Source organism: Lactuca virosa, chromosome 3 (genome assembly GCF_052849685.1).
Source record: "Lactuca virosa cultivar CGN04683 chromosome 3, Lactuca_virosa_CGN04683_v6, whole genome shotgun sequence".
NCBI lineage: Eukaryota > Viridiplantae > Streptophyta > Magnoliopsida > Asterales > Asteraceae > Lactuca > Lactuca virosa.
Genome location: NC_136428.1, coordinates 333,352,821 through 333,641,178, shown reverse-complemented (window position 1 = coordinate 333,641,178; position 288,358 = coordinate 333,352,821). Strand labels below are relative to the sequence as shown.

Below are 288,358 nucleotides of genomic sequence, written 5' to 3'. Positions count from 1 at the left end.
AGCGCTTGTCATTCCTGCCAGCTGAGAAAAACACAAATATCTAGCAAAAGTACACAATATATAAATTAGAATGAGAATGACGAAGAAAAGAAAACAACTCTTCTTCCCTTTGGAAACTCAAATTATATAAACCAGTATTAAAGTGACCAAATGTAATAATAAAGCGATGACGGTGGAAATTATGGGGCAGCTGTCCGTTCCTATAAAACGTCCGACAAAGAAAGCCGACCCGAACATCGGAAAAAGCGTAAGGAATAAAGTAGTGGCATCTTGATTCAGTGATGTGACTTCTCCTGCTCCAGTAAATCAGTCTGGAGACTTGCTAATTCAATTCAATTGCCTTGGTTTTTCCAAGAAATACATGGGAAAAATAGGGAGAAAGAAATGGGATTGTGTCAACAGGCCCCTATTCCGACGAAAAACATCACAAAAATCAAAACTCTTAAATCATGTCTATACAAAACAAATCATACAATAATGCAAGGACCACAACGCTTTTATAAATCAGAAAATATCGGATTTTCTAGGGAAATACTATTATTCATTACCTCTTTCTTACAACAGATATAATACAAGGAAATTTTTGGATCTTTCATTTATACGTGATTTTACAATGAAAATCACACATACATTTATACATAATCAATACATCTTTTTCAGAGAATTTTACAGAAAATATCGGATTTTATGGGTTATGCGCCCAATACAAAATTTTTCAATCAAATATGCTTATGAACTCACGAGCATTATATATGTTGACCATTTTCAAAATAACTTGTATTCTCAGGTAATCGATAAGCTGAAGAACCGTCAAGAGTATTTTGGGATTTCTTTTATGCAAATGTCAATCTTCGTACAATTTACGTTTTTGAAATATGTAATGTAAAACAATGTACTTGATGTGAACAATACCAGTTTTATTATGTAATGTTGGTGATGATTGTGTTATGTTTCATGTATATTCATTGTAATGATATTTCAATTTATAGTCACACGAGCCCTCGAACGTTTCCGCCGTCTGGTTCCGGGGTGTGACAAAGGATTTTTGGGTATGTTCTATTCATTGGCATGTTGTATTTCAGTTTGTTGATGAGCACTCAAGGAGGAGGTTCAGGTTCTGGGTCCGGATCAGGTGTAGGTATTGAGCCCATTAGCGAGCAGATGCGGGAATTCCTCTCGTCGGAGATTACCCGTGATATTCTGGAGCAGACTCTTGTGATCTTTGGTTCAGTTAAGGAAGATATTCTTGAGATCTTGGATGAGCTCTTGAGTGCGATCAACACCGATGTTATGGCTATCGTTGGAGCTCGCACTCTATCTTTTTGTGAGCAGGAGATCGATTTGGAACACCTGGGGAAGAGGGGGCCAGATCAGGTGCAGGCAGTGGAGGGTCCCGGGAAGAGACCCAAGACTTCGGATCAGCGATTGAGGGGTCGTCAGGTCCAGGGTCAGTGAAACACGTGCGGGAAACTACATGATGGAGTTTCTCGTTCCAGGGGTATCGGTTTCTAGAAGTGTGCAGGAGTGATCATGTCAGCAGGGATTGTCCTCAGGGGGGCAAGCCTGTTATGTTTTTTTTGTGACCAAGTAGGCCACAAGAGGGTCGTCTGTCTGAGGAGGAGGGGAAGAGCAGTGAGTGCAACTACTCCAGCTATTTTGCGGATCTCTGATAGTCATGAGGGTAGGGCAGGACCCCCATCAGAGAGGAGCCAATCATTGCAGTGTCAGACAAGGGAGGTCTGTGCTCCAGCAGCTGATTTTTCGGGTATGTTATCTTTTGCGTTCTTTTTGGTTGTTATCAGTATTCATGCTGCTTGGAATTTTATATTTATTCGGGTAAGCGTTATTTTTGGTTTAATTCTCTATTACTGTTGGGATATATCTTCTAGATTTTTTATGTCTTTTACATGCCATGAATCATTAATGGGTTATAGAGGGGTTGTATCTCATGTAGCAGGTTCCAATGTGTTCGGTTGTTATTATGGGTTTGGTCGAGATCGGTTCATGGGTATTTTCTGGAAGATCCATGATCAGGATTCAGCGGGTTAGTTCTCCGGTAATCGTCAGGGTTCAGTGGTTTTAGTATTTATTCCGGTAGGAACGGCAGTTGCCTATGGAAGAACTTTTGGGTTCTAGCACTGTTGTTGCTAGGAGGGGAGCGGTAGCAAGAAGATGGTAGTGTCAGTTGCATGACTTGTTTGGTCATCGAAAGTGTCAAAAGAGTTTTATATTGACATGGGTTTTAGTCAGTTAGAATTCAATGATTCCTTTAGATTGGAACTCGGGATAAAGACTCGTCGATTCAGGGAAAGGGTTATAGTTTTAGTCGCGAGCATAAGAACTCAGGAATTGGTATCATGGGAGGTGATTTGGAGTATCAGACTGGTTAAGGTTTCAAGAGTATTATCCAGGGTTTCAGGAGTTGGGTGATCATGGAGTTAGCTAGCAATGGAATGCTAGTATTGATTAACGAAGGCCATAGGCGGTCCGTGCTATATGAGGTTGATGAGTTGGGAAATCCATCAGGATTTAAGAGATGAAAGGTATTTGTCGAATCCAAGTGGGGAAGAATCAGTCAAGATTTTTGGGAATTAGGAATTGAAGGGTGTGGAACTAGTTCATGTTTCACATCCCGGCCAGGAGGAGAGATGACCCGAGCGGCCGTTTAGATTGAGGTTGTGTAATTAGGAATTCAGGAAACTTCCAACCGTTGGTTGGCGTCTCATTTATTATGCATAGTAGGCTTGTGGTTGAGTCCTGGTTGAGGGCTTCAGAATTCAAAGTATGTCCCGAACATCTGACAGGATGTAGTTAGATGCAAGTTTTGGCTTAGGATGCGTGGGGTTGTGATGGTTAGGGTGTGTAAGGCCGTGGGTGGTAACCATGGTTGGTTGTAAGTGTTGTAAGACTACGATGGGATAGTAGCATTCACCAGTTCGAGGTAGACTATCATTGTAGGTAGTCATGAGTGCATAGGGGAAATGAGTCTGTGCCTTGTGCACACCGGTCAAGATTGTCGAGGGGTATTGCTCTGTTCTAGATTGAGAAACATTGGGGTCCGAGGCAGAGTCGAGTCCATGTAGCTCTTGTTGGGTGGAACCCGTGGGCAAGGCCCGTGTGATTATGGCAACATAGGTGGGATATGGTGGAGACCATTGGATCAAGGTTTTGGATGTTGAGTTACAGGATTAAGTGGATGTTTAATGTGTGGCGCAGGGTGGTTTATAGGCTGGGTAGCCTCGTTATTTAGACTTTTAGGGAACCTGGTGGTTGGACCAGGTGTGAGACTAGTAGCCTCATCGATGGTTTGGGATCCTTTATATCTCGTTCTAGTGAGGGGTTGTCGTGAATCATAAGGTTTTTGGTGAAACGCAAGTGCAGATTCGTGGATCTCGGGTTATGAATTGAGTATCAAGTTGGTTTTTGGGTGAGATCTCGAGTTGGGTAGCACGAGCGTTGATGTGCAGGATTTTCTTTTCAGTGTAATAAGAATTGGGGTACCTTTATGCCGAGGGCATCAATCACAGGGTTCTAGGTTAAGGGAACGGATTTAGTTGTGATGATAGATCAAGCCTATGAGTTTGTGTCTTGGGTTTGTTCCATCTGTGGGTGGGCCACGTCATGTTTAAAATCAGGAAATGGTAGGTTGTTGGAGATCGGGTATGATATGATACTACAGTTCGACATGAAGCATTCTTTTAGCAGTGGATTTAGTGGAAAGATGGTTTGGGCAATTATCGCTAGATAAGGTTTCTCTCGGGAGTCACGTGGGGTCGATGGTGTATGTATGTCTTGCGACTCAGCAACTGGGTAGGAGTCTGGTGTCTCAGATTGTTGGTAGACAAGTTGGGAACAGGGAGGTCTCGGTTGCTTTTGGAAAGCAGCTAGGGGCGGCAAGAAGAGTCGGAGTGGTTTCAATGATTTGAGATTCGTGTGTGGTGTCTCTTGTTATTTGGGGCATATCCTAAGTCGCTCGCGGTTGGATTAAATAATATTAGAGTGGTTGATTGGACTCTGTTGCACAACTCTCGTATCAGTCTAAACGTTGCAGGGAGGAATATTCTACTCAAAGGATTATCTGAGCGTTCCGTCAAGTATAGGTGTTCTGTAGCAATATTTAGGAAGTGATTTTGGTATTCCCCATGGAAAACTCAAGGGATGGAAGTGTTTTTTCTTGTCTGGAATTCAATGTGGAATTGGTATGGTAGTGGTTCAGCGTGAGCGGCCAGTGGGGGAGTCAAACCAATTTGATATTTCAGGTTTCACAAGGGTAGATGACGTACTCTGCAAGGGATTAAGGATTCGTTTTTCTTCGGGTTGGAGGGTTCTGTTAGAGTTGGTTTCGGTTTCCTTGGGAAGGCTATGGTATTCTCGGGATTGTGACCATGTTGCTCAGGTTTTCTGGATATCGGGGATGGTAATGAACGATTTCGAGGACGAAATCTAATTAAAGTGAGGGAGAGTTGTAACGCCCTCTTCCGAATCAATTCCTAATATGAGGATGTGGCCCGAAGATCGGTCATTATAAGTATTAGGGCCTTTGAAAAGGTGATATCTAGGCCTATTTTCGTGCGAGTGATGTATTTGAAGTGATCTGGGTGTTCGGTTCGTGTTTTGGAGCCTAGGGGTGTTTCTGTAAAGTGTCAGTTTGGGCTTTTGTGGAAATTAGATTTTTGTTCAGAAGGTCATAAGGATGGTATGAGTTGATAGAAGTGTAGAGCTTCTCGATACTTTTTTGTGGATATAAGGATCGTTGAAAACGGGATTATAACGAAGACGTTATGGCCTTCAGAAGTTTGGTGGTTTTAGGGTTTAGCCGGGTACGCGGGGTGTACTAGTGAAGAGAGCAGTACGTGGGGCGTACCTTGGCGTACGATGGGCGTACTGACCAGGATGGTCACGGGTGCTCTTCGGAGTACGTTGGGCGTACTCCGATCAGACCCAAACACTATTTTAGGGTCTTGGACCCTATTTAAGCTCCTTATCACATAACCTAGCCCTGATATCTTCAGCCTCCATCCCTTTAAACCCTAGAAATCGACCCTTAGTCCCCATTTGAGTGATTTTAGATATTCAAAGGGATTTATGAGTGTTTTGGTACTTCAGGAGGAAGAATAAACTTCTTAAAGAGTCATTGCTTGGCTTGGAGCTTTTGGGTCCGAACTTTGTGCACCTAGATCTAACTTGTGGAGGTATAAAGTCTCAACCTTGACAACTCTTCCATGTAGATCTATCTAGGTGGCACTTTGTTATGATTTTGGTCCCTTTGTGGTGCTTCTTGTGAGTAGAAGTTACTCTAGAACCTTGGAGCTTCATATTTGGCCTTTGTTGGGGTTATGGAGTCATAAAGTTTGTATCTTGATGAGTATAAACCTTCCATGCATGTTTTGGTACAGCTTGGGACTTAGGGTTTTGATTTGGGTCCCATTAAGTCATGCTAAATCATAAAGTCAGAAACTTTATGACTTGCGAAGTCCCTTTGAATCAGATCTGGAAGTTTGGACTAAGGTCTTAAGGTATTAAGAGGTTTTACCACATTTTGGAGTGATTTATTGACCTTTGGAATCCATCTTTGGTGTTTGGGCTTCATTAAGTCGTGAAAAGGCTTAAAGCACTTGAATTTATGGATCAAGGCACTTATATTTAGCTATTATGAAATTTTGGACATCTTGGCTTAATGGATTATGAGCTAGAATTGAGAGTTGGTCATATAGGTGGAGTATGATGGTCGTACAATCCTGTACGTGCATCTTACAAGCTCTTAAGCCAGTACGCTTAGCATACAAGCTGAGTACACCCCGCGTACTCAGCAAAGTGGGATATTGGTTTTTGGGCTTCTATTTGGGCCATCCTTTGGGCTTTGTTGTTTTGGACCCTGTTGGGCCATCAGTTTTTGGGTTGATATCTATTTGTGGAGGCCCACTATGGTTTTGGGTCCAATTTAGAAAATTAGGCCATGCATTGGGCCTTGGGTAGTTTCTGGTATTTGGGCCTTGTGGACTATTAGGTTTAGGCCTAAGTCTTGGTCTAAAAGGAGGTGAGAGGTAAATTGGTCATTTAACCTATTAATGGATTTATGGTAATGGATTGGAACCCAATTGTTGATTGGGTGTTGTTTTGTTTTGAATTTGATAGTTAGGGGATCTGTCAGCGAACAGCCAGGGATTTTCTATTTGATTCGGCAGTGCGAGATGAGTCTTTTCACTATATCCATGGGTCGAAGGCACCAATGTTGGCCCATTACGTGTTATGTGATATGCTAGTTGTCTCTGTGACACTTGCATGGAAGACACCGGGGGTAGCCCGTGGCACTTGGATATCAGACCATGGGGGGAGCCCATGGCATTCCAGGTAAAGACCATTGGGGGGGGGGGCATGGCAATCAAGGCAAAGACCATGGGAGAGCCTATGACAACTATATGTAAGTTGCATGATATTTTGTGGTTGTATGTTTTGTGGTATTTTGTGGAACTCACTAAGCTTTATGCTTATAGTTTTCAGTTTATATGTAACGCCTAGTTCCTGGTACGTATTTAATTAAAGATTAATTCATTTTTGTGTAGAAACTCGACGAGTTGGAGGCCCCAAACTCGTCGAGTAGAAATGGAAATTGGACGCGGTTGTAAAGTCTACTTGACGAGTTGAGAGCCCCAACTCGACGAGTAGGTTGACAGGGGTGAAACCCTAATTTTGGGGTTTTGCACCCTATTTAAGCATTATAATCCCCTCATGCTAGCCTCATTTCCACCCTCCAACTCCCAAACCTTAAATCCAGAAACCCTAATGTATTTGTGAGCTTGTGAGCCAGTTTTGAGTGAAGCTTTGTGTGTGTTGAAGCTTGTGAATAAAGGAGAAGCTTGGGGATTCAAGAAGAAGCTAGTAGATCCAGAGACTCCATTTCATCCTCATCATTTCCTGGTAAGCAAGTCTCAAACTTTCTTAGTAACTTCTTAGATATTATTATTATCATTTTATTGGGTTTTTTGTCCAAGAAGCATGACCTTTGGGAAATGTACGTCCCAAGTGAGTATACCATCAGATCTGGAACCATGGAGGGCTTTCATGGCATAAAGGTGCAAACTTTACGACATTTGAAGCCCCATGCAAGCTATAGGATGTCATTTTGGCTTTTTAAGTTCCAAAAGGCCATGCATGGAGAGAAAGGTGGAAGCTTTGTGTGTTCTTGTAGTTTCTAGGGTCCAGATCTCGTTTTATATGTCGTGGTTTAGAGTATTGATAGCTTTAGGATCAAGATCTAGGTCTTAAAGAGTTAGGGTTTGAGCTAAACCCATTAAGGAAGGGTATTAACGGGTAAAGTTGGAAACTTTACCCTTGAAAGGACATTTTCAATATGTAGATGAAGTATGGAGCTTAGAAATAAAGGATAGGAGCTTAATCCATTAAGATGGCATAACAGACTGAAGAATTCATCTAGTCCATAGAGGAATTCAACGAGTTGGGTCGAAATGCCCCGACCCCGTAGAAGGAAAAACTCGAAGAGTTCAGGACGGACTCGACAAGTGGAATTGGAAATTCACGATTCTGATGACAGGAAAAACTCAACGAGTTCGTGAGGAACTTGATGAGTTGGATCGTGATTTCAGGGTTTCTGATTTATGGAACTCGGCGAATTGATGGGTGACCTCGGTGAGTTGAGTCAACCCAGAATGTTGACTTTGACCAGAATGTTGACTTTAACCAGGGGTAAAATGGTCATTTTACCCTAAGAATGATTATTCGATTTTTACTAAGTGTTATTGTGATAATGATACTCAGGGAGTCGTTGGAGCAGCCGTTAGAGATTCCTCACCGCGAGATTTCACAGTCAGCTTTACGAGGTGAGTTTTCCTCCTGGATTGAATGGGTCGAACGCACCAAGGCCGGCCCGTATATTTTTTGATTAGTATCTGAGTTTGGGCGAGGCCCGTATCTCATAGATAGCCCAGTGTGGGCGTGGCCCGTTTCTCATAGCATTATTTGAGTACAGATATAGGACTAATTGATTGATTTGATTATACTTGTTGTCTGTGTGATACTTGTATATATGCTTAGTAGCTGAGTGTAGGCAGGGCATGTATCTCCTATTTAGTCGAGTGTGGGTGGGGCCCATATCTCGTGGTTAGCCGAGTGTGGGTGGGACCTGTATCTCGTAGTTAGTCGAGTGTGGGTGGGGCCCGTATCTCTTAGTTAGTTGAGTGTGGGCTAGGCTCGTATCTCCTTGAGTGTGGATGGGGCTCGTATCTCCTAGTAGCATGATTATGTGTATGGTATGTGGTAGTTTGGGGAGACTCACTAAGCTTCGTGCTTACAGTTTTCACTTTTGGTTTCAGGTACTTCCGGTAGCAAGCGGAAGAGCTTGGGGTGATTGTAGTGCACACACCATTTGATTAGCATGGGATGTTTATACTCTGATATGTTTGATAGATGTTTATCACACTTTGAGATACACGACTTATGATTTCCATATGATGTTTAATATTATGGTTTTCTTAACGATTTAAAATGAAAATTTTGGACTGTATTTTTGGAATGTTTCAAGTTGGTATCAGAGCCTTGGTTTGAGGGATTCAGGCACACTCTCGGATGTGTCTAAACTCAAACCGAGGACTTGGTATAAATTTTTTAAAAGAAAAACCGTTTATAGAAAAAAAAGATTTTGAAAAGAGAAAAGTGGTGTGGTGCATGCAATCAGCCGAGCTCAAGTAAGTACTCCCAAATTACCCATATAAGTTTATGTTACGATATGCTTATGAGAACTGCATGCTAGATTAGGGCTAAGGATCAAGGAAGGATGCCATATGTGCCTGTTATATGTGTATGAGCTTTATGAACTGCATGATAGTACTGATTAGTCAGTGATATGATGGCCTGATTAGGATATGCTTGATTATGTTTACTCAATGCTCGAATGTTGCTTGCTTTGTGATTTTAGGAGTTCTAGTTATCTCTAACTAACTAGTAAATGAATATGTTAAGTTACATATTGCAAGGACTAAGTAATTTTGGAAGGTTAGTGTTAGCTCTATTTCGCAGCTCTTGTTTGAGTCCAACTGTCGTAGGGTAGGACCTCTTATTCGAAGAATTTTCTAGTCTTAGTGATATGTAATAGTATTCACGAGCTAGTTAGGGGGAGATAGTAGGGACTTCTTATGCAGCTGATGGCGAAGAGTGGGTTGGTGATTAACCTAGGGCAAGCTTAGGATGAGATTAGCGTGAGAACAACAGTAGCAGTAGAAGGGACTTGGTGGAGTAAAGGTAGTTCTTGAGGAAAGTACTGATAGATGTGGAAGATAGTATGGGCTCGTACTACTGAAAGTAGAGGATCCGTACTCGAATCAAAGAAGGCTGAGATGAACCCAGGAAACTTGTAGTATGTGAGATCCCTCGAGTTATGATGTATATACTTATGTTTGTTATAGTGTATTTTCAGTATGGTGACGCTACGCACTAGGCCAGTCGGTAGTTTAGGTGCCGATGAGGGATCAAGCTCGAGTTCTGGAGTCGGGCAGCTCGATGAGCAGATGAGAGAGTTCATTTCATCTAAGGTCATGAATAGTATCATTGACCAAACTCCTGTGATCTTCGGTACGATCAAGGAGGGTATCTTGGAGCTTTTGGATGAGAGACTAAGCGCATTCCGCACCGAGGTGGCTGCCATGATTTCGTCGCGCATGATGACTTTCAGGGAGTTCCGAGCTAGTGGAGCTCTATACTGTCATGGGGCTCGGGCCCCAATTGCTAGTAGTAGGTGGTTGGCTGATGTCCCCAACACCTTCCGTACGAGTCGATGTCCTGAGGGGGATAAGGTCCAACTTGCATCATGTCTTCTGAAGGACAGGCAACGTGACTGGTGGGAGGAGGTCAGACATGCCATTAGAGACGATGCAGCTCTTGATACGATGACTTGGAGTGACTTTTTGGAAAGGTTCAGGTCTAAGTTTGCACCTGTGATTAAGGTGCAGCAGCTTCCTAGGGGTTCCAGGATCACCGTTATGTTCAGTAAGAGGGCCCTTCTCGCTCTGCAGTACATAGCGGACGAGGAGATGAAAAAAACCAGATATCATGAGATGTTGAGGAGCGATATCTGGCAGTTCATGATCCGATCCAGTTGCAAGACGTTGGAGGATATAATTACCAAGGCTAGAGAGAGAGAGAGAGATTGATTTAGAGATGGAGAGGAAGAGGAAACCAGATGCGACATCTGGTGTGGAGGGTTCAGGAAAGAAGCCCAAGGTAGATTCCCGAGGGAAGGGCCAGCAGGGCCGAGGCCGTTGCGTCAAGTGTGGAAGGTCGCACGAGGGGACGTGCAGGGCTGGTAGTTCGGGCTGCTTCAAGTGCGGCTGAACTGGTCATGTTAGTAGGGACTGTACTGCTAGCACCGTCGCCCCGACAGTTTCTGATCTGATTTGCTTTCAGTGCAATCAGAGGGACCACAACAGGCCCAGTGTCCGAGTTTAGTAGCAGCAGGATAGGTGGCGGCACCCGCTCTTGTTACCTTGAGGATTACCGACGACCGCCAGGGCCGAGCGGAGGTGCTGTGGCGAAGAGTAGAGCCTTCCAGTTGACCGCAGAGGAGGCACGATGTAACATCCTAAAATTTAAGACCGGGTTCTTAAATTAATCAATTAAATAAATGAAAAATGATTTATATAGTTAAATCATCAAGGGATAATCATATCATTAGTTGATATGAAGTTTGGAAAGTTATAAGTGAAAATAGTAACATTTTAAAGTGAAAGGGGTAAAAGTGTCAAATTTGCGAAGTTAATTGACCAAAGGGTTGACTCAGTTAGTGGAAAGGACTATTAAATTCATATAATGGATGGAGGAGGATTTAGTATGTCAACCTTTTATATAAATGTGAAAATAATTGAAGTAATGGTAAATTTGACAAGAGTTGTAAAGTTGAGGGACTAGTTTCGACAAATAGAAAACTTTGTTACTAGTGTTAACATAGTCATTTGAATAATCAAATAAAATGAATTATTTTGGGGGTCAAAGTGTGAAAGATGTAAGTTTTCTTTTATTTATTGATCAAATGGTGTTAAATATGAGAACAAGGAAAGTTAGGGGTCATTTCTGCTAATTGTCGAAAGTAGTCACTAGTTAGATGGGGTTCTCTTCATTTGAAGAGAGGAGAAACGAGATTTAGTGAAAGGAACAAGGAAATGGCGATTTATATGACACAAATGAAGATTTAGAGTAGTTATTGAGGAATCAAGCTAGGAATTGAAGATATGAAGCAACATCAAGCTTGAGAGGTATAATTTCTCATCCTCAACTCTATATTTCGAATTCAAGGTTTGGGGAAAGCCCTAATTTCGAAATTACTTTGATTCATTGATTAGGGTTTTGGTTTCTAACCTCCCTTGATTTGTTTTGATGGTTCCAATCTCAAACCAATTATTCCATTAATGGTCTTGATGATTTGGGTGAAAACCCTCATGAACCCTAGAAAACCCAAATTGAGAATATGACAATTGATAATGAAATGAGATTAGATTCTATGACCTAGATGATATTTTATTGCAACAAATCCAATTAGAATGCTTGAATTCATCAATGATGGTAGAATCAATCATAAAGATGGGTTTTAGATGGTTATGTGAGAAATTGTGATGAATACAATGAAATTCTTGGAATGTGAGCATTTGATGAGTATATGATACTCATAATCATGAGTTGATACTAACAATATGATTTGAACGCAATAACATGAAGGATCGCGTGGTCTATAGTTGAATTTATGGAATAATTGGCCATAACGGCATTTTGGGAAATCTATTGATATTTTCATAATGAATCTCATATAAGAAGTGAATGATATTCATGAACATTAACTGACACTCTAGATAAGTTATTGGAACATTAACAAGAAGGATGGATAGTGAAGTTCTAGCTCTAATGATTGTTATGACCCAAGGGAAATTTTGGAACATGGAATGGAATTGAGAATTCCATAGTTAGATTGGACATTTTCAATGAGATTAATGCGGTTTTTATGTGCTTGACAACATCTATTTGAGTGTTCAATAAGTTTTGAACAAGCCTTGTGAGATTTGGAATGTTCAACTGAAAAATGGACTAGTTTACCCTTCTTTTAAACACTTTAGGATCATCATGATCTTAAGGTTTCAGTAAACACTTAACGGATTAAGTGGAGTGTTTTAAGATGATAAAACGCCTCCTAAACATGTGTGAGAACCTATACAAATGGTACAAAGTGATTTGGAAAAGGGACTTCAAGAACTATGCAAAGTTGGGTGTTATTTTGAGAAAAATCGAGTTTTGGGTGTGTCGAGACATGAAAACACGGCCCGTGTAAATGCATACTTTAATTTACACGGCCAACGTAAATACCTGATTCAGAGATTTTCTTGTTTTCTTCATAACTTTTGCATACGGACTCAGATTTACACGCGGTTTTCGCCTACGTACATAGTTTTTCATGAGGAATAGTATGAATCAATAAAAATTAGTATTTGAACCTTTTAGGGGTATTTTGGTCATTTTAATGACTTATGTCTATATATGGTTCAGGTAGTGTTCGAAGAGGGTTGCTATAGGGAATGGAACTAGAAGAGAACTAGCTAACCTATGTGTGATTGAGGTGAGTACGTGTTGGCATTTTTCCCACTTTGGGGTACATGGAAAAATGATTTTATGATAATGAAATGCAATGCTTTGATATATGTAATGTTTTGAAACGAAAGCATTGAATGTTTTTGGAAATGGTATTTTGAAAGAGTGCCTTAAAGGCAAGAATGTTTTTAAAAGAAAAGAACATTTTGGAAGATCGAATGTTTTGAAAATATGATTGAAATGTTTTGAAATATAAATGTTTTACTTTTGAAATGATTTTATGATACTAATGTACGAAATGTGTAAAGCATGGAAAGTAATGAAAAGAAATGTAAAGTAATGAAAAGGAATGGAAAGTAATGAAAAGGAATGGAAAGTAATGAAAGGAATTGGAAAGTAATGAAATGAAAATTGCCCGTGCCATGATACCTCGTAAGAGACACTAGAGGAATCTATCAGGGTGGCGCCTCCCCTTCGCGAAATAGATGTTCTAATGGAAATGATGCCTTGGTGTATTGATTTGTTCTTTCCACCTTGGTCTAGACTTGGGAGTGGTTCCTTTATTGGACATAGACCCTAAGTATAAAACTGGCAATGGTTTAATATCGAAATTAGCCCTTAACGATAAACGAAAATGAAATATGGAAATATGGATTTTGGAATGAAATGAAATGATATTTATGACATGTATGAAATGAGTTCTCCCTTGAAAATGCTTGAAAATGTTTTGTGGTCTAAAACTATATTTTGCAAAGATGAAAAGTTTTTGATAAAAAAAATGATAAATGTTTTGGGTCTCAAACTCACGTAGCTCACGAGACATTATTGTCTTACGTATCTCTTTTTAATGTCATGTATCTCAGGTTATACTCAAGGAGAGTGAATGATAGATGGAAGTTAGAAGTCAAGTGATAGAGAATGGAGTGGAACTTGTTAAGTTCCTTATTAATTATATTGACTTAATTCTTATTTGCTTGTTATGGTTGTATTGATGCTTAATGGTAACACCCACTATTTTAAATTTGTAAATGTTTTTGTGGGACCGGTTTTTGTTAAATGTGGGTTAACACCCGAATGTTTTTAAAACCATAGCATATTAAAGTTTTGAAAAAAAAAATTGGGGTGTTACAGTTTGGTATCAGAGCCAGGTTTCGATCCTGGGACCTGTGGGTTATTGGCCCACCATGCTTCCGCTGCGCAAAAGAAAATACTTGGAGTTCGTTGATAAGGACTATCAAAAGACAATGGTGAGCAAAAGAAATTTTTTTTAAATTTCCATGAATGAGTTAGAAAGGAGAGCTACTACCCTGTGAGAATCATAATGGTGATTTGGACCTTAAAAGAAATGCCTGAATTTCTTTTAAGGGTTAGATGTTAAGAAGGATATGAAAGTGTGATAAAACGATGTTATAAGAACTATAACACTCTGGAGGATGACTAAGAACAACACATAGTGCTTGGAATTATGAGGGACACAGATGAAACAATGATACAAGATTTAGAACTTCCAAGTTATACAACCTGATGATGCGAACCAACCAAAGTCAAGTACAGCTGAGTACTAGGTTTGAGTATTAATGCTAATCTATATTTGACAACCAGATAAGAAATAGGTAGATTTATGATAATGAGATATTCTGTTATGAATTCGTATATGAGATAAAACCCTGACTTAGAGCGTTATGGGTCACTTTAATGTTACTAAAAGACACATGAATCAATTGATATAAAAGTTGGTTATGTATCCATAAGGAAGGAGAAAGAAATAGAAAGTTGTAAATTATGATACATGAGAAGTCAAACTGATGAAGTGCATAATGGAAAAGCTGAGTACTCGATCAACAATTTTAAATGAGGCATGAATGATGAAAATCATCTTTTGATTTAACCTTAAAAGAAATGCCTTCAATTCTTTTAAGGGGTAGATAGTTGGGAAGAAACAACTTACAAGTGATGATATCATTCAGACCCAACAAGATTTTGAAAGTTGAGTAGAAAATAGCATTATGTTCTTTAGAGCTTCTGTTTGTAGACCTAGGAAACACCTTATTTCATGAGATGAGATTTTGGTTTGACACGTTAGTTAAACTGAACGAAAAGAGATAGACAAGGTTCAAGAAGTATATATAACCTCAAATCGTATGGTACATGTTGGTTCAAAGTTAATAGACAAGGAAAGTTATACATAACTGGATCATCTTACTAATAACGTTGAAGGAAAACATCGTTGGTATAAATTGACTCGCGGATCTTGTTGAGGGTAAACTGTTATTTTTATGGATTTAAAGTAAGACATTTGAGTAGAAAGGTACATGTATTAGTAAGAGTAAAAGTGATAAAATAGGATGCAGTGAAAGTTTAAAAGTAAAATTAGTTTGGAATGTGTGATGTACTATGGTGTAAGCATCTCATATTATGCTTAAGAGAAAAATAGAACACAATGAATTCATAATGATTAGTATGGAAAAAAAATAAATAATATTGGCATGCATGAGCACGAAAGGATGTACTTAAGCAACTTAGAATGCCTAACTATAGAAATGGTCAAATGATCACTTATGGATTGGAAGGACCTGATAAAGTTTAATAAATAACTTAAAACTTATTATTGAATGTTGAGATGTAAGACTGAAGGTCGGATAACCATATTGCATGATATCGTTCGGAAGTTCAAATATGGATAAGTGGTAAACGTGTCCAATATGGTTAATAACCCATAATTGCATATTATTGACTATTAGGCGGACTACAAATATGACAAAATTAACAAGGTGATATGGTTATCGAATAAATTGAAAAGTGACGGTATGATGTTCTATGAGATGGTTTATGACATGATTCCGAGGTCGGAATCCTTTTAAAGGGTAGATAATTGTAACATCCTAAAACTTAAGACCGCATTCTTAAATTAATCAATTAAATAAATGAAAAATGATTTATATAGTTAAATCATCAAGGGATAATCATATCATTAGTTGATATGAAGTTTGCAAAGTTATAAGTGAAAATAGTAACATTTTAAAGTTAAAGGGGTAAAAGTGTCAAATTTTCGAAGTTAATTGACCAAAGGGTTGACTCAGTTAGTGGAAAGGACTACTAAATTCTTATAATGGATGGAGGAGGAGCTAGTATGTCAACCTTTTATACAAATGTGAAAATAATTGAAGTAATGGTAATTTTGACAAGAGTTGTAAAGTTGAGGGACTAGTTTCGACAAATAGAAAACTTTGTTACTAGTTTTAACATAGTCATTTGACTAATCAAATAAAATGAATTATTTGGGGGTCAAAGTGTGAAAAATGTAAGTTTCCTTTTATTTATTGATCAAATGGTGTTAAATATGAGAACAACGAAGGTTAGGGGTCATTTCTGCTAATTGTCGAAAGTAGTCACTAGTTAGATGGGGTTCTCTTCATTTGAAGAGAGGAGAAACGAGATTGAGTGAAAGGAATAAGGAAATGACGATCTATATGACACAAAGGAAGATTTAGAGTAGTTATTGAGGAATCAAACTAGGAATTGAAGATATGAAGCAACATCAAGCTTGAGAGGTATAATTTCTCATCCTCTAACTCTATATTTCGAATTCAAGGTTTGGGGAAAGCCCCAATTTCGAAATTAGTTTGATTCATTGATTAGGGTTTTGGTTTCTAACCTCCCTTGAGTTGTTTTGATGGTTCCAATCTCAAACCAATCATTCCATTAATGGTGTTGATGATTTGGGTGAATACCCTCATGAACCCTAGAAAACCCAAATTGAGAATATGGAAATTGATAATGAAATGAGATTAGATTCTATGAACTAGATGATATTTGATTGCAACAAATCCAATTAGAATGCTCTAATTCATCAATGATGGTAGAATCAAGCTTAAAGATGGGTTTTAGATGGTTATGTGAGAAATTGTGATGAATACAATGAAATTCTTGGAATGTGAGCATTTGATGAGTATATGATACTCATAATCATGAGTTGATACTAACAATATGATTTGAATAAAATAACATGAAGGATCGGGTGGCCTATAGTTGAATATATGGAATAATTGGCCATAAGGGCATTTTGGGAAATCTATTGATATTTTCATAATGAATCTCATATAAGAAGTGAATGATATTCATGAACATTAATTGACACTCTAGACATGTTATTGGAACATTAACAAGAAGGATGGATAGTGAAGTTCTAGCTCTAATGATTGTTATGACCCAAGGCCAATTTTGGAACATGGAATGGAATTGAGAATTCCATAGTTAGATTGGACATTTTCAATGAGATTAATGGGGTTTTTATGTGCTTGGTAACATCTATTTGAGTGTTCAATAAGTTTTGAACAAGCCTTGTGAGCTTTGGAATGTTCAACTGAAAAATGGACTAGTTTACCCTTCTTTTAAACACTTTAGGATCATCATGATCTTAAGGTTTCAATGAACACTTAATGGATTAAGTGGAGTGTTTTAAGATGATAAAACACCTCCTAAACATGTGTGAGAACCTATACAAATGGTACAAAGTGATTTGGAAAAGGGTCTTCAAGAACTATGCAAAGTAGGGTGTTATTTTGAGAAAAACCGAGTTTTGGGTGTCTCCAGACATGAAAACACGGCCCGTGTAAATGCATGCTTTAATTTACACGACCTGCGTAAATCCCAGATTCGGAGATTTTCTTGTTTTCTTCCTAACTTTTGCATACGGACTCGGATTTACACGCGGTTTTCGCCTACGTTCATAGTTTTTCATGAGGAATAGTATGAAGCAATAAAAATTAGTATTTGAACATTTTAGGGGTATTTTGGTCATTTTAATGACTTATGTCTATATATGGTTTAGGTAGTGTTTGAAGAGGGTTGCTATAGGGAATGGAACTAGAAGAGAACTAGCTAACCTATGTGTGATTGAGGTGAGTACGTGTTGGCATTTTTCCCACTTTGGGGTACATGGAAAAATGAAATGCTTTGATATATGTAATGTTTTGAAACGAAAGCGTTAAATGTTTTTGGAAATGGTATTTTGAAAGAGTGCCTTAAATGCAAGAATGTTTTTGAAAGAAAAGAACGTTTTAGAAGATCGAATGTTTTGAAAATATGATTGAAATGTTTTGAAATATAAATGTTTTACTTTTGAAATGATTTTATGATACTAGTGTACGAAATGTGTAAAGCATGGAAAGTAATGAAAAGAAATGTAAAGTAAAGAAAAGGAATGGAAAGTAATGAAAAGAAATGTAAAGTAAAGAAAAGGAATGGAAAGTAATGAAAAGGAATGGAAAGTGATGAAAGGAATTGGAAAGTAATGAAATGGAAGTTGCCCCGGCCATGATACCTCGTAAGAGGCACTAGAGGAATCTATCAGGGTGGCGCCTCCCCTTCGTGAGATAAATGTCCTAATGGAAATGATGCCTTGGTGGATTGATTTGTTCTTTCCACCTTGGTCTAGACTTAGGAGTGGTTCCTTTATTGGACATAGACCCTAAGTATAAAAATGGCAACGGTTTAATACCGGAATTAGCCCTTAATGATAAAAGAAAATGAAATATGGAAATATGGAAACATGTATGAAATGAGTTTTCCCTTGAAAATGCTTGAAATTGTTTTGTGGTCTAAAACTATGTTTTGCAAAGATAAAACATTTTTGATAAAAAAATGAGAAATGTTTTGGGTCTCAAACCCACGTTGCCCAAAAGACATTATTATCTTACGTATCTCTTTTTAATGTCATGTATCTCAGGTTATACTCAAGGAGAGTGAATGATAGATGGAAGTTAGAAGTCAAGTGATAGAGAATGGAGTGGAACTTGTTAAGTTCCTTATTAATTGTATTGACTTAATTCTTATTTGCTTGCTATGGTTGTATTGATGCTTAATGGTAACACCCACTATTTTAAATTTGTAAATGTTTTTGTGGGACCGGTTTTTGTTAAACGTGGGTTAACACCCGAATGTTTTTAAAACCATAGCATATTAAAGTTTTGAAAAAAAAATTTAGGGTGTTACACACGAGCAGCGCCCGCCGTCGTAACGGGTATGTATCTTCTCCTTATCTCTTTGTTGATATTTATCGTTGCTTATGTTTATGTGTTTCATTATAGGATTGTTCCTTGTGAACGGTATATCAGCTTGGGTATTGTTAGATTCGGGGGCTACCCGATCTTTTTTGTCGCTTGCACTAAGCAAGTGATTTGTTGGAGCTTCGCGGGAGCTGGGATGTCCACTAGATGTAAAGATAGCAGAAGATAGGATCGTTCGGGTTGGGAGGGTTCATCGGGGATGTACACTACAGTTGTTCGACAAGCAATTTTTAGTGGATTTGGTCCCCATTCCCCTGCGAGGGAATAAGGTTATTGTGGGTATGGACTAGCTGATCCCCAATGGGGCAGTGATCGACTGCGAGTAGCAGCTAGTGAGAGTTCGGACTCCTAGTGGGGGAGGGTTAGTAATTTAGGGCGAGAGGCCGCAGTGTACACCGACTTTGTGTTCGGCAGCGAGGGCGAGCCGCTACCATCAGTAGGGTTGCACAGGTTATGTCGCATATGCCATGGATACCTAGGATAAGGGTAAGGCGAATGTGCATGATGTACCGGTCATACGAGATTAGTCGGACGTGTTCCTAGAGGATTTGCCTGCAGTGCCTCCAGAGAGACAGGTAGAGTTCTGGATTGACCTAGTTCCTAGTGCGGCTCTGATAGCCAAGGCACCGTATCGGTTGGCTCCTCCCGAGATGCAGGAGTTGTCTGCTCAGCTGCAGGAGCTGTTAGACAAGGGATTTATCAGACCGAGCAGTACATCATGGGGAGCCCCGATCCTATTTGTGAAGAAGAAGGACGGGTCACATCGGATGTGCATTGATTACTGGAAGCTAAATAAGGTAACGATGAAGAACCGTTATCCCCTCCCGAGGATTGATGATTTATTTCACCAGCTTCAGGGTGTATCTTGGTTCTCCAAGATTGATCTGCGATCGGGTTATCACCAGATGCGAGTCAGGGAAGACGATGTGCCGAAGACAGCCTTTCAGACTCGCTATGGTCACTATGAGTTCGTGGTGATGTTGTTTGGTCTCACCAATGCTCATGCCGCGTTAATAGACCTCATGAACCGCGTGTGCAGACCGATGTTGGATCGATCTGTGATAGTCTTCATCGATGACATCTTGGTTTATTCCAAGACTCAGGAGCAGCATTAGGAGTACCTAAGGTAGATGCTAGAGACACTGAGGAGGGAGAGACTTTTTTCAAAGTTCTCCAAGTGTGAGTTCTGGTTGCGCGAGGTGCGGTTTCGAAGGCACCTTGTCAACCATAAGGGTACTCTGGTTGATCCGGCCAATATAGAGGTCGTGATGCAGTGGGAGGTTCCGAGGTCTCCATCTAAGATTTGGAGTTTTCTTGGTCTAGCAGGATACTATCATAGATTTATATGGGATTTCTCCATGATCGTAGTTCCTCTGACCCGACTGACCAAGAAATCGGTAACATTCCGCTTGGGGCTGAGCAGTAGGCAGCCTTCGAGACTCTCAGATAGCGGTTATGCGAGGCACCGATTCCGAGGATGTCGGATGGCGTCGATGATTTCCTGGTTTACTGTGACACTTCGATCACATGCATGGGTGCGGTGCTAATGCAGCGTGGTCACGTGATAGCATACGCTTAGAGGCAGTTGAAGCCTCACGAGGCGAACTACCTGACGCACGATTTGGAGCTGGGGGCGTACCTCTATGGGGTCCGTTGTACCATTTACATGGACCACAAGAGTTTGAGGTACCTTATGGATCAGCCGAATCTAAACAAGAGGCAGCGTTGGTGGTTAGATATGGTGAAGGATTATGACTGTGAGATCCTTTACCACCCAGGCAAGGCCAATGTGGTGGCCGATGCTCTTATCCGCAAGGCAGTGGCGGCTCTGATTTGAGACATATGTCTGAAGATGACAGTGATTACCCCGTTGCTGGAGCAGATCCAAGAGGTGCAGGTCGAGGGTTTGAAGGAGGAGTGTCGGAAGTGTGAGCGGATCATAGGCCACGTAGCCTCATTTGATTATGAGATTCGCGGGTTGTTGACCCTGCATGGGAGGGTCTGGGTCCCGTACTGGGGTGGAGTACGACAGGTTATGATGGATGAGGCCCACAAGTCGAGGTTCTCCATTCATCCCGGGGCGACGAAGATGTATCAGGATCTTCGCCCTGATTATTGGTGTCCCTTCATGAAGCGGGACGTAGCATGGTACGTTGAGCGGTGCTTGACTTGCACGAAAGTCAAGGCCGAACACCAGCGACCACATGGCAAGATGCATCCGTTAGACATTCCCGTGTGGAAATGGGATGATATAACTATGGCCTTCATCATAAAGCTTCCCATGACCGCATGTGGGGTAGATTCGGTATGGGTCATCGTGGATCGGTTGACCAAGAGTTCTCACTTCATCCCGGTCCAGGAGAGTATATCGTCTAAGAAGTTGGTCGAGATCTACGTACATGAGGTAGTGGAACGACATGGAGTGCCTGTTTTGGTTGTTTCAGACCAAGATGTTCGTTTCACTTCAAGATTTTGGAAGCGGTTTCACGACGAGATGGGTACTCATCTTCACTTTAGTACCGCTTTCCACCCTCGGATTGAAGGGCAGAGTGAGAGGACGATTCAGACTCTACAAGACATGTTGTGTGTGTATTGGATTTTGGAGGCAGTTGGGATACGTATCTTCCATTAGCGGAATTTCCGTATAACAACAGCTACCACGCTAGCATAGATCGTCCTCCCTTCGAGATGCTCTACGGGAGGAAGTGTAGGAACCCAATCTATTGGGGCGAGGTCGGTCAGAGAGTTGTGGGGAGTACTGAGGTAGTACTCAAGACTACTTAGAGGATCAAGCAGGTCCGGAGTGGGCTCCAGACTGCTCAGATTCGGCAGAAAAGCGTCGTTTAGACTTGGAGTTTTAGGTGTGCGACATAGTTCTCCTGAAGGTGTCACCTTGGAAAGGTGTCATCCAGTTCAGGAAACGGGGCAAGTTGGGCCCCAGGTACATCGGTTCGTTCAGGGTTTTATCTCGGGTGGGCCAGGTTGCTTACCATTTTATTCTTCCAGCAGAGCTCAGCTAGATCCACAACACTTTTCATGTCTCCCAGTTGCGGAAGTGCTTAGTGGATGACTCCACAGTTTTTCATTTAGAGGATATATAGGTTGACGACAGCCTGAACTACAACGAGAGACTAGTAGCTATTCTCGACAAGAAGACGAAGGAGCTGAGGACCAAGAGGTTGGAGTTGGTGAAGGTGCAGTGGCAGCACCGCAAGGGCTTGGGATGGACTTGGTAGGCAGAGGAGGAGATGAGGGAGCACTACCTGGAGTTGTTTCCCGACGCAGCAGAATTCGAGGATGAAGTCTAAGACAAGTGGGGAGAATTGTAACGCATACTTCCTGGTACGTATTTAATTAAATATTTATTCATTTTTGTATAGAAACTCGACGATTTGGAAGCCCCAAACTCGTCGAGTAGGAATGGAAATTAGACGCGGGTTGTAAAGTCTACTCGGCGAGTAGGCTGGTAGGGATGAAACCCTAATTTCGGGTTTTTGTACCGTATTTAAGCATCATAATCCCCTCATGCTAGCCTCATTTCCAGCCTCCAACTTCCAAACCCTAAATCCAGAAACCCTAATGAATTTTTGAGCTTGTGAGCCATTTTTGAGTGAAGCTTTGTGTGTGTTGAATCTTGTGATGGAAGGAGAAGCTTGGGGATTCAAGAAGAAGCTAGTAGATCCAGAGACTTCATTTCATCCTCATCATTTCCTGGTAAGCAAGTCTCAAACTTGCTTAGTTACTTCTTAGATCTTCTTATTATCATTTTATTGGGTTTTTGGTCGAAGAAGCATGACCTTTGGGAAATAGACGTCCCGTGTGAGTATATCATCAGATCTGGAACCATGGAGGGCTTTCATGGCATAAAGGTGCAAACTTTATGGCCATTGAAGCCCCATGCAAGCTATAGGATGTCATTTTGGCCTTTTATGCTCTAAAAGGCCATGCAAGGAGAGAAAGGTGGAAGCTTTACGTCTTCTTGTAGTGTCTAGGGTCCAGATCTAAGTTTATATGCCTTGGTTTAGAGTATTGATGGCTTTAGGATCAAAATCTAGGTCTTAAAGAGTTAGGGCTTGAGCTAAACCGATTAAGGAAGGGTATTAACGGGTAAAGTTGGAAACTTTATTCTTAAAAGGACATTTTGAATATGTAGATGAAGTGTGGAACTTAGAACTAAAGGATAGGAGCTTTATCCATTAAGATGGCTTAACAGACTGGAGAACTCGTCGAGTCCATAGAGGAACTCGACGAGTTGGGTCGAAATGCCCCGACCCCGAAGAAGGAAAAACTTGACGAGTTCACGACAGACTTGACGAGTTGAATTGGACAGTACCAATTCTGATGACAGGAGAAACTCGACGATTTCGTCAGGAACTCGAAGAGTTGTATCGAGATTTCAGGGTTTCTGATTTATGGAACTCGGCGAGTTGATGGGTCAACTCTGCGAGTTGAGTCAACCCAAAATGTTGACTTTGAACAAGGGTAAAATGGTCATTTTACCCAAAGAAGGATTATTGGATTTTGACTAAGTGTTATTGTGATAATGATAGTCGGGGAGTCGTTGGAGCAGCCGTTAGAGATTCCTCACCGCGAGATTTCACAGTTAGCTTTGCGAGGTGAGTTTTCCTCCTGGTTTGAACGGGTCGAAGTCACCAAGGTCGGCCCATATATGTTTTGTTTAGTAGCTAAGTGTGGGCGAGGCGCGTATCTCATAGATAGCCTAGTATGGGTGAGGCCCGTATCTCATATCATTATTTGAGTATGGAAATAGTACTGATTGATAGATTTGGTTATACTTGTTGTCTGTGTGATACTTGTATGTATGCTTAGTAATTGAGTGTGGGCGGGGCCCGTATCTCATAGTTAGCCGAGTGTGGGTGGGGATCGTATCTTGTAGTTATCCGAGTGTGGGCGGGGCTTATATCTCATAGTCAGCGGAGTATGGGCGGGGCCCGTATCTCCTAGTTAGCGAAGTGTGGGTGGGGCCCGTATCTCCTTGTGTGTGAGCGGGGCCCGTATCTCCTAGTAGCATGATTATGTGTATGGTATGTGGTAGTTTGGGGAGACTCGCTAAGCTTCGTGCTTACAATTTTCAGTTTTGGTTTCAGGTAATTACGGTAGCAAGGGGAAGAGCTCGGGGTGATTGCAGTTTTCAGTTTTGGTTTCAGGTACTTCCTACATCTCCTACTCTGATATGTTTGACAGATGTTTATGATACTTTGAGATAAACGACTTATGATTTCTATATGATGTTTGATATTATGGTTTTGTTAACGATTTAAAATGAAAAATTTGGATTGTATTTTAGAGATGTTTTATTATGTTTCAGGTACTCCGCTTTTCAAATGGGAGATCTCGGGATGATTACAGAGCACACACCACATGTTTCCGCATTCTGTGAATTACTCTGATTTGATGATGTTTTGCTAAATATTGGTTACTCTGGTTTTGTGGAATAATCTATACTAACGATTTATTAATCTAAAAAAATTATGCCATGATTTTCGGGAGGTTACATTATTAGAATCATTCTACTTGTTATCTTGTAAAATATGAATCCTTTCATCGTTTAGAGGTATATCTTTGCCATGTGAGAACTTTGGTAGCAGAGATGGTGAGAGTGACCAATGCTATCTAGGAGAACATGTGTCTCGAATGCTTCAGCTAGATCGAGAACCCTCGGTGCGACCGACCAAGGGAATTCATGATCCATCCATGCTTGCATGCCTTGAGAAACTGGAGAAAGAGAATATGCTTCAAGGGGCTTAGATAATGGAGATGCAGCAGTACCTACGAGATGCAGGGCTAATGTATGATGAGGTTGGAACTACTAAGGATGTCACAAAACTTGGAGCATAAAATTTTAGTGTGAATCTCTCAGCTCCGAACCGTGAAGACATACATGGTGTGGGGAAACGAAAAACAAATCTCCAATATGATCCCTTAAAGAGGAAGAAGAAGCATCATCATGTTGTACAGAGTGAAAAGGCAAGTTTCTTTGTGAACTTTCACTCCTCACACAAGGGGTCGTGTGTAGCAACATTGTCACTTGTAGGCATTGTGGAGGAACAGGCCATAAACAAGTGGATTGTAGGATCTAGATACAAGTCTGCTATAATTAAAGACAGATGGGTCACACCAGTGGCCAAATCCCTAACCCGAAGACTCAAGGTGATACAAGTGGTAAGAAGACCGAGACACCTAAATGGAGCGCTTGTGCAATTCAGATGACTGTTGAGGAAGCTAGACGCGATGATGAGGTATTCTCAAAACTTATTTAGCTATGTTCTTATTTGTTATGCATTATTTGTATTTGATGATAGTGATAGTAAATCACTTGTATTTGCTGCTTTATGTACTTGTTTGGTGTTACTTCAGAGTTTTCTGAATCTTTGTGATAGACATTGTCTTAGGGGTTGGGAATCTTGTTTTTATGTTTGGGAAATGTGCGATGAGTGTTGTGATGTGATGGTCGGATACACTTTTTCCCTTTGACTTGGACTCCGATCAGGATCAAGTCGTGTGATGCCATCATTGATATGTTTTGCCTGTTTTCTAGTCAAACTGAGATTCTCTACGTTGGAAGGTGTGTGCATATTGTACATTTGTATGAGGCTATGTCTGCTTTTGGGAAGAGAAAATTCTAGGGTTCGTTTCCATCATTTAGAGTTTGTGAGGATCAGGTTTCTAGCAATGATGAGTGAGGTTTCCTTGGCTCATACAGTGGAGGGCTCAAGGTAATCAGTGGCTAACTTCTTGTGGTGGTGGTCAAGGAGTTTTGACTGTAGACAATCGAAGGGTAATACTGAAAGGCTCACCTTGGATGAAAAATACATGTTTGGCAATCTACGCAAGTTGAGAGTTGGATATCTTGTTATTAAACAAGTTGAGAGTCGTCTAGTCGATACATGAGAAAGGAGAGTTGGTAGATATCTTGGCTAGAGAAAGATAAAGAAACGATGAATGAAATGATTCAAGCTCGTTAAGTTCTAATGATAAGACAGGTACCAGTCAGAAGTGACCTAGGTTGTTGGAGAAGACATGAAGGTTCATTACCATAACTTTTTCATATTGGTATCTGATGCTAAGGACGTAATCATTTTAAGGAGGGGACAATTGTAACGACCCGAATTTGCTCCCATCAGCAATGTTAGCTTCCGTTAAATGAATATTTATTTCATAAGATTATTTCAGCTTAATGTTATATAATGAAATAAATTAAAAAAAGATGATGATAACTAGTACTTAAAAGAATTAATCAAAATTAAAAAGGTGTGTTATTTAATTAAATTGATTTATGAAATTATTAGGATAAATATAATTCATTTGAGTGGTTTAAATAGAATTGAGGGGATAAAATTTTCATTAAAGAAACTTATATTATCAAGGTGTCTAAGGTTAGGTCGAAAGTTGGCTATGACCTCCAAGGAATCAAATCATTCCTTCTTCGCTTCCATTTTTCTTTAGGTACGCTTCAAGAGGTTGTCAAAAATCGATTCCCTTTCCCTGCTATTGTTTGTGTCAATTAGCAAGAAGAAAAAACACACAATTAGGAGGGTGGATGAGGCTACGAACCAAGAAGAGAAAGGGAGGAGGAAAGGGTTGTCGTTGATGATCATTCAAGTGCTTTTGAAGCTGTGAAATTGATCGAATAAGTATTGGCCTTGGTGGTGTTAAAATGGCCTTGAACTGGCAGTTGTTACGGGTCAAAATTTGGAACTTTTGTCTAAATGTTCGTGTATATGTTTAGGCATTCTACTCTTAACATTTTTTTTGTGTCATCGCTATGATATTTTCATAAAGTAACCAATTAATGTCTCAATTCTATCATTCAAGCCCTTTGTGTGTAAAATTGAGTGACTGTAATCCTTTACCTAATGTCTTCAAGCATATGGTAATTTTTGTTGAATGTTGGAATTTTGCACATCAATGTTGCTCCATCTTGCGAGAGCTGTAGCTGCTAATCTGTGTAGAATTGGCTGATGCTCCAATCTGATGAATTTGTAGGAAATTGAGTTTAGTTTCCAGAAAGTCTGGTTTCCGTTCATTTGGAGTTGTACATTCTACTTTATGCTTAAAACACTCAACAGGGGTCAGGCTGCGAAATTATAAAAAATAATATAAAAGTTAGAATAAATTTGTATTTTTGAAACATATACTTTATTTGTTAATTCCTTGTTATTTGTGGTGTTTAGATAGGGCCTTGGGGACTTTAAGTAAGTTCAATAATTGGAATAGAAGGAGGGTTTCATCATGGGTAAAGGTGAGTTCATAGTTTTAACTTACTAAGTTGCATGATTGAAACGTGCAATTTGTTGATGGTGATTTCATTTACTTTAGGATGAACATTTCATCATGTGTTCATGATGATGATATGATATTTGTGATGCTACTATATGGTTTCTTCTATTTCCATGTTATGACGTGATTACTATGTTGCTTACACTTTGATGAACTTGATGTATATGGAATACTAGCTTAAGTTGCTCAAAAGAAGGATATATGATTGTGACTTGATGTGTTGGTTGAGAATATAATTCATGTTATAATACACAGCTAGATGGTATGAATTGCATGATTTATTTAATGTATAAATGATATTGCGGGGTTATGTGTAGTGGGTTTGGTTAGTTTGATGATACTTGCCAAAAACATTTTTCGGATCATTGAGGATGCCTACTAGGTTGAAAGAGTACCCATAAGAAGAGCTATAGCCACATAGGTTGTTAGTTTCTCTTCTTTCTAGATGTCCGTGTGACACTTGGTTTGCGGGCACTTCGGAGTCTGTGGGCTGGAGTGATGTTGGTCCCTCGTTCGTGGCTAGTGCAAACATCACGTAGGAGTCGGGAGGTGTTGCGATAGAATTGGCACCATTTTGTACCAATTCATGAACGACACCGAGAAGTACTTGTACTTTGGAAAGTCTGTGTAGCGAAAGTGGAGTCACGAGGTTGGTGTTTCGGGTGGAAGTCATGAGCCAGTTAGAGCATTCGGCTGGTCGTGCACACAAGTAGTGAACGAGGTGTTTCTCTTGGGTTAGGTAGCACTGAGGGACACTTTTCTATCAAGCGGTTGGATAGATAAAATAAGTGGTTGAATAAATAACAAAAGTTTGCTTGCATATTAAAAGGTTGAATATATAACAGAAGGTTGGTTGTATATTAAAAAGTTGAATATAACAAGAGGTTGGTTATTAATAAAAGGTTGAATAAGTGAAGTTGCCTATATATGAAATGTGATTGTTTACATGCTATGCAGTTGTTTATATGGTATTTGGTATATCATATATATGTTATGTGGTAGAATTTTGGTTGAATATGTATGTGTGTATACAGTTGAATATGTGGTTGAATAATTACGATAGTTGTTTTCTAAATGGTATTTGTCTATCATATTTATCCTTTATCGTAAATCGAATGATTGACCCATTTGAGGTTTGTATGTTTTATGTGAAACCTTTATGAACTCACTTAGCAGGGGCCGACACTTGTATCTTTTCTCTTTTGTGCCTTATGAATGGTGCAGACAGCTTAGAAGATTCGACTTTGTAAGAGGGGTTACTTATCAGTAGTTGGTTTTTATTTTCCATACCACTCTTGGATACATTTTTGATAATTTACTTTAGAGTACTTTTCTTACATTTTAAGTGGTTTGGAATTTTGTAGGAATTTTGAGGTAACGTTGTGGTTTGAAAATGGTTTAAATTAAAAACTAAGTCTTCCACTAACATATTTTGTTGAAGATTGTTTTAAAAAGAAAAAAAAAGCTTATGGTAAAAATCATGACATTACAGTGTGACACATTGGTATCAGAGCTAGGAGAGAGTGACTTGTTTGAAATGTCGCTTGGGTTGCTGGGTTTCAAAATGGCAATATGATAAAATGGACCTACCCTCTGACACTTCTCACTCGAACAAACAAGAATTTAGATATATATATATATATATATATATATATATATATATATATATATATATATATATATATATATATATATATATATAACTCTTATAAATACACCTGCTTACAACAACATGAAATCTAGGAAATCATAAACTCATGATTATACGTCAAAAACAGAGTATAGATTTAGTACAGTACATTAACTGTAACACAATTAGACCTAGAATACGCAACTAAGTTTTATTATGGCCCGACCGATGCACGACTAAACACGGATACAATAGTTGAAAAGCTAAACACCTGAGGACTTCTGAATTGGATATTAATTCGAGGATACTATATTAAAGGATTTTTGACTTAGAGATCTCTACACTTGAAGATTTCTGGATTAAGGGCATAGCTTCGAGTTACTTGAGGATTCAGGGTTGACAGCCTAGTAGGGAGTCACAGGATATACAGGTATTATCTATTAAATACCTATAATTGGAAATTATTTGTATTTATTCGATCATCACATTCTCTCATAAACATTTATCCTATTTGATGTCTTATACAGGTTTGTTGGAGCGTTATGGCAGACATGGAGGTATGGATGACAGCTTCTCCACCAGAGGTGGATCAGGTGGTACTCGGTGCGACTAAATCTGAGGATACTCTATCCCTAGTTGTCCCCGCGATGCTCATATCCATGGCTCTTGGGAAGGAGCCAATATGACGACGAGGGAGAGGCTGACGATGCTATAGGGTTTGACATGTTCAATACTACTGATGACGACTCCACCCAGGAGGAGACTAAGCCTATCAGTTCCGACTACAAGCCAGAGGAGGAGGAGGATATTGTTACTATTTGGTCTCCACCACGACCACCACCCTCCCATAGGTCATACAGACTATGCATTACTGGTCCTTAGGTAAAAATACACCGAGGAAATCTACTCTGATCTCCATATAGAAGAGACCTTTTTCTATCCCCTCATCACCACCACCATCCAAGAAACTATCCATGGAATATTCATGAATGCCACAGATCAGGGAGTTATAACAGCAGGTTGACATTAGGATCCATTTTGAGGTGGCAGAGTCTTCTACCTCCCCAGCACCAGCCCCTGTACTAGTGACTCCTATCGAGCAAGATATATCACTCTTGGTACATTGGATAGCCCGACACTTTGGTTGGTTAGGCTCTATGTATTATGAGCTTTTCATGATATGGATGGTGCTGAGGCAGCTGACGGAGCGAGTTGAGCACTCGGAGGAGGAGAGAGATCTTGCAGAGATGCAAACCTTACTTGTTCAGCACCAGCTGGAGGAGGCTCGAGTTGAGATACATGTTCAACAGATTATGATAGAGGATGTAGTGAGTCATGCGGAGAGGATGGTTGAGTGGAGAGAGAGGGTTGGGACGATAATGTATGCCTCATACCTATGGATAGATGATGTGTACCGACATTTGGTTTCTCTGTTGATTGTATATTTTGAGTTTTAGATTTCCCTAGCATGGGTGGCTACAAATAACATATTTTTGAGATAGGGTATGGGAAATGTTTGCAAAGAATAGTATATTTGCTCATTTTGTAAAAGCACTATGTTGTTCCCTACACTAACCACATATTTTGGTGGTTCCGTTGTATAAAATTATGAAGCACGAAATATTAATGTTATATGAAATATATGTTTCTGTGATATTGACAAACTTACTTGACTAACACTAACATGCGAAACATTAAAATTTGTAAACGGATTCTTACAAATTGTGCTAACTCTTACAAATATGGTATACAATATGTGTTCAAACTACTAACGGGGAATTCGACTAACTAACACATATCTTGACACTAAATTTAGGATCAAGAAAATGGTGACCACAAGAATCACAAGATCTAACCCGAGAACTCATACAAACCAAGATGCGCAATCAATTCCAAACCCCACCCTTATGGACTCAGCATTCATAGAGGCATTAGTAGCATAGCGCGTTGTTGAAGGCATGTCAACTTTCAAAGCCAACCACTATACATGATACAGACTGGCAATAGGAGTTGATAGCTCGCAAGGCGATAATTGAGGTAATTTTAGGGATTGTATGAATAAGGACTTTATGAACTAAAAGCCCAAGATTTTCTACGAAAATGGGGGAGTCGTAGGACTCACACGGTGGATTGAGAAGACTGAATCTCTTTTTTAGATTAGTCTCTATAGTGAGGAGAGTAACTAATGTCACTTTCATTACATTGGAAATTGCATGACCTGTATCAGATGCAACAGAACAGGTCTTACAGTCAAGTACTGCAGACAACCAACAATTATGACTACAACTATGATGAACCCAGAGACTGTTGCTGCCACTGGAAACCAGGCCTGCTATGAATATGGAGAAATAGGGCATATCAAAAGGGATACAAGTTGGTATTAGAGCCTTGGTTTGAGGGATTCGGGCTCACTCATAGGTGTGTTTGAATTCAAATCGGGGAATTGGTAATCTTTTTGAAAGAAAATAAAATTTTCTTAAAAGACTTATACAGAGAATGGGGTGTGATACATGCAATCAACCCAGCTCTGAAGGTCCCAAACCGTAACACTTTGTGCATGAATCCAATAGAAATGCTAAATAATTATACAAGTATTTGACAAATACTAACCAATATTATTTATCATGTTTTTCACAAATAAAGGTTCTCACTAAGAGAACGGATGCAGAAAGCAGGTCTCAAAGACAATGAGTACAATCTATGAACTCACCCTGAACTCTCAGATCTATCTCTACAAAAACATCAAATCTCAAAATGCAATACAAATCATTGACTCTCAACTAATAAGAGAGGCTAGTATAAATACTAATCTAAACCTAGAAGATAAGAATTTTATAGATTCTCTAGATCTTCTATTATATCAAATCCCTAATTTGATGTGATTGAATCTTCTAAGATAAGTGTAGATCTAGTATTTTAAGGAATACATCAGATGAGATCATCAGAATACTTCTTCACCAAGCAATTCTGATCCGCTCCAGATTCAGACATCAACACCACCATGTTATACGGTGATCAGAGGCATCAGTGTCAGGGAGTCACACTGATCAGGTTCAGCTTCAGCTCAAGCAACTTCAGCTTCAGCAGATAGTGTATAACCATTAGTGTACACCAGTCCTCAGCGTATCAGTGTATCATATGATTAGTGTGTCATCTTTGTAAAGAATATAGTGTATGGACACGCTAATCAGTTCGTAAGTGATTAACTATATAAACAAACTCTGATATATCAACTTGTCTAAGTTGTATTATTTACACATACTTAGACAAGACTTACTATCTATATTGAGCAGATAAACTATAAGTCTAATGTATATATTTTTCATCATCAAATCTATACAAATATGTATCCCAACAATCTCCCCTATTTGATGATGTCAAAACTAAACTAATAAAGAAAGAAATAATAAATGAACTAACTACATCTAAAGTAAAATGCTTATTTATGCTCCCATTTTAATTTATCTTCCCCTGAGATACACAATATCTAAGTTTTGCTCCCCTATTAGATGTATAACCTACTTCTTTCAAGAGTGTTTGCTATTTAATGAATGATCAAGTAACAATGTAGCAAAACTAAATATTTCTCCCCCTTTTTTTGACATCATCAATAATCATTGGCTTCTTTTTCGTTTCAAGAGTGTTTGCTATTTAAAGGATCGGGTTGATCAAATAGGCTAGTTTTTCACTATCACGGTGTGGGCTTTGTATTGGTTTGGCATCAGTGGTTGAGACTCGCATTGGGAGTCGCCTTTGTTTTCGGGTGCAAGGTTATCGGCATCGATAAATAGTCAGGGATTCTATTTTTCCAATTATCAGCGATACAATTCAGGGTTGGAGGAGTTAGATCGGTTTGTATTTCCAAGGTTATTCATTTTGGAGGTGGCTTCAGATGGTTCTGTCTATCTGGAAGTCAGACATGGCTTAGGGTTTTCAGCTTCCAGGGAGAGAGATCAGTTGGGTTTTCTTTTGTAGGCTGAAGACAAAGTGTTAAGGTTCTTTTCTTCATCAAGGTATGTGATTTCTGCTAAGTTCTATCTTTGATAGCAATGTTGGAAGCCAATCATCTTTAGGAGATGACTTCTTAGTCCTATCGGAAGTCAAGGAGTCATGGCCGAGTCAACTGGTATGGAAAAGAAAGTAGTAAGGAATGATTCCGAGGACAAAATCTAATTTTATGCAGGGGTGAGTTGTAACACCCTTTTTCTAGATTGGTGTAGTTTGAAACTTAGCGGAATCAAATATGGACTTTTAGGAAAAACCACGATGTGATGCATGGAAGCCCACAACGTCGCAAGGTTATTCTGGAACATGCGTTTTGGTGGGCTCGATGGCGTGGCAAAGGATGGCCACGGCATGGTAGCCGTTACAGGCTAAACCCAAGATTTTTAGGGTTTCTCTCATATATAAATGCCTTAACTCCTATTTGTTGAATTGGGTGTCTATCCCATAACTATAATTGGTAGAAACTTGAATTGATAGTAGCACAGTCCTTTTGGGTTGCCCTCAAACCTGGCAATTGAATAGATAACTTTTAGAGAGAGAGAGATTGATTTATTAATTTATTATATGGTTAATAAAATAATTAGAAATCAAAATAAATAATTTCTTAATATATTAATTGGAAATAGTATTATTTAATTAATCATTAATCAGAAATATAATTTGAATTAATTTTGGGATTAATGGATTATTTAAAAGTGTGGGGTCTAATTGACTATGTATTGAAAGTTGAGGAAAGGAGCCCATGGACCTCATTGGATGAGTTGGATGAAAATCTCTTAGGCAAGCCCAAGGAATTTCTTTCAAGCCCCTTGAAAGAGGGGAATGGGTTGCTTGGTCACCAAGCAAAGGGATTAGGGTTTCCTCCTTAAACCCTAGCTTTGGAAAAAAGCTACCTCATCTATATAAAGACTATTAGCCTTAGAATTCCGACCACAACTTTCCTTTAGAGGCTTAGGGCCAAAACTCTCACTTCTCTCCTCTCTCTCTCTCTCTCTCTCTCTCTCTCTCTCTTCAAGCTCCTTGGTTGCTAGGGTTTGGGTGTGAACCATTAGAGGCACGACACTTGTGGTGCTTGCTTCGAAGAGTCTTACAAGGAAGAATTCAAGATTGTTTGCTATAACAATCTTCAAGGTAAGTTTCTATTTCTTATGACTTAGTTTTTCATAAGAATTTTTTGCAATATGATGATTCATAGCATGTTGTTATATGTGAAAAACAAAGATCCTATTAGGTTGCATGTGCCCTAATCATTTGAATTGTTTAAATGTTTTCCGCTTAGTGCATAGTAGTTGTAACCCTAATATCCCATCACTATTCTAGGTCATTTTTCTCAACCTCCACCACTCCCAATCCTAGAAACCCAAACCTTAATCCCTCTTGGTGATTTGTGGCTTATTTTGGTACCTTTGATGGCTTGAAGAAGAAGAAAGTGTTCTAGTTTGTTAACTTAGCAAGCAATTGTCATCATCCATCTCTTGTGTATTCTCTGAACCATTGTAAGTGTCCAAGATCCAATCTTTTTGTTATTTGCTTCTAGATCTAGGCCTTTTTCCCTTAATCTTCATGTTTTGGAAGTCTGGAAGGTTGGATTCCATAAAGTTAACAACTTTATTGATCCTTGTGGTCATCTTAGTGATATATGTTCCAGATCCGAGGATCCTTGGAGTTTTTGTCCAAATCACAAGCTTTGAGTACACATTTTCCATGTTTTTGACATAAAATGGAGGGGACAAGCATTGGACATACATGTCCATACATCTATGATTTTTATTGTCCATTACGTGTAGCAAACCCTTCTAGAAACCTTGGAAGAGTAACTCTAGTGATTAAGTGTTTAATGGGTGTTTGTACGCCTTGAGTTGCCTTTAATGACTTAGGGTTTGGGATCTTGACTTATTAAGATATCCTAATGGATAAATTTGGAAACATTATCCATCAAGACCATGGGAAGGACCAGATCTAAGCTTTGGAGCTCTTGGAATTGTTGGAAAACAGCTTAGTATGTTAAGTAGTTCAGACCAGTCCCCATGGCATGGCCATTAGGCTGCCACGGTATGGTGACTGGTAAGGACTCTGTAACATCCCAATGATAAGGTACTTCAAAATTCACCCCTTTAATTAATTTATATTGCATTTGGTCCCAAAGTTCAAGAAATGTATGCAAAAAGGGCTATAATAGCATTTTGGTAAATTAAGGCTTCGGAGTACGCCATGTGTACGTGGTGTACACTGAGAATACTAGGGCATGCACTAGTACGCTGGGCGTACATCATTATACGTTGGGCGTACTTGCTAAATGAGGAAACCCTAATTTTTAGGGTTTGGCTGGTATTTAAGCATCCTTGTGCCCTCATTTCCCTTCACCTTATCAGCCTCCACGATCTCATTCATTTTTGAAGCCCTAGTTCTCCTTGAGAAGCCATTTCTAGCCTAAAAGTATGTGTTTGTGTGCTTAGAAGAAGAAGGAAGGAATCCAATATCATCTTTGGAGAGTGAAGCACTTTGGATCTAGGATTTACTCTTCATTTGCAACCCATCAAAGGTATAAAGCTTGAAACTTGATCTTTCAATCATGTAGACCTCGAAATGGTTTTTTAGTGTTACTTTTTGGTCCCAAATGTCTTATCTTGAGAATGGCATGGTCTTGACGATTGAGTTGTCCTTTCAGACCCTAGGAAGGGGCCTTAAGTCATAAAAATGAAGTCTCGTTGGTTCGTTTTGCTCCATGCAACTTGTAGAAGGTCTTTATGGATTAAGACCTTAAGTTAAGCACATAATGGGCATGTAAAGACATAAATTTGGAAACCTTATGACTCTATAGTGTATTTGAGCCTAGGATCTGAAATATGGACGTAAGTGCCTAAGCTATTAAGCACGTATTGAGTTTTGAAGGATGTGAGGGTACGCCCTGCGTACTCGGTGTATGCCATGCATACGAGGTCAACCACCCTGATGGTGGTCAACTGTGAGGGTTTAGAGTACGCTCAGCGTACCTCCGGAGTACACCTCGCGTACTCGAACTAGGTCGGCCCGGATGAGTTGACTCGGTTGGGTAGACTCAGTTGACTTAGTGGGTTTCACCAGTTGACTTTGACTTTGACCAAGTATGACGTTGAGGTTATTTTGGGTATTATGGATTTTGATGGAATTTGTCATTAATGGGATTAGGTGCCAATTAGCGAGCTGAGATTCGGAGTTGGGACCTCATCAGCTTATGTCCAATTTGTGAGGTGAGTTTTCCTCACTGTACTTGCGGGTCGAAGGCACCATTGTCAGGTCTTTGGATTGATATCATGTTATGCATGCTATTGTGTTGTAGTGATCTGTTAGATTGGTATCCAGATATATAGGATGTTGCTACGCTTAGTGATAAGTTGATATGTATGTTGTCTATTGGCTGAATATATGTCTATCTGTTATGTATACGTACACATATTTGGTTGATGGTTGAGGGTTTACTGCTTTATGTGTAAGCCAATAGACCGGGGGCATTTCCAACCCGATGGTTGAGTGGGCCGGAGGGTATTCCATCCCTAGGATGACATGACCCGTTATGTATTGGCATTCCAACCTGATGGTTGAAGGGCGTGGGGTATTCCAACCCGATGGTTGACTAGACCCGTAGTGTATTGGCATTCCAACCCTATGGTTGAGGGGTCTGGGGTATTCCAACACGATGATTGATTGGACCCAACATACTGTTATTATATATATGTTATTTGGTTATGTGTTGGTATTTTGGGGGAAACTCAATAAGCGTTGGCTTACATTTTTGGGTTATGTTTCAGGTACTTGAAACGACCGCGGGAAGGTGAAGGCGTGACCGTACACATCCTCATGTTTTGGACTTATGATTTTGGGAATTCCGACGTTGAAATGCTTTTAAGACTATGTTTGTAAACAGTTTGTGAATTTGGTTGGTTTTAAATGTTTAAATGTATCATGATTTTTATGGTTGTTACAAGTTGGTATCAAAGCCTTGGTTTAAGTGAATTGGAGGAACACTCGTGTGAATCTAGTCTCAAACTAAGGAAAAGACTTTTAAAAAATGAATTTCAAATTGTTTTCAAAATAATCAAAGAGGATGTGATGTGTATGATTAGCCGAAGCTAGTAAGTAGACCATAAATTACCACACTATTATTGATTTTGTGATATGTTAGAACAACATGCTAGTGCTAGGCTAGGGATCTTCAGCAACTGCATCATAGAATTGGCTGATTATATGATGCCAGATAGCCTACGGTTCTTCCCTATATGAAATTGACATCATTATTGTAGTTGCTTAGTGTATGCATCATGGTTATACATAACTAAGATTCTATATCCTGAGAATATTTAGTTTAGCCTTATTTCCTGTTCTTTTCTAATGAAGGGATTAGGGTAGGATTAGATATTCAACTGTTTATAGGGTCCAATATTATGTATGATTAGCATACAAGACTAACAAGAGTGTTGCAGGTTTGGTGGAAGTTTCATGGATGAATTGTGTGGGGTCATCCGACCAGTGTTATGATATTTATCCTTCCTATAAGGAGTGAGGATTGAGCGTATGCGTCTTCCAGTGTGTATTTCTAGGGTTGTGGTGATGATCCGTGAGACAAATACGGGTAGGTGTGGAAGATAGTATGGGCCCGTACTACTGAAAGCACAGGACTCGTATGCATAACAGGGAAGTCACAACCCCTAGGGCTTTGTTGGGAGTTGGTTCCCCTGGTTTGATGTTGGGTCAAAAATATGGTTTATACTTTACTTTTCTAGGCTTTAATAGTTTTTGGTCGTGTAATATATTTTTGTAGTTGTATTTACGACCCAATGGGTGTTTACGGCCGTAAACCCATTTATGGCCCATATTCCCCAAGTATATATATAGGTGTTAGGTGGTTAAGGAGGGATAGATGAACAAAAAAGAGTGTACGGCCAAGAGAGATAGAAAGGAGCATATGTGTGTAAGTGTGTGAATCTTGTGTAAGGGAACTTCATTCTAATCAATACATTCAAGATTCATCATATTTTCTCCTCCTTCTTCTTCTATTTTCATCTGACATCATCCGTTTGATTGGGATTCCGCACCATCAAACGGATCTGATTGATACACAAACATTTTTGGGACTTACAATTGGTATCAGAGCTTGAGTTGTATCAATCAAATTTGTCAGATTTGGAGCTTATTTGATCTTATTTTTGAAGGATTCCTGCGTTTTTAGATAGATCTCTGAAAATTAGGGGGGGTTTGTTCATCGTGTTTTTGATAAAAATGGGTTTTTGATCGAGTTTTGGAGCTACAAAGTCGAAAAAACGTTGTTTTTTGTCGTAACCTGCGAGGGGTGGCGGCGTGTACGGCCAGCAGCTAGGGTTTCCGAAGTGTTTGCGGCCAGAATCAGTTTACCGCCCGAAGTTTGGGGTCCGAGATTACGGCCCTCGGTTTACGGTCCTCGCACGTGTACGGTCCGAGTTTGCGGTCCTCGGAGTTTGCGGCCAGCAGCGTTTACGGTTCGCACCTCGCCTCATTCAGCAGCCTCGGTCTCGTGCCTCGCACCTCGTCCTCGCAAGCAGAAGCTTCTTCCTCGCATCCTCGCATATTCGCTTCGCACATTAAAAAATTGGAAACGGAATTGGGGGCTGCCGAGGATCGAACCCGCGACCTCTGATTCATCAACAAGGTGCCTTACCAACTCAGCTAGGCTGACTATTGATTCAAATCTTCCGTTTTTAATTCAAAAAAACTCCCCTTTGGTTCCTAATTTCGCAAATTGACACTTTTAGCCCAAAAATTCAATTTCTTTTATTTTAAAATTTCAATTTTCATCCAAAAATTTTAGTTTTTAAATTATGATTTTTATTTTTGACTTTTTACTTAAAATTTTGACTTTGACTTTTAAAATTTGACATTTGACTTTAAACTTTGACTTTCTCATTTAACTTTTAAATTTTCAAATTTAGCTTTTCGGTTTGACTTTTAAGTTTGACTTTTCAAGTTTGACTTTTAAGTTTGACTTTTCAAGTTTGACTTTTGAGTTTGACTTTTTAAATTTGACTTTTAAGGTTGACTTTTGAGGTTTATAGTCAAAGGATATTTTTAAATTTAAGTTTGACTTTTATGTTTGATTTTGGCTTCTAGTTGTGTTTTCAATGGCTTTTGAGGTCAACAAGGGAAATGAAGACACGAAAGTGAGTCAGGATATGTTAAGACAAAAATTCAACATGTTTAATTATATCCCTGGAGAAACCCTGGAAGCTCAGTTGCAGCGATTTACTACACTTACTACTGAGATGAATATAGCTGGGATCTTCTTGACTAAATCTGAGATAAACAAAAAGTTGTTGAATGCACTTCCGAAGTCATGGGATATGAACGTGGCTATCATCAAGAAGACAAAAGATCTCAATCGTCTTAGTCTTGCTGCTGTAAATGAAGAACTTGACGCTTTGAAGTGTGGAAAAACAATGAGTTCCGCAAACATCCTGGTCAATGAAGTTTCATGCTCTCAATCATGTGAAGCTACGAATAACTTCTTCATGAACATAATGATTTGTTAAAAAGGGAAGTCGAGGACCTAAAATACGAAGGATATCAACTCAGGAAAGGACAGAAACCCCTAAAGGCTGAATTAGAAGCAAAAATCAAAGACTTTAGGAGGCTTCAGGAAGACTATAGTAATAAATGTGAAAATTATGACTATGTTAAGAGACAACTTGTTGAATTAACTGCTAAGCTTGACACATTAAAAAGCAAATTTGAAACTGCAGATTTTGATTTTAGAAAATTTGATGTGTCAAGCGAAGTAGTTGCGAACATGATAGACCATTGTTTGCAATTTAAAAATAACCAGCAAAAAGGTCTAGGGTATGATAGTGTTCCTCCACCTTTCAATCATAACTACACATCCATCACTATGACACAAGAAGAAATTGACAGGGAGGCACATCTTCAATATGGCAAGCCAGCTGGATTTGTGTCAGGAGGTATTCAGGTTGAGCTGAACGATTCTAATGCTTCTACTTCATGTGCAGGTAAAGTAGCAGAGGATGAGAACAAGTAGAACACCATTGAACAAACCAACATCTCCTTGAACTCTGAATCTGTTTCTTCGAACTAAGCTGCTTCTGATCAACCTGCTGTTGAGAAATACAGGCCACCAATTCCAGTGAAACAGAGTGCCTGCTGCAATTGTGCTTGTGGGAAAAATAAGAGACAAGGCAAGGATACGCCACCAGGGGCAGGAAGAAACAACTTCACAGTGAAGAAAAAGACACGTTTTCACTGTGGAACACCTGGACACATTGGCAGAAATTGTCCTAATCGCGCATACGTTCCCTACTATGCACAAGGGTGGCAGAACGCGCCAAGAGGGAGATTTTCCAAAATAAACCCCTCAAGGTCACGTTCAGACAATGGTGACTGGAACGCGCAGAAGGCCAATAATCAAACCCACAAGGCCAAGAATCCGAATCCCAATGGCAAGAAGGGAATGTCGGCCAAGAAGCCCAATCCAAGAGATGCTCCAGTGAAACAAAGACCGGTGAGGTCAAAGTCATCTCAACGGCCGACATCAAGATCAAAAGCAAGTACTGAGCCACCCATCAGATCGAAAAAGAAATGGGTTAAACCCAACTACAAATGGGTTCCAAAGGCTCACTCTCCCAAATCTTCTAATGATTCTAATATTTCTACATCTTTTGTTTGCGATAAACAGGATATGTCATGGGAGAGAGTACTGTGCAAGGATGAAAAAGGTCAACCTAGTTTCAAAATGGTCTGGGTTCCAAAGACCAACTAATCCCGCTTTGTGTCGGAGCAGCTATGCACACATATAATCATACTTTGGTTTGTTGGTAGTGGCTGTTCCAGGCACATGATAAAGGACATCTCTCAACTGTACAACATTCATAACTTTGTTTGTGAGTATGTGTCCTTTGCGGGAAAGGAAGAAAAGAAGGGATCACACATGGGGTTAGTGCTTAATGACATGAAGAATTTTCGGATCTGTTCTGAGATTATGCGTGTTGTTCTCAGACCTTGTGGATGCAAATTCAATCGGTGAATTACGGTTTGCGTGTTGCTCTCTATACTCCTGAGTTTATCTTAAACTGATTCTTTTCAAAGACAATTTTTCATTTTCTTATAGTTTTTCGTTAGTAGGCATTATTTGGGAAGTGATATGAAGTCTAGTGTTAAAGGGCAATATGCAATTCGTGTACTGCACTAAAGCCGAATTGTCTAGACTCTGTATTCAATGTGCTGGTAGGCACAAAGGATTCAAATGGACTAGACATTAATTGACCATGAAAGGACTAGGCAATATACACTTAGATAGTTTCATTTGGACTGGCCATACGACGCTCTGGTAGATTGAGCAATGAGATAAACATGGGAACCTGCGAGATACACTAAAAGTTAATTATCTAGAACCGTGGCTTAACTCTTCCTTGATGTATGGACTCATGTCCTTAATTCCGGTATTGATAGGGCAACTGGGGGGTTCTGATAAAGTAGGTCTGTAGGAAATTATTTTCTTGCTTTCTATCTGTCAGTCATATGTTGCTTCCTTTGCGTGATTGAAACATATTCGACCTGGATTGCAACATATGCTACTCTAATTCTACGCACCTCCTTATCCATGAAAATCTTTCTATCTTTTATCCATATCTTGTCCCCTCTGCGTGATCGGAAGATCTAACCTGGGACACAGCATATGCAATATTCTACCTCTCAATCCCTTTATCTATGTTAGTCATATGTTGTTCCCTCTGTGTGATTGGAAGACATCCGACCTGGGATACAACATATGCACTTCTATATCTGACCTCTTTCTTAATGATTGAATATTCACCTAAAGTAAGGAGTTCTTTGGAAGTTCTTGATTACCGGGGTATATCAGGAAGTGGGAAACACGTTCTAGTACATCTAAAATTGAACCATTTAGAGGTTGTCTGTAGATCTTGCTGCTTAATTTAAGTGGACAACAATATCCTTGGTCGTCGTCAGCTAAATGTCCATTTAGGAATATATATCACAATGTCTTGTCACTTATAATCTGTCCAAATTGTCAACATACTTTGTGTTTAAGTGGACCACAATACCGGTGATTGACCATATCTAGACATGCAGACGTGTGCTCATAAACGATATTGGATTGCTTGACAACTTTGATCCCAAATATTTTTTGTTCTTGTTAAATTTGGCCATAGTTTTCCTCTATGCAGTAATTTAGGGGGAGAATTAAAATATAAAAAAAAATTTCAAAAATCAAACAAAAATCAGAAAATTAAAAAAATCAAACAAAAATCCAAAAAATTAAAAATCCAAAAATAGTGTTATTTCTGTTTTTATTTTTCTTGTTCAGAAAAATCAAAAATCCAAAAATATTTTTGTTTCTGTTTTATTTTTTTCAGAAAATATGAAAAAACCCAAAAATATTATGTGCTAAATTTTCTTTTAGTTTTGTTTTGTCTTGAAAAGTGAATTCAGGTGAAGATGAAACTCATGGACTTTGTGTCGAAGATTTCTGAGCCAAGGCTTCATCCGTGATCATCGAAGAATTTTCATTCGAAGGAGCAAGAAATGAAGATTATTCTTTCGACATTCAATCTTTCAACCCCAGAAGCAAGGTGAAGCTGCACTTGAAGATTAGGTGACGGATTGCATTGAAGCCTCCTCAATCAGTCTGTTGCTATCTTGAACCTGCTGAAGTGATCCAGAAGATTTGTTCTCTCTGAAGATTCTCAAGCTGAAAGCGCTATCTTTCAAGAATCAGTACATCAAGCCTCCTCACCCAATGTGCGTTCAATGTCAAATTCTGAAGAAAAGCCCAACTGCTCAAGATGAATTCATTCATTGAAGATTCATCAAGTTCATCTTGAAGTTGTGAAGAATTTGAAGATTAATGCTGAAGCTAAGCTCTCGATGAAGATTGACAAGAAAAGCCAGCTACTTTTTAGGGGGGAGCTTGTTGAGTCAATTAAGAAAAGAAAGCTATAAACCAAAGGGGAGATTGTTGGGTCAAAAATATGGTTTATACTTTACTTTTCTAGGCTTTAATAGTTTTTGGTCGTGTAATATATTTTTGCAGTTGTATTTACGGCCCAATGGGTGTTTACGGCCGTAAACCCATTTGCGGCCGTAAACCCATTTATGGCCCATATTCCCCAAGTATATATATATATATATATATATATATATATATATATATATATATATATATATATATATATATATATATATATATATATATATATATAGGTGTTAGGTGGTTGAGGAGGGATAGATGAACAGAAAAGGAGTGTACGGCCAAGAGAGAGAGAAAGGAGCATATGTGTGTAAGTGTGTGAATCTTGTGTAAGGGAACTTCATTCTAATCAATACATTCAAGATTCATCATATTCTTCTCTTCCTTCTTCTTCTATTTTGATCTGACATGATCCGTTTGATTAGGATTCCGCACCATCAAATGGATCTGATTGATACACAAGCATTTTGGGGACTTACATTTGATATGTGTGTTATCTGATATCTCCTTAGTTTATTTTATGTATGGTGATGACACGTCGTTTCGAGGCAGGGTCCAGATCGGGATCCGGAGCTGGTAGTCAGCATGGGCCAGCTGTGTCCGAGGACAGGATTAGGGAGATTCTTCAGGAGGAGGTTGTTGCTCACTTTCGAGCACATTTGCCTGAGATTTTTAGGTCTATCAAGACCACCATGGTGGAGTACGTTGATAAGTGTTATGCTGCTTTGGTTGAGGCTGATGCTGGTGCAACCATTGTCGTTGCTGGGGTTGGTGCTAGGAGAGTCTTCCCATATTGGGACTTCGATAATACGCAGCCCCTGGCATTGGATGGAGTTCAGGACCCGATCATTTCCATGAGGTGGCTTTCTGGCATTGAGGTGTGTTTCTTTAGTTGCTCTTGCCCAGCTTACCAAAGGGTCAGGTGCGCTCTGAACATTCTGATGTCCGGAGCGAGTGATTGGTGGAGACTTGTTACCATCTCATATTCTCCTGAGCATAGGACTGCAGTGACTTGGGAGCAATTCTTAGAGATATTCTGTTCTAGATATGTGCCGCTGGTGGAGCTTGAGAGTTTGGCCCATGAGTACGTGGATTTGAGACGGGGGACATAGTTGGTGACGAAGATCACCAAGATGTTCACGGAGAGGGCCATGTATTGACTTAAGTTTGCTACTTCTGAGCAGGCTCAGATTACCTGTTACTTGAGCATGCTCAAGATGGATATCAGGCAATTTGTATCTACCCATCGATATACTACATTGTTAGAGTTGTAGGGGGCCGCCAGTCGGCGTGATATTGAGATAGAGCTCCAGACGAGAGAGCATATATCAGCCGCGGTGTAGTCACAGCCTGCACCGAAGCGGTTTAGAGCCACTGATTCTAGCTCGGGGAGTCAGAGGGGCCACACTTGTGGTAAGTGTGGCAAGGTTCATGATGGAGCTAGTCGATCTACGTCGGGACACTACAAATGTGTCAAGCAGGGTCACATTGCGAGGGACTGCCAGCAGCAGGCTCCAGGTTCTAGCATCAGACTTTGTTATCATTGTGATCAGGTGGGCCATATGAAGCCCAGTGTCCCTTGCTTGCTTCCAGGTCGGCGCAGGCTCCAGCGCCAGCTACTTTCAGGATCACAGATGGAAGTCGGGGTACGGTGGAGCCCCCGAGAGCTCGAGGTCGTGCTTTTCAGCTCACTGTCGAGGAGGCCATAGCAGCTCCAGATGTTGTGAGTAGTATGTATCTGTTCAATATTCTGTTGATTATGTCTTATGTTGTGCTTATATATATATATATATATATATATATATATATATATATATATATATATATATATATATATGTGTGTGTGTGTGTGTGTGTACGTTCCTAGTGAACTCTTTGCCTGCTCTTGTGTTGTTTGACTCGGGTGCGAGTCGGTCTTTTTTATCTCGATCATTCAGTAGGGAGTTTGATATGCCTATTGGGCAGTTAAAGTGTCCGTTGCAGGTTCCTATTTCCAATGAACATGGGGTTTCTGCATCTGCGGTATATCAGGGTTGTATGCTAGAGATCTTCGGGGTGTCTTATCCGATTGATCGGATCCCTATTGTCACACCCCCGACCGAGGCAGCGGAATATGTCAGGATGTGCGACTAAGTTCATGGATCACAGATAAACTGAATATATAACACAAGTACAAAAATAAACAAAATAGCATTTATATTACATCCTAATATTTGAATACATGGTTCTTACAGATAATAGTATAATATATGAATTGCCTTAAACAGGTAGGCATACATAATAAAAAGTAGAAAACTAAATTGTCTGAGATCCCTGATTATCCGTCGTCTGATTTTTCTTGATTACTGATTTCCTGAGAATACATGTATTTTAAAAGTGAACACAAGGTTGGTGAGAGTCACAAGTTTTCTGCTTAACCGTAGTATAATACTTTTAAAAAGTTCAAAAAGTATTTTTTTTTTGTAAGTATAACTATACTCAAAAATAGTTTGAAAATAACCAAGCCCATGATTTGTGAAAAGTGAGAGTTTTTAGTTAATGTTTTTATTGATTCCTATAACCAAGCTACTTGACTGAATTTACCCCCTACAACGCTTCATTGGACGTAGTACTAATGATTGATAGACACTTATCACCTGCTTCGATTGATCAATCGAGACTCTAGCTCGCAGCCGCAGGTGGGTATGTCAACCACGTATGGATGTTTCAATGTATCTCACCGCGAAGATTAACATTTATAGTAGTGTGGGTATGCTAAGTAATTAAAATTAGCTAATGAATAATGTCTGACTAAAATCCGTTAACTAAGGTAGTTGAAAAAGCTCTCAACCTAAAACTATTGGGCACTATGAATTTGTATAGAAGTTAAGCATGTATAGCATAAGGCACTTAACTAAGTATATTCCTTGAATAAATTTCAAAATAGAAGGCATATGTTATTTCAATGGATGTATTCTCATAACATACTTGAATTCTACGAGCAATATTGTTTTACTTGTATTATATAAATGTTAAACAATACTTTTCAACTACTATGTACAGACAGGGGCTACACATGAAACACCGGAGAGATGACCATTTTGGCATTTAAGCACTTCTGAAATCCAACAACCCTATGCGGCCCTTCAAACTATATTCCCCGTACCGTAAGCAGTTAAAATGTAACACCGAAAATTTTCAAATAAATTTTTCATTTAAAATCACATAATCTGCATAACACATTTCGCAAAGATCTCCTTTATTTAAATTACAAATCGCAACTCCATAATTGTTTGACTTAAAATCCAGGACCTTCAAAACATAACTCTTTCACTGGTGTGTACAATCAAGCCAGTCCCTTCCCGCGATCCTGAGAAAACCTGAAACACATAACACATAACATAGTAAGCACGAAGCTTAGTGAGTTCCTCAAAATACCACATACAACATATTAGCCACTCGAGGCTATAACTCTGTAAGACCCTCCGGTCAATGTGTCTCAATGGGACCCTCCAGTCCCACAACTCTGATGGACCCTCCGGTCCTAACTCTGAATACACATAGCATAAATCACACAGACATAATGCAGTAATATCACAGTACTCAAATAAACACATAAGACCTTCTGGTCACACATAGATACCACTCGAGGCAAAGTATAGTGAGAATACTCACCTCGCAAGCTAGCAAGTAACAATCTTGTACTCGGAAATCTCGAACTAGCCTCCACCTAACACATAGGATAACATCTCTAAGTAATACTATGTTCATACTCAAATACACCATAGGCTATTCTTTTTCTCTATCTAACTCTTGAAGTAGATAAAAGACCATTTTACCCCTCCATGGTCTCCATTACTCATGATTGACCCAACCCTAAAGTCAACAGAAGTCAAACTCGAGTCAACAGTCCATGTTTGACCCGACTCGCCGAGTGCACCTATGTGACTCGTCGAGTCCACTCATTTCCTCAGAAGTCTCATGAAGGTCCAGCTCAACTCGTCTAGTTGACCCTCAACTCGCCAAGTTATCGCACGATCAAGCTCATCGGGACAAACCCTCACCGACTCGTCGAGTCAGGCCATGGACTCGGCGAGTCCCTTCGATCTGATTTCTCATTCAAATGATTCTAAGCAGATCTACAACCCCACACTCCAGATCTATCCTCCCAAGGCTCGAATAGCACGTAAAGCTGCAAGCTTTACGTTCATACATGGCATATAAGGCTCATATTGCCAACACATGCACCAACAAGGGCTAGATGCACAAGAGCTTGCCTCCGGGTCAATAAAGATCGATTCTTTGGACTCACAAGGCCACTTATAGTCCAGATCTGAGGTTCCAACCTCAAGCCATGCACCAATCACCTTACGACACAAGATAGATGGAAGAAAACCCTAAAGATTCCCTAAACAATATCTCATAAGGAAATGATCAAGCTAGCATCTTTTTGTTGGGTTATGAGCATTCTAACACTCCTAAGTGTACATGCAACCCTAAATACCTTGGATCTATGTTTTCTCTATTATACATACAATTATGAACATCCAAGGTATTATCCTAATCTAGCATACAAAATAATAAATATAACAAGATAGAATACATACCTCTTTGATGTAGAATGTCTTCATGAAGCTTGAGTGCCTAGTGCCCCAAGTGTGACACCTCAAATGGTTCACACAACACCAAATACACTTGGAATAACTTGAGAGAAACTTGAACACTCCTTGAAATCGTCTAGCCTCACACTCACACATTAGTGCACGATTTCTTGAGCCATGGGATTCTTTTATATGGTGGCTATTAGGGTTACACCATGTAACTCATAACTTTACCCATTCCTTATGCTCCATGGATTTTAACCTCCATGGAGTATCCATGGGTCACCCCATGGACTTAGTCCAACATAAGGAATCTTGGATCACAAGCCCACATATATAAGAATGAATGATTTACACAATCAACCCATATATTTAATTAGTCTCCTTTTGATCACTTAATTAATTCCAAATTAATTCTTGATCAATACTAATTAAATAACCTTATTAATATATTAGAACTTATAATATATTAACCAACCTTAAGTGTTATTTCTCTCATTATAGTCTATCCAAATGCATGATGTCATGCAACCCAAATGGACCATGCCGGTTCGGGTCAAGTCTTACCAATTATAGTTATGGACTTAGACATTTATCCAACAGTCTCCCACTTGGATAAGTCTAAAACTATTATTGCGTATGACTTCAGGAACCGATCAGCAATCGTAGCTCTCAAAAGCTTCTGTCAAACTCTGACCTTGTCGATGAACTCTGACCTTTGTCAATGACTTGTCCATTAGATAAGGGATCATCTATTCCTCCATTATGGATATCATATGGACTGAGACATGGATTATCAATCATTCTCTCTGTCCATTTGTTGTTTCCCGATTTCCGATTCATGATGACTGACTGATTGAACAAATCAAATCAGTCCTGGCTTGGCCAAGCACTCACATGTATCATCTTTAAATCATCGAGGGGCCCACAGATATCGCTTTTATCCCGAAGGTAAAAGGAATGGATAAACTTCGACTCATATGGCTTGTTCTACTACTTGTTGAATCATACACAAAGGCACGTTTTATAACATCGAGTTACCAATGCGTTTTCGTGCAATCAATGTATAACCAACTCATACTAACAACTCATATCTCTAGGTTTGAAGAATATAAGATATTATCGTCTCATGATCACTCGTGATAAAATCCATGAAGTGATTCAAATGAGCGCGGGTTGAATCCAATACTCAGAACTTATGAGCACTCATGAGTGTTGTAGCACCACTTTGTCCACCAACTTGGACCTCTACAAACCAACCCATGACAGTCTTGATTCATATCTACTTCCAACATATGACCGACTGTGGATGGTTTGAATAACTTAATCATTCAGGAAGAGCGACTTAGTTATTCTGGAAGTCAAAACATGCAAAGTGAAACACAAGAATAAATGAATCAAATATGGTATTAAACCCTATGAATATAAATAAACACTTTTATTTATCACCATACTGATTACTCATTATTCATTGTTTCAGTTTTATCAACTTTATACTTGAATTTAAAACAATAGTTGTCCCATGCTCCAAGCATGTACACTATGTTTTCTAAACACTAGTCATGCCATACACCAAGTATGCATACTATGTTTGTCTATGATCTTTACTTTGTAAAATAGATCAATTGAACATCACTCCAATGATCCTCTTTTCACAGTCCCAAATCCTTACTGCAAATGCAAGAATTCCAAATTCATGTCATTTACTGAAATCTGTTAGATTCTAAACTTATATGCATTGATCCTCTTAATGATTATGCACGAAGTCAGAAAGACTTGACAACAATCATTACAGAGCATTCCAAAGGAGATCAGCTCCTTGGAAACATCCTTCTTTCATTAAGTTTCCTAATCTTACACAGATTGAATAATTTCTAACTTTGAAACATTTCCATATTCCATTTTGACTATCACTTCTGAACAAGAGTTGCCTCCTTACAGATTATGTCAATATGGTCCTTCCAGAATTAACATTATACTTCCAACTGTCCTTGAGCAACCAATCTTTGGTAAACCTTAGATTGTCCTCGACAATTGCTTAATCATTTTAGTCATATCCAATTCTAGACCTTTTCCCCTCACAATGCCCCAGGCATTTGGAAAATTTTAGAAAGGATGAATATAGCACATGTAATCGATCCTATATCCGAAGCATATGGGATACGATTCATGATGTCTCACATAAAGACTAAACCAGTCTTTTGCTATAATATTTCCATTTCAATTTGCCAAGTTCTCAAAATTCAGATTATGAAAAGGGATGCCGTAATCATAATCGAATTTTAGAACGCAAATAATGGACCCATATATAGAATTTCCTTATGTTGAGCCATTCCAACATGAAATTCATATATATATCCTTGATTAAATACGATTAAAATCTCAATCTAAGCTTTTAGAATTGAAATGAAGTATAATTTCCTCTCCCTTAATTATAGCAAAACAACTTTTTCAACCCCTGCAACCTCACGAATTGAAACTTTTGTTTTCTATAATTAACATTGCTAACTTGCAACCTTTGTCGTAATTATCATGCTCCCACTAACATGATGATTATTAGCATAACACTTATGCTCCCACTAGCTTTGACATGTACTCAAAAATCAGCTGACTTTCTTACCAAAGTTCAGATTTCTGATACTAGATTGTTTTGATAAAACTTTATCAAAATCATACACCTCTCTTAGATAGCTCACATGTGTGTCTAAACAATTTTAGAACTATGAAAAGGGATGTCGTAATCATAGTCTCAATTGTTTATACCTTTGCCACTTCTCACAAGTCCATGTTAGTGTGCCGGTAAACCACACACGCTCCACTAACGACTTTGAGAATGCAAATATCACAATTGCTATCTAGCTAAAATCTACTTAGTGAAAGTGTTTCCTCACCATCATTTTCATGAATCGGAGAGAAACCTTATGACACTTAGATTTAATAGTGTATGTGTTCTTATCCATGTGAATTTGTCAAAACCATAATCACAAGACAAGGTTAGTGACAAATCCAAACTCATATTGATTAAACTTGTGCAATCTTAAATTCTTGCCATTTGGCAGCTCAGGTGCCTGCCATTGCTTCCAAGTAGTTGTGCAACCAATTGAGAACTCTCAGAACTCCTATGCAAAGCCAACTTGAATAGGCACAAAAATTTCAACATGATAGGTTATAAACCTCAAGTCGTGTGCTAGTGAAGGACTTTAGGTTTTATTCTTGATTAAGTCTTGAAACTTTCAAGAGATTTAAGACTCCCACTGTCCTCTTGACATATAAGACTCCCTTGTCAAATATTCAAGAGATAGTGCGGATTCTTTATCAAGACTAACACTTTACACAATTGGCCTAAGTTGGTCTCTGTTTTATCCAAAACATCACAACTTACCAATTTCAAATGTACAAGAGTAGATAACCTTTTACTCTTACATTTGACTAGTGTTAACAAACCCTCTTTAAGATATGTCACTCAAGTTACAATCTTGGAGTATGACTCTAAGAATTGTTTTGGAACGAAGTATGACTCATCTTTTTGATTTAACCATTTCAACAATTCATGACTCCTCTTCTTAGTCATAAGAATGCACTAAGATGACTTTAGAGGACCAATTGTGATATGGTATCTTAATCATTAAGATGATCATAAACATGATACTAAAGTACTCTCCCATCTTTTCAGATTTGAGAAACTTTTATCTTTCTGCCATACTTTGATTCTTCTTATTCGTTCTGTCTCACATTGAAACTTCTCCAATGCTACAGACTTATACTTAAACTTATAAGTATAACCATATTTACTGAACTTAAGTAAATCATGACGAATAGTCTTCTTGATCTTTTGTGGTGGACTTGACCAGTGCACAAGAATGTGTACTCGATCCCTTAGTCCTTTCCTTATTCACATAAGGAATTAGTCTTAATTTTTCAAGCTGAAAGTTCTCATTCATCATACTATACAACTTGCATGATTCCAAGTTTCGGTCCAATTGAACCTTGGGTGATGAGAATCTTTCCTTATTTGGTAATATTAGACACTACCACAACCGAAAGAATCAAATCCATTTTTCCAATATTGCTATCAATGGAATCTTATAAGCAACAACTTTTCACAAATGTCATTGTAAGGATACTTAAAATAAATAAAATCAAAACCTTTTTCTTTTATTTTAAAACTTTGCGGAAAAACTTATCCTTACAATCCATATGAAAACCTTGTTGTTATCTATTCCTAAGCAATATAAATATCATAACTCTTAAGTAATAGCCCAAAATTCTGATCACCGAACCATGCGATTGAAATCCATCTTCGCGATCAGAATCAGCATGTACTTAATAGAGTTAGACAATGGACTTTACCTGAAGTAGAGCCAAACTTATTGACTTTAACATCCTTAGGTAAATTTGGCAACTTCGTAACCAATGCCCCTTCCTTTGGCAATAGTTACCTATGGACCCTTGATAATGGGACTATCTCAGACTTCGCCTCTCTCTTTACCATTGGGTCAACCGAGTTGACTATGGCCGATCCCTTTCCATTGGGAAGAGAGAGCTTTACTGGATATCCAATGTCATCATTGTCAATGTCCATAGCGTTTTAGGAAGTTGATCTTAGCAAATAGATAAGATCATTAAGGGTCTTGTCTTAGTCTGTTTCATAGGATTCCCAAAAGAACTCACTATGTGACTTAGAAAGTAATTGAGCCACCAAATTTCTCAAGACTTTGACACCCAACTCTCCCGGCTTGTCAATATGTGACTACATCTCCAAGATGTGATCACACCTAGACCTTGCCTTGCCAATAGGGCTTGAGTGACCTTAAACTTTTTAGGAACTTGTGGGTTAAGGAGAATAATTGGAGGAGGTGAAAGAATTATGATATCCATGGGACATCATCTTCATTTAGGAAAGCTTGTTTCAAGAGATTTGGGAAGATCATAAATGTCTAGACCAGACATCTTTTTGGGAGATATTCAAGATAGTTGATTTAAAGTCCTTAATATGACACCCAATATGAAATATTAAGGCTAGGACCCAACAAACTATTTTATAACTTAGAAGAGGGATGCCGTAATCCAAGCTATAAAATATTTGAAGGTAGGTGAATGACGATTCACCAATTTCCACCATGAAAAACGAAATAATTTATTAGGTTTTAATTGGATTTGAAAGTCCTAGATCTTTGAGATTCATTGAACTGTTCACAGGCATGTTTCAATCTCGAGTGTGCCCTTCAGGTTTTGTGACTGGGATGCCGAGGATCACAATACAAGGTGTGAATAACCATGCAAATATACTTGGTACCCTTAATATTTACCCCTTAATCAGTGTGCCGGTTAACCACACACGCTCCACCGATACTATGATAAATATTAAGTTACCCTTTGCCTACCTTGTTAAGTCCAGGTTAGTGTGCCGGTTAACCACACACGCTCCACTAACGACTTAAGCAAAGTGCAAAGTGTAATTTCATGGGTTAGCACCAAATTCACATTTTCCTAAGTAACTAAGATTGGGTATTAATAAGAGTTTAGTTACTTAGTATTTATCATTAATACTTTTAATGAAAGGAGAATTATAGTCCTTGTCCTACCCGTTCGGCTAACGAACCTCCACCAGTCAAGGAAGCAGTGGGTGAGAGTGGACACTCATTAAACTGCCATTTTATAGACAGTAACCTTATACCCCCCTTATAGACCGGCTTCGTGAATGAGGCCTACTAACGGTAAGACTGACTTTACTCTTATACATATATATATAAATATTATTAACTTATAATATTATAAAGTATAAGGGTTGAATTTTAACTTTTAAAATTCTAAGGGCTAACTTGGAGTTAAAGTATTCATAAGTGAAAACTTTTAAAATTCCAAAACTTGAGGGCAAGTTTTGAAACTATTCAAAACTAATTAATTCCATAACTTATGAGTTTAAAGTAGTTTTAATTAAAAAAAAAAAAAAAAAAAAAAAAAAACTCTTCAAGTTCCATAACTTGAGGACAAGTTATGGAAGACTTTAAACTAATTAATAAAAAAAATAACTTTTTTTTATTGTAACTTATGGAACTAATTAAGGTTACACTTTTTTTTTAATTTAATGAAGAGACTCTTAAACCTCCATAACTTGAGGACAAATTATGGAGTCATAAAACCATTTAATTAGAACTAGACTCTTCATTTTGTAACCTTTGCCAACTTTTATGAGTTTTATGATTCTTAAATGTGACTTTTCATATAACTTGAGGACAAGTTACAAAAACACACTTTGGAATCAACTCTTAGATTAAAATGGATTGAAAAAAACTATTTCTATTAATCTAAGAACCTCATAAGAACAAGATAATTCAAATCATCAATCTTCAAGAAATTAGCATGAACATACAAACTAATACAAATCTTGAAATTATGACAATTATCTTAGAAATTGGATTAGCATGAACATTACCACATCAAAAACAAGTTTATAAGTCCAAAAACATCTTAGGGTAATGTTCCTAGTCCAATTCCAGCCAAAACAATCGAATATATGCATCCAACTCGATTTTTCAGCTACTTTTGCAAGTGTAACAAGAAAACAAGCCTAGGCTCTGATACCACTGTTGGATTATGAGCATTCTAACACTCCTAAGTGTACATGCAACCCTAAATACCTTGGATCTATGTTTTCTCTATTATACATACAATTATGAACATCCAAGGTATTATCCTAATCTAGCATACAAAATAATAAATATAACAAGATAGAATACATACCTCTTTTATGTAGAATGTCTTCATGAAGCTTGAGTGCCTAGTGCCCCAAGTGTGACACCTCAAATGGTTCACACAACACCAAATACACTTGGAATAACTTGAGAGAAACTTGAACACTCCTTGAAATCGTCTAGCCCTCACACTCACACATTAGTGCACGATTTCTTGAGCCATGGGATTCTTTTATATGGTGGCTATTAGGGTTACACCATGTAACTCATAACTTTACCCATTCCTTATGCTCCATGGATTTTAACCTCCATGGAGTATCCATGGGTCACCCCATGGACTTAGTCCAACATAAGGAATCTTGGATCACAAGCCCACATATATAAGAATGAATGATTTACACAATCAACCCATATATTTAATTAGTCTCCTTTTGATCACTTAATTAATTCCAAATTAATTCTTGATCAATACTAATTAAATAACCTTATTAATATATTAGAACTTATAATATATTAACCAACCTTAAGTGTTATTTCTCTCATTATAGTCTATCCAAATGCATGATGCCATGCAACCCAAATGGACCATGCCGGGTCGGGTCAAGTCTTACCAATTATAGTTATGGACTTAGACATTAATCCAACACTTTTTACCTCCAACTGAAGCAAAACTCTGAAGAATCTCTGGATCCAAAAGCGTCCTCTTGATCCAAGCTTTGATGCTCTCCACTTTTTTCTCCAAAAGGTCACAATATGCCCAAAATTATGTCTCTTCTCTCTTTTAGCCGCCTCTAAGCGATTAGGGTTTCTCTCTAGAGGTAAGGAGGCTGATGAGGCGGCTTAAGGTCCTTTAAATAGGACCCAACCCCGAGAAATTAGGGTTTCTCTGCCCAGCACCTACTCGGCGATTCGACTCTCTGACTCGTCGAGTCTATTCATTAATGTCACGCAGACAACTCGACTCTACTTGACGAGTTGGACTCACAACTCGCCGAGTCACTCCACGAATCTCAAGGTTAAACACCTTAATGCACCTGAAAGTATGGCTGTTACATAAAAGGTATTATAATAACATTTTTTATAATTTATAATACTTAGTACATTTATTCTCCCCCAAAATAAGTAAATGCAAACGAGGGGCCGTAACACTCACTTTATCGAGTGGTTAACGAGTAGTTCTAAAAGCCGGGAAGTATTGTCGAGAGGTCGTGATCTCCGGGATTAATTAGATTTCCTAGAAATTTCGATATATATATATATATATATATATATATATATATATATATATATATATATATATATATATATATATATATATATATATATAGACATATATATATATATATATATATATATATATATATATAGGCTTAGGTTATTTTGTTTTTATTAACTATTGTGTGCCAGAATGCACAGATCTGGACCACCGGATGAATAGAATCAACAATCATTATCTGAGGGTCTATGATATTACAATAGGATAGCATGTATCATATAATCACACCAATTTCAGCAAAAAGGGTATTTTGGTCAATTAACTTATTTTAAAAAAGGAAATTTTCGGATTTTAAGGGATCATTAATTTCTTTATTTTTAAAAAATCTGAATTTTTTAAATTAATTCTAATTAAATTTTAATATTACTTTTAATAATAACCGATTTTATTCTGTCAGAATGACAAAAAGTCAACAATACACTAGTAAATATATTTGCGGTTTTATTCTTGCAGAATATTGTTTCATTCAAGATACTTTTTATATTAAAAATGCTTAAAGAATTATACAACATATTATCAAGAATAACATTTTCTAAAGAATACAGATTTTATTCTTTAAGAATCACTATTTACATTTATCTGTAAAGAAAAAGACTATAAACAATTATTTCAATCATTCTAAAAAAATTATGACTAATAATGGTTTAAGGATTACATTTATTCTTAAAGATTAAAACTAAAAATGGTTAAAAAAGAAAAAAACATCAAAATCTAACAAAAACACAACTCTATTCCGAAAGAATATTATTGTTAAGAAACAATTTATAAATTCTTACAGAATACATTCTGTTAGAATACAATATCGTTCTCCATGTTTTCTTCGTTTTCCACATTAATGGCAACCTCTTCAAAACCTAAATTCACAAGGAAAACATAATCAACTTTCAAATATTAAAATTTTTAGTGCATTAAATAGAATAAAACAATAAATTCTAATAGAATGTGATATACATTCAAATAGAATATAACTATAATTTCTAAAAACCAACATTAACAATCATCCCTAAACTTGCAATGTATATTATTCTGAAAGAATGTAATGTTTCATTATTTAGGATGTCATTCTATAAGAATCGAGACCAATAACAAGAATAGAAACCACTTTTATTCTGACAGAATTGGTTACGGTAATTCACTGCTTAAGTTGACAAGGAATTCAAGATTTTATTTTGACAAAATTAGAATTCGATATTCCATTCTAGCAGAATGATCGACATTAAGATGCATTAAAAAAAGCTAACAATATAAATAGAAAAAAGTACTATGAAATTGAAATAACAGGATACATAGAATGCTTAAACAAAGCCTGCATAAACATATATACTTATATGTTGGTTAAAAAACTGATAATTGTGTTCCAAAATCAAAATCAAAAAGCAATTGGATGTAAAATCTATTTTCAGGATTGAGGTAAATAAATTCTACAGTTAAGCACAAGTTACTACATCACATAAACGATCTTTTGTTTTCCAGTTGCAAAATACCTAGATTTCATCGGAGAAGAAGAAGCAGCGACCACCACCACATCCTCTCCACCTCCTAACTTGCAATGTATATTATTCTGAAAGAATGTAATGTTTCATTATTTAGGATGTCATTCTATAAGAATCGAGACCAATAACAAGAATAGAAACCACTTTTATTCTGACAGAATTGGTTACGGTAATTCACTGCTTAAGTTGACAAGGAATTCAAGATTTTATTTTGACAAAATTAGAATTCGATATTCCATTCTAGCAGAATGATCGACATTAAGATGCATTAAAAAAAGCTAACAATATAAATAGAAAAAAGTACTATGAAATTGAAATAACAGGATACATAGAATGCTTAAACAAAGCCTGCATAAACATATATACTTATATGTTGGTTAAAAAACTGATAATTGTGTTCCAAAATCAAAATCAAAAAGCAATTGGATGTAAAATCTATTTTCAGGATTGAGGTAAATAAATTCTACAGTTAAGCACAAGTTACTACATCACATAAACGATCTTTTGTTTTCCAGTTGCAAAATACCTAGATTTCATCGGAGAAGAAGAAGCAGCGACCACCACCACATCCTCTCCACCTCCTAACCTGCTTCGATCGGAGCAACAGCCCCACCCCGCTGCTTCTCCCTTTGTTCTTCGGTCTAGTCACTCATCGGAGATCAATACCTTCTCCCCTCGCTTTCTTTCTCTTCTGTTCCCATCGATCTAGGCCTATGAAGATTCAACTTCATCATTGATTTCTTTGCCCCATCGGAACCCCTCCTGCCCTCTGATCGAACCTCTAGCACATCTCCCCTTCTACGGTAGCCCAAAACCTCCGAAACCCCGTTGAATAGCAGGCACCAATGCTGGGAAAACGAGAGGGAGGATAAATCGTTGTAGACATGATTAGGCGGAATATGGTTTTTGAGAACGTCGGTGGTGATTTTTGAAGCGTGAATATGATTTCCAGAGAAAGAGAAAAAAATCGGCTAGGGTTTTTTTTCAACAGATTTTGACTTTGACATCCCATATTTAAAGGAATAATAAAGAACATATTAATTATCTACCATAATTAAATATGCAAAGATTACTAAAATACCCTTAAATGATTTATTAATTATCTATTTTTTCCTAAATTCCTATTGGTGCATTCATGCATACAATAGTTGTTAAAAACATTTGAACCTAGCTAGCTCTATATATATATATATATATATATATATATATATATATATATATATATATATATATATATATATATATATATATATATATATATATATATATATTTGGACGTGATTTTGACATTTTGACTAAGTATAATGATCTATTAATTTTCCAAGTTTTTATTATTTCAAAATTTATTTAAATAATCAATTTAAATAAATTTTATTTTTAAAATTAAAATTTTAATTTATTATTTTCCAAAATATTTAATTAAAATCCAAAAATTTATGTAAATTGAAATCAAATTAAAAATTTATTTATTCTAAAATTTAATAAAATTTATCAATATTATTTACAAATAAATTTTATAGATGTTGTTTCAAAGTTTTTGGGTTTGTTTTAGTGTTTTTTACACCACATGGTAGCTTTTGCCAATTTTCATTGAAGTTTTAGTGTTTAGGACTAGATTTGAAAAGTATTCTGTGATGAGGGTAATTTCTAATTAATTTGAATTGGTGCTTGTACAGTGTAACAAGTTTATAATAGGAGGCATACGCCTCCTGTTCTTCTTTTTCGACCCATCACGTAAACGAATGAAAGAAAGAAAAAAAAATGCAGCGATTAATTATTGGTGATGCATGAACGCTTCGTAATTAAACCAAAGGTGGTGGAGGAGCTTACAAAGTGGATTAGCTGCAGAAACCGGTGATGATGGCGGTGGTTCTCGAGCTCTAACAGAGGTTGACGGAGGTGGTAGTTCGGTGCTGCTGCCTTCGTTTCCGCCTTCTTTCAGTGTTGTTCGATGAAGGAGAGGTGGAGAGGGTTGTGGGGATTGAAATCTGTAACAAACCAAGCCTGGAGAGGGTGTTTGATAGTGGTGGCACCAGTGTAACTGTGGTGGTGGGTGCTGTCCGGTAGCCTCCTGCTGCCGGTTTCTTCTTGTGTTTCTGGCGAGAATGAATGCTGTAGAGGCTGTGGATTGTGAGGGGAGGTTGGGAAGAGGAAGGGAGGGCTGTTGGTCACAAAAATATGGTGATGAAGTGGTGGTTAATGGTGGTGTTAGGGTGGTTGAAGGTGGAATTGGAGGTTTGTGGTGTTTTAAGATCCGAGAGTGAGAGAGGTTCTTGAGATGCTGGGTTTTTTTTAAGTAAAGATTGGAGTGGGATGCATCTCTATTTATAGCTAAAGTTCTCACACATAACACAAGTGAGTCATACTTCCAAACTCATCATGTACTCTCTTGGTGAAACATGCACACAAAGAAGAAGGAAAGAATATATAGTCACGTGGGATGATACAAGGGAGGGAAAGATCAGATTTTTGGGTTCCTTAAGTCACATGTGGGCCCTACATGGGTTATTACTCCATTAATGGTCCAAAACACACAAAATCAGGTGCATCGGGATCCGTGCATCGAGAATTTGTTTTGAGAATATCGTTGAATAGAGTTTAATTCAAGGATTCTGGAACATCAAATAGATTAATTTTTGGAGTTACGGATCTCCGGGAAATTGCGTTTGAAGTTTCGAGTCTTAACGGCTCACGGTATCCGTTCTCGTGTCTTTTATAAACATTTTCGTAAAAATCATTTCAAGTTTGAAATTAAATAATAGACTATGACATGAGTCCAAAAACGCTCTCGGATATCCCGTCGGCAAAGCGTAAGTACTTCCACGGATCGATTCGGTTTTACGCAATTAAAGAAAAACAGTATTTTACTGTCTATTTTCTTAAAACTGTCGTATCTTTTGCATACGAACTCCGTTTTGGACGTTCTTTATATTTTCGGAAACAGGGGAACATGTAATATTATTTTTTAATATTGTTTTTTTCTCAAAACTGATTATTGCAAAATTTCAGCTTTTCAGACGTATTAATCAGCGCTGCAGTTGAGCAGTTTGATTTGGTTGCCAGAATTCACATTTGGGAGTAAAAATATCATCTTATATTATATAATAATTGGATTGAACTCATTTATATTTCATTAAATGCACTAAAACTGAACGAGTTAAATTACAAACAAATTTACTGTAATTTAGTCGTTTGAATTTATGCACTAAATTTCGGGATGTCACACATGTTCCCATGCAGGGTGTGTGTGTGATAGTGGGTTTGGACTGGTTGAGCAAGTTTGGTACCATGATTGATTGTGAGGGACAGCGAGTTGTAGTTCGAACCCTAGGTGGGGAGAACTTGTTATTTATGGAGAGGGCACTAGGGTCGCTTCAGGGTTTTGTTTGGCAGCCAGGGCTCGTCAGTATATTCAGCACGGGTGTGCAGATTATTTGGCTTATGTAGTTCACACTCGAGTTGGGGATTAGATTTCATTTTTAAGGGTTCTAGTGGTCAGGGAGTTTGCTGATGTATTCCCGGAGGAGTTACACGGTGTGCCTCCCGAGAGGCACGTCGAGTTCAGGATTGACCTTGTGCTAGGTGCGGCCCCGATTGCCAACGCGTCGTACCGATTCACACTGCTTGAGATGCAGGAGTTGTCATCTTAACTGCAGGAGCTTCTAGGCAAGCAGTTCATCAGACCGAGCAGTTCTTCGTGGGGAGCGTTGATACTGTTCGTCAAGAAGATGGATAGTTCGCACCGGATGTGCATTGATTATCGGGAGTTAAACAAGTTAACAGTGAAGAACCGTTATCCCCTTCCACATATTGATGACCTCTTTGCTCGATTGGAGGGTGCATCATGGTTCTCCACGATAGATCTGAGGTATGGGTATCATCAGGTGAGAGTGAGAGAGGAGGACGTGGAGAAGACTATGTTCCAGACTCGTTATGGGCATTATGAGTTTGTGGTGATGTCATTTGGGTTCAACAATGTGCCTGGTGTGTTTATGGATTTGATGAATTGGGTATGCAGGTCAATGCTCAAGCGATCCGTCATTGTGTTTATTGATGATATCTTGGTATATTCCAAGACCAAAGAGCAGCATAAGAACCATCTTCGAGAGCTTTTGGGGGTTTTGAGGCGAGAATGGCTTTATGCCAAGTTCTCAATGGGATTTTGGTTGATCTATCCATGTTCGTGTTGGGTTTTAGTATACTACAACATCCTATGGTGCACATACAACCCTAAAAGCTTTGGATCTATGTTTTCTCTAATTAAACATGAAATATTGTTTCCAAAGCTTTACGCCTACAACTAGCATACAAATGATATAAACAACATAAAATACTAGTTAGGAGTTTACCTCTTTATGTAGCTTGTAGAACTTGTTGTATTTGGCCGTTAAGAACTTAGCACCAATAGTATGAATACCTCAAATGGTTCACAACACATCTAGGACAAAGGATGACATTTTGAGAGAGAATCTTGAACCCAAAATCATCCATGAACTCCAAGAACTAGTAGTCCTCGTTTTTTGCTATAGAGTCACATATTTATATGTAGGATTCCAAGGGTCATGGGTTAACCCTAATCCATACCCATGGGTTTATGATCCATGGTTCCTGTGGCCCAACTCTTTATGTATCCATACATAAACTTAGTCCAACATGGATCATAAGCCCAACATATAAATATACCTAATTTACACAATTAGTCCCCATTGATTTAATTAGTCTCTTTTGATCACTAAATTAATTCCAAACTAATTCTTGATCAATACTAATTATATCATATGATTTCATATTAATATATTAGAACTTATAATATATTAATAAACCATAAATAACCTCTTCTCAAAAGTCCATCCTAACAAATTTTTCCTGATGATATGCAACCTAAATGGACCATGCTACTCTCAGGTCAAGTACATACCAATTATATTTATGGGCTTAGACACCTAATCCAATAGTCTCCCACTTGGGTAAGTCTAATAACTATTATTGCAAGTACGACTCCACAACCCAACTAGCAATCGTAGCTCTTAAAAGTCGTTGTCGAACTCTAACCTAGTCAATGACGTGTCCATTAGATAAGGGATCATATATTCCTTCATTCTAGATATCATATGGACTGAGACATGGATTATAAATATTCTCTCTGTCTATTTGTTGTTTCCCGATTTCCGATTTATGATGACCGACTAAATGAACAAATCAAATCAGTCCAGGCCCGGCCAAGCACTTAGGGTTGTCATCACCAAATTATCGAGGGGCCCACAGATATCGCTTTTATCCCACCAAGGGTAAAAGGAATGGATAAACTTCGACTCATATGCTTGCTCTATCTACTCATCAAATCACACACAACGATATGTTTTATAACACCAAATTACTGGTGCATTTACATATGTCAATGTGCAACCGACTTGTAAATTGCAACTCATATCTCTTAGTTTCAAGAATATAAGATATTATCGTCTCATGATCAATCGTGATAAAATCCATGAAGTGATTAAAATGAGCGTGGGTTTAATTCAATACTCAAATCTTATTCAAGGAGCACTCATGAACATTGCAGTTATGTCTAAAACACCTAGACAAACCAGAGACCCATTCATGACAGTCTTGCCTCAATACCTACTTCCAATGTATGATCGATTGTGGATGGTTTGAATAACCTAGTTATTCGGGAAGTCAAAACATGCAAAGCGAAACACAAGAATAATACTAATCCTATATGGCCTTAAAACTTTGAGTGACATATTGATTACTCATTATTCATTGTATAATGTTTCGAATAATCAACTTAATACTCGAATTAAAACAATAGTTGTCCCATGCTCCAAGCATGCACACTATGTTTGTCTATGGTCCTTAATTTGTGAAATAGATCAATTGCCAATACTTTAATGATTCTCATTTCACAATCCCAAATCCTTACTGTAAACGTAAGAACATCAAATTCTTGCCATTTACTGTAATCTGTTCTAAACTTATATGCAATGATCCTTTTGTAACGACTATGCACAAAAATCACAGAGACTTGACAACAGACATTACAAAGTATTCCAGTGGAGAGCAATTCCATGGAAACGAAGCCTCACATTCAAATTACATTCCTTTGAACATCCTTCTTGCATTAAGTTTTCTAATCTTACACAAATTTAAAGAATGACATCCACTTATGGAAACATTTCCAAATTCCCATTTTGACTAACGCTTCTAAACAAGAGTTGCCTCTTTTCAGAATATGTCAATATGGTCCTTTCCAAAATTTACACTATACTTCTAAGTGTCCATGAGCAACCAATCTTTGGTAAACCTCAGATTGTCCTCGACAATTGCTTAATTATTTTAGTCATATCCAGTTCTAGTCCTTTTCCCTCTTAATGCCCTAGGCATTTGGAAAATTTAGAATGGATGAATATTACAGCACATATAATCGATCCTATATCCGAAGCATATGGGACATGATTCATGATGTCTCACACAAAGACATGATACTAGACCAGTCTTTTGCTATAATATTTCTATTTCTATTTGCCATGTTCTCATAATTCGAATTATGAAAAGGAATGTCGTAGTCATAATCAAATTTTAGAACACAAATAATATTTCCATATATAGAATTTCCTTATGTTTAAGCATTCCAACATAACATTCATATATATACTTGACTAAATTTGATTAAAATTTCAATCTACGCTTTTAGATTTGAAATGAAGTATGCATTTCTCTCCCTTAATTATAGTAAAACAACTTTTCAAACCCTACAACTTGGCGAATTGAAACCTTTGTATTCTATAATTAACATTGCTAACTTTCAACCCATACTATAATTGATTATGCTCCCACTAGCATAATAATTACTTTACTAGCATAACACTTATGCTCCCACTAGCTTTAACATGTACCCAGAAATTAGCTGGTCTTCTAGAAATCAATACTTATTGACTTTCATGACCAAAGTTCAAATTTCTGATACGAGATGCTTTTATAAGACTTTATCTAGGCTTCTCAAAATCATACACCTTTCCTTAGATAGCTCACATGTGTGTCTAAACAATTTAAGAACTTACAGAAATAAGTCTCAAATGTTTAGACCTTTTGCCATTCCTCACAATTCGAATTATGAAAAGGTATGCCGTAATCATAATCAAATTTGAGAATGCAAATATCATAATTGCTATCTCCTTAAAATCTACTTAGTGAAAGCGTTTCCTCACAATCATTTTCATGAATTGGAGAGAAACCTTATGACACTTAGATTTTATGGTGTATGTGTTCCTATCCATGTGAATTTGTTAAAACCATAATCACAAGAAAAGGTTAGTGACAAATCCAAACTCATATGGACTGAACTTGTTCAATCTTAATTTCTTGCCACCTGGCAGCACAAGGGCCTACCATTGCTTCCAAGTTGTTATGCAAACAACTGAGAACACATGGAACTCACATGCATAGTCAACTTTAACTGGAATGGGCACAAAAATAAGAATATGTCAACACGATAGGTTACAAACCTCAAGTCGTGTGCTAGTGTTTAACAATAGGTTTACTCTTGATTAGTTCTTGAAACTTTCAAGATATTTAAGACTCCCACTGACTTCTTGACATATAAGATTCTCTGTCAAGAACCATTCCTTGACAAAACAAATATTCAAGAGTTAGTGCGGATTCTAATCAAGACTAACACTTCACACAATTGGCCTTAGTTGGTCTTTGTTTTAACTAAAACATCACAACTTACCAATTTCAAATGTAAAAGAGTAGAAAACATTTTACTCTATATTTGATAAGTGTTATAAACCTTCTTAATTCAGTGTCACTCAAGGCACAATCTTGGAGTATGACTCTAATACTTGTTTTGGAACAAAGTATGACTCATCTTCTTGATTTAACCATTTCAACAATTCACGATTCCTCTTCTCAGCCAAACAAATGCACCAAGATTTCCTTAGAGGATCAATTGTGATATGGCTTTCCATAATCTTTAAGATGATCATAAAACATGATACTGAAGTACCCCCCCATCTTTTCAGATTGGAGAAACTTTTATCTTTCTGTCTAATTTGATTCTTCTCATTCGTCCTGCCATACATTGAAACTTTTCCAATGTTTTAAAATTACACTTAAACTTGTAAGCATAACCATATTTACTAAACTTTAGTAAATCATGACGAATAGTCTTATCGATCTTTGTGGTGGACTTGACCAGTGCACAACCAAGTGTACCCGATCCCCTAGTCCTTCAGTTGACTCACATATATATGTGAACAAGGAATGAGTCTTGATTTCCAAAAGATGAAAATTCTCATTCATCACACAAGTTGCATGATTCCAAGTTTATATCCAACTGAAACTTGGGTGATGAGATTATTTCCTTATTTGTCAAATCTCGACACTACCACAAACGAAAGAATCAAATCCGTTTTCCAATATTGCTATCAATGGAATCATATAAACAACAATTTTCACAAATCCCATTGTAAGGATACTTAAAATAAATAAAATCAAAAATTTTCTTTTTATTTTAAAATTTCGGAAAAACTTATCCTTACAATGCAAATACACATGAAAACTATGTTGTTATCCATTCCTAAGCAATCTATCATAACTCTTAGCAGCAGCTCAAAATTCAGATCCTCAGATCATGCGATCGAAATCCATCTATTCACGATCAGAATTAACTTATTCTTCCTTTAAGATTCCGTTCTTTTCTTCGATTCTACAAAACATCAAAATGCGACCTAGTCACATCATGTAATAAGAATCTCCAAATAGGAACTTAATAGAGTTAGATAGCGGACTTTACCCATATTCAAAATTTTGACTTTTACCATCCTAGTGAACTTTAAGGTAAATAGGGCAGCTTCGCAACGAATGCCCCTTCTTTTGGCAATAGAAACATATGGACTCTTTAGTAATGGTACACGGGACTATCTCAGACTTAGCCTTTCTCTTTACCTTTTGGTCAACCGTGTTGACTATGGCCGATCCCTTTCCATTGGGAAGAGAAGACTTTTCTGGACTTCCAATGTTTCCATTGTCAATGTCCAATGTTTCCATTGTCAATGTCCATGTAAGTTTGGGAAGTAGATCTTTCAATCAAATTTGCTTTACCAGTGCTCCAAATCATTGGTGATTCAGCAGCAACAAGCAAATAGGAAAGATCATTAAGGGTCATGTCATGGTCTGTCACATACTAGTCCTTAATGAACTCACTATATGACTCGGAAAGTGATTGAAGAAACCAGTCAACAGTCAACTTCCTTGAGACTTCGACACCCAACTCTCCCAGCCTGTCAATATGTGACTTCATCTCCAAGACGTGAGTGCACACAGACTATCCATCTTTGTGTTTTCTTGACAAAAGGGCTTGAGTGACCTTGAACTTTTTCAAGTCTTTGAACTTGTGGGTTAGGTAGGATAATTGGAGGAGGAAGTGAAGTATGATTTCGAGTCCCATTAATGCACGAAAAAAGGATTAATCTTTCACCTTGATCGCCATGTGGGATATCATCTTCATTAGGAAAGCTTTATCCAAAAGGATAAGGAAGACCATAGACATCTATGAGGGAGAAATTCAAGTTTAGTTGATTTAAGTCCTTAATATAACACCCAATTTGAAATATTAAGGCTGGGACTTAACACAATATTTAACTAATCGGAAGAGGGATGTCGTAATCCTATTGCAAAATATTTGAAGGTAGGTAAATGACGATTTACCAATTTCCACCACGAAAAAAGAAAAAGGAACTTTAGGTTGAAATTACTAGATCCTTTTAGATTCATTGAACAATTCAATGACATGCTTAGATCTCGATTGTGCCCTTCAAGTTTGCGACTAGGATCTCGAGGATCAAAAACAAGGTGTGAATAACCATGAAAATTAGCTTGGTACACTTAATGTTACAAACCACGTAATCAATGTGCCGGTTTACCACACACGCTCCATTGATCTATGATTAACATCAAGCTACCCTTTGTCATGCACTATCAGTCTCATATTAGTGTGTCGGTTAACCACATATGCTCCACTAACGACTTAACAAGTGCAAAGTGCAATTTCATGGGTTAGCACCATATTCACATTTTCCTAAGTAACTAAGATTGGGAATATATATGTGTTTAGTTACTTAGTATTCATTATACTTTTAATGAGAATTAAATGTCCGGTCAAACCTGTTCAGCTAACGACCCTCCACTGTTGAATCATAAAAGTGACCCTCTTGAACTTAGCTACCGCAGCCACTTCAGCTACCGCAACAGTTCAGCACCCGCAGTCAAATCTTGTTCATCAGCAACCGCAACCGGAGTCTACCTACCGCAGTCACTTAGCTAGATTACTTTACTTGTCCTTATTGTAATACACTCTATTATCTAGTATGCCTTGCATGGCTACTCATAGAGATGTAATCTAGTGCTCTTCATGAGTCTCTATAAATAAGAGCTCATTCTCTTGTATTCAATACCGATAACTTATGCATTCTATCTGAATACACATTTCTGAAGTTATCTTTTCTATCTCTCTATTACTCATCTCTTTCTACTTCAATCTTACCAGAATTCATCTGAATATAATCTTTCTTCGGAGCAAGTCTTCTGTGACTTAATCACTAAGTTTGATCTTCCTTGTTAACTTGGTTTGAATGCATTCCTCGTTATGAATCAACTTATGTGTATACTTGATATAACAATTGTTGTCATCTCTATTTCTTTACTTTTCCGCAACTAACTCTCTAACTATCTAACTATAACTTATTATTATTATTGTTGAGCTTTTACATCCTTTGAGATTAACTATTCCGCAATCTACTTGTTCTAACATTTGTTCAAGTGTGTCTCTAAGTTTTTCTCTCAACAATTGGTATCAGAGCCATAGTGGTTGCTTTTTGAAAACGGAACTCTGATTTTTCAAAGGGCCTTCTATACCACTGAAGCTCATTTCTCACAAAAATTTCAATGGCACAATCGTTATCTCTGAACGTTTCCAACAGTGTTGGTGGTTCTAACCGAGCCCCAATACTGGTAGCAAATGAATATCATCACTGGTCACAAAGAATGGAAAGATACTTAAGGAGACTTGGTAGAGATGTATGGCGATCCGTAGAAGAAGAACCACATGTCCCAGTCCTTACACCTGTCCAAACCGACGGCGCTACAACCAGACTAGGAGGAGGTCAACCAGTTATGAGCCGTCCCGCCAAGGATGATCTCGATAAAATGGAAAATGATGCTGTTGCTTTTTATGAAATCTCTTGTGGAGTTGCTCCTGACAACTTCGATATTATCATAAATTGCAAATCAGCAAAAGAGATCTGGGAAGTTCTCAAGAATCTGTACGAAGGCTCAGAACAAGCACAAGATAAGAAGCTTACTACCGCACTCAATGAGTTCAACAACTTCAAAGCTCATACCGGCAAAAGTTTGGAAGACTCCTTCAAAAGGTTCAATCTGATAGTCACCAAGTTATCCAATGCGGGCACCATCCGCAGTAACCATGAAACAAACCTTCAGTTTCTTAATGGTTTGGGAAGACATTGGACTACGGCTAAGATGATAGTCCAAGGCGATAGAAAAATTCACTCTTTGTCACTCTACAAGCTCTATGGAGAGCTGCAAGCACAAGAATCCACCGTACTCAAAGACTGTGCTGACTTCGGAGGACCACTTGCTCTCATAGCACAAGCTCCACCGCAGTCACCCTACTCTTCATCGTATGACACTCCACCGCAGTCATACGAAGCTGACTCAGAGTATGATGATGAAGAAGAATTTCAGAAGGCTATTGCTCTGGTTAGTCAACAGTTCAACCGTCTACCACCTCCTTCCTTCCGCAAGAATCAACAGTTCAACAAACCTCCATTCAACCGTAACTTCGGTTCCCAGAATAACCATTCTCGATATTCCAAAAATTCTCATCCACCACCACAATCTCAAATTAATCAACCAAAGGAGGTACCGCAGTCTCCTCAAATCACTGACTCCGGTACTCCCTCAGAAGACAAAACTGATGTTGTAATTTGTCACAAATACAACAAAGAGAACCACTTTGCAAGAGATTGTAAGGCCAATGTAGTAAAAGACAGAGCATTCTACCTTAGAATGGCTCAAGAGTTGGAAGATAAAGAAAAGGCAAGGGCATATGTAGCCCATGTCAAAAGAGACCATCAAGTGTGGTCATCTGGAGATGAAGATGAAGCCATCAGCAGTATCAAAGGAAAATGGAAAATTTGCATGATGGCAACTGCGGATGATGATGAGTCCACAAAGCTGGAAAAGAACTACTGCTACATGGCAAAGGATGGAACTCTAAGCATCGTCGAATAGGTAAAACTCATGATCCAAACTCTAAACTATAGCATGCATGACTGTCAACCATACATAGATGATCTTAATGACACATGTGCTGCCGTCCTTACAGACTATAACAAAGCCTTAGATGAGAAGAACATTGTGTCCCAAGAGATGTTCCATGTATGAGGACGACTGGATAACAAAAGACTCAAATTGGCTATGTTAGAAAAAGACTTAGAGTTAGAAAAAGACGCGAGAATGTTAAGTGAAACACAATTAGAGATAGCTTTAAACCAAAGAGATTTAGCTCAGAGAGAAATTGTACGCCTAAATCTTTTAATCGAAAAATTGTTCAATGAAAGTGAAGCTATTGAAAATTTAGTGAATAATGGAACCGTGGACAATACATACAATTGGGGTTGGTCAAATGGATATCCTACCGTAATGGATTCCTCACCCCGGTTCAATAAAGACAGACTGTATGTCCCTCCAGACCGAGAATTTCTTTTCCCAGTCAATGACAAAACTTTTCCCGAAGACATCAAAACTCACTTCCGTAGACTACATAGTCTAAGCAATAATTGTGTCATTGAGGAAATTGTGCCTGAAGTCTCGGGTCACACATGTGATCAAATTCCTATCTGTGGCACCATTTACCCAAATTCTCAAACCTCATCCGTAGTTGATGAAGAAATTGTCATTGAGGGCCCCGAAGTCTCAAAAGACTTTCCACCTCTGTCTTTAGACCGCAGTGTATCACACTATAGTCAAAAGTCCCACAAAAGTCTCACCGCAGTCTCAACTCAGACTTACTCTGCAATAGTGAAAACATCACTACCGGAATCATCAGTAAAAGGAACCATGACCCTTCAGGCAATTCATCATGAATTAACTATAGAGAACTTTGAAGTGGGTCAATGCTCACAAACCCCATAATCTTCAAGTTCGGATGAATCAAGCCCACGTTTTCAAAATCATTCTAAAAATTCCAGGAAACCGCAGTTGAACAACAATGACTGCGGTTCACCAAAATCTTTGGCCAAAAAGGCCTTCAAAGAGGAATTTAGATCTCGAGGCACATATAGACAAACTTTTTCGAAAAACAAGAAGCATGTCAGAATTCCAAAATCCAAGAGTCCAGAAAAATTTGTTTTCTCTCACTACTTTTCAAAAAACTCTTCAATCAAGAAAACAAACAAAAAGGAAAGTACCGCTTCAAAAGTCATTCCTACTTCTTCTGACACAACCCAAAAGGGTGTTCAGTCCTTTCGAAACAAAGGTTTTCAGGTCTATTCCTCAAATGATCCTAAATGGAAAGGTATTTTACCCACTCTAGCACCTTTAAAGTCACGTCAAAATTTCAACAAATGGAAAGGTATCCTACCAAATCCACCAAAAAGGACTCAAAGATTTGCATATGCTAAACCTTGTTCAAAAAAAAACTTTTCAGAAATTAAACAACACTCATTTCAGATCTTTTCAACCTCGGACCGGTAACAAGTCCAATTCATCATATGGACCGCTGACCAAGCACAATGTCAGATCCAATGACAAAAAATCCTTTTGCGAATGTCAATGTAGTTGTCAAACAGATTCATCCTATATCAAATATAGTCAGAGTCAGAAACGTAGTGCTTTTTCAAAATCTCACAACACTCCAAATTTGTACAAACACCCAGGACTAGGAATAAAAGTTGACAAGAGACCCGTCCCTGCAACCTCGGTCCATGCATCTTTCAAAAATTCACCAATTGCCCCAGGGTCCAAACTAGTTTGGATGCCTAAACTAACCGTGTAATTCTCAGGCTTTGTGCAAGGAGGAACAAGAAGAAGAATGGTTAATTGACAGTGCCTGCTCCTTGCACATGACCGGAAGGTTAGAATAACTTCGGGATTTCAGGCCAATATGCAATGGTGGAAATGTTACTTTCGGTAACAATGCGAATGGAATCATCCGAGGTTACGGTGTTCTCACTACGGGGAACTTTTCCATTCAGAAGGTTGCTTATGTAGAAAGCCTTAAACACAATCTCATCAGTGTTGGCCAACTATGTAAAGCAGGACATCGAGTTTAATTTGATGATCAGTTTTGCTACGTAATGACAAGTGATAGGAACACATGCCTGATCAAATCCCGATCCGAATGTACCATGTACCCTTTGGATGTCTCTCTGATCATTGGTAGACCGCAGTTGTGCTTCATATCCAAAGCTGTATCCGAAGTCAGCTGGCTATGGCACCGCAAGCTAGCTCATCTCAACTTCAGGTACATCAACAACTTGGTCACTGGAGAACTAGTCAGAGGTCTCCCTATTCTCAAATTCAGCAACGATACTCTCTGTCCGGCTTGTGAATGTGGTAAACAGTCCAAAGCAAGTCACCTCATGGTAATGGATTCTTCAATTTCTGAACCACTGGAGCTATTGCACATTGATCTCTGCGGTCCATCAACTGTAGCCAGTCTCCATCACAAGAGGTACATACTGGTTATCGTAGATGACTTTACACGCTTGACATGGGTCTTCTTCCTCATACTCAAGTCAGAAACACCGCAGATTTTCATCAACTTCATCAAAGAGATCGAACTTCAGATCAAGCTTCCTGTAAGACGTATTCGCAGTGATAATGGCACCGAGTTCACTAATCATCTTCTCAACAGTTTCTTGGTGTCCAAGGGCATCTCTCATAACTTCTCAGCTCCCTACACACCGCAACAAAATGGAGTAGTAGAGAGAAGGAACCGCACTCTAGTAGAAGCAGCCAGATCCATGCTCAACTTCGCACACCTTCCTCTCTACTTCTGGGCTGAAGCTGTAGCAACCGCATGCTTTGTTCAAAATCGAAGCATTGTGTGCAAACGGCTCAATAAAACACCATATGAGGGCCTTAACAACCGCAAGCCAAATGTTCGCTTCTTTCATATCTTTGGGTGTAGATGTTTCGTGATCAACAATCGCGATCAGCTTAACAAGTTTGCACCAAAGTCTGATGAAGGCATCTTCCTTGGTTATTCCACTAACAAGGTTGCTTATCGAGTGCTCATCAGACGTACAAGGCTAATCATTGAAAGCTTCGATGTGAAATTTGATGATTCTCACATCCGCAACGCCCCTCTATCCAATGAAACCACCGCAATCATGGAAAGTGATATTCCTGCTTCTTCAGGACCCTTAAATCTAGTTGAAGTCAATTATGACGATCTTTTCGACCCTGTTGAAACGGAGAAACTATCCGAAGTTCTTGTGTCATCCGCAGCTCAACAACAACATGCTGATGTTTCTGGTCCATCTCTATCTGAAGTAGCATCTCTCAATACTTTCACCTCTCTGGTTGAGGGGGAAAGCTCTACTCCGGATCAAGCAACAACCATCGAGGTTCCAGTACCAGATGTTGTTCAAGTTCCCACCCGCAGAGAAACATTACCATCAAACGTATCTTCGGATTCGGATGATGAACTCATAGAGAACATTGACACGAGAACCAATTCAAGGATTATCACTCTCCCATCTATAGTCCAGGGGGAACCTTCTCAGGTTCCAGAGGAACGCCCATCCGCAATCCAGGGGGAACCTCTCCCCACTGCTCTAGAAAACTCCATTCTCGTTTCAACAAACCAAGATGACTCAGCAGGATCTTCTCAAGTACAGGGGGAACTGCCATCTCCAACCGCAGACTCTCCTGATATTCAAGATATTCCCTCTACCGCAGCTGCTGATCATCTGCAACCCCGTCTACACGTATGGACAAAGGACCACCCACCAGGTCAAATCATTGGCAACCCATCCGCATGTATCCATACTAGATCTTCCAAGGACCTATCTGATCACTGCCACTACGCAGCATTTATGTCCTCGGTAGAACCCAGAACGATCAAAGAAGCATTGCTTGAACCTGACTGGATAGCTGCAATGCAAGAAGAGCTAGAAGAACTTCAAAGAAACAAAGTTTGGCAGCTCGTTCCGAAGCCACGTGGTCACTCCATTGTTGGCACTAGATGGGTGTTCAAAAACAAGCTGGATGAATCTGGTGCGGTAGTCAGAAACAATGCAAGGCTAGTTGCAAAGGGGTATAGTCAACTTGAAGGAATTGAGTACGATGAAACGTATGCTCCGGTAGCACGCATGGAAGCTATCCGGATCTTCCTAGCATATGCAGCCCACAAGAACGTCAAGGTACACCAAATGGACGTTAAGAGTGCCTTTCTCAATGGGGAATTAAAAGAAGAGGTTTATCTTTAGCAACCTCCAGGTTTTAAAAATATTGAATTCCCAGACCACTGCTACAAGCTTGAAAAAGCAGTCTACGGTCTGAAGCAAGCCCCAAGAGCATGGTATGAGACCCTTTCTGAATTCCTTGTCTCATCCGGGTACAAAAGAGGAGTGATTGACCCCACGTTATTTAAAAAAGCAAATGGTAACCACCTTATGCTTGTACAAATATATGTGGATGATATCATCTTCGGATCTACTGATCAAGGCATGGTGGATGAATTTGCTAAGCTCATGACCAACAAGTTCAAAATGAGCATGAATAGAGAGATTAACTTCTTTCTAGGACTTCAAGTGAAACAAATTCCGCAAGGGATATTCATTCATCAAGAGAAATACACCTCTGAACTGCTAAAGAAATACTCCATGGACAACTGTTCTTCTGCTAAGGTCCCCATGGCCTTCGGTTATAAGATCTTTGCTGATCCCTCAGGAGAACCTGTGGATCACAAGACTTATAGAGGTATCATTGGCTCTCTAATGTACCTCACCGCAAGCAGACCAGACATTGTCTTTGCAACTGGTGTATGTGCAAGATATCAGGCTGACCCAAAAGTGTCACATATGACCGCAGCCAAACAAATTCTACGGTACCTGAAAGGAAGCAAATCCCTTGGTCTATGGTACCCCGCGGGCAATGACTTCAGCCTGCAAGCTTTCACAGATGCGGATCACGCCGGATGCAAACTAGACCGCAAAAGTACCTCAGGAGGATGTCAATTTCTGGGTGGAAGACTCGTCAGCTGGTCCTCAAGGAAACAAAGTTGTGTTTCTCTGTCTACCGCAGAAGCTGAGTATGTGGCCGCAGCCAGCTGTTGTTCTCAAGTTCTTTGGATGAAAACTCAACTATTGGACTACGGTTATAGAATGCTGCGGATACCGATCTATTGTGACTCTGAAAGTGCTATTGCTATTTCTCACAATCCAATTCAGCATTCCAAGACTAAACATATTGAACTACAGTATCACTTCATCAAAGACCACATCTTGAAGGGTAACATTGAACTCAACTTTGTCCCTTCTCATGAAGATATTGCTGATGTGTTCACAAAAGCGCTCGACTCCACAAAGCTTAACACCTTCCTACAAATGTTAGGAATTTGAATCCAGACCCGCAATTCTTTTTGAGTTGTTAGATACTGCAGACCATCCTTGGTCTCCGTTGCGGTTCTAATTGAGAGTTACTTATGATAGATGGTTTAGGTACCGCAGTCGTGGTACCGCAACCATAAATCATACTTATCTCTCATGGGTCCTTATTGTTTGTTATTACTAATCTTTATACAAGTGCTATTTTCAGTTCTTATACTGCAGTCATTCATCTTTCCATCCGCAATGCAGTTTCCATCCGCGATCACTTTGCTGATTTCTCAACTGTTTCATCAACTCTTGAATCTTTGTGTGCTATTTAATGATCCTTCATTAAATAAAACATTAAATAAAAAAAACATTCCCTTGAGAAACTGTCTCAATCTTTTTCTGAATAAACCTTGTGTCAGACCTATTTTTAGGCATGACGACAAAAAGCACGTATTCCATAATCACATCCTTAATCTGTCTTTTCCTCTCCCAACACGTCCCATCCGTTACAACTTCCTTTCCCCTCACCCCACGATCACCTGACACATTGATAGATGTCTGACTTTTCATTAAATGCAAACCCCCTTTTAGTAAATCTCCCAAATCCTTTTTAAACCATTTTATTATTTGTGGCTGAGATTTAATCCCCAATTCAAAGATTCCCCCAAATCCCAAACGACGTTTTTTTACCTTATCCTTACCTTTTACCTAGGGTTAATAAAATTTTCACCCCTTTATAAACCTATCTTCTTCCCAAAAATCACTTTACGCTTTCTGAACATCGAATTTTTCCTCTCAAATCCTTCAAGAACTGTGTTTTCCTTTTCTTTTTCTCAAGCTCCTACAATGGTGAAATCAGGTGCATCAAAGAAACAATCCAAGGCTTCAGGCTCAGTGAATCCTACCGGTTCAGACTCTCCAACAATTGCCTCGAGCAACTTTCGAGCAGTGTTTGAAGATCATTCTTCATACAATGCTCCAACCAAACTAATGATCAAGTTTCTCAAGAATCACCCACTGTTTGGTCCTTTCGACGCTTTCACAGATGTTGTTCCAGTCTCAACCCTCTTCAAGTGTGCATTCTCCGCCTATCGCCCAATCGAAAACCCTCAAGAAGTTCACCTCAATCTAATTAACGATTCGTTGGTCATCCTGTCCAAAGAAAAGTTTCTCACTGCCATAAACCTTCTGGTTCATCCCTCCATCAAGATCTTCTCTCCTTCCATGGCGGACGTTACTTCTGCCCTCTACCGAATGGGGTATCAGAAACCGATTAGAGGAATTGGTGAATTTAAGAAAAATCAGTTGCCTGCGGTTTGGCAGTTTGTGTGCCATTTCATCATCCGTTGTCTATCTGGCAGAACCGGAGGCATTGACAACATGGGACTCAAGCTATTGGAGTTGGTGTGGAGCATATTCACAGGACACGATGTGAACTACGGGCAGATCCTATGGGACGACTTCCTTCAATACATTCCGAAAGAGAGCCCAAAGGAGAACCCAACCGAGCTCACTTTTGCAAGGTTCTGGTCACTCTGCATCTCAGACTTTCATGCGGACGCTGGAATCGATATGGGTAGTGACATCAACTTCTTTGTCACTAAGGATCTCAAAAGGTACAATCCCTCTTCCAATCAAACTGTTTTTGGACCTATCCGCAGACTCCCTACCCACATTCTTACAACACTTGGTCTTGAGACAGCTGATGTCTCAGATCACATTGAGGCTACGGAAGGTATTGCCCCATACCCTCCTACCCCGCCTCTTCCACACCCATCCGCAATTGTTAACCCTGAAGGTACCGCAGTCCTTTCTACCACTACACTCTCCAATCTTTCTCAAAGAAGAAAGCAATTGGCAACCAAGAAGAAACAAAGAACCCCTAAGAACGATGCTCCCAAACCAACCGCACCCACCAAGAAACGTAAAACCAGACCAACCGCACCTATACCCAGTAGTGATTCTGATGAGGATAGGCAACCAATTGCTATCCTTAAGAAAAGAAAAACCGATTCCCCTGGCCAAAAGCGTGACCGGACCTATACTGAAGCCTCTCAAAAGGCTCCGGTAGTCCTTGGGGTGGCCGCAGACCCATTCAACACCACTATCATTTTCCAATCAGACTCAGAAAGTGAGTCTGATTCACAACATCGTGGAGACTCCCCCCCCCCCCCCCAGTTCACTCCCAAGAGGATGACACCGGTGCTCGCCCTAAGGTCTCCAGGGCTTCCCGACTGCATTTCTTTTCTCCCGAGGAGTTGCACTCCATCCTTTTAAACGTCACCCAAACACTACAAACACCTTCCCAACCGCAGGGCACTTCTTCCGCCCATGCCAGAACTGAGCCGAGGCCACACTTGACTACGGGTCAAGGAGACCAAGGAAGCTCAGGAAATCCTACTCTGCTTACATCCGCAGCAGGTGGTTTAGGCACGGTGAGCACAAACGTGCAAGGATCCGTGGATCCGAAGGACACTTCGGTGCGTTTCCAAGGATTTGACGGCGACAAATAAAATGACTCATGGTTACGGTACACTCCTGTAACTGAGTCAGAAATCAAAAAGTATGATGCATTCAGAAGGGCATTCCAAGCCCGCATGGAACAACAAATCAAACAGCAACAGCTAAAAGAGCAAGAAATCCAGTCAGTGGCTAAGTATTGGGCAAATGCTATCAGCAATGCCAATACCATAGCCACTATTCAGAAAGTTCAAGACTGGATGACCGAGATGGCTGAAACAATTCTTAAGGCTCAAGCTTCAGGTGCAGCTGCAGGTACCTCCAAAGTCACTCCAACTCCCAATCCAATTCCCACTCCATCAGTCCATGAATCACAAGACGAAGGAACCGCAATCGAAGTCAGTTCTGCTCCCACCTTCAGTCTTGATGATGACGATATTCAGGAGGTCAACAAGCCCAGCCCTTCTGATGATGACCTCATGATGTTTGATGAGGAAGAGGAATCCAGTGGCTCCCACCATTCAACTTCCAAACCAACAGACAAGAAGAAAAAGAAGAAGAATGTTGTCACCAGAAAAGAGTTCATGAGTTTACAAGCTAAAGTTGATCAGATCTTAGCTGCGGTCAAGCCAACTCAACCGCAACCAAAAGACACCCCGGGACCGCAGTCCCTGATCGAACGTATAGAGCGTCTGGAGACAAGGGAACGCTTGGCTGCTGAGAGGATTTCTCTCAAAGTAGAAATGGGGATCCGGTCCCTTGACAACAACCGCAAGGCAGATCACAAGGACTTTATGGCTGCTGCGTAACGCCTCATCACTGAGGTAACCGCAATCAAAACGGATCTCCAAGCAGCCATCGCGGATCAAGCCACACAGTCTCAGAAGCTGATAGATGAGACTCACACTGCTTATGAGTCCACTATCTCCGTTCTTCAAGCGACAATCAACAGACTGCAACGATCCCTGTCCTCCAACTTCCATGGTCCTGAGATCCTCCAGCTTACCAAGGAAATCCACAGGCTACTGTTCAGCTCCTCCATTCCAAACAACCAACAGTTGGCCGAAGCCCTCAAAGCTCAATTCCAAGAGGTTTTTGCCAAGGTTGATGGCCTTAAAAAATGGCTTGAGGAAGCTCCTCCGTTGCATCCCTCAAGAGGGGGAAGTGAAGAAGTAGAAGTCCATCACTCTGATCCATCCATCTCACAACATCAAAGTCCCCCCATCATCACAGAAAAAATTCCCACACTACACCATCTCATCACACTCCACCACATAACCCTTCACCGCAAAAGGAAGTCACTCCTGAAAAGCCAGAGACTCCCCCTCACTTCAAAAATCTCACGGAGAACATGTCATCTCCAAGCTCAACGGACTCCCCTGCCACCGCTCAAAGAAAACAAGACTGGAAGGCAGCCAAACTTGCAGAGCTAATATGGAGAGAATGCGGTTTTGACACAATGATGGACGAATCCTTGATAAATTCATGGATCAATCCGCACCGCCGACTGCTGGACGAAGATTACAGACCCCACCTCACTTATGCTGAACCCCCCTCGGACGGATACTGGGATGTCCCAATTTCTCCAAATGCCAAATTCTTCACAGTTTTTGAGCAATTTGACCGCAGCCTTCCTGATCACAAAAGATTGCCAATGGAATTTGAGAGACTTAGTCTCTTCCATGCTAAAAATGCCTCTTCCATTGAAAACATATGGTCTAACGATAGACCATCCGCAGTCAAGAACTATAAAATCCGGAAGTTCATGAAGGCTGACTACATCCAGTATACCCTCACAAGAAGAGAGCATGATTATTTCCGTACCCAGGCAGACTTTCCTTGCATGAATCCGGAAGAAATCTTCCTCATTGCCAAAGTGTTCCAAAACAAGTCCGAGAAGCACCCTAAAATGAAGATTGCGCTTGAAAGGGCTAACACTTTCCTGAAGGAAACCGTCTGTGACTTTGCCAAGATTGATGCGGATATCTACCCCACCATAGCCAAGAAATTTGATCTGCCACCACTCGAACCTGCACCGATGCCTAGCGAAGGCTTTCAAGAAAGATCCTTAGGCGCAACCAACTTTCCTGAACTTGGAGTCATTTTCAAAAGGAAGACTGATAATGTCAAATACTTCATTCCGATGACTGCCATGCATCGCCTGACCAAGAAGCAACTTGACATCTGCCGAGTCGAGGTTGAAAGATCAAAGCATACTACCGCAGAAGTCAAATTCGAAATCCTAAGGAAAATCACTTGGCTAGAAAACATCAGGAAGTTTTGGTGGATCCTGATCAAGTTCCTCAAACTTGATAGCTGAACCAAAGTTAAAGAGGTCACTTAGGGGGAAATTGTTGAATCATACAAGTGACCCTCTTAAACTTAGCTACCGCAGCCACTTCAGCTACCGCAACAGTTCAGCACCCACAGTCAAATCTTGTTCATCGGCAACCGCAACCGGAGTCTACCTACCGCAGTCACTTAGCTAGATTACTTTACTTGTCCTTATTGTAATACACTCTATTGTTGGCTACTCATAGAGATGTAATCTAGTGCTCTTCATGAGTCTCTATAAATAAGAGCTCATTCTCTTGTATTCAATACCGATAACTTATGCATTCTATCTGAATACACATTTCTGAAGTTATCTTTTCTATCTCTCTATTACTCATCTCTTTCTACTTCAATCTTACCAGAATTCATCTGAATATAATCTCTCTTCGAAGCAAGTCTTCTGTGACTTAATCACTAAGTTTGATCTTCCTTGTTAACTTGGTTTGAATGCATTCCTCGTTATGAATCAACTTATGTGTATACTTGATATAACAATTGTTGTCATCTCTATTTCTTTACTTTTCCGCAACTAACTCTCTAACTATCTAACTATAACTTATTATTATTATTGTTGAGTTTTTAGATCCTTTGAGATTAACTATTCCGCAATCTACTTGTTCTAACATTTGTTCAAGTGTGTCTCTAAGTTTTTCTCTCAACATCCACCAGTCAAGGAAGCGGTGGGTGAGAGTGGACACCCATTAAACTGCCATTTTATAATAGTATAAGGGTGTATTTTACACATTTAAAAATACTTGGTGAATTAATCTATTAATTAAACTATACTCTTAATTTAATTAACCTTAGACCATGTCATTATGGAGTTATTAAATTTCTTTTAATTAAACACTTTAATTAATTTAATAAAGTCCATAAGGTTTGAATTTTAACCTTTTAAAATTCTAGGATTTGGAATTAAAGTAATCATGAGAGAGAAATTACAAATTCCAAAACTTGAGGGCAATTTTTGAAACTTGTCAAAACTTTTCAAATCCATAACTTACGAGTTTAAAGTGGTTTAATGAAAAACTCTTCAAGTTCCATAACTTGAGGACAAGTTATGGAAGACTTTAAAATCATTTAAGAAAATAAGACTCTTCATTTTCATAACCTATGGAACTTTATGAGTTTTTAAATTCTTGAATGAGACTTTTCATGTAACTTGAGGACAAGTTACAAAACTCATATCAAGAATATTTTAGATCAAACTTTGAACAATAACTATCATCATACAACTTTCTATTGATCAAAAACAAACTCATAAATTAAGATAATTCATATCAAAAAAATTTCAAACATTAGCCTAATCATATAAACTAATACAAGTCTTGAAACTTTGACAATTTTCTATTAATTGGAAGAGTATCATCATTACCATTACAACAAAATCAAATTTTATGAACAAAACCATTTTGTGGTAATGATTCTAATCCAAAACAGGCCAAAAAAACTCAAAAATCTGCATTCAGGACTGCCAACTCGTCGAGTCCCTTGATGCACTCGACGAGCCCAAGACAATATTCAAGCAACTAGGCGAGTCACCCAGTGGACTCGACGAGTTCACTAGGTAGAAGGCAAAAATTTCGATTTTTCACTTTGAAAACTTATAAAACATCAAGTATATTAGAAAACAACTCATGGCTCTGATACCACTGTTGGGTTTTAGTATACTACAACATCCTATGGTGCAGATACAACCCTAACAGCTTTGGATCTATGTTTTCTATAATTATACATGCAATATTGTTTCCAAAGCTTTAAGCCTACAACAAGCATACAAATGATATAAACAACATAAAATATTAGTTAGGAGTTTACCTCTTTATGTAGCTTGTAGAATTTGTTGTATTTGGCCTTTAAGCACTTAGCACCAATAGTATGAATGCCTCAAATGGTTCACAACACACCTAGGACAAAGGATGACATTTTGAGAGAGAATCTTGAACCCAAAATCGTCCATGAACTCCAAGAACTAGTAGTCCTTGTTTTTTGCTATGGAGTCACATACTTATATGTAGGATTCCAAGGGTCATGGGTTAACCCTAATCCATACCCATGGGTTTATGATCCATGGTTCATGTGGCCCAACACTTTATCTATCCATACATAAACTTAGTCCAACATGGATCATAAGCCCAACATATAAATATAACTAATTTACACAATTAGTCCCCATTGATTTAATTAGTCTCTTTTGATCACTAAATTAATTCCAAACTAATTCTTGATCAATACTAATTATATCATATGATTTCATATTAATATATTAGAACTTATAATATATTAATAACCCGTAAATAACCTCTTCTCAAAAGTCCATCCTAACAAATTTGTCCTGATGATATGCAACCCAAATGGACCATGCTACTCTCGGGTCAAGTACATACCAATTATAGTTATGAGCTTAGACACCTAATCCAACATATCGAGGCTGTGATGCAATGGGAGGTTTCGATATCTCCCTCGTAGATCAGGAGTTTCTTTGGTTTGTCAGGGTACTATCGGAGATTCATTCAGGACTTCTCCAAAATTGTGGTACCCCCTCACTCGTCTGACTAGGAATGGGGTGGATTTTCGATGGGGCCCTGAGTAGCAGTTGGCATTTGAGACTCTTTGGCAGAGGTTATGTGAGGCCTCGGTATTGACCATCCAAGAGGGGGTTGAGGATTTTGTGGTATTTTATGATGCATCCATCACCGGTTTGGGGGCAGTCCTTATTTAGATAGGACAGGTGATTGCTTATGCTTCGCGGCAGCTGAAGCCGCATGATTCGTGATATCCCACGCATGATTTTGAGTTGGGGTCAGTGGTGTTCGCCCTCAAGATTTTGAGACACTATTTATATGGGGTCTGTTGTACGCTCTATGCGGATCACAAGATTTTGAGATATCTTATGGACCAGTCGAAACTGAACATGAGGCAGCGCTGGTAGCTGGATGTGGTCAAGGATTATGACTGCGAGATCCTTTACCATACGGGTAAAGCGAATGTGGTGGCGTGGCAAGTTGCAGCCTCTGGAGGCCGCATGGCATGGCTAAGCATCAGAGGCCGCATGGCAAGCTACATCATCTGAAGGTTCCCATGTGGCAATGGGAGTAGATCACGATGTATTTTATCACCAAGTTTCCGAAGACGACAAAGGGTTTTCAAGATATATGGGTCACGAGTAGATCGACTGACCAAGAGTGCCCATTTCTTGGCAATCCGGGAAAGTTCTTCGGCCGAAAAGTTGGCCAATGTTTATGTCCTGGAGATTGTTGCTCGCCATGGGGTTCGGGTATCTATTATTTCTAACCGAGATGTTCGGTTCACTTCCCGCTTCTGGCAGAAGTTTCGCGAGGAACTAGGCACGAGGTAGCATTTCAGCACTGCTTATCATCCACAAACCGACGGCCAGATTGTGAGCAGACAATATTGACCCTTGAGGATATGTTGCGGGCATGTGTTATTGATTTTGGTGGGAGTTGGGATTCCTACCTAACCTTTATGAAGTTCTCCTATAACAATAGTTATAACTCCAGCATTGGTGCTCCACCTTTTGAGCTCTTGTATGGTCGGAGATGTCGTACCCTGGTTTGTTGCGGAGAGTTTGGTCACACGGTTATAGGAAGGACCAATATAGTCCTTCAAACCATGGAGCTTATTCAACAGATCTGGCAGAGACTGCAGACCGCTTAGAGTCGGCAGAAGAGCTATTCCGACCGGCGCCGATCCGAGTTAGAGTTTCAGGTCGGTGATATGGTATTACTGAAGGTCTCACCTTGGAAAGGTGTGATACGCTTCAGGAAGAGGGGGAAATTGGGTCCCCGATATATTCGGCCTTTTCGATTGATTTTCAGGGTTGGCAAGCTTGCATACAGGTTGGATCTACCTGAGGAGCTCAGGCACATTCATAACACTTTCCATGTTTCGTAGCTGCAAAAGTGCGTATTGGATGAGGATGCAGTGGTTTCCTTGGATGATATTCAGGTCGATGAGCGTCTGAACTATGTTGAGAGGCCGGTAGCTATTTTGGAAAGAAAGATGAAGGTCTTGAACAACAAGGAGATACCTTTGGTAAATCTACGGCGGCAGGATCGGAGGGGCTCCGAGTGGACCTGGGAGCGGAGGCTGAGATGCGGAAGCATTATCCTGAGTTATTCTCCGCAGCAGACTTCGAGGACGAAGTCTAGATCAAGTGGGGGAGAATTGTAACATCCTGATGATAAGGTAATTCAAATTTCACCTCTTTAATTCATTTATATTGTATTTGGTCCCAAAGTTCAAGAAATGTATGCAAAAGGGGCCTTAATGGCATTTTGGTAAATTAAGGCTTTGGAGTACGCCATGCCTACGTGGTGTACGCCCAAGGTACTAAGGCACGCCCTAGTACGCTGGACATACATCATTGTACGTTAGGCATACTTACTAAATGAGGAAACCCTAATTTATAGCGTTTGGCAGGTATTTAAGCATCCTTATGGCCTCATTTCCCTTCACCTTATCAGCCTCCACCCTCTCATTCGTGTTTGAAGCCCTAATTCTCCTTGAGAAGCCATTTCTAGCCTAAAAGTGTGTGTTTGTGTGCTTAGAAGAAGAAGGAAGGAAGCCAATATTATCTATGGAGAGTGAAGCACTTTGGATCTACGATTTACTCTTCATTTGCAACCCTTCAAATGTATAAAGCTTGCAACTTGACCTTTCAATCATGTAGATCTAGAAATGTGTGTTTTAGTGTTACTATTTGGTCTCAAATGTCTTCTCTTGAGCATGACATGTTCTTGACGATTGAGTTGTCCTTTTAGACCCTAGGAGGGGTCCTAAGTCATAAAAATGAAGTCCCAATGGTTAGTTTTGCTCCATGCATCTTGTAGAAGGTCTTAACGTATTAAGACCTTAAGTTAAGCACTTAATGGGCATGTGAAGGCATAAAGTTCGAAACTTTATTACTATAGAGTGTATTTGAGCCTTGGATCTGAAATATGGACATAAGTGCTTAAGCCATTAAGCACTTATTGAGTTTTGAAGGATGCGAGGGTACGCCCCGCGTACTCGGTGTACGCCTTGCGTACGAGCTCAACCACCCCGACTGTGGTTAACTACGAGGGTTTGGAATACGCTCAGCGTACCTCCGAAGTATGTCCCGCGTACTCGCACTGGGTCATCTCAGATGAGTTGATTCGGTTGACTTAGTAGGTTTGACCAATTGACTTTCTCTTTGACCAAGTTTGACCTTGAGGGTATATTGGGTATTATGGGATTTTGATGGAATTTGTCATTTGTGGGATTATGTGTTGGTTAGCGAGCTGAGATTCGGAGTCGTGACCTCATCAGCTTCTATCCAGTTTGCGAGGTGAGTTTTCCTCACTATACTTGCGGGTCGAAGACACCAATCTCGGCGCTTTGGATTGATATCCTGTTATACGTGCTATTGTGTTTTAGTGATTTGGTAGATCAGTATCCTGATATATAGGATGTTGTTATGCTTAGTTAGTATATTTGTTTGTTGTCTGTTGGCTGGCTATATGTTTATTTGTTATGTATATGTGCACATATTTCATTGATGTTGAGGCTTTACTGCTTTGTGTGTAAGACAACAGATCGCGGGCATTCCAACTCGATGGTTGAGTGGGCCCGAGGGTATTCTATCCCGAGGATGACATGACCCATTATGTGTTGGCATTCCAACCCGATGGTTGAAGGGCCTGGGGTATTCCAACCCGGTGGTTTACTGAACCCATAGTGTATCGGGGGAAACTCACTAAGCGTTGGCTTATAGTTTTGAGTTATGTTTCAGGTATTTCAGACGACCGAGGGAAGACGAAGGTTTGACCGTACACATGCTCATGTTTTGGACTTATGATTTTGGGAACTCTGATGTTAAAATGCTTTTGAAACTATGTTTGTAAACAATTTGTGAATTTGGTTGGTTTTAAAAAGTTTAAATTTATCATGATTTTAAGGTTGTTATAGACTCGATTGTTTTGTCCTTACGTTGCCACAACGTTGCCAATGGAAGGCCACGACATGGCTATTCGTTGATATGATTTTAGGCTACTGACCATAAAGGTTGACCTTTGACCGTTGACTTGTTGGCCTAGGTTGACTTTAGGTTAAGATTGTTAGATCTAATGTGTAGAGTAAGGTTGGATCTTGTATGATTTGATAGGAGTGTTGTAGCATCTATTGCGGGGCATTGAGCTCTAGTTTAACTGATCTCGTGAGTCAGGTGAGTCTTCTCACTATACTGTATAGGATGCTAGTTGTCTTTATAACTCTTGCATGTGTATGTTGGGGCTAAGCAAATTTATTATATGTTGGGTTGGACCCATTGATGTGTTGGGTTGGGCCCATTTGCATGTTGGGTTTGGCCCATTGTTATAGACATTGGGCTGGACCCATTTGTATGTTAGGCTCGGCCCATGGATATGTTGGGCTCGGCCTATTGTAGTTTAAACTTTTTCAAGTACTTCCAGTTCCGGAGGAAAAGACCCGACCTGATTGCACTGCATCCTCCAAAGTTTATCTCGCATTGGCTACTTGTGATTTTTACTTTGATGTTTTGAGAATACTATTACTTTTATTATCTTTTGGAACAAAATGAATGAATGGTTTGATTCATTAAAAATAAAAATTTTAATTTCTATTTTTGAGGCGTTACATAATCTTTATAGAAGTCGTCCACACTAAAGTTATTCTATCTATACGAAATCAAAGAAACAATCATGTATAATTGTGCATATTAAGTACTTTACTCTTTGATTTGATATAGTTTTAATCATAAATTAATAAAACACATTTAATAAAACATATTGTAATATTAACAAAGGGATACGAAGAAAGAAAAAACACTTTGGTATAGGTTTTTATACAAATCATCTAAAAAGTGTTTGGATTGTAGGGAATCCGTATTTAGTGAGAAACCATCCAAAAAATTCTCACTCACCAAAATAGAGGAAGATGTTTTTGATGTTTGTTTAATCGAAACACAATTTTGGTCTTCGAAATATCGGTTTCATGACACCTTTTTTTTTTCTTTTGTTTTTTTTACCGTCCTCTTTTAGAGCATAACAAAGGCTGTCTTTTATTCTTGTCCTTCATTTATTTCGACTTCCATGCCTTTGTCAGATTTGCAGACATGGCACCAATCTCATGTACATATCTGGCCCATCTTTATGCGCTTTTGTGTTTGTGTTTTGGGATGAAACGAAAACAGAGAGGCAATAGACTTTAAAGAGAAAGTACTACAGAGGGAAAGGAAATAAGAAAACCCACACACTTTTCATTCATACGTAGTGTTATACTTAGCAACATGAGGAAATTAATAAAAACTAATTCTACCTAAAGACTAGTTAAATGGTTGACTCTTATACCCAACGTGCTTCTAAAATCCGGTCATAGCTTTTACCCAGTTCTTTATTATTAAAGACAAAACATGCATAATTTAAACAAATGAACCACGAAGACAACAATTTAATAAAGATTATCCAACATCTCGGTAGTCTTCAGTTCTTCGTAGCCGGTTGTAACAATTTTCACAAATCTTGCGCACGAGCAATGTTTACATCCGGATACAATTATTGTAATTGGTTTTGTTAAGTTTTGGCAATAAGACATGCCCTAGCGATCGAGGTACTCGTGGGGTTCATCTTATGTCTTTGATACCACTTCGGGAATAACTTTATGGAAACACTTGAGGCAATATCTTTTATAGAAAATAATTCAGACTTACAGAAACATAAACAGAAGAAGAAAACAGGGGAATCTATCTTCTGTTTGTACAACCGTGTCGTACGTATACAGAATGTAAAAGCCTAAACTAAAATGCATGAGAACTCCTGAAAATATAGTTAACTATTTAACGGCACATGTGCCGAAGAAACCGCTGGAAGAAACTCTAATGGATAAGATTAATCTTTTTTTAAATGTTCCACTGTTCCAGAGAATACTTTTTTTTATAACTTCAACTTTGGCATTCAGCTACTATGATTGTACTTTGGGTTTAGCTCCAACACAATATATATGTAATCTAGCAAAGCCTTTTGAAGCAGCATCAATGTTTAAGTGTGGTAAAGTTGAAGTTCGAACAAGAAGTCTTATGGCTTAATAAAGAAGAACTGAACCCGAAAGTTGAGTTGTCTAGATCGAATAGCAGAAAATTGTTTTCCATCTGAAACGTACCGATCACAATCCCATATTCACTTGTCGCACCACCATTAACAAATGCAAGACAAGCCACATCTTTCCTTACTTGTTGCATGGAATTACTTGAGGATATTCTCCATTTCTTCCCACCTTGGAGTTTCAATACTATATCCGGCATCTTCAAATTCGAAAGGGAATGTCCAATTCGATTCTTTAAACAAAAAGCAAAGGGTGCCACTGGCCTTGCACGGAGGATTCCCAATGTAGCAACTGAAAACATACGAACCACTTGCTTATAAATGTCTGCTCTAAGAATGGTGTAAGAATCAATCGTACTAAGCTTGGTGGTGCTTTTTGAAACATCAATCGATCTTCCCTTAACAGTTATCGATTTAATACCAATAAAATAACCAAAAGAATTGGTATGATTTAGTAATGGAGTATAAGAGAGTAAACTTCTTAGATCTACATCTGACTTGGGAAGAAGATAATATGGTCCGCTCCCAAAGAACATAACCCCATGAGCAGACAAGGAGCTAGGCAAACATAGAGCAAAAGTGTTATTAAAAGGTTGAAATAAAAGAGCAGGCAATGCTTTACGAGATGAGGAAAATGCCATTACACCACTAACATTAGCAGGGAATGACTCAAACATAGAAGATGGAGCACAAGCCGCGTTACCATTACACTCATAGGAATCCAAAAAAGGGTTTTTACCATCACTTGCCCTGAACGTGAAAGTGTCATAGTTGAGTAGGGCATGACCACATGTCTTGTTAACCGGGTTCACCACATTAACAGGGCATATGCAGTCTCCGGAACCAGGTAATGTCGAACTGTTGGTTATTGGAAGACATGAAGGACTTTCATAAGAGTAAGATGTGCGGACATCTGTGCATGCGTACTCTTCACAAGAAGTCGGGTGAGTGCAACCGAAGCAATTGCTGCTTTCATAAATCCAACTGTTCCAGTCTACAGTGCAGTCATGCCATGTGAAAGGAGCGTCTATGTCTATAATGAAGTTTTTATATATGGCTGGTATATATACCCATATAGCAATCTCCATCTGAATGCTATAGAGTGGTGTAGCAGCATCGGCATGTTTTCTTAGTGGTGCAACTTGGGAAGTATAAGGATAAGGTTCTAGAAATTGTGCTATAGCTTCAGGTTCGTGGGAGATGAAGGCTAGAAGGAGAACAATTATTAGTAGATGAGGAACCATATTTGGATGTTTCATGAGGAGAACCATTCGATTTTATAGAGATATGTAAAGAAGTAGTCGTTGATCCGCACATGCACATGATACAACTCATAATCTTGCAAGTATAACTGTACAAGTAATACAACATGGCGAAGAGTTGAATGTATGCATGTTACTTGTAAAAGAAGGCTTAGCTTGAATTTAAAAAGTAATTGAACTTTATGTGAAAACAAATCAAGATCATGGACTTAGTCGTTGTGACCTATAACAAATGATTTTTTATAAATTAATTTGTATGATAATACTATACCGTCTTGAACAACCATTTCAAAAAGGGTATTTTACATAAAAGTTACTACGGTTTTTTTCTTTTTAATGTTTACACAATGTTATTTTTTTTTTTTCCAATTTAGCATTATGTTTTTTTATTTGTTGAAATGTTTGTCATTTATCCGATCACTTGGTTGCAGTGTTGATGTTCTAACATGTCACTATTTGGTTAATTGGTTCTGATCGTGACATGAAGTGTCAAAGTTTAAAAAGAGGGACACAGAAGATACTAAAGTGGTGTTTGTTTTTTTAAAGGTAAAAATTATAAAGTTACAGATCATATTTGGATCATATTTGCACACATTTGTAGAAAACTAAATGGATCAAAGATCTCCAATCAACAAGATGAAGATAGTTTGTTTTTCAAACATTTAAATAAACTGACATTTAAAAAATCTGATTTTTTAATATAAAATAATTTATTTGTCAATTACATTTTGTCGGTAGTTATCTATGATTTTTAAAAAATTTATTACAAATTAAAAACATATTTATGCATAAATAAAATCAATTATTTGATTCAAACTGTTTTCCATTTTGATATTTACAAAAATGATATATATGGGGGTAAAATTCTTAAAATCATCTATAATCATCTATAGGAAATCGTATGATCTAATTGCAAAATATATATATATATATATATATATATATATATATATATATATATATATATATATATATATATATATATATATATATATATAGTTCAGATTAAATTTGAACCACAAATATAGTGTGAATATATAATCATTTTTAATCCATTAGATTCAAAGAATAAAAAACTATTATCTTAGGGTGCATGTTATTAACATACAATATGATATATTAACATGGAATATGTTATTAACAGTGAATGTATGATATTTTTTTAAGTTTATCATTGTTTATGCATTCTTTAAGAATATGATATATTAAATTCTACATATTTGAAATTCTTTAAGAATACCTCCATTCTTTTGGTTTGATTTTGTTATTTATTATGCTTGTATTTTTTTAAAAATATGATATACTACTTATTAGAAATTCTTTAAAAAAAACTCCGTTTTTTTGGATTTAGCAAGTTGATTTGCAGGTTTGTAACACTAAAAAATTTGTTATACAAGTGTTAATTCTTAGAGAATTCAAGAATACCATGTTTAAAACTCTCTGATTGATTTCAAATATCAATATCTTCTAAAGAATTCTTGTGAATTAAGGAATAAGAATTAACCTATAGCTCTGTAATACAATAAATATCTTATACAAAGAATTCTTGAAGAATTCAAGCATTCTTGAAGAATGCTTGAAGAATACAATGTCTTCTAAAGAATTCTCGTAGAATTGGAGAATAAGAATTGACCTATAGGTCTGTAATACAATAAATATCTTATTACATCTCACGTTCTTCAAGAATGAATGTACAAAAATTAAATAATAATGCTTCAAGAATGAATTTGAAATCATAACAATTTCACATTCTCATTTTCAAAAATAGTATCACACAAAGGTTATCAACATCATTCTATTAGTTTCAAAAACCAAATCCATTATTTGTTGTTCTTCTTGTTTATACACTTCTTCCAATGGTAATTATTGTAAAGGTTCTGCTTGTAAATCTGTTGGTGGTTGTTATGTTGCTTGTGTTACATCTGCAACTACAAAAGTAAAACAAAGTAATTAAGAATCCATTTTTATATATCTCATTGTATAATCAATTTAATAAATATGTATTCTATAATTGATATTAAACATAAATAAGCATTCTGTTGAGTCATATGGGTTGCGTCATTGTGTAATTAAATGTATAGTCCATTTTGTATAACGGGTTGGGCCTGTCCACCCGGTTATTTACTATTAGGGTTTTACTATTTAAAGTGCATCCATGCACCGTATCTTGTAATCGTCTAAGTTGTAAACCCTACACAACCTTTACAGTAGAAGTTCTTCATCGAGCTCTTCTAAGGCTGTGATTTTTAATCATTCGACACAACTTCGATCTTCTTTCTGTGTTTGATTCTTTTTCATGTTTGAATCTGATTGATCATTCAACTTTTATTCTTAACAATTGGTATCAAAGCAGGAGACTGTGTAATCCATATGCATCTCTTTTCTTAAAGAGTTATTAGGGTTTCCGCTTTAATAGGATCTGGAGTTTGCCGTCTTCCTCGTTCTCATCGATTACAGACATTGAATCCTGATCTTTATTTTACCCTAAACTCGTTTTTAGGTTTACACATCTGGTTCATAGAGGTTATTATTAACTCGACAACATGCAGTTTGACGATTCTCACGCTAACTCCATCAATTTCTCAAGCGGTATTGGATCTACAACAAGGATCCCTATCCTCTTTCCAAATGATTATGATGTGTGGGCACTGTACTTTGAGGATTACGTGCTAGGGCCTGAAGACAATGGTTCCTTGATATGGGATGTCATAACTGTTGGGTATAGTGTCTAAGTCCATAACTTTATTTGGTATGTACTTGACCCGACCCGGCATGGTCCATTTGGGTTGCATGGCATTGCAATACTTGGATAGACTAAATGAGAGAATAAGGCACTTATGATTATTAATATATTATAAGTTCTAATATATTAATAATAGTATTATTTAATTAGTATTGATCAAGTATTAATCTAGGATTAATCTAGTGATCAAAGTGAGACTAATTAAATATATAGGGTTGATTATGACAATCATCAATTCTTTTATGGTGGATTAATGATCCATGGTTTATGGGTTTGGTTATAACCATATGGAGCTCCATGGATAGTCCATGGGAGTTACAAATCCATGGGTCATGGGAAATCAAGAGTCATGACAATTAAGGGCATTCATGTGTAAACCCTAATTGTGACAACACTATAAAAGGAACCCTATGGCTAGGAAAATCATGACCTAGTTGACCTAGTGTTACTAGAGAGGGCATAACCGATTTTGAGTGCTAGAAGTATTCTCTCAAGTTATTCCAAGTCTTTTGGTGTTGTGTGAGGCACAACATTTGGGGTGCTAGGCTCACAAAGTCTTGAAGGAATCCAAGCAACAACAAGGTATGTATTCCTACTAGTTTTATGTTTTATGTAATCCCCTTGCCATGCTAGTTAGGAAATAACCTTGAAAAGGAAATTTGCATGTATATAGAGAAAACATAGATTCAAGGTTATTAGGGTTGCATGTACACTTAGGAAGTGTTAGAATGCTCAAAAACCCATCAGTGGTATCAGAGCCTAGGATTGTTTTCTGTATACTTGATGCAAAACTGCTTAAAAATCGAAAATTCTGCATTCTGACGACTGGACTCGCCGAGTCCATGGGGAGGACTCGCCGAGTCCATGAACAAATTCATCCTACTCGACGAGTAGAATAATGCACTCGGCGAGTAGGAGCGTGCTGGGCAGTTTTTTCGAGTTTTGTTGCTGGAAATGGATTAAGATCATTATCCCAATATGTTTTGGACTTGTAAAATCTGTTTTTCAAAATGATAATGATTATGTTAACCCATTTTACATGACTTTTATCAATTTTCAAGTATTGTATATGTTTATATGATTTCTTGAAATTGCTTGACATGAATTTGTGTTCTTATGAGTTTTTAGAAGATCATAGGAATTATGTGTAACCACCATGTGTGTTTAATTCATGATCTTAATGGCTATGATGGTGTCCATAACTTGTCCTCAAGTTATGGATAACCAAAAGTCACTTCTTTTAATTATGATTAAAGAACTAAAGAGGTTTCATAAAATGAAGAGTCTTCATTTTTATGAACCATTAAAACTCATAAGTTACAAATTGAAGAGACTTGGAATAGTTTCAAATCTTGCCCTCAAGTTTTGGAATTTGAAAAGTCTTACACTTTAATACTTTAATTCCAAATTAAACCTTAGATTTTTTAAAAGTTTAAAAATCAACACTTATACTATTATTATAATTTTATTATATAGATATGTATAAGAATATGTCATTCTTACCGTTAGTAGGACTCATTCACGAAGCCGGTCTATAAGGGGGGTATAAGGTTGTTGCCTATAAAATGGTGACTTAATGGGTGTCCACTCTCACCCACCGCTTCCTTGATCGGTGGAGGGTCGTTAGCCGAACGGGTAGGACACGACTTTAAATACTCGTTAAAAGTATAATGAATTATAAAGTAACTATACATTATAAATTCCCAATCTTAGTTACTTTAGGAAAATGTGAAATTGGTGCTAGCCCATAAAATTACACTTTGTACCTTACCAAGTCGTTAGTGGAGCGTGTGTGGTTAACCGGCACACTAACATGGACTAGTAAGAGTGGCAAAGGGTAACTTGACCTTATTATAGATCGGTGGAGCGTGTGTGGTTAACCGGCACATCGATTAGGTAATATTGTTGAGGGTACCAAGTCAATTTGTATGGTTATTCACACCTTGTTTGTGATCCTCGGCATCCCAGTCACAAACTTGAGAGGGCACAATCGAGATTCAAACATGCCATTGAAAAGTTCAATGTATCTCAAAAGATCTAGGAGTTTCAAAACCAATAAAACCTAATAATAAAATATTTCGTTCTTATGGTGGAAATTGGTAAATCGTCATTTACCTACCTTCAAATATTTTATAGTATGGATTACGGCATCCCTCTTCCAACTATAAATAGTTTGTTGGATCCTAGCCTTAATATTTCATTTGGGTGAATTATTAAGGATTCCTAATCTAATGAAACTTGTCTTTCTTTCCTTTCAGATGTCTTCCAACAATGCTTCTGGCTCAAACCCAACAGGCTCCTTTTCCCTTATGAACTTGTGTGGTAAGGTCATCTTTGATGGATCCAATTTCAATGAGTGGATCAGAAACATCAGAATGATTACCCGCTATAAGGACAAAGAATATGTCCTCGATAGGGAGCTTAAGGTTGTGAATGAAGCCACTGCTACTCCTGAAGAGTTTGCGGAGTTTGTTGCACATGAAAAGGATGCTACTAAAGTAGCATGCATCATGATGGCCACCATGACTCCTGAACTTCAAAAATCCTATGAAGATTTCTACCCCTATGAGATGCACCTGGATCTGATGGAAAGGTACCATCAGAGCGCGCGTCAGGAGAGGTATGAAATCATCTCCTCCATGATAACCGCAAGGATGAAGGATGGTGAACCCATCACCGGTCACTTGCAGAAGATGCAAAGGTTCGTTGACCGGTTGCTGAAGCTAAATGTTGACTTTCCTGAGGAAATGGCGATTGACATCATTCTCCATTCCTTACCTCCAAGTTATGATCAGTTTCGTATGACTTATCATATGAACAAGGAGGAAGTCACACTTAGCAAACTTCAAGGACTCTTAAGGACAGCTGAAAATGGTCTTAAGGGTAAAGCGGTTGCTACTTCTACTCCTTCAACAGCCCCTGTTCTGGCTATTGGGCAGGGAAAAGGTAAGAAGAGGAAAAGACCTTCGAAGGGTACCAAGGGTAAGACTCTTGATGGTTCCTCTTCAAGTGGGACAAAGAAAGGTCCCATTACTCCTTCTTCAAACCCAAAGGAAGCACAGTGCTTCTATTTCCAGGACAAGGGACACTTCAAGCAAAGCCGCCCTAAATATCTGCAAGATCTAAAGGATGGGAAGGTTAAACCCACCCATGTAGGTATTTACACAATATTGTCTAACAACTCATCTAATTCTAATTCTTGGGTGCTTGATACAGGTTGTGGTATTCACATCTGTACTGATTTGCAGGCACTAAGAAGAAGTGAGCAAGTGGAGCACGGGAAGATAAACTTAGTCATGGGCAACAGGAAAGCATCACCTGTTACCAAGATAGGAGTTTATTCTTTATTGCTTTATAATGGGTTAATGTTAGATTTGAATAAGTGTTGTTACTCGCCCGAAATGGCGAGAAATATTATTTCTTTTCATGGCTTGTACAAACAAGGTTTTTCATTTTCATTTGATAATAAAAATGGTGCTATTAATGTTTATTACAATGATGTATTTTACTTTAAAGCATTACCTTGTGATGGTGTATATGAAGCCGTGAATGTTGTAGACAATCTAGGAAATAATGTGTTGTATATTGATTCTTCAGATAGCTTGGATAAAGCATCCTTGTGGCATTGTCGTCTTGGACATGTTAACAAGAAGCGCATAGGCCAACTCCAAAAGGCTGGAGTCTTGGAATCATTTGACCTCAAGTCAGATGATAGTTGCGAGTCTTGTTTACTTGGAAAAATGACAAAGTCACCCTTCACAGGTACTTGTGATAGGGGTGAAGGTTTGTTGGACCTTGTACACACGGATGTGTGTGGGCCCTTCAGAGTTGCTACAAGGGATGCTAATCGCTATTATGTGACTTTTACTGATGATTACAGTAGATATGGATATATTTACTTAATCAAGCATAAGTCAGAAACCTTTGAAAAGTTCAAAGAGTTTAAGCAGGAAGTGGAGAATCAATTGGGCAGGAACATCAAGATGCTCCGATCCGATCGGGAGGAGAGTATCTTAGCATTGAGTTCCTTGACTATCTTAAGGAATGTGGGATTGTCTCACAATTGACACCTCCCAGAACACCACAGTTGAATGGTGTAGCTGAGAGGCGCAATCGAACCTTGTTGGATATGGTTCGTTCCATGATGAGTCGAGCTTCGTTACCAATCTCTTTCTGGGGGTATGCCTTAGAGACTGCCGCCCATATCCTTAATCTAGTCCCTACTAAAAAGGTTGCCAAAACACCTCACGAGATGTGGACTGGGAAAGTTCCCAATTTGGACCACATCAAGATTTGGGGTTGTGAAGCTTTCGTGAGGCGTGAGACTCATGATAAGCTTGAACCTCGAAGTGAGAGGTGTATTTTCATCGGCTACCCACAAAGATCCTTTGGTTACCTCTTTTACAGACCCATTGATAATGTGGTCTTTGTAGCAAGAAGAGGAGTCTTTCGTGAGAGAGAATTCATAAGCCAAGGGGACAGTGGGAGGCAAATTGACCTTGAAGAGCTTCAAGAGTCAAGTGGTGAAGGAACCTCAAATGCTATCGACCAACCTGAGAAGGAAACTCCTGTTGATCCGATAGATGAGTCTGTACCTCCAAGACGTTCCACTAGGGTGAGGAACACACCTGATTTTTATTATGGTTATCACATCACCACTGAAGGTGATACATTTATTAGTGATAGTACACTAATAGATTTGGATGAACCTAATAATTACAGGGAAGCCATGGCAGGCCCTGAGTCTGCTAAATGGAAGGAGGCTATGGACAGCGAGATTCAGTCCATGTATGACAATCAAGTTTGGAACTTGGTTGACAATGTACCAGGTCGTAAGACAGTTGGGTGCAAATGGATCTTCAAGAAGAAGACCGACATGGATGGGAAGGTACACACTTATAAAGCGCGACTGGTTGCGTAGGGCTTTACTCAAACTCCGGGAGTTGACTATGATGAGACCTTCTCACCAGTAGCTAAGATTAAGTCTATTAGAGTATTGTTAGCCATAGCTGCATTTCATGATTATGAAATATGGCAAATGGATGTCAAAACCGCTTTCCTTAATGGAAAGTTGGCTGAGGATGTTTACATGGCTCAACCAGAGGGTTTTGTCGATACAAGATACCCTAATAGAGTGTGTAAGCTTGATAAATCCATTTATGGATTGAAACAAGCATCTCGCAGATGGAATCTTTGCTTTGATGAGAAAGTCAAAGAGTTTGGCTTTTATAGGAGTGAGGATGAGTCTTGTGTGTATGTCAGGGCTAGTGGGAGCATAGTTAGCTTCTTGGTGTTGTATGTGGATGACATACTTCTCATAGGAAACGACGTCCCAACCTTGCAGGAGGTTAAGTCCTGGCTTGGGAAGTGTTTCGCTATGAAGGACCTTGGGGAAGCTGCTTATATCCTAGGGATAAGGATATTGAGAGATAGGAGTAAGAGACTAATTGGACTTAGTCAAAGTACTTATGTGGATAAGGTACTGAAGAGGTTCAGTATGCAAGATTCCAAGAAAGGAGAATTACCAATCCAGAGTAATGCCAAGCTAAGTAAGACTCAGAGTCCGAGTACAGAGGCTGAGATAGCTGAGATGAGTCATATACCATATGCTTCCGCTGTAGGCTCGATCATGTATGCTATGACTTGTACTCGCCCTGATGTGGCCTTTGCTTTGAGCATGGTCAGTAGATATCAAGGGAACCCTGGCAAGGCACACTGGACAGCGGTAAAGAACATTCTCAAGTATCTGCGGAGGACTAAGGATTGGGTCCTTACCCTCGGAGGCAGTGATGACTTGAGAGTGGAAGGATATAGCGATGCTAGCTTCCAGACTGATAGGGATAATTTCCGCTCTCAGTCAGGCTGGGTCTTTATCCTAAATGGAGGGGCAATTACTTGGAAAAGTTCCAAGCAGGAGACAGTAGCTGATTCTACTTGTGAATCAGAGTACATAGCAGCAAGTGAAGCAGCTAAAGAGGCGATATGGCTAAAGAACTTCATCGGAGACCTTGGAGTTGTACCAGCTATAAAGGAGCCAATGGAAATTTTCTGTGACAATGAAAGTGCGGTTGCTTTGGCTAAGGAACCGAGACATCACGGGAGATCTAGGCACATTGACAGAAAATACCATTTCATCAGACATCGAATAGAAGAAGGACTCCTCGTGGCTAAGAGGGTATCATCAGATGAGAACCCGGCAGATCCCCTCACGAAGGGACTGAGCAGGGTTAAGCATTTACAGCATGCGAGGCGCATTGGGCTGAAGGATGATATTAGTTTCAATAATTAGATTCCTGAAACTTGTAAAATGTAATTGACATTTGATGATAAATAAAAGTTGTTATTTATTTATGAGTAAGGTGTTACTATCTTGTGTTGATTGTTTACTATGTTTCAATTTTGCATGTTTTTACTTCCAGAATAATTATGTTATTATTCAAACCATCCACAGTCAGTCAAACTTTGGAAGTAAGTATTGATTTAAGACTATCATGAATTTGGCTTGTATGATTTGTCTAAAAGTGCTTTGGACAATGCAATGGTTGCTACAACATTCATGAGTACTCATAAGGGCTGAGTATTGGATCCAACCCACGCTCACTTGCATCACTTCATGGAATTTATCTCGAGTGATCGTGAGACGGTAATATCATATAAATCTTCAAACCTAGAGATATGAGTTGTTGACTATGAGTTGGTTATTCATTGATTGCACGAAAACGCATTGGTAACTCGATGTCATAAAACGTGCCTTTGTGAATAATTCAACAAGTAGTTAGTACAAGTATATCAGTCGAAGTTTATCTGTTCCTTCTAGAAATAGAAGCGATATCTGGGCCCCTCGATGATTTGGTTTTGACCTATGTACCGGGCCTGGTCAGAACCTAATTGATGTGTTCAATTTAGTTCTATGTCGAAACAAAAGTAAAACAAAGTAATTAAGAATCCATTTTTATATATCTCATTGTATAATCAATTTAATAAATATGTATTCTATAATTGATATTAAACATAAATAAGCATTCTGTTGAGTCATATGGGTTGCGTCATTGTGTAATTAAATGTATAGTCCATTTTGTATAACGGGTTGGGCCTGTCCACCCGGTTATTTACTATTAGGGTTTTACTATTTAAAGTGCATCCATGCACCGTATCTTGTAATCGTCTAAGTTGTAAACCCTACACAACCTTTACAGTAGAAGTTCTTCATCGAGCTCTTCTAAGGCTGTGATTTTTAATCATTCGACACAACTTCGATCTTCTTTCTGTGTTTGATTCTTTTTCATGTTTGAATCTGATTGATCATTCAACTTTTATTCTTAACAATTGGTATCAAAGCAGGAGACTGTGTAATCCATACGCATCTCTTTTCTTAAAGAGTTATTAGGGTTTCCGCTTTAATAGGATCTGGAGTTTGCCGTCTTCCTCGTTCTCATCGATTACAGACATTGAATCCTGATCTTTATTTTACCCTAAACTCGTTTTTAGGTTTACACATCTGGTTCATAGAGGTTATTATTAACTCGACAACATGCAGTTTGACGATTCTCACGCTAACTCCATCAATTTCTCAAGCGGTATGGATCTACAACAAGGATCCCTATCCTCTTTCCAAATGATTATGATGTGTGGGCACTGCACTTTGAGGATTACGTGCTAGGGCCTGAAGACAATGGTTCCTTGATATGGGATGTCATAACTGTTGGGTATAGTGTCTAAGTCCATAACTTTATTTGGTATGTACTTGACCCGACCCGGCATGGTCCATTTGGGTTGCATGGCATTGCAATACTTGGATAGACTAAATGAGAGAATAAGGCACTTATGATTATTAATATATTATAAGTTCTAATATATTAATAATAGTATTATTTAATTAGTATTGATCAAGTATTAATCTAGGATTAATCTAGTGATCAAAGTGAGACTAATTAAATATATAGGGTTGATTATGACAATCATCAATTCTTTTATGGTGGATTAATGATCCATGGTTTATGGGTTTGGTTATAACCATATGGAGCTCCATGGATAGTCCATGGGAGTTACAAATCCATGGGTCATGGGAAATCAAGAGTCATGACAATTAAGGGCATTCATGTGTAAACCCTAATTGTGACAACACTATAAAAGGAACCCTATGGCTAGCAAAATCATGACCTAGTTGACCTAGTGTTACTAGAGAGGGCATAACCGATTTTGAGTGCTAGAAGTATTCTCTCAAGTTATTCCAAGTCTTGTGGTGTTGTGTGAAGCATTTGAGGCACAACATTTGGGGTGCTAGGCTCACAAAGTCTTGAAGGAATCCAAGCAACAACAAGGTATGTATTCCTACTAGTTTTATGTTTTATGTAATCCCCTTGCCATGCTAGTTAGGAAATAACCTTGAAAAGGAAATTTGCATGTATATAGAGAAAACATAGATTCAAGGTTATTAGGGTTGCATGTACACTTAGGAAGTGTTAGAATGCTCAAAAACCCATCAATAACCAAGGAGACGTTTTCACACACTGATACAAAGAAGGTTATTAAAACTCAAGTTGAGTATAACGCTCTTCTTCTCGATGTTGAAAACATTCCAAAGGATGAAAAAGACAAGCTAATCAACAATCTCAAAGCTTTGAGGATCATCCGGTTTGCTTTGCCTGCCGACACGTTTCGCTTAGTAAGCTCCTGCGAAATAGAAAAAGAAATATGGGATAGGCTTAGGGAACTGTACTCAAGTGACGCTGATCTTGAACATTCCATTCAAACTTTGTTACTTTCTCAGTTTGGAGCTTTCGTTCAAAAGCCTGAGGAAAAACTGGATCAAACGTTCAACCGTTACAACCATCTATTGAGTAGGATGGTGAAGCACAAGATCAAACGTGAACTGATAGAGCAGAAGGTCACGTTCATGAACGGTTTAAGATCTGAGTGGAAAGCTGTGGTGTCGACGGTTAATGCGCACGCACAGTTCAAAAATTACTCCTTGGCAAAGCTTGTTGGTATTCTTAGGTCACATGAGGATGAAGTGACAGGTGAGGGAAAAATTGTTTCAGGTATGGGTTCGTTAGCTCTTGTGGCAAAGGGTAAGAAGGTTGCTGATAATGATTCGGAGTCTGATCTCTCCGATTGTGAACTCTCAAAGGAATACTATGCTATGATGGTGTCCAACCATAAGAGCTTCGCAAAGAAGAATTTCGGTCGCAACAAAAACCAAAAGTGGCAGGGAAGTTACAGTTCTGAGAAAGTGAAGGATGAGAGTGCGAACAACTCTCAAAAGGAAGAAGTGAATAAGGAAAAGAAACTTGTAGGGGACTCTGGCTATGACTGTAATTATTGTCATGGCAAAAATAATCTAGCAAAGGAGTGCATGCTTAGAAGAATGAATGAGAATAAATAGGAAGAGGATGATGAGGCTTATTTCCTCAGAAAGAAAGAGGAGATCAAGAAGAAGAAAAATGCTAATGAAGCTAAACCTGCTTTGATTGTGCAAGAACAGGAAGATGAGTTTGGCAGAGTTGAAGTATGGTTAATTAACTCTGAGGACGAAGAGGTTCGTAGACCAACTCGCGGGAGAAGCTTCGTGGCGAAAGATGGCGTTTCGCAGTTCAGTGGAAGATGCTTGATGGTGACCAATGAAGTTTCGGAGCTTAGAGGATATGCTACAAATGACGTTTTGAAACCTGTCCCTTAGCAAATCAGTGAGTGTGAGAAGGTGATTACCAAGGTACACATTATTCTTAAATCTCTAAATATTCCTGTGTCTCAATATGAAACTGAATTTGATGATCTAAAATATACAGTCTCTAGTTTCGTTGAAAGTTTAAAAAGAACTCGTTAGAATAATTCTAACTTAACCGATCAACTCGGCAGGGTTTCGAAAAAAAGTGAAGAGAGGCGCATATGGATTGAGAAGTTAGAGTCTAATTTGTCTAAGTGTAGGGATGAGTTGATTTATTTGCACAGAGATAATTTAGGGCTTTTGAAATAGCAAAACATTTTTTGTTTAATTGCTAAATGGATTTATTTCAATATCACCCAATTGCATCTTGATTGTGAAATTGGAAAGAAAATTCATAAGATGATTTTGCCCTTTCTTGAATTGAAAGAGGACGAAATCGATGCAAATTGTTACAGGTGCGAATCCATCTTCTCATCTGACGAAGTCTCGGATGCTTACGGAATAGGACTGGACAAAATTGAATGTTACATACAGTCCAAAGATCACAAAAATATGTTGAAACAACTTTTGGATGAAAATGACAATGAGAAAATTAAATTTGATACTGTACAGAAGTTTGACTCTTTAAGCACTAAGTTGAGTTCTGAAAATAAACTTAATGTTGAAAATACATCTGAATTTGACGATGATAGTAACATTAGTGAAATCTCTGTGGAGGATGAGGTTGATTGCTCAAAATTTGTTAAATGCGAACCTGAAACTGCAAAAGTCTTAATTTCCGAAAATTCAGTTGAGTTTGCACGTTTTTCTGAAAATAAATCAAAGGTTTTAAAAGAAAAAGAAAATGTTTCGCAAAGGTTCAAACTGTTCCTAATCAAGTTTTCGCAACCAAGGGACTGAACAATAATCAGATTGTAGAACTAACGTCCCTGGTCGAAGAAGACAATAAAGATGGTTGTGATGAATATTTCTGGTCAGCTCCTATCGATAATGCAAATGAAACCAAAGGTCTCTCTGAAATGACCTCTTGGAGAACGAAGGGCAGATATGTAGCAGAACCGTTGAACAAAGTCAATTCAAGCTACGAGAAAGGGAGTCCAAGTGGAACTAAGAATGTTCCAAGTGATACATCAACTGTACAGATCGAAACTCCCATTAGAAAGCCAAAATCTAGGGCTAATGTTCATAAATCCTCTGAGCAATTCGCTGCTCAAAAACGTCAAAGAAATGCGAGATATAACAAAAATATGAAGGAAAGAAAGCATTTATGGAGATCGAAAAATCCTAACTTCGTTTATAAAGAAAAATCAGTCAATCCAAGTGCGAAAGTCTCTTCACATGCGAACTCTAAGAGTTTTTCCACTTTTTCAAAATCCAAGTCTTCATCTCCACGGGTTCCAAAAGCTAAAGGTTTTCAAAAACCTACTTTTTCTAAACAAGCGAAACCTATGGAGAAAACAAAATCTAACTTCTCTCCTAAACCTATTGTGTCACAAACTGCCAATACATCAAAAGATGTTAAGGGTAACGGAAAGATAGTTTCGGAACCTAAAATTCCATTCAATAGGTCCGAGACTAACTCAAAGAGAGTTGAGAAGAAATTTATCAAGCAACAAATCCAAAATAAACAAAAGAAATTATCTTCAAAAGATAAGAACCCAAAAGATAATAGGATCACTGTATTTAAGATCACAAAGAAAGATAACTCCACCTTGATAAAACGATCTTATTTGGTTGATGTTGCTATTACTTTTCCTGTTTCTGTGAAAGCCTCACGTGGACCCAAACAACTTTGGGATCCTAAATCTCTTTGATTTTTGTAGGTGTTATGTAACGAGTAGTTTGACTCAGAAAGGTACATCGATAGTGGCTGCTCACGTCACATGATAGGAAGGAAGGAAGAACTGCGAGAGTTTAGGGCATTAAAAGATGAAGGAAGAGTGAAATTTGGAAACAATTCACTTGGCGTAATAAAGGGTTATGGAATGATCACGAATGGAGAATTTTCCATTCGCAAGGTCGCCTACGTGGAAGGCCTACAACACAACCTCATAAGTGTTTCTCAGTTGGTTATAGGTACTGGATTGAAAGTTTCGTTTGATGATGAGGGATCGGAGATTATCGAAAAGGAGACCAAAATAGTGCTCTTAAAGTCAAAGCGTAAAGGCGAGATGTATCCACTCAATTTAAACCCCATCAAAGGGAAGCCTGCTATCTGCCTACTTACGAAAGCTTCTTCAGATGATAGCTGGCTGTGGCATCGTAGATTCTCGCACCTCAATTTCAAAGACATCAACAAAATTGTCATCGGTGATCATGTGCGAGGACTTCCACTCTTAAAGTTCGATAAGGAACATCTTTGTGAAGCCTGCGAATTAGGGAAGCAGAGCAGGAAGAGTCATCCAACAGTTGTGAACACGAAAGTCATAGAACCACTTGAATTTTTGCATATACACCTTTATGGTCCTTCTGCAATTGAAAGTAGTGGTGGTCATAAATATATTCTTGTATTTGTAGATGATTTTTCCAGATTCACTTGGGTGCATTTTCTTAAGCAGAAATCAGAAGTCACTCCCAAGCTCAAGGATTTTATAAAGCAAATTGAGATACAACTACGAAAGCTGGTTCGTAATATTTGAATTGACAATGGTTTGGAATTCAAAAACCAAGCGTTTGAAGAATTTCTGACTGCGAAAGGAGTCACTCACAACTTTTTGTCTCCTTATACTCCTCAACAAAACGGGGTCGTTGAAAGATGAAAATGCTCTTTGTGCGAAGCTACGAGAACCATGTTGTCATTTGCGAATCTGCCACTTTACTTCTGGGCGGATGCTATTGGAACAGCCTGCTTCACTCAAAATCAATCAATCCTCAATAAGCGATTTTCTATCATTCCCTATGAGATATTGAATAATCGAAAACCTAATGTCAAGTTCTTTCATGTATTTGGTCCAGGTGCTTTATTTTCAATTCTAAAGAGAAAATGAACAAATTCGATGTGAAGGCTAATGAATGTATTTTCTTGGGGTATTCTCTGACATCTAAGGCATATAGGGTTCTTACTAAAAGGTCCAAAAAGATAGAAGAAAGGTACTATGTCACGTTCGATGACCATTATTTGAAGAGGTATCAGAAGGTTGACAGTCAATCAAAGGAGATCTTTCCCAAGCCGAATCCAGCAACAATTCCACTCTCCAATCTCTACGAGGAGTTCATGATCTTATTTGATGAGCCAGAGAAGGCAATCTCCTCAGAATCAAAAGCAGCTAACAACAAGGAAGACGGATTGAAGAAAATAATTGATGATGTTGCGAAAGATCTAGAACAAGAGCCACCAAGTACGAAAGTTCCTCAAGATACGAGTACACCATTTCAAGGGGAGGGTTTTACTTCAATCTCCACACCTGATACACCTGTTTAGGGGGAGCGTTCAACTCCTCAAGTGACCCACGAAAGTCCTCTCCATGGGGAGAATCCGATTCCAGAAGAAGAGGTGCATACATCATTCGAGGGGGAGAATGAAAATATGAATGATGATTTGGATGTGCAATCAGAATTTGAGGATGTAAATGTTGAATTGGATCCAACCTATGATCCTAATTACCCTCCTTTGACCAAATGGACCAGAGATCATCCAAAAACTAAACTAATTGGAGAATCGTCTTCAGGAGTTCTTACGAGAGCACAACAAAAGGCGAAGCAGACTGCATTACTCTCTAAAGTGGAATATTGCATGTTCAACTTGTTTATCTCCAAAATTGAACCTAAAAATGTTCAAATTGCTCTTGATCATTCTGATTGGGTGCAAGAAATGCAGGAGGAGCTCAATGAGTTCGAATGTAACAAGGTCCGGAGATTGATTCCCACTCCAAAGGATGCATCTGGTGTAGGTCTAAAATGGGTGTTTCGTAACAAGCTAGACAAAGAGGGAAGTGTGATACGAAACAAGGCACGGTTAGTAGTTAAGGGGTATTGCCAGGAAGAAGGCATTGACAACGAAGAAACCTTCCCACCGGTTGCAAGACTGGAATCAGTTCGCATCTTCTTGGCATATGCAGTGCATAAGAACTTTGAAGTATATCAGATGGATGTCAAGTGTGCCTTTCTGAACGGGAAACTTGAAGAAACAGTGTATGTGGAACAACCACCAGGATTCATAAACGAAAAGTATCCCAATCACTGTTACATTCTGGACAAAGATGTTTATGCCTGGTACGAAACTCTTACTCGCTTTTTAAAATAGGCTAAATTTAAACAAGGATCGGTTGACCCAACCTTCTTTCGCAAGAAAGATGGTGACCACTTGATGATCGTCCAAATTTATGTTGATGACATCATCTTCGGATCAACTAACCCCAGCTTAACTGCTGAGTTCCGAAAGTTAATGGAAACTAAGTTTGAGATGAGCTCCATGCGTCCAATTAACTTTTTCCTTGGTGTGAATATAAGACATAGTCAGGAAGGTATCTTTATCAACCAGGAGGCTTATACAAAGACCTTACTTGCTAAGTTTAGAATCGTGGGAGATTCGAAAGTGAAGGTTCCAATGGCATTCGGAACGAAACTAACGCCGTCTTTTGATAAACCAGCTGCTGATATGACACTCTATCGTCAAATGATAGGTTCATTGATGTATTTAACTGCTAGTCGTCCAGACATCATGTTTTATGTTTGCTATTGTGCCAGGTTTCAAGTGAATCCTCGCGAACCCCACATGACTGCTGTTAAGAATATCTTCAGGTATCTCAAACGAACATCCTTGTTAGGTATTTCATACCCATCAAGATCAGGTTTCTTTGTGCAAGCGTTTTCAGATGCTGATCTCGGAGGTTGCGGTCTGGATCGAAAAATTACAACGGGAGGATGTCAATTTCTTGATGGCAAACTCGTAAGTTGGCAATCTAAAAAGCAAACTTGGGTCTCCCTATCAACTGCTGAAGCAGAGTACATAGCCGCTACCTTTTGCACTTCACAAGTCAACTGGATTCAATGTCAGCTTCGTGACTATGGCATCAATATGAAGAAAATTCCTCTATATTGCAATTCTAAGAGCGCCATTCGCATTTGTCACAACCCAGTGCAACACTCTAAGACCAAACACATTGCACTGAGGTATCACTTCATCAAAGATCATGTGGAAGATGGAAATGTCGAGATTTATTTTGTTAGATCCGCTGGCTGGCATCTTTATAAAAGCCTTACCTGAATAAACCTTTAATCACATTCTTCAAGGCTTAGAAATTATCGAGGTTGAATCAGTTCCGAACCCACCTTCACAATCATAGAGTTAGACCTGCGAATAGGTGCGAACGTTCGCAGTGACTCGCAGTCCACTGTTTACACTTCGAATTGGTGCAAATGTTTGTAGTGACTCGCGGTTTATTGTTCATTCATGGTTCGCAACTTCATGTATCCTTTGTACATTTGGTTTAATGCTACTTATTTCATTTTTCTGTTTTTATTTCTTTTTCAGAAAAATCCAAATTCTAAAAACCTTTTGTTTTATTCTTTCTGTTTTTATTTCTTTTTCAGAGAATCAAAAGTTCAAAAATATTTTATTTCTTTATGTTTTTATTTTTTTTTTCAGAAAATCGAAATTCCAAAAATATTTTATTTCTTTCTGTTTTTATTTCTTTAAGAAAAAAATACAAAAATATTTTCTTTGTTTTCATTTCTTATTTCTTTTCATAAAATATTCAAAAATTCCAAAAATATTAGATAATTGAGCAGGTTTAAAGGCACATATCTTGGTGATCTCAATTATGAATGATAGGGCAGGTATAAATTTTCTAATATATGCACTAGTTAAGTGTCCCTAGAAGCATGTAGTCCGAAGCCTCTAAGACTCTATGTTGAAGCCTTAATGAATCAATAACACCAATCATTTCTTCCCAATTAGGCTATTCATTCGCATAAGTCATGAGCTACCTTACTCTTCTCATATTGAGTTAATAGTTGACTACTTGGTCACTTTCGCATAGCAGAGGTAAATTTTTCTTTGGAACCACCACCCACTACTTCTCCATCACTTTCGCATTCATGAACATAACCCTTAAGACTCTCAGATATTACCACTGAGGTTTACGGTTACACAACATCTATGTTTATGATCTTAAATTCGTTATAACCACGAATTGAGTGAAACCCAAAATCCAACACACATTTAAAGAATTGACGGTGAACAATAATCATGTTCTAGATTTTTCACCAAGGAATTAACGAATGTCCACCTTCGTGATCTGTACCATGAAATCTCTTTTTATTTTTGTGAGATCTTAATGAAATGTTCTAGTCCTAAGAAGTTTCTTCCCAATAGATCAAGTTTTATTTTTTCTTGAGATTTTTATACATATCCCAGTCACTTAAAATAATTCCAAAGCTACTTGTTCTTAAGACTACGCTGGTCAGACAAGTACTTCATCCGAACGTTCAGACTTATGTCAAGTTTCGTAGTTTGGATGAAGATGAAACCACCCTTTAAGCTTAATGAAAAGAAGTCTTTCACTGTTTCTCAACAAAGAGATGATCGTAATTCAACGGAACACCACACAGACACTTTAGAGTCTCTCTTAACTCCGAAGGAAGAGATCTTTGCCCGGGATCCAACTGCTTCATGTCTTTATCGACATCACTAGAATGCTAAATATTATATTGATTTATTTATGTATCTTTGGCACACTCTCGTACAAAGATCCTTGTGATTTTTCAAAGTCTGGTTCATTGTTCTAATAATTACTTTCAGATTCGCAGAACACTTGATGGCAATTATATGCGAAAGGATATAAATGAATCCGTTGCGAAAGGGTGTAACTGCAACGGCATCTTAAAAGGATAAGATTTGGGCACGTGAAAATTTGAACTTGACGCTGATGTCACGCTGCCTAACATACATTACCCACTGTCACAGCTGTCAGACACGATTTTTAAGGCGACATTTCAGTGATTGGATGTAACCAACCGCCATATTTCTCTCTCTTATCAAATGGTATAAAGGGTTTTCGACGTTTCAATGTTCATTACCACTTTCAAAACAAATCAAAATCCCCGACGATTATTCTCTCTCTACTGTTCATCATCTTCTCCACTAAGAAACAATGGTAGGTTCTTCTAAAACTCCTTCCGTCGTTGAACAATTGGCATAATCCACTTTGCTCAATATCAAGGCCAACCAGCATCTGATTTTGGACCTTGATTCTTACAAATACGACGCTTTCCTTCAAGCGATCATCGAATGTCGTCGCTATTCCCCACTGGTCATCGCACTGACGAAATCAGAAATCGTTCCCTTGGTTCATCTATCCAAGGCATATTCAACTGCTATCTACCAACAGGGTGAAGAATAGATCACTTTTGAAGTCGACAATAAGAAAACCCACATCAGCAAATCCTGATTTTGTAACATGTTAGGGCTTCCTCAAGGGCGTGACCTAATAAACCCAGAATCCATCTTCAACTCTGGCATTTTGTAGATGTTCTACAACATGGGATACAGAGAGGTTTTGACCGCAGTCTCCAAGTTCAAGAAGCCACATCCGCCACCAATGTGGACTGGTCTTTTTACCCTTCTCTTCAAAAGCTTCTCTGAGAGGGTAACCGGCTCAGACTGTGCAAGCAAGCTACTCATGATGATAATCTACGACATCTACTCAGGTGTGAACCTCGGATATGGTTCAGTGCTTTGGGATCAACTGGTCCAGAGTACCCTTTCGACTATAAGACACAATGAGATTTCATGTGCTCGTTTTTTGACTCTCGTGGTTCAAAGAGCTATGGATCGGCTCAACATCCCAGTTATTGAGGGTTCGAGTATGGATCCTATTCAACTTTTACATACCACCAACATCATCTTGGCTGATACTTCAAGATCCACATTCATCGGCTCCATCCCAAAGACGATGCTTCGGAATGTCCCCGCTGCGAGTGAAGTCATGCGAACCTATCGTAGTCTACCGGCCTCCGGTCTTCGCCCAATGACCGATGCAGTACAAAAGGTACTTAAAGAGGCTGACAAATGAAAGAAGGGCGGAAAGAAAAGAATTGTGAAGGCTGGTCCATTCGAAACTGCCCAGACCCCCAAGCAGAAGGTCAAGCGAGTGGCTCGCAAGCCACGAACTCCAATGCCAAGTGACCATGAAGATTCGCAGTCCAACACGGTATCAGATATTCCGTTCAAGAAGATGTTCACCATGAACAAGATGATATTGTTGCAACTTCGCTTCCCCAAGTTTCGCAGCCAGTCACTTCTAATCCTGAGGTATTGTTTCAAATGCCTAAATCTGTTCCACTCACATATGATTTTTTCCAGAGTTATACTCCTCCTTACTCTCCAATTCCCACTTCAACTCCCATCACTATTACACCATGTCCTACTATGGGTGTTTCGCAACCTCAAGCTACTATTGCCCAAACCACTCCATTGTTTACTGATTGGACAGAAACCACAACCACAACCACTAGTGAACCTCCAGTTTCTGTCAACGCATCTGATGCGGGGGCAGGTGCTTCAGGTTTCACTCTTGGTCATTCTACACCTCCTATCTCACCTCTACGCGAAGACGATCCAGATACAATTTATGGTGATGATGAAGATGATTTTGGAGGTTTCACATACAGTCCATTCAACATCAGAACAAAGAGTGATGATGACACTACGGTTACCAGAGGGCAGTTCAAGGCGCTGACTGAAAAGTTGGATTCCTTAATTGAGTCCACCAAAACATCATCTCGGGGTGACTAGTCTCAAGAAACTGTCGAGGCCTTCTTTGAAATGCTGACGAAGGAACACTCTGCGAAAGTTGACAAAACAAATCAAGTTGTTGAGGCTTCAACCACTGTTTGTAAGGATACGATCGAAAAATTCGATAAACTAATCTCTGATGCTCAATCTTTTATGAGTACTTTCCAGACATCTTTCGAAACAAACACTATGAAGGCGAATGCAGTAATCACCAGTCTTGGCACTACTCTTAAGATAGAAAAGGATGCTCTAGAGAAGGTTCGTATCGGCATGCAATCGGATAACATTGAGCTTCATACCTCCATCACATCCAAAATTGAGAAGCTTCAGGAGGATTTGGCAACTGAAAGCAAGATTATGGATGCATTGGCAAGCAAGACAACGAAAGTAAAGGTGTTAACTGTTCAGCTCACTAATGCCAACTTGCAAATCGATGAACTCAAATCTGATAAGGCAATCATGAAAAGCTACATTGCTTATGTGAATCTTATCTATCCAATCTTGTTGAGACGCGTGATTCTCTTCTCACAGTCTCTATAAGATAGCATCTGGCTGAGAAGCTTAAGCCAGTTTTCGCAGTGCTTAACAGGTTGGAAGGTGTTTCGGAGTAAAGCTTACTTCTGAAACAAGGGGGAGAGCAATCTATAAAGGAACCTCCGAAAACTGGTGAGCCTTTAACTGAAAATGAAGAAAAGCCAAAATCTATAAACGAATCGAAGGATAATGAAGCTTCGAGTTCGAAAGGTAAAGGGAAACTTATCGATGACAGTGAAGAGGAAGAACCTGATGAGCATGTATTAAAATAAAGGCTGGCTCATGAAGCTGAAATTGATGAAAATCATCGTATAGTATAAGAAGCAGAAGAGAAAGAGAAAGTTGAACGGGAAGCTCAAGTCACCTTGGAAAGAAGGAAGCTTTTATTTCCATTGTGGACTTTGGAGTGAATTATGAATGAGTCTATAGACAATCCAAGCCAATATTGGTTAGAGCCTGTTGTATCTTTCGACTTGCAGAACACACAAGATTCGCAACTTGATCTTCCAATAACACCGAAAGCTTTCAAGTTTCGTAGCTTCATTAAAGTTGCAAATGTTCCTCTGGCTGACAACAGTGCTGACCATATGCTATTCTCCTTCTACTTAAAGCACACGAAGCCTCATATGAAGCCTGGAGTGCGAAAAAGATAACTGTTGTGAAGGTTTCAGGTCCAATTGAAACGATAGCTTCCCAAATGCTCGTTTTAAGGTTGCTAGAGGTTCTACGAGTCAGGTATTTGGGTTTACACTTGCTGATCTACCTTGCCTGAACCTGGACGATTGGATTTTGCTGCTCAATATGTTGCTCAAGGATGAACAAAAGTATGAACCTATTGTTGCACATCTCAAGAGGATGTTAGTTTCGTATATTCAAGAGGGTGGCAACATGGATATTGAGATAGCAAGTGTTCTACGAAAGAGGCCGACTATGTTCCCCAAGTCAGCTCCATAAGATTTTGACAAAATGAAGCTGGGGAAAATACGAAAGGAAGGCTTGTGCATGGCTTTTCAAATCAAAGAGCGAACAGATGCTAATTTCTACAAAGTTTGTTTCTATCTTGCTGATAAGCATCTTTACTCCACTTCTTGCATGCAATACATTTTGGAGTTTATGGATAAATGCAAAGCGAATCGTAAAGTAGATAAGAAGTGTTTCTCTGATATGATCCTTTGGTATATCCAGGTTCGCAAGGCCTTGCTGAGCATCATACCAAAACTTTTTGAAGTTCAGAAGCGAACTCCACAGTGAAGGTCTCCTGCCTCAATTGACGCAAAGGGGAAGATTGTTGGGTCATATGGGTTGCGTCATTGTGTAATTAAATGTTTAGTCCATTTTGTATTGCCGGTTGAGCCTATCCACCCAGTTATTTATTATTAGGGTTTTACTATTTAAAGGGCATGCATACACCGTATCTTGTAATTGTCTAAGTTGTAAAACCTACACAACCTTTACAGTAGAAGTTCTTCATCGAGCTCTTCTTAGGCTGTGATTTTTAATCATTCGACACAACTTCGATCTTCTTTCTGTGTTTGATTCTTTTACCTGTTTGAATCTAATCGATCATTCAAGTTTTATTCTTAACACATTCTTTAAGCATGAATTCAATTTTCACAATCCACTGTGATATCATACAAAAGTAAACATTATTTAAGCATGTAATTTTTTATTATTATATGAATATAGATTATTATAGAATCATGATAGTATATATGTACCATTCTTTAATAATAAAAATTAATAATAAGCCAATTTTATATGGTTCATTCTTAAAGAATATGATAGTTAAGCAATTCAACACCAATTTCATAATCAACCACAAACGTATACAACAGTTTAAGAAAACAGTACTTAATCCTCAGTCAACCTTTGCTCTGCTAAATACAGATAAATCAAACACCTAGGAATAATCCTTTTATCTAAGTTAAAACAAATAACTATTGGCCATTGAATAATTTAACTTCTTTCACACCCCATCGTATTAACAAGAAAATCCAAGATTCTTGAAATCAATATAGTTAAAACAAACACCTCCAAGATTTTTTGTGTTAGAAATAAAAAAAAATATTAAAAGTGAAGTAGGAGATGGTAGAAGAATTGTAGTTTTAGGGCTTTTCTATGGAACAATATAGTAAAAAAAACTCAAGCTTTAATCGATTGCATTATTTATTCATCGTGGATGAAGATGAGAGAAAGAAAGAAGATGAACGAAATCGTATGTAAAAACTTACCTGGAGGATGAAGCATGGCGACTAGAATAGAAGGTCCTAATGGCAGATCTTTATTGGTGATGAAGAATATTTTCTGGAAGCTATCTGTTAGGAAATAGGCTGATCTCCAACCACTGGAGTTGGAGATGAAGAGGTTTCAAACATCAACAATAGTGGTGAGGACGAAAAGGGGTTGGAGAGACTGTGATGAATGATATGTATGAATCAATTTACCGCAATAGAACCTCCCAAAATTAGGATTATCTTATATATGGTAGTTTTGAAATCAAATCCCCTTTTAATCTCACCATAATGATAGGATCGATATTTAAAATTAATTAATAAATTTATATGTCAAATTACCATCATACCCTTATCAAATGATTGGGTGAGAATGAGTCATACGTTCACACAATAATTATAGAATACATATGAACCTAACTCTATATATATATATATATATATATATATATATATATATATATATATATATATATATATATATATATATATATATATATATATATATATATATAATAGGATCATGTAGGAACTCAAAATTTGGTTTGAACCGCAAGGAAAAATCTTGCTCTTTAACATGGAATAATTATTGTTTTATGAAAATAATAATTATAAGAGAGTATCACTAGTTATTATTTCATATTGTATGAATTAATAAGTCAAGCATAATATTTTGGACTAGTTGGATTCTTGTGTCTTTAACCTAAAGACAAAGTTTATACTTTATAAACTTTGAGTTTATAAAAAATAAAGAATTCTTCCTCTTATGAGAGGTATGGCCTAAATATATATAATATTATGGAGGTTACTTGTCAACCTCCGTGCCTTGCCCATGTTTCTTGAAAATAGGAGATTTACTTTATATTATTTTAATATAAAGCCCTTACCTTCCATTGTCTATATAAGAGATGCATGAGGCTTGCAATTTAAAAACAAGTGAAACACTCTCTTCTTCTCCCTTTCTTCTCACCAAAACCGTAAGTAGCAAAGTGCTACTCCTCTTGCTTTTCTTTTGAAGATCATTCAAGTCGTGGTGGTTCAAAGTGATTCTCCTTTATTTTATTTGGGTTAAGTACTTAAAGGCTTAAGAAGTACTTTATGCAAAAAGGAACTAGCATTCCAAGTGCCTTAGTCTTGATGGTGGATACTTGTAGAGAAGATCATGTTCTTTGATCTTTACATCTTCATCAACACCCAAAATCAAGTGGGTTCAATGGCTTCAAAGGTTATGTCTAAAACATCATATATTTGTTTTTATTTTATTCCAACCTCTATAAATGGATCCATGAGGGTTTTGTTTTGTTATGAACTAAAAATAAAAATGTTATTTTTAAAGTCTTCTGTTGCCAGTTTTTGTGAAAAACAAACTTATATTACGTATCAAAACCCAACGCCTAAGGGCATTGGTTTCTCTCTCTCCGTCAAATGGTTTATTCTGGTTGCGTGATTATTTTTTTCCACCCACTTGGTTTTTTGACCATAACTTTTTTTGTTCTTTGAAAAAATATATATGAAAAAATCATAGTTCTTAAACCTTAATTCTCTACAAAATGAGCATAATCATGAAAATTTGAAGAAAAAAATATTTTTAAATTTTTTATATTTATAATAAAACCTAGAAAAAAAAATTTCCAAAAATTATAAAAACTTAAGGAATACGTCTACTCACTATTCTAATGATTTTGTAAAAAGAATTTAAGGAATACCAAACTTGATTTTAAAAGATTAAAAGTTTTTTTAAAAAGTATTGAAGATAATATGATACAAATAGAAATGAATCAAAATATTTATGATTCAAAAATATTATGATTCAATATGATTCTTATCCTTAACTTGTTATGATCTAAAAATATTTTGATTCAAATATTTAATGATCCTTAATTATTATATTTTTTATGATTGAAAATTAAATAATTCAAAAAATATAATGATCTAAATGTTGTATTGAACAAAAAATTTATTTAATTCAGTATATTATGATCCAAATTAATATGATCCAAAAAACATATGATGCATAATATCGTTATGATTTAAAATACTATAATTCAAAATTTTATAATCCAAAATAATATTATTCAAAAAAAATTATGAACGGAAAATATTATGATCCTTAATATTTTTCTTATTAAAAATTTTATAATTGTTAAACATTAAAACTCAAATCGATATTTAGTTTAAAAAATTAAAAAAGTCAAAAACAAAAAAAAAACAAAAATAAAAAATAATCAAAAAAAAACCCTACTATCATCAAGTATGTAGTAAAGATATAAAAAAAGTTTAAAAAAATGAAAAAACATAACTTTGTTTAGAAAAAACGAAAAAGAATAAAAAAACGAAAAAAATTAATAAAAACGAAAAAAGAATCTTTAAAGCCGAGCATATATCTATTTAAAAACAATTTGAATTTTTTTAATGAAAAAAAATAAAAAAAACAAAATGAAAAAAAAACTCGTAGAGAAGATCATGTTCTTTGATCTTTACATCTTCATCAACACCCCAAAATCAAGTGGGTTCAAAGACTTCAAAGGTTATGTCTAAAACATCCTATGTTTGTTTTTATTTCATTCCAACCTCTATAAATGGATTCATGAGGGTTTTGTTTTGTTATGAACTAAAAATAAAAATGTTATTTTTAAAGTCTTATGTTGCCGGTTTTTGTGAAAAACAAACTTATATTACGTATCAAAACCCAACACCTAAGGGCATTGGTTTCTCTTTCTCCGCCAAATGGTTTATTCTGGTTGCGTGATTATTTTTTTTCCACCCACTTAGTTTTTTGACCATAACTTTTTTTGTTCTTTGAAAAAAAATATATGGAAAAATCATAATTCTTAAAATTTAATTCTCTACAAAATGAGCATAATCATGAAAATTTGAAAAAAAAAATATTTTTTAATTTTTATATTTATAATAAAACCTAGAAAAGAAATTCTCCAAAAATTATAAAAACTTCAGGAATACGTCTACTCACTATTCTAATGATTTTGTAAAAAGAATTTAAGGAATATCAAACTTGATTTTAAAAGATTAAAAGTTTTTTTGTCTTTTACCTAAAGACAAAGTTTATATTTTATAAACTTGGAGTTTATAAAAAATAAAGAATCCATCCTCTTATGATAGGTATGACCTAAATATATATAATATTATGGAGGTTTCATGTCAACCTCAATGCCTTGCCCATGCTTCTTGAAAATAAGAGATTTACTTTATATTATTTTAATATAAAGCCCTTACCTTCCATGGTCTATATAAGAGATGCATGAGGCTTGCATTTTAAAAACAAGTGAAACACTCTCTTATTCTTCCTTTCTTCTCACCAAAACCGTAAGTAGCAAAGTGCTACTCCTCTTGCTTTTCTTTTAAAGATCATTCAAGTCTTGGTGGTTCAAAGTGCTTCTCCTTTAATGCTTATTTGATTTAAGTACTTAAAGGATTCAGGAGTACTTTATACAAGAAGGAACTAGCATTTCAAGTTCCTTAATCTTGATGGTGGATACTTGTAGAGAAGATCATGTTCTTTGATCTTTACATCTTCATCAACACCCCAAAACCAAGTAGGTTCAAAGGCTTCAAAGGTTATCTCTAAAACATGATATGGTTGTTTTTATTTCATTCTAACCTCTATAAATGGATCCATGATGGTTTTGTTTTGTTATGAACTAAAAATAAACTTGTTATTTTTAAAGTGTTCCGATGTCGTTTTTTGTGAAAAACAAACTTATATTTCGTATCAAAACCCAACAGTGGTATCAGAACCATCTTTTATATGTTAGAATAATTTTTTTTTATGTTTGACAATATTTGGTTTTTGGAAAACAAGCATGAATTTCTTTTGTTTAAGAAAAATTCATATTTGTCTTCTTTGGCAACTTCTTAGTTAAAATTGTTTATTTTTATATATAACCATTTTTCATGCATTTTGGTTATATAAAAGTTGCCTTAGAAAAAACTAAGAGTTGTTTGTTATAATATTTGATATGTTGTTGTGTATAAACAAGCCATTTGGACCTTTGTGTTGTGTTTGGTTGGTATTTATTTATTCATAAGATGTAATAGATAAATATGTATTTTTTTTATTTGTTGATTTGTTGTAATAAATTAGTTACACTAGTTGTATTTCTTTTTAAATGTAACAAGATGAAGAAATGACCTCCTTGAAGATGACTTAAACATTTAAGACCATAATCCCAACCACCATCTTCCACTTTTGGTTTTGGGCTTAATTATAGTCTTAATGGTTTAAGTGTTGCGACTTTCACAACATGAAGATTTGAAGTCCTTTTGCAAACAAGAGTTATCTCGGCAAGTGTGAACTTGAAGAACTTTTGAAGTGTCCCTTAAGTCCTTTAGGAAATACTTAATAATTCTTGTGATGGCTCACAAAAATTATTACTAGACATGACTTGGTTTATACACATTACAATGCATGCTTGTGATGTTTATTTTATGTTAAATGTATGTTATGTTTTATGTATAAAAATGGTTTTTACATGTCAAATAACATTTTTTTCATAAGACATTATCACTTGGAGTTTGAGTAAAAAAATATTTTAAAAGATAACATATGATGTTTATAAATGGATATTTATAAAAACGTTTTACTTGTTACCGGTTAAAACTCTTGTTGAAAATAGTTTTATTGTAAAACTTATAAATACCCAACTTTAAAATATTTGAATTGGTTTAAAATATGTTTAAACATTATATAAACTCCATGTCTTTATAATAAATAAAGATTTTTTTTATTAAAAAGACTAAAATCGGTTTATAGCGTTATAACGGCAAATAATAAAACTAGTGATTATTTTTGCGTCGAAACTTAATATATGATATTGGTGTTTTAAACATAACGCAACATGTTGATATTTTGTTTTATGCATGCTAAATGAGATTTAAAACATAAGTATCACCACCCAAGTTTTGGTTTATCAAAATATGACTTTTATCATGAGATGCATAAAATTGAGTTTATAAAATAAAATGACTTTATTCTACAAATTCATGAAGTCATAAGTTTTTTTGATTTTTAAAAGGAGATTTAAAATAGTGATTTTATAACTCATCCTAAACTCCAAGTCTTAAGTATAAAATAAAGTTTTATTTAGAATATTACCGGTTCTTAAAACCGATCTACGACTAAACTTTAAAATACCGGATTTTAGTTTATAATAGATCGCGGTTATTGGCAAATAAAATGATGTTTTATTTGGCACCTAAAGAACCTAATAACAAGTGATATGAATTTTACAAAAGGGTACATGAATTATTCGATGCATGCAATATTCATGAGACCATGTTTTTATAAACTATAAATGTAAAACATATATAAAACCTTTTCTAAAAATGCAAGTCATTGTCGTCTTTTTGAAGAACACTCGTTATTATTTGAGGGTTCTAGTGTCGCGGGGTCACCTGGTCACTAGGATTAGATTTTGATGTTCGGGGTAGTTTTGTAGTTTTGTAGTTTTGTAGTTTCTGGTTTCAAATAGGATGACTTGACTGGAATCTTATGTGATAAAGGTCACCTAAGCATGAGAGGTCCGAGACATAGATGGGATAAACATGTCAAGCTAAGCAATAGTTGTTTAGGATCCCATAATCTATGAGTTACATATCATATGCAATTGGTAATCGCTACCTACCAAGTTTGATTAAGTTTATGGGATAGAGGTCACCTAACCATTTACTTGTTTCGTTACTTGGATCCTAGACTTTAATAAATTAATGTTTTAAGAAACAATAAAATGTATTAATTTTTAAAGGCCAAATATTGAAAATACTAAATGAAACTTTGTTAAATTCTGTTGATAACTGTTAATAATTGTATGCCTTGCAAAACCTCTCTCTTGTTGAGTTTCAAGAGACAATAACATTTGATGGTTATAATTTCTATAACTCGTATAATATCTTGAGGTTCTACCGTTAAGACAAATAGAAATTATATATACTGAAAGATCCCATATCTGAATAACCTCTGCAACCAATTAGTTTGATCATGATACTTTGATGGAAGTATTATTATGATGATATTCATGTGTCTCACATCATACTAAAGAAATTAACCATGACTTGCAGAAAGTCTTGGATATTTATGAAACATATCAGATGTCTCATCAAGTAAAGCAGATATTCAATCAGAACACTAAAGATAGATTCATGTCTGTTCAAGCATTGAATAAAAGGAAGTCTAAGAGATTGTGCGCTCATATAGACTTATAGTTCAGTTAAGGGAAATACAACATAAACCTAGAAATCAAGAAAGTATCAAATGATTAGTGTTGTTTCTATTGTGGAAAAAACCGGACACTAAAGGAGGAACTGCTCCTCTCATCTCATCGGCTGAAGAAAGTCTAACATGGACAAGACTTCATGTAACGCCCGCAGATCCAGGCTAGTCAATTTAGAGATAATAAGCGTCAAAAAATGATTTTTCGATAGAAGGTTATTTAGATTGAATAATCTTATCTAATTTGTAGCATATGTCACAAGGGTTCCGTACATATAAAGAACGCCGAAATTCGAGTTATAACGAAGAAGTTATGGTATGTCGAAGTTTTGCGACAAAACCGACACGACACTGTGTGACGTAAAAAGTGAGTTTACGATACAGTACTTTATAGCCTTAACGATCTAAAAGAAATTCATAGTGTTCGTTAAACCAAGAGCGTGCATAAAAAGAACGCCCAAATCTGACTTCGTATGAGGAAGTTATGATTTTTCCAAGTTTCAGATTAGCAGTATGCAGCCCGGAGTTCGAATGTTAGATCGACCCATTTTTTAGCCAACAAAACCTAAACGAGAATCGAAGATCTCATTAATAGTATCTCAACGGTAAAAAGACCGACGAAAATGGACGTCAGATGAAGAAGTTATGAATGTTTAACGGACTTTTGCTGCCCCTACCTATTAAAAATATAAATTTCAAAATATATTCAAAATTAGCTGACGGAGTCTAAACGAAAGTTGTAGAGTACGGTCCCACCTATGCGTAGATGTAAAGAACGTCGAAAACGGAGCTCGTATGCGAAAGTTACAAATTTTAGAAGTCGAAGGTGTAAAATGTGAGGCTGATTGCGAGGCCACGCCCCACGTAGTTCTTCGGACGCCCTGCGTACGGGTACGCTCCGCGTAGACCGAAGGAACACCCAGCGGACACCCTTTTTGTGCAGTTATGAAGCAGCCACGATGCGCCACCGAAGATCGGACACGTGCCCTATTATGTGTCGCGTACGTCCGTAGGTACGCCCAACGTACTGCGAGACCTCGCAGTATAAAAGGGGAGCGAGGGCAGCTCATTTTCTCACACCATTTTACCCTTCTTTCTCTCTCTACTCTTTCTCTCTCTCTCTCTCTCTCTCTCTCTCTCTCTCTAGCCTCCCCCAACCCCCCTAAAGTCTAGGAAACTTCCCTAGCACTAGAGGAAAGCCGCAGAGCGCCCAAAAGCTCCGAGAAAAAGAGCTTTTCGGCTCAGAAGCTCTGCCCGCACAGAGTCCGGTTTTTAATAAAACTCGTTGTAAGTGAGATACGCCTACCATATTTTAAAAATAGCTTATATTTAATATTAGTAATGTTATTATAAACTTATAATAAATATTTGGGTTATCATTATGACTTATATAAGTGTCGTAATAATGCCTTTTTACTATTCGCGGTACGGGAAATCCGGTTTGAAGGGCCACTTGGGTTGTTGGATTTCAAAAGTGATTTAATGCCAAAATGGTCCTACCCTCTGGTGTTTCATGTCTGGCCCCTGTCTATACATAGTAGTTGAGAAGTATTGTTTAACGCCTGTATAATAATAATAAGACAAATAATTAGTCGTGGTAAATATTAGACTAAAATCTAGTGGTAATGATACTAGGTTTCGTCAAAGGAAATTATTTTTAAGAAGAGAAGTGTTGTCTGAGTTCAGAATCATCAGTTCATCAAGTGAGTGCGTAGTTACTTTCATCTTACACATAGATATGAAGTATTTTATATAAATTACGTGCTATGTGTGCATATTATCTGTTTAATTGATATCTATGCTAGATGAACGATCTTATACATGTTTTAAATGATTTAAACTGTATATGTATTTTATATCTACAAAATATGTTGGGTAAAACATGGGTAGATGAATGATGAGGGATGAAAGTTGATATAGAGGAACATTGGCAGTTATGGACTTAGTACCCAATAGATGAACATTTGGCAGTTGCGCCACAACCTGTAGATATTTTTGACATACGATGTACTCTAAACATCCTAGCAGTTGTGCTCAAAGGATAGTATCGGCAGCTGTCTAATAGAGAACATCATAACCCTGGCATCTGCGCCTAGGGGTGGCAATTTATGACACGACACGACAAAAATACACGACATGAAACGAAATTGGGACGAAACTGAAATTTGAATTCGTGTTCGTGTCGTGTTCGTGTTAACTGTAAAAAACGCGGTGTCGTGTCGTGTCGTGTTCGTGTTCAAAATTCGACACGAAATTGACACGATTTAGCAGTTCTTTATCATGTTTTTTGTGTTTATCGTGTTATATTTGATAAAGTATTCATTAAATAATCTAGAATTTAGTATATGTTATATTTGTCGTGTCGTGTCGTGTTTTTCGTTTTTTAATTTGTTCATTTTCGTGTTAGTTAGAAAAAACACGACTTCGTGTCGTGTCGTGTTCGTGTTACATAAAACATTGTCATGTCGTGTCGTGTCAGACAGAAACACGAAACGATAGCACGATTTGCCACCCCTATCTGTGCCTAAAGGACAATATCGGCAGTTGCGCCTAATAGAGAACATCATAACCCTGGCAGCTGCGCCTAAAGGACAATATCGGCAACTGCACCTAATAGAGAATGTCATATTTCTGGCAGTTGCGCCTAAATAATAATATTGTTAGTTGTGCTTAATAGATAACATTGACAGGTGTGTCATTGGCAACGATGGACTGCGTTCCTATTCCTCAAGCAATCCTTAGGAATGAATGAGTGAATGATAAATGGTTCTTAGGGTAGATCCTTAACAAATAAAGAAGATAATGGGGATGGGTAATTGGGTTGATTGTTTAATGATTAAACATAATTATATTGTTGTGGGTTGAAAACCCTATTTACTCACCAGGTTACCCAACCTGACTCACTCAGTTTATTTGTATCACAAGTGTCGATATGAAGCTACATTCTACTGAGAGATTAAGGAGATCTAGATCACTAGTGTAAACGAATGTAAGGTCTGTTTATGCTTATGTTTCTGTATTGATGATGACATCCCAATGTTTTAAAATGAATAAAATACATTTCTTCAGAAATTCCTTGATAATATATTTATCATGTTTTCTGGGAACAAATTTCGCAACATTTTCTTAAAAGGATACTTTGATTTTTAAATAAAGCATAAACAAAATCGGTATTTTTTGGTCGTAAAAATGGGGATGTCACACTTTAGATATCTATATGATAGAACTATTTATTTTTCCATCATTCACTTGAGTATGTAATACTTCATGTGACACTAATAATTGATATTATGTGTCGATGATTGGAAGAAATAATCAACTGATTACAAACGAATGGTATTTCCTGTTGAAGATATAGCAAGTGTTGTTATAGTCTTTTATTTAAACAATAAATGTATTGTACCTATCCTTATAGGGACATGTAACAGTTGTAATTTATGAATAAATCTAGATTTACTTATCGTTTAATGGATGTTCAAATTCATGTTCTGAAACAATGTATTCTGTGTTAAAGAATATTTTCTCATAATGTTATTTATGAAGTAAATCTATAATCTTTCATTAAATTAATAGTTCTGATCATAACACCTATATAATCAAATGATATTTTATTGGAACTTATCTATGTCATAATCATCATGACAATATAAATAAGAAATACATATACCAACTTCAAAAGGATAGAGTTTTTTAAGGCAAATGAGCTTGATTCATTTGATATATGTGAATCATATTTGTATGGGAAGATGATTCTCAAGTGTCTTTATCTATTAGTAGTTAAAGAACAAAAAGCTTGACAAAGAGTTATACATAAGTGATGTGTGTAATCTTTTTCAATCCATAAATAGATTTGGTGATAGATACTTAATCAATTTCACTGACGAAATTTATTCGTTGTTGATGAAACCTTTTGATTTGATCAATTTTTTTCATAGTGACGATTGAAATACACATTAATGATATCATCATTAACCTTTTGTTGTGATAAAGAAAATGAGTTTTGTAAACCAAGTCTTCTTGGAACATCGTAGGAGTTGTGGAATCAATTCACAACTCATTCCGACAGAAACACTCACTCATCATTAGTATGTTCCTTATGGCACATGATCACCTGGTCACTTGAATCTATCTTTTAATATTTAAGGTAGCCTTCGTATTCTCTAGTGGGATATGGTCACCTGGCCATTAGCTGAATGTCGATAGTATAAGTTTTAAAGAGGATAAAACATAGACCTTGCAGTCTATTATATGATATTTTAAAAGAACTATTTAGTTTATAAATTTTTGGAATTATGCTCACTGCAACAAATATATATTGAACATATATATTTTCCAACCAAAAAAATGGATTAAATACTTTCTTAGGCTAAGGATGAAATGGTTTATCCTTATCTAAAAGGTATGGAATCATTGCGCTCATGTTAGACAATAAGCTTAACCACTCTAGTATCTACTAATTGCATTTATGTAGACTGTCCTAAATGATTGTTTCAAATGAAGTTTTTACTAATCCCACTAATTATCATTCCATAAGACAAGTACTTATAAAGTTCTTTTTCTAAGTGGGAGATATATGGAACTTTTAGAGCTAAAGAACCATAAACTAAATGCATCATAGTCTGGAACTAGCAAGTTTTCAACTGTTGTTGAATCTGCTAAATAGTTGATCAGAAACTAATAAAACACATAGAGATGCATTCATGGGCTTGATTAATCTTCCTCGATATAGTTTGACTATAAAGAGTAAGTGAGTTTTCAAGGGAGAAAACATACATGAATGAAAATCTTTCCAAGATTTAAGCTAACATCTCAAAGTAAGAATCTTCTTTCTTACAAGGTAATTACATAGTGTGATTTAATTATGAATCTATATGAATCTTGTGTTTTCTACAAAACTAGTGGGAGTGCAGTAACATTCCTCGTCTTATATGTAGTCGACATACTAATTCTTGTAATAAAGATCTATATAGATAGATCATGGCAACTTAAACGATTAAATAAAATTGCATTAATTGTCAAGGATCTTAAAAGAGCTTAAGACAAAGGACTCTGAGAGAGTCATCTTGTCAAAAACCACATGACATGATTTTGAGCAAAATCCTAGTGCAAATGTTTTTGAACTAGATAATACGATTGTATTCTGTATGCTGATGTAATTGGATTAATCATATATGTCATGATTATGCACAAAGGCCAAATGAGTCGTATGCTTAAAGCATGTCGAATGATACCGGTATAATCTGAGAACAAGTCATTGTGTGACTTATAGGAACATTCTAAAGTACTTGCAAGAACTAGAGACATATTCCTAATCTACGAAGTATTTGAAAGAAAGCTATCTTTAAAGTTGTTACACATGTGCTAAAATTTCAAATAGATTGAGATGATTCTTAATCACAATCAGGCGTGTCTTCATTATGAATGAAGAGAAAGATACATGGATAGTGTGTGATGGCATGTGCGGAATAAGAAAAGATCTAGTGAATCATCATACAAACTCAAGAACATAAGGAGTAAATAAATCTTTTTAAGCTCATATTAGATCAAGAAAGAATATACAAATGGGTCTTGTACAAATTCTCTCTAGTCTAAAACTCCAATCAAGATCTTACATAATGGGAGTCACTCACTTCCTATTTATAAGAAAGACTCAACCCATTTACACATATAAGAGAGTAAGCCTAAGAATCCACATCCAAGCATGACTTTGCACCCTAACATTCTCCTCCTCAAAGTTAGGATTGGATGTCCCGGCTTCAATATCGAACGAGCTCGCACGATTAAGACCAAACTCCCCCTCGAAGTAACACCGGTCTTCAAATCCACAAATGAATACCCGAAAAACCCGCTTCGAATACCCACTCTTCATTCTCCCCCTTTTTATAATAAAAAAATGATTATAAAACCCATTAAGGGTGAGAAGCGCCTGAGGATTAATCTTCACAATACTCCCCATTGATATGTACCAAAAATGAAACACTGAAAAACTTGTACGGAAAAACAATCACAAAAAAGCCTCAAAAAAAATTCCAATTTGTGAAAAATTTTGACTTTTGGGTGAAAGTTGCAAAATTTTCCAAAATCCAGGTAAAAACTGTCAATAACAGAATTCTACAGGGACCCGTTGCACCAAAAGCAGCCAAATATGCGAAACTCTCCCCCATTTGTGAAACTGGGTAGAAAGTGAAAATTCGCACAAACAGCAGGGACCAGAAATGTACATTCTTCAATTTCTCAGAAAATTAGCCCATTTTCGAATTTGGGTATGAACTGCCAAACTTTCGAAACATCAGTGACCAACTTCGAAATGCCTGCCTCTTTTCTTTCAAACTTTCGAAAATCAGTCTATAAACTGTCAAACTTTCGAAAGTTGCAGAGACAATTCGAAAATCCTGCCTCATTTCTTCCAAACTGTCGAAAATTACCCCAAATTTCGAAGGTGGGTAAAAACTATCGAGGTTTCGAAACTTTAAGGTTCAATTTTGAAAATTTATGTTTCTTTCCCGATTCATAAACTTCGACAGTCGACACTACAAAAAATTTTCTACAGTCGACTATTGATTTCAAAACCTTAGAAACTCCAATCTCCAAATATTCGACTATCAAGTGTCGTTTTTCCAAATTACTTGCGAAAACTAAGCATATGGAATGCTTAACCATGAACAGTAACATCTTAATCTTTCAGAGTGTTCATTAGCTATTAGTCATTCCAAAATCATTGACATCAACAGCAATTGTAATCTTCACTTTTCAACTGGGAAACCTTCGAAACACATAAACATCAAAATCTTCGCTTTTTGAGTTTCATTCCAAATCAATCCTAATAGCGAACATAACAAGCATAATGAAATCAAAATCTACTTCATTTCACATAATCGATTCCAATTTCTACTTAGACTTCGCATCGACCATCTGTTCGTCAATGGATCAGTTTCCATCGATTCCAATCCTTCCTGTAAATTCGAAATCAATAGAACATATTTTGACTTCCACAAGTCAACTCAGATCGAAATTGCAATTCATAAGCTTGTTCATTCCAAAGCGAACCCAAAATCAGTACTCAACTATCACCCATTCAACCAGTCCTTCGTCCTTCGCTTTTCAATTCTAATTAACAAACCAACATCGACTCGCTTTTCATTCAAGACTCGTCATCAAAACCGAGTTCATCATGTTGACTCACGAAATTGATTTCCAAAAACGATTTCGAATTCATTCATCATTATCAACCTATCGATTCTCAAATCAAGTTCGACATACAACCCAAAAGAAACATCAACCCTTCGTTTCCAAATTAATCTTCACTCGAAATGGACTATCAAAACAACTAAACTCCAAAATCCATGGCTTCGCAGTTCATTCAACCCAAAATATCAATACCCCGTTCGAAATCAACTCAATATCAAATCAGATTGAACATTAAACTCAATCCAAAATCAATTTTGGGCTTGATCTAAAAAAATCCTTCCGTCATTGAACAATTGGCACAATCCACTGTTCATCATCTTCTCCACTAAGAAACAATGGTAGGTTCTTCTGAAACTCCTTCCGTCGTTGAACAATTGGCACAATCCACTTTCTTCAATATCAAGGCCAACCAGCATCTGATTTTGGACCTTGATTCTTACAAATACGACGCTTTCCTTCAACCGATCATCGAATGTCGTCGCTATTCCCCACTGGTCATCGCACTGACGAAATCAGAAATCGTTCCCTTGGTTCATCTATCCAAGGCATATTCAACTGCTATCTACCAACAGGGTGAAGAATAGATCACTTTTGAAGTCAACAATAAGAAAACCCACATCAGCAAATCCTGATTTTGTAGCCTGTTAGGGCTTCCTCAAGGGCGTGACCTAATAAACCCAGAATCCATCTTCAACTCTGGCATTTTGTAGATGTTCTACAACATGGGATACAGAGAGGTTTTGACCGCAGTCTCCAAGTTCAAGAAGCCACATCCGCCACCAATGTGGACTGGTCTTTTTACCATTCTCTTCAAAAGCTTCTCTGAGAGGGTAACCGGCTCAGACTGTGCAAGCAAGCTACTCATGATGATAATCTACGACATCTACTCAGGTGTGAACCTCGGATATGGTTCAGTGCTTTGGGATCAACTGGTCCAGAGTACCCTTTCGACTATAAAACACAATGAGATTTCATGTGCTCGTTTTTTGACTCTCGTGGTTCAAAGAGCTATGGATCGGCTCAACATCCCAGTTATTGAGGGTTCGAGTATGGATCCTATTCAACTTTTACATACCACCAGCATCATCTTGGCTGATACTTCAAGATCCACATTCATCGGCTCCATCCCAGAGACGATGCTTCGGAATGTCCCCGCTGCGAGTGAAGTCATGCGAACCTATCGTAGTCTACCGGCCTCCGGTCTTCGCCTAATGACCGATGCAGTACAAAAGGTACTTAAAGAGGCTGACAAATGAAAGAAGGGCGGAAAGAAAAGAATTGTGAAGGTTGGTCCATTCGAAACTGCCCAGACCCCCAAGAAGAAGGTCAAGCGAGCAGCTCGCAAGCCACGAACTCCAATGCCAAGTGACCATGAAGATTCGCAGTCCAACACGGTATCAGACATTCCGTTTAAGAAGATGTTCACCATGAACAAGATGATACTGCTGCAACTTCGCTTCCCCAAGTTTCGCAGCCAGTCACTTCTAATCCCGAGGTATTGTTTCAAATGCCTAAATCTGTTCCACTCACATATGATTTTTTCCAGAGTTATACTCCTCCTCACTCTCCAATTCCCACTTCAACTCCCATCACTATTACACCATGTCCTACTATGGGTGTTTCGCAACCTCAAGCTACTATTGCCCAAACCACTCCATTGTTTACTGATTCGACAGAAACCACAACCATAACCACTAGTGAACCTCCAGTTTCTATCAACGCATCTGATGCGGGGGCAGGTGCTTCAGGTTTCACTCTTGGTCATTCTACACCTCCTATCTCACCTCTACGCGAAGACGATCCAGATACAATTTATGGTGATGATGAAGATGATTTTGGAGGTTTCACATACAGTCCATTCAACATCAGAACAGAAAGTGATGATGACACTACGGTTACCAGAGGGCAGTTCAAGGCGCTGACTGAAAAGTTGGATTCCTTAATTGAGTCCACCAAAACATCATCTCGGGGTGACTAGTCTCAAGAAACTGTCGAGGCCTTCTTTGAAATGCTGACGAAGGAACACTCTGCGAAAGTTGACAAAACAAATCAAGTTGTTGAGGCTTCAACCACTGTTTGTAAGGATACGATTGAAAAATTCGATAAACTAATCTCTGATGCTCAATCTTTTATGAGTACTTTCCAGACATCTTTCGAAACAAACACTATGAAGGCGAATGCAGTAATCACCAGTCTTGGCACTACTCTTAAGATATAAAAGGATGCTCTAGAGAAGGTTTGTATCGGCATGCAATCGGATAACATTGAGCTTCATACCTCCATCATATCCAAAATTGAGAAGCTTCAGGAGGATTTGGCAACTGAAAGCAAGATTATGGATGCATTGGCAAGCAAGACAACGAAAGTAAAGGTGTTAACTTTTCAGCTCACTAATGCCAACTTGCAAATCGATGAACTCAAATCTGAGAAGGCAATCATGAAAAGCTACATTGCTTATGTGAATCTTATCTATCCAATCTTGTTGAGACGCGTGATTCTCTTCTCACAGTCTCTATAAGATAGCATCTGGCTGAGAAGCTTAAGCCAGTTTTCGCAGTGCTTAACAGGTTGGAAGGTGTTTCGGAGTAAAGCTCACTTCTGAAACAAGGGGGAGAGCAATCTATAAAGGAACCTCCGAAAACTGGTGAGCCTTTAACTGAAAATGAAGAAAAGCCAAAATCTATAAACGAACCGAAGGATAATGAAGCTTCGAGTTCGAAAGGTAAAGGGAAACTTATCGATGACAGTGAAGAGGAAGAACCTGATGAGCATGTATTAAAATGAAGGCTGGCTCATGAAGCTGAAATTGATGAAAATCATCGTATAGTATAAGAAGCAGAAGAGAAAGAGAAAGTTGAACGGGAAGCTCAAGTCACCTTGGAAAGAAGGAAGCTTTTATTTCCATTGTGGACTTTGGAGTGAATTATGAATGAGTCTATAGACAATCCAAGCCAATATTGGTTAGAGCTTGTTGTATCTTTCGACTTGCAGAACACACAAGATTCGCAACTTGATCTTCCAATAACACCGAAAGCTTTCAAGTTTCATAGCTTCATTAAAGTTGCAAATGTTCCTCTGGCTGACAACAGTGCTGACCATATGCTATTCTCCTTCTACTTAAAGCACACGAAGCCTCATATGAAGCCTGGAGTGCGAAAAAGATAACTGTTGTGAAGGTTTCAGGTCCAATTGAAACGATAGCTTCCCAAATGCTCGTTTTAAGGTTGCTAGAGGTTCTACGAGTCAGGTATTTGGGTTTACACTTGCTGATCTACCTTGCCTGAACCTGGACGATTGGATTTTGCTGCTCAATATGTTGCTCAAGGATGAACAAAAGTATGAACCTATTGTTGCACATCTCAAGAGGATGTTAGTTTCGTATATTCAAGAGGGTGGCAACATGGATATTGAGATAGCAAGTGTTCTACGAAAGAGGCCGACTATGTTCCCCAAGTCAGCTCCATAAGATTTTGACAAAATGAAGCTGGGGAAAATACGAAAGGAAGGCTGGTGCATGGCTTTTCAAATCAAAGAGCGAACAGATGCTAATTTCTACAAAGTTTGTTTCTATCTTGCTGATAAGCATCTTTACTCCACTTCTTGCATGCAATACATTTTGGAGTTTATGGATAAATGCAAAGCAAATCGTGAAGTAGATAAGAAGTGTTTCTCTGATATGATCCTTTGGTATATCCAGGTTCGCAAGGCCTTGCTGAGCATCATACCAAAACTTTTTGAAGTTCAGAAGCGAACTCCACAGTGAAGGTCTCCTGCCTCAATTGACGTAAAGGGGAAGATTGTTGGGTCATATGGGTTGCGTCATTGTGTAATTAAATGTTTAGTCCATTTTGTATTGCCGGTTGAGCCTATCCACCCAGTTATTTATTATTAGGGTTTTACTATTTAAAGGGCATGCATGCACCGTATCTTGTAATTGTCTAAGTTGTAAAACCTACACAACCTTTACAGTAGAAGTTCTTCATCGAGCTCTTCTTAGGCTGTGATTTTTAATCATTCGACACAACTTCGATCTTCTTTCTGTGTTTGATTCTTTTACCTGTTTGAATCTAATCGATCATTCAAGTTTTATTCTTAACACATTCTTTAAGCATGAATTCAATTTTCACAATCCACTGTGATATCATACAAAAGTAAACATTATTTAAGCATGTAATTTTTTATTATTATATGAATATATATTATTATAGAATCATGATAGTATATATGTACCATTCTTTAATAATGAAAATTAATAATAAGCCAATTTTATATGGTTCATTCTTAAAGAATATGATAGTTAAGCAATTCAACACCAATTTCATAATCAACCACAAACGTATACAACAGTTTAAGAAAACAGTACTTAATCCTCAGTCAACCTTTGCTCTGCTAAATACAGATAAATCAAACACCTAGGAATAATCCTTTTATCTAAGTTAAAACAAATAACTATTGGCCATTGAATAATTTAACTTCTTTCACACCCCATCGTATTAACAAGAAAATCCAAGATTCTTGAAATCAATATAGTTAAAACAAACACCTCCAAGATTTTTTGTGTTAGAAATAAAAAAAAAATATTAAAAGTGAAGTAGGAGATGGTAGAAGAATTGTAGTTTTAGGGCTTTTCTATGGAACAATATAGTAAAAAAAACTCAAGCTTTAATCGATTGCATTATTTATTCATCGTGGATGAAGATGAGAGAAAGAAAGAAGATGAACGAAATCGTATGTAAAAACTTACCTGGAGGATAAGCATGGCGACTAGAATAGAAGGTCCTAATGGCAGATCTTTATTGGTGATGAAGAATATTTTCTGGAAGCTATCTGTTAGGAAATAGGCTGATCTCCAACCACTGGAGTTGGAGATGAAGAGGTTTCAAACATCAACAATAGTGGTGAGGACGAAAAAGGGGATGGAGAGATTGTGATGAGTGATATGTATGAATCAATTTACCGCAATAGAACCTCCCAAAATTAGGATTATCTTATATATGGTAGTTTTGAAATCAAATCCCCTTTTAATCTCACCATAATGATAGGATCGATATTTAAAATTAATTAATAAATTTATATGTCAAATTACCATCATACCCTTATCAAATGATTGGGTGAGAATGAGTCATACGTTCTCACAATAATTATAGAATACATATGAACCTAACTCTCTCTCTCTCTCTCTCTCTCTCTCTATATATATATATATATATATATATATATATATATATATATATATATATATATATATATATATATATATATATATATATATATATATATATAATAGGATCATGTAGGAACTCAAAATTTGGTTTGAACCGCATGGAAAAATCTTGCTCTTTAACATGGAAAATTGATTAGTTAGGATTAATCTAATTTTTTATTTTTTAATAATTTTTGAAAGGGCATTAATTGTAAAAATCTACTAAAAATTAGACTTTCCGTCAAAGAGAAAAACATGGGGGAGGGGGTAAAAATGTCAAAGCTGGAAGAAATTGGAAGACACACGGACGATTACACCCACCTAATGTTGAATCTATATGCCCAAGAATCATTATAGAGTGATATTGCTAATAATATATGATCTTATAGGGTCACACCTTTATCAAGTTGGCACATTTTGTATATTTATTATTAATGTGATTATTAATAAATAATATCGATTCTTATATTTTAATTAGGGAATAATTATTGTTTTATGAAAATAATAATTATAAGAGAGTATCACTAGTTATTATTTCATATTGTATGAATTAATAAGTCAAACATAATATTTTGGACTAGTTGGATTCTTGTGTCTTTAACCTAAAGACAAAGTTTATACTTTATAAACTTTGAGTTTATAAAAAATAAAGAATTCTTCCTCTTATGAGAGGTATGGCCTAAATATATATAATATTATGGAGGTTACTTGTCAACCTCCGTGCCTTGCCCATGTTTCTTGAAAATAGGAGATTTACTTTATATTATTTTAATATAAAGCCCTTACCTTCCATTGTCTATATAAGAGATGCATGAGGCTTGCAATTTAAAAACAAGTGAAACACTCTCTTCTTCTTCCTTTCTTCTCACCAAAACCGTAAGTAGCAAAGTGCTACTCCTCTTGCTTTTCTTTTGAAGATCATTCAAGTCTTGGTGGTTCAAAGTGATTCTCCTTTATTTTATTTGGGTTAAGTACTTAAAGGCTTAAGAAGTACTTTATGCAAAAAGGAACTAGCATTCCAAGTGCCTTAGTCTTGATGGTGGATACTTGTAGAGAAGATCATGTTCTTTGATCTTTACATCATCAACACCCAAAATCAAGTGGGTTCAATGGCCTCAAAGGTTATGTCTAAAACATCATATATTTGTTTTTATTTTATTCCAACCTCTATAAATGGATCCATGAGGGTTTTGTTTTGTTATGAACTAAAAATAAAAATGTTATTTTTAAAGTCTTCTGTTGCCAGTTTTTGTGAAAAACAAACTTATATTACGTATCAAAACCCAACGCCTAAGGGCATTGGTTTCTCTCTCTCCGCCAAATGGTTTATTCTGGTTGCGTGATTATTTTTTTCCACCCACTTGGTTTTTTGACCATAACTTTTTTTGTTCTTTGAAAAAATATATATGAAAAAATCATAGTTCTTAAACCTTAATTCTCTACAAAATGAGCATAATCATGAAAATTTGAAGAAAAAAATATTTTTAAATTTTTTTTATTTATAATAAAACCTAGAAAAAAAAATTTCCAAAAATTATAAAAACTTAAGGAATGCGTCTACTCACTATTCTAATGATTTTGTAAAAAGAATTTAAGGAATACCAAACTTGATTTTAAAAGATTAAAAGTTTTTTTAAAAAATATTGAAGATAATATGATACAAATAGAAATGAATCAAAATATTTATGATTCAAAAATATTATGATTCAATATGATTCTTATCCTTAACTTGTTATGATCTAAAAATATTTTGATTCAAATATTTAATGATCCTTAATTATTATATTTTTTATGATTGAAAATTAAATAATTCAAAAAATATAATGATCTAAATGTTGTATTGAACAAAAACTTTATTTAATTCAGTATATTATGATCCAAATTAATATGATCCAAAAAATATATGATGCATAATATCGTTATGATTTAAAATACTATAATTCAAAATTTTATAATCCAAAATAATATTATTCAAAAAAAATTATGAACGGAAAATATTATGATCCTTAATATTTTTCTTATTAAAAATTTTATAATTGTTAAACATTAAAACTCAAATCGATATTTAGTTTAAAAAATTAAAAAAGTCAAAAAAAAAAAAAAACAAAAAAACAAAAAATAATAAAAAAAAAAACCCTACTATACTATCATCAAGTACAGTAAAGATATAAAAAAAGTTTAAAAAAATGAAAAAACATAACTTTTTTAGAAAAAACGAAAAAGAATAAAAAAAACGAAAAAAATTAATAAAAACGAAAAAAGAATCTTTAAAGCCGAGCATATATCTATTTAAAAACAATTTGAATTTTTTTAATGAAAAAAAAAAAACGAAAAAAAAACAAAATAAAAAAAACCCGTTTAAATGACGTTTCATGAACATTCGTCACACATTATTATTCTCTCGAGTCCATATGAAATTCCATGCACATGCGCCACGTGGGAATGCGTTACGACTAAGTAAATGAGTTTGACATTTGTGCCCTTGACGGAATGATTGGTGGAGAATATTCATCCAGTTGCTAACAAGTTTTGAGTTTCTACCGGATCCGAACTATATATCTATAATACATTATAAAGAAAATTTAACTATTTCTAAAAATAGCTTCAATATAATAATAATATTTTTTTAAGACGTTCAACCGTTTAAGCTAAGAGTACAACAAAACATCAATATAATAACAAAACTTAATCCTTAGAAAAATCAGGGATTGAGTTTTAAATACCAATATTCACGAGCTATCCACAACTATCTCATCTTAATTGTATTACCCACATCAAAATTCATCATCAAATTGCCGAATCTATTACTTTTGAGGTAATTTCGAGTAGTGGGTTTCTCTTGATTTCTACTTTTTGCTACGCTTATGCTTCTAATTTGTCTTATCTAAACCGAAATTGGTGTCGCAAAATTTGTGTCATCTAAACCGATATTGGTGTCGCAAAAGGTCAATAAGCTTTAAAGTTAATGGAAAGCTTTGCATTCATCGTGCTCTGTAATTTTATTGTTGAAGTTTGCCTGATGATTTCTTCGGAGCAAGACGACGATGTTGACAGTGAATGAAAGGGAGGGAGGATCAAAGAGCAACAACATAACAAAACTTGATTAGACTCCACAGTTGATCCTTTTTTCTTGGTGGTTGCTAATATCATTGTTCTTATTGTAAGTGATATCTCCTTTTTTATTTCTCAGTCACGATCTCACTTATGAAAACCCTAAATCTTGGAACATTTAATTTCCTTTACTTCACTATATACAAATCTCTTTAGTTTGATTGCTTAAGTTTGATGCTGAATAGGATCCGGAAGTCGACGAAAACATCCACCTGTGGTTGAGGATTTTTGTCAGATAATGCTTTAGTTTGATTGCTTCCTTATCGCTTCTCATGAATACAATTACTCCATCACCGGTAATTTTGATTTCTTTCTTTAAATTTAATTGTTCAAAGACTGTTTTTCTAATGGTTATAGTTTTTGCTGATAAATCTACTCTTGAAGTAATGGTAAAGTTTGTGTTGATACATCTCTCATCTTGCTACTACCTAATTCCCTCACCTGTAACTTAAGGTATTGTAACTATGTTGTGTTTGTTTGTTTTTTTTTTCTAGATCATAGATAAATTTCATGTTTTTTCTTGATCAGGGCAAATTTATTGGTAATCTTCCGGATAACATAAGTTTTACTTACCAAACTTTTTATTGGCTTACATAGACGAAAATAACATAAGTTTACCGATCTTTTCTTTTTTTTAAATATTTTTACTTACCAAACTTTCCAAGTAAACTCGCATTAAAATATGAATTATGTACTAATTTATTTGATTGCAACTTGAAAAGTTTAACTCTTGAGGCTTTAGCAACATTTTAGTTACTTCAGGGGTATATTTGTTAACTTTTGCCGACAAGTTATTTTCCTGAGCTTTAAAAACCACAAGATAAACTAGATGGAAAGCTTGTGGAGCAGCTATTCAGTGATTGAATATGAGCCTTAAAATGTGAGGTTATGGTTGCTTTTTAAATTTTGTGCAGATCAAAAGACAAACGTCGAATAGGAAACCAATAGACTTCCTCAGTTAAGCATATGCTTGTAAACTGCCTAAATGAGTGATCAACATAATAATTATAGTTATTGTATTTGGTTGGATCATGTTTCTCCTCTTTTCATTTTGTTTTATAAAGTACTACATTAATTTACATTACCATTCAAATATATTTTATTAATAAATATCTTGGCCATGTTTAATATATTTACTCTTTTACATGGTTATTAAAAAATATGAAAAGTCTTGGCAAGTTAACATAACCTCTTTTGACTTATTTTACAATTTTAATGTTTTTTATTTTCTAATAATAAAAAATTATGAAAAAAATCGGATTAAACTAAACTAAAATATAAACCAGGTTTTAAAACTATAAATATTAGAGAATTTAAAATATATAATAAAAAATAGTACAAGTACTATGCTATTTCCATATTTTTAAAGGAATATGATACAATGGTACCATGCTACTTAATTAAACTTGGGACGACACATCATATAAATGAACTTAGCTAAAAGGTAAGGATTAAAGGTTATATTAGTTCAAATTTTAAATTGACATATTGTACTGGTCATATATTTTCCACCGTTGAAGAAAACCCTAAATATACAAAAACACACTTGAGCCACCGTTCGCCTTGATTTCTCTCAAAAAAATATACCTGTCACAACTATGTTTGTTCGTAATATTACATGTTTCACAGTAAATGATAGATATCGATGTAAATATATGTGGAGACCATTTTTTTTTAAATCTTTAAGAACCTTTATGGAGAGATAGAAGACTTCAACATATTGTTTATATGTGGAGACCAAATCAAGAAAAGTGAAGATTGTCCCTCTCAAGAAAGTAAAGACCAAATCAAGAAAGCAAAGACGGTAAATGATAGTTATCGATGTAAATATATGTAGAGACCAAAAATGTTTATCTAAAAGAACTTTTGTGGAGAGATAGAAGACTCCAACATATAAAGAAAGTAGAGACATAAGGAACTGCAACCCAAGATTATCTATCCAAAAAAAAAAACTTTTGTTGGGAGATGAGCGACTTTAACATATATAAAGACATAAAAGGACTATGTTGTACCAATGTGTGATACACTAACACTCCCTCAGAGACGGAGGCTTGATAATGTCAGACAAAGATGTGTTAAGCTATTAATCTTTATACCTAATACATTAAACCTAAAAGCCCAAACTTCAAGTCCTAAACATTGAACTTTAAAATAAACTATTGGACGAAAGATATTACAAACTTGTATATACGTTATAGATACCTTTTAAAGATAAAATATATTTACTAATACATTGTGTTTGCTTAGGAATATGATATGTTTTCAAATGAAACTAATCGTCCAAAACTACAAAGTATTATTCTTTTTTTAACCAAAAACTACAATCTACTTTTAATGTTTTATATATGATCAAATAAGTTAAGTTTTACATTTTAAAACAAGACATTTAATGTTTTAATTTTTATATATGAAAACATTTTTAATGTGATTCTTTTATTAACAATATTTTTTCTTGACTATATCTATACTATATTATAAAAGAAAATCTTATTTTTCCTAAAAATAAATTGAATATAATAATATTATTTTTTAAGATGTCAAAACCATTAAGCTAATAGTACAACAAATCATCAATATAATAATAATGTAATCTAAGTCATCCAAATAATAATGCATTATGTACAAATATCTTATGCTTAATAAACATATACTGTCAAACCTAAATGTTTCAATTTTCCGTCTCATGTTTTGGTGTTAGGAAGCTCGCCAATTTGGATTGATGTTTACTAATTGATGAATGAGGGTTTTGTTTGGATTTAGATAGTTGTAAAGGGTGGATGATGCTTAATGTAAGAACAAGCTTTTCATCTAAATTAATTAACAGTGAATTAAATCAAATCCAGTAAGAACCAATATATTTCTTATAAGTCACATTTTCATCTTACAATGGTAATTATTGGTTATCATTGACAACATGTTATCTTATTTTTGAGAATTAGCTTTTACCCATTTATTTTAATTGGCAAATTAGCTTTTACCATCGCATTTTAATTGGTTAGGTAGCAAATATTCTTAGTCCACCGTTGTGTCTTATGGTTATTACAAATTAATAATTATTATTGTAAAAAGAGTTAAGATAAATCCCTTCTTGATGACCACTTCCCTTAAATTTAGGGAGATGATTTGTACACAACATTTTTTCTCCATACACAACAATTGATGCTTTAAAATGTTGTACTGTAAAACTCTATAATGCATAAATTGTTGTGTATGGCAAAAAATTGTTGTGTACGAATCACTTTTACTTGTAGATGTCAGCTTCCAACCAAAACAAAAAACAAAACTACCATAGCAAAACTATTCATTGAAAAATAGTTATTCGTTGTCGTTACCCGCCGCTAATTCTTTGTAACATTTTAATTGGAATCCAACAATTCATTTAGTCTTTTAATTCTAACGTATCAAAGTCTTTGAAATCGAAAACTTTAAATCATAAACGAAACTATTTGAGGAAAAGATATAGAACACGTTTTTTTTAACAAAACAACATTCTTTTGATCAAATGTAATGCATGTTTTTTGAAATACAAAATATTTTTGAAAGGTACTAATCGGCGAAAAGAAATAATTTTGTGTTCCTTGAAATAAAACATGTTTTCGAATAGAACTAATCGCCGAAAGAAAATAAATGTCGAATGAAACTATTCGCCGCCGTCGCTTTGCGCGGGTACACGACTAATATATATATATATATATATATATATATATATATATATATATATATATATATATATATATATATATATATATATATATATATATATAGAACTAATCGCCGAAAGAAAATAAGTGTCGAATAAAACATATAAATTCACTGAAACTTTTTTTGAAAAAAAACCAAAAAAAATATCGATTTTGTATTATTTTTTTTAGTGAATTTATAATAAAACTTGCGATTTTTAAGGATATAAACTCAAAAAAAAAATATAAAGATTTGTGATCTCTAAGTATTTTTTTTATGCATTTTTATGATTTTTCGGGTTTTTTTTGTTTTCCATAGACTAAACTGCATAAATGGTCTCTGTGGTCTGCTCAAAATTGTCACTATGGTCCAAAAATGTTTGGACTTACACCACATGTCCAAAGTCTTTATTTTGTTGCGAGTTTGATCCAAAATTTTAAAACTTTTTTAAAGACAGATTTGCCATTGGTATTTTGCCTTTTTTTTAATTATTTTTCCTTTCATGTTCTTTGTCGCACCCCCAAACCGAGATGACAGAAACACTCGGGGGCGGAGGACGTCATGTACAATATCATAATAATGCACAATAGTAAAACAAGCAACAACATCCATTGCATTAATAGAATAGTTAATACATGTGTGTTCTTTGAATAGTTGTAAGGCACCAAAAATGTAACATCCAAATATAAAAGACGAGTCTTGAACATCGCTCCGTCTTCTCAAAACCTGGTCCAGTGTACCTGCCTACTGGTTCCCTGAGAATATAAGTTATTTTGAAAGAGAGTATCAACATATAAGTTGGCGAGTTCATAAGTTTTTAGTGTCAAATGTCTGCGTTTGTTTCATGAAAAAGTTTGTATTTGTTTAGTGAAAATGTTTGTATACTTTCCAGAAAATCCTATATTTTCTTCTAAAAATGAAAAGTAGTCTTCTACCCAAGACCCGACTGTTTTGTATGTTTGTTCTCTTGGAATAGTGTAAAATGTATGTTTGTACTTGAAATAGTATAAAATGTATGTTTGTACTTGAAATAGTATGAAATGTATGTTTTCCATATTTGTAAACCATCTTTACTAGAAAAATAGTATGCAACTCTTATATGAGAATATCACTGTATGAATGTAATGGAAAATGAAGTTTACAGTAGTATTGAGTAAAATAAACTACTGATGCATTAACTGCCTTGTAACCAAACTGGTTAACTAAGGTTAAAATGTGATTAGGTAACCACGCTTGATTGACTAGTATAAAACACGACGTTCTTCAGGCGTCGAAAATGGTATGACATTTGTCACCCATGGACCTGCAGGTCCCACTGTAGCTAGCAGCAAGGTGTGGGATGGTCAATCCAGTATAGATCTATACACAAACTCACGCTCTCCCTCCAGGAGACTCTGGTTACAAAACGTGACATAACAAGAATATTGCTATGCCATGAAATAGTATCTCACATTTTAGTTATCTTGTTCACGTATAGTATGTAAGTTCCTTTTTGGTTCTTGAAATGAATAGTATACTTTGTAATGAATAGTATACTTTGTAATGAATAGTAATAGTATGCATGTATTGATTCATGTATTGTTCCTCTGTTCTAGAAAATAGTGTGTATTGATCCTCTAAACTATATCTATTATAGTTTACTAGTATGTTTGTTTGAACTGTAACTGATTTGGAGAAAAGACTCAATTGTCTAACATATGCAACTGAGTTAAGTATGTTCTTTAAAAATGGGGTTTAATATTCATGTATATATTTAGCATTCATAACTATGATTTAACCGACAGTCGGACTAGTGATCCTACCCTAAGCCCACAACCAAACAAGGAACATGAGTCAAGGTATTTAGCATTAGTCCTAAGTCCATTAAAGCATACTTATACATAAATATATAAATGAATATGATTTTGATAATAAACAGCAATCTAAAATAGTTTAAAAGAGTTTTTGAAATAATTTTAACAACTTATAAAAGCATAAGAAATCCTTTGTTTGTTTGTTTTCACATGTAAATGTTAACACAATTCTATTGTGTTCTACTTGTATTCCCCCCCCCCCCTAAAAACATTGAAAAAGGTAAATTGTAGGGGTATGAACTCACCTTATGTGAGTGATTCTTTTGAATGTTCGATATAGGATGATTGTTTCCATAAGTTAGATCCCGGGACAAAACAAGTCCTAAAATGCATTTCACGTAATCTACTGGCATGAAATTAGTGAATATAACCTCAAAGGTGTTAAGAAAACAACCTAGGATATAAGAATTACTTACAAAAGAAATGTTAGAAGCGAAATCGAGTAACTGCTTGGAGTTCAAGGCTGGGCTTCGGTGTTTACGGCCGTAAACGGTTCACGGCCACTTGAAGATTCAAGTGTTTTCAACTGAGTGTTCTTGATGAAAAGAAGGAGATTCAAGGGTTTACGGCCCAAGGATCTTTGTGAAATGAAGAACAATTGAAGATCCAAGCAAGATCCTAAGAAGATTCAAAGGATTAAAGGATGATAGTTGAGAGAGAAAGAGGGTTTGCGGTTGGTGTTTTTGAGTGTGAAGGGGTGAGTTTTCAGTTGGAACAAGAAGAAGTGAGGAAGTGTTTATGGTCCAGCCCCTATATAGGGTAAAAAATTGATGGGACACCTTCGTTGGATACCATACCGAAGGGATAAGAACGAGGTTTGCGGTTGCGAACCGTTTGCAGTCCGAAGTCTCAAGTTATGCGATTGTTTGCAGCTCGGATGAAGGTTCTCGGTTCCAAGTGTTTTCCCTCCAAAACACACAACACTTTTGAATACAAGGTTCATACATCTATAACTTATTAATCTAACCATATTAAGATAATTAAAGAAACAAGTTTGACCTTTATTTGATATGTTTGACTTTCGTTGACCAAGATTGACTTTTACAAGATTTGAAATTACAGGTTGTCACATTCTTCTAATTTTTTGATTAAACAAATTGAAATAAATACAAGCGTCTCTCTCTTTCACTTTCTCTCTCTCTCTCTCTCTCTCTCTCATTTTCACTTTGAGAAAACGCCACCATGACCACCGATCAGTACCACCACCGCTTTCAGCCCCACCGTCGATTTGGTTTACATCTCCGGACTATCTCCGGAGAATCAGAACTTCGCCACCATCTTCTTCAGCAACCCATTTCATGTCACCTTCTTAGGCGACCATCTTCCTCAGCATACCCTTCGATTTTGACGACGATCTGGAGGGTGTTGCAGATCCGTAGAGAGGGAAGCCACAAGGCAAAGACGATTTCAAGATGAAGAGAACATAAGGAGGACGAGACTGAGGAAGATGACAACATCATTGTACGATAAAAGTGAGCTTACCAGATATGAAGTTCGACGCACAGATCTGAACTCCTGTGAACGATGAAATATTGGAAATGGAGTGAAAAGAAGGCGTCAACGAGCTAGGGTTTGCTGACAAAGATGGCTATGATGGTGGGCTGACGACATATGCCTGTGACGAACATATCTGATGGCTGAAATCCAAATCGATGAAGATGACGACACTAGGGTTTTTGATGACCACCTTTGTAGATCCAGGTTTGCTACTATGGGTTTCAAGATCTGGAAGGGCAAATCACCGCGTATGTTCTTGGTGCAAACCCAGATCCAATTTTATGTTGCTTCTTAACGATAAACCCATCGATCTTTTTGCAAAACTAGGGGATATTGGGGTAGAAAATATGAAGGTGGATGAAAAAAGGGATGGGTGGTGGTTTTCGATAGATTGTGATGGTTTCCAGCAGATGACAGTGGTTTCCGGCTGGCGGCGATGGTTTCCGGTTGGTGGCGGTTGTTTCCGGCAACAATGGTAGGTGGCCAGCAATGCATTCCTGCAGATATTCTAGGGAGAGAGATGGAGTGGTGTTTGTGAAAGAGGAAGAGGAGGGGGATGAGTAATATTTTACTTTTTCTTTTTTGTTTAATTGTTGCAACAAAAGAAAAAATAAAAAACCAAATTAAAATGGATAAAACTACAAACATAAAACATATTAAACTAATTTAAAAAAAGAAAACATCAAGGGTAAAATCGTCATTATAAAAAATTTCAAAACAAATTGGACCAAACTCGCAACAAAATGAAAACTTTGGACCTGTAGTTATAGTCCAAACGTTTTTGGACCAAAGTGGCAATTTTGAGCAAATCATAGGGACCATTTGTGCAGTTTAGTCTTTTCTATATAACCCTTCCATATATATATATATATATATATATATATATATATATATATATATATATATATATATATATATATATATATATATAGAGAGAGAGAGAGAGAGAGAGTGAGAGAGAGAGAGAGCTAGGTTCAAGTATTCTAACTAATTATTGTGCGAATATCGTATACTATGAGAATTACTAAGAGAATAAGTTGTTTAGCAACGTGAATACACTCAACCTTACAAAACATCGTCATTTTCATGCATTCTCGCTAATTATTATTTATTTTTATTGTCACACATCGTTTTTCACTCATTTTCATATACGACCCAATAAACATTCTGAGAAACATTCTGACAGAAATGAGAATAATAATAATAATAAGTGTATAATAACCTTATAGACGATTTAATTAGTGAGAATGTGTGTTAATGGCAATAGTTATGTAAGATTGAACGTATTTATATTATCAAACAACATATGTTTTTTATCATTCTCATAGCATACGATATCCTCATAGCATACGATATCCGCACAATAATTAGTTAGAATAGAATAACCTAAACATATATATATATATATATATATATATATATATATATATATATATATATATATATATATATATATGATCAGGTAGGAAATCAAAAAATGGTAGGAACCGCGAGGAACAATTTTTGGTCTTACGATTGAAAAAATAAATGGTCAGGATTTGATTTTATTTATCATGAAAATCTCGCAAGTTGATATGATATTTTCGTAATTAATTTCGAGATTTTGATAATTTACGGGGAATGTTAATTGTTTTGAGGGTACAAGTGACAAAAGCAAAAAGATTAAACGAAAAAGGAAAATTCGGCGGCCAGGAGATGACACTTGCTCCCACCCCCAGCATGATAACTGTCTAACCCTTATTGACTGATGAGTTTTTTTTTTCCACCTGCTTAATTTTTCGGCCATAACTTTTTTTTTTCTTTGGAAAAAAATCTGAAAAAACCAAAGTGCTTAAAATTTATTTCTTTACAAAATGAGCACAAACATCAAAATTTGAAAAAAAAAATAATTTTTTTTATTTCTTGTATTTATAAAAAAACCAGAAAAAAAATTCTCCAAAAATTATAAAAATTAAAAGGAATATTTTACTCACTATTCTAATGATTTTGTAAAAAGAATTTTTAAAAAATAAGGTGTTTTAGATACCTAACTTGATTTTAAAAGATTAAAAGTTTTTTTAAAAAATGTTGAACATAATATGATGCAAGTAGAGATGTTGCAAAATATTTATGATTAAAAAATATTATGATTCAATATGTTTATGATCATTAACTTGTTATGACCTAAAAATATTTTGATTTAAATATTTAATGATCATTAATTATTATCTTTATATGATTAAAAATTAAACGATTCAAAAATTATAATGATACAAATGTAGTATTGAACAAAAATATTATTTAATTCAATATATTATGATCCAAATTAATATGATCCAAAAATATATGATGCATAATATCGTTAAGATTCAAAATACTATGATTTAAAATTTTATAATCCAAAAATAATATGATTAAAAAAAGTATGAATGAAAAATATTATGATGCTTAATATTCTTCTTATTTAAAATTTTATAATTGTTAAACATTAAAAAACTCAAATCGATATTTAGTTTAAAAAATCAAAAAATTAAAACAAAAAAATAAAATAAAAAAACCCTACCGTCTTCAAGTATGTAGTAAAGATAATAAAAAGACAAAAAAAAATAATATTTAAAAAAAACAAAAAAGTATAAAAACGTTAAAACCGAGCATATATTTATTTAAGAAAAAAATGAATTTTTTTAATGAAAAATAATAAAAAAAGAAAAAAACCAAAACACATGAAAAAGAAAAGAAAAACCTATTTAAATGACGTTCCATGGACGTTCATCATGCATGATTATTCACTCGAGTCTGTATTACATTCCATTCATGTGCGTCGCAGACGAACGCGTCACGACCAAGTAAATGGGTTTGACGTTTGTGCCCTTGACGAAATGATTGGTGAAGAATAATCCTCGTGGTTCCTACCAATTTTTGGGTTCCTACCGGATCCAAACTCTCTCTCTCTCTCTCTCTATATATATATATATATATATATATATATATATATATATATATATATATATAGTGTGCGGACTCCAATTTCGGTGAGAACTAGGAGGACAAATCTAAATCATTCATCTGAAGAAATGAATGGCTATGGTTTTTTTATATTTTTTGTTTTTTTATTATGGGGAAGGTGTTATTTTTGGGATTAACTCAAAGTTTTATGGCTTTCCTTTGAAGAGTAAAAAGTTCTAAGACATATGGTCAATGTTCTATTCTAAACTCATGGATGAGCAATGAAGCGTAAGTTTCCATCTATTTTCATGGAGAACACTCTATGTTACTCTAAATCATTCAGGAAATCCCATATCTGATCTCGTAATCATTTAATTATTCGTGTTTAAGCCTCGTTTTGGTTCAATTTCAAGTTAAGAAAGCAGGTAAATTTTCATTTTTAATTTCTACTGTTTTTAGATTCGTTTTTGGTTTGAATTGAACTATTTTTGATGTTTATTGTTTGATTTTTCTTTGATTTGTTATTGTTAGGTAAGTTTATAAGTGATAATGAATAAAAGATGTAATGATATGCAATTTGTTATGATAATCCCTAAATATAGTTACGATTTCAGATTTTTTAAACCCTAGTTTTCATGTTCTTATCGATTTGAGTTTCAATGTATATGATATTGAATATTGAGATATTTTTTTTTAAGTTTTTGAGTTTTGAAAATAGTTTTGAATGAAGAATTTATCTAAAATCATCAAAGTGAAACTCAATATAATGATGCTCGCAAGGTGTTCGATCTAATGTCTCAAAGAAACCATATGCTAAAAAACCTGAATTCTTGAACATTTTCTTGTTGTTTTCATTTATCTATATGTGATAATTATTTATGTAGTTGTTTATAACATTGATCTTTTTTTTTCTTGAAATTAAATTGCTAGATATTTTTAGCCATTGAATATTCTCTCTGTTTTTGTTACTGTACGGTTTTATGTTTTGATGTTGTTTGGTTTTAAATGAATGTTTCTATATAATAACTAAATATATGGTATAATGGTGTTGGAAAAATGTTGTGTAACAAATTGTCTCTTCCAAAACAACCAACTTATGAAGACAAATAACTTTCCTATGGTTGAAACTTTGTGCCATTCCCATGCAAAAATAATCATGTTGACTATGGGTTGTTTCATATGAAGTGTATCATGGTAATGGAGCTGGAAATGTGAGTTTGATTTAGAACATGAATTTGATAATTAAGCTCTATAATCAGATGAGAAAAGGAACACATATGTTGCAAAGATGTTGTCTAGTCTTAATCTGTGCAAGTGTAGCTTTCTGACAACTTAGGATGATTTTGATAGTTATTGAAGTTACAAGAAGAAGAAGAAGATTAATAGTGAAACACATTTCAAAAAGTTCAAGTTATGATTGCAGGAATTGGAATTTTATGATTGTTTATTTGGTTGTTAAAGAATCTCATATATATTTGTTTTTAATTGCTATTCGCATTATCTTAATGGTTTTCGTGTCAAGTTCTTTAAGAAAACAGTGCTATTCTTATATGTGTTTCGGTTATGAACATTTCTAAGATACGTTCTTAGTATTTAGTATTACATGGTTCTGGTTATTAAATATGGTTTAGATATTAAATTATGTTCATTGCTTTTGGATATTCAAATTAAATTATTAATTTTATACTTATATCATCTATTTTAAGGAAATTGTTCATCATAATCAAAAACGTTTTAGATCAAGTTAAGTTACAGATCATATTAGTTGGATCATTATGTTGTGGATCATAATAATGATACAAATGTATTAAAATTAAAATATTAATTTTTATGATTCTAACTTTGATGATCTATCATCTTATATAAATTTTTCATATTAAATAATCAGAAAACTTTATCATCTTACATCTATCATCTTACAGACCGTATATGATACATAATGAGAAAATGCATGGATCATATTATTATGGATCACATTAAGTTATAGATCATAATCATCATCTAAATGTTTTTTTACTCATATTATATTATGGGTCATATAAATTGTGTCATATATTTTTTGGGTCAAAAGACATTTTGAATGATAAACGTTTTTTTTATCCATGCATTATAATAGCCAAAATATATATAACATAACATTATAATTCCAATGTTTTGATGCAAATGATCATCTATGTTCCAAACATGTAAAAAGTATATAATCTACTTTTTATCTAGTTATGCATTGTAAAAATTACACACATTTCATGCAATCTAAATCAACTTCATATATCATTATGATGGACCAAAACTTTTTATGATTCAAAAGTTGTTATAATTTAAAACTTCTTATGATCCAAACATGTTACGAACGGATACTAATGTGAAAAACCTGACATAATCTAAAATCATATCATTCAAATTTGATATCATTTTAAATTATATGTTTCAAAATAATATGATTCATAATATAACAATTTGATGTGTATTCAACTTTGTTTCATAACATATTGAAAAACATGATACCAACAAAAAATTACCTAACACAAGATAAATCAGAATATAAAAATATTTGCATCATAACAGATTAATAAGTGATGATCAAAATTTTATAGAAAATAAAAACTTGTTTATGAATAATAACTTATGTGAAAAATTGAACTTCATTAAAATTATATTATTCAAAACATATGATTCAAAACTGATATGATTAAAAATGATATATATGATTTAAAATTATATGATTAAAATGTTATGATCCAAAGTGATATGATTTCAATTATATGGTTAAAGTTATAAAAAGTTATTTTTAAAATTATGGTGTATGATTCAAAATAATATGATCTAAAGTCCTATGATACAAACTGCTATGATTTGAAATGTTATGATCTAAATTATATGATTCAAAATGTTAGGATCTGAAATAGTATGATTTTAATTATATAATTCAAGTTATAAAGATTTGTTTCCAAATTTGTTATATGATTAAGAAAAATTATGATACAAAACCTACATGTCAACACAACTTTGTATGGACAACCAGAACCACCCTTGTATCGATTAATATTACAACTAGATTGTTTCCATACTATTACAAATATATAACGAGTTGAAGAAATACAAATAAGAAAAGAAAAAGTAAGAAGAATAAAAAAATATATAAACATCACAAAACTAGCAAGATTAGACAATATCACTAGCTAGACATGTAAAGAGCAATAGAAGCTCGACCATGGTGAAGCATAACTTGAGCATAATTCAGAAACCAATGAGAGGGGAACTCAATCACCAAGATAAATCATAAATGAAGCTGCAAGAAAAACCTTTTAAAAGGAACCACTTATAAAAAAACACAATTGATTATTAGTTTTGTCTTGAATGTGAGTAAGGATGACAACGGGGCCAAACATGAGCGGAAATAGTTGCCCCTGCCCCACCCCTGAAATCAGTTACTGCCCCGCCCCCGCTCCCGAATCCCTCATTTACATAGCCCCGATCCCACCCCAAATACATTCATCATCCCCCGCTCCCGCCCCTGCCACTGCCACCGTTCCCTTGTTTTGTAGGCTTAAAATTGATTTTTTTTGCTAAAAAAAATTGTTTTATTTTAGGCTAAAAAACTATTTTTCATAACTTTAAAAGCTTAAAATCTAGTTTTTTTAACAACTAAAAAAAATAAAAATTAAAAATCCAACATTACAAAATGACAAATCCAACAAATTTACAAATATAAAATACGACAAATCCAACATTACAAAAAAAAAACGACATGTCCAAAAATACATGACCAACTCACTATCGTATCGTCGTACGATATGAAATGGAAGAAAGTCAAAAAACCCTAAAATTAGATAATGTAGTGTCTATATATATTCTTATATTAAATATATATTTTTTATATAAATATACAAACGGGCACCCGCGGCAGTACGAGACGGAAATACCCACTCCCACCTCCGGTCCTGAAAATAAAACGGGGATTAATCCCACTCCCACCCCCGAATTTTTTAAAAAATTAATTACGTACGGAATCGGGGTTTCACAAGAACGAGGTACCACGAAAGTTTTTGACATCCCTATTTGTGAGGGATGGGTCATGGGCGGTCATCGACGTTGCCCAAATATCGAAATATCGTATTTGTGCAGCTTAAATTTAAATATCATATTTATTCTTTATAATATTTTAAAATATCAAATTTGTTTAAATATTTGTTTTTAACATCTTATAATCATTTTAAATTATTATTTTTATTGAATGATTGCACCATTATACCCTTATTATAAATTTAAGTTGTTATCATATACACCCTTCATAAAATTTCAAAAAATCATATTATCAAAATTATTATTTTAATAAACTAAAAATATAAATAATTAAATCATATTAACGTTTTTATACACAACTAAAGGGTGAGTTGTATAAGAAGCTTTTTTCATGGATAAAAAGCTCTTAAATTAAAAAGAAAACAACTTCAACAAGGCTACAAAATTTGGGAATTTCATTGAGGCATTATGACGAATACCTAGAATGCAATAATTTGTATCTCAACTAGTTTATCTTGTTTTGTTTCTTCACGTAGCTGTTTAACAACGAACCAATCAAATACAATTTAAATTTTCAACTCAAAAAAAAAAACCCTTCAAGAATAAACCAGTTATATAGGAGCTGTAACAAAAGCCAAGGATTGAAAAACCTCCGAATAAACTTATTTACAAAATTGACCATACAACCAATCAACAAGTAGGAAACGAGAAAAAATACATTCGATTTATCGAGGATGGTATTTCAACGTAGTCAAGTCAACTTCAATTAACATAACAAACTCATCCCCATCGTCACAGTTCACAGACACGATTTATCAACATCAGATGTCCATCTTCAGTTAACTTACTCAACTACATCTGACCAGAGTCTGATACGACAGCAACGTTGCTAGAGGTGGCCGGTGGTGACAAGGGGAAGAGATGGCGTAGACGCACCATGATTGGAGAACTCCGAATTCTGAAATGCTAGCTAGGGATGAACAACGGTTAGGACCCGGACCGGACCCGCCCGAAGACCAAAAACCTGAAGACCGAAAATTGTGAGTTACCTTACCTGAAAACCGAACCGTTTTTTGTGTATCGGGTCCGGGTTCGGTTCGGTCCGGGTCTGGGTATTAAACCGGGTTTCGGGTTTTAGACCTAATTAGACTTTGGCTGTGTTGTTTACAATTTTGGTATGGTCCTATTTCGGGCACCAATCTCGGTTTCACATTTTTATTGTTTATGTTTCGTGTTTTTTGTTTGTCATATTACTCTCGTTTCTAGCATACTATTTCAAATTATAATATTAGAGCATCTAGGTCAAAACTATTGTCAGGTCACTACTTTATTTTTATTGACCTCTAATTAAATTGTTTCTCCAATGGTTAAACTTTCTTTATGACTCTTTTTTTTTTAATTTAACTATTTTATCTTTATCTATCTAAAATATTATATAAAACCCTCTCGTTTAACTAATCGTTTTTTAAACACATCATATTTTAATATAAACATTCATTTATGTACGAATGACTTACTGATTACGATAATTTATATTTATATATTGTATATTTGTTTATCTATAAATTTTAGATAAATAATAAATAAATCAAAGTAAATCAAATGTAGAAAATGAAATAGTTTTAAAAAGAAGGGTTTGATTGTTCAAACCTTTAAACTATATTGACCACTCAATATATATTGAATAGTCAATAAAAATAAGCAAATAAGTTATACACTCCAATGATGTTTAATTATTTTGACCATTTAAGCAAATAGTAATAAGCTTTAAATTCCGACGCTTTGGATTGGTTTCTTGGTTCCTTGATTAATAATGATTATCTATTGAACTTTTCCATATATATATATATATATATATATATATATATATATATATATATATATATATATATATATATATATATATATATGAATGCAAATAAAATAAGGGAAATCTTGAGAAAAAAGTCCTAAAGTTTTGGGCAAATTTATGATCTAGTCCTAAATTAAATTTCATTAATGAAAAAGGACAGGAAACCGGCTATTGTAATCACTTTTACCATTTTTACCTTTTGCAGCAGGTAAGGTTATCTGCTGAGTAGCATGCCACATGGACTGTTTGGCTGAGGTGGCAACTGATGTGGCATGCCCTTTCTTTATAATGTAAAAAAACTGCTCAGCATGCCACATAGACTGTTTGGCTGAGGTGGCAGCTGATGTGGCATGCCCTTTCTTTATAATGTAAAAAAACTGATTTTTTAGAGAAAAAATGGAAGGACTCGAACCCGTGACCTTCCACTCCCAAACCATACACCTTACCATGTGAGCCAGAAGCATTTATTGCTATTACTTCTTCAAATGAATTTATAAAGTCTTTATAATTTACCCTTACACTAGTTATATTGCGAATCTGTACATATTATCCCAATTATCTCTGTTAGCTTACACTGTAAATAGCAATGTAAAGAAACGATCTAAAAAATGTGACCTGTACAAGCTGATTTCCATGGTCGCTGAGTTTAATTTCGCGAGTGATCTAAAATAGATTTAAGAAACAAATCCTTAGATTTTGTATTTGATTCTTCTTTCTATTCTTTTGGTACAGATTAGGAAAACAGACTGATTCGAATCGAAGTTAGAAGAAAGTTGGGGAGAAGAAGAAGGGTTAGAGGGAGAAAGATGCGAATTTTTAGATGGTAATTAAGGGTAAATTATAAAGACTATAAGTTCATTTGAAGAAGTAATAGCAGTAAATGCTTCTAGCTCACATGGTAAGGTATATGGTTTGGGAGTGGAATGTCCTGGGTTCAAGTCCCCTCCCATTTTTTCTCTAAAAAATCAGTTTTTTTTTACATTATAAAGAAAGAGCATGCCACATCAGCTGCCCTTTCAGCCAAACCGTATATATGGCATGCTACTCTGCAAAAGATAAAAAGGGTTAAAATGATTACAGACTTTTCTGGAGATTTCCCGTAAAATAATTAACATTATATCAATCTGATTTTTTTTAAATCGATGTCTAGTAAAATTAATGTTACTCAATATATTGCAATGAAATAAATGTAGTAAGTTTTATGTTGTGTTATTCAAAACAAATACCAATATATTTTGGTGAAAAAATAAAGTAATATAAACAATTAATCATATATTTTTTATTATATATTTCATTTACTTCATAAAAATTTTTATTTAATTTTTATAATCATTAAAAGACGATAACAATAATGAATTAGATCCTTAAAATTCATTTATTTTTATTTAGAAACATCATAAATATACAATTAGATTAGTAATAAATATTTGTAGGCAATATCAATAAAATGAATTAAGGTGAAAATATTTTCCGGTCCGGTTTGGGTTAAATCCTGTATTCAGGTCCGGTTTGGTCCAAACCCGAAACCCGATTAATGGTAAAACAAAACCCGAAAACCGGCCCACTAATATGAATATCTGGTCCGGTCCCGGTTTTTTTCCGGTCCGGTCTAACGGGTCGTATGCTCATCCCACAATATGCGAAAATATGATAAGAGAAGATGATTGCAAGAATATATGATTAGGGAGAATACTGTAATTTCCATAACTATAATGTTTTTAAAAATTTTAAATGATTATAAAATATTTAAAAGAATGTTAAAAATAAGTATTGAGCAAATTTGATATTTTGAAATTATATAAAGGGTATTTCGAAATTAGACTTAGATATATACCAAATTATCCCGTCTATATTAACTAAGAGTAGAACGTAATTGTATAAATAAAAATGTAATCCTTAATTTCATGTACCAAAAGATGCAAGCTACAATAGGTGTATTAAATCAAAAAAGAAAATTTTGAAACAGCTTCAATAGCTGGTAAAGTTGAAGTTCGCACAAGAAGTCTTGTTGCGTAATAAGGAAGAACTGAACCCTAAACTAGAATTGTCAAGATCAAACAGCAGAAAGTTATCCTCCATCTGAAACGCCCCGATCACGATCCCATGTTCACTTGTTGCACCACCATCAACAAACGCAAGACATGCCACATCTTTTGTTACTTGTTTCATGGAATTACTCGAGGATATTCTCCATTTCTTCCCATCTTGAAGTCTTAAAACGATATTAGGAACCTGCAAACTGACATGGGAGTGTCCAATTCGATGCTTTAAACAAAGATCAAATGGTGCCACTGGCCTTGCACGAAGGATTCCCATTGTAGCGACTGAAAACGTATGAACCAGCTGCTTATAAATGTCTGATCTAAGAATGGTGTAAGCCTCAATCGTACTTAGCTTCGTGGTGCTGTTTGAAACATCAATAGACCTTCCCTTAACCAGAATCGATTTGACACCGATAAAATAACCAAAAGAATCTGGATACTTGAGTAACGGAGTATAAGAGAGTAAACTTCTTAGATCTACATCTGAGTTGGGATGAAAGTAATAGGGTCCAATCCCAAAGAACATAACTCCATGAGCAGACAAGGAGCTAGGCAAACATAGAGCCAAAGTAGTATTAAAAGGTTGGAATAAATAAGCGGGTATTGCATACTGTGATGTGGAAAATGCCATTACACCACTAACATTTGCAGGGAAGGACTCAAACATGGAAGATGGAGCACATGCCGCGTTAGGGTAAACACCAAAGAAATCTTGAAAAGAGTTTCTACCATCAGTTCCATTGAAAGCAAAAGTGTCGTAGTTGAGCAGGGCTTGACCACATATCCCGTTAATTGGGTTGACCACATTGACAGGGCATGTGCAGTCTCCCCAACCAGGTAATGTCGATGTGTTGGTTACTGGAAGACATGAAGGACTTTCATAAGAGTATGATGTACGGACGACTGTACATTGATACTCTTGACAAGAAACTGGGCCAGTGCAAGAGGGGCAAATGTTGTTTGTATACAAACTATTCCAGTCCACGATGCAGTCGTACCATGTGAAAGGAGCGTCTATGTCTATAAGAAAGTTTTTATGCAAGAAGTGTGCGTTTACCCATGCACTCATAATTTGAATGCTATAGAGAGGTGTTGCAGTATCGGTATGTTTGGTTATTGGAGCAACATATGTACTAGCTATGGCTTGATGTTCATGTGAGATGAAGGCCAGAAGGATAATGATTAGTCGTAGATGAAAAAGCATTTTTGGATGTTTTTAAGGCATCCCACTTTGTAATTTTGGGAAGGGGGTAAAGCGGATTAATTTATAGAGATATTTAAAGAAAAGGCAGTCGGTTTTACTGGAAGTAGAAGCCATTGACCCAAAAATAATCAGAATCTTCAAAAGCAAGCAGTAGAACATGGCCAAGAGTTGAGAAACTTCAAACGCAAGCAGTAGAACATGGCGAAGAGTTGAATATATGAATGTTACATATTAAAGAAATCGTCGCTTGAATTTGAAAATTAGTTGAACTTTATGTCAAAACCTACTACAAAAAGCCTCAAAAAAACCCGGTTAAAAGTTTTATATAACCCGGTTTGCAACCGGGTTTCTTATGGGCGAATCTTATTCAAAAAAACTAATGGAACCCGGTTTTTCAACCGGGTCATATGTTCATAATAAAGCCCGGTTTCTATGTTTAAAACAAGACAAAATCAAAAATGTCTTTGTGCTTGTCAAAATTATATGGTTTTGGTCCAAAAAGGTTTCATGGTGCATAAGTGGTCCAATATTGGATCTTTTTAGTGATTTTAGTCTCTATACACTTGAAATTACTTTTATACCCTTATAGTTTATATCTTCTCCCAATTACTCCCATACCTTCTAAGCTTTTCTCTAACACATCCTAGGTGTTAGAAGCGAGTCCCAGAGTGCCAGAAGGCTCCGAGAAGAAGAGCTTTCGGCTCGAAAGTTTTGCCCCCGCAGAGCCTTGTTCCTAGCCAAACCTCATAGTAAGTGAGTTATGCTTATCCTACTTTAAGTATAGCTTATATTTAAGCTCAATATCATTATTATGAACTTATAAAAAAGATATATATTATAAAATATAATACACAAAGTGTTATTATAATATCTTTTAACTACTCGCGGTACGGGGAATCTGGTTTGAAGGGCCGCATAGGGTTGTTGGATTTCAGAAGTGCTATAATGCCAAAATGGTCCTGTCCTCCGGTGGTTCATGTCTGCCGCTGTCTGCACATAGTGGTTGAAAAGTATTGTTTAACACTTATAAAAAATATCGCTCGTAAATAGTCTCAATAAATATTAGACTAAAATATAGTGGTAATAACACTAGGTTGCATCGAAGGAAAATAGAATCGTCAGAAGCGAAGCGCTGCCCGAGTTTGGAATCATCACTTTAACAAGTAAGTGCATAGTTACTTTCATCTTACACATAGCTATAAAGTATTTAATATAAATCACGTGCTATGTGTGCATATTATATGTGTTCTTGATATCTATGCTGGATGAACCGAATATACATGTTTTATTTGATTTAAACTATATATGTATTTCATACCTATAAAAATATTGGATAAAGATGGGTAGATGAATGATGAAGGATGAAAGATGATATAGATGAACATTGGCAGGTATGAACTTAGTGCCCCATAGATAAACGTTGGTAGCTGCGCCACAACCTGTAGATGTTTTTGTAGTATGATGTACTCTAAACATCCTAGCAGCTGCGCCTAAAGGATAATATCGGTAGATGCGCCTAATAGAGAACATCAAAATCCTGGCAGCTAGGCCTAAAGGATAATATCAGCAGTTGCGCCTAATAGAGAACATCACAATCCTGGAAGCTACGCCTAAATGATAATATCGGCAGCTACGCCTAATAGAGAACATCATAATCCTGGCAGCTACGCGTAAAGGATAATATCGGCAGTTGCGGCTAATAGAGAACATCTCAATCCTGGCAGATGCGCCTAAATGATAATATCGGCAGCTACGCCTGATAGAGAACGTCATAATCCTGTCAGCTGCGCTTGAATGATAATATTGGCAATTGTGCCTAATAGATAACATTGGCAGCTGTGCCATAGGCAACGATCGACTTCGTGCATATTCGTTAGGAGAATCTTTAGGAATGAATGAGTGAATGATAGATGATTCTTAAGGTAGGTCCTTAAGAAATAAAGAAGATAATGGGGATAGGTAATTGGGTTAATTATGTGATGATGAAACATAATAACTTTATTATTGTGGGTTGAAAACCCTATGTACTCACCAGGCTTCCCAACATGACCCACTCAGTTTATTTGTATCATAGGTGTCGATACGAAGCTACATTACACTGAGAGATTAAAGGAGATGTAGATCACTACTGTAAATGAATGTAAGGTCTGTGTTTCCGCATCGACAATGACATCCCAAAGATTTAATATAAACAAAATACATTTCTTCGGAAATGCTTTGATACTATATTTATCATGTTTTTCTGGGAACAAATTCTGCAATATTATTCTTTAAAATGAATACTCTGATTTTCGAATAAGCATAAATAAAACTTTTAAAATGACCGTGAAAATAGGGATGTTACAGTTGGTATCAGAGCATTAGTTTAAGCGAACTAGGAATAAGGATTTGTTTCTAGACTTCAACTTAGAATGCAAAGCGATGACCGTGATGAGTGTGTCTAATATATTTTAGGAAGTACACCTGAATAGACACAAGCACTAGCTTATTTTAGGAAAGATGCCTAAATTGCTCTTATGTGCTAAATGAATTATGTTATAGCTATAAAGATGCCTTATATTGATCGGTTCTATGGTCTGTTGCCGACCGAATCTGGAAACTTTATTTGTTCAGATTTCTAAACGTTTACTTACATATTAGAAATGGCATATAACTTTTCGAAGTAATAAGGAGGAATACGCGTCTAAACCATCCTTTATCTATATTCTCATCTCGATACATCGAACGACTGCTTTGGTGTACAGAATGTCATGATAAGGACTCATAGTGGACTGGGCAAATGGAGGAAATGAGAAGGCTTACAATGGTGAATGATACCTATCGGAAGATATCGTAAGAGTGGTAACTTTCCTTTAGAATACGTTTAATAAAATAACATTACGCATGGAGGAGTACGGTACATCCGAATGTACACATTTGATTGGCGGGATGATACAACGATTGGTGTAGTTCCTAAAGTTATCCCACCATATGGCATTTCCACCACCAACCGAGTTGAAGCAGAATTGATGATTGAAGATACGCATGGAAGAAGTCCTAGTAGAGTCTAGGGAAAATTATATGATTGTTTGGACACATTTGTATGTGTTAAAACTGTTTTGTGATAATAACTTGGAGAACCGATAGACTATACTTGGGACGAGTATGAGTAGGTGTGAAAGGTAGTAGAGGCCTATACTACCGGAAGCACAAGACTCACACTTGGATCAGAGAGAGTCTGTAACGTCGTAATTTTCAAAACAATTTTTCATTTTTAAAATCATACTTTCAATCACACGATAAACACAAAACATAATGTATCCACTGTGTCATAACAAAACATGTCCCAGAATCTCAATAACATAAACTCCATAAGTGTGTACTGATCATGCCGGCGCCTTCCCGCGATCCTCTCTAGTACCTGAAACACATATCACAACAACTGTAAGCATAAATGCTTAGTGAGTTCCCCAAAATACCACATACCACACATACGCCTTTCCAGGCCATAACTCTGTAGGATCTTCCGATCCATGTGTCTCAGGGGACTTCCGTCCCGAATCCTGGTAGACCTTCCGGTCCTACCCGTATCGACCTTCCGGTCTGTAACCTCCTGACCTTCCGGTCCATATCAACCTGACCTTCCGGTCCTTACCATACATAACATACATAGCACATACATATCACATAACCGCATATAGCACATACATCATAGCATACAAGACCTTCCGGTCACACATAGGTACCCTTCGAGGTACAGTATAGTGAGAAGACTCACCTCAATGAAGTCGGATAAACTCTCGTGCTCAACGTCCTGACCTAGCCTCCTCCTATTATTCAAATAACATTCCTGATCAATATTCTCTCATAGCCTCATCTCTACAGATTGGGTAGAAGGCCATTCTATCCTTCCCTGAACTCTCTTGAATCAGTCTTGACCAGAACCCTAAAGTCAACGGTCAAACTTTGACCCGACTCGTCGAGTGCACAAGGGCGACTCGGCGAGTCCAAGCGGGTCCTCTGAATCCTTTCAGCCTCTCTTGGCTCGTCGAGTCATCGACCCACTCGACAGGTTACACCTGTCACGAATCGCGGGGCAACCCCGACTCAACTCGTCGAGTCCACTTATGGACTCGACGAGTTGCTCCCATAACAACTCTCAAATGACCTTCTGAGGTCAGATCTGTTTCTCTAACCTATAGATCTGGCCTTCCCCACCACTATAATCACGTAAAGGTCCGACCTTTACACTCATGCAATGTCCAATAAGCTCTTTTGGGTGAAATAACCTCTAGAATGGCATTCTAGGGTCATATCTCTAATGGAGTAGCAAAAAGCAAGGTAGATAGGACTCTCTGGACCTCTTAAGGTCCAGATCTAAGAAGAAATCCACCTAGGGACTTCACATACTTCGAATCCAAGCCAAAGAAGGCATAAGAAAACCCTAGATTCAAGTATATCACCAAATACACGAGATTGAGCACAGATTAGTACCTCTAACAGCCTCTTCTGATCAAAAGGGTGATAGATCTGAGCTCCTCAATCTTCCTTGTTTGTCCTCCTTCCTTCTTTCTTGCAAAAACACACTTAGAATGATGAATTAGCCCTCCTCTTGCACTACCAGCTTTCTCTCTGCTCTCTAGGGTTTCTCAGGGGTGCATTGGCCGCAAATGGAGGCTATAAAGGCCTTTAAATAGGGCACAGACCCCGAGAATTAGGGTTTCACTTTACAGTGCGGACTCGCCGAGTCCACGCATCGACTCGCCGAGTCCTTCATTAAATCAGACAAGAAATGTGCGATCCTACTCGGCGAGTCTGAGCGCCTACTCGCCGAGTCCCTCCCTAAAACTCAAGATAAATACTTAAAATAAGATACCTGGGAATCCGGATGTTACAATTCTCCCTCACTAGAATTAGACTTCGCCCTCGATGTCTTGCTCGTCAAACAACTCTGTATGCTGCTCCTGCATCTCCAACTTCGGCTCCCAAGTCAGCTCGGACCCTCTCTGATGTTGCCACTGGACCTGCACCAGGGGCACCTCCTTGTTCCTCAGAACCTTGATCTTCCGATCCATAATCGCCACTGGCCTCTCAACATAATTCAGGCTCGCATCTACCTGAATATCTCCCAATGGCACCACCGCCGACTCGTCGGCTATACACTTCCTTAACTGAGACACGTGGAAGGTATCATGAATTTGGCTCAACTCCGCAGGTAGCTCCAACCGATATGCTACCCTGCCCACCCTCGCGGTCACCCTGAACGGACCGATGTATCGGGGCCCTAGCCTGCCCCTCTTCCTGAATCGGATCACTCCTTTCCAAGGAGACACTTTCAGGAGTACAAAGTCTCCCACCTGGAACTCAAGCTCGGATCGTCGCCTATCCGCATAACTCTTCTGACGACTCTGAGCCGTCAATAACCTCTGTCTAACCTGTTGTATCTGCTCTGTCGTCTGAAGCACTATCTCAGTGCTACCCATCACACGTTGTCCTACCTCTCCCCAGCAGATGGGAGTCCGACACCTCCTCCCATACAACAGCTCGAAGGGAGGCATACCAATACTTGAATGGTGGCTGTTGTTATAGGAAAACTCAGCCAACGGCAAGTACGTGTCCCAACTTCCTCCGAAGTCCAACACACATGCTCGGAGCATGTCCTCGAGCGTCTGAATCGTCCGCTCACTCTGTTCGTCCGTCTGGGGGTGGTAGGCGGTACTGAAATGCAACCTCGTACCCAACTCCTCGTGGAACTTCTTCCAGAACCTGGAAGCGAAACGTACATCTCGATCTGACACAATCGAGATCGGCACTCCGTTCCGTGATACCACCTCCCTCACATAAAACTCTGCCAACCTCTCAGCAGAAGAGCTCTCACTGATTGCAAGAAAATGCGTGCTCTTCGTCAGCCGGTCGACTATCACCCAAATTGCATCGACGCCCCTCGCGGTCCTCGGCAATTTGGTGATAAAATCCATAGAAATCTGTTCCTACTTCCACTGGGGAACCTCAAGTGGCTGCAACTTGCCATGCGGACGTTGGTGCTCGGCCTTAACCCTGTGACAGGTCAAGCACCTCTCAACAAACCATGCTACATCCCTCTTCATACATGGCCACCAATAGTCCTTCTTCAGGTCCAAATACATCTTAGTGGCCCCGGGATGGATCGAGAACCTCGATCGATGCGCCTCGTCCATCAAAGTGGTGCGCGTCCCGCCTGCATACGGCACCCAAATCCGACCCTGAAAGGTCATAAGTCCACGACTATCGGTAACAAACTCAGGTACCTGCCCAATCACCCGCTCTCTCTTGCGGTTCTCCGGTCTCACGGCCTCCGCCTGGGCCTCCCGAATGGTGTCCAACACCGGAGTCATCACTGTCAATCGCATACAAGTGTCTCGAATCGGGGCACTCTCCACCCTACGACTCAGCGCATCAGCTACAACATTAGCTTTGCCCGGGTGGTACAGGATCTCACAATCGTAATCCTTTACCACATCCAACCATCTCCTCTGGCGCATATTCAGGTTGGGCTGATCCATCAGATACTTCAAACTCTTGTGGTCCGTGTATATGGTACACCGAACCCCATACAGGTAATGACGCCAGATCGTGAGGGCGAACACCACTGCCCCCAACTCCAGATCGTGGGTGGGATACCTCGTCTCATGAGGCTTCAGCTGCTTCGATGCATACGCTATCACATGCCCCCTATGCATAAGCACCGCACCCAACCCCGATATCGATGTGTCACAATACACCACAAAATCCTCCATCCCTTCCGGGAGGGCTAACACAGGGGCTTCGCATAACTTCTGGCGAAATGTCTCAAACGAGGTCTGCTGCTCCGGACCCCATGAAAAAGCAACACCCTTCCGAGTCAACTTGGTGAGAGGCACGACGATCTTGGAGAAATCTCTGATAAATCTCCGATAGTAGCCGGCCAACCCCAGAAAAATCCTGATCTCGGTGGGAGATCTCGGCACCTCCCAACTCATCACTGCCTTAATCTTGGCCGGATCGAACAATATCCCCTTCTGATTGACGAGATGCCCCAAGAACTGAACCTCTCGCAACCAGAAATCACACTTGGAGAATTTGGCGTACAGCCTCTCCGATCTTAAAACCCCGAGGATCTCCCTCAAATGCTCCTCATGCTGCTCTCGAGACCTCGAATACACCAGAATATCATCAATGAACACGATCACCGATCGGTCCAACATCGGTCTGCACACCCTGTTCATGAGATCCATGAACGCTGCCGGTGCATTGGTGAGCCCAAAAGGCATCACCACAAACTCGTAATGCCCATAACGTGTTCTGAACGCCGTCTTCTGGATATCCTCATCACGTACTCTCATCTGATGATATCCAGACCTCAGATCAATCTTGGAGAACCAAGACGCTCCCTGCAACTGATCGAACAAATCGTCGATCCTCGGTAATGGGTAACGGTTCTTGACCGTCAACTTGTTCAACTCCCGGTAATCAATACACATCCGATGTGAACCATCATTTTTCTTGACAAAAAGGATCGGTGCTCCCCAAGGGGAACTACTCGGTCTAATAAACCCCTTCCCCAGCAGCTCCTGAAGCTGCGAGGATAACTCCTGCATCTCTGGTGGTGCAAGGCGATAAGGCGCCTTGGCGATAGGCGCTGCCCCCGGAACCAAATCGATACGGAACTCAACCTGCCTTTCGGGAGGCACACCCGAAAACTCCTCGGGAAAAACATCCGGGAACTCACGCACTATCGGAACGTCATCCATCGAACTCGGCCTCCCAGCGGTCTCTCGTGTGTCCATCACATAGGCTACAAACCCGCTGCAGCCCTGCTGTAAACTCTGTCTCGCTCTGGCAGCCGAACAAAATGCTGACCCACATCGGGTACCCTCGCCGTACACCGTAAGTACTCCCCCACTAGGGTCTCGTATCGTCACCAACTGTCGCTTGCAGTCTATAACAGCCCCAAATCGGCTCAACCAATCCATGCCCACTATGACACATACGTCCCCCATTGCAATCGGGACTAGATCTATCGGGAACTCCACACCGAAGATCTCGAGTATACATCCTCGAATCACATCCGTAGCATACACCGCTCGCTCGTCAGCTATGGAAACTCGTAGAGGTCGACTCAACGCCTCTCGTCGGCTACTGGTGTGCCGACTAAATGCTATCGACACAAATGATCGACTCGCACCCGAGTCAAATAACACTAAGGCAGGTACAGAACTCACAAGAAAAGTACCTACGCATATCATAATATAAGCACAATATCTCAACTCAGCATAAATAAATAAAGAATACATACCAGCCACAACATCGGGCACTGCGCGGACCTCCTCCGCCGTCAACTGGAAAGCTCTCCCACGAGCCTTCGGTGCCTCGGACTTCGCTGGCCGAACCTCGGTAACCCTAGCAGCAGGTGCAGATCCCTGTGCCGATCCCTGATGTAACTGCGGGCACTCGGCCTTCCGATGGCCAGTCTGGTTGCAATGAAAGCAAACCATAAATCCCTTGGGGCAATCCTTGGCGATATGCCCCTCCTTGCCACATTTGTAGCAAGCACCCGATCGACAGACCCCATCATGTCCCTTGCCGCAGTTCCCGCAAGTGCGGCCCTTCTGGCCTCCAGATCTCGTATCAGCGGACTTTGCCCGCTTGGCTGCCGGCTGAGACTGTGCCGGCCGCCGATCCATCCTCTGAGACTCGGCCTCCTCCCTGGCCTGAGTCTCCAACTCAATCTCCCTCTTCCGAGCATTTTCCTGGAGCTCAGCAAATGTCCGGTAAGTCGAGTTCGACACGAACTCCCGAATATCTCTCCTCAAAACGCCCAAATACCGGCTCATGCGTGCCTGCTCGGTAGACACCTGCCCAGGGCAGAACATCGCCCTCTCATGAAACTTCTTGGTAACGACAGTAACAGAATCAGTACCCTGCTTGAGGGTCAAGAACTCCTGAACCAACCGTTCCCTCTCCACTGGGGGAACATACTCGTCTCTGAACATGGTGGTGAACCTCTCCCAGGTCACCTCTGAAATCTCTACAAGAGTGAAGCTCGCCGTCACGAACTTCCACCAATCCATCGCCCCCAAGCGAAGTTGGTTCAACGCGAACCGTACTCTCAGATGCTCCGGACATGAACACTTATAGAAGCATCCCTTAATGTCAGAAATCCACCTCATCGCAGCGATCGGATCCTGCGTCCCGTCAAACTCTGGTGGCTTCGTGTTGCTGAACTCTCGAAGCAACAACGAGTCACCTCCCTGAGGTCTGGCAGCAGCCACAGTTGCGGTAGCTGCAGCAGCCGCAGCCTCAGTCACCGCTGTGTACCGCACATCAAAAGTCTCAATCAAGGTGGTCTTGATAGACCCAAACATCTCCGGAATCTCGACTCGAATCGCCGCTGCCACCTCATCGTGGATCATCTGACGAAGCTCCTTGTCACTCACGCCACTCGGCTCAGGTCTGTGACGTGTCCCAACCATGATGTCTCTGAAATACAACATAAAAATATCAGAGACTCGCTCGAGCATACTTTCACTCGATAACTCAACCCTACTTGTTCCTTAGTACCCAAAGGATTCTTACTTAGAGTGCGCACTGCTCCGGTGTCTTCAGTAGTACGGGCCCTATACTACCGTCCACACCGCATCAGTATTCACCCTAAGTCCTCCTCCTTGGATCCCAGATCACAAGTACTCTATATCTCACTGGCATAGGCTACCCTTTGGTAGACCTCTCATCAGCTCCTCACTGCTACCTACTCGCTCTCAAGCATCACATGGCAACAAAATCCTTCCTAGGCTAAGGCATCACAAAATCAGGCCACTCTAGTCCTAATATGAATACCTAGCCAACTCTAGCATGCATATCATATCATAACATATCTCATAACACATAATGTAATGGTATTTTGGGAAATCACCGTTCAGGCGCTGGCTGATCGTACACACTTCTTCCTTCTGCCTTTCTCAAAATCTTTTACTCTCTTAGAAAAATTGTTTATTTTATGAAAAACTTTCTCAAATTCTCAGTTTGAGTTCAGATTCATCCGAAGATGCACCCGAATCCCTCAAACCAAGGCTCTGATACCAACTTCTAATGTCGTAATTTTCAAAACAATTTTTCATTTTTAAAATCATACTTTCAATCACACGATAAACACAAAACATAATGTATCCACTGTGTCATAACAAAACATGTCCCAGAATCTCAATAACATAAACACCATAAGTGTGTACTGATCATGCCGGCGCCTTCCCGCGATCCTCGCTAGTACCTGAAACACATATCACAACAACTGTAAGCATAAATGCTTAGTGAGTTCCCCAAAATACCACATATCACACATACGCCTTTCCAGGCCATAACTCTGTAGGATCTTCTGATCCATGTGTCTCAGGGGACTTCCGTCCCGAATCCTGGTAGACCTTCCGGTCCTACCCGTAACGACCTTCCGGTCCATATCAACCTGACCTTCTGGTCCTTACCATACATAACATACATAGCACATACATATCACATAAACGCATATAGCACATACATCATAGCATACAAGACCTTCCGGTCACACATAGGTACCCTTCCAGGTACAGTATAGTAAGAAGACTCACCTCAATGAAGTCGGATAAACTCTCATGCTCAACGTCCCGACCTAGCCTCCTCCTATTATTCAAATAACATTCCCAATCAATATTCTCTCATAGCCTCATCTCTACAGATTGGGTAGAAGGCCATTCTACCCTTCCCTGAACTCTCTTGAATCAGTCTTGACCAGAACCCTAAAGTCAACGAAAGTCAACGGTCAAACTTTGACCCGACTCGTCGAGTGCACAAGGGCGACTCGGCGAGTCCAAGCGGGTCCTCTGAATCCTTTCAGCCTCTCTTGGCTCGTCGAGTCATCGACCCACTCGACGGGTTACACCTGCCACGAATCGCGGGGCAACCCCGACTCGACTCGTCGAGTCCACTTATGGACTTGGCGAGTTGCTCCCATAACAACTCTCAAATGACCTTCTGATGTCAGATCTGTTTCTCTAACCTATAAATCTGGCCTTCCCCACCACTATAATCACGTAAAGGTCCGACCTTTACACTCATGCAATGTCCAATAAGCTCTTTTGGGTGAAATAACCTCTAGAATGGCATTCTAGGGTCATATATCTAATGGAGTAGCAAAAAGCAAGGTAGATAGGACTCTCTGGACCTCTTAAGGTCCAGATCTAAGAAGAAATCCACCTTGGGACTTCACATACTTCGAATCCAAGCCAAAGAAGGCATAAGAAAACCCTAGATTCAAGTATATCACCAAATACACGAGATTGAGCACATATTAGTACCTCTAACAACCTCTTCTGATCAAAAGGGTGATAGATCTGAGCTCCTCAATCTTCCTTGTTTGTCCTCCTTCCTTCTTTCTTGCAAAAACACACTTAGAATGATGAATTAGCCCTCCTCTTGCACTACCAGCTTTCTCTCTGCTCTCTAGGGTTTCTCAGGGGTGCATTGGCCGCAAATGGAGGCTATAAAGGCCTTTAAATAGGGCACAGACCCCGAGAATTAGGGTTTCACTTTACAGCACGGACTCGCCGAGTCCACGCATCGACTCACCGAGTCCTTCATTAAATCAGATAAGAAATGCGCGATCCTACTCAGCGAGTCTGAGCGCCTACTCGCCGAGTCCCTCCCTAAAACTCAAGATAAATACTTAAAATAAGATACCTGGGAATCCGGATGTTACAGAGTCACAATGTTACTAAGGCACTAGTAATTGATCCCGTTTTGTTCATGTATGTTTTACCATTGTTTTGGTAATGACTAAAATGATGATTGTTATTCCGACCCTAGTTGTCATATCAAATTGAGTCCGACTAAGATGAGTGTGTTACGTGGTTCAGAGAACCAAGATCGATGTAACATCCGACTTAATCCAGAAGATTGAAGTGAAAGATAATTGAAGCGATCAGTAGAAGTATCACGATCATCGTTAAAGTAAAGAAGCTTGTAGCTAGAAGTGCTACACGCTAGAGTGTGATTATCTCACATTAGAACATGAAGGAAGGTATATTCCATTCTAGAATTCGACTCTAACAGACATGAGTCTAAGCATTGCATCATACGATGAGAGGTCATTAGAACATGAACCATCGGTCTGTTACAATAATCGAAGTAACGAACCTATCTTAAGTTAAGTAGGCGTCTCCAATAAGGATTGTTTTTGTAACTTGAAGATTATAATTCAATATCCAACGCGAGATAGAGAGGGGGTGCAAGGTTGAGCATCGATAGCAGTTAAGCAAGTCCAAGAGTTAGATACTCATTTGAAAGGACATAAGAGTTACAGTTATTACCTAGGATGAAAAGATAACGTATGGTGTAATTATACAAGCCCTATTTTGTTGATGATTCCGGGACGTAATCGTCCTAAGGGGGAGATAATTGTAAAGCCCACAGATTCAGGCTAGCCAATTTAGAGACAATGAGCATTAAAAATGACATATTGATAGAAGATTATTTACAATAAATAATATTAATCAAATTATAGTATATGTCACAAGGGTTCCGTACATATAAAGAACGTTGAAATCCGAGTTATAACGAAGAAGTTATGACCCGTCGAAGTTTTATGACTAGACCGGCACGACACCGCGTAATGTAAAAAGTGAATTTTTGATAAATTAATTTTTAGCCTTAGGGATCTAAACAAAAGTCGTAGTATAAGTTAAACCGAGAACATACATAAAAAGAGCGTCCAAATATGACTTCGTATGAGGAAGTTATGATATTTCTAAGATTTAGCCTAGCAGTGTACAACTCGGAAATCGAATTTTAGATCGATCGAATTAGCCACAGCCTGTATGTAGAAGTTATGAATTTTACACGGTCGTTAACAGTGTAATCTTCTCATACTGTTATATTTAAAATCGGTCAAGAATTAGCCGATGGAGTCAAAAGGAAAGTTGTAGTTACTATCACTACCTACACATGGATATAAAGAATGTCCAAAACGGAGCTAGTATACAAAATTTACAGATGTTAGAAAATAATTAGTTTTTGGAATAACCAGGAGGCGACACGTGGCGCGATCTGAGCCACTGCTTCCTCACCACGGCTTGCCACCAGATGGTGACACCTGGCCACAAACACCCAACGTTCAGCTAGGGTACGACCAGTGTTCACGAACTCTCTATGTTCAGCTCTTGAACGCCCCGCGTTCGCACCGAACTCAGCCTATAAATAAAGGCGCAAATCTCCCATTTTCTTCATACCTCTCCACTTATCTTCTCCCAATTACTCACAAACCTTCTAAGCTTTTCTCTAACACCTCCTAGGTGTTAGAAGCGAGTCCCGGAGTGCCATAAGGCTCCGAGATGAAGGCTTTCGGCTCGGAAGTTCTGCCCCCGCAGAGCCCGGTTCCTAGCCAAACCTCCTAGTAAGTGAGTTACGCTTACCCTACTTTAAGTGTAACTTATATTTAAGTTCAATATCATTATTATGAACTTATAAAAAAAGGTATATATTATAAAATATAACACACAAAGTGTTATTATAATATCTTTTAACTACTCGCGGTACGGGGAATCTGGTTTAAAGGGCCGCATAGGGTTGTTGGATTTTAGAAGTGATATAATGCCAAAATGGTCCTGCCCTCCAGTGTTTCATGTCTGGCCCCTGTCTTCACATAGTGATTGAAAAGTATTGTTTAACACTTATAAAAAAATATCGCTCGTAAATAGTCTCAATAAATATTAGACTAAAATCTAGTGGTAATAACACTAGGTTTCGTCGAAGGAAAATAGAATCGTTAGAAGCGAAGCTCTGTCCGAGTTTGGAATCATCACTTTAACAAGTGAGTGCATAGTTACTTTCATCTTACACATAGATATGAAGTTTTAAATATAACTTACGTGTTATGTGTGCATATTATCTGTGTTCTTGATATATCTATGATGGATGAACCGAATATACATGTTTTATTTAATTTAAACTATATATGTATTTCATACCTATAAAAATATTGGATAAAGATGGGTAGATGAATGATGAGGGATGAAAGATGATATAGATGAACATTGGCAACTATGAACTTAGTGCCCTATAGATAAACGTTGGCAGCTGCGCCACAACCTGTAGATGTTTTTGAAGTACGATGTACTCTAAACATCCTAGCAGCTGCGCCTAAAGGATAATATCGACAAATACGCCTAATAGAGAACATCATAATCCTGGCAGCTACGCCTAATGGATAATATCGTTAGTTGCACCTAATAGAGAACATCACAATCCTGACAGCTACGCCTAAATGATAATATCGGCAGCTACGCCTAATAGAGAACGTCATAATCCTGTCAGCTGCGCCTGAATGATAATATTGGCAACTGTGCCTAATAGATAACATTGGCAGTTGTGCCATAGGCAACGATCGACTTCGTGCATATTGGGTTAATTATGTGATGATGAAACATAATAAGTTTATTATTGTGGGTTGAAAACCCTATGTACTCACTAGGTTTCCCAACCTGACCCACTCAGTTTGTTTGTATCATTGGTGTTGATACGAAGCTACATTACACTGAGAGATTAAAGGAGATGTAGATCACTACTGTAAATGAATGTAAGGTCTGTGTTTCCGCATCGACAATGACATCCCAAAGATTTAATATAAACAAAATACATTTCTTCGGAAATTCTTTGATAATATATTTATCATGTTTTTCTGGGAACAAATTCCGCAATATTATTCTTTAAAATAAATACTCTGATTTTCAAATAAGCATAAATAAAATTTTTAAAATGACCGTGAAAATGGGGATGTCACAGTTGGTATCAGAGCATTAGTTTAAGCGAACTAGGAATAAGGATTTGTTTCTAGACTTCAGCTTAGAATGCAAAAGGATGATCGTGATGAGTGTGTCTAATATATTTTAGGAAGTACACCTGAATAGACACAAGCACTAGCTTATTTTAGGAAAGATGCCTAAATTGCTCTTATGTGCTAAATGAATTATGTTATAGCTATAAAGATGCCTTATATTGATCGGATCTGTGGTTTGTTGCCGACCGAATCTGGAAACTTTATTTGTTCAGATTTCTAAACGTTTAATTACGATATTAGAAATGACATATAACTTTTCAAAGTAATAAGGAGGAATACGCGTCTAAACCTTCCTCTATCTATATTTTTGTCTCGATACATCGAACGACTGCTTTGGTGTACAGAATGTCATGATAAGGACTCGTAGCTGTGACACCGTAAATTTTCAATTAAAATTTTCATTTTTAAAATCACATAAACTGAATATCACATTTCCCAAAAAACCACAAAATGTATAAGTTTTCAAAACACAAGTCAACAATGTTTGATAAAATCCTAGAATCCTCAAAACATGATCTCTAACTGGTGTCTACAATCAAGCTGGCGCCTTCCCGCGATCCTGAAAAATACCTGAAACACATATCACACAACACCGTAAGCACGAAGCTTAGTGAATTCCCCAAAATACCACACATAACTCATTACCTTCTCCTTGCTATTTCTCAAATAAGACCCTCTGGTCGATGTGTCTCAGTGGAACCCTCCGGTCCCACAACTCGGGTGGACCCTCCGATCCTAACTCAGTAAAGTTCAGCATAACACACAACATAAATAACAAAGACATATTGCAGGATATCACAATACTCAATATAAGCACACAAGACCCTCCGTTCACACAAAGTTACCACTCAAGGTAAGTATAGTGAGAAGACTCACCTCGCAGAGTAAAGCAATATATCCCACACTCGAACTGCTGGTCTAGACTCCGCCTACACATATGACAATCATCTCTACTCAACAATTATATAAAACATTAAGCTAACTCCTCTACTAAATCTCCGAAAAGGGTGAAAGACCATTTTACCCCTCCATGATCTCCGGAGTCCACAACTTGACCCAACCCTAAAAGTCAATGGAATTCAACACTCAAGTCAACTGTCCATGTTGACTCAACTCATTGAGTGCAGCTCATGAACTCGTCGAGTCCTCAGTACTCAAAAATCACGAAAACCCGAGTCAACTCGCCGAGTTGCTAGTCAACTCGTCGAGTCCATGCATAGTCTAGAAGGTCGGGGAAAAACCCTAACCACTCGTCAAGTTGTCTCATCAACTCGTCGAGTCCACTCTGAATCCAGAAACTGGAAAACCCAACTCAACTTGTCGAGTTGGATGCCCAACTCATCGAGTTCCTCAGCCCTTTCTCATTAAACTCATTCTAGTCGTTTCCAATGCTCCAAACTCCATATCCAACCTCCTATGATGGATTTACCATGTATATTTGCTAACTTTATGATCATGCAAGGCCTCACAAAGCTAAATCACACAAAACTAAGCTCAAGAAGGGGTTTACGACATGAAGACGGGTCAAAGCTTCATAAAGCTTAAAGCTTTATGCACATGGGACCTAGAGAAGTCCAGATCTGAAGCTCATACCCCTGGGCAAGCTTAACTCGAGAATGACCCTCATTTTGCAGCAAAAACCCATGAACTCACATAAGAAGAGATCTAAGGAATGGAAAGTGAAGGTAAGGACTTTTTACCTCCAGATGGATGTTACAACTGCATGAACACTGGATCTAAAGACTTATTCTTGTTCCATGTTCTTCACTCTTCATATTCCTTCAAAGGAATGCACCAAAATACTCACTATTAGCTCCAAACACTCTCAAAATGGAAGGTACCCGATTAGGGTTTGTCTCAGGGTGGTAAAATCATGAGGGATGCGGGGTAAAGGATTTAAAGTCCTTTAAATAGGGTGCAAGCTCGAACAATTAGGGTTTCATCAAACAGACTCAACTCGCCGAGTCGAGTCCTCCGACTCGACGAGTAGAATTCATATTCCGCACATGCTGATCAACTCCTACACGACGATTTGGGGCCAACCAACTCGTCGAGTAGGCCCTTCCACTTGCACTAAATCCTCAAGTTCCACATCCAGGAATCAGGGTGTTACAGTAGCGGACTGAGCAAATGGACGAGATGAGAAGGCTTACGATGGTGAGTACCGTACATCCGAATGTATACATAGATGAGTACCGTACATCCGAATGTACACATTTGATTGGCGGGATGATAGAACGATTGGTGTAGTTCCTAAAGTTATCCCATCATATGGCATTTCCACCACCAACCGAGTTGAAGCAGAATTGATGATTGAAGATACGCATGGAAGAAGTCCTAGTAGAGTCTAGGGAAAATTATATGATTGTTTGGACACATTTGTATGTGTTAAAACTATTTTTGTGATAATAACTTGGAGAATCGATAGACTATACTTGGGACGAGTATGAGTAGATGTGAAAGGTAGTAGAGGCCTATACTACCGGAAGCACAAGACTCACACTTGGATCAGAGAGAGTCACAATGTTACTAAGGCACTAGTAATTGATCATGTTTTGTTCATGTATGTCGTTACCATTTTTTTGGTAATGACTAAAAAGATGGTTTTTATTCCGATCCTAGTTGTCATATCAAATCGAGTCCGACTAAGATGAGTGTGTTACGTGGTTTAGAGAACCAAGATCGATGTAACATCCGACTTAATCTAGAAGATTGAAGTGAAAGATAATTGAAGCGATCAACAGAAGTATCGCAATCACCGTTAAAGTAAAGAAGCTTGTAGCTAGAAGTGCTACACGCTAGAGTGTGATTATATCACATTAGAACATAAAGGAAGGTATATTCAATTCTGGAATTCGACTCTAACAGGCATGAGTCTAAGCATTGCATCATACGATGAGAGGTCATTAGAACATGACCCATCGGTCTATTACAATAATCGAAGTAACGAACCTATCTTAAGTTAAGTAGGAGTCTCCAATAAGGATTTCTTTTGTAACTTGAAGGTGCCAATTCAAAGTCCAGCGCGGGATAGAGAGCGGGTGCAAGATTGAGCACCGACAAAAGTTAAGCAAGTCCAAGAGTTAGATACTCATTTGAAAGGACATAAGAGTTACGGTTATTACCAAGGATGAAAAGATAACTTATAGAGTCATTATACAAGCCCTATTTTGTTAATGATTCCGGGACGTAATCGTCCTAAGGGGAGATAATTGTAACGCCCGCAGATTCGGGCTAGCCAATTTAGAGACAATGATAATTAAAAATGACATATTGATAGAATATTATCTAGAATAAATAATATTAATCAAGTTATAGTATATTTCACAAGGGTTCCATACATATAAAGAACGTTGAAATCCGAGTTATAACGAAGAAGTTATGACCCGTCGAAGTTTTACGAGTAAACCGGCACGACACCGCGTAATGTAAAAAGTGAATTTTTGATAAATTACTTTTTAGCCTTAGGGATCTAAACAACAGTCGTAGTATAAGTTAAACCGAGAACATACATAAAAAGAGCGTCCAAATATGACTTCGTATGAGGAAGTTATGATATTTCTAAGATTTAGCCTAGTTGTGCACAACCTGGAAATTGAATTTTAGATCGATCGATTTTTAGCAGACACAACCTAAATGAGAATTGCATATCTCATTAATATGAGTTCAACGATAAAAAAACACTAGAAAACGGATTCAGTATGTAGAAGTTATGAATTTTACATGGTCGTTAACAGTGTAATCTTCTCATACTGGTTAATTTATAATCGGTCAAGTCTTAGCCGATGGTGTCAAAAGGAAAGTTGTAGATAAGATCACTACCTACGCGTGCATATAAAGAACGTTCAAAACAGAGCTAATATACAAAAGTTACAGATGTTAGAAGATAATTAGTTTTTGGAATAACTAGGAGCCCACACGTGGCGCGATCTGACCCACTGCTTCCTCACCACGGATTGCCGCCAAATGGTGACACCGGTCCACGAACGCCCAACGTTCAGCTAGGGAACGACCAACGTTCACGAACTCCCTGCGTTCGGCTCTTGAACGCCCAACGTTCGCACCGAACTCAGCCTATAAATAGAGGCACAAATCTCCCATTTTCTTCACACCTCTCCACTTCTCTTCTCCCAATTACTCCCAAACCTTCTAATCTTTTCTCTAACACCTCCTAGGTGTTAAAAGCGAGTCCCAGAGTTCCAGAAGGCTCCAAGAAGAAGAGGTTTCGGCTCGGAAGTTCTGCCCTCGTAGAGCCCGGTTCCTAGCCAAACCTCCTAGTAAGTGAATTATGCTTACCCTACTTTAAGTATAGCTTATATTGAAGTTCAATATCATTATTATGCACTAATAAAATATATATATATATATATATATATATATATATATATATATATATATATAAAATAAAATACACAAAGTGTTATTATAATATTTTTTAACTACTCGCGGTATGTGGAATCTGGTTTGAAGGGTCGCATAGGGTTGTTGGATTTCAGAAGTGCTATAATGTGAAAATGGTCCTGGCCTCCGATGTTTCATGTCTATCCCCTGTCTGCACATAGTGGTTGAAAAGTATTGTTTAACACTTATAAAAAATATCTCTCGTAAATAGTCTCAATAAATATTAGACTAAAATCTAGTTGAAATAATATTAGGTTTCGTCGAAGGAAAATAGAATCGTTAGAAGCGAAGAGCTGCCCAAGTTTGGAATCATCACTTTAACAAGTGAGTGCATAGTTACTTTCATCTTAAACATAGATATGAAGTATTTAATATAAATTACATGTTATGTGCGCATATTATATGTTTCTTGATATCTATGCTGGATGAACCGAATATACGTGTTTTATTTGATTTAAACAATATATTTATTTCATACCTATAAAAATATTGCCTAAAGATGGGTAAATGAATGATGAGGGATGAAAGATGATATAGATGAACATTGGCAACTATGAACTTAGTGCCCTATAGATAAACGTTGGCAGATGCGCCACAATCTCTAGATGTTTTTGATGTATGATGTACTCTAAACATCGTAGCAGCTGCGCCTAAAGGTTAATATCAGCATATGCGCCTAATAGAGAACATCATAATCATGGAAGCTGCGCCAAAAGGATAATATCGGCAGCCGTTCCTAATAGAGAACATCATAATCCTGGCAGCTGCGCCTAAATGATAATATCGGCAGTTGCGCCTAATAGAGAACGTCATAATCATGTCAGCTGCGCCTGAATGATAATATTGGCAGATGTGCCTAGTAGATAACATTGGCAGTTGTGCCATAGGCAATGATTGACTTTGTGCATATTCCGTAGGAGAATATTTAGGAATGAATGTGTGAATGATAGATGATTCTTAGGGTAGATCCTTAAGAAATAAAGAAGATAATGGGGATGGGTAATTGGGTTAATTATGTGATGATGAAACATAATAACTTTATTACTGTGGGTTGAAAACCCTATGTACTCACCAGGTTTCCCAACCTAACCAACTCAGTTTATTTGTATCACACATGTCGATACGAAGCTAAATTACACTAAGAGATTAAAGGATACGTAGATCACTAGTGTAAATGATTGTAAGGTCTGTGTTTCAATGTTGACAATGACATCCCAAAGTTCTAATATAAACAAAATACATTTCTTCGGAAATGCTTTGATAACGTATTTATCATGTTTTTCTGGGAACAAATTCCGCAATATTATTCTTTTAAATGAATACTCTGATTTTCAAATAAGCATAAATAAAATTTATAAAATGACCGTGAAAATAGGGATGTCACAGACAGTCTATTTGATCCTCTATTGTGTATAATTTGCATGCATAAGGCAGCCGGCAGTGAGAGTGGAGCTTCCTAGCATGAGTTGTAGTATGTGAGTGTGAATATTATTTGCTTATTCTATGGATTGGAGTGCTACTGCACGAATGTTGGTTGCTTTGTGCTGTGTGGAACTCTTAAGTGATGTGAGTTATCTATTAAGTGAAAATGTTAAGCTGCATGTGACAAGGGTTGAATAATCTCAGAGTGATGGATTTGACCCTATTACATGGCTCTTGTCTGAGTCCAACCGTTGTAGGGATGAGTCTTTTACTTGAATGATTATTTAAGCTTTGTTGCATGTGTTTGTACTCGTGAGGTGGTTAACTGACATTATGGAGAGTTCTTCAGCAATTCATGGAAGGATGAGTTCGAAAACCTAGGAAAGTCTAGGTAGTTCTTTAGTGGGTTTGGTCGCTCCACGTACCGAGTATTTGGGTATCAGTTTGAGAAGGTGAGTTGGAGGATTTGGGATGATTCTTGAGGAAAGTATGGATAGGTGTGGAAGGTAGTATTGAGCCCGTACTACTGAAAGCACATGATCCATACTCGAATCGGGGAAAGTTTTAGAGAATCTAGCAAAACTAAGTGATGAGGATTCTTGGGTATGTTCTGATCATTTGTATGTTGTTTTTTAGTATGGTGATGAGCACTCGGGAAGGAGGTTTACGTTTGGATTCAAGATCAGGTGTAGGTACTGAGCTGATCGATGAGTGCATGTAGGAGTTCATCTCATCGGAGATTAGCTGTGGTATTTTGGTGTGGACTCCTGTGATCTTTGGGTCAGTCAAGGAAGGAATTTTGGAGCTCTTGGATGGTCGTTTCGGAGCCTTTCGGGCCAAGATTATGGCAGGGTAGTTTGGGGCTCATTTGGAGCCCAAAGCTTGTGGAGCCCGAGAATCCTGCAGGAAAGAGGATCCTATTGGTAGTTCTTGCCTCTTGGGATCGGAGGTGGGTTATGCACCATGTTTTTAGGAGGGTCGATCCCATGATTGGCTTGTCGCGGAGGTTTCATGAGCCCTATGCGAGGAGTTACCCGACATCATTGGGCGTGTCATGCATAGATTGGTCGTCGGGTTCGAGGGTCGGACCGTGGCTGTTTAAACGGATGATAGGATGGTCAGGGTAACCCAGGAGAGGGAGCCAGAGCATGTGCTGGCAGTTGAGGGTCCTGCGAAGAGACCCAAGAGTTAAGATCAGCGATTGAGGGGCCAATAGGGCTGGGATCAGTGCAACACGTACGGGAAGCAGCATAATAGGGTTTGTCGTTCTAGGGGCATGGGCTGCTACAAGTGTGGAAGGGTTGGCCATGTCAGTCGGGATTGTCCTCAAGGGGCAAGCCCGTTATGTTTTCGCTGCAATCAAGTGGGCCACAAGAAGGCCGAATGTCCCATGTTAAGGGGTGGAGCAGTGAGTGCACATGCTCCGGTTTCTTTGAGGATCTCTGATGGTCGTGAGGATGGGGCTGGAGCCCCAACTGGGTGTAGCCGAATATTGCAGTGTCAGCCAAGGGAGACCAGGGTTCAATTCGATGCTATTGCAAGTATGTATCTTTTGCTTTCTTCTTGGTTATTATCAGAATTTATACTGCTTTGGAATTTTGTTTTTGTTTGGGTAAGCATTATCTCTGGTTTGGTTCTCTTCTATTGTTTGGGTTATATCATCAATAATTGTTATATGTTATTCTGCATGCCAAGAGTCTTTAGTGACTCATATCTTGCTGAGTGGGTTTTGGTTTGCTCGGTTGTTGTTCTGATGCGTTAGTGGGGTCAATTCAGGAGTAATGTTTGGATGGTTTATGGTTAGATTAGCTGGTTAGTTATCCAATGAAGTTAGAGTGGAGTCGTGTTATCATCTGTTCTGGTATGACCGACAGTTGTCCATGGAATAACCATTGGGTTCAATCAGTACCGTTGCTAGGGAAGGAGCGGTAGCAAGAAGATGGTGTTGGCAGTCGCATAAGTTGTTGGGTCTTTGGAAGTGCTAGGGGAATTTCATAATCATAAGAGTTGTAGATGGTTAGAATCCATATATTCTTTTGAGGATGGGAGTTAGGGTGAAGATTCCCCAGTCCCGAGCAAGGTTATCGGGTTATTGGGATCTCGGGGAGCATCTATCTGGTTTTAAAGAGTTGGGCGATCATCGAGATTGGCTAGTAATGGAACGCTAGTTTTGGAAAGCGCAGATAATAGTCAATTCATGTTTTAGACAGGGAGGTCATAGAACACAAGCTCATGATCAAGCCGGGTACCAAGGAAACCAGGTTGAAAAAATGGGTTCAGGGAGGAGACAAGAACAAGGCAATAAATGCCGAGGTCGCCAAGCTAACCAAAGCGGGAGTACTCCGAGAAGCATTCTTCCTGTCCTGGATTGCAAACCCCGTCATGGTTAAAAATCACGATGGCTCGTGGCGCATGTGCATCAACTATTTCGATCTAAACAAGGCGTGCCCTAAAGACTGCTACCCCTTACCATAAATTAAACAAAAAGTTAAATCCCTGCAAGGTTTCAGACTAAAATGCTTCCTAGATGCGTACAAGGGGTACCACCATATCTTGATGAGAAAAGAAGACGAGGAGAAACAGCTTTCTACATGGACCACATAGCTTTCTGCTACACCAAAATGTCGTTCTTCCTGAAGAATGGAGGAGCGACCTAGCAGCACCTCGTCGACTCTATCCTCTCCAAGAAAATCGGAAGAAACATTGAAGTATACATCGACGACAAGGTCATAAAAATCCCGGACGACAAAAGATTACTAGAAGACGTGGAAGAAACGTTCAAGATGTTGGAAAAGGTTAGGATGAAGTTGAAACCGGGGAAATGTACCTTCGATGTCGAGGAGGGCCAATTCCTGGGATACTATGTCACCACGAAAGGAATACAGCCTAGCCCAACCAAGGTGGATGAGCTGATGGAAGCACCGTCCCCACACACTCTGAGGGACACCCAAGGGTTGAATGGTAATCTGACGACCCTAAGCCATATCATCTCCAAGTCAGCGGAGAAAGCCATGCCGCTTTTCCACATGCTCAAAGGATGCATTGAAAAGAGCAACTTCCAATGGACGCTGGTAGCAGATTAGCACTCCAGCAAATTAAGGAAGCCCTACACAGACTACCCACACTGGCCAGTCTCGTTCCAAGTGAAACGCTATAGGTATATCTCTCAGCCTCAGACGAAGCCATCTCTTCGGTACTGGTAGTAGAAAGGGAAGGAAGGCAAGTGCCGATCTATTTCGTCAGTCGCGAAGTAGTCGAGCTCTACAGTGCCCAGAAACTAACTACCCCATTCTTGAAAATTTGGTGTTGGCACTCATTTATGCAGCACCGCTCTTGAGGTGTTACTTCCAAGCACACCAGATAGAGGTACTGACAAACTGCCTGATAAAACAAATACTGCTTAAGCCGGAACCGTCTGGACGACTGGCAAAATGGGCGATCAAGCTGGGGGAACACGACATCAGCTATCGCCCACATACCAACATCAAGGGACATGCGTTAGCAGACTTTCTCCTCAAAATTCAAGGCGAAGTGAAAGCAGTGACCCAGAAAAAGTGGTACTGGGCGCAGGCCAGCCAAAGGACAGCTAGAGGTGGACCCCATACACCGATGGAGCATCTAGTAAAGAAGGATCGGGGGCGGGCCTGATTCTATATAGCCCAGAGGGAGAAGAAATCACCTACACCCTACGCTTCGATTTTCATACCTCTAACAATGAGGCCGAGTACGAGGCCTTACTCACCGGCGTGCGACTAGCAACACAGATGGGCGCAGACATGATAACAGCCATGACGGATTCAAGGTTAGCAGCTTACCAGATCAATGGAAAGTTCGAAGCAAGAGACAAACGAATGGAGTAATATGTAAATGTCATGCAAAGGCTCGTCGAATCCCTCAAAGAGTTTACCATCAAACAAATCCCAAGAGGGGAAAATAGAAGAGCAGATGCCCTTAGCAAGCTAGCATGGACATGTTTTGACCACTTATCCAAGAAGGTTCTAGTAGTGGTGCTCAAAGAGATGAGTATAGATGAGTGGCAGGTACACACTCTAACGCTAGCACGACACACATGGATGCCACCGATAGTCGAGTATCTGCAACACGACATCCTGCCAGATAGCCATCAACAAGCTAGAAGAATATGAATTAAAGCACCATTGTATACAATAATATGAGGAGTACTGTATCGGAAGGGATTTATGACGTCGTGGCTAAAATGCATAGATGAAGCCAGGGGCAATGAAGCATTCTAAGAAGCACACGTCGGCCCAGCAGGCGTGCATGAAGGGGAAAGGGCCCTTACAAGAACGATACTTCGGATGGGCATCTATTGGCCAACCATACACCAAAGTGCGTCGGAAATAACGCGAAAATGTGTAGAGTGCCAAGCCTTTTTTCCCCAGTCTAAGAGGTTCCCCGGGTGCCCCTGACAAGCATTTCAAGTGCATGGCCCATCTACCAGTGGGGAATCGACATCGTTGGACCATTCCTAGATGCTCCGGGTAAGGTGAAATTCCTGGTGGTTGCGGTTGACTACTTCACCAAATGGACAGAGGCCGAACCGTTGGCATGCATATTTGGGAGATAGATGATCAAATTTCTATGGAAGAACATAATAACGAGGTTCGGAATAGCCAAGGTTCTCATTAGTGACAATGGGCTGCAGTTCGCCGAAAACTCGTTCCGTAGTTGGTGTGCTTAGAAGGTGTTACACCCCCAAACCAAGGATGGCGGAAACGTCCGGGGGTGGAGGACTTCATGTATAGTATCACAACAACGAGTATAATAGTGCTCAAAGTAAATACAACCATCATAAATATAATTGAAAAGGTTACACCATAGTATATGTTTACATGTTTCAAAATCAATTACATTATGATGACAAAATAAACTGTTTGACGATTTAACGTCCCATCCTCAAAGTGCTGATGTTTTCCTGTTTCACTGATTTCCTGAGAATACAAGTAGTTTTAAAAAAAAGTGTCAACAATTAAGTTGGTGAGTTCATAAGAGTTTTGTTGGAGAAAGAAACCGTTTTCCTTGTAAAAGCGACAAAGTATGTTTCCAGAAAATCCAATATTTTCTTTATTAAGTGAAATGAATGCTTCTATGTTATGCGATAATGAACCCTAGAGGGAACCATAGATTCCTTCTATAATCGTCCAGTGTATATAAGTTATATAAAATTTAAGTTAAATAAACCGTTGAATATAATGGGTATGCCCTAGGTCCACAACCAAACAAGGAACAAGAGATGAGGCGGGCCCACCAATTCTAAGTCGATTGTGACTAGATTCTTATATAACTCTAGCATATACACTTAGCAATTATAGCTGAAGCCTAACAATTCTAGACGTAATGTAGTTTTAAAAACCCAAGACCGAGACTATGCTTATCATAATTCATCAAGTAGTGGTAGTGATAGTGATCATGAATTATGCATATTATAGTTTATCAAATAGTGGTAGTGGTAGTGAACATAAACTATACATATCATAATTCACAAATTAGTGGTAGTGATAGTGAACCTGAATTATGCATACTATAGTTTATCAAACGGTGGTAGTGGTAGTGAACCCAAACTATACCTATTATAGTTCTAGAATGTTTGTTTGTGATGGATAAGGACCCTTTTCTATGTAAGTCGAATGTATAGCAAAATATAACTATGTGTTATCATGCCTTATTTTTGTACTAATGGTAATAATGGAGGCTTCTTACAATCCAGTGAGTATTTTCTGTTATATAATTATACCACAACAAGAAACACATGTAAAATATGAAATCTTCAAATATTAACACTTTGCTCAACAAGTTACAAAGTGTGATGAAAGTTATAAGCTGTTATCTAGATTTTTACCTTTCTACACTGTTTTAGAAAAATCCTAGAAAAATCATACGAAGTCAAAAACTGATTCCGTAAATTCTGAGAGTTCACAAAATGTGTCTAGTTTATTCATAATTTTTTATGATTTTTAGAAGTCTTTTACTTGTGTTAAAATGTTCATATTCACAGACTGGTCCGAATTTGTTTCTGAAATGATAGGCAGTTTTGTAAAAATCACCATAAATCGTAGAAACATCGTATGAAGATGTGCAAATAGATTTTAAAGGTATGAACCTGAACTATTTGCACCTAATACAGTTTGGAAAACTAAAATGTTTAAGTTGACCAAAACAGTCCGTGAATGGAGTTGAACTTTTCTGATGAAGGCTGTTAAATGAGTTTAGTTGTGTTCTTGGTGTTTTAGCTTGTATTCCCCCCCCCCCTTAAAACTTAAGAAAAACAATGCAAAGATAGGGGTATGAACTCACCTTATGTGTTCTTAGAGGATGGGTGTTGGAGAAGAGAAGTGTTCAACTCAAGAACACTTAGAAGATGCCTTGATGAATCGAGAACCTAACATGAAGGTGACGATGTTTGTGTAAGATTCCTATGATTTTGAGTAGAAGGATGTGTAATAATCATAGGAAGAATGAATTATACTTACCAAGAGTGGAAGAAAGCTTGATGATCAGCCTTGGAAGTCTTGAAATTGAGAGAGAATGGTGAGAGAATTTGGAGTGTGATCCTTGGAGGAAAAATGAGAGAATGAAGGAAGTGTGAGGAGAGAGGGTGGGTTGTCCAGCTCTTAGGACGTGGGAAAGACTGGAGATTGATGGAAAAGTACAAGGAAGTGACTAGGTATGGTGGGGAGGACAATGGTTGGTCATGGAGTGGGTATGGGTGGTTCCTTGTGTCATAAACTAAAGTAAAGTCAACACTCTACCTCAAGATCTTACTTAATAGATTTTATTCTTAAATAATGTTTTCCCTATAAATATGCTGAATTTATGAATATATGGGGTCTTATATGTCAAAATATAAGTTTGGGTGAAAATCCCTCGTTAAAATAATTAAAAACGGGCTTAAAACGGAGTCGTGGTCGAAAACCGGGTGGAAAGTGGCAAATCCAAAGTCAGGAGGGTGATTCCGGTCTTAACAGCCTTAGGTCCGAAGTGTGGGTTGGCCGCTGAAGTGGATCCGAAGGGAAACGGACTGCGGTCCGAGCAGGTACCGCAGGCGGGTTCGTCAGGAAGGACCGGAGGCGAGTTCGGATGCGGTGCTCCAGGTTTGATGACTGCGGTTCGGAGGCTGCGGCTCGCTGGCTGCGGCTAGATGGCTGCGGCTACTCAAGGAGACTCCGGTCTGGGTTCTTGGGCTTCGGCTCAAGGAGGGTTTGGTCCCTATAGAGGGACTTCGGCCCTAAGAGGCTTTTTTCCAAGGTATCTTCCCGTTTCGCATGGTTTTTCACCAAGTCAAGTGTCGGGATACCCTAAATGATTACAAAAAGATCAAAAGAGGTTTTGAGAGAGATTTAGGAGAGATTTGACATACTTGGAGAGATTTCACATACTGGGAGAGATTTCTCATACAGAGAGAGATTTGGGAGAGATTTCACATTCTTGGAGAGATTTCTCATACAGAGAGAGATTTGGGAGAGATTTCACATTCTTGGAGAGATTTCTCATACAGAGAGAGATTTCATATTCTTGAAGAGATTTCTCATACTGAGAGAGATTTGGGAGAGATTTCACATTCTTGGAGAGATTCCTCCTACTTAGAGAGTTTTGGGAGAGTTAGAGTGGAAGAGATTGGGAGAGACTTCTTTTGTGACCTTTTTGAGTGTTTGGCTCCGTAATTCAAGGTTTGTAAACCTCGTTAAGTCTTGTTATGATTGTTATATGCCCCCGAGGGTTAAGGAATAATGTTTTATCGAGTAGTTTCATCACTTGCCCTGATTAGGGTTTAGAGTTTCCGAACACGTGAAAATTCCAAGTGATACTTTGTATTAAGATTGCGAGTTGTTCGATAAGAAACATAATGGAAACCCTAATATACAAGGGTTAGATGAGTTGACCGATTTGACTTGTTGACTTTAGTTGACTTTGACTTGGCCAAAATTAACGGTTGTCACAGAAGGGGATTAAATAATGGTTCACATCAGTAGCGCATCCCCAGAACAACGAACAGAGTGAAGTATCCAAAATAACGTTGGTAAGTGGAATTGAGAAATGCCTGGGGGAAAGCTAAAGGCAATTGGGTCGAAGAACTACCATGAGTGCTCTGGTCGTACAAAACAACACCAAGAACGAGCATGAAGGAAACCCCTTTTAGTCTAACTTACGGCACATAAGCAATGTTTCCGATAGAACTAATGATTGGATCATCTCGAACGACCTACTTCGAAGAAGCAAACAATGTTAGGGACCTGAGGGTAAGCTTAGACCTCATCGAAGAGAAGTATGAGCGGTCGAACATCCGCCATGCAGCCTATAAAAATGTTGTGGAGAGGTACTACAACCAGAGAGTCAAAGAGAAATCTCTCAAGGTATGCGATTACGTCCTAAGTTGAAACAAGGCAAGCCATACCCAACCACAGGGATAGCTAGGCCCTACATGTGAAGGACCATAAAAGGTCATCGAAGCCCATCGCAATGGCGCATACATGCTCGAACAATGGAAGGAAGACAAACCCCAAGAATGTGGAACGCCAAAAACTTAAGGAAGTTTCATTTCTAGAAAAGAAATTTGTCACTCGGACTGATTACCTAGGGGGACGCTGAATATCGAAGGATCAATGTACCTTTTCCCTCTGCTTCGTCTTCTTTTTTGCAAAAACAAAATACTCAGTGTATTTGTAAGGCTCAGAATAGCCATTAATGCTCAGTGTATTTACAAGGATCACAATAGCCCCCCATCAGAAATACTTAGTGTATTCGTATGGCTAAGAACAACAATTTTATTGAAATACTTAGTGTATTCGTAAGGCTAAGAATAGCCACTTTATTGAAATACTCAGCATATTTATCGAAATAGCCTACTTCTATACTCAGTGCATGATAACCATTTTATCAAGATACTCAACGTATTTCCCGGGTTAAGAACAACCATTTTATTATAATACTTAGCGTATTCGCAAAATGACACCCTGCCGAAAGCACGGCGAGCTCACTGGGTCTAATGATAACCCAATGGTGAGCCTCTTAATACAAACATTCGTTACGAAGGCCTAGCGACTGAAATCAACCACCCGACACCATACAGTCATCCTACAATCGAATGGTGAAAAGCGATAATGACAGAGGTTTAGAGCCAAGCCATACACACGAAAATGCAACAAATCGCAAATGAAGCAACAACAAGAAGCATAAACACATACCATTTACATTACTAAAAGTCGCAAAGTTATTACAAACAAGGCCATAAGGTCCACCACCTATCAATACTACTACAAACCATGCAAACTAAGAACAAGTATACAGGGAAAAAGAAAACAAGCTTCATGAAAATTTTCACACCCCGAAGGGCAGCACACGGTACGAAGGTACCTTAAGAACCAAATGGATTACCACCACCACATACTCCACGCCACCATCACCACTGCCTCCCACTATCATACCAGCGCCATCATCATCATTGTCACCATCACCACCGTTGTCACCGACTCCGCCTGCCCCATCAATCAACATATCAATAGAAACCTCACCAACATCCTCCATAGCGCAAAGCTGTCGCATCCCTGCCATATCCAAGTGTCCCAGGCCCAAGAGAGAAGCATGATTCATAGTAGCGAAAGCAAGAAGGGCATCGTTAAGACTAGTAGTGTGACTGGATTCGGAATCACTAGCATTGGGATCGTCAGCACCGGAATCTACCTCTGCCTTCAACCCACTGCGGCCGGACTCTTCATCGACAATGAATGCAGCATGCTCGATTCGGCTAACCGCACTGGTGAACTCTGGATGCTCAATTATCTTATCCATGATGCACATGATCCCCACTTGTAAGAGCCATTCCTGATCACGACGTACAGCCTCTGCCTCAGCCCGAGCTTCCTCGAGGAGCTTATCATGATCGCCAACATCCCGCTCTGAGTTCTTATTTTGAATCATTAACACCTCCTTAGCTTGGGTCACAGAATCCACTTTCATTTCCAGTGCATACCAAATCTCTTCCGCAACAGCCTTCTCCGAGGATAGTAGGGCATACCTCTGGTCAGAGTCGTGAACATCCCTCTTGAGCTCAGAAATCTGGCGTTTAAGTTCAACCTCTTGGGCACTACAACCTGCATGGGCAACATCAATCTCGTTCAACGATCAGATACAGCAGGAACCAACGACCAGATTAAACATTGTTTGGGCAGCGGCATATGACATGTCGTAAGCCAATGCGGGGTAGCCCATGGCTTCCATATCAGTGACGACAACATGTGGAAATGCATGGCAAACAAAATCGTTGGGGTTGGTGCGGACAAATAGGCGGGAATCATTTCGAAAACTCTAGGAAGGAACAAACACATTAGACCCAGGATCATCTCTAGCAAGATCCCCTCCGCTTGGAGGGGTTTGATTTAACATGCTCCCCCCCCCCCAAGACCCCAGGGGGGAAAGATCAGAAGAAGATTGTGGAACAGGCTAGACTGAAACAATGGGCTATTTAATCGCCTCTAGCATGGAGGATATTGAGTTCAATAAACAAGAAAAATTGCGCCTCTTTTGGACTCGCCTACCGATGTTAAAGACATCGGTGGAGGTCTTCCCCATGGCCAAGATGGCCTTCCTCTTAGCTATGGCTCGCCAGACGTCAGAAATAATGCCATCCTTGCTATCCTCAACTATCTCTGCATGACCTAAATCGACGACAAAAGACGGAGCAACCGTCGTGATGGATTTCGCAAACAGGGGTCGTTCCTCGACAATTACAAATGATCCCTCCAAATCCAGTGTCACTGGAGGAGCAGTCGCGACGATCCAATCTGTAACACCCATAAAATTCGAGCTAATTTAAAAATTTTTGAATCATTTAAAACCATTCAATTATTACAATTAGTTTTCAAAAGAGTTTATACATCAGAGTTCCCAGAAATCATAATCATCAATCGAGGAAGTGTACGGTCAAGCCTTCACCTTCCCGCGGTCATCTGCTGAACCTGAAACAATAAATTGAAACTGTAAGCCCGAAAGCTTAGTGAGTTACCCCCAAAATACCAACCTCATATAACCATAATCATATCATATAAACAAATACAAAACAACCATGCATTTCTAGTCTATAGTGTGACTGGTCCGCCCGCACCGGGCCTTCAGTCCACTTGGTCCTCTCTCTGAGTCTACAGTCTGACTGGACCGCCTGCACCGGGCCTTCAGTCTATCTGGTCCACTCTCCGAGCCTCGGCACGTCTGGACCGCCCTCTCGGGGCCTTCAGCCTATCCGTACCGCTCGACAGGCCTTCGGCCTGACTATGTGCCCTCTCGGGTATGCAGTATATCTGGTCCGCCCTGGGTATGTTGGCCTACAGCACGAAGCAGAACCCCGCCTCAACCCAACCCCCAATCAACAACCATGTGCACATATAACAAATAATCACATAATAGTCTATAGGGAAACAAACCGATCTAACAGATCATATAGCATAGCAACATCCTATAACCAGGATACCGACCTAACTGGTCACTAACATAGCATCATCCTATATACCAGGATACCGACCTAAACCAGGTCACTAAACATTACATCCTCCTATATACCAGGATACCGACCTAAACCAGGTCACTAAACATAACATCCTCCTATATACCAGGATACCGACCTAAACCAGGTCACTAAACATAATACCGTCCTAACTACCAGGACGCAGATCTAACAGATCAGTAAACATATCATGCAAATACCCGGATACAAATCCGATAAAGGGCCGCCCTTGGTGCCGTAGACCCTGTTGATATAGTGAGGATAACTCACCTTGCAATGCCGGACTGAACCACGAAAACACGCTCCCGAAACACTTCCCCAAACTCCAACACCTATAACCATCACTGATACAATCATAAATACCCGCTTACCAACTATCTGATGGGTTTTGAGCATTCTAACACTCCTATGGTGTACATGCAACCCTAAAAACCTTGGATCTATGTTTGACTAAGATACATGCAAATAATTATTTTTCCAAGGTTCTTATTCTAACTAGCATGGCATGGGATACTTGAATCAAATAACACTAGTAGAATTACTTACCTTGTAGTAGTAGTTGATTGCTTGGAGTTTGAGAGCCTAGCACCAATAATGTGGATGCCTCAAATGGAAGTCACAAATCACCACAAACTTGGAAAATTGAGAGAATAGTCACAAACTTCTTGAAATCGGCCCTCTTGGTTTACACACATCAACTAGTGCAATTTCAAGAACCAAAGCCTCCTTTATATAGTGTGGTGGATTAGGGTTACATCCATGTAAACCCTAATACCCATGTCTTTTCATTTCCATGAGATCCATGGGTTAAAGCTCCATGGAGTATCCATGGACTTTCCATGCAAGCCTAGCCCATTCCAAATAAGCATTAGCCCACACTATATAAATACAAGAGCCCATATTTAATTAGTCATACTTTTGATCTCTAAATTAATTCTAAATTAATTATAGTTCAATACTAATTAAATAATATGATTTTATATTAATATATTAGGACTTATAATATATTAATAAATCATAACTTATACTATTCTCAAACGATTATCCATAAATTGTTCGGGTGAAGTGCAACCCAAATGGACCATGCCGGGTCGGGTCAAGTACATACCAAATATAGTTATGGACTTAGACCCTATATCCAACAGTGTCCCACTTGGATAAGTCTAATAACTATAGTTGCAAGTATGACTTCAGGAACCGATCAGCAATCGTAGCTCTTTCAACTCTGTTGAAATATGAAGCGCCATTTTAGATAAGTGATCATATAATCCTCAGTTCTAGATATCAGCCGGACAAATACATGGAACATGGTCTTGCTTATTGTCCAACATTTGTTTCCCGATTTCCGATTTGTTTGACATAGAACTTAACAGAACACATCAATTTAGTTCTAACCGGGCCCGGTACATAGGTCAAAACAAAATCATCGAGGGGCACAGATATCCCTTCTAATCCTAGAAGGAACAGATAAACTTCGACTCATATGTTTGCTCTACTACTTGTTGAACTACACACAAAGGCACAGTTTATAACATCGAGTTACCAATGCGTTTTCGTGCAATCAATGCATAACCAACTCATAGGCAACAAATCATATCTCTAGGTTTGAAGACTTATATGATATTACCGTCTCACGATCACTCGAGATAAATTCCATGAAGTGATACAAGTGAGCGTGGGTTGAATCCAATACTCAGAACTTATGAGCACTCATGAGTGTTGTAGCCCCGCTTTGTCTAACATCTTAGACCTCTACAAGCTAACCCATGACAGTCATGATTCATATCTACTTCCAACATATGACCGACTGTGGAGAGTTTGAATAATATGATATAAACCATAACATAATTATTCTGGAAGTCAAAACATGCAAAAAGAAATAATAGTAAACGATTGATAAGAGATAGCAACACTTTACTCATAAATAACAGCTTTTATTTATCATCAAATGTCAATTACATTTTACAAATTTCAAGATTATCTAACTACTAAAACTAATATCATCCTTCAGCCCTATGCTCCGAGCATGCTGGAGATGCTTAGCCCGAGTCAGTCCCTTCGTGAGGGGATCTGCTGGGTTCTCATCCGATGATACCCTCTTTGCCACGAGGATTCCTTCTTCTATTCGATGTCTAATGAAGTGATATTTTCTGTCAATGTGTCTGGATCTCCCATGATCTCTTGGTTCCTTGGCTAAGGCAACCGCACTATTGCTGTCACATAAAATCTCCATTGGCTCCTTTATAGCTGGTACAACTCCAAGGTCTCCGATGAAGTTCTTTAGCCATATAGCCTCCTTTGCTGCCTCGCTTGCTGCTATATACTCTGATTCACAAGTGGAATCAGCCACTGTCTCCTGCTTGGAACTTTTCCATGTAATTGCCCCTCCGTTTAGAGTAAAGACCCAGCCCGACTGAGAGCGGAAATTATCCCTGTCAGTCTGAAAGCTAGCATCATTGTACCCTACAACTCTCAAGTCCTCACTGCCACCGAGGGTAAGGACCCAGTCCTTAGTCCTCCGTAGGTACTTGAGGATATTCTTTACCGCAGTCCAGTGTACCTTGCCAGGGTTCCCCTGATACCTGCTAACCATGCTCAAAGCAAAGGCTACATCAGGTCGAGTACACGTCATAGCATACATGATCGATCCTACAGCTGAATCATAAGGGGTATTCGACTCATTTCTGCTATCTCAGCCTCAGTACTAGGGCTTTGTGTCTTACTCAATCTGGCGTTACTCTGGATGGGTAACTCTCCTTTCTTGGAGTTATGCATGTTGAACCTTTTCAACACTTTATCCACATAGGTGCTTTGACTAAGTCCAATTAGTCTTTTACTCCTGTTTCTCAAAATCCTTATCCCTAGGATATAGGCAGCTTCTCCAAGGTCCTTCATAGCGAAACACTTCCTAAGCCAGGACTTTACTTCCTGCAGGGTTGGGATGTCATTTCCTATGAGTAGTATGTCATCCACATACAGTACCAAAAAGATGACTATACTGCCACTAGCCTTGATATAGACACAAGATTCATCTTCACTCCTTGAAAAGCCAAATTCTTTGACTTTCTCATCAAAGCAAAGATTCCATCTGCGAGGTGCCTGTTTTAATCCATAAATGGATTTCTCGAGCTTACACACTCTACTGGGGTACTCTGTACTGACAAAACCCTCTGGCTGAACCATGTAAATATCTTCAGCCAAGTTTCCATTAAGGAAAGCGGTTTTGACATCCATTTGCCATATTTCATAATCATGAAATGCAACAATGGCTAACAGAACCCTAATAGACTTAATCTTGGCCACTGGTGAAAGGGTCTCATCATAATCAACTCCCGGAGTTTGAGAATAACCCTTTGCAACCAGTCGTGCCTTATAAGTGTGTACATTACCATCCATGTCGGTCTTCTTCTTGAAGATCCATTTGCACCCAACTATCTTACGATCAGGTACATTGTCAACCAAGTTCCAAACTTGATTGTCATACATGGACTGTATCTCGCTATCCATAGCCTCTTTCCATTTAGCAGCCTCAGGGCCTGCCATGGCTTCCGTGTAGCTGTTAGGCTCATCCAGATTTAGTAGTGTGTTATCACTGATAAGTGTCTCACCTTCTGGAGTAATATGAAAACCATAATAATGCTCAGGTGCATTCCTAACTCTGGTGGAACGCCTCAGAGGTATAGATTCTTCAGTCGGATCAACAGGAGTTTCCTCCTCAGGTTGAGGGCTAGGGTTTCAGGTTCCTTCACCACTTGACTCTTGAATTTCCTCAAGGTCAATTTGCCTCCCACTGTCTCCTTGGCTCATGAATTCTCTCTCTCGAAAGAATCCTCTTCTTGCTACAAAGACCACATTATCACTGGGTCTGTAGAAGATGTAACCAAAGGATTTCTATGGGTAGCCGATGAAAATACACCTTTCGCTTCGGGGTTCGAGCTTATCGTGAGTCTCGCGTCTCACGAAAGCCTCGCAACCCCAAATCTTGATGTGGTCTAGATTGGGAACTTTTCCAGTCCACAACTCGTGAGGTGTTTTGGCAACCTTCTTTGTAGGGACTAGATTAAGGATATGGGCGGCAGTCTCTAAGGCATACCCCCAAAATGAGATTGGTAGCGAAGCTCGACTCATCATGGAACGAACCATGTCCAACAAGGTCCGATTGCGCCTCTCAGCTACACCATTCAACTATTGTGTCCTAGGAGGTGTCAATTGTGAGACAATCCCACATTCCTTAAGATAGTCAAGGAACTCAGTACTAAGATACTCACCACCACGATTGGATCAAAGCATCTTAATGTTCCTGCCCAACTGATTCTCCACTTCTTGCTTAAACTCTTTGAATTTCTCAAAGGTTTCTGACTTATGCTTGATTAGGTAGACATATCCATATCTACTAAAATCATCAGTAAAAGTCACATAGAACCGATTAGCATCTCTTGTGGCGGTTCTGAAGGGTCCACACACATCCGTGTGTATGAGGTCCAACAAACCTTCACCCCTAGCACAAGTGCCAGTAAAAGGTGACTTTGTCATTTTACCAAGCAAACAAGATTCACAACTATCATCTGACTTTAGGTCAAATGACTCCAAGACTCCATCCTTTTGGAGTTGGCCTATGCGTTTCTTGCTTACATGTCCAAGACGACAATGCCATAAGGATGCTTTATCTAAGCTAGTGGAAGAGTTAATACACAATACATTATTTCCTAGATTATCTACAACAGATACAGTTTCATACACGCCATCACAAGGTAATGCTTTAAAATAAAGAACATTATTAAAGAAAGCATCAATACTACCATTATTATTATCAAAATAAAAGGTAAAACCTTGTTTATACAATGCATGAAAGGAAATAACATTTCTTGCCATTTCTGGCGAATAATAACATTTATTCAAATCTAATGTAAACCCACTATTTAGCACTAAGGAATAAACTCCTATCTTGGTGACAGGTGAAGCTTTCCTGTTTCCTATGATCAAGTTTATCTTTCCCTGCTCCACATTCTCACTTCTTTTTAGTCCCTGCAAATCACAACATATGTGAATACCACAACCTGTATCAAGGACCCAAGACTTAGAATGAGGTGAGTTATTAGACAATATAGTGTATATACCTGCATGGTTGGGTTTTACTTTCCCATCCTTCAAATCTTGCTGGTACTTTGGTCAGTTTCGCTTCCAGTGTGACTTTTCATGGCAATAGAAGCATTCAGCCTCATTAGGGTTAGCAGAAGGAGTGACAAAACCTTTCTTGGTTTTGCTTGAAGAGGAGCCTTCAAGGGTCTTACCCTTGGTACCCTTAGAAGGGTTCTTTCTCTTCTTCCCTTTGCCATGCCCGATTGCCAAGACATTGGCCGCAGTTGGAGTAGGAGTAGGAGTAGTAACAACCGACTTACCCTTTAGACCACTTTCGGCGGTCTTCAAGAGTCCTTGAAGTTTGCTGAGGGTGACTTCTTCCTTGTTCATGTGATATGTCATGCGTAATTGATCATAACACGATGGCAAGGAGTGCAAAATGATGTCTATTGCTAACTCCTTAGGGAAGTTCACATTCAGCTTCAGTAAACGGTCCACATACCTTTGCATTTTCTGCATGTGGCCCGTGATGGGTTCACCATCCTTCATTCGGGTTGTTATCATGGAGGAGATTATTTAATATCGCTCTTGACGAGCACTTTGATGGTAGCGGTCCATCAAGTCCTGGTGCATCTCAAAAGGATACTAGTCCTCATAGGACTTTTGGAGCTCGGCTGTGATGGTGGTCATCATGATGCATGCCACTTTTATAGCATCTCTTTCATGTACCTCATATCCAGCAAGCTCTTCAGGAGTAGCGGTTGGCTCGGGTACCTTCAGCTCCTTGTCGAGAACATATTCTTTGTTCTCATACCGAGTGACCATCCTGATGTTTCTGATCCAATCTGTAAAGTTGGACCCATCAAAGATGACTCTCCCACAAAGATTCATGAGAGAGAAGGAGCTAGTAGGGTTTGAGCCAGAAGCATTGTTATTGGAAGACATCTGAAAAGAGGAGGGAATAGATTAGATTAGATATAGAGATAGTCCTTAACAAAACACCCAAATGTAATATTACGGCTAGGACCCAACACAATATTTTATAACTTAGAAGAGGGATGCCGTAATCTAAGCTATAAGATATTTGAAGGTAGGTGAATGACGATTCACCAATTTCCACCATGAAAAACGAAATATTTAATTAGGTTTTAATTGGTTTAGAAAATCCTAGATTCTTTGAGATTCATTGAACTTTCTTCAATGGCATGTTTCAATCTCGAGTGTGCCCTTCAAGTTTTGTGACTGGGATGCCGAGGATCACAAAACAAGGTGTGAAGTAACCATGCAAATTACTTGGTACCCTTAATGTATTACCCCTCAATCGATGTGCCGGTTAACCACACACGCTCCATCGATACTATGATAAACATTAAGTCACCCTTTACCTACCTTGTTAAGTTCAAGTTAGTGTGCCGGTTAACCACACACGCTCCACTAACGAGTTAAACAAAGTGTAAAGTGTAATTTCATGGATTAGCACCTTATTCACATTTTCCTAAAATAACTAAGATTGGGAATTCAATAAAGTTTAGTTACTTTAGTATTATCATTATACTTTTAATGAGAATTTATAAGTCCTTGTCCTACCCGTTCGGCTAACGACCCTCCACCGATCAAGGAAGCGGTGGGTAAGAGTGGACACCCATTAAGTTGCCATTTTATAGGCAACAACCTTATACCCCCCTTATAGACCGGCTTCGTGAATGAGGCGTACTAGCGGTAAGACGACTTGATCTTATACATATATAAATATTATTAAACTTATAATATTATAAAGTATAAGGGTTGAATTTTAACTTTTAAAATTCTAGGGGTTGGAACTAAAGTTTTTAATATGACTTTACATGTTCCAAAACTTGAGGGCAAGTTTTGTAAACTTTCAAAACTTTTCATTTCTCATAACTTATGAGTTAATGGTTATTAAAAATGAAGACTCTTCATTTTTTGTAACCTATGTGTTCTTTTAATGGTTATTTATAAATGTGACTTTTGGTTATCCATAACTTAAGAACTAGTTATGGACTCCATTAAAACACATAAATATCAAGAATTAATCTAATCAATTATTAGCACATAATTTCTATGATCTTCTAAACTCATATGTTTATGAGTGTTCATATCAAAAATTTCAAGAATCGTAACTACATATACAAAACTTGAAATTTTGATACGAGCTTTTGAACAAAACTTCGATTTTTCAAGTTTTTTTTTTTTTTTTTTATTTTTTATTTTGCATCAAGTATCAAATAAACAAACCAGGCTTTGATACCACTGATGGGTTTTGAGCATTCTAACACTCCTATGGTGTACATGCAACCCTAGAAACCTTGGATCTATGTTTGACTAAGATACATGCAAATAATTATTTTTCCAAGGTTCTTATCCTAACTAGCATGACATGGGATACTTGAATCAAATAAAACTAGTAGAATTAGTTACCTTGTAGTAGTAGTTGATTGCTTGGAGTTTGAGAGCCTAGCACCAATAATATGGATGCCTCAAATGGAAGTCACAAATCACCACAAACTTGGAAAATTGAGAGAATAGTCACAAACTTCTTGAAATCGGCCCTCTTGGTTTACACACATCAACTAGTGCAATTTCAAGAACCAAAGTCTCCTTTATATAGTGTGGTGGATTAGGGTTACATCCATGTAAACCCTAATACCCATGTCCTTTCATTTCCACGAGATCCATGGGTTAAAGCTCCATGGAGTATCCATGGACTTTCCATGCAAGCCTAGCCCATTCCAAATAAGCATTAGCCCACACTATATAAATACAAGAGCCCATATTTAATTAGTCATACTTTTGATCTCTAAGTTAATTCTAAATTAATTATAGTTCAATACTAATTAAATAATATGATTTTATATTAATATATTAGGACTTATAATATATTAATAAATCATAACTTATACTATTCTCAAACGATTATCCATAAATTGTTCGGGTGAAGTGCAAACCAAATGGACCATGCCGGGTCGGGTCAAGTACATACCAAATATAGTTATGGACTTAGACACTATATCCAACAGTCTCCCACTTGGATAAGTCTAATAACTATAGTTGCAAGTATGACTTCAGGAACCGATCAGCAATCGTAGCTCTTTAAACTCTGTTGAAATATGAAGCGCCATTTTAGATAAGTGATCATATAATCCTCTGTTCTAGATATTAGCCGGACAAATACATGGAACATGGTCTTGCTTATTGTCCAGCATTTGTTTCCCGATTTCCTATTTGTTTGACATAGAACTTAACTGAACACATCAATTTAGTTCTACCGGGCCCGGTACATAGGTCAAAACAAAATCATCGAGGGGCCCAGATATCGCTTCTAATCCTAGAAGGAACAGATAAACTTCGACTCATATGTTTGCTCTACTACTTGTTGAACTACACACAAAGGCACGGTTTATAACATCGAGTTACCATTGCGTTTCCGTGCAATCAGTGCATAACCAACTCATAGGCAACAAATCATATCTCTAGGTTTGAAGACTTATATGATATTACCGTCTCACGATCACTCGAGATAAATTCCATGAAGTGATACAAGTGAGCGTGGGTTGAATCCAATACTCAGAACTTATGAGCACTCATGAGTGTTGTAGCCCCGCTTTTTCTAACATCTTAGACCTCTACAAGCCAACCCATGACAGTCTTGATTCATATCTACTTCCAACATATGACCGACTGTGGAGAGTTTGAATAATATGATATAAACCATAACATAATTATTCTGGAAGTCAGTACATGCAAAAAGAAATAATAGTAAACGATTGATAAGAGATAGCAACACTTTACTCATAAATAACAGCTTTTATTTATCATCAAATGTCAATTACATTTTACAAATTTCAAGATTATCTAACTACTAAAACTAATATCATCCTTCAGCCCTATGCTCCGAGCATGCTGGAGATGCTTCGCCCGAGTCAGTCCCTTCGTGAGGGGATCTGTTGGGTTCTCATCCGATGATACCCTCTTTGCCACGAGGATTCCTTCTTCTATTCGATGTCTAATGAAGTGATATTTTCTGTCAATGTGTCTGGATCTCCCATGATCTCTTGGTTCCTTGGCTAAGGCAACCGCACTATTGCTGTCACAGAAAATCTCCATTGGCTCCTTTATAGCTGGTACAACTCCAAGGTCTCCGATGAAGTTCTTTAGCCATATAGCCTCCTTTGCTGCCTCGCTTGCTGCTATATACTCTGATTCACTAGTGGAATCAGCCACTGTCTCCTGCTTGGAACTTTTCCAAGTAATTGCCCCTCCGTTTAGAGTAAAGACCCAGCCCGACTGAGAGCGGAAATTATCCCTGTCAGTCTGAAAGCTAGCATCATTGTACCCTACAACTCTCAAGTCCTCACTGCCACCGAGGGTAAGGACCCAGTCCTTAGTCCTCCGTAGGTACTTGAGGATATTCTTTACCGCAGTCCAGTGTACCTTGCCAGGGTTCCCCTGATACCTGCTAACCATGCTCAAAGCAAAGGCTACATCAGGTCGAGTACACGTCATAGCATACATGATCGATCCTACAGCTGAAGCATAAGGGGTATTCGACTCATTTCTGCTATCTCAGCCTCAGTACTAGGGCTTTGTGTCTTACTCAATCTGGGTTACTCTGGATGGGTAACTCTCCTTTCTTGGAGTTATGCATGTTGAACCTTTTCAACACTTTGTCCACATAGGTGCTTTGACTAAGTCCAATTAGTCTTTTACTCCTGTTTCTCAAAATCCTTATCCCTAGGATATAGGCAGCTTCTCCAAGGTCCTTCATAGCGAAACACTTCCTAAGCCAGGACTTTACTTCCTGCAGGGTTGGGATGTCATTTCCTATGAGTAGTATGTCATCCACATACAGTACCAAAAAGCTGACTATACTCCCACTAGCCTTGATATAGACACAAGATTCATCTTCACTCCTTGAAAAGCCAAATTCTTTGACTTTCTCATCAAAGCAAAGATTCCATCTGCGAGGTGCCTGTTTTAATCCATAAATGGATTTCTCGAGCTTACACACTCTACTGGGGTACTATGTACTGACAAAACCCTCTGGCTGAACCATGTAAATATCTTCAGCCAAGTTTCCATTAAGGAAAGCGGTTTTGACATCCATTTGCCATATTTCATAATCATGAAATGCAGCAATGGCTAACAGAACCCTAATAGACTTAATCTTGGCCACTGGTGAAAGGGTCTCATCATAATCAACTCCCGGAGTTTGAGAATAACCCTTTGCAACCAGTCGTGCCTTATAAGTGTGTACATTACCATCCATGTCGGTCTTCTTCTTGAAGATCCATTTGCACCCAACTATCTTACGATCAGGTACATTATCAACCAAGTTCCAAACTTGATTGTCATACATGGACTGTATCTCGCTATCCATAGCCTCTTTCCATTTAGCAGCCTCAGGGCCTGCCATGGCTTCCGTGTAGCTGTTAGGCTCATCCAGATTTAGCAGTGTGTTATCACCGATAAGTGTCTCACCTTCTGCAGTAATATGAAAACCATAATAATGCTCAGGTGCATTCCTAACTCTGGTGGAATGCCTCAGAGGTATAGATTCTTCAGTCGGCTCAACAGGAGTTTCCTCCTCAGGTTGAGGGCTAGGGTTTTAGGTTCCTTCACCACTTGACTCTTGAATTTCCTCAAGGTCAATTTGCCTCCCACTGTCTCCTTGGCTCATGAATTCTCTCTCTCGAAAGAATCCTCTTCTTGCTACAAAGACCACATTATCACTGGGTCTGTAGAAGATGTAACCAAAGGATTTCTATGGGTAGCCGATGAAAATACACCTTTCGCTTCGGGGTTCGAGCTTATCGTGAGTCTCGCGTCTCACGAAAGCCTCGCAACCCCAAATCTTGATGTGGCCTAGATTGGGAACTTTTCCAGTCCACAACTCGTGAGGTGTTTTGGCAACCTTCTTTGTAGGGACTAGATTAAGGATATGGGCGGCAGTCTCTAAGGCATACCCCCAAAATGAGATTGGTAGCGAAGCTCGACTCATCATGGAACGAACCATGTCCAACAAGGTCCGATTGCGCCTCTCAGCTACACCATTCAACTGTGGTGTCCTAGGAGGTGTCAATTGTGAGACAATCCCACATTCCTTAAGATAGTCAAGGAACTCAGTACTAAGATACTCACCACCACGATTGGATCGAAGCATCTTAATGTTCCTGCCCAACTGATTCTCCACTTCTTGCTTAAACTCTTTGAATTTCTCAAAGGTTTCTGACTTATGCTTGATTAGGTAGACATATCCATATCTACTAAAATCATCAGTAAAAGTCACATAGAACCGATTAGCATCTCTTGTGGCGGTTCTGAAGGGTCCACACACATCCGTGTGTATGAGGTCCAACAAACCTTCACCCCTAGCACAAGTGCCAGTAAAAGGTGACTTTGTCATTTTACCAAGAAAACAAGATTCACAACTATCATCTGACTTTAGGTCAAATGACTCCAAGACTCCATCCTTTTGGAGTTGGCCTATGCGTTTCTTGCTTACATGTCCAAGACGACAATGCCATAAGGATGCTTTATCTAAGCTAGTGGAAGAGTTAATACACAATACATTATTTCCTAGATTATCTACAACAGATACAGTTTCATACACGCCATCACAAGGTAATGCTTTAAAATAAAGAACATTATTAAAGAAAGCATCAATACTACCATTATTATTATCAAAATAAAAGGTAAAACCTTGTTTATACAATGCATGAAAGGAAATAACATTTCTTGCCATTTCTGGCGAATAATAACATTTATTCAAATCTAATGTAAACCCACTATTTAGCACTAAGGAATAAACTCCTATCTTGGTGACAGGTGAAGCTTTCCTGTTTCCTATGATCAAGTTTATCTTTCCCTGCTCCACATTCTCACTTCTTTTTAGTCCCTGCAAATCACAACATATGTGAATACCACAACCTGTATCAAGGACCCATCAAAGACTTAGAATGAGGTGAGTTATTAGACAATATAGTGTATATACCTGCATGGTTGGGTTTTACTTTCCCATCCTTCAAATCTTGCTGGTACTTTGGGCAGTTTCGCTTCCAGTGCGACTTTTCATGGCAATAGAAGCATTCAGCCTCATTAGGGTTAGCAGAAGGAGTGACAAAACCTTTCTTGGTTTTGCTTGAAGAGGAGCCTTCAAGGGTCTTACCCTTGGTACCCTTAGAAGGGTTCTTTCTCTTCTTCCCTTTGCCATGCCCGATTGCCAAGACATTGGCCGCAGTTGGAGTAGGAGTAGGAGTAGTAACAACCGACTTACCCTTTAGACCACTTTCGGCGGTCTTCAAGAGTCCTTGAAGTTTGCTGAGGGTGACTTCTTCCTTGTTCATGTGATATGTCATGCGTAATTGATCATAACACGATGGCAAGGAGTGCAAAATGATGTCTATTGCTAACTCCTTAGGGAAGTTCACATTCAGCTTCAGTAAACGGTCCACATACCTTTGCATTTTCTGCATGTGGCCCGTGATGGGTTCACCATCCTTCATTCGGGTTGTTATCATGGAGGAGATTATTTAATATCGCTCTTGACGAGCACTTTGATGGTAGCGGTCCATCAAGTCCTGGTGCATCTCAAAAGGATACTAGTCCTCATACGACTTTTGGAGCTCGGCTGTCATGGTGGTCATCATGATGCATGCCACTTTTATAGCATCTCTTTCATGTACCTCATATCCAACAAGCTCTTCAGGAGTAGCGGTTGGCTCGGGTACCTTCAGCTCCTTGTCGAGAACATATTCTTTGTTCTCATACCGAGTGACCATCCTGATGTTTCTGATCCAATCTGTAAAGTTGGACCCATCAAAGATGACTCTCCCACAAAGATTCATGAGAGAGAAGGAGCTAGTAGGGTTTGAGCCAGAAGCATTGTTATTGGAAGACATCTGAAAAGAGGAGGGAATAGATTAGATTAGATATAGAGATAGTCCTTAACAAAACACCCAAATGTAATATTAAGGCTAGGACCCAACACAATATTTTATAACTTAAAAGAGGGATGCCGTAATCTAAGCTATATTTAATTAGGTTTTAATTGGTTTAGAAAATCCTAGATTCTTTGAGATTCATTGAACTTTCTTCAATGGCATGTTTCAATCTCGAGTGTGCCCTTCAAGTTTTGTGACTGGGATGCCGAGGATCACAAAACAAGGTGTGAAGTAACCATGCAAATTACTTGGTACCCTTAATGTATTACCCCTCAATCGATGTGCCGGTTAACCACACACGCTCCATCGATACTATGATAAACATTAAGTCACCCTTTACCTACCTTGTTAAGTTCAAGTTAGTGTGCCGGTTAACCACACACGCTCCACTAACGACTTAAACAAAGTGTAAAGTGTAATTTCATGGATTAGCACCTTATTCACATTTTCCTAAAATAACTAAGATTGGGAATTCAATAAAGTTTAGTTACTTTAGTATTATCATTATACTTTTAATGAGAATTTATAAGTCCTTGTCCTACCCGTTCGGCTAACGACCATCCACCGATCAAGGAAGCGGTGGGTGAGAGTGGACACCCATTAAGTTGCCATTTTAAAGGCAACAACCTTATACCCCCCCTATAGACCGGCTTCGTGAATGAGGCGTACTAGCTGTAAGACGACTTGATCTTATACATATATAAATATTATTAAACTTATAATATTATAAAGTATAAGGGTTGAATTTTAACTTTTAAAATTCTAGGGGTTGGAACTAAAGTTTTTAATATGACTTTACATGTTCCAAAACTTGAGGGCAAGTTTTGTAAACTTTCAAAACTTTTCATTTCTCATAACTTATGAGTTAATGGTTATTAAAAATGAAGACTCTTCATTTTTTGTAACCTATGTGTTCTTTTAATGGTTATTTATAAATGTGACTTTTGGTTATCCATAACTTAAGAACTAGTTATGGACTCCATTAAAACACATAAAGATCAAGAATTAATCTAATCAATAGCACATAATTTCTATGATCTTCTAAACTCATATGTTTATGAGTGTTCATATAAAAAATTTCAAGAATCGTAACTACATATACAAAACTTGAAATTTTGATACGAGCTTTTGAACAAAACTTCGATTTTTCAAGTTTTTTTTTTTTTTTTTGCATCAAGTATCAAATAAACAAACCAGGCTTTGATACCACTGATGGGTTTTGAGCATTCTAACACTCCTATGGTGTACATGCAACCCTAGAAACCTTGGATCTATGTTTGACTAAGATACATGCAAATAATTATTTTTCCAAGGTTCTTATCCTAACTAGCATGACATGGGATACTTGAATCAAATAAAACTAGTAGAATTAGTTACCTTGTAGTAGTAGTTGATTGCTTGGAGTTTGAGAGCCTAGCACCAATAATGTGGATGCCTCAAATGGAAGTCACAAATCACCACAAACTTGGAAAATTGAGAGAATAGTCACAAACTTCTTGAAATCGGCCCTCTTGGTTTACACACATCAACTAGTGCAATTTCAAGAACCAAAGCCTCCTTTATATAGTGTGGTGGATTAGGGTTACATCCATGTAAACCCTAATACCCATGTCTTTTCATTTCCATGAGATCCATGGGTTAAAGCTCCATGGAGTATCCATGGACTTTCCATGCAAGCCTAGCCCATTCCAAATAAGCATTAGCCCACACTATATAAATACAAGAGCCCATATTTAATTAGTCATACTTTTGATCTCTAAATTAATTCTAAATTAATTATAGATCAATACTAATTAAATAATATGATTTTATATTAATATATTAGGACTTATAATATATTAATAAATCATAACTTATACTATTCTCAAACGATTATCCATAAATTGTTCGGGTGAAGTGCAACCCAAATGGACCATGCCGGGTCGGGTCAAGTACATACCAAATATAGTTATGGACTTAGACACTATATCCAACACTATCCTCAAAAGTCAAAACGGTCAACCCTTGGTCAAAGTCAAAGTCAACTATCAAGGTCAACAGTCCATGTTGACCTCAACTCGCCGAGTACCCTCAGCTACTCGTCGAGTTCCTTGCATAACTTGCCAACTCGCCGAGTCACCATGCCACTCGCCGAGTCCAAGGCAATCTTCATCGGACTCATCGACTTGTTTATCCAACCCGTCGAGTTCATGACCATCTTCATATGACTCGCCGAGTCTTCCATGCGACTCGCCGAGTCCCTTCAGTCCTTCATCCATACAGATGCTTTTTAAGCCTTGCTAAGACTCCATACTGCAGATCCAACTTCCCAAGGCATGCTTATCACGTAAAGTTGCAAGCTTTACGTGCATGCAAGGCTCTAATGACTCATAATGCCAAATCCAAGCTTGAACTGGGGTTTTACACTTAAGGAGGGGTTCATACTTGCCAAAGCTGATAGCTTTATGGACTTACAAATCAAAGAGAGTTCAGATCTGAAGTTACAACTTCAGATCTGAGCTCATACCCAAAAATAGCTTCATAACCAAACCAAGAAGCCCTAATTTCATCAAAGGAGATCTAGAAAGGAATGAGGCCAAGATCATGAATTGATACCTCAAATGAAGCTAACTGAGATAGATTTTGCAGATCCACACGAATCCCTTGCTGCTAGCTACTTGACCTTCAAGCTCCCTTCACAAGTTCCACCTTCCAAAGCTCAAAAACACACTCAAATGAAGTTCTCTCACGAAATAGGGTTTTATGGACTCTCAAGAGGCTGCAAAGGGACTAAGGGAGGCTAATGATACCTTAAATAGGGTGCCAACCCCGGAAATTAGGGTTTCACCCTCAGCTCCAACTCGTCGAGTCACTCTTCCGACTCGGCGAGTTGGTCACTTAAACACGTGCCCCAAACCCGCTGCTACTCGACGAGTCGGGCAACCAACTCGTCGAGTAGATCTTGAATTCATGAGAATTTATAGCCATAAATTGGTATTCGAGAATCAGGGCGTTATAATTCTTCACCACTTAAACTAGACTTCGTCCTCGAAGTCTGCTGCGGTGATCATTCTCGGATAGTGCTCCCGCATCTCTGCCTCCGGCTCCCACGTCCACTCGGACCCTCTTTGGTGCTCCCACTGTACCCTTACCAAAGGTACCTCCTTGTCCCGCAGAATCTTCACCCCTCTCTCCAGAATGGCCACAGTCCTCTCCACATAATCCAGGCGCTTACCGACCTGAATGTCATTGAACGATACTACCGCCTCCTGATCCATGACGCACTTTCGCAAGTGCGAATCGTGAGAGGTGATGTGAATCCCAATCGAACCTTCCCATAAGGTCTATCCTTCATGCCACTTAGCCAACTTGAAAAAATCCTGATGATTCAAAGTGTCAGAAACCGAACTTTCCCTTTTTCCTGGAGCGAACCCTTTTTGCTGACATGATAATGCATCCTTCAGCTCTCCGAATATCATACATAATCAATCCACTAATGAATACGAACACTCATTCCTGGCCCCAATCAGCCTCGGGCTGGAATACCAGGCGAGCCTACGACGGCTCCAATCATCCCTGGGATGGAATACCCTCGTATCCCTCACATGGTTGGCTCAATCAACCCTCGGGTTGGAATACCAACCATATCAAATCCAGTCAATCATAGGGTCCGGTCATCCTCAGGATGGGATACCCTAGATTGGAATACCTCCATGAACATAACTCGGGTCTACTCATAACTTGAGATCCAAGGATCTATCCTTGCGTCTCATCCACCATCCTCAGATTCGTCACAACCGAGTGCAACTCCCCCGAATCTTCAACAATACATCCAATCTGAACGCGCTCCTACAACAGACATAACCAACACAATCTCTATACCCACAGCCTATGACTGGAATACCCTTACGTGGTCCTTAGCATAGGTCTGGATTGCCTCTGATCCCACAACATGAGTCTGGTATGCCATCCCCGGCCCTCAGCTCATGACTGGAGTGCTCCCGATGACCGATCGACACTATTGTCGTCACTTCAGTTGCCCAACACTCCGACCCTGCAAATATCCACTTTCCTCCGCCATTCGAAGGGCCTAATCGACGCTCCTCTCATCAACAAACAACATAATGATACAAAAACTACTACCACACATGAATCCCAAGACACATCACAATAACTCAAACCATCATCAACATACCTACCACTACCGGCCAACCAGTACGGCACTCATATCTAACCCATATCACCCCCTTCGGGTTAGAATACCAACATGTCTAATCAATTCAACTATTGAGTTGAAATTCTCAGGATTTGTTGGCCTACCGCCTCAACCCTACCGCTCCCTTCGAGCCTCCGTGCCTATGACTTACAGTCGGCCTGCACCGGGTATCTTGGCCTACAACATAAAGCAGGACCGCCTAAAGCCTATCCAAATGCCATAGATGATCATGAGAAAGATCTAACCCTGTTCCCAGAACCTGAATGACAGGATATTCTAATCCCAAACCTTCCCAAAACTGACGTATACCCATTCAGATCCACTCTCAGTCCCCAACTGGAGTATTACCCGATCCAAGAAGATGAAACCTCGGAGACACTCGGAACTGATGAGATCACCAAGATCCTTTGAACTCCATCCGACCACTAATAACAACTTCCGATCAACCAAAATACACCGGAGTCCTCAGCCTACTCCAACAGCATGTTCAATATTTGAAACAGACCTATTGATTGCTATAGCATAGCAGCCTACTCAATACCCGAACATAGATCTACAAACATATACAGAGTCTTCAGCATGACTAGACCGCCCTACCAGGCCTTCAGTCTAACTGGACCACTCTCAGAACCTTCAGCATGTCTGGACCGCCTCTCTGGGCCTTCAACCTGTCTGGACCGTTCTCCGAGCCTTCGGTCTGACTGGTACGCCCCACTGGCCTTCAGTCTATCTGGACCACTCTAAACTGTTGAGCATCTCCCTGGACCACCCCTCTTGATGCTCTCTCCCATGCATCCTGTTCTCACCCACTTGGGGCTTCGAACTCCTGATCTACTCTGTGGACAATATCCCTAGCCTAACCCTAGGCATCATGTCGATCATCCACCCTCTTGGAATTTCGTGGTCTGTTCCCTGACCCGCGCATCTACCACATACGCTAAATAACCCGCACTCCCGTGCTGAATGTATTGCCGAGCCCTGGTAGCAAACAAAACCCCCAATCTATCAATCCAAAAACCCTTAGAGTCGAGCACACCCTCGACCGAATACTCACTAGAACTCCAACCTAGTTCCCCAACATCTGCTATCAAGCACCCAGAAGACGTGTTCTTATGCTGGGGAGTTTTTCCGAACCCCAAATTAACACAACCCTCAAACCAAGCAGCCACTAGGGCCCCCATTCTCCCTGTCGGGTTGTGAAACTTATCCCTGTTTCAAAACCTCTCCCACTTCCGCATCTCGGGGTAACACTCCCCCACTTAGATTCGACTAAGCCTTCATAATACATGAAAATTGGTGGTTTCTTAATCCTTCTCACTTCCCAACGAACGATCCGATGGCAACCAACTCTTTCCCACTAGTGTTCCATTGCTAGTTAGTCCCAATTCATCACACACTTCTAAGAACCAGATGAACACTTCATGAATCCCAGTGAAACCGACAACCACTAATGCTTGAATGACCCCATACTCACGTCCTGAAGACCACAAGATAGATGCTCCAACTAATACCTCGGCAATGAGTTACTTCTCTTGGCGCTTTAGGCCGTCAATCACTAACGGTTTCTAACCACTGAATCCTGAAAATGATGAATAACCCTTCTGTGGGACCCTATCCGTAGGCCTCCCACATAATACCCCTTTTCCAAAGGTGTTCCAAACAAGCTTCCCGCTCTCGGGCTCTAGAAATCATTCTCTTCAGGGTTCGCACCCTGACTCACTTACCAGCTCAAACGCCCACAGCTGAACTGCAGCAGCTGAAACAACCTCTGCCCTGAACCGGGCTACAAACTACTCCCAAGACATAGTCTACAATCCCAAAAAGTGCAATAGATCGCACAATCAATCCTTTCCGTCCGATACGAGAGATCCAAGGCAAACCGGACCTTACAAATACTTATGCCACGCCGACCGTCCTAAGCTCACCGGCGCTGAAATAATGTTGTCTATTCCTGCAACCAACTGACCCCGAGCTGGAATACAACTTGATCCTGGGGTCACAAGCCTGCTCGCTCCTTCGAGCTTGAAAAACTGATAGGGCGCAATCCTTGCCCTACAAAACGACGGTCCAATCCATCAATTAAGCATTCTACTTCCAGCTGCAAAACCCCAGCTGAACATAATCATCACTCCTTTCTGGAGTTCCTGCAACCCATATTCCGGTCTCGAGCAAACCCCCGAGCCTCAAATCTATAAACTTGTGTGCTAACCTCTCCCGCTCCACCCGCAGAAATATAACGAGTACAGATCATCTTCCTGATCCCAAATAATTGCAGCCCTCTGCTCATCAGAATATGTCCCAGAACTAGGAAACTCGACCAGCTCCTCCCCTTGCCGTCGTTACAGCTGCTAAAGCTGACGCGGCAACCGTCTCAGCAATGGATGCATGGCGCTCTGTAAAATACTCAACCATGGCGGTCTTGAAATACCCAATCATCTCCGGAATTTATCCCCGAACGATCTCGATCACCTCCTCCCGGATGATCTCCCTGACACGATCCTCTGACAATACTGGCCTATCCTGGCTGCCAGTTCTCGCTCCTGATCCGGATCTGGTCTCAAAACGTCTCGAATAATCCATACCATAATTGGGAACCAACTTCCAACTAAACCCCAGGGGTTGTGACTTCCTTGCTACGCGTATGGGTCATGTGCTTTCAGTAGTACGGGCCCATACTACCTTCCACACCTACCGATATTTGTCTCAAGTATCACCACAACACCCTAACAATATACATAGACATAGCGAGCGCTTAAATCCTTACTCCTAGAGGAATGCTAAATATCTCATAACTGTCCTCCCGGCCTCTCACTACCCACCCATCAACCCCTGCAGCACTAGTGTATGCTAGCCATACATAACGCTGAATGGTATAGACTTTCGAATATCCGATCCTACCCTAAGCCCTAATCAATAAGAACAGAACATAAGGCCAGATCAAACATTCTCAGGCTATAAGATCTTAATTATATACAACTGTGATGCATACACAAGTAACTACAGTAATGATGTCAATCTCATATAACGAAAACCCTAGGTTAACAAGCATCATGAAATCAGGCAATTCTATCATGCAATTCCTGAAGATCCCTATCCTAGTACTAGCATGCTGTTCTAACATATCACAATATCAAATAACCGTATGGTATTTTGGGGTCCACTTACTGGCTCTGGCTGATCGTACACTTCGCATACTCCTTTACTTATTTTGAAAACCATTTAAAATCATTTTGAAAATCTTTCCTTGATTTGAGACTGGATTCACACGAGTGTTCCTCCAATTCACTCAAACCAAGGCTCTGATACCAACTTGTAACACCCATAAAATTCGAGCCAATTTAAAACTTTTTGAATCATTTAAAACCATTCAATTATTACAATTAGTTTTCAAAAGAGTTTATACATCAGAGTTCCCAAAAATCATAATTATCAATCGAGGAAGTGTACGGTCACGCCTTCGCCTTCCCGCGGTCATCTGCTGAACCTGAAACAATAAACTAAAACTGTAAGCCCGAAAGCTTAGTGAGTTACCCCCAAAATACCAAACTCATATAACCATAGTCATATCATATCAACAAATACAGAACAGCCATGCATTTCGAGTCTACACTGTGACTGGTCCGCCCGCATCGGGCCTTCAGTCCACCTGGTCCACTCTCTGAGTCTACAGTCTGACTGGACCGCCTGCACCGGGCCTTCAGTCTATCTGGTCCACTCTCCGAGCCTCGACACGTCTGGACCGCCCTCTCGGGGCCTTCAGCCTATCCAGACCGCTCACCGGGCCTTCGGCCTGACTATGTGCCCTCCCGGGTCTGCAGTCTATCCGGTCCGCCCAGGGTATGTTGGCCTACAGCACGAAGCAGGACCCGCCTCAACCCAACCCCCAATCAACAACCATGTGCACATAAAACAGATAATCACATAACACTCTATAGGGAAACAAACCGATCTAACAGATCATATAGCATAACAACATCCTATAAACAGGATACCGACCTAACCGGTCACTAACATAGCATCATCCTATATACCAGGATACCGACCTAAACCAAGTCACTAAACATAACATCCTCCTATATATCAGGATACCGACCTAAACCAGGTCACTAAACATAATACCGTCCTGACTACCAGGATGCAGATCTAACAGATCAGTAAACATATCATGCAAATACCCGGATACAAATCCGATAAAGGGCCGGCCTTGGTGCCATAGACCCTGTTGATATAGTAAGGATAACTCACCTTGCAATGCCGGACTGAACCACGAAAACACGCTCCCGAAACACTGCCCCAAACTCCAACACCTATAACCATCAATGATCCAGTCATAAATACCCGCTTACCAACTATCCTCAAAAGTCAAAACGGTCAACCCTTGGTCAAAGTCAAAGTCAACTATCAAGGTCAACAGTCCATGTTGACCTCAACTCGCCGAGTACCCTCAGCTACTCGCCGAGTTCCTTGCATAACTTGCCAACTCGCCGAGTCACCATGCCACTCACCGAGTCCAAGGAAATCTTCATCGGACTCGCCGAGTTGTTCATCCAACCCGTCGAGTTCATGACCATCTTCATATGACTCACCGAGTCTACCATGTGACTCGTCGAGTCCCTTCAGTCCTTCATCCATACAGATGCTTTATAAGCCATGCGAAGACTCCATACTGCAGATCCAACTTCCCAAGGCATGCTTATCACGTCAAAATGCAAACTTTACATGCATGCAAGGCTCTAATGACTCATAATGCCAAAATCCAAGCTTGAAATGGGGTTTTACACTTAAGGAGGGGTTCATACTTGCCAAAGCTGATAGCTTTATGGACTTACAAATCAAAGAGAGTTCAGATCTGAAGTTACAACTTCAGATCTGAGCTCATACCCAAAAATAGCTTCATAACCAAACCAAGAAGCCCTAATCTCATCCAAGGAGATCTAGAAAGGAATGAGGCCAAGATCATGAATTGATACCTCAAATGAAGCTAACTGAGATAGATTTTGCAGATCCACACGAGTCCCTTGCTGCTAGCTACTTGACCTTCAAGCTCCCTTCACAAGTTCCACCTTCCAAAGCTCAAAAACACACTCAAATGAAGCTCTCTCACGAAATAGGGTTTTCTGGACTCTCAAGAGGCTGCAAAGGGACTAAGGGAGGCTAATGATCCCTTAAATAGGGTGCCAACCCCGAAAATTAGGGTTTCACCCTCCAGCTCCAACTCATCGAGTCATTCTTCTGACTCGGCGAGTTGGTCACTTAAACACGTGGCCCAAACCCGCTGCTACTCGACGAGTCAAGCAACCAACTTGTCGAGTAGATCTTAAATTCATGAGAATTTATAGCCATAAATGGTTATTCGAGAATCGGGGCGTTGCACAATCAACCCGACATGGCGGAGGAAGAGTTTCAAAGAGATCAGTCTCTCGATGCTCCAACTTCCCTCGATATCGCTTTCGCAGGACATCATCTATAGAAAGAGGGGATTCAACACCTGCAAAAGAAAAAACAAGCCAAGAAAACATAAGCATAATAATCACCATTCTCAAATGCAAAACCACCTTTCAAAAAAGGGAAGGGAAGAAGGAAGAATAATAGAAAAGAAGCGAAAGCAGAACTACATACCATCAGTAACTGTGTAAAAGAGGGGCATCTTCCCCCGACGTCTCCAAGAGAGGCTCATCCTAACCCCGATTAGCAGAACTTCTGAGTACTCCTTAGGTACGAACTGATTGGTCTTTAGAAGATTAGCAGTAGCCTGATTATGAGGATACAACTTCGGAGTGACATCAGAGAAATTGTTTACCTGGTAGCGCCAATAACTGACTCGATCCTGGTTAACCCACGACCATTTGTCTTTCCAGTTCTTCAGAGTCTTGCCATCAGGAACCAAGATATGACCCCATGTCAAGCAGGGAACATATACTTTTCACCAGTAGCACTGAATCTAAAAAAGAACTTGAAGACAAAGTAGTCGGGAAGCACTCTGTTTTCCCGGCAGATCATCTCAGATGCCACCGCCTTGTTGACGGCGTTTGGAGTAAACATCTAGACGCTACAACCGTTCTTTTGAAGAAGTTCTTCCTGGAAGTCGGTGAGGTGAAGGCGCAAACCAACATCAAAGGTTTTAAGATAAATGCCAAATTTTCCTGAAAGAGAGGAAATGATCATCGAGTCGGCCGACGGAAACTCTACATCGTCAACCAAAGAGAAGTCGTAAGCATCACTGAGTATTTTAAACTCAACCTCAAAAGGAACAGTACCAGACGAAGCAACCATTAAACCAGAAGGGGAGCAAAGTAAAACCTAATCGGAGAAGAAGGAGAAATAAGAGGAAGAAGTTGTGTGGATAAAGAAAGCCCTTGACCTTATAAAGAATGAGGAAAGGCGGGATATTCAAAATCCCTGACGTAATGACTGTCATGATGGGCAGTCACGTCACCAGGAAAACCGAAGCAATAATTGAATCATAACTAGACGCGTGTAACAAACAGTTAAGTCCAAAAAATCATAACTAGTCTAGAAATGCTACGACTACTGGACTAGGGTACTTAATGATGTGTTGTTGGCACGAAAGAAGAGTCTCGCCTAGAAGCACCAAAGAACTCCTCAGGGCGTGCCATGCCTGGCAGAACAAACCCGACAGAACTGAGCGCCCGCGGAGAAGGCCCGACCCTGCCAGGGGCGGCTTGTACTCCACAACAAAAGTATAACGACTACAGGTGACAAGGAAGATGCTTAGAGCATTACCACCCCAACCAATCGTTGGATCTGACAAATCAAGGAGCATGATCATCCAATCAGCATCTCCAATCCTATCGAGTCTGACGTCCTTGTCCCGTACGAACTAACAGAAGGGTTCAATATAAAAGGCCACCACCGGTGCCTTACAAAGTAAGGCGCTCTCTCCCAATTCATCCTAGAATACACCTAAGTCTATCTACTGACTTCACCGTCAGAGCATTTTTCCGGGAGCCTCTCCCAATTCAGAACGGCTGACGGTTTTCTCTCGTTGTGACCTTGTAGGCTCATTGTAATCATCATAGAAACAAGGCGTGAACATCCGATGACCACATCGCATCAATAAGGTTTAAGGATAACCCTAGTATAAAGGGTGTACATACGGAGTATGCAGGGCGTACTAGTGCAAAGTTTAGTATGCGGGGCGTACACTAGTGTACACTTAGCGTACTAAGAGGGATTTATCGTGAGACTGAGGCCTCGTACGATGGGCATACGAGGGTTTAATGAAACCCTAGTTTTGAGATGTTGCAACCTATTTAAGCTTATTAATTCCCTAGGACTGGCCTCCTTACCAACCTCTATACCTTATAAACCCAAAATTTAGACCCTTAGCCTCGATTGTTGTATCTTTGAGCTCTTGAGGAGAAGTTGGTGCTTCTTTTGCTCATTTTGAAGAGACTATGGAAGATTGAAGGGGCATTGCTTAGTGTGAAGCTTAGAGATCCAGAATCATCACTCATTTTTCAAGTCTTTTGAGGTATCAAGTTGATACCTTGTCTTCTCCTTGCTTAGATCTCTTCATATTATGGTTTTATGCTTCTTTATCCCCTTTTGGTTGGTCTTGATGGGTTAAGGCCATTTAGAAGCTAAGTCTTGTAGATCTAGATGTTTGGAGGGTTCATTATGCTTAAAGGTGCAAACCTTATGGGTTTTATGGCTTCATGCATGCATTAAGTCATCTATTAAGTCATTTTGATATCTAAGAGCTTCATTAAGCCATGCATGCACGTAAAGTTGCCAACTTTACATGGTAAACCATCTTAAGGATGTCAGATCTAAGTTTTGGAGTAAAGTCTTAATGGATTAAGAGTTGGAAATGAAAGTTGGCTGAATGAGCGAGTATGCTGGGTGTACAAGAAGGTACGCTTAGCGTACAAGCCCTAAGGCGAGTACGCACAAGCTTACTACGCCCCACGTACTCAGCAGGATGGACCTCAGAATCTTGGGTCTTTGGTTTGGGCCATATTTTGGTATTAGATGATTAGGGCCTTGTTGGGCCGTCAAGATTCTCTTGTTGGGCTATTGGATTTTTTATTGGACTCCTTGGTTGTAGGCCCATGAAAGGGATTTGGGCCCAATTTGGAAAATTGAGCCATATTGGGCTTTGAGTGGTTATTATGGAATTTGTGCCTTTGGTCATTTGGATTGGTCAAACTTATGGAAAGGGTTAAAAGGTATTTTACCCTATTTTGGACTTTCAGTGTAGATCAGGATCCAATTATTGATTGGATGATTATTTTGTGTCTGATAGTGCTGGGATTTTAGCGGGCCCGCTGCTAGAGTTTTCCATGAGATTCGGCAGTGCGAGGTGAGTTTTCTCACTATGTCCGTGGGTCGAAGGCACCAATGCCGGTCCATTACTTGTTATGTGGAATACTAGTTGTCTTTGTGATACTTGCTTGGAAGACCCCATGGGTAGCCCGTGGCATTTGTATGAAAGACCATGGGGTTAGCCTATGTCACTTGGATGTCAGACCATGGGGGTAGCCCATGTTATTTCAAGAAAAGACCATGGAGGTAGCCTGTGGCACTTGGATGTCAGACCATGGGGGTAGCCCATGACATTTCAAGGAAATGACCATGGGGGTAGCCCATGGAAAATATATGTATGGTATGTGGTATTTTGGGGAACTCACTAAGCTTCGTGCTTATGGTTTTCAGTTTATGTTTCAGGTACTTCTGTTTTCAAAGGGAAGAGCATGGGATGATTGCAGAGCACACACCGCTCAATTCTGCATTTTGTGATTCAATCTGATTATTACGATGTATTGATAAAATTTGATTACCTTGGTTTTATAGCAACGATATGGTTACTATTTTATTGACTTAAAAATGAAAAAATTTCAGGTCTTATTTTGGGATGTTACAAGTTGCTATCATACCCTTGGTTTGAGGGATTCGGGCACACTCTCGAGTGTGACTGAACTCAAATTGAGGAGTTGGTAATTTTTCATAAAAAGAAAACGGGTTTTAAAAAGATTTTTGTAAAAGGAAATAAATTTATAAAAGGATTTTTTTTAAAGATAAAGGGGGTGTGATGCGTGCAATTGGTCGAGCTCAAGTAAGTGATTCCCAAGAATACACATACATGTTTGTTCTGATTATATGCTTTGAGAATTGTATGCTAGGATGAGGCTAGGAATACTTTCAGGAATCATACGATAGATTGGCCTGATATGTCATGCCCTGTAGCCTAGGGATCATTGGATGCTATGCAAGGTTGGGAATATGTATTGGTATCAGTGATTGCTAAGTGTATTCTTTAAAATTGTATACATTTAGGAACATATAGCCCTAGAATGATTGATTTGGCCTTATTTCCTGTTCTTCGTTTGGTTGTGATCCTAGGGTGGAGTATTCTATTTGATCATGTATTGTGTATAATTTGCATGCATAAGGCAACCAATAGTGAGAGTAGAAGCTCCTAGATGAGTTGTAGTATGTGAGTGTGAATATTCTTTGCTTATTCTATGGATTGGAGTGCTACTGTACGAATGCTGGTTGCTTTGAGCTTTGTGGAACTATTAAGTGATGTGAGTTAGCTATTAATTGAAAATGTTAAGTCGCATGTTACAAGGGTTGAATAATCTCAGTGTGATGGATTTGACCCAATTGCGCAGCTCTTGTCTGAGTCCAACCGTTGTAGGGATGCGTCTTTTACTTGAAGGATTATTTAAGCTTTATTGCATGTGATTGTATTCATGAGTTGGTTAACTAACATTATGGAGAGTTCTTCAACAGCTGATGGCAGGATGAGGTTGGAAACCTAGGAAAGTCTAGCTAATGCTTCAGTGGGTTTTTTTCACACTACGTAGCGAGTATTTGGGTATCAGTTTGAGAAGGTGACTTAGATGATTTGGGATGATTCTTGAGGAAAGTATGGATAGGTGTGGAAGGTAGTATTAGGCCCGCTTTACTGAAAGCACAGGATCCATACTCGAATCGTGGAAAGTTTCAGAGAAGCTAGGAAACCTGAGGGATGAGGATTCTGGGGTATGTTCTGGTCATTTCTATGTTGATTTTCAGTATGGTGATGAGCACTCGGGAAGGATATTCGGGTTCGGATTCAGGCTCAGGTGCAGGTACTGAGCCGATCGATGAGCGCATGCGGGAGTTCATCTCATCGAAGATTCCCCATGGTATTTTGGAGTGGACTGTCGTGATCGTTGGTTCAGTTAATGAAGGGATTTTGGAGGTCTTGGATGGTCATCTCGGGGCCTTTCGGGCCGAGATTATGGCGCATGTGGGGGCTCATCTGGAGCCCAACGCTTTTGGAGCCCTATAATCCTTCAAGAAGGAGGATCCTCATGTGAATATTGATGGGTTTTGAGCATTCTAACACTCCTAAGTGTACATGCAACCCTAAATACCTTGGATCTATGTTTTCTCTATTATACATACAAATATGATTATCCAAGGTATTATCCTAACTAGCATACCAAAACATTGATACTACGATAATAAAATAGATAGAATATATACCTTGTTGTTGTTGCTTGACTCCATGAAGCTTGAGAGCCTAGTTCCCCAAGTGTGACACCTCAAATGATTCACACAACATCATGAACTCTTGGAAAAACCATGAGAAGAAGACATACATGTTCAAATCGGCTAGCCCTCAAAATATGTATCACTAGTGCCAATTTCTTGAACTAAAGGGGTTCTTATATAGTGTGGCTATTAGGGTTACACCATGTAACTCATGACTTTTCCCATTCCTTATGCTCCATGGGTTTTAACCTCCATGGAGTATCCATGGATCACCACATGGGTTAAACCCAACATAAAGGAATCTTGGATCATAAGCCCACATATATAAGAATGAATGATTTACACAATCAATCCCCATATATTTAATTAGTCTCTTTTTGATCACTAAATTAAGTCCAAATTAATTCTTGATCAATACTAATTAAATAACATGATTTCATATTAATATATTAGAACTTATAATATATTAATATGTCACAAAATGTCTTTTCCTCATAAACGGTCTATCCAAATGTTCCGATGCCATGCAACCCAAATGGACCATGCCGAGTCGGGTCAAGTACATACCAATTATAGTTATGGACTTAGACACTAATCCAACAGTCTCCCACTTGGATAAGTCTAAAACTATTATTGCGTATGACTTCAGGAACCAACTGGCAATCGTAGCTCTCAAAAGCCGCTGTCGAACTCTGACCTTGTAGATGAACTCTGACCTTTGTCAATGACTTGTCCATTAGATAAGGGATCATATATTCCTCCATTCTAGATATCATATGGACTGAGACATGGATTATAATCATTCTCTCTGTCCATTTGTTGTTTCCCGATTACCGATTTATGACGATTGACTAATTGAACAAATCAAATCAGTCCAGGCCCAGCCGAGAACTTACATTTGTCATCACCAAATCATCGAGGGGCCCACAGATATCGCTTTTATCCCGAAGGTAAAAGGAATGGATAAACTTCGACTCATATGGCTTGTTCTACTACTTGTTGAATCATACACAAAGGCACGTTTTATAACACCGAGTTACCGAATGCGTTTTCGTGCAATCAATGTACAACCAACTCATAGTAACAACTCATATCTCTAGGTTTGAAGAATATAAGATATTATCGTCTCATGATCACTCGTGATAAAATCCATGAAGTGATTCCAATGAGCACGGGTTGAATCCAATACTCAGAACTTATGAGCACTCATGAGTGTTGTAGCCCCTTGTCCAACATCTTAGACCTCTACAAGCCAACCCATGACAGTCTTGATTCATATCTACTTCCAACATATGACCGACTGTGGATAGTTTGAATAACTTAGTCAATCAGGAAGAACGACCTAGTTATTCTGGAAGTCAAAACATGCAAAATGAAACACAATAATAATAGAATCTAATATGGTATCAAAACCTATGAACATAAATAAAACACCTTTTATTTATCACCATATGATTACACATTATTCATTGTATACTGTTTCACCTATCAACTTTATTCTTGAATTTAAAACAATAGTTGTCCCATGCTCCAAGCATGTACACTATGTTTTCTAAACACTAGTCATGCCATACACCAAGTATGCATACTATGTTTGTCTATGATCTTCACTTTGTGAATTAGATCAATTGAACATAACTCCAATGATCCTCTTTCACAGTCCCAAATCCTTACTGCAAATGCAAGAATTCCAAATTCATGCCATTTACTGAAATCTGTTAGATTCTAAACTTATATGCATTGATCCTCCTGTAATGATTATGCACAGAGTCACAAGGACTTGACAACAAACATTACAGAGCATTCCAAGGAGATCAAATCCTTGGAAACATCCTTCTTGCATTAAGTTTCCTAATCTTACACAGATTGAATAATTTCTAACTTTGAAACATTTCCATATTCCATTTTGACTATCACTTCTGAACAAGAGTTGCCTCCTTACAGATTATGTCAATATGGTCCTTCCAGAATTAACACTATACTTCCAACTGTCCTTGAGCAACCAATCTTTGGTAAACCTTATATTGTCCTCAACAATTGCTTAATCCTTTTAGTCATATCCAGTTCTAGACCTTTTCCCTTCTTAATGCCCCAGGCATTTGGAAAATTTTAGAAAGGATGAATATAGCACATTAAATCGATCCTATATCCGAAGCATATGGGACACGAGTCATGATGTCTCACATAAAGACTAAACCAGTCTTTTGCTATAACATTTCCATTTCTATTTGCCAAGTTCTCATAATTCAGATTATGAAAAGGGATGCCGTAATCATAATCGAATTTTAGAACGCAAATAATGGACCCATATATAGAATTTCCTTATGTTGAGTCATTCCAACATGAAATTCATATATATATATCCTTGACTAAATACGATTAAAATCTCAATCTAAGCTTTTAGAATTGAAATGAAGTATAATTTTCTCTCCCTTAATTATAGCAAAACAACTTTTTCAACCCCTGCAGCCTCACGAATTGAAACTTTTGTTTTCTATAATTAACATTGCTAACTTGCAACCTTTATCATGATTATCATGCTCCCACTAACATGATGATTATTAGCATAACACTTATGCTCCCACTAGCTTTGACATGTAATCAGAAATCAGCTGGACTTCTAGAAATCAATACTTTATTGACTTTCTTACCAAAGTTCAGATTTCTGATACTAGATTGCTTTGATAAAACTTTATCAATATCATACACCTTATCTTAGATAGCTCACAGGTGTGTCTAAATAATTTTAAGAACTATGAAAAGGGATGCCGTAATCATAGTCTCGATTGTTTAGACCTTTACCACTTCTCACAAGTCCATGTTAGTGTGCTGGTTAACCACACACGCTCCACTAACGACTTTGAGAATGCAAATATCACAATTGCTATCTAGCTAAAATCTACTTAGTGAAAGTGTTTCCTCACCATCATTTTCATGAATCGGAGAGAAACCTTATGACACTTAGATTTTATGGTGTATGAGTTCCTATCCATATGAATTTTGTCAAAACCATAATCACAAGACAAGGTTACTGACAAATCCACACTTATATGGATTAAACTTGTGCAATCTTAAATTCTTGCCATTTGGCAGCTCAAGGGCCTGCCATTGCTTCCAAGTAGCTGTGCAACCAATTGAGAACTCTCAGAACTCCTATGTAAAACCAACTTGAATAGGCACAGACATGTCGACACGATAGGTTATAAACCTCAATTCGTGTGCTAGTGAAGAACTTCAGGTTTTATTCTTGATTAGTTCTTGAGACTTTCAAGACCTTTAAGACTCCCACTGTCCTCTTGACATATAAGACTTTCTTGTCAGATATTCAAGAGATAGTGTGGCTTCTAATCAAGACAAACACTTCACACAATTGGCCTTAGTTGGTCTTTGTTTTATCCAAAACATCACAACTTACCAATTTCAAATGTACAAGAGTAGAAAACTTTTACTCTTACATTTGACAAGTGTTTTAAACCTTCTTTAAGACATGTCACTCAAGTTACAATCTTAGAGTATAACTCTAAGAATTGTTTTTGGAACGAAGTATAAATCATCTTCTTGATTTAACCACTTCAACAATTCATAGCTCCTCTTCTTAGCTACCAGAATGCACTTAGAGGATGAATTGTGATAAGGTCTCTTAATCATTAAGATGATTATATAACATGATACTAAAGTACTCTCCCATCTTTTCAGATTTGAGAAACTTTTATCTTTCTGCCTAAGTTGATTCTTCTTATTCGCTCTGCCATACATTGAAACCTTTTCCAATGTCTCAGAATTACACTTAAGCTTGTAAGTATAACCATATTTACTGAATTTTAGTAAATAATGACGAATAGTCTTAACGATTATTTGTGGTGGGCTTGATCAGTGCACAAGAATGTGTACTCGATCCTTTACTTGACTCACACATCCATGTGAACAAGTACTTAGTCTTAATTTTTCCAATGCTTGAAAGTTCTTATTCATCATGCTATACAACTTGCATGATTCCAAGTTTCTATCCAACTGAAACTTAGGTGATGAGAATCTTTCCTTATTTGGTAAATTTAGACACTACCACAAATGAAAGAATCAAATTCATATTTCCACTCTTGCTCTTAATGGAATCTTATAAGCAACAAAAGTTTTCACAAATGCCATTGTAAGGATATTTTAAAATAAATAAAATCAAAAAAAAATTTCTTTTATTTTAAAACTTTGCGGAAAAACTATCCTTACAATGCAAAAGCACATGAAAACTTTGTTGTTATCTAATCCTATGCAATATATCATAACTCCTAAGATGTAGCTTAAGAATCCGATCTTCAAACTATGCGATAGAAATCCATCTACGTGATCAGATTCAGCATAATCTTTCTTTAAGTTTCTTCACTTTTTTCTTTGATTCTTAAAACATCAACATGTGACCTAGTCACATCATGTATCAAGAATCTCAGAATAGAAACTTAGTAGAGTTAGATAGTGAACTTTACCTGAAGTAGAGTCAAACTTATTGACTTTAACATCCTTAGGTAAATTTGGCAGCTTCGAAACTAATGCCCCTTTCTTTGGCAATGGACCCTTGATAATGGGACTATCTCAGACTTAGCCTTTCTCTTTACCATTTGGTCAACCGAGTTGACTATGGCCGATCCCTTTCCATTGGGAAGAGAGAGCTTTACTGGATATCCAATGTCATCATTTTCAATGTCCATAAAGTTTTAGGAAGTTGATCTTAGCAAATAGATAAGATCATTAAGGGTCTTGTCATAGTCTGTTTCATAGGAGTCCCAAAGGAACTCACTATGTGACTTAGAAAATAGTTGAGTCACCAACTTTCTCAAGACTTTGACACCCAACTCTCCCGGCTTGTCAATATCTGACTACATCTCCAAGATGTGATCACATATAGACCTTTGCTTGCCAATAGGGCTTGAGTGACCTTAAACTTTTCAGGAACTTGTGGGTTAGGGAGAATAATTGGAGGAGGTGAAAGAAGTATGATTTCCATGGGACATCATCTTCATTTAGGAAAGCTTGTTTCAAGAGATTTGGGAAGATCATCTTTTGGGAGATATTCAAGAGAGTTGATTTAAAGTCCTTAATATAACACCCAATATGAAATATTAAGGCTAGGACCCAACAACCTATTTATAACTGGAAGAGGAATGCCGTAATCCAAGTTATAAAATAGTTGAAGTTAGGTAAATGACGATTTACCAATTTCCACCATGAAAAACGAAATATAATTAAGTGTTAATTGGATTTGAAACTCCTAGATCTTTTGAGATACATTGAACTTTCAATGGCATGTTTGAATCTCGATTGTGCCTCTCAAGTTTGTGACTGGGATGCCGAGGATCACAAACAAGGTGTGAATAACCATGCAAATTGACTTGGTACCCTTAACTTTATCACCTAATCGATGTGCCGGTTACCCACACACGTTCCACCGATCTATAATAGAGTCAAGTTACCCTTTGCCACTCTTACTAGTCCTTATTAGTGTGCCGGTTAACCACACACACTCCACTAATGACTTGGTAAGGTACAAAGTGTAATTTCATGGGTTAGCACCTTTTCACATTTTCCTAAGTAACTAAGATTGGGAATGTACAAGTGTTTAGTTACTTAGTATTTATCATTAATACTTTTAATGAAGGGAGAATTATAGTCCTTTCCTACCCGTTCGGCTAACGACCCTCCACCAGTCAAGGAAGCGGTGGGTGAGAGTGGACACCCATTAAACTGCCATTTTTTAGACAGTAACCTTATACCCCCTTATAGACCGGCTTCGTGAATGAGGCCTACTAACGGTAAGATTGACTTTATCTTATACATATCTATATAATTAAAATTATAATAATAGTATAAGGGTTTGAATTTTAACTTTTAAAATTCTAAGGGCTAACTTGGAATTAAAGTATTCATAAGACAAAACTTTTCAAATTCCAAAACTTGAGGGAAAGTTTTGAAACTATTCAAAACTAATTAATTCCATAACTTATGTGTTTAAATTAGTTTTAAATAAAAAACTCTTCAAGTTCCATAACTTGAGGACAAGTTATGGAAGACTTTAAACTAATAAAAGAATGTAACTTTTCTTTATTTTGTAACTTATGGAATTAATTAAGGTTACACATTTTATTACTTAATGAAGTGACTCTTGAACCTCCATAACTTGAGGACAAGACTCTTCATTTTTGTAACCATTACCAACTTTTATGAGTTTTATGAAACTTAAATGTGACTTTTCATATAACTTGAGGACAAGTTACAAAAACACATTTTAGAATCAACTCTTAGATTAAAATGGATTGAAAACACATAATCAATTAACTTTTCTATTAATCTAAGCAACTAATAAGAACAAGATAATTTAATCAAACTTTTTCATGTAATTAGCCTAATCACTAAACTAATACAAAACATGAATCTATTGACAATTATCTTTGAAATTGGATTAGTATGAACATTATCACATCAAAAACAAGATTATAGGTTCAAAAGCAGCTTATGCTAATGTTCCTAGTCCATTTCTAGCCAAAAAACTCGAAGATATGCTGTCAGGGGCTCCTACCCGTCGAGTGTATCAACCTACTCGTCGAGTAGGATGATTTTCTTCATGGACTCGGCGAGTTCATCAGTGGACTCGGCGAGTCCAGTGCCCAGAATGCCCGAAATTCGACTTTTTCAGCATTTTTCAGCAAATTGCATCAAGTATAATTGAAAACAAGCCTAGGCTCTGATACCACTGATGGGTTTTGAGCATTCTAACACTCCTAAGTGTACATGCAACCCTAAATACCTTGGATCTATGTTTTCTCTATTATACATACAAATATGATTATCCAAGGTATTATCCTAACTAGCATACCAAAACATTGATACTAGGATAATAAAATAGATAGAATACATACCTTGTTGTTGTTGCTTGACTCCATGAAGCTTGAGAGCCTAGTGCCCCAAGTGTGAAACCTCAAATGGTTCACACAACATCATGAACTCTTGGAATAACCATGAGAAGAAGACATACATGTTCAAATCGGCTAGCCCTCAAAATATGTATCACTAGTGCCAATTTCTTGAACTAAAGGGGTTCTTATATAGTGTGGCTATTAGGGTTACACCATGTAACTCATGACTTTTCCCATTCCTTATGCTCCATGGGTTTTAACCTCCATGGAGTATCCATGGATCACCACATGGGTTAAACCCAACATAAAGGAATCTTGGATCATAAGCCCACATATATAAGAATGAATGATTTACACAATCAATCCCCATATATTTAATTAGTCTCTTTTTGATCACTAAATTCAGTCCAAATTAATTCTTGATCAATACTAATTAAATAACATGATTTCATATTAATATATTAGAACTTATAATATATTAATATGTCACAAAATGTCTTTTCCTCATAAACGGTCTATCCAAATGTTCCGATGCCATGCAACCCAAATGGACCATGCCGAGTCGGGTCAAGTACATACCAATTATAGTTATGGACTTAGACACTAATCCAACAAATATTACGCTAAAGATTGATAGATTCTAAGCAGAGAAACAATATCAATCAATTAAAGAACACAGGAATGGATCAAATGATGTTGAATGATTAATATCTCACACCTCAGAAGAGCTCGATGAAGAACTTCGACTGTAGAGGTGTGTAAGGGTTACAATGCAAAAGCTATTAATGAGAACGATAACCTTGAAGCTATACATGCATGCACAATATATATGCTAACTCTAATAGTAATCCACGGTTGGACAGGCCCAAACCGGGTAAACGAAAAGGGCCTATTAACCGAGCCCAAAGACGCAACACTTAAACCCAACAATCTCCCCCTTTACGCAATTGAGGCGAGAGTCTACTTCGGTTGAGTAAGTGTAGACTTCTTGACTGTCGTGATTACATTCGGTATAATGGCTAAAAGAGTGTGACGAAACGCGATATACCACCGAAGCATGTCAGAGAAGTTCTTCTTATCCGAATCATTATTCTGTTTACACCTGTGAGTTATGTTAATTACGTGCTCCAAATAGGTTGTGGAGAACAGGTGTTTGTCAACCAGAGCGAAAAGGAATTGTTCACCTTCGCCTCTCGTGAACATAATAGTGTGATGAACTGGATCTATCTTGCCCATTTTCATTTTATTAAGATCACTTCGCTTCCCGATAGGCTTCACGATAGGCTTCTTCCTCAAAACATTTGCAATCTCCTGATCCATCTTAGCAACTTCATGGATGTAGGAAGCCAACATTCTTTTAATGTGATCGAGTATCGGCTCATATTGCTGTTGATTGGTAAGCAGAATATTGAACATCAGAATCCAATCATGTAGGTTCAGGTTTGGAAGATCAACCAAGGAAATCATATGAACCGATGTTATCTTCTGAGCACTCCATGTCAAGTACTGAGGTTGGGCAAATTCAAGATAACAATCAATTAGATCATGATCAACCTGTGGGTGAGGAGAAGGAACTTGAACCGTTGAATCAAAACTGTGGAACACGAATGCCCTACAGGTGATGGGCATGTCAAACTGAGAATCTCTCGTGTTTTCACATTCAAACGAGGCAACAGGTTCCAGCCAGTGAGTGCTAGGAGACTCAATCGATTCTTTGATCAATCTTTCCCGGGTCCAAGTGGGAAAGAGAGCTTGCTTGCAAATCAGAGCGTCTTGAGCTTCTTTCTGCTTTTGCTCTTTCTCTTCTTCCTCTCTGGCTATCCTCATGTTTTCGTTGAGCTCTTTATCCCTTTTCTTCCTTTTTAAAGCCTCAGCAATCGTTTCTTCTTCTTCATCATCAATGTCTTCCACACCACCCTTCAATTTTTCTTGTCCACAAGAACCCGAAGCTAAATTAACCTTGTTGCGGAGTGACCACGGACTCCGTAACACCCTGAATCTGACTCAATATCTGAATAGCAGGAAGAAGTCTAGCAGTCAAGTGATTCCGGATTGTAAGGGTGAGAAGAGGATCATGAGCATTCACAATATTACTGAGAATCGAGAGAACATCCGCAGCACAACTTTTAAGGAATGCCCGCTCAGACTTAAGAGATGCAATTTCCATCTGGGCTTGATAGAGATGAGCTGATTGGACTTCAAGTTGAGTAGTCTTTTGAGCAAGTTCGTCCATAACATTCTTTTTCGTGGCCAGGTCAGCTTGAAGCTTATCAAAGCGAGAGTTGACCGAAGCGAGAAGAGAAGAGTGATCGGCTTGGAGCTCAGTACGAACAGAATCAAACTTTGCTTTCTCTTCCTGAAGGGACTTGGATAGAGAATCAACAGAAGCATTAACCTTCGCAGCATTGGAATCGGCATGGGCTTTGAGTGATTCCTAAAAGACATTTGACTCATGAACAAGATTTGTGACTTCTATTGTTGCTTTCTTGCAGGTAGATGTGGAAGCATCCACAACCTTTGTAGATTTGTCAATGGACTCAGTATATTGCTGAAGAGCAGTATCAAGAAAAGCCTTTAAAACAACTTCAGAATAAGTTGCAGAAGAACCAATTAACTTATCAAGCTTATCATGAATAGCTTGTAAATTTTGCTTCGTCACCGGAGCCTCATCCTCATTTTCACTTGGTAGTCGATAAGGACTGTAGTAAGTGGAGTCAAATTCAAAGTCGGCACCTCCCAAAATAGGCTCAGAGTCGTTTAAAGATGAGGGTGATGGAGGTTTGGTGGTAACAGGGGTGTTAAGACCAACGGTATGTGCCCCCGTATCAGATACATTGACATTCTCCAAAGGTCCAGTGGTGGTGGTTGTTGTAGCTTGAGAAATTGTTGGTGGTGGTAGTGGAGCAGTAGTAGCGGGTTGAGAAGTGACAGGTGGTGGAATGGGAGCAACCGAGATTGGTATTGTTGTTTGTTTTGGAGAAGGAGGAGGAGTAGTAACGTGAATCTGTACCTCAGGAGATAGATATCTGGGAGGTGTAATTCCCCTTGGTATGCCTTCGTGTTGAACTTCCTCTTCTTCATTGACTAGTTGTTCCTCTTCATTGGAATCAGAAGGCGTCGGTGCCTTTGAACGCTTTGCCATCTGCTTGAGCTTCTTCTTTTTGGGAGCAGAAGGAGCAGCTTTATCAGCCTTATGCTTTTTAGGAGATGAGGGACCTTTGGTCTCAGCTTTCTTAGTCTCCTGTTTCTTTACCCTCTTGGCAGGTTTGTCAGCGACCTCCAAAGTACTCTGCATCTCAGGAGTGAGTTGGCGTGGACCCGAAGGAGGCAATTTCCTGTATTCAGCCATTACTTTACTTTCATTGGAGACACATCGGCTCATTGATTCAGGTATAGAACCGATGTATGGGTACTTGGTGGGGTCAGCAACAATAATTTTGACCGTGTGAAAAGTAGCAATAGAGGACGACAGAGCATCCGCCATGACTGGAATCTTAAAAGTCTCAATGGCTCGATGAGTGACTAAAGTCCAGAAACGAGCACATGAAATCTCAGAATCTCTAGACAAGGAGTTGAGGCTCTGCACCAGTTTTGACCAAATTAGAGAACCATAATCCAAATTGATGTCGTTGTAGATACCATAAAGGATGGTCATAAAACATTTACTTGCCCCATCGGACGCTGCAACCCTTTCTGCTAATCCCTTGTAAAGAAGTGTAAGCAGACCATTCCATTGAGGAGGCAAATAGGACTTCTTGAATTTCGTTATCGTAGTTAGAACGTCCGTGTATCCCATGTCACAGAACATTGAAAACAACTGAGTTGTTGTTATGAAATCCGGTGAGATGACAGAAGCATCTGCAGCAAGACCTAGCAATGAACAAAAGCGAGCTTTGGATACAGAGGTCCTTTGATCAAAGATATCGAAGTAGATTCGTTCCTTTCGTTTGTCATAGGAAGCCGTGAAATAGACCTGTGATAGAAGGGACATGGGAACTGATTCGACTTGTGTAAGAGCAATCACCAATGGGGAATACTTGAGACACTCTACAGTGTGAAGCATGTATGAATCGTAAAGAAAAGGGTCCAGTTGAATGATGAGATTCTGATTGGGCTTTATCTTAAGCAAAGATGATGAAGCAATTTGATCTTGATGAGAGGAAGCTTCCGCCATAGTTGCAGTGACGAAGAAGATGAACAGTTGTTTATCGCCGGTTGTTTTCAAGAAATAGGTGGAAGAAGGTAAGGATGTACAGTAGGTGTGAGAAGCCCCATTTTATACCGTTTCTAAGAGAGAGAAAATATCTGCTATGATGATGATACGATCTCTGAAACGTCGCCTGAAAAAGTGCGATGTGACAGCTTGGTTTCCCAAGATATACCTCAGCAAGCGTGGATGTAGGAACCGTTTCAAATTCACGCGCCCAATTCAGTTCTTATGCATTAACGCCTCTTCAAATCCCAGCGTATACTACAATAGAGAAGACTCATCCTTTCGCTTCACATAAAGGAACCTTCGCTCCGTTTTTAAGTGAACCATCATTTCTGTTAGAGCCAAAAACACAAACCTGGAATAGTGCCATTAGTACCACGAACTAGAATTTGGAAAATCATAAAGATCTTCGTGCAATAGTGTGTCAATGAAAAAGAAATAAAGCAAAATATTTGTGGGATTTAAGTGATGTCGATTTAGACATGAAACAGTGGATCCCGGGCACGAATCGCTTCCTTCTAAGTCAAAAGAGACTTAGAAGTGTCTGTGTGGTTTCCCGTGAAATACGATCAAATGTTTGTAAAGAAACATTGAAAGGCATCTTTTCAAATACAGGCTCTAGTGGGTAGTCTATCTTCAACCGAACATCGATACTTGAAATAAGAACGATAGTTGGATGAAGTACTTGTGAGACCGATGTGATCTGTTGAACAAGTAGGTTGGAAAATATATAAAGTGACGGATAATAATAAGAAGAAATCTCAAAAATAAAAAGAAACTGGATCTTTTGGGAAGAAATGTCTTGGTCTTAGACTGTTTCATAAAGATCACTCAAAAATAAAAAGAGATTTCGTGAGGTAAAAAGTAATAGCTTGAACATTTTAGTGTTCACCGTCAATTCATTCAAGGTATTGGATATTGGGTTTCACTTAGCACGTGGTGAACGTATCTAAGATCATTGACACTGAGATTGTGTAACCATAAACCTCAGTGGTAATTGCTGAGAGTCTCAAGGGTTACTTTTATGAAGCGAAACTTGATGGAGAAATGTGAGAAGATGGTTAAGGAACCGAAAGTACCTCTGCTATATAAGTGTGACAAAGCAGAAAACTCTTAACTCGTTATGAGAAGAGAAAGGTAGCTCATGACTTGAGTGATTTTAGCAGCCTGCTTTGGAAGAAACGAATGGTGTATTTCGAATCATTAAGGCTTCACTCAGAGTCTTGGAGGCTTCGGTCGACATGCAGCAGCATGCTTCTAGGGACACTTAACTAGTACAAAGATAAGAATGTAATACATGCCCCATCATCGTGTTTCGCATCTATAAACTTGAACTGATGTTTAGAATTGAGATATAAAACATAAAAGCACATAGAAATATTTTTGAAGTTTTTGGATTTTCCAAGAAATAAGAAAAACAAAAAAAAATATTTTTGGATTTTGGATTTTCTGAAAAAGAATAAAAACAGAAAAGAAAATAGATACTTAATATAAACACTCGAAAGAATAAGAAAGCTTTACAAAATTATACAACCGAAACCATACCTTAGAAAAGATGAAGCGAAATAGATCGAGCGTTCGGTTCATTTCGGTTCCCAAAAAAAAATCAAGAGCCGAAATAGACCGAGCGTTCGGTTCATTTTGGTTCCAAAAAAAAATAAAGAGCCGAAATAGACGGAGCGTTCGGTTCATTTCGGTTCCCAAAAATTCAAGAGCCAAAATAGACCGAGCGTTCGGTTCATTTCGGTTCCCGAAAATTCAGGAGCCGAAATAGACCGAGCATTCGCTCTATTTCGCTTATGCAATTTTAGTGAGAAGAAAGGGGTTTCGGTGCTGACTCAGCTTCCATCATTCCCAAGCCTTGGAGTATCCTGTTAAAGCTTGCTTCTGGTAAGGCCTTGGTGACGATGTCAGCCAGTTGATCTGAGGACCGAACGAAGTGAATTTCAACATTTCCATCTTCAACGTGGTCCTTGATGAAGTGGTATCTAAGTGCGATATGCTTTGTCTTGGAGTGTTGCACTGGATTGTGACATATTCGAATCGCACTTTCAGAGTCACAGTAGAGAGGGATCTTCTTCATGCTTAAGCCATAATCTCTAAGTTGGCTTTGTATCCATATGACCTGTGATGTATAGGACGCTGCAGCGATATACTCAGCTTCGGCTGTGGAAAGGGACACGCAAGTTTGTTTCTTTGACTACCAGCTGACAAGTTTGCCATCAAGGAACTGGCACCCGCCGGTTGTGCTCTTTCGATCCAATCCACATCCACCAAGATCAGCGTCAGAGAAGGCTTGAACAAAGAAGCCGGATTTTGCAGGATACCAAAGACCAAGAGACAAGGTTCGCTTCAAATAACAAAAGATATTTTTCACTGCAACCATATGAGGTTCTCTTGGATTTGCTTGAAACCTGGCACAGTAGCAGACAGAAAACATAATGTACGGTCTACTTGCTGTTAGATACATAAGCGATCCTATCATTTGTCAATAAAGAGTCATATCAACAGCCGGTTGCTCAAGAGATGGAGTCAACTTCGTGCCAAATGCCATTGGAACCTTTACTTTAGAATCTCACGTCATGCCGAACTTCATTAACAACGTCTTTGTGTACGCTTCCTGATTGATGAAGATGCCTTTTGGTCCCTGTCTTATATTAAATCCAAGGAAAAAGTTCATCGGACCCATTGAGCTCATTTCTAACTTAGTCTCCATCAACTTCCTGAATTCAGCTGTTAAGCTAGGATTCGTGGAGCCGAAGATGATGTCATCGACGTAAATTTAAACAGTCATTAAGTGTTCGCCTTCTTTCTTGCGAAAGAAGGTTGGGTCGACCGTACCTTGCTTGAATTTTGACATTTTGAGAAAACGAGTTAGAGTTTCATACCAGGCTCTCGGGGCTTGCTTCAACCCATAGACTGCTTTATCCAGTATGTAGCAGTGATCAGGATACTTCTCGTTCACAAATCCGGGTGGTTGCTCAATGCATACCGTTTCTTGTAGTTCTCCATTCAGGAAAGCGCATTTTACATCCATTTGGAAAACTTCAAAGTTTTTATGTGAAACATATGCGAAGAAGATTCTTACAGATTCCAACCTTGCTACTGGAGCGAAGGTCTCTTCATAGTCTATTCCTTCTTCCTGGCAATACCCTTTCACCACCAGCCTCTCTTTGTTGCGAATAACATTACCCTCTTTATCTAACTTATTTCTAAAAACCAACTTTAAGCCGACTACAGATGCATCCTTTGGTGTGGCAATCAGTCTCCAAACACGATTTCGTTCAAATTCATGGAGTTCGTCTTGCATAGCGTGCACCCAATCAGAGTGATCAAGAGCAGCATTTACCATCTTCTGTTCAACTTTAGAGACAAACGAATTAAACATGCAGAATTCTACTTGAGAGAATAAAGCAGTTTGCTTCGCTTTCATTTGTGAGCGTCTGAGAACACCCTCATATGATTCACCAATAATTTGAGTTTTAGGATGATCCTTTGTCCATTTTATGAGAGGAGGGTAATTTGGATCATAGGCAGGATCCAGCTCAGCATTGACTTCGTCTTCCAGTTCTGACATATCGCCTTCGTCATTTGCATTTTCATTCTCCCCCTCAAATGGCGAACCGAATCCTATGTCAGGTTCAGTTCTCTCCCCCTCAAATGGATCTTCAGGGGTTGGGGTATTTGATGGATTCTCCCCCTGGAAAGGCATGTCATTTGGTTTTGGTGTAGACGAACCCTCCCCCTGGAGTATTGTGCTTTCTCTTGGAGGGTCATCAGTAGCTGGATGATTACCTGATGCAGTGTGTTCGCTTTGAGTCTGCTTCTCGGTTGATTGTTGAGGCTCACTTTCCATGTCTTTAGCAGCTTCATCGATGACTTTCTTCAGGGTATCGATCTTGTTATCTGCTGCTTTCGCTTCTGAGTGAATCGCCTTCTCTGGCTCATCAAAGAGCAGCATGTACTCTTCAAACAGAATGGAAATAGGAACCGAGAGTTGACCTGATTCTGGAAAGATTTCCTCCGTTGGACTTTCGGTTGATGGTATTTTCTTCACATAATTGTCGTCAAAAGTGACATAATAGGTTTCTTCAATTTTCTTCGAGCGTTTATTCAGAACCCTATATGTTTTTGAAGTAAGCGAATAACCAAGAAAGATCCCTTCGTCTGCCTTAACATCAAATTTGTTTCGGTTCTCTTTGGAATTGAAAATAAAGCATCATGAACCGAACACGTGGAAAAACTTCACATTGGGCTTACGATTATTCAAAATCTCGTATGGAGTGATGGTGAATCGCTTGTTTAGGAAGGATCGGTTCTGAGTGTAACATGCAGCAGCAATTGCATTAGCCCAGAAGTATAATGGAAGAGAAGCGAAGCTTAGCATGGTTCTGGCTGCTTCACATAAAGAACGGTTTCGTCTTTCAACGATCCCATTCTGTTGTGGAGTATAGGGAGCAGAGAAGTTGTGAGTTACACCCTTTTTTGCCAAAAAATCTTCAAAGTTTTTGTTTTTGAACTCTAGCCCATTATCGTTTCTTATATTTATTACCACCTTTCGCAGCTGCAATTCCACTTGCTTGATAAAGACCTTCAGCTTGGGAGTCGCCTCTGATTTCTGTTTAAGAAAGAAAACCCAGGTGAAGCGAGAAAAATCATCTACAATGACAAGTATAAACTTACTACCACCGAAGCTTTCGATAGTCGAAGGGCCACATAGGTCGATGTGGAGTAGTTCAAGAGGTTCGATGATCTTTGTATTAATACGAGAAGGGTGACTCTTTCGGCTTTGCTTGCCCATCTCACATGTTGCGCACAGATGTTCTTTGTCGAATTTAAGAACAGGAAGTCCACGCACGTGATCACCGAGCACCAGTTTATTAATATCTTTAAAGTTAAGGTGTGATAGTCTTCGGTGCCACAACCAGATTTCATCTGAGTTCGCCTTCAACAACAAGCATATTGCTGGCTTTCCTTTTATCGGATTGAGATTTAGAGGATAAATTTCCCCTTTGCGCTCAGATTTCAACAGAACTTTCTTCGTTTGCTTTTCAATTATCTCTGAGCCCTCATCATCAAACGAGACTTTTAAACCGGTTTCCACAACTAGTTGAGAAACACTGATGAGGTTGTGCTGTAATCCTTCCACGTAGGCTACTTTTCGTATTGAGAATTCTCCATTGGTGATCATTCCATACCCTTTGATCGTGTCGTAAGAGTTGTTTCCGTATTTCACACATCCACCATCCTTAAGGGACCGAAACTCCCTAAGCTCTTCCCTCCTTCCAGTCATGTGACGAGAGCAGCCACTGTCAATATACCATTCTTCGTCAAACTGCTCGTCACTGATAACCTGCAAAAATTAAGCAGATTTAGGAACCCAAAGTCTCTTGGGCCCTGGTGAGAGTTTTACGGAATAGGGAATTGCAACCGAAAGATCAAACATATATGTTCTTTTTATTAAAGTGGTTTCATCTTTTCGTTTGATGGTGTAAACTTTGATTTTATTTTTATCTTGTTTTAACTGGTGTGTGTTATTATTAGTTGGTTTCACTGTAGAGGTTTTCTTGGAAGTTCTAAGGTTAGCTTACTTTTTGGTGTTTTGGACTTCAGTATCTGAGTACAGCTTTCCCTTTCCTTTGACATCCTTCACAGAGTTGGGCTTTGGTTGAGAGTGAGGAGGATGGGATTTGGGACCGAAACTTGACCTTCGGTTCTGAGCACTTGTGTTGGGACCGAAACTGGACCTTCGGTTCTTGGCGTAATAGGAGTTAGGACCAAAACTTGTCTTTTGGTTCTTGTGACCATAAGTATTAGGACCGAAACTGGTTGTTTGGTTCGCCTGACTGTACGACTGACGGTAATTGACCTGTGCTTCCTTTTTCATCTTGAGATTAGAAGCTTTTTCAGAGCGAACATAAGTGGGGTTTTGGGATTTCCAAAGCTCCTTTCTCTCATTGAGATTCTTCATGTATCTTTTGTTCCTCTGTCGTTTCTGTTCAGCAAGTTGCTCTTGAGTCAAGTGAATGTTGGCCTTAGGTTTCATTTTCTTCTCAAGAGCTTCGGTTGATGTTGATGAATCGCTGGTAGCTTTTAGTGGTTCATCTGGTATTTCTTTTGTACCACTTGTACTGGGTTTATCAAAGCTTGAGGGCTTGTTGAGGGGTTCGGGTATGTATCGTCCCTTAACTCTCCATGAGGTTTGCTCTGACAGACAAACTGTTTCGTCTGAATTATCGATGGGAGCAGACCAGAAGTAGTCATCAAGGACGTCAATTCCACCGCTTGTTTCTTAGTTACTCCAGTGACTGAATACACTTGGTTTGGAGTAGTTTGCACTTTCTGATAAACAACGGCCTTTTCTTTGAGTTTCTTCGATTTGTCCTTTGACATCCGAGCGTATTCAACCGAATTTTCAGATATTAGTGGTTTTGCTGCTTCGGGTTCGCTCTTAAGAAATTCTGAACAATCGACCTCATCTTCTACATATATTTCACTCATCTCACTCTCCTCATCAAATTCAGAAGTGGTTTCTAAATTTATTTTATTTTCTGAACTCAATTTGGCGTTGGATGAGTCAAACTTCTGTATAGTCTCGGTCTTTATTTTTAATTTATCGTTTTCGTCCATTAAATTCTTAAGCATGCTTTTATGTTCTTTAGACTCAATGAAAGATTCAATTTTGTCCAGTCCATATTTGTAACTGACTGAAATTTCATCCGAGGACATTATAGATTCACATTCAGCAATGACTTCGTCCTCCTTGAATTCAAGGAAAGGCAAAATCATTTTATGAATTAGTTTTCCTATCTCACAATCTAAATGTAACTGAGTGATATTAGTATATAGGCGTTTAGCAATCAAACAGAAAACATTTCTTTGTTTCAAAATTTTCAAATTGTTTCTTTGCACATAAATAAGTTCATCCCTAGCCCTACTTAACTCTAACTCCTTCTGCTGAATCCACATTATTCTCTCATCACTCTTGGAAGACTCCCTGCTGAGTTGGTCAGTTAGGTTAGAATTAGCTAGGCGAGTTTGCATAAGACTGCCACTTAAATTAGAAAACTTGAATTTTAATTCATTTAAGTCTTTTTCGTAGTTTGTTATTGGTACTTTATGAGATTCTAGGATAGTTTGTACCTTCTTGATCAACTGATCGCATTCGTTGATCTTTTCACTCATGGGCTTGGCAGCAAAACATTTGTCTTCCATGACCTTCGCTTCCTCATGCTTACTTTCAGTTGTAACCATTAAGCATCTCCCAGCCGACTCAGCAACTCCTTCTCTCACCATATATGCTCTTCCATGCGAGGGTCTGCATACCTCTTCATCCTCAGAGTCTGTAGACCAGACTTCCACTCCACCGAACTCATCATCAATAACATTTTCCGGCACAATCAAAGCATTCATAGAAACGTTAGTTGATTTCTTCTTCTTTATCTCCTCCAGCTTTCTCATGTAGTAAGCTTCGTCATCTTCACCATCCTTCTTCTCAACCATCTTCCTTAGCATGCAATCCTTGGCAAAGTGGTTATTGCCATGACAGTAGTTACAATCGTACCCAGAATCTCCCATAAGCTTACTCTCCTTCTTTTCGTCGTCCTTTTGGGTGGTGTTCATGGTTTCTTCTTTCACCTTTTCAGAACTATAGCTTCCCTGCCAGTTTCGGTTCTTTTTGACCAGGAACTTTCTGCGAGCAAACTTCTTTGGGTTTGTGACCATCATAGCATATTCTTCATTGGACAGATCACACTCCGGCATATCAGATTCCTCCTCTTCGTCTGATGCATTCTTGCTCTTAGAAACAAGGGCCAGTGAACCCACACCCGAAACTACATTCGCTTCCTTTATCACCACGCTTTCATGAGATTTGAGAATACCCATCAGTTTCGCCAGTGAATATTATTTAAATTGCTCATGAGTCTTCACAGTCGAAACCACCGCCATCCATTCGGGCCTTAATCCATTCATGAAGGTAACCTTTTGTTCACCTTCCTTTCAATGCCATGCTTCATCATCTTACTGAGCAGATGGTTGAAGCGATCGAATATCTAAACAAGCTTCTCTTCAGGTTTTTGTTCGAAAGCACCGAACTCAGAGAGCAAAAGGGTTTGGATCGAGTGCTCTAGATCTTCATCGGTTGAATATAATTCTTTCAACCTATCCCATATTTCTTTAGCTGTTGTGCATGAACTCACCAGACGAAAAGTATCGGATTGCAATGCGAATCGGATCATCCTCATGGCTTTAACATTGCATAACACCTTGTATTTTTCGTCTTGAGGGATCTTATCTACGTCCGCCAAGAGTTGGTTATACTCTTTTTGAGTCTTGACCGTTCGGTTTGTTCCAGAGTGAACAAACGGACCCAATGTTATTGCTTCCCAGATTAAGTAGCCACTGTCTTCAGATCCAACTACATATTCTTCGAAGTGATGCGCCCACACTTCATAATCTTGAGTATAGAGAATGGGAATCCTTGTAGTTGTTCCTATACTGTTGGAGATGTTGATCGGATTGATTTGAGAGTCATCGTGAGACATGATGAACTTTTTCTGTTAGAATCAGACTTGTAAAAATAAACTTAGGGTTTTATCAAACACAAGAGATATCGTCGACAAGAGGAGGACAACTTCTATATATTGATAAAAGCGGAAACCCTAAAGTATTCTTCAAACAGAAGAGATGTGTATGTATTACACAGTCTCCTGCTCTGATACCAATTGATGTGAATATTACGCTAAAGATCGATAGATTCTAAGCAGAGAAACAATATCAATCAATTAAAGAACACAGGAATGGATCAAATGATGTTGAATGATTAATATCTCACACCTCAGAAGAGCTCGATGAAGAACTTCGACTGTAGAGGTGTGTAAGGGTTACAATGCAAAAGCTATTAATGAGAACGATAACCTTGAAGCTATACATGCATGCACAATATATATGCTAACCCTAATAGTAATCCACGGTTGGACAGGCCCAAACCGGGTAAACAAAAATGGACTATTAACCGAGCCCAAAGACGCAACACTTAAACCCAACAGATCCTATTGCAAGTTCTTGTCACTTGGGATCGGAGGTGGGTTATGCACCATGTTTTCAGGAGGATCAACCCATGATTGGATTGTCGAGGAGGTTTCACGAGCCCTACGCGAGGAGTTACCCGACATCATTGAGCGTGTCACAGATACATTGGTCGTCAGGTGTAGGGGTTGGACCTTGGCTGTTCAGACGGATGATGGGATGGTCGGGGTAAACAATGAGCAGGAGACTGATTTGGAGCACCCTTGGAACAGGGAGCTAGAGCATGTGCAGGCAGTTGAGGGTCCTGCGAAGAGACCCAAGACTTAAGAGCAGCGATTGAGGGGCCAGCAGGGCCGGGGTCAGTGCAGTACGTGCGGGAAGCAGCACAATGGGGTTTGCCATTCTAGGGGCATGGGTTGCTAAAAGTGTGGAAGTGTTGGCCAAGTCGGTCAGGATTGTCCTCGGGGGGAAAGACCATTACGTTTTCACTGCAATCAAGTGGGCCACAAGAAGGCCGACTGTCCGATGTTGAGGGTGGAGTAGTGAGTGCACCTGCTCCGGTTTCTTTGAGGATCTTTGATGGTCGTGAGGATGGGGCAGGAGCCCCAGCGGGGAGGAGCCGAGTATTGTAGTGTCAGTCAGGGGAGACCAGGGTTCCATCTGGTGCTATTGTAGGTATGTATCTTTTGCTTTCTTCTTGGTCATTATCAGAATTTATATTGCTTTGGAATTTTGTTTTGGTTTACATAACCATTATATCTGGTTTGGTTCTCTGCTATTGTTTGGGTTATATCATCAAGAACTGTTATATGTTATTCTGCATGCCAAGAGTCTTTAGTGAGTCGTATCTTACTGAGTGAGTTTTAGTTTTCTCGGTTGTTATTCCAATGTGGTGGTGGGGTCAATTCATGGGTATTGTTTGGAAGGTTAATGGTAAGATTAGCTGCTTAGTTCTCCAATGAAGTCAAAGTACAGTCGTGTTAGCATATGTTCTGGTATTATCGACAGTTGTCCATGGTAGAACCTTTGGGTACAATCACTACTGTTGCAATGGAAGGAGTGGTAGCAAGAAGATGGTGGTGGCAGTCACATGAGTTGTTGGGTTTTTAGAAGTGCCAGGGGAATTTTATAATCATAAGAGTTGTAGATGGTTATAATCAAGAGATTCTTTTGAGGATGGGAGTTGGGGTGAAGATTCCCTAGTTCCGAGCAAGGATTATGGTCTTTAGTCACTGGCATAATGGACTCCAGGGTTGGTGCTGTATCATGGGAATTTATTGGGGTTATCGGGTTGTTAGGGTCTCGGAGGTATTTATCTGGATTTCAAGAGCTAGGAGATCATCGAGATCGGCTAGTAATGGAACGCTAGTTTTGGCAAGCGCTAATAATAGTCGGTTCATGTTAGATGAAGATAAGATTGGTTGGGAATACATCAAATTTTATGGCATGAGAGAGCTTCTACGAATCCAAGTGGGAGAGAATCGATCAGAATTTCTCGGAGTTGGATCGAGTATGGAATTAAGGCAAGTTTCACATCCAAGTTAAGAGGAGAGACGACCCTAGTAGCGGTATGGATCGAAGTTGTGTAAGTTGGGAGTTCAGGAAACTTCCAATACTTGGTCAGCATCTTCGTGTGGGGTATAGAAGGCTTATGGATGGATCCAGGTTGAGGGTTATGTTAGAGCCTCGCTGCCTGTTCTTGTTTGATGAAGGATTTAGGGTTCGAAGCATGATCCGATCACCTGATTGGAATTCAGTTGGATGTAGGCTTGACTCAAGATAACTGGGGTTGTGATGTTTTGGGTGTGGTAAGACCATGGTTGGTTAGAAGTGGTAAGATTGCGATAGCATCGTAACATTCACCGGTTTGAGGTAGCCTATCATTGAGGTGTTCATGGGTATTAAGAAGTATTAGTTCGTGCCGTGGGCAAGGCAAGCAGGAGTGTTGGAGTTCATTTCCTTGTTTTAGGACGAGGACCATTAGGGTCCAAGGCGGAGTCGGGCCTGTGTAGCCCTAGATGGGTGGTACCCGTGTGTTTTTGATAATGCAAGTGGAACCCGATAAGAGACCGTTGGGTTTAGGTATTAGGTTTTGGTTTGTATGATTAAGTATGTGGTTAGTGAGTGATGCAGGGGGATGTTTAGGCTAGGGTAGCCTTGTCATTTGGAATCTTAGGAACCTGGTGGCTGGACCAGGTGAAGGTGGGGTTGCACCTGATGGCACATCAACTGGTAAGGAGAACTAAGGATCGCCTTATAAGGGGTGTGGATATCTTCCTTATCAAAATGTGTTTTAAAGCCGTGAGGGCAGCAGATCCCGTAAGAACTCTGCAGTTAAGCGTTCCCGGGCGACAGAACTTAGGGATCGGTGACCTCCTGAGAAGTTTTCACACTGGGATCCCAAAGCGGACAATATTGTGATACATTACAGAGGGGGATGTTACAAATGGTATAAGAGCTGGGGCACGAGTCGATGTGTTCGACAGGGACGTCGAACCCGATAATGGGGGGTGAAGGTGGGGTTGCACCTGATCCCACATCGACTGGGAAGGAGAACTAAGCATCACCTTATAAGGGGTATGGATACCTATGTTGTTACAATGCACATTTTAAATCCATGAGGGCAGCAGATACCATAAGAACTTTGCAATTAAGCGTGTCCGGGCGAGAGCAATTCAGGGATGGGTGACCCCCTGAGAAGTTTTGGTGCCGGGAGCCCAAAGCCGACAATATTGTGATATGTGTCAGAGGGGGATGTTACATTTGGCCCCTAAAACTATATAAAAGACCAGGATCTGGCCCCTGGCAAATGTATGAAAGACCAGGATCTGGCCCCAAACAACTGTCTGTAAGACTGGATTTGGCCCTCGGCAGGAAAGCGCTTGTAAGACTATGGTTTGGCCCATTATCTTATTTATGATTCGTATGTGGTACTTTGGGGAAATCACTAAGCTTTTTCTTACAATTTGTATTTATGTTTTCATGTACTTCCGGTACTAAGGGAAAGGGCTCGGCGTGATGGCACAGCATTCTCTCCTCACCATTTTTCCGCACTTATTGATATTACTACTCTGGTGATTTGACATTGTTATTATGTAATGGGTTTTGGAACAATATAATGACTGTGTTTCTTATTTAAAAATGAAAAATTTTATTCTGGTTTTGGGTTGTTACATCTCTATCAAAATAAGCTCCCTCATAAGTTTTGGGTCTTCATGATGCTTGTTCAGTTTGACGTGCCCTTGAAGCAGCTTACAACCATGACTCTGTGAAACGTATGAAATCTTGCATGATTTCATACATACCTTACAAGAAGGTAACACTTCTATTGTTGATTCCGGTCGCAAATTTGAAACTATTTGAGATCAATCATCTGCTATTAGTAACTTTGTTGATAATATAGATAAATCGTATTGGTTCTTATACGGTCTCGAGCGTTCTTTTCAGAAGTTTTCTACTGCTCACCGTGTTATCAAACCATGAACTATTTCTCAAGTCTATTCATCCTTATCACCAATAATGTTCCCCTCAAATTGTTGTTCAAGTACTTTTTCCGACGATTTTGGAGGTGATTCCCGACAGGTTCAAATGCTAATCATCAGTAATTTTCGAAGGTTCTTTCTGGTGCATTCAATCACTAATCATCCCGTTGCGACTACTGCTGGTTCTTCTCATCTTCTTGTTCTGGTATGATTTAAAATGCGATTCAATTTCAACCAACAAGGTTGGCAATGGAAATTAGGTAAGAAACATCCTAATGATTCCAGTGGCTATAATCCTATCTTCAAAAAAGTAGAAGACATGTTTATTACTGTGTGTGTGACGAATTTTCCAAAATAGATGGAATTGAAGGACATATGGCAACTCTGTGATCGCCATGGTCTTGTAGATAATATTTTATATCGCGCAAAAATTGTACAAGATTGCACGTCGCTTTGCTTTTGTCCGATTGTAACATCCCAACTTCACGATAAAATTTTTGCTTTTTAGTTTAAGTAAAATTATCATTTCAATCAAAAACACAAGTCATAATAAACCAAGTATCCAATACAAATATCCCAAAATCAATGTATCATAAATTCTCCAAAGCATGTTATTGAAGGAAGTGTACGATCACGCCTTCTCCTTGCCCCAATCATCAGAACTACCAGAAACATAACAATTAAACTGTAAGCCAAAGTTTAGTGAGTTTTCCCAAAATATCACCACACAACATATAACAGCATGTATATTAGGTCCACAGTCATCAGACTGGATTACCCATGAGCCTACAACATGAGTCTGGCTTGCCTTTCTGGCCCACAACTCAAGTTGGACTGCTCTCGAGCCCACATCATAAGTCTGGCTTGCCCTTTCTGGTCCACAGTTTAGGTCTAGCTTGCTCTCGGTTTTGTTGGCTTCCGCACAGAGCAGTAGTTCCTCAGCCCAACCACACTATGTCGACATCTGCAATAGATAAAACATATAATAGCTAACGAATAATCATGCAGATCTTAACAGATCACTATAGCATAACAACATCCTAAACAAGATACACGATCTATTGGGTCGGCATTGGTGCCTTCGACCCACAAGTATAGTGAGGAAACTCAACTCATAGTGTGAAAAGATAGTTGGTGTAAGACCCAGTTTCCAGAACGAATCGGTTTAGGTCTTGAAGGAGTCAAAGGAATGGTTTTTTTGGTAAAACCAGGTGTCATGACGCGACCATATATAGGTCACGATGTGACAAGATATTAAATGAAAATTTTGCTTCAACTGAACTCATGATGTAATACACTAGTGCTCATGACGTGAGATGCACTGTAACCCAAGCCCATGAATTCACGAGTATAATGACATAACAAGAATTGAATAAAATACTCTTAAATATTATATTCTTATATTAGACCTGGAAGACAATTAGTAAAAGCATTTTGAGAAAGGATGATATGGAAATCTAGAGACTTTGAACATCGAGAGATAGATAGAGAAACGCATGGGGTTTTTCTTGGCATAAACTATAAATTTGAGAGAGTGAAATTATTCCAATACCTAAATCTAGAAACATCAATTCTATTTATAGGTGATCTTGTGCTTTACTAAAAAATCTTCTTGAATAATTTTGTTGAGTAATGGCCGACAAGAAAAATGTAGAAATATCCTTGGAAAGCTTTTTTTTTATAATGTTTCTTATTTTTCTTGTCATCTTGTTATTATAGAGCATCTTCTTTTTGTAAAGGCATTTTCTCTTCATATAATATCTTTTTTAATAATTTTCTTGTGTAATGGTCGACCAAAAAAAATATGAAATTATCTTGAGCATCTTCTTTTGGTAAAAGTCTTTTGTCTTCTTATCATATTTGAAATTGATCAATGGAGTCAATAATGACCAGCAGTTATATTCGTGATAATATTTTGATAAAGATTTTGAAAACTGATTTAGTAAAAATACATAGACATTGACTCTAATCAAAATACTATTTCAAATTATCCACCAAAAAAGGAAATTATTATTGACAAAGTTATTCAAGCAACTCCTCTTGTAGAAGTTCCAAACAACAAGCAACTAAAAAAATTTTGCAAAATATTACTTATCAAAACAATTGCTCACATGAAGTTTCAACAACTATTGGAGAACAATTAGAGAGAATAGAAGAAAAGATTTTGAAAGAAATACCTCTAAAAAAGATTTTAACAATTAAGAAATAGAAACAACAAAAATAAATAAAACTATAATATTTATTAGCTTGATTGTTTAAAATTAATATTATTTTAACAACAATCTCAAATTTTGTAGAATTAGTTGTTATAATAATTCGAAATGAAATAACCATAGTAAATAATCAAAATATTTGTAAGAGAAAATGAATTCAAGAGTATAATAACATAACAAGAATTCAATAAAGTACTCTTAAATAGTATATTTTTTGATTAGACATGGAAAACATCACGTACAAGCGTTTTTAGAAAGGATGATCTGGGAATATAGAGACTTTCAACATCGAGAGGTAGATAGAGAAACACTAAGGGTTTTTCTAGACATAAACTATACATTTCAGAGAGTGAAATTTTTCGAATGCCTAAAACTAGAAACATCAATTCTATTTATAGGTGATCTTGTGCTTGATTAAATAATATTTTTGAATAATTTTGTTGTGTAACGGCCGAAAAGAAAATTGTAGAATTATCTTTGGAAAGCTTCTTTTTATAAAGTTTATTATTTCTCTTGTCATCTTGTTATTATTGAGCATCTTCTTTTGGTAAATGCCATTTGTCTGCATATAATATCTTTCTTTATAATTTGCTTGTGTAATGACCGATAAGAAAATTGTAGAATTATCATGATCATCTATTTTTGGTAAAAGCCTTTTGTCTTCTTATCATATTTGGAATTAATCAATGGAGTCAACAATGACCTGCAATTATATTCGTGATAATATCTTGATAAAGATTTTGAGAACTGATTTATTAAAACTACATAAACATTGACTCTAATCAAGAGATCATTTCAAATTATCCACCAAAAAAGGGAATTAATATTGATAAAGATATTCTAGAAACTCCTGTTGTAAAACTTTCAATCAACAAGCAACTGAAGAAAAAATTTGCAGAATATTATTTATCAAAATAATTACTCAAATGACATGTTAACAACTATTGGAGAACAATTAGATAAAATAGAAGAAATTTTTTTGAAAGAAATACCTCTACAAAAGATTTTAAAAAATTTAGAAATAGAAACAACAAAAATAAATAAAACAATAATATGGTTAGCTTGATTGTTTAAAATTAATATTTATTTTAACAAAAATATCAAATTTTGTAGAGTTAATTGTTATAATAATTCAAAAAGAAATAATCATAGTAAATAATCAAAATATTTGTAGGAGAAAATGAATTCAAGAGTTTAATGAGATAACAAGAATTGAATAAAGTACTCTTAAATAGTATCTTCTTTGATTAGACTTGGAATACAATCAGTACAAGCATTTTGATAAATGAAAATCTAGAAATCTAGCGATTATGAACATCGAGAGGTAGATAGAGAAACACTAGGGATTTTTCTAGACATAAACTATACATTTGAGAGAGTGAAATTTTCGAACGCCTAAAACTAGAAACATCAATTCTATATAGGTATTCTTGTGCTTTATTAAAGAATCTTCTTGAATAATTTTGTTGTGTAATGGCCTACAAGAAAATTGTAGAATAATCTTTGGAAAGCTTCTTTTTATATAGTTTCTTTTTTCTCATGTCATGTTGTTATTATTAAGCACCTTCTTTTGGTACAGGGCTTTTGTCTTCAAATAATATATTTTTTAATAATTTTCTTGTATAATGGTCGATAAGAAAATTTTAGAATTATCTTGAGCATCTTCTTTTGGTTAAAGTCTTTTGTCTTCTTATCATATTTGAAATTAATCAATGGAGTCAATAATAATGACCTGCAATTATATTCGTGATAATATTTTGATAAAGATTTTGAAAACTGATTTATTAAAAATACATAGACATTGACTCTAATCAAAATACTATTTCAAATTATCCACCAAAAAATGGAATTATTATTGATAAAGCTATTCTAGCAACTCCTCTTGTAGAAGTTCCAAACAACAAGCAACTAAAAAAAATTTGCAAAATATTACTTATCAAAACAATTGCTCAAATGAAGTTTTAACAACTATTGGAGAACAGTTAGATAGAATATAAGAAAAGATTTTGAAAGAAATACCTCTACAAAATATTTTAAAAAATTAAGAAATAGAAACAACAAAAATAAATAAAACTATAATATTATTAGCCTGATTGTTTAAAATTAATATTATTTTAACAACAATCTCAAATTTTGTAGAATTAGTTGTTATAATAATTCGAAATTAAATAACCATAGTAACTAATTAAAATATTTTTATGAGAAAATGTATTCAAGAGTATAATGACATAATAAGAATTGAATAAAGTACTCTTAAATAGTATATTCTTTGATTAGACACGGAAGATATCCGGTACGAGCGTTTTTAGAAAGGATGATCTGGAAATCTAGAGACTTAGAACATCGAAAGGTAGATAGAGAAACACTAAGGGTTTTTCTAGACATAAACTATACATTTTAGAGAGTGAAATTTTTCGAATGCCTATAGAAACATCTATTCTGTTTATAGGTGATCTTCTGCTTCATTAAAGAATCTTCTTGAATAATTTTATTGTGTAACGGCCGAAAAGAAAATTGTAGAATTATCTTTGGAAAATGCCTTTTGTCTTCATATAATATCTTTTTTAATAATTTTCTTGTGTAATGACCGATAAGAAAATTATAGAATGATCATGATCATCTTTTTTTTTGGTAAAAGCCTTTTGTCTTCTTATCATATTTGGAATTAACTAATGGAATCAGCAATGACCTGCAATTATATTCGTGATAATACCTTGATAAAGATTTTAAGAACTGATCTATTAAAAATACATAGACATTGACTCTAATCAAGAGACCATTTCAAATTATCCACCAAAAAAGGGAATTAATATTTATAAAGATATTCTAGCAACTCCTCTTGTAGAACTTCCAATCAAAAAGCAACTGAAGAAACAATTTGCAAAATATTATTTATCAAAATAATTACTCAAATGAAGTGTTAACAACTATTGGAGAACAATTAGATAGAATAGAAGAAATTTTTTTGAAAGAAATACCTCTACAAAAGATTTTAACAAATTTAGAAATAGAAACCATAAAAATAAATAAAACAATAATATGGTTAGCTTGATTGTTTAAAATTAATATTTATTTTAACAAAAATCTCAAATTTTGTATAGTTAATTGTTATAATAATTCGAAACGAAATAATCATAGTAAATAATCAAAATATTTGTAGGAGAAAATGAATTCAAGAGTTTAATGACATAACAAGAATTGAATAAAGTACTCTTAAATAGTATATTCTTTTATTAGACTTGGAAGAAATCAGTACAAGCATTTTGATAAATGATAATCTAAAAATCTAGAGATTTTGAACATCGAGAGGTAGATAGAGAAACACTAGGGAGTTTTTCTAGACATAAACTATATATTTGAGAAAGTGAAATTTTTCGAACGCATAAAACTAGAAACATCAATTCTATATAGGTAATCTTGTGCTTGATTAAAGAATCTTCTTGAATAATTTTGTTGTGTAATGCCCTATAAGAAAATTGTAGAATAATCTTTGGAAAGCTTCTTTTTATAAAGTTTCTTTTTTCTCTTGTCATATTGTTATTATTGAACAACTTCTTTTGGTAAATGGCTTTTGTCTTCATATAATATCTTTTTTAATAATTTTCTTGTGTAATGGGTGACAAGAAAATTTTAGAATTATCTTGAGCATCTTCTTTTGGTAAAAGTCTTTTGTCTTCTTATGATATTTGAAATTAACTAATGGAGTCAATAATAAACTGCAATTATATTCGTGATAATATTTTGATAAAGATTTTGAAAACTGATTTATTAAAAATACATAGACATTGACTCTAATCAAAATACTATTTCAAATTAGCCACCAAAAAGGGAATTATTATTGATAAAGCTATTTTAGAAACTCCTCTTGTAGAAGTTCCAAACAACAATCAACTAAATTTTTTTTGCAAAATATTACTTATCAAAACAATTGCTCACATGAAGTTTCAACAACTATTGGAGAACAATTAGATAGAATAGAAGAAAAGATTTTGAAAGAAATACCTCTACAAAAGATTTTAACAAATTAAGAAATAGGAGCAACAAAAATAAATAAAACTATAAAATTATTAGCTTGATTGTTTAAAATTAATATTATTTTAAGAACAATCTCAAATTTTCTAGAATTAATTGTTATAATAATTCGAAATGAAATAACCATAGTAAATAATCAAAATATTTGTATGAGAAAATGAATTCAAGAGTATAATGACATAAAAAGAATTGAATAAAGTACTCTTAAATGGTATATTCTTTGATTAGACATGGAAGACATCCAGTACAAGCGGTTTTAGAAAGGATGATCTGGAAATCTAGAGACTTTGAACATCGAGAGGTAGATAGAGAAACACTAAGGGTTTTTCTAGACATAAACTATACATTTCAGAGAGTGAAATTTTTCGAATGCCTAAAATTTGAAACATCAATTCTATTTATAGGTGATCTTGTGCTTGATTAAAGAATATTCTTGAATAATATTGTTGTGTAATGGCCGCAAAGAAAATTGTAGAATTATCTTTGGAAAGCTTTTTCTATAAAGTTTCTTATTTCTCTTGTCATCTTGTCATTATTGAGCATCTTCTTTTGGTAAAGGCCTTCTGTCTTCATATAATATCTTTTTTAATAAATTTCTTGTGTAATGACCGATAAGAAAATTGTAGAAATATCATGATCATCTATTTTTGGTAAAAGCCTTTCGTCTTCTTATCATATTTGGAATTAATCAATGGAGTCAGCAATGACCTGCAATTATATTCGTGATAATATCTTGATGAAGATTTTGAGAACTGATTTATTAAAAATACATAGACATTGACTCTAATCAAGAGACCATTTCAAATTATCCACCAAAAAAGGGAATTAATATTGATAAAGATATTCTAGCGACTCCTCTTGTAAAACTTCCAATCAACAAGCAACTGAAGAAAAAATTTGCCAAATATTATTTATCAAAATAATTACTCTAATGAAGTGTTAACAACTATTGGAGAACAATTAGATAGAATAGAATATTTTTTTTTGAAAGAAATACCTCTACAGAAGATTTTAACAAATTTCGAAATAGAAACAACAAAAATAAATAAAACAATAATATGGTTAGCTTGATTGTTTAAAATTAATATTTATTTTGACAAAATTCACAAACTTTGTAGAGTTAATTGTTATAATAATTCGAAATGAAATAATCATACTAAATAATCAAAATATTTGTAGGAGAAAATGAATTCAAGAGTTTTAATGACATAACAAGAATTGAATAAAATACTCTTAAATAGTATCTTCTTCGATTAGACTTGGAAGATAATCAGTACAAGCATTTTGAGAAATGATAATCTACAAATCTAGAGATTTTGAACATCGAGAGGTAGATAGAGAAACACTAGGGATTTTTATGGACATAAACTATATATTTGAGAGTGTGAAATTTTTCGAACGCATAAAACTAGAAACATTAATTCTATATAGGTAATCTTGTGCTTGATTAAAGAATCTTCTTAAATAATTTGGTTGTGTAATGGCCTACAAGAAAATTGTAGAATAATCTTTGGCAAGCTTCTTTTTATAATGTTTCCTTTTTCTCTTCTCATGTTGTTATTATTGAGCATCTTCTTTTGGTAAAGCTCTTTTGTCTTCATATAATATCTTTCTTAATAATTTTCTTGTGTAATGGCCGACAAGAAAATTTTAGAATTATCTTGAGCATCTTCTTTTTGTAAAAAGTCTTTTGTCTTCTTATCATATTTGAATTTAATCAATGGAGTCAATAATGACCTGCAATTATATTCTTGATAATATTCTGATAAAGATTTTCAAAACTGATTTATTAAAAATACATAGATATTGACTCTAATCAAAATACTATTTCAAATTATCCACCAAAAAAGGGCATTATTATTGATAAAGCTATTCTAGCATCTCCTCTTGTAGAAGTTCCAAACAACAAGTAACTAAAAAAATTTTGCAAAATATTACTTATCAAAACAATTTCTCAAATGAAGTTTTAACAATTATATTGGAGAACAATTAGATAGAATAGAAGGAAATATTTTTAAAGAAATACCTCTACAAAAGATTTTAACAAATTAAGAGATAGAAACAAAAAAAATAAATAAAACTATAATATTATTAGCTTGATTGTTTAAAATTAATATTATTTTAACAACAATCTCAAATTGTGTAGAATTAGTTGTTATAATAATTCGAAATGAAATAACCATAGTAATAATCAAAATATTTGTATGAGAAAATGAATTCAAGAGTATAATGACATAACGAGAATTGGATCTTTGTTATACTTAACTTCCAGTTGTCCTGATATGATGTTTGTTGTCTGATATTGTGTCAGATTTCAAGCCATCCCTAGAGAACCTCAGATGTTGGTAGTCAAGAACATCTTTCGGTATCTGAAGTGAACTACTTCTCTCGGACTATGGTATCCATCAAATTCAGGATTCGTTGTACAAGCATATTCCGATGCTAACTTAGGCGGATGTGGACTTGATCGAAAAAGTATATCAGGGGAATGTCAGTTTCTGGATGACGAACTTGTTAGTTAGCAATCTAAGAAGCAAACTTGTGTCTCCTTATCCACCGCTAAAGCTGAGTATATTGCGGCTACATCATGTACATCACAAGTAGTGTGGATTCAGAACCAGCTTAGCGATTATGGTATTAATATGAAGAGAATCCCTCTATATTGTGATTCCGAAAGTGCAATTAGAATCTCCCATAATCTAGTGAAACACTCAAAGACAAAACACATTGCACTGAGATATCATTTTATAAAGGATCATGTCGAGGATGGTAATGTTGAAGTTCATTTCGTTAGATCCTCAGATCAGTTGGCTGACATCTTCACAAAAGCCTTACATGAACCTACGTTCAATCGGATTTTGCAAGGGCTAGAAATGATGGAAGCTGACTCAGTTTCAAATTTTACTTCGTAATCGGAATTTACTGTACATGTTCTGAATGGTTTCGAGCTTCGAAATATCTCGAAATTCATTTTCAAATTCCAATTGGTTCCGAGCTTCCGAATGCTTCGAAATCTACTATTCATCGGACTTTCTGAATGTTTTGTATCTTTTGTACACTATGTCTCTTCCGATTGGTTTCGAGCTTCGGAATGTTTCAGAAGTTACTGTGCATTTCTGTTTCGTAATTCTTATTATCAAAAATTACAAAAACATTTTTCTTTATTTCTATTTTATCGTTGTCAGAAAATAAAAAATTACAAAAACATTTTTTCTTCATTTCTGTTTTATCTTTTTCAGAAAATCAAAAATTACATAAACATTTTTTCTTTATTTCTGTTTTATCTTTTTCAGAAAATCAAAAATTACAAAAATATTTTCCTCTTTTTTTCTGTTTTATTTTTTAGAAAATCAAAAATAAAAAAATATTTTTATTGCTTTTGTACTTTATTCACATAAGTCATTGAGCTACCTTACTCTTCTCACAATAAGTTAAGATTTGACTGCTTTATCATTAATTTATAGCATAGGTACACTTTCTTGTTCGGAATCAATCTACAATTTCTCCATCAATTTTGTGTTCATAAACGTAATCCTTGAGACACTCAGAAATTACCACTGAGGTTTATGGTTATACAACATCTGTGTTTATGATCTCGAAATCGTTATCACCACGATTTTGAGTGAGAGCCAAAATTCCGAATCCCATTTCTGAATTGACGATGAATAATTAAATGTTCTAGATATTTTCACCAAGGAATTGCCAAATAAAACCTTTTTGGTTTGTCCCATTATAATTTGAAATCTCATTTTTCTTTTTGAGTGATCTTAATGAAATGTTCTCGACCCAAGACATTTTTGCCCAACAAGATCCAGTTTTTTTTTTTTTTTTTTTTTTTTTTGAGATTTCCGTAATATCCAGTCACTTAAAGAATATCTAAAGCTTACTTGTTCTCATGGTTACATTGGTCAAACAAGTACTTCTTTTAGATCTTCGGACATATGTCAAGTTTCGGAATCTGATTGAAGCTTAGCCACCCATGAAGCCTATTAAAAGAAGCCTTTCACAGTTTCTTATAAGGCCAGTGATCGTAATTCAACGAGATACCATACAAGCACTACGGAGTCTCTCTTGACTCAGAAGGAAGAGATTGTTTCCTGGGATCCATCTGTTTTTCATGTGAATTTTATTTGACATCACAAAATCCCTAAAATTAATTTGCTTTATTTATTTATCCTTGACACACTCTTGCAAAAAAATCCTTGTGATTTTTCCAAGTATGGCTCTAAATTTCGAATGGTTACTTTCATTCTGAGAATAGGTCATGATCTTAAAATTGGTGAATTGGTTGCTGATTCCGAAATCATAAAATCTGAAATGACGGTTTATTGGAGATAAGATTTCAAATCAGGCGCAAATTTTTAAAAATTCTTGACATCACACGTGTCAGTTACAACGGCGTCTAACACATTGCTGAGCTATCACAATTTTCAAGGCTACTTTTACGGGGTACGAGAACGTCAAACGGGGCTTTTCTCTGACCACTTATCACTTACCATATAAAAGGGGTATTCAAATGGTTTTCTCTCACCACAAACATTATTCTCGAATCCCTTACAACAAAAACCCTCAAATTCTCTCTCCTATTCATTGTTTATACTCTGATTTATGGCCTATATCATGGAATCAATATGGATTATGGTGTTATTTTGTTGTCTCAATTCATCCAAAGCACAATCTTTACCACTTGCCACTCGGAGATATCTTGTGCTAGGTTTTGGTCAATTGTGGTCAACCGTGCACTTGGCCATTTCAAGGTTCCACTGATGACTGATTCAGTGATGGCAGTTATTCCAAGTCTCCAGACCTCCACATTCATGATGTCAGATCCCAAGAACTTCTCTTTTGTTGGGACTATTGTGGAGGAGATGTTGGTGAAAGTTCCTTTTGACAATCTAATCGTAAATGAATATCGAAAGCTACCATTGTCTGGTGTTCGCTCCATAACTGATGAGTTACGAAAGTTGGTTGAGGAGGGTACCAAACCGAAGAGGGGAGGCAAGAGAAAAGCGAAAGACGGTCCTTATGATGTTGTCAAAGCTCCCAAGAAGACCGGAAATCAAGTCATGAAACTGAGTTCTCCTTCTCCGGTTGTTCAGGAAGATTCGGAATCCATGACTCTTACTGAAGTCCAAAACGAAGATACAATTCACCATGAGGAAGAGGATATTGCAGCAACTTCGGAGTCCACTCCAACCAAAACAATTCCGAAGGTATCATCTCCACTTCCTACATCTATTCCTATTTCGGATGATTTTCATACCTTATCTCCACCGTCTTCACCAATCATAACTTCCATTCCGATATCATCCATCCCTCAACTTCCACTTAAGATTTCTTTTGGAATTTCACTTCCTCAGATCTCCATTCCATTAACCTCCACTATTTTTACTAATTCCACCCCTCCTACCACATCATCTATTTCCACTCCACTAGAAGTTTTGATTGTCAAGTCCGTTCCGGAGGCGACTAGGGCTTCGGACATTAATGTCAACGTATCTGATATGGGGGGAAAATGTCCATACTGGTGTGAATTTAGAACCTAATACATCTGCTATTCCTCCTTCATAAGACGCAGATGAAATTATGTATGGAGATGATCCAGGATCCTTTACGGATTTCGTTTTTAGCCCCTTCACTATAAATGTCAATAGCGATGATGATGATGATGATGATGCCCAGATGACGAAAGGGCAATTCAAGCAACTAAATGAAAAATTGGATTCTCTCTTAAAGTCTTCCAAAGCTTCGTTTTCACCCAACTGGAAGTATCTGTTGACAACCCACAAGGCTACATTGGAGATGTGAAGCAAGTAAAATGTAAAAGTCCTTGAAGAATCTTGCAATGCAATTAAAGCTTCTGAATTTTGCCTGACTGCAACATCAAAGCCGTGAATAAAGTCATTGTAGGGTTTCATAATTCCTTGCAAGCCGAGAAGGAGGCACTTTCTATTGTTCGGTCAGCAGTAAAGGTCAACAATGCTGAACTCAACGCCTCTGTTCTTACCAAGATAGAAAAATTATAGGAGGACTTGGCCACAGAGAACAAGATTATGGATTAGTTGGATGAAAGGACTCAGAAGGCCAAGGTCCTTTCGGTAAAGCTGCAATATATCAACAAGCATGTTGATGACTTGGAATCTGAGAAAATATTTGTTAAAAGTCGTGTTTATGAAATCAATCAATACCTGCAACAGCTTGTGGATACTCGTGACTCCTTGTTCACAGTCTCAATTCGATAACAACTTTCGGACAAACTTCAACCAGTCTTTTGCAATGCTGAATCAGATAGTTGGTGTTTCAGGAAGTGGTGCTCTTCCGAAACAAGGGGGATAAGATGAAGAAGAACCCCATGCAAAGCAAACAACTGAGGAACATGAACAAAAACAAAAACCGAAGACTGATGATCAGAAAGGTAATGAAGCTTCTGCATCAAATAAAGGTAAAGGAACATGAACAAAAACAAAAACCAAAGGCTGATGATCAGAAAGGTAATGAAGCTTCTGCATCAAATAAAGGTAAAGAGAAAATCATTGATGAAGAAAAAGAAGATAAAAAAAGCTTTCTGAATTTGAGAAGCTCGTGCGAAAAAAGAGAGACAAAGAACTTGATGATCTTCTGAATCTTTGTAAGAAGTTGGAAGCACAAGAAGCGGAGGCTAAAATTGAAAAAGTTACGCTTGAAACACAGAAGTCACTCAATGGTCGATTAATAGAACTCAAAAGAAGCCATTGATGATCTGAGCGTCTATTGGCTTGATCCTTCGGTATCTTTTGACCTGAATAACAAAGTGGATTCTCAACTTGATTTTCCTATTACTCCCAGGGCTTTTCTATTTCGGTTTTTTGATAAGATAAAAAGGCTTTGACTTCCGACAAAGCAATGAATCTGAAACTCTTTAATTTATACTTGAAGTATGCTAAGCCTCAGTATCAGACTTGGAGCTTGTAGATGATTATGGGATTGAAGGTTTGCTCAGCTATGCCTACTGAAGATTTTGTGAACATAAGGTTGAAGGTATTTCGGGGAGTTAATAAAGTGTTGGATGAATTCACTTTGGCACACTTGCCATTCATTAATCCATACGAATGGATCTCTTTGTTCAATATTGTTCTGAAAGATGAAAAGAAGTACGAGCCCATCGTCGCCCATCTGAAAATGATGCTTATCTGCTATATCCTAGAGATTGCGAAGATGGATATAGAGATAGCATTGGTTTTGCAGAAAAGGCCCACTCTGAAACCCGAAGAGGAGCCTAAGGACGGAAGCTGAAGTTGGGAGTTATTCAGAAAGAGCATTGGAGTGTTGTGTATAACCGAAAGGTTGGTGATATGGTTCAGAAGAGTATGGTCTTTCTGAGAGACAAACATCTCTACTCCACCACTGCTCTGAAGACTATTCTCTCCATGGTTTAAACTTGCAAGGCGAACACAGCAGCGGATCTGAAATGTTTCTCGGATATGATCAAATGCTATCTCAATGTCTGAAACGTGCTTCTGAATTTGATGCCCAAACGTTTCAACGCGTAGAGAAGGCAACAGTGAAGACTCTCCTTTGGAATTTGAAACAATGGGGGAGATTGTTGGGTTTTATTGTATTGTGTCAAATGTATGCTTAGTATAGTTTGTTTTATTCTAGTTTGGTCCTGTCCCTTCTCAGATCTTCTTTCTAGTTTAGACTATAAATATAGTTCATGCATGTATCATTAGGGTTAACGTCTTGAAACCCTAATTTCCGTTTGTACGCTCTTATAGAGAAGTTCTTGAGAAATCTTCTGGATTCGATTAATCAAAGCATTAGGTAAACTTTTGATCTTCATTGTTCTTGTCTTTAATTCACATCATTATTATAGAATCTTTCGATCTTATTTATTGTTCTCTCACTTGTGTAATGACCGACAAGAAAATTATAGAATTATCTTGAGCATCTTCTTTTGGTAAAAGCCTTTCGTCTTCTTATCATATTTGAAACTAATCAATGGAGTCAATAATGACATGCCATTATATTTTTGATAATGTTTTGATAAGGATTTTGAGAATTGATTTTTACACATGCAGTGTTTACACATATTTTTCCCACACTTTTGAAAAACTACTAATCTTGAAAAACATTGAAACGAAATACTATCGACTTGGGTTGCATAATATTTTTTCCTATCCTACTTCTCTTTCTTCCTATAAATTTCGACCTCTCTTCCTTCACTTCTTCCCTCTTATTTTTCCAGCAAAGACTCTTAAAGAATTACACTCAAACGTTTTCTCGTTTGCATCTCCATTCACCTCTTTGAGACCCACCAGAACCGAGAGCAAGAAAGGTGTTGCCCCTTGATTTTCTGTCATTATTTCAGCCCCTTTGTTCCTTCATTTGGTCGATATTCCAACCCCAAAACACCTCCGAAAATGTATTGATTCACTGCACTAAAATAGGTTAACAAAACAGTAGCAAAACCACTTCTGTTCTTTCTTCTTTATTATGACTATCGAACCAAAGAACACCCAAAACAGTGGCGGTTTTTCGAGTGTTATACAACCCACAAAAAAGTTCTAATTTTCTACCATATTTCAAGATCTAAACAGACCCATAAGGTTCTGATTTCGAGTGTCTATAAACCCAAGAAAACCTTCATCTTGTTCCTTAGAATCCTTGTGTTTCAACACTCTTTTGGTAACACACTTTGGATCCAAGAAAAACTAGGTGATTATATGATTTCTACCTTTCCTTTTTATAATAAAACTCACTTGTTTTAAGTGAGTTAAAACATGATTAAATTCTAACGTATTGTTAATGTATGTCTTTATGCGATAATACATCCCAAAAATCATTCAAATCTCAAGCTTCGTTGGGACTGGAAACTTCACGAATCTTTCTCAAACCGAATAACTTTCCGGGACAAAAGTGAGTTTCTACGACCACTATTTTATGTTTTATAAATTTTGGGGGAGAATACATGCTAAATTATTTCTAGTTGGATGATATAAATGTTGGGTTTTAGTATACTACAACATCCTATGGTGCACATACAACCCTAAAAGCTTTGGATCTATGTTTTCTCTAATTATACATGCGATATTGTTTCCAAAGCTTTAAGCCTACAACTAGCATACAAATGATATAAACAACATAAAATACTAGTTAGGAGTTTACCTCTTTACGTAGCTTGTAGAACTTGTTGTATTTGGCCTTTAAGAACTTAGCACCAATAGTATGAATGCCTCAAATGGAATCACAACACACCATCGACAAAGGATGACATTTTGAGAGAGAATCATATCCACAAAAATCGTTTATAATCTCCAAGAATACATAAGTCATGATTTTGGCTATGGACTATGGAGTAACATATTTATATATGGGATTCCAAAGGTCATGGGTTAACCCTAACCCACACCCATGGGCCATGGGTTTATGATCCATGGTTCATGTGGCCCAACTCTTTATGTATCCATACATAAACTTAGTCCAACATGGATTATAAGCCCAACATATAATTATAACTAATTTACATAATTAGTCCCCATTGATTTAATTAGTCTTTTTTGATCACTAAATTAATTCCAAACTAATTCTTGATCAATACTAACTAAATCATATGATTTCATATTAATATATTAGAACTTATAATATATTCATAAACCATAAATAACCTCTTCTCAAAAGTCCATCCTAACAAATTGTCCTGATGATATGCAACCCAAATGGACCATGCGACTCTCGGGTTAAGTACATACCAATTATAGTTATGGGCTTAGACACCTAATCCAACAGTCTCCCACTTGGATAAATCTAATAACTATTATTGTAAGTAGGACTCCAAAATCCTGAATAGCAGTCGTAGCTCTTAAAAGCTGATGTCGAACTCTAACCTAGTCAATGACGCGTCCATTAGATAAGGGATCATATATTCCTCTATTCTAGATATCATACGGACTGAGACATGGATTATAATCATTCTCTCTGTCCGTTTGTTGTTTCCCGATTTCCGATTTATGATGACCGATTAATTGAAAAATCAAATCAGTCCAGGCCCGGCCGAGCACATAGGATTGTCATCACTAAATAATCGAGGGGCCCACAGATATCGCTTTTATCCCTCTAAGGGTAAAAGGAATGGATAAACTTCGACTCATATGCTTGCTCTATTTACTCATCAGATCACACACAATGATGCGTTTTATAACACCAAGTTACTGGTGCGTTTTCACGTCATCAATGTGCAACCGACTTGTAAAGTGCAACTCATATCCCTTAGTTTCAAGAATATAAGATATTATCGTCTCATGATCACTCGTGATAAAATCCATGAAGTGATTCAAATGAGCGTGGGTTTAATCTAATACTCTAATCTTATTCTAGGAGCACTCATGAACACTACAGCTATGTCTAAAACACCTAGACAAACTAGAGACCCATTCATGACAGTCTTGCCTCAATACCTACTTCTAAAGTATGATTGATTGTGGATGGTTTTGAATAACCTAGTTATTCGGGAAGTCAAAACATGCAAAGTGAAACACAAGAATAATACTAATCATATATGGCCCCAAAACTTTGAGTGCCATATTGATTACTCATTATTCATTGTATAATGTTTCGAATAATCAACTTAATACTTGAATTAAAACAATAGTTGTCCCATGCTCCAAGCATGCACACTATGTTTGTCTGTGGTCCTTACTTTGTGAAATAGATCAATTGAAAACACTTTAATGATGCTCATTTCACAATCCCAAATCCTTACCGTAAACGTAAGAATATCAAATTCTTGCCATTTATTGTAATCTGTTAGATTCTAAACTTATATGTAATGATCCTTTTGTAATGACTATGCACAGAAGTCATAGAGACTTGGCAACAGACATTACAAAGTATTCCAATGGAGAGCAATTCCATGGAAACGAAGTCTCACATTCAAAGTACATTCCTTTGAACATCCTTCTTGCATTAAGTTTTCTAATCTTACACAGATTTAAAGAATGACTTCCACTTATGGAAACATTTCCATATTCCCATTTTGACTATCACTTCTAAACAAGAGTTGCCTCTTTTCAGAATATGTCAATACAATCCTTTCCAAAATTTACACCATACTTCCAAGTGTCCATGAGAAACCAATCTTTAGTAAACCTTAGATTGTCCTCGACAATTGCTTAACCATTTTAGTCGTATCCAGTTCTAGTCCTTTTCCCTCTTAATGCCCTAGGCATTTGGAAAATTTAGAACAGATGAATATTACAGCACATATAATCGATCCTATATCTGAAGCATATGGGACACGATTCATGATGTCTCACATAAATACATGATACTAGACCAGTCTTTTTCTATAATATTTCTATTTCTATTTGCCATGTTCTCATAATTCAAATTATGAAAAGGGATGCCGTAATCATATTCGAATTTTAGAACTCAAATAATATTTCCATATATAGAATTTCCTTATGTTGAACCTTTCCAACATAACATTCATATATATACTTGACTAAATTTGATTAAAATCTAAATCTAAGCTTTTAGAATTGAAATGAAGTATGAATTCCTCTCCCTTAATTATAGCAAAACAACTTTTCAAACACTGCAACTTGGCGAATTGAAACCTTTGTTTTCTATAATTAACATTGCTAACTTGCAACACTTACCATAATTGATTATGCTCCCACTAGCATAATAATTACTTTACTAGCATAACACTTATGCTCCCACTATCTTTGACATGTACCCAGAAATTAGCTGGACTTCTAGAAATTAATACTTTATTGGCTTTCTTACCAAAGTTCAGATTTCTGATACGAGATTCTTTGATAAGACTTTATCAAAATCATACACATTTCCTTAGATAGATCACATGTGTGTCGAAACAATTATGAATAGGGATTCCATAATCATAATGTTTAGACCTTTTTCCCCTTCTCACAATTCGAATTATGAAGAGGGATGCTGTAATCATAATCGAATTTGAGAATGCAAATCCCACAATTGCTATTTCTTTAAAATCTACTTAGTGAAAGCGTTTCCTTACGATCATTTTCATGAATTGGAGAGAAACCTTATGACACTTAGATTTTATGGTGTGTTTGTTCCTATCCATGGGAATTTGTCAAACCATAATCATAAGGCAAGGTTAGTGACAAATCCAAACTCTTATGGACTGAACTTGTTCAAACTTAATTTCTTGCCACCTGGCAGCACAAGGGCCTACCATGTCTTCCAAGTTGTTATGCAAACAATTGAGAACTCATAGAACTCACATGCATAGTCAACTTTTAACTGGAATGAGCAACAAAATAAGAATATGTCAACACGATAGGTTACAAACCTCAAGTCGTGTGCTAGTGATAAACAACAGGTTTTATCCGTGATTAGTTCTTGAGAACCTTTTCAAGATCATTAAGACTCCCACTGACTCCATGACATATGAGATTCTCTTGTCAAGAACCATTCCTTGACAAACAAATATTCAAGAGTTAGTGTGGATTCTTATCAATAAAAACACTTCACACTATTGGTCTTAGTTGGTCTTTGTTTTATCCAAAACATCACAACTTACCAATTTCAAATGTATAAGAGTAGGAAGCATTTTACTCTACATTTGACAAGTGTTATAAACCTTTCTTAAGATTATATCACTCGAGTTACAATCTTGGAGTATGACTCTAAGACTCGTTTTGGAACGAAGTATGACTCATCTTCTTGATTTAACCATTTCAAAAATTCACGATTCCTCTTCTTATCCAAACAAATGCACCAAGATGTCCTTAGAGGATCAATTTTGATATGGCTTTCCATAATCTTTAAGATGATCATAAAACATGATACTGAAGTACTCTCCCATCTTTTCATATTGGAGAAACCTTTATCTTTCTACCTAATTTGATTCTTCTCATTCGTCCTGCCATACATTGAAACTTTTCCAATGTTTCAGAATTACACTTAAACTTGTAAGCATAACCATATTTACTAAACTTTAGTAAATCATGACGAATAGTCTTATCGATCTTTCTGGTGGACTTGACCAGTGCACAACCAAGTGTACCCGATCCCCTAGTCCTTCACTTGACTCACATATACATGTGAACAAGGAATTAGTCTTAATTTCCCAAAGACGAAAATTCTCATTCATCACACAAGTTGCATGATTCCAAGTTTCTATCCAACTGAAACTTGGGTGATGAGAATCTTTCCTTATTCAGCAAATTCTCGACACTACCAAAAACGAAAGAATGAAATCCATTTTCCAATATTGCTATCAATGAAATCATATAAACAACAATTTTCAAAAATCCCATTGTAAGGATACATAAAATAAATAAAATCAAAAAAAAAATTTTAATCTAAAATTGCGGAAATACTTATCCTTACAATGCAAATACACATGAAAACTATGTTGTTATCCATTCCTAAGCAATCTATCATAACTCTTAGCAGCAGCTCAAAATTATGATCTTCAGATCATGCGATCGAAATCCATATCTTCACGATCAGAATTAGCTTATTCTTCCTTTAAGCTTCCTTTTTTTTCTTCGATTCTACAAAACATCAAAATGCGACCTAGTCACATCATGTAATAAGAATCTCCAAATAGGAACTTAACAGAGTTAGATAGTGGACTTTACCTGAAGCATAGTCAAATTTTTTGACTTTTACCATCCTAGTGAACTTTCAGTTAAATAGGGCAGCTTCGCAACCAATGCTACTTCTTTTGGCAATAGAAACATATAGACTCTTTATTAATGGTACACCGGACTATCTTAGACTTAGCCTTTCCCTTTACAATTTGGTCAACCGGGTTGACTGTGGCCGACCCCTTTCCATTGGGAAGAGAAGAATTTTCTGGACTTCCAATGTTTCTATTGTCAATGTCCATGTAAGTTTGGGAAGTAGATCTTCCAATCAAATTTACTTTACCAGTGCTCCAAATCATTGCTGATTCAGTAGCAACAAGCAAATAGGTAAGATCATTAAGGGTCTTGTCGTGGTCTATCACATAGTAGTCCTTAATGAACTCACTATATGACTCGAAAAGTGATTGAAGAACCCAGTCAACAGTCAACTTCCTTGAGACTTCGACACCCAACTCTCCCAGCCTGTCAATATGTGACTTCATCTCCAAGACGTGAGTGCACACATACTACCGATCTTTGTGTTTGCTTGCCAAAGGGCTTGAGTGACCTCGAACTTTTCAAATCTTTGAACTTGTGGGTTAGGGAGAATAATTGGAGGAAGTAGAGGAAGTGAAGTATGATTTCGAGTCCCGTTAAAGCACGACAAAGGGATTAATCTTTCACCTTGATCGTCATGTGGGATATCATCTTCATTAGGAAAGCTTTATTCAAAAGGATAAGGAAGACCATAGCTGCCATAACAAGACATCTATGAGGGAGAGATTCAAGTTTATTTGATTTAAGTCTTTAATATAACACCCAATTTGAAATATTAAGGCTAGGACCCAACACAATATTTAACAAATTGGAAGAGGGATGTCGTAATCCAATTTGCAAAATATTTGAAGGTATGTAAATGACGATTTACCAATTTCCACCACGAAAAACGAAAAAGAATTTTAGGTTTTAAGTGAACTGAAACTCCTAGATCTTTCGAGATTCATTGAACTTTTCAATGACATGTTTAATCTCAATTGTGCCCTTCAAGTTTGTGACTGGGATGCCGAGGATCACAAACAAGGTGTGAATAACCATGCAAATTAGCTTGGTACACCCAATGTTACAACCACATAATCAATGTGCCGGTTAACTACACACGCTCCATTGATCTATGATTAACATCAAGCTACCCTTTGCCACGCATTGTCAGTCCCAGATTAGTGTGTCGGTTAACCACACATGCTCCACTAATGACTTAATAAGGTGCAAAGTGCAATTTCATAGGTTAGCACCATATTCACATTTTTCCTAAAGTAACTAAGATTGGGAATTTAATAAAAGTTTAGTTACTTTATATTTATCATTACACTTTTAATTAGTGTCTTATCCTACCTGTTCGGTTAACGACCCTCCACCAGTCAAGGAAGCGATGGGTGAGAGTGGACACCCATTAAACTGCCATTTTATAGGCAGTAACCTTATACCCCCTTATAGACCGACTTCGTGAATGAGGCCTCCTAACGGTAAGACTGACTTTGTTCTTATACATATATATAAATATTAAACCTATAATATTATAATAGTATAAGGATTGAATTTTAAACTTTTAAAATTCTAGGGTTTGGAACTAAATGTGTCAAAAGAAGACTCTACATTTACAAATTCGAAAACTTGAGGGCAAGTTTTGAACTATTCAAAAACTTTTGGATTCCATAAATTATGAGTTTAATAAGGTTTTTATTGAAAACTTTTCAAGTTCCGTAACTTGAGGAGAAGTTATGGACGACATTAACACCATTAAAAATGAGACTCTTCCATTTTTAATAACCTATGAGTTTTAATGACTCTTTTAAAAGGAAAAACTCTTCATTTTCCATAATTTGAGGACAAGTTATGGAGTTCATAAAAAAACCATTTTATGATGACATTTAAAAATGAGACTTTCCACTTTCCATAACTTGGGGACAAGTTATGGATTTCATCAAAACATTTAGATCAAAATTTCTAACAAGAAAATCAAACAATTTGTCTGTGATCTACATTAAACTCATAAGCACAAGACAATTCATATCAAAACAAATTTCATGTAATTAGCCTAACCATATAAACTAATACAAAACATGAAACTTTGACAATTATCTTTTATTTGGATGAGAATAATCATTACCATAGCACCAAAATCAAATTTTATAAACAAAAACATTTTGTGGTAATGATTCTAATCAAAAACAGGCCAAAAAAAACTCGAAAATTTGCATTCTAGACTGCCAACTCATCGAGCCCATTACTGGACTCGATGATTCCAAGACAAAACACATGCAACTCGGCTAGTCACCCAGTGGACTCGACGAGTTCACTAGGCAGAAGGCAGATTTTTCGATTTTTTTACTTTGAAAACTTATAAAATATCAAGTATAATGGAAAACAACCCATGGCTCGGATACCACTGTTGGGTTTTAGTATACTACAACATCCTATGCTGGCCATACAACCCTAAAAGCTTTGGATCTATGTTTTCCCTAACTATACATGCAATATTGTTTCCAAAGCTTTAAACCTACAACTAGCATACAAATGATATAAACAATATGACATACTAGTTAGGATTTTACCTCTTTATGTAGCTTGTAGAACTTGTTCTATTTGGCCATTAAGAACTTAGAACCAATACTATGAATGTCTCAAGTGGAATCACAACACACCATGGACAAAGGATGACATTTTGAGAGATAATCCTGGCCACCAAAATTGTTCATAATCTCCAAGAATACATAAGTCGTGATTTTGGCTATGGAGTAACATATTTATATGTGGGATTCAAAAGGTCATGGGTAAACCCTAACCCACACCCATGGGTTTATGATCCATGGTTCATGTGGCCCAACTCTTTATGTATCCATACATAAACTTAGTCCAACATGGATCATGAGCCCATCATATAAATATAACTAATTTACACAATTAGTCCCCATTGATTTAATTAGTCTTTTTTTATCACTAAATTAATTCCAAACTAATTCTTGATCTATACTAATTAAATCATATGATTTCATATTAATATATTAGAACTTATAATATATTAATAAACCATAAATAACCTCTTCTCAAAAGTCCATCCTAACAAATTGTCCTGATGATATGCAACCCAAATGGACCATGCTACTCTTGGGTCAAGTACATACCAATTATAGTTATGGGCTTAGACACGTAATCCAACAATGAAGACTTAGTTAACTTAAAATATATGTTATTTCTTTAAACATTTCTACGCTTAATTTTTAGCTTTTTACAGAAAAATTATGGTCTATTCAAGACCTATTTTTTCCCTCTTAATCTATATTTTTTGCAAAAATGTTACACATTCAAGTAATTCAGATCTATACCTTTTCAGGTACTACTCGCACATGTTCATACGATTTTTCTACAATTTATGATGATTTTTACAAAACTTCATATCATTTCGTTACATTTCGAACCAGTCTGTAAAAACGGTCATTTTCACCCTGGTTAGGAACCACATAAAGTCAGCGAAAAAATCATGGACAAAGTAGACTCATTTTCTAATCCTTGAGAGTTTACAGATCCTAATTTTGACTCACGGTGCATTTTCTAGAATTTTTCTAAAATAGGGACAAAATCGACATTCTAGATTAATTTTGTTGTTTCGTCTTTCAAATACATGCACAAAAGACTTGTTGTAGATATGAGAAACACAACTTAAGATATTGTTTAATTCACACACTTTATGGACACAAAGGTGTTAATTATAACAAGTTTTTCATAAATGATTGGAAATGTCCTGGTTATGGTCATTTACAGTTGGGGTGTTGTCAAACTTTGGATAGGAAATTGTTTTCATTTATATGTAGCATAAATAAACCTTTTTATACACTTACAGCCGACGTCTTGTTTAAACTCGTGTAAGGAAACTTATAGTTGAGGTGTTGTTTAAACTCGTGTAAGGACACTTACAGCCAACGTGCTGTTTAAACTCGTGTAAGGACACTTATAGCCGACGTTCTGTTTAAACTGGTATAGGGATACTTACAGAACACAACTTAAGATATTGTTTAATTCACACACTTTAGGGACACAAAGGTGTTAATTATAACAAGTTTTTCATAAAATGATCATGTTAAAAGTCTTATGGTATAAATGATTGGAAATGTGTTGGTTATGGTCATTTACAGTCGCGGTGCTGTCAAAATTTGGATAGGACACTGTTTTAATTTATATGTAGCATAAATAAACCTTTTTATACACTTACAGCCGATGTCTTGTTTAAAAAAGTGTAAGGAAACTTACAGTCGAGTTGTTGTTTAAACTCGTGTAAGGACACTTACATCCAACGTGTTGTTTAAACTCATGTAGGGACACTTACAGCCGACGTTCTGCACAACTTAAAATATTGTTTAAATCACACACTTAGGGACAAAAAGGTGTTAATTATAACAAGTTTTTCATAAAATGATCATGTTAAAAGTCTTATGGTATAAATGATTGGAAATGTGTTGGTTATGGTTATTTATAGTCGGGGTGCTGTCAAAATTGGATAGGAAACTATTTTAATTTATATATAGCGTAAATAAACCTTTTTATACACTTACAGTCGACGTCTTGTTTAAACTAGTGTAAGGAAACTTACAGCCGAGGTGTTGTTTAAACTCGTGTAAGGACACTTACAGCCAACGTATTGTTTAAACATGTGTAAGGACACTTACAGCCGACGTTCTGTTTAAACTCGTATAGGGACACTTACGGCCGTTGTGCTATTAAAACTTTGGTAGCTTTACATTTTTAAGCATTACAACCAAAAGTTTTTGAACACAAACGATTGTGAATTATAACAAAATTCTGGATACAAAATACTAATACAAACTAGGATGAGGTTGTATGTAGTATAAATATTGTTTGTAGATTGTTAAACCGATTGGTAGTGTTTATTTATATAAACACTTAATATTTCACTTCACGAAAATATGTTAATTTTTACTTATTCATTATAAGTATATTAACATGAATACTTGTATCAGATTACAAGTATCGGGTCTCACACGATGCATATCGGTAACATTGTCGACTATGTTTTTACACAAACTATTCGGTTAAACATTCTACGCTTTATAAACATTTAGTCTCCGATCAGGATTAAGTGTATTGTTTTATTTAAATAAAATAAACACTTAAGAGTATAACTTATACTTCATAAGTAAATCAACATCCATACTTGTATGGTATTACAAGTACATTTACACTTAGGTCAGGATGACACTTCTCAATGTTGTTTTACCACTCTGAATTATAAAAGTAACATTTTTGTACAATCTGATAATGGTTGACTTTTGAACAAAAATCCTCTTTTAAACAATACAAACATAGTCAAAACCTGTAGAACTTACCAACAACTTTGTTGACGTATTCTCGCATGTATATAAGCCTCGCGAGTTGGAATAACCTTTCTTTTATTGTTGGCTAACTTGTTTAGGGCTTTTTTTTGTTAAATTATGCCTTTCCGAGCTTGTTTTGTAAACTTGTATTTCGAAGTTTGAATCAATGAAATCCTTGTATTCAAATCTATGACGACATGTAATGTTATTCAAGTCTTGTACTGTTCGATGTATGTTTGTTAACTATTCAAATCTATGAAGACATGTAATGTTATCCAATTTTAAACGTCGCAACCTCGGCGCTTCCACCATCGGCCGGGGTGTGACAGCCTGGATGAGTGCCAGAAGGACTAGCACCATCATGATTGGCACCCTGTGGTTGAGAAGGGGGTAGAACATAAGGACATGTCCTAGGGAAAGGTGGATGGTCTATCCCTAGATGTCGCATCACCACAGAGATCGAAGCCATAATCCAACGATGCTCCTCCTGTGCAACAATCTGATACTGCATCACATCACATAGAGACAGCTCCGGCTGACCAAGCTCAGCATACCTAGGCCTCTGACACCTCATGAAGACAAGTGTAGGGATGTCCTCAGGCTCCACCTGGTGAATCGGATCCACGATGTCATCATACGGTATCCTCCACGGCTGCCCCACCACCATAACTAACACACGCGTCTTCCCGAGAGCAGTAGTACTCAGCTCCTAGATAGGCATAGGGACCATCCCACTAGTGTCGACCCCATAGGATAAGGCCAACCTAGTAACCCAATGACCCTTGCAGATTATGCTCAAAGGTGTGGACCCTAGATCCATGCTAGATAAGTAGAGAACAAGAGCAAAAGGAAGATGAAGGAAAACCTCTGTCTGAGTAAGGCACCACATGTAGAAGAGGTCGCCCAAGGGAAACTTGTCACACTCCTTTCTGTGAGAAATGGTGGAAGTGACCAATCAGTGAATGAACCGATACATAGGAGAATGAAAGACACTCTCCTTTACCGTCTTGGAGACATAAGTCCCCTGAGCATGGGCCTATACCTACATGAAATTGTACTCTTGTGGAGGTGAAGTAATACAACTGTCAAGATAAGCATAAAAATGAGGGCTTAGAGTCATCTCAGTAGTATAAATCCCTAGACGCCTCCCAGCTCGATCAGGCTGCAGGAGCGGGATATGCCTCCAAGGTGAAAAGTAAAAGCTGATGGATCAGCATAATGCCTCGACTCCTTATCGAAGTGGATCATCGAAAAAGAACTCCTACAAAAGCTCCTTGTAGACCGCCTCCCGAACCCCAATAACCCGCTGCCACCCGTAACAGATGAAGAGCTCAACCGCTATCATCTCGCAAGACACGATTCAGAATCAGTGCAACTTGATCCGTAAGCCCAGAATCGTCCGCCACCCTCCAGGAAAGAGCCTGAGGAATACTAATCTTCTTAGACAAAAGAGCAGTAAGGCGAGAGATGAAAGAGCTTCGATCAGGAAGATCATCGGGGAACTCGAAGAAAGGCCAGTTCGGAGGCAATTGATTCGCAGGTTGTCAACCTCGTCTAGCCATACATTTAAGAAAACAAGCCAAAAGTCAATTGGGAATAAGTTAGAAAAAGGTAAAAACTGCATTAGGTGCCGAAATGGACCAGACGCGCCAGATGCGCGCTACGTGCGAGTGCATGCGACGCACATGCATCTATGCGACACACCTCAAGAACATGAAGAATAGCATGCATGACAATCTAATCATAATAAAATGTAGTTGCGCACCTACACCTAGTTGTGATAGGACCTACGCACATATACACTTTAGTTGGAATATTTGATCTAAATCCTTGAGATCAAAAGCATTCCGGGTGTTTTAGGTGTATTCTTATCGAGGGTTTGAGTCTTTATATATGACTCTATATTTCTTATTCGTTGTATTCACGATTTATTAATTATTGTTTGTTAGTATAGGTCTATCTGATAAGGCTCCGACCAGTCAGAACAGTCGAAAGGGAAGGATCATTTTAGCATATAGCCGTTCTGAAATCCAACAAACCAAAGCGACGTGTCTATCCTGTCACCGCTCCCGTAAGTAATCCTTCGGTAGAATAATTAATAATACTTTTTATTATAGGTTAAGGGATATACCTATACCTAAACCTAATAGAGTAAGCCCTAGACTATAGTCGAGCTTACCTAAGAAAGTACTAGTTCGCTATAGTCAATAGCTCTGATACCAATCTGTCACACCCCCAGCTGGCGGCGGTAACACCGGACGGTGTAACGTCATATTTGTATCACATTTATATAAAATACATTGAAAAATACTAAAGAATTTTATAAACTACATACCTTTATTGGTGATCGAAAGTTACATTATTATTGTTTCCTAGTATTTATTACATAGTATCCGACTATTGCATACGTATTAACGGATATATGTTCCATACGAACAGAAAGGATAATAGTTAAACTTCTCCTGTTCGAGAAATATTTAGCTTATCAAGTTCCTGAAAACACATACATTTTGAAAATACGTCAACATAAAGTTTGTGAGTTCACAGGTTTTGACTCTGAGTGTAAATAGTACTTTTTCCCAAGTTGGAAAAGTATATAACATACTTTGAAAATATTATTTTGACTCGTACTTGATTCTAACATATAGTATATATATATATATATATATATATATATATATATATATATATATATATATATATATATATATATATATATATATATATATATATATATATATATATATATATATATATATATATCTCCTAGGTATAATGTTTTACTTACTAAATAAGTAGTATACCTATAAGTCTCATATACTACGAAATATAAACAAATGAAGGTTACTACGTATAGATCTTATTCCAATTCTATACGAGTAAAAACAGCTACGTACAAATCTTATTTCAATTCTATACGAGTATGTAGGCTAGGTATAATTGTCTACTTAATATACAAGTAGTATACCTACCAGTTTCTTTTACCTACAGTATAAGGGTTTGGGAAACTTATACTTAACATTCATAATACTAACCTTTCATACTTGTATATCGACAAAGTATAATGCTTCTAAAGTTGTGCTACCATGATTCCGTAATCGCGGCTATATGACATACAAGACCTATGATTAATGTTACAAGGATCACACCTTGAGTAGGTTCTGCAAGCTTCATCGACGTCGGAATGGAGTAAATTGGGCAAGTTCATCACCTGAAAAACGTTCGGTTGTAGCTAACAACCACGGGTGGAGTTGTCAACCCGTATAGTTTCATACACGATTTCCACACTCACATAGGATTAGCTGTTACAGGTCATAGGATTCCCACTTAGATTTCCAATCTTAGTTAATGAATAAGGTAGCTCATCTAGACTTTTTGGGGTTCTTATGGTTCTAATAGTGAAAGTATATTCGTGTCCAAAACTCTATGTTATTAGACTAAGCTTTAAACATTACTCCTAATTTCTAATATACTTAGGCAGTATAACCGCTATAACTTGAAGTAAAACCAGGTTTTATCTAACATAAAACGAATAATAGCAACATACTTAACAAATATATACAACTCCCGGGTATAACTTCAGGGCTATAACACAAATAGTATATATAGAACTCCCGAGTATAATTCTGGGGCTACATTAGTATAATATATAATAATAACATACTACCAAGTTTAAGATTGTTGTATGTTTTCAATATATCAGATATATTCTAGGTATATGTGATACAAAACAACTATATTCCTGTTAATATAACTATCTATGTTGATACGAATATACCATCATATAAAAATAATATTAAATTATATGTAATATTTAGCATGCATTTTCCCCCAAAAATATTAAAAAGTTGGTCCGTGAAACTCACCCTAGTAGCGTGATTTTATAGAATCTGACTAGAAACGGTCAGCGGTTCGTGATCGTCGGGCTTAGGATGCGGAATGCCTTTAGCAAACGAGATAGAGGAAAGAAATTTAGGTGTAAGAATGGTTAGGGTCGAGCTTGTTATCTATAGGCTGCCCAAGACAAGCTCACGTCGTGGGCTTATATGTCCACATCATGAAGCATAGCTGCATCATCTCGTAAACTTGCCATTTGGGTCCTAGCTTCGGAAGGTGTCAAGATATTGACTTCACGTTGTAACCTTTAAGTCCACGTCTTGGAGTCTTAACACATCACTCCCGTAGACTTTCCATCTGCATTCTAGTCTTGAGAAGTGTCCTAGATCACATTCACGTCGTGAACCATCATGTTCATGTCGTGGAGCATGGCCGATTAGGGTTTCTGCGACGTGTCACGCTCTTAGACTACTACATCTTCGGAAGATCATATCTTTTACATAGGAACTCCGCTTTTGACGTTCTTTATATCCACACGTAGGTATTTACGAGTACTACAACTCTATTTTAGATTCCTCTAGGTAAATCTCACTATATTTTAACTTCTTCTTATTATAGAGATTTATAGTGTTAGAGTTTATTATAACTTCTTCACGCGAAGTTAGATTTGAGATTTGTATGGACGTATACTTTCATTTATATTATAAAGTATGTACCAAAATTCATACTTGCATTAGAATTTACCATGAACTACTTAGTAAGTTTATCATATTACTTGTTTAACACAATCACATTACTTCATTGACATAATAACAAGTGATTGTTATTGACCTATTTTGACTATTGTTACATTAGCTGAGAGTAGAGTGATCGAATGAAATGAAGAAATCGAAGAATAGCGGTAGGCACATCAAGTGTGCGACGTGCGTGGTACCCACTCAGAGAAAATCCAGAAAGAGACAGAAGGAATGTTGGGGAAAATTTCGAATGAAGCCAAAATTCGACTTCAATGCACATCTGTAAGTGTGCGGCACGCGTATCGTGTGCCCGGCGCATAGAATGAAGATTTTAAAATTTACCCTTTACATCCCGAAAAACCATAAAGATGGTAGAAGCCCTTAGGAGTTTAATTAAAAGATTAAGGGCAATGAAGAAGGATATCCTTGATGTAGTAAGAAAATTTATTATTAAATTACGTAGGTTGCTAGGGAAGCAACAGTAGCATGATCAGTAAATTTTATATAGGTTGCAAAGAAAGCAACAGTAGTATTGCAATAGAATTTAGGTCGTTAAGAGAGCAAGCATTTCATAATAAGAGCATAAATGAAAAAAGATGTCAATAAACTCTTTAATTATAAAAAGCGATAAGAAGACAGGTTGCTAAGAGAGCAACTGTAGTACCCTACAAATTGAAAAGTAGTGTTAACCCCTTAGTAACACCAAATAACATTTTTACTGTTGTTTCAGGATAACAACCCTGCTATGTTAACCTTAATTGACCCAGCCACCATTCAAACCATGCTTCAGCATCAAGTCTCTGATACATTAGGGAATCTCAAAACTAACAAAGAAGAGGGAAACAATAAGGAGGGTAATCAACTAGTAAGAACCTATCAGGATTTTCTTAGCAGTAAGCCGAGATCATTCTATGGATATAGAGAAGTAGATAGTGTGAACTATTAGACAAAAGGGATAGAGGACAAGTGTGCTAGTGATAATAGGTTCAAGCTCGCAAATTGCTTGTTCATGGGAAGACCTCTCCTCTGGTGGAGTACCCAGGTCAATGATTTGGGAGTAGACCAATCCTATGCAACCCCCTGGGAAGAGTTGAAGAAGCATATGATTAGAGAATTCCGTTATGGTAGAGACGTAGCACGATCCAAAAAGGAATTCAATCATCTGACCACCAAAGAGTCATAGTAAGAATGCCAATAAAGTCGTTAATTATCAAAAGTGATAAGAAGACAGGTTGCTAAGAGTGCAACTGTAGTACCCTACAAATAGAAAAAACAGTTTTCACTCCTTAGGAACACCAAATAATCTTTTTACCGTTGTTTCAGGATAACAACCCTGCTATGTTAACCATGATTGACCCGACCACCATTCAGACCATGATTCGGCATCAAGTCTCTGATGAATTAGGGAATTTCAGAAACAACAAAGAAGAGGGAAGTAATAAGGAGGGTAATCAACTACTAAGAACCTATCATGATTTTCTCAGTGGTAAGAAAAGAGTCAGTCTTGGCTTTCTATATGGTACGCTTTGAGTACCTAGTTACCATATGCCCTGAATTCGTCAACTCGGAGATCCAGAAGATCAATGCGTATCTCCAAGGGTTAGCCCCCCATATCAGAGTCGAAGTGCAGTCACACCAGCCCAATACCTATGAGGAAGCTAAATATTTAGCCTTCAGTCTCAAGGATCCTATGCCCCAGAACCCAAGAAGGAGTAAGAAGAGGAATTCCAAAGAGCTTAAGAACAAGTGGGGAGAAATCATCAAGGGAAAGTTTAGTCGACCCTCATGGAAGGCAAAAGTGGAAAGGAAGCCTCATGAAAGATCACCCACTTCACCAAGGGGACACTTAAAAAGATTCCTCTTGTACAGTAACTGTGGGCTTCATCATCTGGGAAAATGTGAGAAGTTTAGATGTAACAATTGTGGAAGACCAGGGAACATCGCTAGCATCTGCAAAAATTCAACCTCTCCAATAGAAGGAAATATTGGATGTTAGAATAAAGAGTTTTAGGAAAAAGCCCCATAGGAATAATCATGTAACCGTTAAGCAAGGGGATTGGAAACCCTTGTAATTTTACTCGACATTTTTATCTATATATAAAGGTCTAATTTGAGTACATGATTATGGTAGGAAAATAAAAATAGAAATCCTTCCAAAAATCCACACCAATGTTAAGATAAGAAATTTAGGTTTCCTATTAGTGTAAAATAAGTATAAAATCATATAGGATTTCAAAAGACATATATCAGATGTTAATGATAAAGTTGAAGAATTAGAAGTACATAACTAAAAAGGAAATTTAGTTATTCCAATAAGTAGGAAAAGGAAACCGACTTCTGATAAGAAACCGGGCGCTCCTAAGATTACCATAAGGTCCCAATTTCGAGGACGAAATTCCTAAAACATGGGGAGAATGTAACAATTAGGAATTTCCCGTCACAAATTGTTACTAAAGATTAGCATCAACCAATGAAAATGATAGAACTTTTCATATTAAAGGAAAATATGATCAGTTAAATAATGATAATAGGGTCAAAAACAAGTGACCAAAAAGTTATATGATGGTTAGTGTATTTGGAAAGTACATAACATAAAGATTCTGAGGATATAAGCATTGCAAAAATCTTACTCCGATTGGAAGAGTTATTATTTTTGCAAAATATAAGAACCAACCATGTTAATAACGCTATTAGCGTCTAAAAAGCGTATAGAGATTGGTTGAGTTTCGGCTAATGTCACTAAAAGGAAAACCGTAGTAACCCGTAAGACAAGGACTTTGAAAGGAAAAATGTCAAAAACGGAGGTCGTATGAAGGAGATACTATTTTTAGAAAAATATAACATATGGGTTAAAAAAGAAAGTCAAAATTTGACAACGCGAACTTAAGGAAAGTTGTAGTACTAGCAGAGAGCTACACAAATATATAAAGAGGGTAAGAAACAAGATTCATATGAAGAAGATATGAATTTTTATAAAAGAATTAGGGGTGCATGCCAGGTACGCTTCATGCCCGACTCGGACACCCAACACCCAGATTCGTTGAAGATTAAGGTGATGTGGACCATCAGAAGTGTGACATGTGGCAATCTCTGGATGGAGCCACGAAGCGAGTGCACACCACGCATGAAGTGCGCCGCACGCACAACCCCTATACATAGAGGTTCTCACTTCCTGATTTTATCATCCCAAACACTCTTCGAAACACTCTCTCTATATATATATATCTTTAAAATTATTTCAAAAACCCTCTCGATGACTCAAAGCTTCAGATGCAATGGCTCAGATTCTTTAGAATATGCCGCTAATGGGAGTACATGACCCATATTTTCACTATTTTAAATTTTTTACGTTGGGGGGGGAACATGCTTATCCAAAGTTGTTATCAAAATATATTTATGGTTATAAGTATCAAATCATTTTGAAAAGCTTAAATCCTTAGGATAATGTAGCTGTAGATATTATTCCTAGTGTTAAGCTATGATATTATTCCTATGAGATATGATGCCCGATAGTCTAGGAAGAGATAATACCTAGATGGTATAATGGCCAAATTCCCTAGGATAACGTAGTACCTAGAAGTTATGCTGGTCAAATATAAGGATATGCAATGTACTTAGTTGTTACTCTACCCAAATATCAGTTTTCAAATAAACATAATTAGGGTATATATATGAGCACTTATATATACAAAATAATTATGAGAACAAAGATTCTAACTAGCAAATATAAGATAAAAGATTATATTGTAATAGTTATAGGAAATCCCTGGGAAGGATTAAGATAAAAGATTATAACTATCAAATATAAGATAAAATACTTATGTTGCGATAATTATAGGAAATCCCTAGGAAGGATTTAGATAAAAGATAAAAGATAAATACCTAAGGTCAATGTGTAGTGAGTTGTTAATTTATCTAAATGCCTTGATTAAATTCGACATTCCCCATATACCTATAATCGTTAATCTTGCGAGAGCTTGAAAGATATGTATAGATCTATATGGGGTCTTACAACCCCACCTGCAATTTCTAGCTACAATCCCGGCAGGATAACTTTCTTATTATTCACTCTTAGACGTCCAATGAAGTGTCATGGCGGGGCACAATTAGTCAAACAACGTTGATTATGGGGGCTCGTCATAATACATTAGATCACCTTAGGGTATGACTAGCATTAGGGACACCTTGGAATGGCAGATAAAATACGTTAGGACTAGATAAAAATCCTAATAAAATACTAAGATAGGATCATCAGATATCCTACAGATAATAAGAAAGGATCGTTAGATATCCTAGATAAAATACGTTAGGATCGTTAGAGACCCTGTAAAGATAGTAAATTAGTATAAATAAATATATCCTAATATAGGATCGTAGATATCCTAAAAGATAGTAAGCTAAGATTGCTAAACAACTTTAAGAAAAGTTCTTCTAAAAGAAAAAAGGATTCTTAAATAATACAACCCAAAAAAAGTCGAATACTATAAAAACATGTGTACTCGCCAAAATTATGTTGACATTTACAAAATTCACACGTGTTCCTATGAAAGAGTAAGAGATTAAGTCAAGAAGACTATCGACATGAAGACTTGTAGATTTCGTTCAGAAAGGTAAATGATTGGCACTCTATGATTTGGAAATCTTTATACCATCACCACATGGCATTTTCCGTCAACGACCGGGGAGGGTGTGACATGGTGTGTACGTGTAACACCCGCAGATTCGGGCTACTTAATTTAGAGACAATAAACATTAAAAATGTCTTTTTGATAGCGGATTATTTAGAATAAATAATCTTAACCAATGTTATAGTATATGTCACAAGGATTTTGTACATATAAGGAACACTGAAATCCGACATATAACAAAGAAGTTATGACCCGTCGAAGGTTTGCGACTAAACAAGCACGACACCGCGTAACGTAAAAAGTGAATTTTGACAAAATACTTTTTATACTTAGCGATCTAAACGAATGTCATGGTATAGGTTAAACCGAGATCATGCATATAGAGAACGTCCAAATATGACTTCGTTTGAGGAAGTTATGATTTTTCTATGATTTAGCGTAGCAGTACACAGCTCGGAAATCAAATTTTAGATCGATCAATTCTTAGCCGACACAACCTTAACGAGAATTGAAGATCTCATTATAAGAGCTCAATGATGTAAAGACAGTCGAAAACATACGTCGGATGACAAAGTTATGAATTTTTAACGGACTTTAACTATCTAAGACTGTTAAAATATAACTTTAAAAATAAAGTCAAAATTAGCCGACGGAGACTAAACAAAAGTTGTAGATAACGTCGCTACCTACGCGTGGATATAAAGAACGTACAAAAACAAAGCTAGTATGCAAAAGTTACGGAATTTAGAAGATAATTAATTTTTGCCTTAAGCTCCGGAAGTGACATGTGGCTATATACGGGCCACTACTTCCTCCCCACGACTTTGCACGAGATTGTGGCGTGTGGCATGAGTACACCCAGCATAGCTCGGAGTACGCCCAACGTACTGAGTACGCCAATAAATAGGCGTACTCACAGCGTACCCTTGCATACGCCCCGCGTACAAAGGTGTTGGCAGCCTATGAATAGGAGGCGTTTTTCACTCTTTTTCTCACATCTTCTCATCCATTTCTCTCTCAAACACCCCCACACCCTCTAAGCCTTTCCCTAGAACCTCCTAGTTGTTAGTAGCGAGTCCCGGAGCACCAGAAGGCCCTGAGAAGAAGAGATGTCAGCTCAGAAGTTCTGCCAACGCAGAGCCCGGTTCCACACTAAACCCCTTGTAAGTTGAGTTATACTTACCATACTTTAAGTATAACTTATGTTTAAGTTCATTACCATTATTATGAACCTATAAACAAGATTTATCAGTGATTCCAAGCGTTATACTGATTGATCTACTATATAGGGATGATGTCTAGACTGTGAACTGGTGAGGTGTTTAAAGTGGGATTTCCAAACAATATACTTCGTATAACAAACGGACCCAACCTCTGATATGATCCTACCTAGTTGTTCCTTACTTGATAGATCATGAATGTGGACTTTAAGTTAATGATGAATCTAGACTAATAATTAGTCGCAATAAATATTAGACTAAAACTTAGCGATAATAATGCTAGGTTACGTCAACGGAAAAGATAGTTGCTAGAAGCGAAGAGCTGCCCAAATTTCAAGCCGCCACTTTAATAAGTGAGGGCATTGTCCCTTTCATGAATATGATTTTAATACAAGTATTAATTAAAGTATTATATATATGTTTATGTGTGAAATATTTGATAATGCCTGAAATACGTGTTAAGAGCATATCTGATAATATATGATGATTTAGGATACAGAATAAACCTAAATTAATTTAGACGAATATCAGGTAGTATATTCCTATGAGTACGGGTGAGATATACACGAAGGGTAAAACTTTAAAATTAGTCATTGATCCGAGAACATGGATTATACATCGTCATTCGTCCCTAGTCCGAGAGTATGGAGCGGGCATAGTCATTTTTAATTGATCCTAGAGCATGGATTAGAAATACCTGATCCGGGAACATGGATTAGGTAAAGCTGTTAATTTTAGATCCAAGAGTATGAATCGTATCGATGTGAGGATCGACGGGGTGGGGTAAAATTGCTTATATGAGGCGAAATTCTATATATTGTGAGTTCTAATATATATATATATATATATATATATATATATATATATATATATATATATATATGATATAATATTGTGGGATTGAAATCCCTATGTACTCACCAGGTTTCCCAACCTGACCTACTTAGTTTATTGTATAACAGGTGGCTATATGAAAGATACATTCTGTTGAATGATTCAAGGAGTATTTGGCCACTAGTTTAATTGCTATAAGGCTTGTAATATTTCGTTATGCTTATGTTTCTTTATGGAAGATGACATCCCAATTTTTTAAATAAAAAAATACGTTTCTTCGGAAATGCTTTGATAACATCTTTATCATGTTTTCTGGGAACAAATTCCGCAATACTATTTTTGAAAAAGGGTACTCTGATTTTTAAATAAACATAAACAAATCGATCTTTTTTGGTCGTCAAAATGAGGATGTTATAGTTGGTATCAGAGCATTAGTTTAAGTGAACTAGGAGTAATGATTTATTTCTAGACTTAAACTTAGAATGCTAAGTGATGATTGTGAGATGAGCGACTGTTATATTTAGGATGTATGCCTGAATAGACACGAGCGCTATATTATTTAGGGAGATGCCTAAATTTCTTTTATGTGCTAAATGATTTATGCTATAATATGCATTATATGTTTTATGATGCTATCAGATCAATGGTCTATTGGCGACCGAATCTAGAAATTTTATGTGTTCAGATTTCTAAACGTTTAATTACGACATTAGAACTACCATATAACTTTTCAGAGTGATAAGGAGATTTATATGTATGTCGTAAATAAAGCTTTCCCTATCTTAATTCTCGTCGTTGTACACTGAACATCTACTAGAGTGTATAGATCAACATGGTGAGAACCCGCAGCAGATTAGGAAATGCTAATGGAAACCTGCAGCCTGAGCCACGAGTGATTGAGCATACACCAGAAGTAGCACCACCACCCGAGCCAATCAAATTGGCTTGAGTACAAGAAATGATACAAATGATGTTGGATCTTCAAATGGAGGAGACGATGTGTCGACTTCAACATAATAGGGATGAACTTACTGTACCTATTATACAACCTGAGTTGAACATTGAACAATCGGAGGAAGGAAATTACAGTTGTACTGTGAGTCAAGTTGAATCCCGAATGGTCAAGAGGACCGACCCGGACAGAGTGATTGACAGGGATGGGCGTATGTATAAGAATTTCTTGGGTGCCAAACCACCAAGTCTTTCTGGAAGCCCAAAGCCAGTGCAGATTATGGACCGGATCTCCGAGATGGAGATGGTATTTGAAAGCAACAACTATAGCAACAAGCAAAAAACCGTCTTTGAAGTCAGACAACTAAAGACCATAGTTTTAAGTTGGTGGAAGTTATTGGAAGATACAATTCCACAGGGAGAAGCCCTGTGGATGTCTTGGGAAGCATTCATGGAGCAGTTGAGAATTCAATACTACTCAGAGATAGATCTGATAGACCTAAACAACGTATTTCAGAACCTGAAGAAAGGTAAGATGAGTAATGATGAGTATGCCGCTGCATTCACCGAGAAGATGAAGGTATTCCCCTACTTGGTGCCTACTAAAATCTCCAAGATAGATAGGTTTGCTAATGGATTGCCAACGGACTTTGGTGCAACAGTAAAAATGGCAACTACTGTGAAGACAGCCATTAGAGCAGCCAAGAATGTAGAGACCCAACTTAGGGAAAAGGATCTGGAAAGAGTTGAGGTAGGGGAAGAGAGGAAGTTTGAGGGGTCCTCAAGATCCAAAATGAAAAATAGGTTCCCAAAGTCTGAACCCAATAACAAGAGGTATGATGATAACAATGAAGAAACGTGGTGTGACAATCACAGAAGGAAACACATTGGGAAATGTGCTAAAGAGGTGACCTGCTTCAAATATGGGAAGACCAGTCACTTTGCCAAAAAAATGCATGACCAAGAGAGAAGCCTTCTTTAAGTGTAGTGAAGAAGGACACTTAAGAAATACTGTCCAAAGAGGGAAGGAGCTACAAAGCCAAACATACTACTGAAGCCAAAGGCAAGAGCATTCTAGATGATCCTTAATGAAGCAGGTGACGATGCAAGGGATTAGGAGTAAGGATCTATAAAGTAGCCATATAAATAGTATCATGTGTTGTAGCCTAATATAAGAAGCATAGTATAGGGTGAACTTGAATATCTATGTAATCGTTTCAAGAAATAATATAAACCTTGGGTATGTTATCTGATGTGTTAAGTTGCTATATGATTTTCTTATGTGGTGACTTGGATAACTGCTAGACAATACTTGGGACGAGTATGAGTAGGTGTGAAAGGTAGTAGAGGCCAATACTACAGAAAGCACAGGACTTGCACTTGGATCAGGGAAAGTCATGAGGTTACCAAGGAGCTAGTAATTGATTTTGTTTCGTTCATGTATGTCGCTACCATTGTTTTGTTGGATTAATGTCTAAGTCCATAACTATATTTGGTATGTACTTGACCCGACCCGGCATGGTCCATTTGGGTTGCACTTCACCGGCACAATTTATATGGATAGTCTTTTGAGAATAGTATATTTATGATTTATATTAATATATTATAAGTTCTAATATATTAATATGGAATCATATTATTTAATTAGTATTGATCAAGAATTAATTTAGAATTAATTAAGTGATCAAAAAGAACTAATTAAATATGGACTCTTATATATATGGAATGGGCCAAGTTCATTTAGGTTGGGCTAAGCTTTCATGGATGGTCCATGGAGCTTTTAACCCATGGATCCTATGTAAATGAAAGGTCATGGGTATTAGGGTTTACATGGATGTAACCCTAATCCTCCATAATATATAAAGGGGTCCTTGGCTCACAAAATTGGCACAAGTGTGTGAAAATAAGAGTGGGCTGATTTTAGTGTGCATACATATTCTCTCAAGTTCTTCCAAGGTGTTTTGGTGATTTGTGATTCCATTTGAGGCTTCCACACTATTGGGGCTAAGCTCTTAAAGCTTGAAGACATCAAGCTACATCAAAAGGTATGTCATCTAACTAGAACTTTGTAGTATAGGTGCTTCATAATATGCTAGTTAGGATGAAACCTTGGAATAGTTAATATTTGCATGTATAATAGAGAAAACATAGATCCAAGATTATAGGGTTGCATGTACACCATAAGAGTGTTAGAATGCTCAAACCCCAACAGTGGTATCAGAGCCATGGGTTGTTTTCTGTTATATTGATGCAAATGTTTTATTTTCAAGTTGAAAAAAAAAGGAAAAAAAAACATGACGTTTGTCAAATTTTAAGATAATTACTTGTTTTGTGAAAAACGAATTATTTGTAAAATTTGAATCATTTGTTATATGAGTTGAATTAGGTCAAATTTAGTAAAAGATAAATGATATGATTATTTTATTAGTTTTAAAAATTTGATCTAAATGTTTTAAGGAGTTACATATTTTGTTATAAAATTTTGGAGCTCAAAAGTTTTTTTTTTTAAAGTTGTGATCTTAAGGGTTTTTGAAACTTCCATAAGTTATGGATATGAAACTTTTTTTTAAAAAAAAAAAAATTTGATTCAAAGTTTTTATGGAGTTACAAAATTTGGTGTTAATGTTTTAGATGAATTCCATAACTTGTTCTTAAGTTATGGAACATGGAAAGTTTCATCATAAAACACCATTAATTCCACAAGTTATGGAATCCAAAGGTTTTCACGAATTACAAAACTTGCCCTCAAGTTTTGGAATTTGAGAAAAGTTTTTTATGAAAAAAAGAATTGAATTCTAAAACTCTTGCGTTCATAACTTAAACAATTAATTAAATGGTTTTAATTTTGAGTTTAATAATTGGAATTATGATGTTTTGTTGAATAGTTCAAATTAACTCTTATGGACTTTATTAATAGTTAATTAAAACGTTTAATTAAAAGAGTATTATTAATCCATAAATATATGGTTTGAGTTTAATTAAATTAAAAGTCTAGTTTAATTAATAGATTAAACCACCAAGTATTTTAAATGTCTAAAATACACCCGTATACTATTATAATATTAAAAGTTTAATATATTATATGTATAAGAGCAAGTCGTCTTACCATTAGTAGGCCTCATTCACGAAGCCGGTCTATAAGGGGGTATAAGGTTACTGCCTATAAAATGGCAGTTTAATGGGTGTCCACTCTCACTCACCGCTTCCTTGACCGGTGGAGGGTCGTTACCCGAACAGGTAGGACAAGGACTATAATTCTCCCTTCATTATAAGTATAATGATAAATACTAAGTAACTAAACACTTATAAATTCCCAATCTTAGTTACTTAGGAAAATGTGAATAAGGTGCTAATCCATGAAATTACACTTTGCACTTTGTTTAAGCTGTTAGTGGAGCGTGTGTGGTTAACCGGCACACTAACCTAGACTTAACAAGGTAGGCAAAGGGTAACTTAATGTTTATCATAGTATCGTTGGAGCGTGTGTGGTTAACCGGCACATCGATTGAGGGGTAAATATTAAGGGTACCAAGTATATTTGCATGGTTACTTCACACCTTGTTTTGTGATCCTCGGCATCCCAGTCACAAAACCTGAAGGGCACACTCGAGATTGAAACATGCCATTGAAAAGTTCAATGAATCTCAAAAGAATCTAGGAGTTTCAAAACCAATTAAAACCTAATAATACATTTCGTTTATCTTGGTGGAAATTGGTGAATCGTCATTCACCTACCTTCAAATATTTTATAGCTTGGATTACGGCATCCCTCTTCCAAGTTATAAAATAGTTTGTTGGGTCCTAGCATTAATATATCATATTGGGTGTTATATTAAGGACTTAAATCAACTTTACGTGAATTTCTCCCATTGTTGATGTCTGGTTTAGACAATAATGATCTTCCCAAACCAAGCTTTCCTAATGAATATGACTTCCCGAGTTTGGCTCATGGAAGTCATACTTCTCTTCATCCACCTCCTCCAATTATTCTCCCTAACCCACAAGTTCAAGGTCACTCAAGCCCTAATGGCAATCAAGGTCTATGTGTGATCACATCTTAGAGATGAAGTCCCATATTGACAAGCCGGGAGAGTTGGGTGTCAAAGTCTTGAGAAAGTTGGATGTTCAATCACTTTCTAAGTCACATAGTGAGTTCCTTTGGGACTACTATGAAACAGACTATGACATGAACCTTAATGATCATATCTATTTGCTTGGTGCTGCTGAATCAGCAATGATTTGGAACGATGGTAAAGCAAATTTGATTAGAAGATCAACTTCCCAAAAACTTTATGGACAGTGACAATGGTGACACTGGAAATCCAGAAAAAGCTTTCTCTTCCCAATGGAAAGGGATTGGCCATAGTCAACCCGGTTGACCAAATGGTAGAGAAAAAGGCTAAGTCTGAGATAGTCCCATTACCAAAGGGTCCATATGTTTATTTTGCCAAAGGAAGGGGCGTTGATTGCAAAGCTGTCAAATTTACCTAAGGATGTTAAAGTCAATAAGTTTGACTCTACATCAGGTAGAGCCCATTATCTAACTCTGTTAAGTTCTATTCTGAGATCCTCATTACATGATGTGACTGGGTCACATGTTGATGTTTTAAGAATCAAAGAATAGAGAGAAATCTTAAAGGAAGTATATGTTGATTCTGATCGCGAAGGTGGATTTCGATCGCATCAGAATTTTGAGCAGTTGCTTAAGAAGTTATGATATATTGCTAAGGAATAGATAACAACAATTTTCCATGTGGATTGTAAGGATAAGTTTTTCCGCAAAGTTTTAAAATAAAAGAAAATTGTTTAATTTTATTTATTTGAAGTATCCTTACAATGACATTTGTGGAAAATTGTTGCTTATATGATTCCACTGACAGCAATATTGGAAAATGGATTTGATTCTTTCATTTGTGGTAGTGTCTAAATTTACCAAATCAGGAAAGTTCCTCATTGCCCAAGTTTCAATTGGACCAAAACTTGGAATCATGCAAGTTGAATAGTATGATGAATGAGAACTTTCAAGCATTGGAAAATCAAGACTAATTACTTGTTCACATAGATGTGTGAGTCAAGTGAAGGACTAAAGGGATCGAGTACACATTCTTATGCACTGGTCATGTCCACCACAAAGCTCGTTAAGACTATTTGATTTACTAAAGTTTAGTAAATATGGTTATACTTACAAGTTTAAGTATAATTCTGAAACATTGGAAAAGTCTCAATGTATGGCAGAACGAATGGGAAGAATCAAATTAGGCAGAAAGATAAAAGTTTCTCAAATCTGAAAAGATGGGAGAGTACTTTAGTATCATATCACAATTAGTCCTCTAAAGGTCATCTTAGTGCATTCTTATGACTAAGAAGAGGAGTCATGAATTGTTGAAATGGTTAGATCAGGAAGATGAGTCATACTTCGTTCCAAAACAATTCTTAGAGTCATACTCCAAGATTGTAACTTGAGTGACATATCTTAAAGAAAGGTTTAAAACACTTGTCAAATGTAAGAGTAAAAGTGTCCTACTCTTGTACATTTGAAATTGGTAAGTTGTGATGTTTTGGATAAAACAAAGACCAACTAAGGCCAACTGTGTGAAGTGTTTGTCTTGATAAAGAATCCGCACTATCTCTTGAATATTTGGCAAGATAGTCTTATATGTCAAGAGGATAGTGGGAGTCTTAAAGATCCTAAAAAGAATTTCAAGAACTAATCAAGAATAAAACCTGAGGTTCTTCACTAGCACACGACTTGAGGTTTATAACCTATCGTGTTGACAGATTCTGTGCCCATTCCAATTAAAGTTGGCTTTGCATAGGAGTTCTGAAAGTTCTCAATTGGTTGCATAACAACTTGGAAGCAATGGCAGGCCCTGTACTGCCAGGTGGCAAGAAGTTAAGATTGCATAAGTTCAGTCCATATGAGTTTGGATTTGTCATTATCCTTGTCTTGTGACTATGGTTTTGACGATTCACATGGATAAGAACACATATACCATAAAATCTAAGGGTCATAAGGTTTCTCTCTGATTCATGAAAATGATGGTGAGGAAACACTTCCACCAAGTAGATTTGAAGCAGATGGCAAAAGGTCTAAACAATTGAGACTATGATTACGGCATCCCTTTTCATAGTTCTGAAATTGTTTAAACACACATGCATGCTATCTAAGGAAAGGTGTATGATTTTGATAAAGTTTTATCAAAGCATCTCGTATCAGAAATCTGAACTTTGGTAAGAAAGTCAATAAAGTATTGATTTCTAGAAGTCCAGCTGATTTCTGAGTACATGTCAAAGCTAGTGGGAGCATAAGTGTTATGCTAATAATCATCATGTTAGTGGGAGCATGATAATTATTGTTAGTGTTGCAAGTTAGCAATGTTAATTATAGAAAACAAAAGTTTCAATTCGTGAGGCTGCATGGATTGAAAAAGTTGTTTTGCTATAATTAAGGGAGAGGATATACTTCATTTCAGTTCTAAAGGCTTAGATTGAGACCTTAATCATCTTTAGTCAATAATATATATATGAATTTCATGTTGGATTGGTTCAACTTAAGGAAATTCTATATATTGCGTTCTCAAAATTCGATTATGATTACGGCATCCCTGTTCATAGTCAAATCTTGAGAACATGGCAAATAAAAAATATTGTAGAAAAAGACTGGTCTAGAATCATGTCTTTGTGTGAGACATCATGAATCGTGTCCCATTTTCTTTGGGTACAGGAACGATTGCATGTGCTATAATATTCATCCTTTCTAAATTTTCCAAATGCCCGGGGGCATTAAGAGGAAAATATCTAGAATTGGATATGACTAAAGTGATTAAGTAATTGTCGAGGACAATCTAAGGCTTTACCAAAGATTGGTTTATCAAGGACAGTTGGAAGTATAGTGTTAACTTTGGAAGGACCATATTGACCTAATCTGAAAAGAGGCAACTCTTGTTCAGAAGGGGTAGTCAAAATGGGAATATGGAGTTGTCTCCATAGGTGGAAGTTATCTGTGTAAGATTAGAAAAACTTAATGCAAGAAGCATGTTCAAAGCTATGTACTTTGAATATGATACTTAATTTCCATGAAGTTGATCTTCATTGGAATGCCCTGTAATGACTGTTGACAAGTTTTGTGACTTTGTACACATTCATTACAAGAGGGTCAGTGCATATAAGTTTAAATCTAAACAGATTTCGATAAATGATACGAATTTGGAATTCTTACATTTTTTCGATAACGATTTGGGAGTGTGAAAAGATAATCATTGAAATTATGTTCAATCGATCTAGTTCACAAAGTAAGGATCATAGACAAACATAGAGTGCATACTTGGTGTATGGCAAAGCTATTGTTTAAGAAAAACATAGTGTACATGCTTGGAGCATGGGACAACTAGTGTTTTTAATTCAAGTATAAAGTTGATAAAACTGAAAAAATGAATAATGAGTAATCAGTATGGTGATAAATAAAAGTGTTTATTTATATTCATAGGGTTTGATACCATATTTGATTCATTTATTCTTGTGTTTCACTTTGCATGTTTTGACTTCCAGAATAACTAAGTCGCTCTTCCTGAATGATTAAGTTATTCAAACTATCCACAGTCGGTCATATGTTGGAAGTAGATATGAATCAAGACTGTCATGGGTTGGTTTGTAGAGGTCCAAGTTGGTGGACAAAGTGGTGCTACAACACTCATGAGTGCTCATAAGTTCTGAGTATTGGATTCAACCCGCGCTCATTTGAATCACTTCATGGATTTTATCACGAGTGATCATGAGACGATAATATCTTATATTCTTCAAACCTAGAGATATGAGTTGTTACTATGAGTTGGTTATACATTGATTGCACGAAAACGCATTTGGTAACTCGATGTTATAAAACGTGCCTTTGTGTATGATTCAACAAGTAGTAGAACAAGCCATATGAGTCGAAGTTTATCCATTCCTTTTACCTTCGGGATAAAAGCGATATATGTGGGCCCCTCGATGATTTAGCGATGACACATGTGAGTGCTTGGCCAAGCCAGGACTGATTTGATTTGTTCAATCAGTCAGTCATCATAAATCGAAAATCGGGAAACAACAAATGGACAGAGAGAATGATTATAATCCATGTCTCAGTACATATGATATCTAGAATGGAGGAATATATGATCCCTTATCTAATGGACAAGTCATTGACAAGGTCAGAGTTCGACAGCGGCTTTAAGAGCTACGATTGCCAGTTAGGTTTTGAAGTCATACTCAATAATAGTTTTAGACTTATCCAAGTGGGAGACTGTTGGATTAATGTCTAATTCCATAACTATATTTGGTATGTACTTGACCCGACCCGGCATGGTCCATTTGCATTGCACTTCACCGGCACAATTTATATGGATAGTCTTTTGAGAATAATATATTTATGATTTATATTAATATATTATAAGTTCTAATATATTAATATGGAATCATATTATTTAATTAGTATTGATCAAGAATTAATTTAGAATTAATTAAGTGATCAAAAAGAACTAATTAAATATGGACTCTTATATATATGGAATGGGCCAAGTTCATTTAGGTTGGGCTAAGCTTTCATGGATGGTCCATGGAGCTTTTAACCCATGGATCCTATGTAAATGAAAGGTCATGGGTATTAGGGTTTACATGGATGTAACCCTAATCCTCCATAATATATAAAGGGGTCCTTGGCTCACAAAATTGGCACAAGTGTGTGAAAATAAGAGTGGGCCGATTTTAGTGTGCATACATATTCTCTCAAGTTCTTCCAAGGTGTTTTGGTGATTTGTGATTCCATTTGAGGCTTCCACACTATTGGGGCTAAGCTCTTAAAGCTTGAAGACATCAAGCTACATCAAAAGGTATGTCATCTAACTAGAACTTTGTAGTATAGGTGCTTCATAATATGCTAGTTAGGATGAAACCTTGGAATAGTTAATATTTGCATGTATAATAGAGAAAACATAGATCCAAGGTTTATAGGGTTGCATGTACACCATAGGAGTGTTAGAATGCTCAAAACCCAATAGTGGTATCAGAGCCATGGGTTGTTTTCTGTTATATTGATGCAAATGTTTTATTTTCAAGTTGAAAAAAAAAGGAAAAAAAAAACATGACGTTTGTCAAATTTTAAGATAATTACTTGTTTTGTGAAAAACGAATTATTTGTAAAATTTGAATCATTTGTTATATGAGTTGAATTAGGTCAAATTTAGTAAAAGATAAAATGATATGATTATTTTATTAGTTTTAAAAGTTTGATCTAAATGTTTTAAGGAGTTACATATTTTGTTATAAAATTTTGGAGCTCAAAAGTTTTTTTTTTAAAGTTGTGATCTTAAGGGTTTTTGAAACTTCCATAAGTTATGGATATGAAACTTTTTTTTAAAAAAAAAAATTTTGATCCAAAGTTTTTATGGAGTTACAAAATTTGGTGTTAATGTTTTAGATGAATTCCATAACTTGTTCTTAAGTTATGGAACATGGAAAGTTTCATCATAAAACACCATTAATTCCACAAGTTATGGAATCCAAAGGTTTTCACGAATTACAAAACTTGCCCTCAAGTTTTGGAATTTGAGAAAAGTTTTTTATGAAAAAAAGAATTGAATTCTAAAACTCTTGGGTTCATAACTTAAACAATTAATTAAATGGTTTTAATTTTGAGTTTAATAATTGGAATTATGATGCTTTGTTGAATAGTTCAAATTAACTCTTATGGACTTTATTAATACTTAATTAAAGCGTTTAATTAAAAGAGTATTATTAATCCATAAATATATGGTTTGAGTTTAATTAAATTAAAAGTCTAGTTTAATTAATAGATTAAACCACCAAGTATTTTAAATGTCTAAAATACACCCTTATACTATTATAATATTAAAAGTTTAATATATTATATGTATAAGAGCAAGTCGTCTTACCATTAGTAGGCCTCATTCACGAAGCCGGTCTATAAGGGGGGTATAAGGTTACTGCCTATAAAATGGCAGTTTAATGGGTGTCCACTCTCACTCACCGCTTCCTTGACCGGTGGAGGGTCGTTACCCGAACAGGTAGGACAAGGACTATAATTCTCCCTTCATTATAAGTATAATGATAAATACTAAGTAACTAAACACTTATAAATTCCCAATCTTAGTTACTTAGGAAAATGTGAATAAGGTGCTAATCCATGAAATTACACTTTGCACTTTGTTTAAGCTGTTAGTGGAGCGTGTGTGGTTAACCGGCACACTAACCTGGACTTAACAAGGTAGGCAAAGGGTAACTTAATGTTTATCATAGTATCGTTGGAGCGTGTGTGGTTAACCGGCACATCGATTGAGGGGTAAATATTAAGGGTACCAAGTATATTTGCATGGTTACTTCACACCTTGTTTTGTGATCCTCGGCATCCCAGTCACAAAACCTGAAGGGCACACTCGAGATTGAAACATGCCATTGAAAAGTTCAATGAATCTCAAAAGAATCTAGGAGTTTCAAAACCAATTAAAACCTAATAATACATTTCGTTTATCTTGGTGGAAATTGGTGAATCGTCATTCACCTACCTTCAAATATTTTATAGCTTGGATTACGGCATCCCTCTTCCAAGTTATAAAATAGTTTGTTGGGTCCTAGCATTAATATATCATATTGGGTGTTATATTAAGGACTTAAATCAACTTTACGTGAATTTCTCCCATTGTTGATGTCTGGTTTAGACAACAATGATCTTCCCAAACCAAGCTTTCCTAATGAATATGACTTCTCGAGTTTGGCTCATGGAAGTCATACTTCTCTTCCTCCACCTCCTCCAATTATTCTCCCTAACCCACAAGTTCAAGGTCACTCAAGCCCTAATGGCAATCAAGGTCTATGTGTGATCACATCTTAGAGATGAAGTCCCATATTGACAAGCCGGGAGAGTTGGGTGTCAAAGTCTTGAGAAAGTTGGATGTTCAATCACTTTCTAAGTCACATAGTGAGTTCCTTTGGGACTACTATGAAACAGACTATGACATGAACCTTAATGATCATATCTATTTGCTTGGTGCTGCTGAATCAGCAATGATTTGGAACGATAGTAAAGCAAATTTGATTAGAAGATCAAATTCCCAAAAACTTTATGGACAGTGACAATGGTGACACTGGAAATCCAGAAAAAGCTTTCTCTTCCCAATGGAAAGGGATTGGCCATAGTCAACCCGGTTGACCAAATGGTAAAGAGAAAGGCTAAGTCTGAGATAGTCCCATTACCAAAGGGTCCATATGTTTATTTTGCCAAAGGAAGGGGCGTTGATTGCAAAGCTGTCAAATTTACCTAAGGATGTTAAAGTCAATAAGTTTGACTCTACATCAGGTAGAGCCCATTATCTAACTCTGTTAAGTTCTATTCTGAGATCCTCATTACATGATGTGACTGGGTCACATGTTGATGTTTTAAGAATCAAAGAATAGAGAGAAATCTTAAAGGAAGTATATGTTGATTCTGATCGCGAAGGTGGATTTCGATCGCATCAGAATTTTGAGCAGTTGCTTAAGAAGTTATGATATATTGCTAAGGAATAGATAACAACAATTTTCCATGTGGATTGTAAGGATAAGTTTTTCCGCAAAGTTTTAAAATAAAAGAAAATTGTTTAATTTTATTTATTTGAAGTATCCTTCTAGGTTAACTTGACTCACTGAGTTGCTCCATCAACTCGCCAAGTTCAAAAGCTCAGAATCCTGCAATCGTGAACCAACTCGTCGAGTCAACCCCTGACTCGCCGAGTTCCCTGGCTAACCAGACTCGTGACAAACCGAGTCAACTCGCCGAGTCATTCCCCTGACTCGCCAAGTTCACCCATATCGGAAAACGAGACAACTCACTTAAACTCGTCGAGTCCCTCCCTGGACTCGCCGAGTTCCTCAGTCTGTTGGACTATCATAAAGGATTAAGCCCATATACTTCATATCTAAACTCCAAACTTCATAAACACTCTGGAAATGACTTATTAAGGGTAAAGTTTCCAGCTTTACCCATCCTAAGTCGTTCTTAATGGGTTTAGACAAAACCCTAGCTCATTAACACATAACTCCATGGTCCAAAAACCCTTATTACACCAAACCAAGACAGGGAAATCAAGATTTGGACTCTAGACATCCAATAACCACGTAAAGCCCTGGACTTTACTTCCTTGCATGGCCTTTAGGGCTCTAAAAGGCCATAATAATCTCTTTAAGCTTGAATGGGACGTCCTAATGGCATAAAGCTTGCACATTTATGCCTTAACCACCCCCAAATACTTCCAGATCTGAAAGGATCATGCTTGGGGGACATCAAAAACCCAAAGACAACCATTCTTGGACCAAAAACCTTCCAAAAAGGGACTATAAGGAGATCTAATAAACCAAAAGCCAAGATGAAGACTTGATTACCAAGAAATGCAGCAAATGGAGTGTATCTTCTGGATCTACTTCCTCCTTCTTGAACCTCCAACTTCCTTCTTCTTCTTCTTCCTCTTCAAGAGCACACAAATCACACCAAGGTGGCTTAAACACTCACAAGATGCACTAGGGTTTCGTGGGTGAGGGTTTGGGGTCTGGGGGCTGAAGATGAGACTGAGGTAATGAGAATATGATGCTTAAATAGGGCACCAAGCCCCGAAATTAGGGTTTCCCATCCCAGACCATACTCGCCTAGTCAGTCCCCCGACTCGCCGAGTCGGCCACTTAATCCGTGACACGGAAATTCCTCCGACTCGTCGAGTTCTTCCTTGGACTCGACGAGTTGACTCATTGACTTAGGGATTTTTCCCTTCCCCAACTTGGCCTCCTAGAATCCGGGTGTTACAACTCTCCCCCACTTAAACTGGACTTCGTCCTCGAAGTCCGCAATGGCCAACTTCCTTACAATCCGCTCATAACTTCCCCACACGATACGCACTTCGCCCTCTCAGTTAAACCCTCGGTGGTCCACCCTTCGGAGAACCGCTTTCACTGGTCTTCCGCCTGGTCATTCCGCAAAACAAATCCTTGGAGATAAAAACCTCGAGAGCACTCCCATCACCAAAAATCCTAAGAACATGCATCTTATCTAACCGACAATCCCTCTGGTACTCCTCGAGCACTTATGCTGGACATACTAGGGGTTCACCCCTTTTCCCTGCGCGATACACGGCTTTCCCAAAGCAACTTTCCATACACAACAACAACCTTCTCTTTTTCTGTGAAGGATATACCTTTCGCTGCATCCACCTCTCCAGCCACTCCCTGTGCTGGTCACTATCACTGAATGATTTCACTTACTATGCTTCAATGTTGTAAGCTCCACCCAGCGTGTGAATCAGATAATCCTTCAAGTAGAAGATTCCCCTCTGCAACGGTTAAGACTCAGACAAGAGCTGCACAACAGAGTCAAATCAATCACTCTGAGATTATTTAATCCCGCCGCGAGCGACTTAGCATCTCCTGATCAGCTCCCTGCTTTACGCACGAAATCCCTTATCATCACTCCTGCCTGAAATCCTTCTGACCCTCATCCGCCTTCCGGATGAACCGAGACCATTCTGGTCCCAACTGATCTACCATTACCCGAAATACCGGTCCCCCACCGGTTACCGAACGCAAGAACAATCTCTCAGTCACTCTCAGCGACTTCTGAAGATATTACGACTACCTGAACTAATCTACCAATCTAGCCACTCTGGCTCTAGAAGATCTGGGATCCTCAATCCCCTACCTTGACCCTAAGGTCTCTACCAGGTCCCACCTGCTGCTATAAGTACACGGGCCTCGCCCACGGGTCTCACCCAACTACACTTCGGAGCGGCATCTCCCACAAGTCTCACCTATCTAGGGCTATGCAGGACCAACTCCATCCTGAAACTCAACAACTATCCTTCCTCAATCTCTATCATGCTATTTAGGAGATACGGGCCTCGACCACACTCCGCTGACTAGGAGATACGGGCCCTCGCCCACACTCCTTCAACTAGCTGCTAAAGAATGCTACGGCTATCCCGCAGTCTTACATCCTGCCTAGACCCGCGCCTTGACGGAATTCTCCAACCTGGTTCCCAACCCAGTCATCAACTAATCGTGGGGACACAAACTCAATGTGGGGGAAGTTTCCCAAACTCCCAGCTCACATGCCTATCAATCCAAACATCCACTTGAGCTGCTTCTTCCTTACCAAGAATGCGAGCTCATCCCAGTCTCGCACTTACTTCTGCC

General features: G+C 37.7%; 2 protein-coding genes across 2 annotated transcripts; both read right to left on the bottom strand.

Annotated features, from left to right (window-relative positions):
* Positions 1-86,725: 86,725 nt before the first annotated feature.
* Positions 86,726-88,397, bottom strand: LOC145163085 (putative aspartic proteinase GIP2). The gene has a single exon (XM_079081983.1). The coding sequence runs from the start codon at positions 88,254-88,256 to the stop codon at positions 87,099-87,101; it is 1,158 nt and encodes a 385-aa protein (XP_078938109.1). The 5' UTR covers positions 88,257-88,397; the 3' UTR covers positions 86,726-87,098.
* Positions 88,398-151,818: 63,421 nt separating this feature from the next.
* On the bottom strand, positions 151,819-153,179 carry LOC145163084 (putative aspartic proteinase GIP2). The gene has a single exon (XM_079081982.1). It carries the CDS (start codon positions 153,145-153,147, stop codon positions 151,870-151,872), a length of 1,278 nt encoding a protein of 425 aa, XP_078938108.1. The 5' UTR covers positions 153,148-153,179; the 3' UTR covers positions 151,819-151,869.
* Positions 153,180-288,358: the final 135,179 nt, after the last annotated feature.

Coding starts and splice junctions, on each gene's coding strand:
- LOC145163085 (XM_079081983.1), bottom strand. CDS start 88,256: ATGGAGATTGCTATATGGGTATATATACCAGCCATATATAAAAACTTC.
- LOC145163084 (XM_079081982.1), bottom strand. CDS start 153,147: ATGCTTTTTCATCTACGACTAATCATTATCCTTCTGGCCTTCATCTCA.